The sequence below is a fragment of the Mustela putorius genome, unplaced genomic scaffold (genome assembly GCF_011764305.1).
Source record: "Mustela putorius furo isolate JIRA1106 unplaced genomic scaffold, ASM1176430v1.1 tig00000788_pilon_pilon_pilon, whole genome shotgun sequence".
Lineage (NCBI taxonomy): Eukaryota > Metazoa > Chordata > Mammalia > Carnivora > Mustelidae > Mustela > Mustela putorius.
Genome location: NW_025421481.1, coordinates 235,913 through 524,270, shown reverse-complemented (window position 1 = coordinate 524,270; position 288,358 = coordinate 235,913). Strand labels below are relative to the sequence as shown.

General features: G+C 44.1%; 3 protein-coding genes across 6 annotated transcripts; 2 read left to right on the top strand and 1 right to left on the bottom strand.

Annotated features, from left to right (window-relative positions):
* Window positions 1-57,641: 57,641 nt before the first annotated feature.
* On the bottom strand, window positions 57,642-67,072 carry CKAP4 (cytoskeleton associated protein 4). Its single transcript, XM_004743443.2, has 2 exons — window positions 66,399-67,072; window positions 57,642-60,136 (listed from the first exon to the last, which is right to left on the bottom strand). Exons 1-2 carry the CDS (start codon window positions 66,846-66,848, stop codon window positions 58,814-58,816), a joined length of 1,773 nt encoding a protein of 590 aa, XP_004743500.2. The 5' UTR covers window positions 66,849-67,072; the 3' UTR covers window positions 57,642-58,813.
* Window positions 67,073-101,804: 34,732 nt separating this feature from the next.
* Window positions 101,805-143,111, top strand: TCP11L2 (t-complex 11 like 2). 4 transcript variants are annotated; one of them, XM_004743061.3, is made up of 10 exons: window positions 101,805-101,953; window positions 110,822-111,013; window positions 113,344-113,479; window positions 117,271-117,391; window positions 118,664-118,884; window positions 120,100-120,236; window positions 131,589-131,776; window positions 131,996-132,177; window positions 134,840-135,012; window positions 140,607-143,111. In XM_004743061.3, exons 2-10 carry the CDS (start codon window positions 110,857-110,859, stop codon window positions 140,846-140,848), a joined length of 1,557 nt encoding a protein of 518 aa, XP_004743118.1. In that variant the 5' UTR covers window positions 101,805-101,953; window positions 110,822-110,856; the 3' UTR covers window positions 140,849-143,111. The 4 variants fall into 4 exon arrangements, with proteins under 4 accessions (XP_004743118.1, XP_004743116.1, XP_004743115.1 ...); XM_004743059.3 differs by lacking the exon at window positions 101,805-101,953 and adding an exon at window positions 102,491-102,588; XM_004743058.3 differs by lacking the exon at window positions 101,805-101,953 and adding an exon at window positions 102,533-102,694.
* Window positions 143,112-149,545: 6,434 nt separating this feature from the next.
* POLR3B (RNA polymerase III subunit B) lies at window positions 149,546-254,156 on the top strand. Its single transcript, XM_004743063.3, has 28 exons — window positions 149,546-149,807; window positions 154,021-154,053; window positions 157,326-157,382; window positions 157,567-157,631; window positions 160,518-160,593; window positions 163,284-163,384; window positions 166,139-166,230; window positions 167,324-167,441; window positions 169,105-169,213; window positions 175,585-175,707; window positions 182,801-182,920; window positions 184,610-184,744; window positions 194,146-194,307; window positions 196,946-197,146; window positions 198,924-199,086; window positions 200,415-200,568; window positions 203,408-203,482; window positions 204,441-204,539; window positions 208,616-208,743; window positions 216,930-217,139; window positions 219,451-219,609; window positions 222,011-222,128; window positions 224,004-224,146; window positions 240,079-240,182; window positions 240,756-240,922; window positions 245,834-245,947; window positions 247,533-247,706; window positions 252,857-254,156. Exons 1-28 carry the CDS (start codon window positions 149,736-149,738, stop codon window positions 252,984-252,986), a joined length of 3,402 nt encoding a protein of 1,133 aa, XP_004743120.1. The 5' UTR covers window positions 149,546-149,735; the 3' UTR covers window positions 252,987-254,156.
* The last annotated feature ends 34,202 nt before the right edge of the window (window positions 254,157-288,358 follow it).

Sequence of the window (288,358 nt, the reverse complement as noted above, 5' to 3'; positions counted from 1 at the left end):
GGCAAACTGCTTAACTTCTCTGAGCCTCAATCTCCTCTGTATCTACAAAATTGGAATAAGACCTAACAAATATAATTTAAAGAGCATCATATTAAAGTAGGTCGAGCACACATGAACGGTTCCAATGAAGGCGAGCATTGTCATTTTTTACTCTTGTGGCCCCAATTGCTCCGCAGACATCTTGGTAGCCCTTTGTCCCTCAGGTCAGGATACAGGGAACCACCTGCTAAATATGAATGAAGGAACTGACGAAAACGTCGGATGCTTCATTCTGTCTTCTTGATAACATCCAGGAGAGTTGTGCTATCCATGATTGTGTCCAAATTACCAATGAACAATGTGGGGCCCAAGGGCCTACATCATCCATAGAGATTTGTAATCCAAGCCACGGTTTTAAATTTTGGCTTCTGTTGGGACCTCTGTTTCCTCATCAGTTAGACAGGTATCATTGTCGAGCCTATCTTACTGGATTGTCAAGGGCCACCGAAGACAGGAGGCAATGGAAAAACTTCCTTTTTGAGGTTATTAAGTGTAAAGGTTCACTCTCCAAGGAACGTACTTTAATAAAACACAATTTAGCCAAAAGGGTGAAACTCTGATTATAGAATCAGAGAAGCTTGAGAAGTATCCGCACAGGTAAAGGAGAGCTGCCCATTATTTGTGCCAGTAAGAGGCCTGTGGCAATGATGGCCAGGACAAGGGTGCCCTTGTCCTCTGAGGGTGTTTTCCTGGATTCATAGAGTCCAGCGTTGACAGTGGTCTCTTGAGAAAAACCTCCAGATGACAGAATTGCAGAGATAGTGGTCTCCACGAGATCCATGCTCCTTCCTCTAATAGAAGCATGTGGCATAGTCCCCACTTACAAGCATTTGTCAGAGCCACAGGGGTCTAGGGCTACAGTGAATTGTGTTTCGTTCATTCCACTGGCCTTGTCATAAGTAGAAACCTATCAGAGGCTACTCTTCAGATTACACACACACACACACACACACACACACACACAAAATTCAGATTATTTAACCTTAAAAGATCTTCCAGGGGCGCTTAGGTGGCTCAGTGGGTGAAGCCTCTGCCTTCTGCTCAAGTCATGATCCCAGGGTCCTGGGATTGAGCCCTGCATTGGGCTCTCTGCTCGGCGGGGAGCCTGCTTCCCCCACCCCCACCCCCCCACCCCTGCCTACCTCTCTGCCTACTTGTGATCTCTGTCAAATAAATAAATAAAATCTTTAAAAAAAAAAAAAAGAAAGAAAGAAAGAAAATCTTCCAATATAAATTCATCTAAACTGCCTAGACTAAACCTTCCTATTAAGGTGCATACATATGTTCCTTTGGGATAAAGGACCTAATCAGTGCCTTAACGTCCAGGACAGTACTTGTCAGAACTGCTGACCTGTAGGAATGGATGTCCTCTCTCCCACCTCAGCAGCTGCCTCAGCCATTGCTGTGGGTTGGATCTGGAACAAGAGTTCTTGTCAGGGCATGAGCCCAGAGCCCCTGGCCACAGACCTTCAGAGTTACTTAGGACAGTGGGGAAGGGGTGCAGACATGCCCAGCAGAGCCCCTGCAGGGCCACCAAAAAAAACGCCATCTAACTATGAAAGTTCAGTTCCTGATAGCAAGGGGCTTCTTTTCTGTGATTGGTTTCCCTGGGGTATTGCTATTCACTGTAATTGACTATATGCAAATAAGCAAACTCTAAAATGTTGATCCTAGTTAAGTTGATTAACAGTGACTCTTCCTTCCTCACCCACCTCTCTGTCTTGTATAAATTAGGCTGCATTAATATGCTGATGCTGAAAAGATGCTGGCCCTTGCTGGGAGGGAGCAGCCCCCATGTGCTGGTGTTGGATCCAGAACTGGGACTTCCAATTGAAAGCATTTATACTCATATACTCTACACACCCCATAGTAGGGGTCCAGTACGTGTTCTCTTTCCCGGTTTGATTTCCTCCCCTCTCCCCTACCCCTACCATGTAGCTGGTTCCCCTCCTTTGTAATTCGATACCATCACTGCCCTTCCCATTTTATGAAATCACCTGTTTATCTATTTGTTCTTTGAAGGCAGGATCTGGGTCTCCTTTTCTTTCTTTCTTTTGTTTTTTTTTTTTTTTCAAATTTTTATTTAAATTCTAGTTAGTTAACATACAGCACAACATTGGTTTCAGAAGTAGAATTCAGTGGTTCATCAGTGACATACAACACCCAGTGCGAACCACAAGTGCCCTCCTTAAGACCCATCACCCCTCTAGCCCATCCTCCCCACCCACAGGCTCTTACAGGGTGATCTATGGAAATACTGAATTACTATATTATATACCTGAAGTTAATAGAACACTGTATGCTAACTAAATGGAATTAAAATTAAAACTTAAAAATAAAAAATAAGAACATAGTGTTTATGCTCAATGACCCTGACTTCATGGCCATGGGAGTGGACAATAAACCCAAAAGGGCCGATCAAATCTCTCTTCTAGTTATCCGAAATGAGAGTTAAGTGATTTTAGATCAGTCTGGGCTGGTTACTTGAACAGAGAAGATGTAAACTCAAGAGCTATGGGGTATCCATCTTCCACAAGTTAGAAGGACCAAAGCACAGAAAGTCAGTAGGTAGAAAAAGAATGAAGCAGATGAGCGGAAGCTGTATGGTCCCAGGTGAATTCCACACTCCTGGTTCTAGTCTCTTCCTAAGGCCCAGCTATAGATCTTTATCAAGTTCTGTAGAGCATCTCTGGATCCTTACAATAATACCTCCTTTTGCTTCCATAGTTCAAATGGGTTTTTGCTACTTGCCAACAGTATTCGAAAGAATGCATGAGACCTGGGCTGCCTGGGAGGTGCAATCAAGCATCCGACTCTTGATTTTTGTTCAAGTCATTATCTCAGGGCCCTGGGATCAAGCCCCCAGCCAGGCTCTATGCTCAGAGGGGAGTCTGCTTGAGGAGTCTCTCTCTCCCTCTCCTTCTGCCCCTCCTCCAGCACTCTCTTTCTCAAATAAATCTTAAAGAAAAAAAAAAAAAAAACTGAATGCCATGAGATCAGTAACATTAAGCAAGTGACAGAACAGACTCCCCTTCCCTAAATCTGCAGCGGTCTTTCTACAGCAAACCTATTTCATAGTTTGACTTGAAAACCTTCTCTCACTTCTCCCTTTTCCTTTCCGATGAACACATCCAGATAAGACAGGGTTCAGGACCTAAATTCCATTCTGATCATGGCCCCTCTAATTTCCCCCACTACTTAAAGTAGGAGCTTCAGAAGCTCCAATGCATTTTAGGAACCTTTCCAATTAAAGTTCAAATCTTACTCACATCCCTGTCCTAAATAACCCATCAATAACTCCCATTTTCCGTGCATTCCACGGTTTGACCCCAAAGACCTTGACCGTTGAGGCCTATCCTCATTAGACTGTCTCTTGCCTGCTTTCCAGCCATGAATCCCATCATGTAGCTCCAGCATCCCTGAGGTGTTTGTGGCTCTTTTGTCCTTGCTCATGCTCTTCCTCCCATTTCGTGATTGAGGGACGTTGGCAGATTACATACTTTGACTAGTCAGCTTTTCCTGCAGTCACAAACAACCCCCCAAAATCTCAAGGACTGATGACAAGACATGTTTATTTCTTGTGTCTGGGCTTCCCTGTCTTCTGTGGCTCTGCTGGACCCAGCTGGGCTCAGCCCCAGGCCGCGGGCCAGGGGCAAGTCTGTCCCACGTGTCTCCTCATGGCAGGCCCCAGGCTGAAAGAGAAGTACAAGGGGGTACGTTGATCTCAGGATGGAGACAGACGCTCAGGGGGCCAAGCCAAACAGAAGTGCATTTCAAGCCTCGGACCAGATGTGATATACATCGCTCCACTCCCTTCCACTGGCCGGTGCAAGTCACACTGGGGAGCAAACATCCATGAGGCAAGAGTGTGCCCTCCTCCCATGGAGAAGTAGGGGGAGAGTGAAAATCTGATTGATCAAGATACAGTCCGTACCACTTATCATGTCTGCATGCGATCAAGGGGGCTTTCCCTCATCCTTTGGGAAAGAAGAGCATTGAAAAATCACTTCCTCCCTCTACACTCCCTAGCTGCCTGAGTGGGGAGGTAGGAAGATAGGGACAGTCCCATGTGGGGTCCCTCCCAGGAAACCTGCCTACCTGCATACTACCCAAGCTGATTTTCTCCTCTCCTTCCACCCTGTGATAAACTCGCCAGAGGAGGACTCAGCCCCAGCAAAAGGGTGAGGAAGCCAGTCTATTAGGGGAGCAGAGGGGCAGGACCGTCACACCAGCCACAAGCCCAAGCTGAGATTTCCAGCTTGACTTTCCTGATATGAAACTGATCTCACCTCTCTCTGACTGCTGTGTTCATTTCTCAGTTGGCACATGACATGAAGGGGAGAACTGGGTAGGGTCTCACCAAGGCCCCAACACTGACCATGCTCTGGCTTCTCCCAGGCCCCCATCTGACTACCAGCTACTAATTATGAGAAATAGTTAATAATCATAGCCCACACTCATATAATGTCTATTATGTGCTAGTCCCTGTTATAAATGCTTTTGAAACATCAGTTCATTTAAAAGTCATGCAAACACTGTGAGGTAGGCACTACTTTTAACATTCACATGTTAGAGATGAAGAAACTGAGGCACAGAGAGGTCAAGTGACTTACCCAAGGTCACACAGCTAGATCAGCACTGGATTTCTACTTGGGCAAAATGGCTGGAAACCATGACCTTGACCATTCCACTTTAATGCCTTCAGTTCCACTATACCACACCCAGCTGGATGAGGTCAATGCCCTTGTCTTTTTGGTGTTTGCAACACCCTCCAAAAACTGTTACCACACTGACCACATGGCATTAGAATGAGCCATTTATGAGTCTGTCTTTCCTCTTGGCTCTGAGATTCTCCAGGACAAGAACAATATCTGATTCTTGCTACTATATTCTCTGCTTAATAAGATGCCTCTATGTATTTATTCAATATTTCCTGAGCATGGCCAATGGCGAACACTGTGCTGAGTGCTATCTCATTACTTCTCCCATAGCCTAGATGATAGCAAACTTGTACAGTTAGAATAGTAGTTGTTTGGGGGGGGGGGGGTAAAAAAAAACCTCAGTCATTCCCTTCATTGAATCTGGGCTGGCCTTAAGGCTTGCTTTGGCCAATAAAATGCAATGGAAGTAATGACACCTAGTTCCAAGCTTGACCTCAAGGGACCTTGTCCACTTTAACTCTCTCGAGGCCTTGGGCCATTGCCACAGGAACAAGACTGGACGGGGCCAGCCTGTTGGAGGAGGGGTTGCCACATGGAACAGACACAAGCCAACCCAACTGATGCCATTTTAGACCAGTCCACCCCCAGAGCATCTTGCAGCTGACCACAGATGCATGAGCCAACAGCCCTAAGTCCCACGTGCCCAGGAAGTGAAAGCACCGGTCACGTACAGTCTCGTGAGCTAAATAAACGGCCACTGTTCTTAGCCGCCCAGTTCTAAAGTCATCAGTACGCTAAGACAGTGGGCAACCCTGGTGTGCACAGGATGGGTCGTGAAAGATGCAATAACTGCACACAGACCCTGTTAAGGACAAAATGGGGCAATGACCCATTGTCGGTTGGTCCAAGACCCCAGTTCTGCCTCTTCCTTTTTTTTTTTTTTTCTCACTCCAAAGATAGTCACAAGGTCTGCAAGGTGAGAAAGAACCACAAGGGTTCCAAATGCTCTGTGAAAAGATGCCCGGCAACAAAACAGGTCTTTCATTCCAGGCTCCCAGGATTTTAACGCACGAGTTCTCAAACCCTACGATAAATCCAACTCTACCAAGAGGCGACTATTGTGTCTCCCAGAATTAGAACATTTCAAAGGAATGTTCAATGAATCAAGCAAAGTGCCAGGAAAGCCTCTTATGTAATTCAAAGGGAGTGAAGCCAGTCCTTCTGGAAGGGCTTGGATCTTGGAGAGGACCCTTCTCCGTTTTTCTGGTTAGTGACAAAGGACTCAGCGTCTATAGAAAGGGATGAGATCTTTGCAGTTCTCTCGTAAGTCCTGGCTCCTCTGCCCCAGCGCTTTTGATTTTTCACCTGCTGGGTCCTAAGCTCAAAGAACTCAGATAGCTCTGACCATGCAGGCGAAGAGGAGCTGTCTTTTTTATTAGCTCCTTCATCGCTCTGCTGAATTCATGTAACCCGCCAGTCACCTGAAGGTGCATTTCTAGGAGCGTAAGTAGTAGGACAGAGACAAGACTTTCCTAGGAATAACTTTTGTCATTTGTTCATTGAAAAAAAAAAAAAAATCCTTGCCTGCTGGCACACCGGGTGGGCAGGGGGTGGGCAGTAAACCAGTGAAAAAACAGAGGACTTGCCTTCCAGAAAAAGAAGGAGTTGCAGAAGAAAGACGGACAGAGAGAGAAGATCTTAAAACTACCAGCAATTTTTTGGTTTGTTAGGTCTGAGGCTTTCATGTACAGAGGACCCAGTATTGTGCTGCCTAAGGAAGATAAGAATGTTGAGGACATAAAATAAAATCAATAGTGATTGCTGTTATCAATTATTATAATTTCCTTGGTTTGGTTTTGTTACTTTTGGATAAAAGAATATATATATAATATAAAATGTACTATATTTTAAAGATTTGTTTATTTGTTTATTTGAGAGAGAGAGTGCACACAAGCAGGGGGAAGGGCAGAGAGAGAGAGAGAGAGAGAGAATCCCAAGCAGTCTCCCCGCTGAGCGTGGCGCCGAATCAGGGCTTCATCCCAGGACCCGGGGATCATGACCTGAGCCTAAGGCAGATGCGTAATGACTGATTCACCCAGGCGCCCCTCTATGTTGAATTTTCTGAGGAACCACACCCAGTGCATCATCGTACATTCCCACAGCCCTGCACGAGGGTTCCCTTTTCTCCACATTCTCAACAACGCTGATTTTTGGGTTTGCTTGTTTGTTTTAATAACTGGGTGTGAGGTGATAGCTCACTGTGGTCTTGGGCTGCATTTTCCCAACGATGAGTGCTGTCGAGCGTCTTCTCATGTGCTTACTGACTGTTCCTGGATCTTCTTTGGAGAAATGTCTGTTCAAGACCCTTGGCTTTATTTTTCGTGACTATAGGCTACTTCCATGACCATATGTTTTGTGCCAGGCATTCTAGGAAGCTCCGCAGGTGTCTTATTGTATTGCATTTAACCTCACACAAGCAAATTTGGAAATATTATTCCCATTTTCTGGGAGAGGAAACAGGCTCCCTTTAAGACCTACCATCTGTAAAGTGCCAGAAAGCAAAGCCAGGAGGCCTGGCTGACCTCACTGAGCCACAGCTGCTTTTCTGCATTTCTGTGGGAAGGTGGGGGGAGGGGAAGGTGCCCACCTGGCCCTGGGAGCGCTGGTCTTTGTGTCTCACACACTCCCTGTGCCTCTTTGTCACACTTCCCTCCTCCTCTCACTTCCTTCCTTTCTCTCTGCTCTCTTCTCTGATTTGGAGCCACTAAATGTCTCCTGCCTGCCAGCCAAGATCTGATAAATTCTTAGCACCTCGGTGAGAATAGCTTCCTTCCCAGGAGGATTTTCATGTTCAAAGGCATAAAGTTAGAAGAAAAGTGCCCCGACAGACCCTCTGGAGAGTCACCCCTGGGGACCTGACTAGGAAAGTGGAATCTAACCTGGGGTGAGTCAACCAGAGAAGGAGGGCAAGCTGAGTCCAGCCCCCCACCCCATAACCCAGTGACTGGTTTCTTTTCCCACAAGAAGATATGATCCAACTACTCCTAGTTCATAATACAATGAGTTGTTGGCAGAGCTACAAACTGAGCACCTACTATGTGCCTGGCACTGTTCCAAACGCCTTACACAGATTCACTCATCTAAGCCTCCCAACCACCACTGGGCCCATTGAGAGATGGGGAAACTGAGCCTCACAGAGGTGGAATAATCAGCTCAGACTCTTGGCACTGGGCAGTGGGCCAGCCAGCACTCCAGCTCACATGCTCGGCGTCCTAAGCCTGCACTTAGCTGCTACATCGCCTTGCCTACTGTACTCTCTTACAAGAACTTAGAGACAGATGTACATGATGGATACATGAATGGATGGATGGATGGATGGACGGACAGATGGCTGGCAGGATGGACAGGGAGTTGGAGAGGGCAGGGAGGAGGCTTTTCCTCCATTCCTGACTCTCATTTAATCATAGAGTAGCTACACCTTCAAAATCAGCTTCCTCCAGCTCCTCATCAGCCTCTCCCCTGGAAAGGAAGTTTCTGTTTGTCTGTCTGTTTGCATCTCTCACCATCACCAATCCATTGTGCTCTTTCTCCAGGAAAGGGAGCCCCAGGGCTGACCCCTGCAGGCTATACCACCCAGGGTGCCCTTGACCTCTGGCTCTCCAAGGGCATAGGCAATGGAAGGACCAGCAAAGGCCAGTGGGTCCCCTATTGCTGGCAGTTTCTATATCCTTCTATGCCCATGGATCCTGCTCTATAGCCCCCTCCAAGGCTATAGCTTTTCCAAATCGAATCCCTCTGCTGGGATCTCCGGCAGATCCTTGGCCCCTCCAAACATGGGCACAGATACATACATTACATACATACGCATGCACACACACATATACACATATGTACATGTGTGCACACAGGTACCTGTCTACACACACACACACATAAACACATGTATGTACATATGTACATGTGTGCACATAGACACACACACCCTCAAACACTGGGAGAACACAGCCAAAATGTTCATACTGGTTTTCTCTGGGCAACAGGATTATAGGGGATTATTTTAGTAATGCTTTTCTAGATTTTCTGTGATATTCACGACTTCAAGTTTTTTTTAGCATTCTTTCTGTTTTCAAAGAAATGCTGGTCCATGGATGGGAAGGCAGAACCAAAGGTGGGGCAGGCAGTTGTGAACATAAGCAGGGGCAGAGTTCTTGTTTCCCCTGAAATCATACCAGGGAGGGAGCCCTCCACTGCCTCTGCAAAGACCCCTCCCCAACCCTCTTACGGCTATCGCAGAGCTCTGAGCCCACCTCTGAAGAAACAGCCATGGAATCTGGCGGGGGTTGGGCCCTTCCTCTGAATGGCACAAACCTAGGAGCAGGTTCTGGGGGAAAGGGTCTCCTGCCTGCCTTGAGGTCTTGGGCTTCGGAAAGACCCTTAAGAGCCCTTCCATACCTCCAAAATGACCAGAAGTGTCCGTTAGCCCGCTGTCCAGACCCCCGTCCCCCAGGAGCCTTCCCAGCCCCCGGCTTTCCATCTATAGGAGGAGACCCTGGACGTCCCAGAGAGATGAAGTCACAAGTCAGGACAGGAAGGGCAAATACCCCCTCCATAGGCAGAGGCCGAGCCCTCAGCACCCACAAGCCCTCCCCGGAGTCCTGCAGTGAGAAAAATGTGGGTCCCAGGGACCAGGGAAATGGTCCTTCCCTTATTCTCCCCATCACCCACCCCCACCCGCACGGGAGTTTCTTTCAGTCCTCTCTCAGGTTCTGCCCGAGATCCAAGACACACTCAGGCAACAACAGCAGGTCAGATGGACAGGAGCTGCCACTCCCAGGAGGGCAGCAGTGTTACAAACATTTTAAATAGGGGAATTCTAGAAAGACAAGCCTCAAGGAGGCCTTTCGTGGAGGCATTTCAGGCAGTGGTTGGGGCAGCCGGCGGAGAACCAGAGGGGGTCCACGCTGGCCTTGCACCAGATCAGAACCAACTTTCCTCTGCATTTCAAAGTAGGCCTAACCCGGGTCCCCCAGGTCACTGCCCATGGCTGGCTGCCTCCCTCGGAGGAGAAGCTGATCTAATAAAGATCTAGCCACCCCGGAGGCAGGAACCAGTTATTGAGATGGGAAACTGGATTCAAGCCTTTCCAGCCCTTCTGCCCTACTCCCCCCGCCCTGCGGACCCTCTGAGGGAGCTGTAGTTAACAGCCTCTGTGGGCGGTAAACAGACCCAAGCCCAGATGTTTAAACATCCTAGATTCTGCCCCTAGCCAGCTCCCAACCTGCTATGTGATCTTAGGCAAAATACTAAACCTCTCAGAGCCTTGTGTAATGGCTAGCAATATGAAGAGGTTAGGGGGCTCTAGGGTCTCCTCCAGCTCCATTATGCTATGATGTCCCCTGCCCTTCCCTCTTCCTCCCCTTCCTGCTCACACACACACACACACACACACACACACACACACACACGCCAGTCCCAAAGAACACATACCAAGACAAAGGCAGACTTTGGGTCAGTTCAATCCACAGGCTTCTGGGAACTGCAATAAGCTGGCAGTCCACATTAGGTCAACTGTGGCCAGCTGTCTTAGGGACTGAAAGAGCTTCTCTCCCCAGGTCAACCAAAGGTCCTGGCCCAGATAAAGACCTGCCCCACACCAGCTAGTTGAGCTGCGAAGCCCGCGCCCAGGATTAACCAAGTCTCCTCACTGACTCTCCAATTTCAAAACAAAACTCAAAAGAAAACCACGTTCAGTGGAAAATCCCCCAGTAACAAGGCCCCCGGGAGCATTCTGGGAACACCATCTGTCAAGCATCACTTGCTCAACCTGTGACCACAACAGCCTTTCAGTGTCAATACCAATCACAATCATTGCATCTTGTGTGTTTAGACAGTGGTACTGACCCTTCAAAGCCCTTCATCTGGGCTCAATTTGGCCTCATGCAAACTCTCCGAAGTAGGCAAAGCAAGGGACTTTCAAATAACTTAGTCCTCTGTTAGAAATGAGGGGACTGGGGGCACCTGGGTGGCTCAGTGGGTTAAAGCCTCTGCCTTCAGCTCAGGTCATGATCCCAGGGTCCTGGGATAGAGCCCCACATTGGGCTCTCTGCTCAGTGGGGAGCCTGCTCCCCCCCCACCCCCTCTCTCTGCCTGCCTCTCTGCCTACTTGTGACCTCTGTATGTCAAATACATAAAATCTTAAAAAAAAAGAAAGTAAGAAAGAAAGGCAGGAAATGGAGATCAGAAAGTAACAGAGGTGAAAAGAGAGATATCCAGAATAGGAACAGAGTCCCCTAAGCGAAGTTCAATGTGTTTCCCCACATCAGGGCATCCCCAATGCCACCTGCAAATGACTGCCCAGAGATGATGTTAGAGGTCTTGGATGTTACCGCAAATCTGTATTCTTCAGTCTCCCTAGTGATGCACAGACCACTGCCCACTACGCCATGTGCACAGAATCTGGGCACCCTGGAAACTGCAGGCTAGAAGGACCAGCCGACTTCATGGAGTGCAGCCACCTGCCCAGGGCAAATCCTTCCTCTGCAGTGTCCGGGACTGCTGAGGACATAAGTTCTGACACAGTGACAGAGACCAGCTATAATCAAGGCTCGAATGAAGGAGCTGCTTCTTCCTCCCATAATGCTCCAGGGCTAATAGGGCTGCTCCTTATGGTTCCAGACACAGGACTCCTCTGCTTGAATTTTTAGGGCGTACTATGGTTTGGGCTCCCCGGGAAGCAGACTGCACACTGGAGGTTAGCGGGCAGGATCCACACCTGTGGAAAAGGGCGGGACTGAGCGGAGGAAGGAGTTAGGCTGTGATGTAGTAATAGCGAAGCCTCAGCAAACCCTTTGGGGATCCCTGAAACTGTGATGTCCCTTCAATGTTGTCCAAATTTAGGGAGGGAGCCAGACCTTTTACACACAGAGACTAGCCATTGGATACTGGCTGCCCCTGGGGAAGGGCTATGACCTTGGGCCAGAAGGCTCTCTTCAGCTGAGAGCAATTCTCAACATGGGCTGATGGCCGAAGGCGGGCATCTGTAGGAATAAGCCCTTTGGTCCTGAAAGTGATCTGAGCAGCACAGCACAGTCCCCACTATGAGGTTGTTACGTGTTGAGTTGTGCCTCTACCAAGAAAATTCATATGTTGAAGTCCTAACCCCCCGTACCTCAGAAAGTAAACTTATTTGGAATAGGGTCATTGCAGATGTAATTAGTTAAGTTTAGATGAGGTAATACTGGAACAGGGTGGACCCCTAATCCAATATGACTGGTATCATATTACCAAAGGGGGAATTTAGACACGGAAGTGCACACAGGGAGAATGGCATGCAGAACAATGATTGGAGTGATGCTTCCATAAGCCAAGGGATGACAAAGATCGCCAGCAAACCACCCACCGCTAGGGAGGAGGCACAGAACCGCTTCCGTCTCACAGCCCCGGAAGGAACTAATTCTCTCAACACCTTGATCTTGGGTTTCTGGCCTCCAGAAGTGTGAGATGATAAATTCTGTTATTCAGGCCACTAAGTCTATGCTATTTTGTTATAGCAGCCCCCAGAAAAACTAACACTTTCAAACACAGGGTCCAAAATGGCTCACCACCATGTCTGCATTCCAGCTGGTATAAAGGAGAAACTAAAGTGGCAAAGCAGACAAACCTCCTTCCTCACCTCCAGCCACATCCCATTGGTCACACAACCATTGGTCACAAGGCCACATTTGCTGCTAGGGAGGCTGGGAAGTGGAGTCTTTTTTCTGCACAGCCACGTGACCAGGTAAAAATTCTATTACTAAAGAGGAATGAGACCATGAATAGAAAGAAGTGAATCCCTTCAGGAAGCTCAAGCAAACGGAGCAGGGGAGGGAGGTGTCGGAGGGGGGAGGGGAGAAGGTGGACATAAAATCAAACACTTCACTTAGTATCTTGCAAGGAGCTCTCCAACCAAGAAAGCATAAAGGATGGTGAGAGCAGAAAAGAAATTCAGTCTCATTCTGCCTGAGAGTGGGAGAGGCTTCTGGGAGGAGGTGACACAGGAGTTCATCCTGGTGGGACAGAGAAGACATTCCCAAAGCATGGTCAGTGGGCAGTAGACAAGGAGCTATACATCTATGATCTCATTTCGTCTTCAGGACAACCCTGCAAATTAGCCATTCTTATCGCCATCTCAATAAGAGGAAGAATTTGAGCTAAGTAGAGATTCAGTTACCTTGACAGGTTTCTTATTAAGGGTCACAGGACTGCTAAGAGGCAGAGCAAAGGCACAAACAAGGTCTTCTAATTCAAAACAAAGGTTCTATTTGTAATCAAGATACGAATTGGAGGCCCCCATCCTTGAGCTCCATAGAGGACTGCTGTCAGGAGGCACAGACACAGTTAAGGACACAAATCCTGTCCCATCTGTGAGTCTTCTCTCTCTGCCTTCAAAGTTCTGAGCCTTCACAGCTGTCTTGGCCCATTCTGGCATCACACTGGATTTAAACCCTTCTCCTGTTTCCTAAATAAGTAAGTAAAATGTTTAGCTGGCAGAAGTAGTAGGGAAGGGTCACAGCTCTCCTGCATGACAACTTCCTGACTCTGACCCCAGCTCCCTGTGTCCCTCCCCAATACCCTCCTCACCCAGCTCCCTTTCAAGTTCCACCACTTTCTTTCAAGCCCTGGTGATCCAGGAACCCCTTGTTCAAATCCCCCATTGATAGCCCATAATTTACTTAGTGATGCTCAGTCCTGCAACTACCTTTCTGTGTTCCTTTCTATTCTGTCCCTGGGGGCTAGGTGTCTGCAAACTACATTTCCCAGGCTCCCTTGCCAGAGGTTCCTGGTTAGTTCCATCAATGGGAGGTGCTAGTGGGAGATGGGCGGGCAGGTAGAAGGAATTGAGAAGTTTCCTCCACCTGACCCTACCGGACCTCTGAGGGGTTGTCGGGAGGGGTTGTGACCATAGGGACTCACCAGTGACAACAGCAGTTGGGTGATGCTGGATGCCAGCCACCCTGACAGAAGCAGACTGAGGAGGCCTCCCTTCAACTGACCAAGACCTCACAGCAACAACAACACCCCTCACCCTACCCTACCCCCCACAGGGCAGCTACTCCCATCAGGGGGCTAAGCTCTGGTGCCAGAGCATCTTCCCTTTTTTTCTTCCAGCCCCCCACCTCCTCCTCGCTTTTGTTTTCCAGCCCTTCTAACATCTTTATAACAATACCCTGAATTAAATACCCTCTGTTAGAAACACCTAGCGTGTTTTTTATTTCCGGATGCAGTGTCTTCAAACTCAACATACATGTCAAGATTTTTTTTGCCTCTATTTTTTGTGAAAAAGATGACAATTATATTAGACTGTTTCCCTATGCCTCCAGTGAGTCACACTAAGAACTGTGTACACATTTGTCAGAAATATATACTTTGAGTTATTAATAATTGGAACATATAGTACTTGGAATATTACTACAAATAACAGTCATTCAATAACTGGGCTGTTCTTGTTGTTTAATATTAATTTTAAATTGCTAAGAGGGACCCATTAAAGCCACCTCAATTGAAATTTTGGAGTTATGATCTAATATCATCTCTCTAATAAGTTTGCCCAGGGCACTTTGTAAGAATGTCACCTCCCTGTCAAAGCAGGTATACTTTTGTGGTCTGTCCATAGCTAGGAGTTCTCTTTCAGTCAGATCAAAAAGGAATTCATGTCTCAAGCAGAGGACCAACAGTGGTGTGGCGATAGCCAAATGTAGGTCCAAGTTGATATGAAAGGGCAGGAGAACGATCTTTGAGTGTCCAGAAGCTTCTGTTTCTTTGCTTGTTTTAAATGATTGTGAAGTTGTGCCCAGCCTAGATAAGGAAAGCAGCCTGGATTCTGGTGAGTTCCTAATACTGTTGGTGTGCATCCCAAGGGGTCCACCCCGGTCAGTTTCATCAATGCTTTCACAGTGGTTCTCTCCCTACATGGAATTCCTGTATCAGCTCTCACTTTTCTCCAGGGTTTTACTACTGCTTCCAGGTAACATCCACTGCCTCAAGCAAAGCTCTTTAAAGGGATCTGGAAGTGGTTCAGCGGCCGAAATCATGAACATCATGGCCAGTTTGGATTATGCTGTGGTCAGTAAACACACATCTCTCCTCTACTCTAAGACTTCCCATCCTATAAGGGTCTGACAAAGGCACAGCTCTGTTTGGATAAAGTCCTTACCTTGTGTTGAGGGGTGCAAAGAAACCCACTAGAAATTCAGTGTAGACTGGTGGTCAGGGTACCTTTGGTGGGGGGTCTGGCTGTCACTGCTATTGAAGTAGGAGGGAGTTGGGCAGCCAACAAAGTACCATGACAGGCTCAAAACATACTTTAACCAGGATCCGGGGAGGACCTATGTGTAATCAGAACATACAAGCCTCCACGGAAGCTGGGGAAAGAAACATGACCTTCCCCTGTTCTCCTACTTTTCTCAGATAGTGGTGATTGAGTCACTCATTCCATAACATCCCCAGGAGCCACAGATGCCTCTCAGCAATGCTGCCTGTGCCCTCTTTGCATTCAAATAGACCTCAGTTTGAACACTGGCTCTGGCTCTTATTACCTATGTGTCTTGGGCAAATGGTATAATCTTCAGAGTCTCAGTTTCTTCACATGTTTAAGAAAAAAAAATGGGGGCACCTGTGTGGCTCAGTCATTAAGCTTCTGTCTTCAGCTCAGGTCATGATCCTAGGGTCCTGGGATCGAGCCCTGCATCAGGCTCCCTGCTCTGCGGGCAGCCTGCTTCTCCCTCTCTCACTCCCCCTACTTCTGTCCCCTATTTAGCTGTGTCTCTCTCTGTCAAATAAATAAACAAAAATCTTTAATTATACAAAATGGGGGTAGGAATACCTCCCTCAAAGGGTTTCTGTAAGGACGAAATGAAATCATGGATCAAGGCATAGTGCCTCACTTACAGAAACACTGGACTAACTAATTTAAAAAATTTGAGCAGGTCTTGGCGACAAACACAATGCCTTGAACTTAAAGGCCTATTAAATGCTTGTTGGCCCCTTGGCACATATCCCCATGGCGCCTCTCCCAGAACCCTGACCCACACTGGGCCAAATGGGCTTCATCCTTCTCAAATGTATAAGAGCAACAAGAAATTCTGGTTCTTCTCTATCGGGGCCTGAACCAAGATGGCAGGTAAGAGCAGAGGTGGTCATTCTGTATCCTGTGTCCCGAGAATCACAGAAAGCCTGTGGGAGGAGGGCAAGAAGAAAACAGAGAGGCAGAGTGAGACACAGAGATGAGAAGCCATTGCCAGGGGAGTGACAGTTGGGGAGAAGGAAAAGAAAGAGGAGAGAGGGAGCACGTATTTGCTTTTTATAAGACCCGCTAGGATCCTCCCACTCTATCTCCTTTGTGCTGAAGTGACTTGCTGAGCCCAATCTAAGACATCCTATCCTTCCCGTCTCCCCTCAGCTCACTGATTCCTCTCCTGTCCCTCTGCTTATGGGCATCCTGGTTCTTCCCTCTGCAGATGACAACATGAGATACAGAGAACTGCAGTGTCTTGTCAAGGGTGCACGTCTGGTAAGCATCCCTCCACTAGGCTGTTTCCTAACGAATGAGCAGGGAGCCAGGAGTCAGAAGCCCTGGGTGGCGGGGGTGGTGCTGCCATTCACCAGCCACCAGACCCAGTCCGGTTGCCCAGTCGCTGAGCCTCCCGCCTGCCTGTTTTGCAAAATGGGAATCACAATGTGTCCTTCCCTCCCCTCCAGGATCACGGATGAAATACCATTCATGAACTCACTCTTAGATGGCAAAGGACTGTACACATCCTAGCCTTTATTCCTTCATAGATTCCTTCATAGATCTTTATTCCTTCATAGATCTTTCTATATATCGTTGCCTGCCTTATTAGACTAGATCTGAGATAAGAGCCATACCTACTTGAAAGCTCCCCCAAAGCACTTAGGAGCCTGTCAGCCCTCGGAAAATGTTAAATAACTCCAAGTTGAAGAATAGCAAACACATTTATTTTCCTGACGTAGAGGATACAGATTTCGTAAGGAAAATAAATATGTTAAGAAATTACTCAGTGTCATAACTCATGTTCCCAGCTGTTCTTTGGAAATACTGTGGATGGCATTTGGGGTGATTAAGAAAGAAGAAAATAATTTATGTGAGTTTCTGTGTGTTGTTTTTTTCAAGTAGCTATTAAAAACACAACGGAATAGCATGTGTTTTTCCATTCTCTGGAAAGCAAGAAATATAGAGCTGTTTGTACTCAAACTTTTCCAAAGCAAATCACCTTTTGTGATGGAAAATGTTGCCCTAAGGAGAGAGCTTTTCAGAAAAATTCTGAGTAAAAGAAAACAGCACCAAATAGAAGCCCTGTTTCCTGAGAGCGAGAGCCTTGCTAAACAAGGCTGAGTCCATTCGCAGCCTATGTCAGTCAGCTTTCTCTCATCGGCAGGAGCGTGGAAGTCAGACAGACCTGGGTTCAAATCCAGCTGTGCTTGCTGTTAGCTGAGGAGCCCGGGATATCTCATCACCGCCCGAAGCCTTGGTGTCCTCATCTGTAAAATGGGGATGAAGTACTTCCTTCACAGGCTTCTAGAATAATTAAATGAGGTTACATATTTAAAGTACTCACCATGTTGTAAACTCTGAATATTTCACTATTTCTATAGTGGTTCCCGAGGTGTGTAATCCCAATAAGCATGCAACAGTGCCCTGTATGACACCTCCCAGGTCTAAAGACCATGCTCTTCCTACTGGCAGTTACTAGAATATTCTAGTCCTTGAAACTGAGATTTTAGGTCTCTCATCCTAGTATCTAACAGAACAAGGATTGGGTATAGAAAGGGCACCTGGGTGGCTCAGTTGGTTAAGCATCCTGACTCTTGGTTTTCAGTTCAGGTCATGACCTCCTTGAGGTTGTGGGATCGAGGCCCTGTTGGGCTCTGTGCTCAGTGTGGAGTCTGCTTCAGGTTCTTCAGGTTCTTTCTCCCTCTCCCTCTCCCTCACTCTCTCTCAAATAAACAAATAAAATCTTTAAAAAACATTGCCACCGGGGCACCTGGGTGGCTCAGTGGGTTCAAGCCTCTGCCTTCGGCTCAGGTCCTGGGATCAAGCCCCACATCAGACTCTTCTCAGGTCCTGGGATCAAGCCCCACATCAGACTCTTCTCAGCAGGGAGCCTGCTTCCTCCTCCTCTCTCTCTCTCTCTCTGCCTGCCTCTCTGCCTACTTGTGATCTCTGTCTGTCAAATAAATAAATAAAATCTTTTTTAAAAAATCGCCACCTATGAAAGGAAGATGGGGAGGAAACCCACTAACCCCCACGATACTAGCACCTGTAAATGCATGGGCAGGAAACATGGGGAGAAGGAGGAGGAAGAGGGCGCCTGGGTGGCTCAGTGTGTTGAGCCGCTGCCTTCGGCTCAGGTCATGATCTCAGGGTCCTGGGATCGAGTCCCGCATCGGGCTCTTTGCTCAGCAGGGAGCCTGCTTCCTCCCCTCTCTCTGCCTGCCTCTCTGCCTGCTTGTCATCTCTCTCTGTCAAATAAATAAATAAATAATCTTTAAAAAAAATAAATAAAATAAAATAAAATGTTAACAGGGTGGTGGATACACAGATGTTTGTTACAGTATTTTGGGGGACACCTTTCTGTATTTTCCACTCTCAAAAATCATTTCCAGCTAAACAAATGATCCATTAACCACAATAGATTTCTAGAGCAGAGAACTTCATCAGCATCCTGGCTACCCTAACAATTGATGTCATTTATATCCTGGTGCTGCTTAGATATTTTACAGAGCACAGTGTATCATCCACTTGGGGTTCTGCAAGGGTGGCGGAGTAGCCTCCTGGGGTTTGGGGGGGCGGTTTCGTTGAGCAGTTTGCTTAACACACATAAAAGGGCACAAACCTGATTGTGCTGATCACACCTGAAAACCTGATTGTTCTGGTACCTACGGTCTCCAGGGCAGGCCGCCTCAAGGAGTTTTGATGTTGTTTTTACAAGCCTGGTCCTTAAATTTGCAAGTTCTGCGTCATAACATACCGTCCTCCTGCTCTAGTTCATCCTCACTCACTGAACTCATTCCGGATGTCTGTCTGTCCTGCACCTCGCCCCTGGCCCCGTGCTGGGCTCCAGGAAAGGGAATGAGTGGGGACTGGGCGGCCCCCGCTCCAGCAACTCAGGCACACACTGTCCGCACGGGGGCCTTCACATGCTGCTCTGGATTCTCACAACTTTGAGAGAAAGACCACCTTGGCTCCTCCACAGAGAGGAGACTTGATTCAGAGAGACTCCTTTCCAGGATCTCCAGAAACAAAATTCCAAACTGTACTTCCTGATCGTATGTCCAGAGCCCTGGCCCCCAGTTCTCCAGCCAGTTCTCTAGGCCGGAGGAATCAACGGAGAAGATACTGGGCACCAAGAGAGGCCAGTCGGGGAGATAGTTCAGGGGAACAGATAAGGTGGTTCTCTTTAGACTATACCCCAAGACCCACTTCCTGCCCTGTGGCCTCATAGAGAGGTGTGCCTGGGTAAACGAAAAGAGCAAAGAGGCTGTCTCTGCCTGCCTCTCTGCCTACTTGTGATCTCTCTCTGTCAAATAAATAAATAAAATCTTAGGAAAAAAAAAAAAAAGACATTCCCAGGGCGAGAATGAGCTGAAGAGGTGACAGCTGGGAAGAATAATCAGGAGGAGGCCTTGACCTATTATTGATGAAAAGCTAGAGAATGTCTGAAATATTCATAGACTCCAACTCAATAATGGAAAATATATCGTGGTGGCTCAATCCTACGCACCAGGCCTCATTTCAGCACTTACCACTGGATCCTTACGTTCTCTTGACAGGGAGGCTTTCTACCCATAGCTTAGAGATGAGAAACCGAAGCTCTGAGATGGTATGTGACTTGTCCAGGGTCATCCAGCTACAGACAGACAGAGCAAGGATACGGGCCCTGGTTCTCTGACTCAGGGGCCTATGATTTTCTCACTAACATAAGCAGCTGCCTCTAATTTCTGGGAACCTAGCCTAAGAAGATAATCTCAAACTTGGAAAAAAAAAACTTTATTATGTATAAAAATGTTCATCCCAGGTCTATGTAAACTATTATAAAAATGGACACAACCTAAGTGTATAACAGGTCATATAGTGCCTGGCCCAGCCTGGGCCCTGGACAATCCTCTTTCAGATGAACAGAAAGAAAATAGTTAAATTATGAGTCACCAGTCTCGATGGAGTATTTGATACCCTTCACCAGGTTCACTTAAGAAGAAGTTGTGATGGGGCGCCTGGGTGGCTCAGTCGGTTAAGCATCCGACTCTTGGTTTCAACTCAGGTCATGAGCTCAGGGTTGTCGAGCCCCACGCTGAACCCCTCATTGGGATCTGTGCTTAGTGCAGAATCTGCTTGAGATTCTCTCTCCCCCTGCTTCCCCTCCCTCCACCCCTCCCCCTGCTCACATACTTTCTAAATAAATAAGATCTTAAAGAGTTTATGACAGTATCTTAAGTGCTTGTTATGGGAGAAATTAGGATACACCAGTATTTGTATTCCAGGATCCCAAATATATCCAAACATATTTTGTATAGACAAAAAAGATGCAGGAAAATATAACCTAGGGCTTCAGTCTCTGCACGTGGCTTCTTAGTTTTAAACTAATGAAGATTTCATTTTTTTTCTTCTTTCCCTATTTTCCAGAGTTTCAGTTATAAGTATGGATCACTTTTATGATAAAGAGGAAACACTTTGTTCTGTCTTGAAGAAAACCTGCCTTCCAGAACTCCCATCGCAGGCAATGAGGTCGTGGAACTGGAGCTCACTGGGGAAACTGGAACCCTGGGCCTGCCAAATGACCAGCCCAATAGGCAGGCTCCTGGGGAGCCTCAGCTTAGCAAAGGAGCCAGGCTGAGACGCAAACCTTCTTGTAACCACTGTGCTGTACCGTCTTTGCAAGATATGGCTGAGGACCCAGAGCTGCGGGGAGCACAGATCATCTGAGGTTGTCATCATAAAGGAGAGCCTCACCCCCAATAATCCCCAGATCCAGCACCCCAAGCCTGATCTCACCAGCAGTCCTGAGTTTTTAATCGTGTGTTTATGTATCCTGTGCACACACAATAAGCTCACAGTTGTGGAATATTAGAATCAGAAAGCATCTTAGAGATGACTTAGTTCAACCCTCTGTTTGACAAACAGAGACACTGCCACCCAGGGAAGTGAAGGGACTCACCCAAGGTCACACAGCTGAGCCCTAAGTCTGTGTTAGCTCTGCTGGGACTAGAACCTGAATGCTCCGGCTTCAAGGCCACTTTCTGTTTTTTCCCTCTCTACGCCAAATTCTCCCCGGTTCCGCTTCATTCTTCTGAGGAGAATCAGTAGTCCCACATGGCAGAGAAAGCAAGCTTTTTTGGTTCTGTAAAGATTTCATTTCCAGCATTCAAGGGATTATTGCAAACAACAATCATATTAAGTTATTAAAGCAACCCAAGTAAAATGAAAAAGTCTTCTCAGAAACTGGCTGCAAAGTCATTTTTCAGAAATTAGAAAAAACAAAACAAAACGGAGACTAGACGAGGGCAAGAATAGCACAATTGATCCAAACTAAACACATTTAAGGTCCAGGGCTCCGCCAAAGGGAGGCCAAAGTAGCCAATTTCTTTGAATTACCCCCATTTTCCATCCCCTAATTTAAATGAAGACTGTCATTTTATTGGCTTGTCGGTCTTTAGGAAACGTAACCCTGTTCATTTATACGGTTGCCTCCCCATCCCCTGCTCTCCGGCCACAGGAAAGCAGGTGGCCCAGCAACTCCTTTGCTCCCCCTGGGGCTCCTCTGTTTACATCTCGGCCAAGGAGCCCGCTCCTTTCTCCATTTGCTTAATTTTTGTTTTTCTGACATCCCTAAAGTCCAATTCCTACCCCCCAACTTCAAGGGCAGAAACTCCAGAGTCAGACTGAACTTGGTTTTAAACCCAGCAGGGCCATAAACTACCTGGATAGCCCTGAATATTTGAGTTCTCTGAGCCTCTGTTTCCCTGTCTATAAAACGGGGATAATAAAAGTAGACATTACTTTTGTGAGAAGGAAATAACATTATGTGTGCAAAGTAACTAGCACAGAGTAAGCGCTCATTCAATAAATGTGAGTTTTATCCCACAGGACACCTTGCGTGACACACATATCAATCATCCCTTTAGCTAGGGAAAACTTACTGGTTAACATTCAAAGTACCACAAGAAGTTTCAGGTTCTTTAAAACACAGAGGACACAAAGGGGAAATATTTACCAAAACATAAATGAGTAAGTAAAGTTTCCTCTGAAAAAGAAAGCAGAATTAGTAATCCTAAGAAACATGAACAGAAGTGGAGTTGGATAAGAGCTAAAGGCACTGAGAAGTACTGCAGAAAGAAATCAATGTCTCTTGCTTAGCTAAGCATGTTCTAAACTTGCTTTTGAAAAGTAATCCCTATTAATTCCCAAAAAGCCTGCATTTTCTATTATTATTATTATTATTAACATATAATGTATTATTTGCCCCAGGGTACAGGTCTGTGAATCATCGGACTTACACATTTCACAACACTTGCCATAGCACATACCCTCTCTAATGTCCATAACCCAGCCACCCTATCCCTCCAGAACTCCCCAGCAATCCTCAGTTATGTGAGATTAAGAGTCTCTTAAGGCTGCATTTTCTTAACACACGTCTGGAACAGGTGTTCATTATCTTAAGAGTATTAGTAGCTACCATAGGTCAAGTTGACGCTTACAAGTGGAGTTGTCTCCGCCCACTTTTGCTGCTCGTATGAGGTGGTGGTCTCTAAGGAGTTGCCTATCATCCGCAGGCAGTAAGGCAGCTGGTCCCCAAGTCTGCCCAACTCTGCAGCCCATGACCTTTCCCCATAACCATACGCTCTCCCAATTTTATTTAATTTCTACCCTCTTCTCCCCAAACTGATTTGCAGATAGTTCTTCTCTCTCCTTATGTTCCACTGACTCAAACATTTTATTTAGCAAAACCCCATAATCAAGCTGATGCAGAAAGTTTGCCTCATGCACTATGAGCTCTACAAGACAATGTCCAGACTGCATTTGCCTCTAGACCCTTCTTTCACAGAGCATTTCATAGGACATGCTTCTGGAAATGCTCCATTGGCATCTCCATCAGAAGTCACAGGGGAGGTGGAATTCTGGTTGTTTCAGCATAAAGGAGTCTTGATTTTTCTTTTCTGTGGGAGTGAAATCAAAGTCAGGGATCAGGTTCTTAAACAGCTCCATTCACAATTACTGTACCTTAGCAAATCCTCAAAACTCCTCCGTAGCTGGATGTACCAGCTACGAGATAAATAGGGTATCCTAGATAGCTAATCTTTGGCATTCCCAGCAAGCACTTACGCAATGAGATAATCGAGTTTATTTCATAGAAACTTGGGCTCTAAAGTCTAACAGCCTGGATTGGAATTCAGGCTCAACTCCTTACTCTGTGACCTTGGACAAGTTACTTAACCTCTCTGTTCCTCAGTTTCTTCATCTGTCAAATGGGGTTAAAATCATAGAACCTGATTTGAAGGATGAAATGATTAAAACAATGCTGCTACATTTAAGTGCTTGAAAAATGGTACGATTATTAGCTGTAGCCTTGTTGCAAAGTGGTGTCCAAGAGGTTACAAATCCCCAAATGCCCTGGTTCCTGGATGGAACTGACCTCTTGCCCAGAAGTTTCATCCCCCTCCTCCCCTTCTCTCCCCACTCCTCCTCTCCAATCCTCCCCATCCCCAGCTCCCTGCTCTGAGTCTGAATCCCTTCAAGAGGGGTCTCAGAGGAGCTGAAAGGGAAACCGCCCTGTCCAAGGGTGGAGAGCTGGACTCCCGCAGCTGGACTGGGCGACCAGCTGAACCACACAAGGTTGGAGACAGCAGCAGGGTCACCAGAGAGATTGAACAGATCGCCAGCCCATTTATGGACACTTGGCCCCTGCCTGTCATTGTGAGGGCAGAGTCCTCCTGCTTGGCTGGGCTTAGCCACCAGGACTCCAGAGCACCTGGCTGCCTGAGCTGCCCCCAGGAGGGCCTCCCAGCAACAGGGGGCTCCTTGCTGTCTCTGGACCAGGGAGGAGCCGGCAGGGGGAGGAGGGGCAAGGGTGGGGGGCGAGCAACAGTTAAACATGCTGGAATTTCTGCCATGAGCGGACTCTTTATAATTGATTAAGTGGAAGCACTGGGGAGGGAAACAGATATGCCTAAACACAGCCAAACCCCTGTGCCACCTACGTGTCCCCATGTCACCTGGCCCTTCTGTGCCTCTATTCACTGAGAGGATAAAATGAACTGATACATGGGAAGTTCTTAGAAGAATGGTAAGCTGGCAATAAATCTTAACTTATGATTAACAATTACTCATTTACACCTCACAACAATCCTCTGATAGAATTACCATTTCCATCTTCCCAATGAGAAAACCAAAGTTCACAGAGCTCCTCTGCTTTGGAGACTGGGTTCAAATGCAGCCCCCAAAGTTGGTGAAGTTGCAATGTCACTTCTGCCCTGGGGGGGTCGGACTGTCCCTCCATTTACATTCCTCTCTGGTGCACACACGAGCTGCAAACTCTGCCAGTTCAGCCAGGATCTGCAATGCATGGGACCCTGACTGCAGGGTCAGGGACACAGTGGGGAGGGACCGACGTCATGTCTACCCTGGTGGAGCATAGGGTCTGTGACAGAGACAGAAACAGGTAGATCCAACAGGAGTGAGGGAGCAGAATTCCAACATGAGACGAACACTCCAAAGCTGAGCCAGCCAAGGTGATAGTCATGCCCCATGTGGCTACTGAAATTCAACTTGGAACTAATGACGATGAAACAAAATGAAGAATTCAGTTCTTCAGTCACATGAGCCACGTGCCAATGACGAACACAGCGAGTGGTTACCATCCATCCTGGTTGGGACAACTAGAGAGGCTTTTCATCCTCACGGGATCGTCTATTGGAGAACATTGCACAAGAGGAAAGGGACCAACGCTGTGAGCCCTGTGTCTGGGGGTTCACGCACAGAGAGGCTTCCCCAGGGAAGTGGAGTTGGAGGGTAATGCAGGGCTGAACATGGTAGGGGAAGGCCGGGAAAGCACGTCGGGTGGAGGCAACAGCATCTGTCAAAAGCATATGCTGGTTGGGGGGATGGAGGGACCATGAGACTAGAATGCAAAGAGAGGGAGTATAATGGTTCAGAACAGAGTCTCCAAGGGGCTGGCTGCCTGGGTTTGAATGCCGGCCCCAAGTCTCCCTACCTGTGTGCTGTCAGACAAGTTACACCAAACTGTGGAAAGAGCCAACATGCCCTTCAACAGATGAAAGGGTAAAGAAGAAATAGTCCGTATATACAGTGGAGTATGATGCCTCCATCAGAAAGGATGAATACCCAACTTTTTTATCAACAGGGACAAACAAGACTGGAGGAGATTATGCTGAGTGAAATAAATTAAGCAGAGAAGGTCAATTATCATAGGGTTTCACTTACTTGTGGAGCATAAGGAATAACACAGAGGACATGGGGAGATGGAGAGGAGAAGGGAGTTGGGGGAAATCAGAGAGGGAGACAAACCGTGAGAGACTGTGGACTCTGAGAAACAAACTGAGGGTTTTGGAGGGTGGGGGGTGAGGGGTTGTGTCGGGGTTGCGCCCCTAAGATGGCGCCGGTCGGGTCCCTAAGATGGCACTGGCTACATAGCCCGAGCAGCATGGGCAGCCTGAAAAACATCCGCCCTGGCCACACGTGACCTCGTGCTCGTCACATGAACACCGCATGCCACCACTGCCTACGAGCCCCAGATACCTCCTGTTCACGTGAACACCTCTGTGATTGGCTGTTATGCCCTATATAAGGCAAGGAACGTCCCCGCAGGGGAAGGAGAAAGAAAGGGAGAGAGAAAGATCGACCAGGGAATAAACAAGAGCTTGTGCATCGACCTGTGTGTGTGTTGCGTCATCTCTGCAGGCAGGGAGGGCGCGACAGGGTTGGATAAGCCTGGCGGTGGGTATTAAGGAGGGCCCTAGTGCATGGAGCACTGGGTGTGGTGCATAAACAATGAATCTTGGAACACTGAAAAAAAAAAAACAAAATAAAGTTTAAATTGAAAAAAAAAAAAGTTACTTGACTTCTCTGTGCCTTACTTTCCTCACCTGTAAAGCAAGAAAAATAACAGTGCCTCCTGCCAAGGGTTGTCCTGAGGATTGAAAGAGTGGGGTTCAGCACTGTGTATGTGCTTTGTGTTTGCCATTATTATTCTCAGTGCAAAATGAGGTAGGAAAGGTAGGCAGGACTCAGGCCATGCGGGCCTTGTGGGCCAAGGGAAGAATGTTGGTCTGTATCCTAAAAGCAAGGGGAAGCCTGAAAGGTCTTAAACAGTGAGGACAGAGGATAACTGTGGGCGGTGGAGAGTCACAGTCCATCTGAATCTCGGCACCAGCCGGGCATGAGAATGAGGGACAGTATCGCCGGGCCTTGCAATTTTCCAAAAGAGGCTCGAAATACAGATTCTTGGATGGAAAATTTCCTGACTTTTTAAAAGTAAACCTCTCACTCCCGTGTTTTTAAATGTCTTGAGGGACAAACCAACCACCTGCTAGGACCTCTGGTCTACCCAAAATCTGTGGGTCCCCACACCTCAATAAGCCAAGGTCTCTAACGAAAGCGAGTCTCTAACCTGGTGAGCCAGCTGGCTCCAGAAAGAAATCAGTGATTGCCTAGAACAAGAGTAGCAAATCAAGAGTCACCAAATGAAATCTGAACCATATTGCTACACGATGGGGCTAGAGGCCCTCAGCGCCCAAATAAAAGGGCCCAGCGGTAAGAACGTGCACAAGCTGCACAAACTTTTTATTTTACTTTTTTAACCTTTTGGTGGTGAAAGAAAGAAGGAAGGAAGGAAGGAAGGAAGGAAGGAAATAAATGAAAGCCAATAATCTCTTCTTGCTGAGGTCGTTCCATTAATGTGTGGTCAGCCTCTGCACGGAGGTCATTTGCCGTTCCATTCAGAAAATACAGGGAGCAGGTGTCCATCTGGGAGGTCTGCGGCTCCTGTCATTTCCTGGTGCCTGGTTATAAAACAAAACCACTTAACCAGGACATGGCTTTGGGTAGGAGAAAGAAAGACTGGTGGGATGAATAAAACTCGAATGAAAGCTTTAGGCCTGAGCAAGAATTGGGTATGTTAGGTTCTCATTCTGGAGAACTTAATCTTCATTAACCGCTGCTTTTCAGTAGAAGTTCTTCTTCCAAAAATACTGAATATCTAATGTATACTAGGAAGTGGGATACAGAACCCTGGCCTATGTCGTCGGATCCCTCCCAGTTAAGCAGCTGGTGATTCTGTTCCTCCAGGTGGAGGGAGAGACCCAGCTAGGCATGTGTTCTAAATAGTAAAAACAAAGAGAAAAAAGAAAAATCTGTCTTTAGCTTCTCTTAAGACCCTCCCTCCCCATGCAATCCTCGGTCAGGAAAGAAAGATAGGCATTAGATTCCCCAGGGAATGCTTTATGAACACCGGGAAAGTGGAAACTGTCTCTGAAGAAAGAAGCTTCTAGCAGTTCCTCCAAGGGTCAAGCCAGGGAAATATCAACATAGAAACACTATTGCTCTCTGCAAAGGCTGGGAATTTTATAGGGTCGGGTATGCCTGTTCGGACTGGCACTGAATCAAGCTGGAGCCTGGAGCTGGGGCTGAGGGCTGCCAGCCTCTTTCCATCCCCCTCAGCGTCCCCACGCATCCTGTAGACGACGGAAGGACAGGTGATGGGCTGCTTTATGGGGCCCGTATATCCCAGCCCAGCTTTGAGAGCAGAAGAGAAGAAAGTGTCCAGATCTGAGGAGAAGGACATCTAAATCAGATTAGGGCAGAGTGACTAACCTGTGGTCTATATAGATCGAACTGAGGGGCTCCTTGAACTTGGATGAGAAAAAAAAAACTTACCTCAATTTTCACTAACCTGTCACTGAAATGAAGCTTGTCTTTCTATTATGCGTGTAGGCAACAAACCAGAGTGGTATTAGCAGTACCTGTGCCCTTGCCACAAACTGCAATCACAGATATTCTCATATCACATTTCACTTGTAGCAGAAACCTTGGGAGAACATCTGTGTGCACCATTCCATCAAAACTTGCTGTGGGGTCTTGTTATGTACTGTGTTAATAAAGAAGCACATATTTATCATAGATCACTAATTCATTTTTTTCAATAGGTTCCAAGGCATCAAAAGATTAATAGCCCTCGACTAGGGGATGCAGGTGTGTCTTTTGAAGTCTTGCATTTTAAGGACATGAATTTTAAGGGCAGGCAAAGGACAGAGGTAGGGGAAAGGCATCTGGGGCTAAGAAATAGGATTCAGAAAAGCACATGCAATTCAGACACTGTAACTGTGTGGTGGGGAGAGTTGTGGGGTCAGGAGGTTGAGAGTGACCAGAAGCCCCTTTGACTTGGGTCTCCCCATCACAGAGGGCTCCTAATTCAGGCTCCTGACCCTAATCATCCAGTGAGTCTGTATGACTATTGAACTTTTCGTGCATGCGGTGGAAGTGTTAATTAACCAAAACATCTAAAATATACCACAATTTCTCCAATCCTATTTTGACATGTCTTCATTTTTCTTCGAGGCACTTCTCTTAACTTCTGAGGGAATGAAGTTGGCCAAGAGGGAAGGATTTCCTGGAGGTAGGTAAGGAGATGAGTCAGCAGAGGAGCAAGGGCCAGATCAAAGAGGTGGGATTTGAGTCTGAAAATTACAGATTTTTTTTTTTTTAAGTTTCAGTTTGTTTGTTTTTGTTTCGGTAATGTCATGCAAGTGACATAACCAGCATTCCGCTCATTTCCTGACTTCCCTGCCAACACCCATCCCCTTCCCCCATGCAATGACAGCTCAGATTTCTTTTGAAGAACCACCCTTCTATGACCCTTAAAGATAGGGAGCAGTCCCCGTGACCCAGAACTGGCCAATCAGATCACAGAATCCCCCAAGCCACGGTTATTGCTTTACATGTGAGCCTATCAGCGTGATGTCATCCCTCTGACCCTATAGGGATTGTTTCACGGGTGGCTACTCACCCAAGATGGTCCCACTTGGAGTAAATCTTGGGGTTAGTATAAGCACCGCTGGTAAAAGAGTGTCTTTACGAGGCTAGATTGGGCTTAGGACAGTTTAAACCTAGAGTAGGTAGCTAAAGTAGTTATCTTGCTGCCATATAAGGCCTGAGAATGAGGCCAAAGGCGGGGGAGAAGAGTCAGGAGATGGAGAGAGGTAGGATCCTGGTGATAAGACCGCACCTCTGGATAGAGCCGCGCCAAATCCGTTCTAGACTTTTCAGTTCAATAAACTAAAAGGCTTCTTTATATTTGTTTCTTTGTTTGTTTTGGTCTTGTGCCATTGGAGTTGGGTTTTCTGGAAACTGCAACCAAAACAGCCCGAACAGATCCAAGCAGATGTGATTATAGAAGGGGAATGCCATCTGCTGGGAGAGGGGTGATCAAGGTGAGCCTGCCCCAGAGACCAGAGGACCCAGAACTTCGAGGTGGAAGACAATGAATCCACCCTCCCCGGGGAAGGCCGCAGTAACGGACAGCCCCAGCCTCCGATGGCGACCACAACTCCCTTCTCACTCACATTGCTTGCTGGCTACAGGCTGTCTGGTTCTGTGGCTGCCCTCCAGAGGTCTTCCCCATCCCAGGATCCAGGCCAGGGAGCAGCTCCTAACATTGTTTCATGGCAGAAAGGAACAGAACAGTAACTGAACCACACAGAGGCTCTGACTGCTGCTGCCCAGTGGTGTCGTGTCTGTCACGGCTGCCCAGACTCCATTGGCCAAAGTGAGTTTATGGCCAATTCCAGCATCCAAGGGAAGAAGAACCAGAATCCTCGGGACAGTGGGCGAGGATGCGTAACCCGCTTACAAGAAAGGCAGTGACTAATCGGAACAATAATAGGATCCACTGCCAAGACTTTGGGGTGATTTGGTTCAAGCACCTCACTTCACAGAGAGGACACTGAGGCCGGGATTAAATAACTCGCTCAACGTCACGTGGTTTGCCGGTGGCCGGGCAGGGATGAGGACCTGGTTCTCCTGGCTCCCAGGGACAACAAGCAGGGGGGAGGGCAGAGGGAGAGGCAGGCGCCCTACTGAGCAGGGAGCCCAGTGTGGGACTTGATCCCAGGACCCTGAGATCATGACCTGAGCTGAAGGCAGATGCTTAATGACTGAGCCACCCAGGCGTCCCTCTCCAGAATCTTAATTTCAGTTTCTTTCTCTCCGGTGCCCAGGAAGAACAGAAAGCTGGTTTGGGGTGATCCAAAAGAGTCATGGAAGCAAATGCAAGAGATTACAATTCTGCAACACTTAGGGACTTACGGATTTAGATTTGGAATTGGGGACTTGGGGTTCTTTCCTTTTATTCTGATTTTTTTTTTATCAGCTTCTAATCCCACAGAGAAGAAAAAATAATGGTGAACTGAATATCTAGGTAGTATCAGACGGTGATAGCTCTGATATACATGTAACCCTTATTACATTATAATCTCTCTGGTCATTTGCAATTTTTAAAAATATTTCTCAAAAAAGAATATTTCTCAATGCTTCCCTTTCTATCTCCTTTATATAACACTCCTGAGAATACACAAAAAATGAAAGAAGCCCTGTTATCATGACCAATATTTGATCAGCCAAATATTTTATAAAATATTTTCAAACACTAAGTGTGTAAACTGATTACAGATGCTAAGAATTTTGGAGAAGGCCCGGTCTGGAAAACCCACTCATCTCGGTGCAGCTGGAACTAAGCTTCCAGATCTGGGCAGGACATTTGGGTTTTTGCTCAGCCTCCCAATGTTCTGAGATTCCACTGGACCCAGTGACCTGCATCCTGTCCCAGAACTACTTCTAGCAGAAATTCCCTCAACAGAGTTGGGGGCTCTATGTAGCCCATGCTCACTGTGGAAGCCAGGCAGGAGCCTTCCCCAGGCTCTCTAGCTGGACCTCTACGTCTCTGATCAAGAAGACATACTCTCAGGAATGGTTACTATTACCACTGAGGAAATGGATGAATTCTATACCCTTCACTGATCCTCACCATACCCTCTCCCTACCCTTGTCCTTGTGCTTTTACTGTCTCCATCTTCCTTTTTCCGAGAAGCGTCATTGATTCTTTGAGGGGATTTCTTCACCAAATTTCTTCATTAACTAACACATTAACTTATACAACCCTCCAGATAAACTCTGTGTGACAGATGCTATTATCTTCGTTATGCAGATGAGGAAAGTGAATCTCAAAAAGGAAAATGATCCATTTCAGTCATATGGTTGCCAAGCCAGCATCTGAAACCACATCTGCCAGACTCCAAAGCCACAGATGCTGAAATTCATTCATTCCCAAATGTAATGGGGCTCCTGCCATGTCCAGGTCCTGTGTGAGACTGGAAATAAATGTTGCATAAGACTGAGCCCTCATGTAGCTTATTCAAAATTCACTCAACAAATATTCTCCCAACTCCTACCATATACCTGGGGCATAGTAGTTTATAATCTACTAGTAAATGTAGAAAAATGCACATGCAACTGATGGTGGGATTTGCTAAGTGCTACAGGACTGGTGAATACGCGGTAGGTGAGAACAGAGAATGAGTGAGGGACACATTTTCTACCACTTGTCTTGTACTGAGGCTGACAAACCTTGGAATAAGCCTACCCAACCCCCCTCTCACCAAATCTCATTTTCTTCTTAATAGCTCATCAAAAGCAGGGACCTACAGGCATTTAGGAACTACTGACCTATTCTTTGCAGCTAAAGAGAAATGTATTGGAGCAGCGCCTTAAGCCAGAATCAATTTCTGTCCAAGAATCACGGCCATAGACTCGCCGCTCAGTAATGAGAGGGCACTGGGAGAAAGGCTGAGATGGTTCTGGAGCATCCAGAGCTGGCTCTGCAGTTACTGATGGTGAGTGAAAAATGAGGTCAGCTCCTGACAGTGAGGCCCGGAAGAAGCAGCGAAATACCACAGAACCCTCATTCTCTGTGGTCCCCAGGACACGACATCTAAAAATAGACACACAATACCACTGGCACTGCTGTAGATTTCACAACTGCTGGCCCAGCACAAAATGTTTGGCTGTGGCCAAGTCAGGATGCAATGAAAACCAGCCGGGAAGCTGAGCGTGACCAAGATCAACATTCACCAGGACAACAGCAATCCCTCGTCCATCAGGCCTTGACCATGAAGCTAAGTTACCCATGGCCCTAAGTCCTTGTTCGACTTGCTCTGCAACTTACAGAAAACTCGCCTTGCAACACCAGGGACTTTCCAAAACACTTCATTTCGGGGACACTGGGGTAGAGGTGCTTGTGGAAGTTTGCCCTGAGCACTGGAAAATAAGTGAGAAATGTCCATGATTCCAGTGTGAGGGGAAACACAACTGCGAGCGTGGGATGTGGATGAGACGGGATAAGAAAACATTTTAAGGAGAAAATAATGACAAACACATGAGAGGGAGAAAGGGCATGGCCCAGGCTAGAAATGTGTAGGAAAAGAAAATGAAAACAAGAAAAGATTTGGCATTATATTTGTGGGTTTAAAACCAATTTTCAAGTTGACTATTCTACTCTACTGGCAAATATCTTGTTTCTATGCTTTATGAGACAGTATTTACGGAGCAGCTAGCGTGTGCCAGAAGCAGCCGTCAGCCTTGTGCATGTATCATTCCACCTTATCCTCACACCAGTTCTGTGGGAGCAGACCCTCAGATTATTCCCATTTTTTAGATAAGAAAATCGGTTCGCACAATTTAGAGATTGCACCGATCTTAGCAATGATCTTAACCAGCGGTTACTAAGCTGACTTGTGCATCAGAACGATCTAGGAAACCCCAGGGTGTCTGGGGCCCCATGTTAGAACCACCTCCCCCAATCCGAATGGGGATAAGGAGTGGGTCCAGGAATCTGTGTTTCCGAGGCACCCCAAATTATTCTCAGTTGCAGCCTGCTCTGGAATCCACTCACCAAGCCAACTGACTTCTTCATTTTCCAGACTAGAAAAATTGAAGCCCAGAGTGTTCTAGAGACAAGATGTGCCCAATATAAGCAGCCAGCTGGCACAGAGTTTGTAATATGGTACTCTGGCCAACCGGTTATATATTCCTCCCTGGAATCCTAAAGGGGGAGAAAGCAGTTTCTTTCTCTCCGACCAAATCACTACACTCAACATTGTCTTCACCCCACTCTTGCCTATACCCTTCAACTGAACTCAGTGCAATTAAAGTTTCGCTGAGCACCTACTATGAGTGTTGGTGCCAGGAATCCCATAATGAGCAATACTCGTAACAAGCCCTCATAGAGCTTCCAGAAAGAACATCTTTAAAAATGTAACAGCTTACTGAAGAAACTGGAATCAGCCAAAAGCAATTTTATTTTCTCATCATTGTCCCTTCAAACCCACTCTGTCTTCCTATTCCCTGGAAATGTTAGTCATCTTGGATGGATTCTATCGCTCTTCCGGTCACTCTTCAGTATTAAAGGACAGCCTCAATGTCAGGTAATTTGTAAAGTCCCATTTGGTCTAAAGACAGAGCTTCAACCTCTCATCCAGTTAAAAATTTCTCCCCACTGTGGACTTGGGACTGGCTCAGGCTTGACAGCTGCAGGGGAGAAGGGCATTGTGCATGCTACTTTGAAGGTTCTTGCTTTTCTCCCTAGCTCACTGTGCTCTTTCAGGCACCTCTGGGGCAAGGAGTTCAGGAATCAGTAAGCAGATATGGGAGCTGTAAAGAGGTGAGGTCTTTTGGAGCTAGGGTCATTCTCTACTAGTCGAATGTTCTCATTAATGCCGAGGTCCAAACACTGGTTCTTTCTCACCCTGAGGACGTCTTCCCCACTCCCTTCTACTACTGATGGAATTGGTCTTTTGCAATTCCCTGATGTGGTTCATGCCTCCCCCATCTGACCTCTCAAGCCATGGCTGCCAGCACTCTATTCTATTCACACATTGTCTGTTAGGAGGCATCTTATGCCTCTCAAGGGATCTCTTGAATGGGGACCCCTTTCAAAATTACTCAAGTCTGGGTCTCCTTCTTGGAACCATGTCTTGGCCCCATTGCCATTGTGAAGATTATTCATACCAGCTTGTAGTCCATCTTCCTATCTTTCTCAGCAAGGCAGCTCTAGTCAGCTCCTCTCTCTAGACCCTCCAGGCATGAGTTGTGTACCAGTCATTGTGTCTGGTGACTTCAATGCCGGGGATTTTTCCAAATGATTCTTGGAAGTCCTCCTCATCTAGCTTGGAGGAAGGAAAGCAAAGTACACCCCTCCTTTCCCTCACTCTCACTCTCTATCTCTCAATTGATCCTCCCCAACCCACCCCATGATATGTCCTCCACGTGGGTGATGAGCTAAGAAATTTTTTCAAGAAAAACTAATTTCACAATCTCTCAACATGAACTACACAGACGGTCTAGCCTTTAGGTACTTTGCCAAAACACCAGAAGTCAAACGTAACATCTCATTACACAAGAAATTACAAATTCAGGGTACCAAGGGTACATAATAACAAAGATGTTTGGAGCCAGCCCACTTTACCTAGTCCTGCGGTAAAGCACCAAATTCCTGCTTTTCTAGAGCCTTTCCAGAGAACAAATGAGTAGCTTTTTGCTATAGCTCAAATTCACCTATCTCACCCCACCAAAACAGCAGCAGCTTTGCATACGACAGTATCTGTTTAACACTATACATGTATGGACTCTATGTGCTTCTGTCCCTAATCTTTAAAATCATAGATTGTACCCCAATGTTCATAGCAGCAATGTCCACTATAGCCAAACTGTGGAAAGAGTTGAGATGTCCATTGATGGATGAATGGATAAGGAAGATGTGAGATAGATAGATAGATAGATAGGTATGAATATATATAAAATGAATATTACTCAATCATCAGAAATAGTGAATACCTATCATATACATCCATGTGGTTGGAACGGGAGGGTATTATGTTGAGTAAAACAAGTCAATCAGACAATTCTCATACTGTTTCACTCATATGTAGAATATAAGAAACAGGGCAGAGGACCATAGGGGAAGGGGGAGAAAACAGAATGAGAAGTCATCAGAGAGGGAGACAAACTATGAGAGACTCTTAAGTGTAGGAAACAAACTGAGGGCCGCTGGAGGGGAAGTGGGTAGGGAGATTGGGTAACTGGGTGATGGGCATTAAGGAGGACACATGATGCGATGAGCACTGGGTGTTATATGCAACTGATAAATTGAACTCTACATCTGAAACTAATGATACACTACTGTAGGTTGGCTAATTGAATTTAAATTTTTAAAAAAAAAGAATTTTAGTAGAAAATTCTCAAAAGCAAAAAAATAATAATAATTTTAGATTAAATTTTAAAAAATCATAGATTGTAAACTCCCATGAAGGTAATCTAGGACATCTCTAGAATGATGAGGATGTTGACAACGATGATGGTTGTTAATGACAGTGATGGTGTCAGTTAACAATAATGATAATGATTAGGGGTGAGGGAGCAAAGAGAAATGATTGGCTTATGCATCCTATCTTTGCTAAGCATAAATATATTGCCTAGCCATCTAGGTCCAACTTCCATCAATACCATTCCAAAGATGTGAAATATGTTATCAAATACTTTCTGTGTGTTAAAGAACATACTGTAGTAGCCAACCTCCAGGAGAGTCCCCAGTAATCTTTGCCTCTGGTATTCACATCTTTGGGTGGTCCCTTTCCTCCCTGAATAGGGCTGACCTATGTTACCAAAAAAATATTGGGGAAGTGATTACATGTGACATCTGAGCCTCAATCATTTAAAAAAGGAAAACCAAACCTGCAATTTCCACCTGGCTATCTCTTTGAAGACTCACTCACTAGACCGCAAGCTACCATGTTGTGAAGGCACTCGGGCAGCCTTCTGAAGAGGTCCATGTGGTGAAGAACTGAGGCCTCTCCCCGAAGCCACACTTCCCACTAGCCATATGCATGAGCCATCTGAGAATTGGATACTCCAGCTGCAGTGAAGCCTTCATGGGACTGCGGTCCCAGGTGACACATGGACTGTAACCTCATGAGAGGTCCTGGGCCAGAAGGAGAGACCCTTAGTGCCCAACGTAAGCAACTCCTCGAGTCCTTACTCAGAAATACTGTGTGAAATAATACATGTTCATTGTTATTTTAAGCTGATAGGTTTTATGGAAATTTGGGGCACAGCAGTAGATCACCAGTATATTATGGTGCTTAAAAGCATGGGCCTGGGGTGCCTGGATGGCTCAGTCATTTAAGCATTCAACTCTTGGTTTTGGCTCAGGTCATGATCTTAGGGTCATGAGATCAAGCCCCACGTCAGGCTCTACCTTCCATAAGGAGTTGGCTTATCCTTCTCCCTCTGCCCTTCTCCTCCTGCTCCATTAAATAAATAAAGTCTAAAAAAAAAAAGTCTAGGCCTACATTTACAGTGAGACATTCAAATCTCACCTATGTTAATCATAACTGTGTGATTTTGAACAAAGAATTCAACATTGCTGAGCCTCAGTTTCCTCATCTGAAAAATGAGGGGAAAATGATGCTTGCTTCATAGACTTTCGAGAAGATTAAATTAAAGATGCCCATAACATAGTCAGCGCATAGATGGGCATAAGGAATACATAAATATGAGTTATGATTGTTAAACTCTGCAAAAGCTTTCCTGAAGTCCCACATAAAATGAGCCCTACCTTCTCAAAATGCTGGAGTATCTGCAATTGTTTTTGCAAAAACAGAAAGGGAATGGAGATGCAGTTGACATTATCTGAGCACAAGTCGCTGCCCTGGGGACTTGACATGTATTATCACAGCTGATCTTTGCCCCATCCTGCCTGGCTCCAGAGCCCATGTCATGTCTACAAAGTTGGTCCAGGACTTGCAGCCTGGGCGTGGGAGGTATGTTCAAACTACTATCTTGCCCTCTGTGGCTTGTCCGGCAGATGGACGGGGCTAGCCTGCTAGAAGTCCACATGCATGAGGGATCAGGGAACACTGAGGAAATATGCCACCTTAAGGGAGCAGAAATCCTTAACCCAGTTTAGCCGAGTAAAGACGACCATAAATCCTCTGATTCTCTGTCCACTGAGAGTGGTGAGATCTATTTCACTCCCCATGAAGCTGGGCTGGCCTCTGGCTGCTTTGACACATGGAGGGTGTGGAAGGGATGCTGTGCCAATCCCAGATCTAGCCTTTGAAGAGGACTTGCCACTTCCTCTTCGGTCTCTTGCAGCCTCCGGATCAGACCAGCCATCAGACGAATGCCATCTGGTGATTATAGTTACCACCATATGAGCAGCAGAATCGCCCAGCAGAGCCCAGCCAAATTCCTGTGAACAAATTTATGAGATACAATCAAACGTCATTGTTTTAAGCCACTAAAATTTGAGGTAGTTTATTACATAACATAAGCTAAATGCAGTTCATCTGGGGTCCACTTATCCCAAAGTACCTATGGATAGAACTCAGGGAGTCCATACATTTCGAGAAGAAAAAATTATATCTTTACTTACACAACCTCTAACTCAAATATAGCATAGTTTTTTGTTTAGAATATGGGCAGCAAACTATAGTAGTATTCACTGTCTCTATGCCTTGGGCACTGAAATGGGACTTCTAAGTTTTCCCACTGCCAAGCAGGTTCATGGTGCATGTACATATACACACTCACACAGTGTGAGAATGCTGGAAGAAAGAGTAGAAACACACAAGCGAGGATCAAGGGCAATGGGCCAGTGTTACACAAAGAAGGATGCATCAGAACAGGAGACTCTATTCCAAAACTGTCTCTGACTCCAGCCCAAGCCCCAGAAACAGGGAGGCTGTGTTGAAAGTGGACAAAAGAACTGTTTTACTGAGATAATGGTGAGACTCAGTCCAGAGTAGCACTGTGCGGCAGCTCGAGCAGAAGCAGACAAGTCAACAAGAGCCAGAGGAAAGAGGAGCATGTGGCCAATATCTCCAGACCCCTGAAAGCATTCTGTGAACACAGGCTTGATTTTTCATGGGACTATTGAGAAATAGTTGGGGATAATCAGGAACTAGTCTATAGTTTCACAAAATACAAGGGGGAAAGAGTAGAGATATTTGGGAGGACAATCTGGTGACAGCATTTTTCTCCCATGTTGAAATGGCTTTTTTTTTTTTTAAGATTTCATTTATTTTTACTTAAGAGAGAAAGAGAGAGTGAACAGGGGAGGAACAGAGGAGGAGGGAGGGAGAGAGAATCTCCAGGAGACCATGTTGAGTATAGAGCCTGACAGAGGGCTCAATGCTAGGACCCTGAGATCATGACCTGAGTTGAAACCAAGAGTTGGTCACACAACTGACTGCACCACTTAGGGTCCCCGAAATGGCTTTGAAAACATGGCTTATATGACAGAGGCAAAATGATCGCCGTCTGGCAGGGACTCAAAGAGAGTCCATGACTTAAGAGAAGAGACCGAGGTGGTAAGTGGCAGAACCAGGATTCAGACTCAGGTCTGCCTGGCTCCAGAGCCCATGTCATGTCTGCAAAGTTGGTCCAGTCTCCTATCCCGTTTCTCCTTCTCAAGGTTTCTTGGTTTTAGTAATACATCTTGAGTTCCCAAATACCTGTGATGCTACTTATGATGTCCCTTTGGCTGACTGTTCTTCCCCAGGTCCTCTTACACCCCACCCTCACATTCCTGAAAATCCTTTTCCTATGAAATTTGATCTCATTCCATTGGAAGGGTTTATTGTTCTCCTCTCTCTGTTTCCATAACCCTTCACGCATTATGGATTTTATCATGTTACGAGATTTGGCCTCTTCTTTTCCTTGACTAGATCCATAATAGAATGATTAATAATAATAGCTACCATTCACTGAACACTTACTAGATTCTATTCCAAGGACCTTGTATTTAAGTCATTTAGTAACACCTCTATAAGAAAGGCACTACCGTTATCCCTGTTTTCCAGAAATGGAAACTAAAACACAAACGTGGACCCACTTGCCTAAGGATACCCAGGTACTAGAGGGAAGATCTGGGATTTGAACCCATGTCCACCTGACTTCCCAGTTTACATTCTTCGCAGAGATTACATTCTTAAGGCAGAGATTATGACATGTCATCTTCTGCCTTCTCTACACCCAACACAGGACCTGGCCCTTGATGTAGTCTCAATAAATAACCACTGGATGAATGATGGCATAAACATATCAACTCTCTTTGTGTACTGCTGTACCCAGCTACGGGTCTGGTCCCTAGAGCATGGGAACATGCCCACTAATATTTGTTGATTGACTGACCAACCAAGTAAGTTCTTTTTCAGCTCTGTGCCCTGTGATGAAAGGGGGGTGGGACTACAGAAATGAAATCATCCTCCTAGACAAGAATTTTCACAACTCTTGATTCTGAAGTCTCTGCTCTTTTCTGGGGTCTTCACCACCAAAAATCATTTTGAGAAGCCTAACCGAACCCAAACCCTGCCAAGTTCTTGGAGCAACCCCGTGATAAACTGGGGAGTCCAGTGAGCAAGCCAAGGAGGAACTGAACATGTTGTCTGTGGCCTTCATGCTACAACTATTTTCCAAGTCAGACCCAGAGGTCTGGTCTCGAAGCAAGCCAAGACTCATAAAAAAAACAGACTTAGCATTCTTGAGCCACTACTTCAAGAAAATGGTAATAATAATGAGTTGAAAGAATAATGGCTCCTAGGCCATTATTTATGAGTCCTGGGGGCAGCCAGGCAACTTCGGTGTAAAACCTTATAGGTGTCACTTGTGACGGGGAAAGATGAGGTGTGAATACAGAGAGAAAATGATCCAGATGGAGACTCAGAACACGACCAGCACCTATGGGCTTCCGGCCATCAGAGCCAACTTCCCTGAGGTGTGGGAGGTGGTGGGATGTGGACCAACTATTTCGGGCTCCCTGCCTCCTGGATGTAAGGTCAGATTGTTCTTCCCCACCTCCTGTCAGGTGCAGCCATGGTTTTTCTCTGGCCTCTGCGACGGAAGCAGAAGTGACGAGTGGTGATTCTCCATGACCCCTGCCAGAATGTGGGGATCCAGGAGCCCGTGTTTTGTCTCCATCATCCTGGGTCCCTAGGGACTCCCAAGCTAACCTTGCTAACCCCCAGTGGGCATGCAGCATGAGGACAAATAAATCTTTGTTGCGCAAACAGGTAAACCACTCTGATCCGGGGCCTGCTTGTTACCTCAGCCTAATGAACCCATCCTGACTGATAATGAAAGTGACCTCTCAGGAGGGATCTCAGGAGAGAAAGGAGCCAGGTTTCAGGAATCAGGCGGATGGGCGAGATGGCGACAGCAAATTCAAAGAAGCTAAAACAAGGGTGTATATGAGGAGTGAGAAACAGTGGCTCAGGAGATATTCCCCCCAGAAGCAAAACTCTGAGACAAGAATTTGGATGTGAGGGATTTATTTGGTAATTGATCCCAGAAACACCAAGAAGGGAGAGAGGAAGTGAGATGGGGGAGAAGAGGAAGCCATCACAGGGAGGGGTCTTTCACAAGTAGGTGGGGCTCAGTACCACCAGGAACCTCTGAGAGATGGTGCAGAATATGCCCCAGAGCTGGTGATTATTTGTCAACATTTGCCAATAGCAGAGGCTGGTCCCCAAGTGTCAGTCCCCAGCCAAGCTGGCGGGCAGAGCTATAGGTTCCCATGCCTGCAGGGTGCCTCAGGCATGAAGTGGGATGAGAAGTGACAGAGGCAAAGGGCAGGACACCAACAGCATCTGTGACAAAGAGCAAGAAGGCCAATGTGGCTGGAGAACCAGCATTTGCATGTACACAAGTATAAATGACTGGAACCACCCCAAAACCACTGACAATGTCCCCAGACTCAACCAATTCTTCAGGCTTTTACTCCCTTATCAGGACGACGCAACCCCTTCCCACTTGCTCTCCCTGCCTCCAGCCTCACCAGGGTGGAATCCAAAGTGGCCTAGAAAATGTGAGAGGCTGACAACGCCATGTCCCTGCCCCAAAATCCTTCTGTGGTTTTCCATCTCATCAGGGTAAGCTCGGAGCTCTTTGGGTTGGCAGGCAAGGCCCTGTGTGAGCAGGCCCTGCCCATCTCGAAAACTCATCTCCTCTGCCCTCCATCCGGGTGTTAGTACCGCAGCCACACCACACAGCTGAGCGTCCCCCACTGCCCCGGTTCCCTCAAGGACTGATGCCTTTGCAAATGCTGTTCCCTCTGCCTAGAGTTCTAGAGTGGCTCCCCTCCAACTCTGTTCATCTGGTCAACTCTTACTCATTCATTCAACAAACACTTATTTAGGGCATACAAGGCACCAAGCAAACTATAAATAATCAGAATGGTCCTCCAATACACAATGAAGCTTATGGGGGGTGGGGTAAGAAACCAATAATGAAATAAAGTATATGAATAAGAAAATCAAATAATAGGGCGCCTAGGTGGCTCAGTGGATTAAAGCCTCTCCTTTCGGCCCAGGATCCTGGGATCAAGGCCCGCATTGGGTTCTCTGCTCAGCAGAAAGCCTGCTTCCCCCTCTCTCTCTGCCTGCCTCTCTGCCTACTTATGATCTCTGTCTGTGAAATGAATAAAATCTTTAAAAAAAAAAAAAGAGAGAAAGAAAATCAATAATAGTAAATGCAGGGTAGGAGGTTGGGGGAGCCAGGTGGTGGGTATTACAAAGGGCACGTATTGCATGGAGCACTGGGTGTGGTGCGTAAACAATGAATTCTGTTACACTGAAAAGAAGTAAATTTTTTCAAAAAATAATAAGAATTTAAAAAAACAGTAAATGCAGTGAAGCAAAAAAAAGAAAAGAAAGAACAGTGTTACATGACACAGAGTGATGACCTCAAGTGGGAAGTGTTGTGACAATTTTCATTTAATGATCAGGGAGGCCTCTTGAGGAGGTGACATTTGAGGTGGCTGGTCTGAATGACAAGAGGTTGTCACCTATGTAAGAACCAGGGCAGGGTGTTCTGGGCAGAGAGTGTAACAAGTACAAAGGTCCTGAGGTAGGTGGGAATTTAGAGTGTTGGCATAAATGAAAGGCCAGTGTGGGGAAGCATGCAAGCCAAGGGAGAGAGAAAGGCAGGGCCCCTGTCATCATGGAGGGCTTTTCTGGCCATAGGGATGATGCAAGGCTTTATCCTGCCATCTTCAGTTTAGGTGACAGAAGGGGCCCCTTCTCCCAGCACCCCTTTCATACTACAAATAATCCTTGGCATAGAGATCCCAATGGTTCGATTGCTTCAGACACTCAGTCGAGGTCTTACCTCTGCCTGGCTGTGTGACTTTAGACAAGTTATTCAACTTCTCTGTGCCTAGGATGCCTCCATTAATTTCTGTTCTCTCCTGTGACTGATATTGAATTAACTCAGTCTTGCAGGCTAATTAGGAAAAACAGTAAATTTTTCTCTCCCCCCTCCAAAAGTCCTTCCTTTGTAGCTCAGTCATTAAGAATCTGAGATTTGAAATCAGAACTGATGTGGCATCTGGAGTCACTTCTTTCTTGAGCAATTTATTTCATCTCTGCGAGTCGTGGTCTTCTTTGTTGTAGATTACAGCTCATATTGGGGGCCCCTGTGACATAATGTTTGGGGAATGAAGTAGAAACACAGCTTTTGGACAAAGAGAAGCTCAACCCACAGTTTCCATAGTTTTTTTTAAACCAATCCTCCTGATACTGTGCAGGTGTGGGCCATCTCACTGCTTCCCCTATAAAGGGGCTAAGGTTTACACTGCAAAGATTGCTAGCCACCCTTAAATTGTGGTGTCTTTGCAGAGAGGGGGCCCTGAACTAGGAACAGAGTCCCATCTCAGTCAGTGACCAGCTTTCCGACTTACAGCAAGTCCCCTCTGTCCTCTGGGTCTCACCACGTGACTTAAGGCAACTTGGTCCCCCAGGTGGTAGATGTGGTGCCCCCAAAGATGTCCCCCTCCTAATCCCTGAAGCCTGTGAACAGGTCACCTTTCTTGGTAGAAAGGATTTGGCAAATGTGATTAAGTTTACCACCTGCGATGGGAGATTATTCGAGATTATCCAGGTGAGTCCAATGTGATTACACGTCCTTAAAAGAGTTAGAGAAGGAGATGTAAAGAAGAAAGCAGTCTCAGCATGATGCCCTATGGGTTCCCAGTTGCCTCACAGCTCACTTCCCCTCTGAAAGGGGAAGAAGTGTCCATGAGCCAAGGAATGTGAGTGGCCTCTAGAAGCTAGAAAAGCCAGCCAGCAGATTCCCCTCCAGAGCCTCCAAAAGGGCACAGCTCTGCCAATAGCGTGATTTCAGCCCAGTGACACCAGTTTCAGAATCCCACAGCCAGAACCAGAACAGAGTAATTTGGCATTGCCCTTGGGCGCCAAGGTCATGGTTTTGTTATCATGCCCCTCCCCTGCCAAGAAACTGATGCAAATCCTTTTTGGGCAAGTGCTTTTAAAGCCCTTCTCTAACTGCCACCTGTCACGCTCCTACCTCTAACCCTGAAGGCGAGTGACCCCGCAGCTCAGCAGTGGTTCTAGCCCTAGCAGAAGGGAGAAGTAGAAACACAGGGCTTCCGTACCCCCTGCCCCAGGGCTGAGGGTCACCGAACCTTCAGGAGACCAGAGCCACACGTCACCAAAACGGAACCAGGAGCTTCCAGACCACAGCTCCCCAGGACACCCAGCACCCAAAGAAGGTCAAGGAACTTATGATCTCTGCAACAACCACGCATTTATGCTTTCCACTCTTACTCGAAACCAAAAGGTTGTGTCCCAGCCCAGCGGAAAACGGGACCACCCACAGGAATTTCGCACAGCTCTGGCTATTTCTCATCCAACGTGACAAAGCGCTAAGAAAAAGGGGGAAAAAAAAAAAAAAAAACCAGCTTCCTTTCAACCCTCCCCAACAGAGTTGCTCTCATTGCTCTCATCCCCTACAATTATCCTGTGTTATTATTGGATTCCTGTGCTTTTCTTTTTTTTTTTTTTCTTTTCTTTTTTTTTTTTTTTTCCATAAACAATGTAATTTGGAGAAAGTTCCTTGGAGAAAGGGCAAAAGAAAAAAAAAAAAAGGTTGCTTTTCGGGATCTCTCCCTGTGGTTTAACAATGCTGGGAGCCAGGTTCTTCTGCAGGATTGGTCCATCAACATTCCGCTCTCACCTGGCCCCCGGAGCGTAGTCTTAGGCCCCCGGACGGGTGGCGGGGGTGGGGGCACACCTGCGGAAGGCCGCCCTCTCCTGTGCTCAGCAGAAGCTTGGGAGGGATGCAGGGTGAGCCCTGGCAGGTGGGCATGGCGGAAATGGGGGGGGGGCGACCCTGGGCTGGGTTGCCCTCCCCCCCCCCCCGCCCCCTGCCAGGCTTAATGGGACCCACCTGTTGGCAAAGCCTCGCAAGGGAGCCCTCAGGTCAGCCGGGGACTTCTGGAAGACCAGGTGCTTTCGAACCGCCCACCAAGAAAGAGTGATAATAAGAAAAAGAGAAGAGTCTCCTGTGAGGATGGGGGGGGGGGGGGTGGAAGTGAGTGAGAAAGGAAGAGGAATGGGCCAGAGAGACAGGGGAGGAAGGAGGGAGAGAGGGCGAGAGAGAAAGCATTAATGTGGGAGTGATACATATACTTTTCGGAATTTTTGGCTGGGAAAACTCTAACATATTGTTGAGAGAGTCGGAGGTCCCTGTAGCTCTTCTCTTTCCTAAGACACTGGGGTGGGGGCGGGGGTGGCGGTGGGGGGGGCGGCGCAGCCAGTCCAGCTTACCCTGCACTGCAGACACTGGGCTTGGGCTGGAGACCCCTCGAAGCGGCTCCCCGGCCCCCCGTCTCTCACTGCTCAGATGTGCCCGCCCTCTGGATCAGGCTGACCAGGTCCCACAGAGCGAGCTGCTGGGTCAGCTCAAGGTGTTTAATGCCCCGTGAAGGATCCAGGACTCAGTGAGCTGGGAGCTGGGGAGTCGCTGGGGAGCGAGGCTGGAAAGGAACATTGGAAGGTAAGGAAACTGGTGATTCTGGGGGGATTACAGAAATGGCAAAAAAGAAAGTGTAGAGAACAGAACTTTGTGAGGTTCCATAAGGTGAAGAAAGGGATGGCCACAGGAAGGACTAGCTATAGCGCTTTTCTAAAAAAACAGATTTCTCAACTTCATCAATCCCATTTTCATTTGGAAAACATAGACCAGGATAATGAAGAAAAGTGACCCATAATCCTGCCATCAAGACGTATCTTTTAAAAAAACTTAATTCGGGGCACCTGGGTGGCTCAGTGGGTTAAAGCCTCTGCTTTCGGCTCAGGTCATGATCTCAGGGTCCTGGGATTGAGCCCCACATCGGGCTCTCTGCTCAGCAGGGAACCTGCTTCCCCCTCCCCCTCTGCCTGCTTCTCTGCCTACTTGTGATCTTTTCTTTCTCTCTCTCTCTGTCAAATAAATAAATAAAATCTAAAAAAAAAAAAAAAATCCACAATGTTAAATGAGTATAATGGACACACATAAAGAGCCTGTTTAGAAATGTACTTGCAGGTCACCTGGGTGGCTCCATTGGGTAAACACCTGACTCTTGGTTTTGGCTCAGGTCATGACCTCAGGGTCAAGAGCCTGAGCCCTGCATTAGTCTCTGGGCTGAGCACAGAGTCTGCTTGAGATTCCTTCCCTCTCCCTCTGCCCCCATCCCCCTGCCCACGTGCTCTTTCTCTCTCTCTCTCAAATAAATAAACTCTTTTTTTTTTTTTTTTTCAATAAAATGTACTCTTTAGCAGATTCTAGACATCTACGCCCAGGAAACCACGGCCACAATGATGCAATGATCATATTTGCCGCCCCCACAAAGTTTTCTGCTACCCTGTTCCAACCCCTCCCTTCCATACCTTCCCACTGTATCTCTTCTTGAGGCTTGTTAGTTATGTTATAACTCTGGGTCGTGATTTCCGTGGATGCTCTAGGGTTCCTCACAGACATCTTTAACTTCCCACAGTCTCCCAGGTGGGATTCTTTTTTTTTTTTTGACATACCTTAGCCTTTGTAATCTAAGCATGTATGTGTGTATTCAATAAATCTTTACCTGGGGCATAGCAGGTGCCATGTACTGAGTAAGAGTTGAGGATAGAGTGCTCACCGAGACAGACATGGCTGACATTCTAGGAGCTACACCAGGCAAACCAGTAATTACCTAAAGACCCCTGTTCCTCATATCTAAGATGGCGTTGCTCATACATGGCACCGTTATTTTACATACCACTCAAAACGAAAAACACAGGCAGGAAAGTGAAAGGCCAATGGGCTTCTAGTGCCAATGTAGGGACTCGGTGGAATTTGGAGTTGACCCTCAGAACAACACAAGGCACTGTAGATGTTAAGCAAAGGAATGATTAGATGTGTCTTGTGAAAACACTGCTCTACCTTCCAGATGAAGGACAGATTGGGAGAAGCAAAGACACAAGTTAGGAGGCCATTACAAGGGTCTGGAGTCAGAAAAGATCATGGCGGTGGAGCACAGGAAGTGTTTTTGAGAAATATTAAGTGGACGCATCGGTCAGACTTGGTGAGTGAATGTGGACAGTGAGGTGGGAAATCGTGTGAGAGCCCATGTTTCTGACGTGAGAAACCAGATGGATGGAGAAGCCATGCCCTCTGATACAGTACCCTGGAGAGGAGAAGGTTTCAGAGGAGTAAATAATGAGCTTATCTGAGGCACAATGAATTTAATAAGCTTGTACCTTTCATGGGTCTTGGCCGCAACCAACGCAAAACAATCTTGGCTTGCAAGGATATCCGGTGGCTTACCAGTTCATCAGAAAGACCGAAGACCCAGTCACTGAAAATATTCAGACAAGAGAAAAGCAAAATTCATGTGAAAACATCCTGTGGTGGGCGTCCCCACCGTGGGACTCTCATCATGTCAACCCTGGACACTCAATTTTCTTTGGCATCAATGTACATAACCTCTGATTGTCTCTGCTCTTCAAGACTCACAGATCTAAACAGAAAGCTTATGATTAGCTGAGAACAGAAGAGAGGCTGTCTGTGCCCCTTCCCCCAAATAGAAAGGGTATTCCAGGGGCGCCTCGATGGCTCAGTGGGTTAAAGCCTCTGCCTTCAGCTCAGGTCGTGGTCCCAGGGTCCTGGGATCGAGCCCCACTTCAGGCTCTGTGCTCAGCAGGGAGCCTGCTTCCTCCTCTCTCTCTGCCTGCCTCTCTGCCTACTTGTGATCTGTCTGTCAAATAAATAAATAAAATCTTTAAAAAAAAAAAAAAAGGGCGGGTGTATTCCAGTGACGGGAAGTCATCTGCGAGGTCTGTAGACAACAGGTGGAAATGTGAAGTACACATGTAACCAGAGTTAGTCCAGAACGCAGGAGAGAAGTCTGGGCTGGAGATAAACCCTTGGTGTCCTCAGCTTAGGGAAAGGGATGTTGATGGCATCACCCCGGGAAAGAGGATAGATCAAGGGGAGACTACTCACGACCAAGCTCTTGGGTCTAGTCAAGGAAGAGACGACAGCATAGAGCCCAAGAGGCAGTGGCCAGAAATGTGGATACCAAGCAAGGGGGTACTTTCCTTCTGGGATTTCCCCTCCAGATAGACAAGTCTCTGTAACATAGACACAACTGCATATTTTTAACAAATCTTTATCAGATGCCTATTTATAATGTGTGAAGCACTTTAATCCCCCCAAATGCTCCGTGAAGTAGGTCCTATTAAAATCACCCCCATTTTACAGGTGAGGAACAGAGGCCACAAGAAGTCAAGTAACTTTTCCCAAGTCATACCTCCAGATCGTCAAGCACTCCAGAGCCCATGAGTCTAGCCACAGCCTCGCTCCTGTCCCCACTAGCTCCAGGAAGCCCAAGGGTAGTAAGAGAGGTAAGACGTCCATAGCCAACAGTTACAGGAATAGGCTGGAAAATGGGAGGCATGGTAGGAGGCTCCTGAACAAGGCCTATCTACCCAGATTTATACTTTTCATGGCTGGCTTTTGGGTAAAGCTTACAGCATTGGAGGCCAATGGAGGTACATAAAAGCCAAGCCCCTCAAAATACCCATTCATCTCAAAACACCCATTCATCTCAAGCTAGACCCCAGTGTTGTTTTTCCTCTCACTGTCCCTAACTTCCAGGACACCCACTCAAATGGCTCCAATAGAAAAAGATCCTGCCCAAAGCCAGCGGGGAACCGCAGGACTCTGATGGGGCTTCGAAAGCAGAACAAGGCAAGTCCAGTGGAGCTAGGCTGAGCCAGAAAGGGTTGTGCCTGCAAACTTCACTTTGTATCTCTGCCAAGGGGTACCCCGAAGCCACCCCAGGCTCTGCAGCAAGCCGTTTCTGGAAGGAATTTCCATGAAGAAACAAACAGACTCTCCTATTACAAAATGCAGAGACGGGCAAACCACCAGTATGCGGTGTTTGTGACTTCAGCTGCTTCTTTGGGATTACGCCTTCGCCCCAACAAGGGCAGGAGCGGACGATTGTGCTGAACTCCCAACTCGCTGGGAGGGTTTGACACACATCCAGAGCACGTGACCCTAAGAGAGTGGCATTGCGGGTCGCCACCCCCTCCCCCAACCCTGCTGGATTCACTAAGAGAGATTTGAGCCCCTACAAAAGAAAATCCACAGCTGCACACCCCACCGCCATCCCAGCCCCTCCTTCTCCTCTCCCACTTCTGGTTTCTTCCTTACATAAACCTATTGGGAGCTCTTGGTTAATTCACTCTAATTCTCTCCTGACAAGATCGCTAGAAGAGGCCATCAGGAAAAACCCGGACAAGCTTAGTCCACCGACCCCAGCTACTTCCATGCAGAGTCTGAACTAGAACCCACAGCTCCCAGGACCAGTGCCTCCTCTGTCCGCTGCACTACACTGCCCTCTGCTGGGAGTGGGGGGAAATTGCCTTTTTGGTCTGGGTCTCCTTTTGGAGACTGCCTTGAGGCTCTGACCCAGCTGCTCAGGGCAGATCTTTCTCTGCAGGATGACTCCAGGGCCTGAGGCTCTGGTCCACGCCTCTCTCTCTGCAAATCTCGCTCACTCTCTCTTGCACTCCCTCCTTACCTCAGAGAGCCCAACTTCTCCCAGGGAAGGGTGGGAAGAAGGTAGACATCCATGCCAGGAGGTAAAGGAAGCCCCACGGCAGAGCTGGACTGAGGAGAGGAGCTACCCTGGGGCCTTGGCTCTTGGCCCCTGTTCCTGGCGGGAGAGACCATACTGCACCATGACAGAAACCAAAGATCTCTGATAAAAAACTGTGAAGTTGCAGGCCTTCCGAGAAACTCACACAGAGCCCACAAGGTCCATTTCTCAGGGTCACGATTCCTATTAACTCATCTCATTCACTGCCAGAGGTCAAACCTCCAAATGCCTCTGAGAGCGAGACAGCTGTCCCGAATGGAGGCAGGAGCCGCAGTGCGTGCACGGTGGGAGCTGTGAGAGTCTAGAGGACACAGGTCCGCCAGAGGGTGCGCAGACTCTAATCCCAGCCATGCATTTCACGGGCCGACTGTAGGCTGGTTCGCTTCAGCCTCTTCTAGTCAACTGCCTGCCTTGTGGTCGATGTTTAAGTCCCATTTACTGGGCACCTTCTTATGCACCAGGCACTGTTCTAAGCACCTTGCTTGTAGTAACTAGTTGAGTCTCTGCCAGCCCTATGAGGTAGGTATTATCATTAACATCAACCCTGTTTGTAAAGGGAAACTGAGGCACCCAAGTGTCAGTAGCTTTCCCTATGCGAGACAGAATGTGGTATGGCTGGCAGTGGGACTCAGTCTGGCTCCAGAACCCAATTTCTTAACCTCCAGGATTATACACGCAGTAGATTAAACGGAGTTGTCTCCTTGGACAGTATGGGATGCCGATTTTGTCTCTATAGGAAAGGGAGTGTGACCTTTAGTGGAGAGAGAACAGTGGTTAGAGATAAACAAAGGTGAGTCTGAATCCTGGACCTACTGGCTGTGTGACCCCAGGGCAAGTGAATGAAGCTTTCTTAGCTGCAGGGACTGACCAGCAAATAAGAGATGCCCATTCTTGTTCCCTAAGATAACTGCCAGGGTTAACTGAGGTAATATGTGTTCAACCTGACTCGTGCTATAAAACACAGATACGCAGTTATGGGCGGCTACTGCTGATGGTAATGGCCGAGTGTGCCACACTGGACTGAACCTTCGGGGTCACTGTCTGCCTTTCGGAAGCAGCTAGATATGGGAAGGATAAAGGGCTTGAGGACTCTTCTAAGCTACTACTGACAAAAGATTCCGATTAAAAAAATTCTTTTTAAATTTTTTAAAGATTTTTATTTATTTATTTGACAGACAGAGGTCACAAGTAGGTAGAGAGGCAGCAGAGAGAGAGGAAGGGAAGCAGGCTTCCTGCTGAGCAGAGCCTGATGCCGGCTCAATCCCAGGACCCTGGGATCATGACTTGAGACGAAGGCAGAGGCTTTAATCCACTGAGCCACCCAGGTGCCCCTCCGATTAAAAAATTTTTAAAAATTTATCATTGGCTAAGTTTTCAGAGGAAGCTAATAAGGAAGTTAATAATTCATACTCCAAAGGTGCCTATGTCACACAATGATCCATCCATTGGTCTTTTAAATAGTGGGTTTTCAGGGAGCCTGGCTGGCTCAGTCTGTAGAGCATGCAACTCTTGATCTCAGAGTTGTGAGTTCTAGCCCCACATAGGGCATGGAGCCTACTTTTAAAAAAAAAAAGTGAATTTCCTCAGTATATTTCTTTTTTTTTTTTTTAAGATTTTATTTACTTATTTGACAGACAGAGATCACAAGTAGGCAGAGAGGCAGGCAGAGAGGAGGAAGCCGGCTCCCCGCAGAGCAGAGAGCCCGATGTGGGGCTCAATTCCAGGACTCTGAGATCATGACCTGAGCCGAAGGCAGCGGCTTAACCCACTGAGCTACCCAGGCGCCCCTCTCGGTATATTTCAAAGGTGCAACTGAGTTCATCTGAAACACAATAGCTTAAAAAACAAAACAAAACAAAACAAAACAAAACAAAACAAAACAAAACAAAAAACCTCGGTCCTGTGATTTCCAAATCAGACACCAGATGGCGCCAAATTCTCGCTTCAAGGGAGAGCTCTGGTTCCCACAGCCGCCAGAATGCACTGGGGGCTTCTCCCCATCTGAAAGTTCAAGAGTTCAAGAACTATCTCTGATTCCTTGCTGGTGCATCCATGCATCTTCCAAGAGTAAACAAACTTTCATATGAGCTTATACGAGATGTCAGTCCAGCCTGGCAGCTCTCCCCAGAAACAAATTTAACAAATCACTTGCCCCACCCCAATTAGAAAGAAAAGGCTTGAGCACCCTGCCTGCACCAGACACTGATGGGAGCTAGGAATACAGCCTCGGTTCAGACAGAATCGTCTCTGCCCCCCACCGCAGATCTGCACCCCCTGTAGTCCTTCCTCCCTCAGGGAAAGCTCCTGCTCACGGAAGGATTCCGAAGAATCACATATGATGATAAAGTCAAGGACAGTTGCTGCTGGAAGAGAACTTGGAGATAATTTAATCACATCCGTGTCTCCCTTTACAGATGGGAGCACAGACAGGCCCGGAGAGAGAAGGCAACCCAGACAACACACCAGAACTGGGATCAGCTTCCGGATTCCAGGCACTTTTGTACCCTGCATGCTGTCTTGCAACAGCTGGGGACTCTGCCAAGAGAAAACCCGGACCTGCGATTCTAAGGGACTCGGTGGGACAGTCAGCCTCGGAACCCCGGGCCAATGCACCCGATTGCTAATAGGCGTTTCCACACAGCACTGCCAGGTATTTAAACACAGAGAGGCTGAGGTTGCCCCACAGCACATTGCCCAACAGGTGTTGCCCCTGGGTGTTCATGACCCACGAGCTGGGCAAGGCCAGGGGCCACTGCCTTCCGCTCAGAATGCAGCTCACTGCCTGCAGGAGTTCAATTGCGCTGATCCTTTGCTCACTCTGGGCATTTCGGAAATTTGCTTAGGCCTGGGGTGGAACCTCAGCAAATAGTGGGGAAGAAGAGAAGGAAGAAAGCCCCGTTTCCGCCACAGTTAGTTCGTGAGCTGGGGTGGGGAGCGATGTCCTCTCTGAGACTCAGTCTCCCCAACTTATAAAATAAGGATGTTAGATTGGAACCCCTTTTCAGCTTTAGGTCTCTAAGACCCGCTACATAGCCATTTGGCCATCCCTGCTAGGGAAAGGAATTAATCCTGCTGAAATAAAGCACTGCACGAAGTTCATCATCTATATTCTGATCAATGCTCTTTTAAACAATGAAAATGTGAGTTTTTCGGGGGTCCTGGGGGCTCAGGCTTCCGACTCGATGTCAGCTGAAGTCATGATCTCAGGGGTGTGGGATCGAACCCTAGGTGGGACTCTAAACTCAGTTCCCAGTGGGCTGAAGAGTCTATCCTTTTCCCTCTGCCCCTCCCCCACTCGTGTGTGCATGCACGTGTGCACTCTTTCTCTCTCTCGCTCTTAAAAAAAAAAAAAACCTTTTTAAAAATGTATTTTTCCCTCTGTTTCTTCACTCCTTTTAAACAGTGGCTATTCTTTTTTTTTTTTTTTTTATTTATTTATTTGAGAGAGAACACAAGAGGGGGAGGGAGAGGGGCAAGCAGACTCCTCGCTGAGCCACCCAGGCGCCCCAACCCTTTTAAAAAGTTTTAATTACAAAATATTTCTGGCATACAAAAAGATATCAAGAAAATGAGGGGGTGGTGATATACCTCAAAAACAAATATAGCACAATGCTCATTGTGCTAAGTAATAGATACATGAGTGCTTACTGGACAATTTTCTTCCAGCTTTTCTGTTTGAATTTTCATAATAAAATGTTGAGACAGGAAAGGCACTATGAATGATATCATGAATGCCCAAGTAGCCCTTACTTAGATAGAAATCCAAAAACCCAAATTTAGATATTCTGTCTCCTGGTCATTTATTGACACTTTTACTACAATATATATTATTATTTTGCGTGTTTTTTTTTTTAATTTATATGCAAGTTTTTGTACTGTGTATTTTCTTTTCCAGCTTTTTTTCACTCGGCATTTTAGTTGAAAGATTTATCTGCACTGATATACAGGATTCTGATTTATTCCTTCTTATTACTGTGTTGAGGTCCATTGTATGAACAAATGATAATGTAGTTATTGACTGGTCAGGATGCCAGACTCTTTAAGTGTTTCCAATTTTTTTCGTCATAAGCAGTGCTGTTATGCCCATTCTTTACATGACACCATGTCACCTGTATACATATGAAAGGTGTATAAGATTCTGTGTGGGAAAGAACAAGACCTCTGGAGCTTTAGGCATGGATGGATCCAGGTGTTCAAAGTATGTCATCAGGAACCTAACTGTTGCCATGTCTAAGTACTGCTCTCTTCAACACTGGCTTCCTTCTCAGTGGTCTCTTCACATAGGGTGGCCCCTAGTGGCCCGGGGTTTATGCCCTGCCAGCTTGGCCGCCCCAATGGATGGAGGACACTCTTTCTAGAAAGTTCCAGCAGTAGTCAGTGGACCAGACTATGACATGTATTCATCTGGAACAAATCAGACCAGGAGAACAGAATTTCTCATTGGCCAAAACTGGGTTATGGGTTCATTGTGGTCAGTCTCAGAGCCAGATGGCCTGATGGTAGGGAAGGGGAGATTCTCTAAAGAAAACTAGGGGAATTGTTACCACCCGAAGGAGAACTAGATGCTGGGCAGGCCACTACTAAGGTCCAGGACCTCGCCAGCCCCTGCTACCCGTGCATGTGTCATGCTGCGTGTGACCACACACCACGTCCCTGTTCCACTGGGAGTCTCACCTTCCTAACAGCCACTCGTGTTACTGAACACGTATGGGCCGCCTACTTTTTTGTATGTAACAAGGGCAAGATTGATCAGGATAGGAATGGGTCCAGGCTTCTGGGAATATACTAAGGATAATCATATGTTTTAATGGGGTGGATTTTATGGCATGTGAATTATATCTTCATAAAGTTACTTTTTTAAGGAATACCATGGCATGAGTCCATTTATATGAAATTCAAAACTGGGCAAAGCAACAGGATAGTAGTTATCTTTGGGGGTTATTGGCCGCGGGGCCCAGGAAATCTCTGGCATGCTGCAAATGTTGTATATCTTTGGGGCACCTGGGTGGCTCAGTGGGTTAAAGCCTCTGCCTTTGGCTTGGGTCATGATCCCAGTGTCCTGGGATCGAGCCCCGCATCCGGCTCTCTGCTAGGCAGGAGCCTGCTTTCTCTTCTCTCTCTCTGCCTGCCTCTCTGCCTACTTGTGATTTCTGTCTGTCAAATAAATAAATAAAAATCTTTAATAAAAAATATGTTGTATATCTTCACTGGGGGGTTAGTATGTGATGTAACGTGTAAAATTCCCATCAGCTATGTCTGCCTTAGATGTGCATATGCCATAAAGCATGCAAGTCATACTTCAATGAAAAGTAACCCCCCCCTAAAGCCCAGGTGTTTTCAAGTGGAAAAGAAACCAGTCTACAGTAGTTCAGAGCACAGTTTTTAACTTAAGACCACTGGGTTCAAATCTCGCTCTACCACTTACCAGCTGTGACAAGTAGGTATTTAGGACAAATGATTTAACCTCTCTGTGCCTCAGTTTCTCCACCTGGAAAATGGGGATGGTAATAGAACCTTTCCTTGACTACTGCAACAACTGAATGAGTGAATCCTTGTACACCCTCAGAATAGTGGTTGGCACATAGTGAGTACTCAGTAAATGTGACTTTTATCATTACTGACATGGGCCAAGCATGGCGATATTGCTGTGGATACAGAAGATACAACCCTATCATCCATGGAGTGCATCGTCAGACGAGAGAGCAGTCAGAATGCAGAGGGAGGAGCTCTTTCAGAGCAAGAAGCCTGAAATGTATGAACTTGTAGGAGGATCTCCCAAATTCAGCCTGGGGTTCAGGTTCAGGGAGGTGGGAAACTCTGAATAGAAGGAAGAAGTGTATGCAAAGGCACTGAGGTGAGGAGTGGTTCAGTTGGTCAGTGCACCTACCAGCAGAGTGCACAGCAGATGAGGCCCATTGTCTGGGAGAGAAGAGTCAGAAAGCTCTCTCTCAGCCACACCATGGAGTTGAAATTTTCTCCTGAAGCCAAAGGGGAGACGCTGAAGGATTTAGTGGAGAAGAGTCCTGGGGTAAGATCTACCTCTACCTCTTTTGAGAAAGATCATACCGGTTACCCCTGGGGAATTCCTTGAGTGGGAGAAGGCTAGGGACGGGGAAGCTACTTGACCTGTTCCTGTATCTCAAGATAGATACTGCAGTTTGCATGTTTACTGTCTGTTTCCTCCCGTATTTACTGCTGGTCTCCTCCAACTGGACCACGAGAACCCTGAAAGCAGGAAGCCTGTCTGTCTTGTTCTTAGTCATCTCCTTGGCGTCTGGCAGAGCTGTGCTCTCTGAATATTGTTGAATGAATACTGAGGGCACACCCCAGGTTTCTGTTCCTAGGAACACGCAGGGGTGCGGCGAGGGGCTACTGTTGGGCTTCAGACACCGGCCAGTGATGCAGCAAAGATGAGGGATAGGGCAGCTGCGTCAGGGCCCCAGCAGGCATGGATGCACAGAGGCAGGGACACGGGGCTCCCCTGAGCTTCTGGCTCAAGTGATGGGGGGAGCAGTGGCCCCACTTACTCCTGGGAGAAATGAGGACTTCGTTGTGGTACCCGAGATGTCTGGTAGGGGTGTGTCCAAATGTTCCCAGGAAACCAGATCCCTAGCTCAGAGGCATGCTCTGAGGAGGACATGGGGTGATTTCAAACTCTTTGACCCCAGTAAAGCCCGGGTACCCACTCATCAGAATGAACACTGGCCTTGGGGCTGAACTAGGGGCCCTGAAGTCTTGTGGTCCCCGGGGGAGGGAAGAGCGGGCTCAGGGCGGCAGCTCTTTACCAAGCAGCACAGAAAGATTTCTGTCTTTTAACTCTGGCAGGACGACCTTGGAACTCTCCGTACCAGATGCTGGGCTGCGCTCATCCCTCTCCTTCCACCCTCCCAGCTACCCCGTGAGGCGACATCATCCTCCCAGCTACCCTGTGAGGGGTCATCACCAGTCTGGGCCACCTGTGTGCTGACAGCCTCGCCTGGGCAATTTTGCTGCAGTCTCTTACCCTAGTGCTGGGTCGTCCGCAGTCTAATCAATATCGTCAGTAACTTGTGTCAATTGACTTGTGTCAATTCCCGCTCAAGGGGCGGGGCGCTCAGTTTCCTGAAGTTTCCCTTCCCTTGTGGAGGTATTCTGAGACTTGCCTCAGGCCTCTCCAAGCCTGTTCTAACCATCCCAGCTGAAGGGGGGGCAGAACGGATGGATCCCCACTCTGTGTCCCATTATGCCTGATTATAGCACCTGTAACTCCCTAGGACATCTACCAGTTGTGACCATTAACCCCCACTGCGCTATAGGTCCCCTGAGGACAAGGATCCTGTCTGGTGCATCCTGAATTCACTTAGCAAATGATTGGCCGTGGGCTCAGTAATGTTCACTGAATGAGGGAATGAGCAGACACAGGAACAAGACTGGGTTGTGACTGTTACCTGGGGTAAGAGCTACCTCTAACTGCCCCACCATCAGCAATGTTGTGAATTCATAACACATTCTTTTTATTTTCACCGTCTGAATTTAAATGTGGTTGTTTCTCTGACCCTTAGAGGTTTTCTACCCTAATGTTAAATGACAATCTATCAGGGGCCCCTGGGTGGCTCAGTCATTGAGTGTACGACCTGATTTTGGCTCAGGTCGAGATTTCAGGGTCGTGGAATAGAGCCCTCTGCTCCTTCCCCCCACTAGTGCATTCTCAAATAAATAAATAAATAAATAAGCAAACACACTCTTTTTCAAAAATAAATGACAATCTATTAAACGACTCATAGCCTGACATTAAAGACTGCACAAGTGGTGTCGAGAGGAAGATCAAGAAAATGCCTGATACAACCAACCAGCCTGAAAAGAAACCAAAATTTCATTTTCCCAAGCATGGATGTTTATGCTGTCCAGCACCCTCCACAAAGGAGGGCAAACCTGGTCACTAAATTACCTTTATCTATCAACTCGTCTACTTTAACATTCCAGATGATTTCTAACACCAGTAAAGGGCCCATCCTGATTTGCAAAAGGCTTTGGAAAAACAGAAGCCAGGGGCTGGGACGCCCTAGGGGGTGCTGCCTCAAGGACCCAGAAGGACTGACCAAAAAATTCTGGGATGAGGGCCACCAGCCAGAGGAGAGAGCAGGAGACCACAGTGGCACTCAGGCCTCCTCCCCTTCCACACCCTGGCTCTTGCAGCCTGTCTCTGGAAGGCAGGCAGGGGAGGGGGTGGTCCTGCACTCTTGCTGGTGGAAGGTAGAGTTGCCTGTCAGTTAAGAGCAGGACTGGATTCGAATCTCAGCCCTATCTAGCTAATAATGATCTTACACAATGCTTGGCAGCCTGTGGCCCCTCAGTAAAATGCAGAATGTCCCCGCCTGGCTCCAGGGAATATTAGGAGAAAGATATAGGGGCCTATCAAGTGCTTAGCACAAGGCATGGCACACAGGCACTCAATGAACGCCATCCAAAATCAGTTTCCCCAAGAAACTGGAGGCTGCAGGTCACTTAAGATGGTCCACGACCACAGTTCTCAACCCCAGTGCACTTTCCAATCAGCAGGGAGCCTTTGAAATGCTAATGTAACCCTTTTAATGCCCACAGATTCAGAATCCCTGGGGGCAGGCTCAGGGATTGTTGAAAGCTCCCAGAAGATTCTGCTGTAGCTCAGAGTTGCGAGTCAGTCAAATGCCTATAATTAAACCTGCAAACGGTCAATCAAAGGTACGTCCCCAGGCCTAAGAATGAGGCCACCTTGCTTTTAGAATTGCAACGCTCTTAAAATCGAAAACTTCTCGACCTTTCTAGTCTAAGGAATACATCGCAATTGCTAAATTCTCAGAAAACCATCACTCTAGAAAAGTCGTAACAAAGCTCGTGTTTATTAAGAATTAAAAATACTGTAAATAAGCCATACAGTTCATTTCACAGTAAACTAAACAAACCTTTTTTTCTCTTAATTTTCTTTTTTTTCTTTTTTTCTTCTTTTTTGAAAGGCAAGACAGCCATTAAAGAACAGTACAGCTCGAAGGGAAACAGCAAAAAACTACAGAAAATGCACATTCCTCCTCACTGACAGATGGGGGTCTGCTGGGACAGCAAACCTCTTCATGGACATCATGAGAAAATAAAAACACATGGCCTCCATTCTCCAGGGAGACAGCCCATGCCTTTGTGGACCGCTCTCATCACACGTTTCCTGAAGGATTCCAAAAAGTCCCCTTTCCGGGATTCTAAACCAACGTATTATCCGTATTATCCGGGGACTCTACCAAGAGGTGACACAGGCTGGTCACAGGGGACTCTGAAGTGTTGTGGCTTTCACATTCAGAACCATCTGGATTCTTTGCATAGTTACCTTGGAGATCACAAGATGATTCAGGAATGGAAACAGCACCCCACACCACGGGAGGTGGCCATCAAGTCAAGCAGCTGGTTCTTATCAACTAAAAACCAAGGGGCTTGTCCCCCTCCCAAATCGGAGCTGACATTTGTAAATTTTAACCAGTTTAAGTGGAAGACAAGAAGTGAGCGGCAGCTCATGAAAACTTCGGCCAGAAGTATTAAAAAAAAAAAAAAAAAAAAAAAAAAAATTAATTGTCCTTAAAGAGAATGAGAAAGAGAAGTGCCTCCTCCCCCGGCCTTTTTTTACTTGAAATCTGCCAGGCAGGCAAGGTTTTGTGAGGTCACACGTAATCTGCTTCTGCTAATCCCCAGTTGAAGCCATTCTTCTCGGACACTAGAGCCATCCCTCCTAGAAGGCCCCTCTGACTAGCAGGGGCCAGGCCTTGAGGAAACCAACCAAAAGCAGAAGCAGAGAACTTGAGAAACCAATGGTGTGTGGTAATAATCGTAAATAAGTTAACTGGGCACAAAAATATAAAATGCCTTGGTGTTCGGGCCTTGGGGGCGGGGAGGGGCACTGCTTTTTAAGAGAGAACAAGAACCTGGGAGGGGTAGAGTGAGCGGGAGAAAACAACCCATTTTTTGGTCATGAGAAACTGGATCAACTCTGTACCCTGCACGCGCGTTCCCTCAGACTTTTTCGTGAATCTTCTCCACTTTCAAGAACAACCTATCCAGGTCATTTCTCAGGTCATCTAACAAGCCCTTGGCGGATTCCAGGTTGTTCTCGTTGGTTTCTATTTTCACAGAGTACGCGACCAAACTGTCCACGGCAGTCCTGAGCATCCTCAAGTCCGACTCCACTTGGCTGACTGAGGCTTTGAGGTTGTCTAGAGAAGAGAGTCTGTCCAGGAAGTCCTGAGGCAAGGGGGCCGCCCGGGCCGGGTCCTGGCCCAGCAGCGTATGGACTTGCTCCTGCACCTTCTGGAGAGCCTCCACGGTGCTGGGGAGCTCGCCCACGCTTCTCTTCAACTCCTCCACGTCGCTGTAGAGCGAGAGCTGGGCCTCGCCCAGGCTCCTCACCGTGCTGGCCAGGCCCCCCGCGTCGGCCTCCGAAGGGCCCAGGCCGGCCACGCGCTCCTGCAGGGCGGCCAGGCGCTGCTCGTGCTCCTCGCTCTTGGCCAGCAGGGCCTCCAGGTTCTCGCTGTGGCGCGCAGAGGCCGTCTGCACGGCATCCACACCGTCTTCCACGGTCTGGAGCCTGGAGTCCAATCCCTGACTCTTCTCCTGGAGCGCGGCTAAGGAGCCAGCGTGCTTGTAAACCCCATCTTCTTCCGGCCTGAGGGCCTCTGTTTCCAGGTGGCGCAGCTCCTCCTTGAGTCTCCTGATCTCCTCGGGAAGGCGGGAGGTGACCTCCTCGGACTGGAGAAGCTTCTCTGTGAGGGCCTGCAAGGTGAGGTGCTCCGAATTGGCCGCCTCCTTGAACTTCTGCTGCTCCTGCTTGAGGCTCACCAGCTCCTTGACCTCAGTGTAGACGTCAGACTCCAAGGTCTGGAGGGTGCTTCTCAGGGCCTCGAGGTCCTTTTCTCTGGACTTCACAGAGACCTGTGTTTCCTTCACAGCTTCCTTCAAGGCTTTCAAATCCTGCTTGTACCCCTCCAAGTCTTCCAGAGAGGCAACCTTCGCCTTCACGTCATTGATTTCCTTCTGGCTCCTCTTCTGGACCTCGGTGAAGATGGCGATGTTGTCGTTGATGGACTTGGTGAGTTCCGTCAGCCTTTCCTCCACCGTGTTCTCCAGAGACGTGAAGTCCCGCTCCCGGGCATCCTTCACCACGTGGATGCCGTCAGAGAGGTCTTTGAGAATCTCGTTCTGGAGCTTCTGCAGAACTTCACTGATCCGGTTGATCTCGCTCTCCCCCTGCTTCACAGCTTTCTCCGTGAGGTCTTGTTTATGCTGGGAGCTTCTCAAGATGGACTCAAAAGTCCCAAATGTGGCTTGAAGAGACTGCACCTGTAACCAAAATCCACACGTTAATTGCTGAGAAGAGCTGATGAGTTCCATGCAACACAGCTCTATTTCCTTTTGTCTGCCCAGCTTCGGGTCCCTCTTCTGGAATGGAACAATAATCGGCCTTGGAGAAAGAACCTTTCCTCCACACACATTCCATGCGGTTTGCGGGACCAACCTAAAGGCCCTTTCCAAGTGCTCCAGGGGTCCTCTCTCCTGAAGCCACAGTGATCAGCCCAGGGATGGGCCTACAGCCAGTCAGTCAATTCCAAGACTACTGGTAAAGAAAACCTTTTTCTATTGGGATTGCTAGTTATAGAATGGGGGAAGCCTGGAGAGGCTCAGACTGGCCCACGAAGAACACCAGTCTACGAATCAAACCAGCACAGTGGGAAGCAAAACTAAGAGATGGCAAGATCGAGCTCTGAAGATACAATCTGCATCTCTGGGTACAGCTACACCTGAAGGAATCTGCTCTTGAACTTTTTGGTTTAAGACAATACATCTTCTCTCTCCCTTCCCCCGTCCCTCTTCTCTTTAAGCGAGTGAGGCTGAGTTTCTAGCTCCTGCAATGGAAAAGTCTTCCTTTCACAGGGAAAAAGCTGAGACACATGGAGACACTCGACTGGGAGGCACGAGACAAAGGTTCAGGTGTCTAGCTTGCCACTTCTAGTTGGCGGCCCTGACCAAGTCACTGTCCTCACCCAAAAACATGACTTGGGCCAGATGCTCCCTTGGCGCTCTCTGGCTTTGTGAGCACATTTTGCTCCCGTTTGCCACGACACACTCATCCTAAATAAATTCTCCGCTAACCAAGGTCTGACCTGGAACCTCTCCGGACAACTGGTCTGATGTGCCGAGCCTCACAGGCCAGGGACTACTGACACACAGAGCCACCCAGAACACTTTCTTGTAAAACAAAACAAAACAAAACAAAAACCCGGAATCTCTCAAGCCTCCAGCTCTAACCACCAATTCACAGGAACATGCAAGAGAAAAACACACAGCAAGGGCGCAATCGGCCAAACCCACGATGTGGAAAATCCTACACGACAAAGAGCCAGGACCTTCAATAATTAAATGGCATTTTTAAAGGGGAAAGTCGAGGGAAATTACACATTAAAAGAAATTTAAGAGATTCACCAACCAAATGTAATGTGTGGACTTATACATGGATCCTGACTCAAACAAAGCAACTATAAAAGAGCTATTTTTAAGGGGGTCCTCGGGAAATCTGATTTTGAACTAGGTATTAGATGAGAAGCAAGCCTTTCCCGTTAACTTTGTTAGGTATAATATACTGTGTTTTGCCAAAAGGAAAGGGAAGAGAAGGAGCTCCTATTTGTTAGAAATAAATCTTGAAATACTTGGGATGAACTAATGTTCAGTGAAAATTAGATTCTGGGTCGATACCCACTGGGTCTGCCAGAGCCACAAGGGCCCTCTAGGGGGCCTGCCCCACCCTTGCCTGCTGAATCTCTCGGCTCAGGACAGGCTATGCTCTCGGCCCAGGCTGCAGCCACGCCATCACCTGGGCTATGTCCCAACACCCAGAGCATCTGAGAACAAGAGAGACCAGGTGGGCACCCAGCAAAAGGGTGGAAGAGAAGGCTTCAGAGACCCTGCTCTGACTCCAGTCCTAAAAGAGCAAAACAAAATGGGAGGGAAGAAGTGGTGACGGAATGAAACAAACAAGAATAACAAAGAAAAAAAAAAGAGCATCATTAAAAACGGGGCTCATTATATTGATCTCTTCTGTTTATGCCTAAATACTTCCATGGCAACAAGGCAAAAAATAAAACAGCATGAGCTCTGGAACCAGACTGGCTATGTTCAAATCTTGGTTTGGACACTTCCTAGCTGTGTGATCCTGGGCGAGTTACTCAGCCCGTCTGTGCCTTTTTTACCTCAGCAGCAGGACGGGAACAAAACAGTACCTGACTCTCTCTAGGCTCGTCGTGGGAGGATTAAGCTAGAGTGAAGATATCTACAGCTTCAGTTGTGCCTGACACATAGTGAATGGTCAACAGACAGCAGCTCCGGGCTCCGGTGCCAGCCCCACCTAAAACCAGCTCAGGGAGCACAGATAAGTCACTCACTTTGCAGGTCCCAACTCCTCGTCTATTAAAAAATAGTTTCTTTTTTTTTTTTTTTTAAAGATTTTATTTATTTATTTGACAGAGAAAGATTACAAGTAGGCAGAGAGAGAGAGGAAGAAGCAGGCTCCCTGCTGAGCAGAGAGCCCGATGCGGGACTCGATCCCAGGACCCTGAGATCATGACCTGAGCCGAAGGCAGCGGCTTAACCCACTGAGCCACCCAGGCGCCCTAACAAATAGTTTCTAAAGTCCCTTTCGGTTTCCAGTAGTCTGTGATGTTAAGACAGATTAGAATGAGGTTTTCAGGGACTCCGGAAAGCTAGACAATTTCCCAGTTCAACTCAATATAACCTGACTCATAAAGGGTACTTTGAGAAGATACCAGGGAGAACTCACCTCCAAAACTAAGCTGTTCAATCACAGCACCCGCCTGTTGTGCACAGCACTCAAAACAGAGGCACGGCCGGGCGAGCACAGTACCTGCAACGTGGCAGGCGTTCCTGCAGTGTTTTCCAAATGAAGCAGGAATTAATTAATTAAGAGCACAAAGCCCAGTGAAGACTGAGCTAGTCCAATTCCCCTGGGATCCCTGTCGCCCCCTAACAGGGGCTGGCTCTTGGCAAACAGTGAGGAAGGGGACTAGATCAGAAATTATAGATGAAACCAAACATATCAACCCCCAACACTAGGAAAATAATACAGAACTCGCCCCCCTACTGATGGTGCTGTGAGCTGTACATCTTTCCATGTACATCAATATGCAATGGATGCATCTGTTCTCCCAACATATGTGGGGTGCCCACTAAATGGTGGGACAGACACCAGAGAAAAACGATGGTTAGAACAGGATCCCTGCACACAAGGAGTTCATATCACGAGAGGAGACAGTGGTGGCTGCTGTTCAACCGGGCACTTCCTGTATACCAAAAAATATGCAAAGTACTTCGTAATTATCTCGAGTGGGTGGCTCCCAATGATTTCCAGTTTACCAATCAGGAAACTAGGAAATGGGCAGGCTGAGCACCAATCCCAGAACGTGGGAGGTCACCACCTGAGCTCTTAACCTCCAGTGATAAGCTCTAGCAGAAGCCTGTTCTACGTGCACTGAGTGTGTGGAGAAAATGCTGCTTACCCTCAGAAGCTCTGACTCCTCCAGAGTCAAGACGAGAAAACAAAGAAACACAACCAGAGAACTCACTCTTCCACAAACAACTGCTCATCTCTTTCAGCTGTCCCTCCTGGGCCTAAGCCCACCCCTCCCATCACTTTCTGCCACCCTGGATCCACCAGGGCCACAAGGGCCCTTCCCCGCCTCCAACCAAACTGCCAGCATCTTCGGAAACCCGCACCCACTGTGCCCACTGAACCTTCCGTGGAAGGACAGGCCAGCTTCTCTGCCCAGGCTGCAGTCATTCAGCAGACCTGGGCCATTTCCCAACATTGGGACCATCTGCACAATGAGACCAGGCAAGCGGCCCTGTGGCGTGCTTCAAGTCGCACTGCTTTGACTCGGACCCCAAATCCCCCACTTAGGGGCTGTGTGTGACCTTGAAGGAGTAATACAGCAGGCTCCTGGCCAGGCTGGCCCACCTGTGGAAAGTGCTAAGGAATGGGTCCTGCCTCAGAGGGTGGCTGGGAAGAACTTAATAGGATGCCTAGCCCATACTGAATACTAATTACGAATAATAATACTATAAGTATAGGTTCCTGCTAAGAACCAAACCCCACCCTGCACCAAGCATCACAGAGTTAAAAAGGGGCTCAAGTTTAGGCTTTCAGAGGAGCCACCACTGCTCACTCTTCAAAGCAAAATCACTCATTTCCTGGCCTCCACGGAGGAGCAGACAGAAGTGGCCACACACAGTGTCAAATCTCAGTACTGTTCTGGGCACATTCTGAGTTCCACATCATCGGACCAGGCATTAACTGAATAGCTACTACACACCTCACGAGCCACGGGCAAGATAATAAAATGAACAAAGGGCTAAGACTGTCCTAGGAGCAAACTGCAATATGAATCCTAGCCCTGCCCCTTACTAGCTGTGGGACCTTGCATTTTCTCGGCCTTCTCGTGGCTCACTCTCCTCATCTGCAAAAGGGGCGGTCTACTCGGTCTACTCGTGCTCACCTCTTGGGGCTGCTGTGAGAGTCAAGAGATGAGAGCACAATAAATCCGAGGCATCGCATATAGCTTGATTACACTGCTAAATTAAAAAGAAAGGACACTGTTCCAACAGCATACAGCCAGGTGGATGCTTAAAAAAACCTGGACAGAGCCCTCCCCTCACTGTGTAGATAGGAAAACTCAGCCCCCAAATGGAAAGTAATGTACACACAGCTTTGATAGAGAAGAGGTGGGAGCCGGGGAGGAGGGAATAGGGGAGAGGCAGGGGAGAAGCAGACACAGTAAAACCCAGTTTCTTCAACTACTTTTCAAGACCTCCCCCATCTGAGCCTCAACTTCAATCTCTCATCTCACTACTTCCTAAATGTTACTCTGCTACAGGCCGGACAGCCGCCTGCTGGTCCCTGCAACACACTCAAGACAGCGCCCCTGCCTGTGTGTCTGCACTCTTTCTCTCAACAGTTCCTGACCACCAGCGAGGCCTACACTGGCACTGCCCTGGCCACCAGGACATGGGCCCAGGCAAACTCCACACCCTCTTTCTTCCGAACTCACACGGCAGTAACCCTCCACTGAAAACTCCTTACGTGCTGCTTTGCAAACATTATTTGTGCCTTTTTGCGCCTTGGAACCACCCCTCAACCCCCGCCCCCCCCAACACCCCGGCACAGTGCCAACATGCAACCGTATCACTATCAGACTTCAATGAACATTGTGACTGGTAACCGGGCGGATGGGAGGGAGGGACCGAGGGGCTCGTGATTATCCTCTAGCAGTGCGTCTTATGACGTGACATTCAGGATAGGCAAAGCGGCACTGCCTACTGAAGTCTCTCCGAAAAGTCACCTCCCTTGGCCTGCAGCGTGGAGCAGGATGACTCATTCCAGTTGCTCTGCCAGTCTTAAGAGGAAATTCCTAGTCCTGCATACTCCACAAAAGTCGATAGAAACTTGGCAGGGCAGGCGGCATGCTGGGAAAAGGAGGCAGCAGTTCCGGGCTCAGAAGTGGTGGCGGGCTTTTTTGTTTCGATCATACAACCAACTTTCATTGAGCAAAGACGTTAGTGGAGGACGACGGAAGAGGAGGAAGGAGAAGGGATGAGACCAAGGGAGATGCGCTTGGTGTGTCAACACACAAGTGGGAACCTAAGAGGCTTTGTGGTAAAAGTTGGGTCCATCCATACCGGAGAGAGAGGCCTCAGTGGACCCCAAACTGGGCAGTGGCCTAGACATTCTCATGCAGTCTGCCACTCACCAGCTGTGGTCTTTATCAATTCACCCCATCTCTCTAAACTTCAATCTTCTCATCTGGAAAATGGAGTCACAACTACTACTTCTCCTTCCCCGCCAGGGTGGCTATGATGATTAGATAGTGAGTAAGCCCTCTTAACATCATGTAAAAGTGTCTGTGGTATTACTCACCAGTACCCTCTAATATTTGGGGGCCTTTCCTTTCCTCTGAAGCTAGTTTTCTGCTATTTCAAAGGCCCACATGGGGACACTGGTCCACAAGGGATCTGAAGATAGGTAATATTTCATCTGAACTTCGCAAATGAGTATGACTACTTCCTTCTCCTTCCCCAGGATCGGGATTTATTAAAACCTGGCTCAGATGTCTCCCACAGGGAGAGCCCAGGTGCAGCCTTGCCCGAGGCTCCCGGGGATGCGCTGGCGTCCCTTCCAACCTCCTTTTCAGACAACTCTGTCCATTCAGCGGTTCCTAATCCAAAAAGAATGGGCTCCCCAGAGCCTGGAGGCTTCCTTACAGGTCACCGCTAATGCCCTGTGACAGGCCCTTGGCCCACCCTGGCAGGCTGGCCTGACCATCCTCCCGGCGGCCCATCCCTCGGGGCCCGATTCCGCCGCGGCCATTAACAAAGAGGGTCTGGGGACAGCCCGGGGACTGGGGGCCCGGAGACGGGGCATTCCCGGCCCGGACCGCCCGAGGAGGGCGCCCGGCTCCGGTCCCGGCCCCGGGGCCTGGGCAGAGCCAGCGCCCCGGCTGCGGCTCGGGGGCCGCGGGTGGGGGTCCGGGGTACCCACCTTCTGCTCGACGCCCTGCAAGCCCTGGCCCAGCTCCTCCCTCTGCCGGGAGAAGTCCTGGTGGCCGCGCCGGACCTGCTGGACCTCCTCCAGGACGTGGTGGACACACCAGCCCGAGAAGGCGGCCGCCGCCACCAGGGCGAGGTAGAAGAGAAAGTTGAGCGCCCGGCCGAGCCTGCGCGAGCAGGACGCCGAGGACGAGGCGGCAGCGGCGGCGGCGGAGGAGGACTTGCCGCCGCGGTGGCCGCCCTTGCCGTGCGCCTGGTTCTGCGGATGCTGCGGCGGGTGCTGCTGCGGGTGCGGCGCGGGCGGCGGCGGCTGCTGCTGCTGCGGCGCCGGCGGCGGCTTCTTCGCCACGTCATCCGCGCCGCCCGACGGGTGGGCGCCCTTCTCCGAGGGGCTCGCGGCGCCGTGGCCGCCCTTAGAGCCCCTTTGTTTGGCCGAGGGCATGGCGGGCGCGGCGGCGGGTGAGGCCGCGGATTGCGAGGCGAGCGAGCGGGGCACGCGGCCCGGGAAACTTCCTCGGGCTCCCCCGGGGCTGGGCGAGCGGCACGCGGGCGCTGCCGGCGTCGGAGCGGCCGAGAGAGAGCGGGCGGCGGGCGCGCGAGGAAGGAGGCCGGACGACGGAGGAAGGAGGAGGGGGCCTGCCTCCGCTGCCGCCGCCGCCGCCGCCGCCGCCGCGGCGCCGACCCCGCCTCCCGGGAAGGGAGGCCGGGAGAGCGGAGCCGGGAGAGCCTGCCACGCACGCGGGGGCCGGCGCGGCCCCTCCCCCTGCCGCCTCGACCCCAAGGAGGGGGGCCGAGCGGGGGGCGGCGGCGCGGGGGTCCACGCGGCGGGGGCGGGGGTGTCCCAGGCGGGTCTGCGAGTCCCGGGTGGGGGAGCAGAGGGGAGGGTGGTGGCCAAGCGCGGTCAGAGGCGGCCGGCTCCGGGAGGAGGTTGTCCCAGCCGGGTCTACGGGGCCGAGGTGGCAAGGGGGAGCCCGGGGGTTAGGTCCCAGTGCGAGGCGTGGGGTGGGGGCGGGGGGAGTCGAGGGGAGGGTGGTGGCCGAGCGCGGTCTGAGGCGGCCGGGTCCAGGAGGAGGTTGTCCCAGAGGGGTTTACGGGGCCGAGGGGGCGGGGGGCGGGGGTGGCTGACCGAGGTGGGGGGCGGGAGGTTAGGTCCCAGCGGGGTCCACGAGGCCTGGGGTTGGGGGGGTGGCCGAGCGCGGTCTGTGGCGGCCGGGATGGGGGGCGGGGTGTCCCAGCGGGGTCTACGGAGGCCGGGGCAGGCGACTGAAGTGGCCGAGTGGGAGGGGGCAGGAGGCGCCGAAGTAGGGAGGGCTGCCGGCCTGGAACTACCGAGGCGGGGGCCGGGAGTCGAGGTGGCCAAAGGGAGGGGCGCAGAGCTGGCTCGACGGGGGGCCGGGACTGGCGACTGAGCGGGGTCCACGAGGGCCCCCGGGATAGGAGGCTCAAGTCGGGTTGGCCAGGCGGGTCGGAGGGAGGAGAGCTGGGGTTGAGCTTTTGGCGTGGCCCAAGTTCGAGTCCCCTCCCTTCGACCCGTTGAAAGAGAGAGGAAATGACGGGGGGGGCGCCCAGGAGCCGTGCCCCAGGGAGTGGGAGTAAGGAGGCGGGAACCGGACCACGCCCCCCATCTTCTCTTCTGGGACTTGGGGAAGCCCCGCCCTTCCATCCCACCCTCCCAGCCCGACCGAGTCTGGCCTCGACTCTGAACTGGGGTTTGAAGGCGGAGGCAGAATGAGCTGTCGAGAAACCAGCTGGCTCCGCGGAGGCACGTTGAGGGAGAGTTAGCAAAGATTCTTGAAGAGGCTGCGGAAAGGCTATTCAAGGAAACACATTTATTGAGCATTCCCCTTTCCTGGTCAGTCCACTGTCGATGCTGTTGACTTTTTTTCCTGAAGCTCTTTAAACTCCCTTTTTCTCTTTAGGAGTCCTGCAGTCTGTCCGTGATCCCCTACGAGGGACAGGCTCTATGCTGTGTGCTGGGAAACCTGGGGCGGCGCAGGGAGAGGGAGGCGGACTCGGGGTTGTCTCCCCTACTCGGGTAGAAGGAAATATAATAACGCCAAGCTCTGCATTTAGCAACTTAAGTATGTTCTTAAAACCTCACAAAAAGCTTGCAAGGCAAGATGATTTTACCCGTTTTATTAGAAGGAAACTGAGCCCCTGCCCCAAATGATTGGCTCAAGGTCACACAGCTATGATTTGAACCTTGACATTTTCCAGAGCCCATCCGGCTTTGGAGTGGAAAGGGAAGGGGAGGGAGCTTGGAAGTCAAGCAACCTGCCCACTCTCACTAAGGCTAGTTGGTGCTGGGGCAGGGACAAATTTCCCCTGCTTTCCCCCTGAACCTGGTGCCCTGTGTATGCCTGGCCGTGTGTGTGTGTGTGTGTGTGTGTGTGTGTGTGTGTGAGCGTGCGCGCGCGCGCACACACACGCACGCCCACCCATGTTTCTTCTGCCAATTCTGTTTTTAAAGTCATATTCCTTGTCTTTAAGGCCCACTTCAAATGCCACTTCTTTGGTGATGCCTTCCCTGTAACATCACCTCTCATGACACTTAGAGACAGCAAATATTTGCAGTAAGGGGCATCATATATGTTAGTTCAATAAAACATATTGAACCTGGTGGCTCAATTGTTAAGCGTCTGCCTTCTTCTCCGGTCCTGATCCGGGTCCTGGGATCAAGCCCTGTATCTGTGCTCAGTGGGAAGCCTGCTTCTCCCTCTCCCACTCCCCCAGCTTGTGCTTGTGTTCTCTCTCTCACTGTGTCCCTCTCCATCAAATAAATAAAGTCTTTATATATAAATAAATAAATAAATAAATAAATAAAACAAATCTTTGTGGAGGGTCCAATATACACCAGACAGATGTCTGCAAAGTACTAGTCTCCCTTGCTCAGGGACAGGAAGCAACTATCACTTATATTTCTCTTTGTATCTCACCATATGAGGTGGTTTTAAAAATCTCTAGGGAACCAATGAACGTGTGGACCTGCCCTCAACGGGCCTGCATTACATTTGGAGGAATGTGTGGAAACATTTTTAGGGCCAAATTATGTGCTTGAGAAAATAAATGTAAAAGAAGCTCATCCCACGGCTGTAGGTACATGGGGAAATCTGGGGCAGGAAGGTCTGAGCAAAGCCTTGAAGAATGGATTTGCACAGGGGGAGAGCAGGGAGGATATTTCTGCCACAGAAATAGGGTGAGCCCAGGACTCCAATCTGACAAGTAGTGTGTGTCACGATGTAGGGAAGAAAAGATGAGCTGGGTGTAATGGGTCCAGATTGCAGAGGTCGCCAGAAGCCAGCCAGGCAGGCAGAAGAGTCAGTATTCATGTGGGAGGCCAGAGTAAATTATAGCAGATTCTGAACTAGAAATACAACCAACTGCCCCAGACTGAGAGGAACATCCATTCCAGCTAAATACAAGGAGAAATGGTAGGAATCTCCTAATTCAAAACAGCACATGACCTAGGAAAGGAGATGGCAGAGACTATCTCATCGGAAGGTGCTAGAAGAGCCTTGTTTAAAAGCTGTTCAGCTGAGTGCAGCTTTTGTTGAAAATCCCTGGTGTGCAAACAAGGCAGGCATCTTCCTTCACGCAGTCATCTGTTAGGGCAGAGCAGTGATAACCTGCAAAGCAGCTTCAGGGGCTCCGTCAGGCTCTGGCCTGGGAGACAGGAGCGCTGCTCTTTTAACCTTAGCTTTGCCAGGAACCTAACTCTGTGACCTTGAGACGTGCACTTAAACTTCTCTGTTGATTTCAAGGTCAGCTCTTCTGCATCTCTAAAGAACTTTCTTATTCTATTAATGTATTTCCTAGAGAAAAATAGTCCTATCTGGTATCAGAAATAATTAAATATTTACAGTATTAAAAGTTAAGACAGGGGTGCCGGGGTGGCTCAGTGGGTTAAAGCCTCTGCCTTCAGCTCAGGTCATGATCCCAGGGTCCTGGGATCAAGCCCCGTATCTGGCTCTCTGCTCAGCAGGGAGCCTGCTTCCTCCTCTCTCTCTCTCCCTCTCTCTCTCTCTCTGCTTGCCTCTCTGCCTACTTGTGATCTCTCTGTCAGATAAATAAATAAAATCTTTAAAAAAAAAAAAAAGTTAAGACAGAGCTTAGGCCAGAAAGCATGGAAGGTTTCTCAATTTTCTTCCTCTACTGAGCACCGGAAGCATAGCTTGTGGGGAAGGGGAGGGTTCCTATTTTTAGTGTTTCCCTGCTGACCCTTTCCTCTGGTAGGTAGTGAAGTATAATGGTTAAGATAGAGCTTCCAGATAGAGTGATGTGGGTTCAAATTCAGCTTCCATGACTGACTAGAAAGCGTGACCACTCTGAACCTCTGTGTCTTCATCTGTGAGAGGTGGGTAATAAGAACTACCTCACTGGGTTGCTGAGAGATAGCATATAACACGGGACACACAGGGCTCAAGGACTAGAGGGTAGCTAATAGGGCTTGCAGCTTCACTGAGCAAAAGTAGGGCTACACAGAGCTTCTGTGTCTAGATTTCAACCATTTTCTTTCATCATTATTTCTTGGCACTCCCAGCACCGTATGTGGCTTATAGACCACAGGTTCTGATGTGTTTGACCTGAGAAAGCAGGCAGTGTTTTCCTCTGAAGCGTGGCTCTGCTGTGGTATTTGGCTGCACCCAGAGGAGATGAGTGCCCCCTCGAATCTTCTAGGCCAGGAAGGCAGCAGCGGTGCTGGGACATTTCCATTCTCCCAGCCCATCCTCAGAATCAGCACCCCATGTGTATGGAGGAGGTTTCCCTGATTTTCCCCCGAGTTTTTCACCTCTATCCCTTGTCCTCTTCTTCCTCCCTAAAGTGTATTAGATGGTCAGGAATGGGCGTGGAGAAGAGGAGGAAGAGCTTGAGACATCTCTTCCTTTCTCCCAGCTTGTGCAAAAACACTTCTGAACATCCTCGGGCTGCATGGACCATAAATTGTAAGACAGAGATTTGTAGGCCTGCAGCCCTCTTGGTTTTCTGTATTACTGTCAGAATGCCAAAGCAGAAAGCCCATGTTAGGGTGCCTGGTAGCTCAGCTGGTAAAATCACTGCCTTCAACTCGGGTCATGATCCTCGGGTCCTGGGATCGAGTCCCACATCGGGCTCCCTGCTCAGTGGGGGTCCTGCTTCTCCCTCCCCCTCTGCCTGCGACTCCCTCTGCTTGTGCTCTCTCCCTGTCAAATAAATAAATAAAATCTTGAAAGAAAGAGAGGGAGGGAGGGAGGAAGAGGAAAGAAGGAAAGAAGGAAGAAGAAAAAAAGAAGGAAAGAAAGAAAAAGGAAGAAGGGAGGGAGGCAGGAAGAAGCGCTGTTCCTGACTACTGATCGCCTCTTCTCAGTTCCAGGTTGACAAGTCCCCCAGAGGCCAAGACATGGACCTGCGTGCCCTGCAAACAGGGTGTGTGTTAGTGGTGATGGCCTCCTTTGTACTTGGCTCTGGAGTGCTAGGACAGGGCCTCAGGGGTTCCCAACCCCAGGAGCTCCCCAACTCCAAATGCTATAGCTCCCTGAAAGATGGAACTTGTTTCTTGGAAGACAGAAAATAACAACTGCCCAACCCAAGGTACTGTCTGTCTGTCTTCCTTGGCTTCCTTTTCCTCTATAGCATTTGTTTTTCTCTGACAAACTGTGTATTTGCTTATTTCATTATTATTGTCAGTCTCTTCTCATCAGAGTGTAAGTTCCACTTTCTTGAGCTCACTTTTGTGTTCTCTAGTCCTTAGAACACAATGTCTATCACGTAGTAGGAGCTTAATAAATGTAATGAATTTCATGTGAGTCAAATCCTTCTACGTAAGGCCTTCCCTTTCAGAGGAAGACCAGAAGGAGGGACAGTGGAGCGGAGGAACCCGGTGAGGAATGACCTCCTAGGTTGTCAGTATCATTATGATGATATTGGGAACGATGGCAGGAGGGGTGATAATGATGGCAATGATGATGATGATGATGGAGATGGCGATGACCAAGAGGATGATCACTAACATGGTTAGGCTGCAGGATCACAAAGTCACCATTTACTGATCACTTACTGTGTGCCAGGCATTATGCCAGGAACTTAACATGCATTATTACCTCCTTCCAGCCTGAGTGGGCCTTCGATGGGGGTGCCACTGCAGTGCCGATCCAGTTTGCCCAACCAGGGGGCCAACCTACAGAAGGCGACACAACTTGAGAATGGTAGGAGTCAAGGCTAGAATCAAGGCAGTTGACCTGAGCGCTCACACTCCCTGTTAGCGCAGGAGTGGACAGACCGATAAGAAAGCAAAGCTAGTCTGGAGTCATTGAGCCAAGGCCTTCTGATAAAATCCAGATGTTTAATGGGCATCATGAATCTCGAACTGGGAAGGAGACAGCGCTCTCTCTCAACCAGAGACTCGTAATTCACCTCTGCAACTGCCCCCTCTCACGGGGCTACTGGTGGACACGTTATACCCCTTACGTGTGCTGTAGGGAAAAAATAATAAAATAAAATAAAATTTTAAAAATTGTTAAAAACTCTGGACTATCTGACCCCTGCTTCTCTCCCTAGCCTCATTTCTCCCTGAGCTTCCCTTCAGTGGCCCTAATTTGCCATAATCTGTAAGAAACTCAGCTTCCTTGACCCTTTTTGTGCCCCCACCCCAACCTGGTTAAGACGTCCCTCTCTGATGCCCCCCACCCCGGCCCCCAGATGGTCACGGCACCTACTGGGATGTATTCTGATTGCCTGTTTATGTACTGTCCTCCACATTAGAGATTTCAGGGCAGAGAATGATCAATTCCTTTGCTTCTCCGTAGTGCCAGGCAGTTTGCCTGGATTACAGAGGCAACTCAAAACAAGACAGATGGGTAACTACATGGATATGACTGTCTGTAACGTACAATGTCTTCTGATTTCTCAGCATCCCGCACTGTCAGAGTACCTACTCTTTAGGAGATGGGGGGTTGGGAAATTCTCCAAGTTCTGCAAGTTGAGTAAAAGTGGGTAATATGTGGAAATGCGATGTTGTAGGATAGGTTCAGGCAGCACATAACAAATGTGTGTTGCTAATTTAATCACATAAATATAAGAGGTGCATGGCTCTGGTGGATTCCTTACAGAATGAAATAGAGAAGTTGCTGTAAAAACCCTCCCCCAACATTGCTCAAGAAATCTCTCCCATCTTATGACAGGCAGAGCACAGTGGGGTAGGGGGCATTAGGAGGTGGGAATTACACCTCCCCTCCCGTCTAGGATTCCACTCCCGCTGCTCTGCAAGCCCTTATTCTTTGTTTAAGCTCCCCCCACACACACAGCCTTCCAAACCGGAAGTCCCAGCTGACTCCTTCCAGGGAAATCAGTCCCTGATCACCTGTCCCCTCCCCCAACTCAGTCCCTCCATCATTTCATCTCCTCCTCAGAATAAGGGAGAGTAGTAAGGTCATGGATTGGCTTTGATCCTATCTGGAAGATTTACAAGGCTGTGTGGTTCTGGAAAGTTACCTAACCTCTCTGGTCCTCACTTTCCTCATTTATAGAGGAAGGTGAATACTTCTCAGGATTCGTGGGAGATAACAAATACGAAAGAGACCGTGATCACTGTAAGCTTCAGATACAGAATGGTCATTAATGTGTGCAAAAATAAAACCAGCCCCTCTATAATGCAGAGCCTAGCTGGATATTTTCAGCGCTGGAAAAAACTAAAATAGCATCCATAAACTGTGGCTTACGGTACCACCAATGGCCTAGAATTGCGGTAAGATTTCAGTGAACGAATATCGGTAAAGCACCCAGCACACTCTGTTTCAGCAGAATGGAGATCATTATGTAATTAGGGTAATATCCTGTCTCCACCAGGCCATAGATCTCTAGAGGGCAAAACCTTGCCGGCTTCATTTCAATGCATTATCCTTAATGCTTATTGTTGTGTGGACAACTGACCCAGAAAGTGTGATTTTAGTATGAGACAAGTGCACCAGATTCATGTGTGGGACGAATTTGAGCATCTGACCTGGGCGAGGGGGCTACAGCGATGAAGAAGCAGCTCAAGATCCCTATCCTTGTGAAGCTCTCAAGCCAGCAAGGGAGACTAGGTAACAGCACATCAGTAAAACACAGGATGCTAGGTAGTGCTAAGCAGGGAAAGGAAAGTGGAGAAAGGGAAACAGGAAGGCTGTGGGGTCGGGATTGCTGTTTGAGATTAGGTGATCAAGGAGACCTGACCGAGATGACATTGGACTAAAGACCTCAGGGAGGTATGGGAGCCAGCCACACAAATACCTAGAATAAGAGCCTTCCAGGTAGAGAAAAGAGTGAGTGCAAAGGCCCTGAGGTGCATCTCTGGAGCAAAGAGTTGGCCTGTGAGCAGTCTACTGACAAGTATTTTTGGAGCCCCTACTCTTTAGAGTATAAAGAAGTGAACACAACTTCTGGCACACAGTCAGCGCTCAGCACATGCCACTGTTTTCATCGTCACCATTAGCATTATGATCTCTGGATCTCTCCCACCACCCAGGATCTAGGCCAAGTCCAGTGCCTAGTAAGAGCTCAGAGACTGCCTGGTGAACTGAGCCTCACTGTCCTGTGTAGGCTGGGGCCCTAACCATTAATACCTGGTTACCCCTTCAAGTTGAGCTGCACTGGAGACTCTTCTCTTACATTGGCCTTTTGCTCTGAAAATCCTTAGGTCTCAAAAAGGATGCCAGAATTGCACATAAATGCAGTATTCTATTGCCTTGGTTGAATTCCTTCAAAAACATAGCAAGGAGAGTCCAGCCATTCGGATTCTGTGACTTCTGGTAAATCCTGGGCTCCTTCATTTTATAGGGACCCCTTAGGGGAGCAGCTAGTGCTGGGCTTATCAGCATTAGGCTGTCAGCTGGGACCCAGCAGGCAGAACTAGGGGCCTGCTGTTTACTATCCAGCTGAGTCTCAGAAAAGATTTCACCGAGAAGGGAGTGGATGAGAGGGAGGCCACTAGGTGCTCATCAGGAAGCTTTCAAACACAAGGATCATCCCAGTAATTCAGGAGACCTGTCCAGAACGCGAAAGAGATTGAGCCAGTAATGAACTGCTCTCTGTGCCTCTGTCGGCCAGGAGATTTCAAGTCTCTGAAAAAGGCACATCCTTGATGACTGCAGGCCCTCTTGCTCCAATAAAGCCTAAGTCCTGTTATTCTTCAAGGGAAAGAAATACCACCCTTCTTTTTTTTTTTTTTTTAAGATTTTATTTATTTATTTGACAGAGACAGCGAGAGAGAGAGAGAGAGAGAGAGAGAGAACACAGGGGCACAACAGAGGGAGCAGCAGAGGGAGAGGGAGAAGCAGGCTCCCCACCGAGCAGAGAGCCCAATGTGGGGTTCGATCCCAGGACCCTGGGATCATGACTTGAGCTGAAGCAGATGTTTAACGAGTGAGCCACCCAGGCGCCCCAAAATACCACCCTCCTTTTGACCTATTTGTCAGAATCGAAGGCAAAGCAGACAAGTCTCTAGTCAGAGAGATCTTTCAGTTCTGTTACAGCGTGACTCATGGTGCGCACATCTCCCACCCCAGCAGCTCAAGACCCTCCATCATACAGAGACTTCCAAGACTACCTTTTAAAGGCTGGGCTTTTTGGGGTGCGACTAGTGTACCACGCAGAAGGGCCCTTCCTCCCCAGTCCTAGGGTTACCTGTTGCTCCCAAGCACACCCTCCCTGTGGGCAGGCAGGCCTCTTTCTCTCTCCTCTCTGATACCATGCGAGTTTCTGTCTTCTACAATAAATAAGATCGTTCCTCCTTTCCACCCACCCAATCTGCTCTTCCAGGAAGAGAGCACTGGCTTAAGAGTAAGAAGGACGTTCTCATTTTAGAGAAAAGTAAGTCCTGGGCCTGGTACGTTTTAGCCATTGGCTTAAAGTCGCACGGTCGAGAGTCCAGGTTGGAGACACGGGCTTCTGATTCCGAACTCCTCCCCCTTTCCACTCATCCTGACTGTCTTTTGGGTCGGTGACCTCCAAAGAATACGGATTAGCATTCTAATTGCCATTCCTCCAAGGAGGACTGACTAACACCCCAAAATAAATATTTGGCATCAACTTGTATGCAGGGCAGCATGGGAAACCAGTTTTAAATGAGGACTTTGCAGAGGCAGTTCCAAAGTACTCGTTACACAGGAGTGATATCAGTAAATATTTGTCAAATCGCTGAATGAATACCAATGACACGAAATTAAGGCAGGTGGGTCTTCTGAGAAGTAATGGCATTTTTCATCCCGGAGAAAGGCGATCCTTCGTTCTGTAGGCAAATTTGCCTGAGAATTTCCTTTCGCAAAAGTGACTACATCCGCACTATTTTCACAACAGTTGTACTTGGTTTACAAACTAAGCTGCCTTGGAGCTGGGATTATCTCTGCTACTGAGCCGAGGTGGCCTACAGGAAAGCCAGATTTTGCCTTTGCCAAGCATAAGAAGGCAAGGCCTCTGTGAAGTTCAAAGTTTCTTTCCATTTCTCTAAGGAAGGAGGATTGCTCTCCAAGAAGATTCGGCCTCTCTGACGGCTTCTGAAACCTCTGGGACTAACGGACACTTGGACCTGTTTTCCTTTCTCATCCTGACGTGTATTTGCATGTTTCTTCTTGAAGCGTCCTGCATCAGTTCATCCCAAAGCCTATGAAACAGGCCTGGCAAGGGCCAAAGGCTCATTCAAGAGGAAGAAGGGAGAATTAATTAAAATGTCAGGTGCTGAGCCAACCATTTTATACTTGATTTCCCACTGAATCATCACAACCCTATGAGGTAAATATGATTAGGTAGAAAAGGAAGACTCGGAGAATAACACAACCTACAGGTGGCAAAATGATACTGAAACTTACACCTGCCTGAGTCCAACGTCCATGCTCCTTCTACTCTCCTCCCAGAGGCTTCCTAGACCCACGATTACCTTCAGCTTGGCACTGACAACTCTCTCTTCTCCTCCAACTAGATTTATCCCCCACAATTTCCCACATCAGTAGTGCCCAGGGAGCTTTTTAAAAAATAGATGAACCCTCGTCTCATATCCGCTTACCAGTGGAAGGGTGCAGGCGTGGGTACCTCGTTAAAGCTGCCCAGTTAACAGGTATGTCCGTCCCTGGTTAAGAATCACTACAATAGGGGCGCCCGGGTGGCTCAGTGGGTTAAGCCGCTGCCTTCGGCTCAGGTCATGATCTCAGGGTCCTGGGATCGAGTCCCGCATCGGGCTCTCTGCTCAGCGGGGAGCCTGCTTCCTCCTCTCTCTCTCTCTGCCTGCCTCTCTGCCTACTTGTGATCTCTGTCTGTCAGATAAATAAATAAAATCTTTAAAAAAAAAAAAAGAATCACTACAATATATGGACCCTTTATTCCTGAAGAACTCTACCCCTCTCTCCCATGCATGCTCCTAATTCCCCCTTCGTTACCATTTCTGACACCAATTCCCTAAACTGAGCAAATCCAGTTTCTTTCCAACAACCCACACCTTGCCTCTCCAGCAATCAAAATTCACCCTGTTTCATGTTGGCAGAAAATGACCCATTTAGATGCTCAGCTCACCCACACACTATGATAAATTATAAATAAATTAAATCATTTAATACAAAAGCTGCAAGCACAGGAAAATAGGAAAGAAATAAAAGGAATATCAAAATATTGGTAGGGAAATGGAATGGTAAGCATGGAAGAAAAAGGTTTTAATTAAAAGGGGAAAGTACCCCCCCCGAAAAAGGAGGGGGAAGTAGATCTAAGTACATGAAAATGTAAAACTTCTTATGAAAGAATAAGGAAAGCACAGAGAAAGACTATTTGTTGTAAACATGACAAGCAAAAATCGATAATATTATTATCTAACAAGACCATACAAATAGGATAAGGAATCTGAAGGTGGGAGCCTTGTCTGTCTTGTTTGGTATTTCTATGTCTACAGACACAGAAAATGACCTCAGGAATGATAGGAACCAGGGAGTCTAGTGCTTGGCCTATAGTAATATTTGTTGAATGAGGAGGTTTTTGGTTTTTTGTTTTGTTTTGTTTTTTTAATCTGAAAACCCCAGGAGATAAGTGAGGAAAAAAAGACATGAAAATATCTCAAAAAAGAGGAAATACAATTACTCAACACATGGGAGCATATTGCAAGTCTCACTTGCGATGTGAGAAATAGAAGTATTCAAAACACTGATGGGTTATTATTTGTGTCTAAGAAATTAGCTGAGATTTTTTAAAAAAAAACTATAAAATACAATGCTAAGGTAGATAGGGTGAAACAGCTCCTTAGTGCAGTCATTGAATCAGCCCCTTTGTAGACTAGCGGAAATGGGAACCAGGTTCTGATGGTATCCAGATGGTGAGTGTAATGGGAATTATTGGTTTTGTCTTACCAGCAAATGAATCCCCCCACAACAGACCCCACAATCCTCAGAAAATACTCCTATCCTGGCCAACCTTCACTGGGATTCTTCGAATCACTTGAGGATATGATTCTGGAAGATGCCAGTAGTCATGTCCTTTGAAACTCAGAGAGAGAATATCTATAGTGGGGCGGGGGGGGGGAGTTGGTTTACGGAGAATCCTGTTGACACTAGACTCCCCGGCTCCCATCATTCCTGAGGTCATTTTCTGTGCCTGGGCTCTTCCCACAGGTTGATGACCTGAGTCTGTCATCTCCCCCCACCCCCTCATTGTACCGGAGTGGGCTCTTTCTGGTTCCCAGGAGCCTCTTGTTCGCTTTGCAAACTGGTTGTTAACCAGTTGGAGCTTGCAATCAGCCCGGGTAGAGGTATTTACTCTAGCAAGCTCGGCATGTTTCCAGCCCAGGGAAATCTGAAAACACCACAAATCAGGGCTTCTACCCCACACCCCCACCCAGAGCCAGCTGTGAACAGTTTCCCAGTCCATCAACTTCCTTGAGGTTCCTAGACTGGATTTCTGTCCCTAGGAATCCTGGGAATGCTGAGATCCAAATGCCACCTGAGACTTTTATCTCCAGTTTATAAATGAAAAACCCTCCCCAGGGGTCCCTAAGGGAGACAAAAGTCACAGGGAGCTTTCTCTTCCGCTGGGCTTTAGGCTAGGCATGGAGCTGTTCTGCAAGGTCACAACTAGACATTCAGGAGGGCAGCCCTCTCCGCTGACCTGGATATTGGGTAAGTCATTTTTGCAAGGAAAGGTGACACAGCACATATCCAACCACGTTGGATGAGATGCCAGCCACCATGAAAGACATCCCAAGAGAAAGTACATTTGCCTCTGAACCTAGCAACGGGTCCCTAGAAGCGGTCAGGGAGGGTCCCAAGCCTTCTTGCCACTGGGGAGGGAAGAGAGTAAGGAAGAAAAAAAAAAAAAAAAAAAACCTCAGACCTCCTCTAGGAGTTCAAGCTCTGAGTCAGCTTTTCTTTCAGACCACATTCAACAGATTGGCGGGAAAAACGGGCCACCTCCTGAGGCCCACAGACTTCTTTTGGCAGCAGTGGCGGGATTACAACTGTTGAGACCTTCCACATCAGTGATTTTATGTCTAAGAATCATTTCTAAAGAAATAATACAAAATAAAGGAAAGGGTTTAGGTACAGACTTGTGTATTACCGAATTATTTACAATAGGGAGGAGAAAAAAAAGCCCAGAATCCACACAAACGACTAACAATAGGAGAATGACTATGTGAATTATAACGTACCATTATAATGTATCACGGCCATCAAAAATGGTTTGTAGAGATTAGAATAAGTTGGGGAAAAAAAATCATAGGTTAACGAGATAAAAATTCAGATTTAAATTTTATATTCAGAATGACTGGCAATCAGAGAAAGAGAAAAGGTCAACTGAAGTGTGCACTGACTGAAAACTGCAAAGATGTCTTCCCAAGGGTTGACTGTGGTTTTTCTGCTTTGGGTAGTGAAACTATTGAAGGTTTTTAGTTCTGCTTTTCTCTCTATTTTCCAAGCTGTGTTCAATAATCTTACATAAAAATGGGTACCACTTAGTGAGTATTGCTCAGTATTTATCTTGTGCCGGGCCCCAGACAAAGCCCTGTTCTTAGGTTGTTTTATTTGAATCTCCCTGCAACCCTCCAAGGAGGGTACTTTCATTACTTCCAGTTTACACATGGAGAAACTGAGGCTCGGATAACTTAAGTGTCTTGCCTCAAGTCCCACAGCTGATAGCCAGGGTGAAGAGTTAGTTTGTTTGATTTCAGAGCCAGAACTTCTTATCCACCCCACTCTCCTCAATAAGAGAAGAGACTAGATAAATTATTTACATATAGGTATATAGAAATACAGACATTCAACCTTCTTTGAAGCCAGAGATCCATTCTTCAAGGCTAGTTCAAGGCGTAGCTCTTTTGTGAGAAACTTCTGCTTCCTGCCCCTAAACTCTCGCCCTGATGTCTGCTCCCTTCAGGACCTTACACTGTCCTACACTGTTGACTGTCTTTTCCTGGACAGAGGCACACCCTCAGCTAGACCAGAACGCGGGAGGGAAGGAAGGGCACCTTCTCACCCTGGTTCTTTTCTCCTTTTCCACCTCTCCTCCGTCTTGCACCGTAGACTTCAGCCACGATCTCTCTGCACTGTAAGATAAAACAAAAGCCGGGACTCCCAAATTCATGTCCTAAGGGAAGCTGGAAAGCCCTACCCAAGACTTCTGCATATTTTCTTTTTTTTTTTTTAATTTATTTTTTATTTTCAGCATAACAGTATTCATTATTTTTGCACCACACCCAGTGCTCCATGCAATCCGTGCCCCCTATAATACCCACCACCTGGCTTTCCCACCTCCCACCCCTGCCCCTTCAAAACCCTCAGATTGTTTTTCAGAGTCCATAGTCTCTCATGGTTCACCTCCCCTTCCAATTTCCCTCAACTCCCTTCTCCTCTCCATCTCCCCTTGTCCTCCATGCTATTTGTTATACTCCACAAATAAGTGAAACCATATGATAATTGACTCTCTCTGCTTGACTTATTTCACTCAGCATAATCTCCTCCAGTCCCGTCCATGTTGCTACAAAAGTTGGGTATTTGTCCTTTCTGATGGAGGCATAATACTCCATAGTGTATATGGACCACATCTTCCTTATCCATTCGTCCATTGAAGGGCATCTTGGTTCTTTCCACAGTTGTGCATACTTTCTTAAGCTTACTTTGTTCTGGCTGCTTCAACTGCCAACTCCTGGCTTCACTGACCCTGTTCATTTAGGAAACGTCTCGCCTTTCTGTCCCTACCTCAGATGGAAACTCAGCCCTTTGCTTGGTTTCTTCAGTGAACCCACACAACAGGGCCATCTGAGTACATAAACTTTATCAAGGATATTGGAGCACAAGGAGAGGTTTATGCTGTTGAAACTCAAGTAACTTCAACATGATTATTAAACATCCCAATGAAACAAAACACTTTGACTATCAAGCCCTAGAGAAGTATTCTTTATTGGCTGCTTTGCTCTATGAGTATCTCATTTAATCTTCTCCCTTCTCCCCATCGCTTTTCTACCTCACCCTCACCCCACACCCAACTCCAAATCCTCTCTCTGTAATGCACAGCTGTCTTGTTCACTCAGGCCCCAGCCTTGACACTCAACTCCTGACCCTTCCAGGTGCCAGCTGATGGAGAGACCTTTTCACTGAAATCTAATCCACTCTTCTTGGATTGTCTTGTTGGTGGACAGCAAACGTTTTATCTTCCTCCATTGCACTTAAATATGGAAATTGATTTGAGAACCTGCTTTATGCCAGACGCTGAAGATATACAAAATTGGAAAAATACACAAGCAAGAATCCTAAAGAACTTCATTGGCAGTTAACCACTGTAGCAGACCACTGGTGCTCAAAAATAAGAGTAAGATGCAAGGGGCCATGGGACTCAAGGGGACGGACCAGCCTATAAATTTGGGCCTCTTAGAGATGCAAGAGCCAGACATGCAGGGGTTTTGAATTGAGTTCTGAGTTCCTTTCTCTAGCCGTGGGTTCAGCTGATGTTCCTTACCCATCCTTTCCCAAAGCTTCTCTTCGGCTCTGGTTGCCAAGATTCTTTCTACTGCATTACACAATATACAGTAATTTATGACTGACACTAACCCAATAACCCTAACTTGACCGTAACTCCAATTTGGAACGTGCAGCCCTTTGGCTCTGCACCCCACCACGGGGCACCACGAGCTCCTACAAGACCATTGGGTGGGTTGAACAACAGAGGATATTGAAGGTTCTCCAAAGAAAGTCAACGCATGCCAAATGTTCAATCAAGTCCATTTTCAACCTAAGTTTCCTGTTTCCTGTTCTCCCCTCTTTCACAACCAAATACAAACCAGAGCTCTTCTTTCAGAATCTTTAAAAATAAATGGGGGATGGGGCCGGCGGGGCAGGGTGGGATGGGGGTGTGGATCTCATAATCTCTGTTATCACAAAGGATGTTGCCTCTGTTGACACTGGTTTCAACAGTTCCTTTACAAAATACTGTGACTGTGCTTTATTTGAGCCTCAGCTTGCATTCTGAGCATAGGACAACTGGCTGTCCAGACACTCAAAGTGCTTGCCAATTTGTAATTATTGTTGTACTCTGGGTTGAAATGTTTTAAGTTCGTTGTTTGTTTGTTTGTTTTTTCATTATAAAAACAGATGCTCATTGTAAAATTTAAAATTTTATGAAGTATAAGGTGAAACATAAATGTCAATAGCCCACAGAAATTTGAATAAACAGTTGACCAAAGGAGATCTACAAATGGCAAATAAGTATATGAAAAATCTACATTGTTGGGGCGCCTGGGTGGCTCAAGTTGGTTAAGCAGCTGCCTTTGGCTCAGATCATGATCCCAGGGACCTGGGATCGAGCCCTGCATCTGGCTTCCTGCTCAGTGGGGAGCCTGCTTCTCCCTCTCTCTCTGATGCTCCCCCTGCCTGTGCTGGAGCTCTCAATCTGTGTCAAATAAATAAACAAAATCTTAAAAAGAAAAGAAAAAATATACATTGTTAATCATTAAAGAAATGAAAATGTAAACCACGAATGAGAACTAAAATTTAGAAATCTGATCATGCCAGATACTGGCAAGGATATAGACAAATGGAAATGCTCATACAGAGTGGCAAGATGTAAGATGGTACCACCACTTCAGAAACCAATTTTGCAGGTTCTTATAAGTTAAACATACACCTACCATATGATCTAGACATTCCACTAAGTATTTACACAGGGAAATGAAAGCATATGCAAACACAAAGACTGATACACAAATGTTCCTAGCAGTTTTGTTTTGTTTCGCTTTTCTGAGGACCAGCCCAAAACTATTCACAATCCAAATAAATGTCCATCACCAGATAAAAAATAAGGAAATTATGACATATCCATATGATATAATGCTACTCAGCAATTAAAAGGAATTAATTATTCATATTATCAGCAATGTGGAAGAATATTTTTCTCAATGAAAGAAGCAAGACCAAAAATAAGACATATTGCATGATTCCATTTATGTAAAATTCTGGAAAATGCAAACCCTTAGTTACAGAAAGCAGATCAGTGGTTGCCTAGAATGAGGGGACAGGGAAGGGTGGTAGGGAGGGGTTGCAACAGGATATGGGGAAACTTTTGAGAATGATGAATATATTCACTGTTGGGATTGTGGTGATGGCTTCATAGGTGTATGTATGCCAAAACTTATTAAACTGCACATTTTAAATATATGCAGCTTATTGTATGTCAATCATACCTCAATAAAATGGTAGATACACACACACACACACACATATTCACAATCAATAACCCCCAAACCCTCTCTTGAAATTACCATTAATATCAATTTGTTGTCCTCTTTCTTTCTTTTTTTTTTTTTTTAAAGATTTTACCTATTTATTTGACAGACAGGGATCATAAGTAGACAGAGAGGCAGGCAGGGGGCGGGGGAGGGGGAAGCAGGCTCTTTACCGAGCAGAAAGCCCAATGTGGGGCTCGATCCCAGGACCCTTGGTTCATGACCTGGCTGAAGGCAGAGGCTTCAACCCACTGAGCCACATGCGCCCCTATCGTCCTCTTTCTAGACATCTGCACAGCAGGCATCATATTTTACACTATTCTACAATTTGCTTTTTTACTTTTTTTCACGCAGGTAAGCGTGAAGCCACCCCACTCCTGTAAGTGGCTTCTCAGTAATCCAGTATGTGAATGTGTTGTGATATTTCACAGGTCCTCTAGACGTGAACGTCTATGTGACTTCCAGTTTTTTCTGGAGACTTTTTAAAAAATGAATTACAGTTATTTCCAGTTAGGAGCATCTGACTGAGAAGTTTCCTGCTCCTTAAAAATAACAGTCCCTTGCTGGTGGTTTCTCCTGCTCCACCCTTTCTCCGAGCTCCTCACCCACCCCCATCCCATCTTTACCTCCACCCTTCCCCCCACCCTCCCCCCAACCTCCACCCCCACCCCCACCCCACCCCTACCCCCACCCCTGCAACCAAGCTGTTCTGGCCTACTTGCTCCACCTGGTGGGCAGTCAAGGAACTGGCCCAACGTTATTATTTCTCCTGCGTGAGTGATTCTTTTTGACTCCAGTTTGCTAAATCTAATCCTCTCACTCTCCTCTTGAAAACTGGTCAACTAAAATTAGCCCTGCGCCCCTTATCAGAGCATGCAAAGTGTTACCACTCTGGCCCCCACCCAACCTCGATTTTGGTAAGTCTCCTCCTGGCACTTTGTACTCCAGAAATACATAACCAATCATAGTTTTTTAAACAGCAGTGTTGCTTTCTATCTCCAGATCTCTGTAACTGCTCTTCACTCTCCTGGAGTGTCACTGTGCCTTCTCCTACTGCAGGGTTGCCTGGTAAACTCCTATTCACCTTCAAAACCCTATTTCAGCATCTACTGCCACCGTAGTCTTGTCTTTTCCCCCCACGTGGAGTTGATCACTTCTTCCAACAGTGCACATCCAATACCACACCTAGAACATTTGCTTATAATTACCCATTTCAATTCTTGTCTCCTGCACTAAGCTGGCTCCCGGCTGAAACCTGAGGGCCAAGACTATCTCTCCATTATTGTGTTGCTCACCTCCTCCAGCATCTTTCACGGTGCCCAAAACAAAGGAAAAAAGCCTTCATAAGCAGACACTGTAATGAAACAAACTGACCACATCTGCAGCCCAAAGGGAATGGGGCTGAGTGCTTCTTCTTCTCATGTACATAGAGCCTGCCAAAGTTGGGGTGCTACTGGTCAGGCACAAAGCCCAGAATCTGAGACCAGAGGGACCAGACACTCTTTAATCTTTCCGAAATACATTGTCTCATGATATCCACCACTTTGTTAAGCCTGAAGATTATTGGAACTATCTTGAACCCGGCAATCCTCCTTCAGTGCTTGAGGAACAAACAATGGGGTATGGTTAGCAGTTTACAGCCTTGTACCTTTGGCGGCCACAGGGAAACGGTCCCAGCAGTTTCCTGACTCTTTTCTTACAGCCCCAGGAGAGAAACTATGGGGCCATCATGACCCTCCTTTTGCCTCATTTGGAACCCAAAGAAGATACTGCCTTCTTTTATTCATTTATTCAACAAATATTTATCAAGTACCTCCACAGTTCCAGGCACCATTCTAGGCTTTTAGGGTACATAGTGAAAAAGCCATGATCCTTGCCCTCTTGGAGCTTAATTCTAATGGAAGAAGAAAGACAATACTAACAAAAATGATAATAACTAAGTGCATCTCCCAGGGCCATAGAAGTTAAGTGTTGGGGAAAAAGGAAGAATGAAGCAAATGGTCATGGGCTACTGTCTACAAAGCTCCAGACATCACAAGGCACAAGCACACAGAATACCTCTACATAGCCTGTTTTGGGAGATGATTTTCTCATTGTGTAGGCTCATTGAAGTGGGATTTCTCTTCCTCAAAGCACAAAGCATCTTAACAAAACTGAGGCAGGCACTCTGGTGTGCCTTCCTTAAGATGAATAGCCTTCCGCAAGTCCTGCCTATTCCCTACACAAGGAAAAAGAATTACAAGGAGAGGCCAGAGTCTCAGGGTGTTGCTGAGAGTCTCTGATGACCCTATGTTCTTACTCATTTACTTCTATTCATCCCAGGTAATCTCCTTCTTGCTGTCAGATGGGGGAGTCAGAGAGCTGCGCCTCAAGGTGTGCCCCCAGGACAAGATTCAAGATTCATACCCAGTTGCTATTCAGAGGCATGCCCCATCCCCAGGGACCAGGCCACGAGCACAGCCAGCCTCATCTCCAGCCTGGATGATGGCCACAGCCTCCCAACTGGTCTGTATCCCTGCTTCCTTCTTGCCTTACTATACTTGGTTATCCTCACGCAGCCAGCAGCGTTCTTTAATATATTTTTTAAATTTTTTAAAAACTTTATTTATTTGAGAAAGAGAGAGAGAGAACAGGGGGAGGGATGGAGGGAGAGGGAGAGGCCGACTCTTTGCTGAGCAGGGAGCCAGCTTGACTCTGGGCTTTGATCCCAGGGCTCTGAGATCATGACCCAAGTTCAAGGCAGACACTTAGCCGGCTGAGCCATCTAGCTGCCCTCAGAGTGGTTCTTTTAAAAACACAGGTCAGATCCCGTTACTTCTCTCCAATTGCTTCTCATCACTAATAGGCCCTGTGCCATCTGGTCTGTGTTAGCTCCAACCTCGTGTCCCACCCCTTCTCCCTTCCCCGCAGTCACACTTGCTCTCTGGCTAGTCCTTAAATCTGCCAGTTTACTTCCATCTAAGGCCCTTTGCACTTGCTCTTCCCACTACCTAGAACATTCTTTCTCCAGATACCTATAGACGTATGCCTTTACTTCCTTCAGACTGCTGCTCAAACAGAACTCCAGCATGAAGGCCTTGGCTGACCCAGTTACCTAGAATAGCACGCCGCACAGGTGTGACATGCTCCTTACCCTGCTTCCTTTTTCACCATAGCACTTGTCGTACCTGAACTTATCAAGTAAATCCATGTATTCATTTTTTTCTTAAGATTTATGTATTTATTTATTTGAGAGAGAGAGAGAGAGAGAGCATGTGTATCAAGTAGGGAAGGGGCAAAGGGAGGGGGAGAGAAAGAGAGACTCTTTTTTTAGGAAATTAAATTTATTTCTTTTCAGTGTTCCAGAATTCATTGTTTATGCACCGCACCCAGTGCTCCATGCAGTACATGGCCTCTTTAATACCCACCACCAGGCTCACCCCATCTCCTACCCCTTCCCCTCCAAAATCCTCAGTTTGTTTCTCAGAGTCCACAGTCTCTCATGGTTTGTCTCCCCCTCCAATTTCCCCCAGCTCACTTCTCCTCTCCATCTCCCAGTGTCCTCTGTGTTATTCCTCATGCTCCACAAGTGAAACCATATGACAATGAGAGAGAGACTCTTAAGCAGACTCCAAGCTGAATGGGGAGCCCAACATGGGATTCACTCCCAGGACCCTGAGATCATGACCTGAAATGAAACTAAGAGTCAGATGGATAACTGTCTGAGCCACCTAGATGCCCCTCCATTTATTTACTTCTGTGCTCCCCTATGAAAGCATGAGCCCCTTGAGGACAGGCACTTTGTCTACTTCGTTCACTACTTGGCTCTCCAGATATGAACAGTGCCTGACACATAGTAGGTACTCAATAAAAATTTGCTAAGTGAATTAATGGTAACTTGCCTGACTCTACCTCACTCTATGGCCCAGTAGGACATTCACGCAAAGCCACACATCCCTCTTCTTCCTCTCCACTCCTCTTCCGACTCCTATAATATTTTGAGGGAAGCTTGCCTTCTATCTTCTCTTTTCAATCCCTTGAAGAAAAAAAAAATATATATATATATGTATAATCCTTTGAAGAGTCCTGTCTGATTAGTAGTTTAATTAGTGCTACAGTTCTTGGGATGCACACTAAAAAAAATCCTGTCTCCTGGAGAACAAGGTGTTCTGGAACTGATAAAGAAGGCCTTGTGAGGCCCTAGCATGAGCAACCAGGAGTGTGTACAAGGTCAGGGGGTTGGGGGGGTGGGAGGCAGGGATTGACTTTCACCTCATCTTGGAGCCGAGCGCAAGGTATGGAAGTTTTGGAAGCACCCAGAGGCTGTTTGGCATGGACTTTGGTTATCCTATGGCTTACAGGAAAAGGTGTCCAACCATCTCTGTGAGCAATGAATGTGACATTCAGGAATCAATGAACGTGAGATTCAGGAATCTGAGTAGGAAGGGCTATGCAGTGTTTGTAAGCTCAGAGGCACATGCGGCTTCTCAGAGAAGGAGTAACTGGGGGATGCCTTAAAGGAGATTCATTTCCAGCAACATGGTTGGTAGGCACCCATAGTGTCACAACTTAAATACAGGAAGTGTGGCATCATTTTCTACTCCCAAGCTTGTGAGGGCTGGGACTTTAAGGCTATACCTTAAAAAAAAAAAAAAAAAAAAAAAAAAAGCAAAGTTGGAAATCAGAATTGGGTATAAAAATGAACCAGGTAAATCAATCTTCAAAGTCATGGAAAGGGTCAAGAGGTCTTTAGTAAACATACCCCCAAATTTTCCTACTACTTCTTCATTGTTCCTTCCTTAAATTAGCTTTTTCCTTCAAACATCAGCATGTTGGAGAAGTTGTTTCAAAAACTATATTCACTTATTTTTCAGTTGTATTTAATTGCTGGCATTGTATCTTTTTCTTTTCATTATAACAATCTGGCATTTTGAAGACATTATTGCTTAAACAGTGTTTTGTGAGTCACCTGAGGAACTTCAAGTTCCCTGGGTGCAACTAGGTATTCTAGCAAAGTATCCACTGAAAATTTTTGGAACATCATTTGTCTATAAATCAGAGTTTCTCAATAGTGAGTTGTGTGTTTGTTTGATCACTGATGTTTACTATGAGCAGAACGATCTTGGCTAATCCATTTGCTGCGGCCCAGAATGTTCTGCTTTTGGAGGAGAGAAAGTCAGGAAAGAGTGAAGTTTGAAAGGATGGGCAGAAGGGTGACCCTGTCTGTTTGGAACAACAACATCGATCTTCTCCAGGAAATTGGTTGTTAGTTGGACGGTAGCCATGATAAAGACCATTAATTCTGACTGATGGTATCTGGTGAATTAAGAGCATTTTGTGCTCTTTCAGCATTTGGAGGTATCTCTTCCAACTGCTCCACCTTCCTCAAACCATATATCACCTGGTTAGTAGAAAAGTAGCACATTAGCAAAATATGCGGAGGTATGTGTGGGGTGTGTGTGCATGTGTGTGTGTGTGTGTGTGTGTGTGTGTGTTGAAGAAGGCAGGCTTGTGCATTTCACTAACCCTCCTTGAAAGCCTGCTGCACCAGAGCCCTGTGGGGAGAGCTAGCAGTGGGAGGGTGCAGTGGAGAGTGGTTATAAAGGTAAGTCAAACCTCGTCCCTACTTTCAAAACAGTAAAAATTCAGAGGGGGAAAAGAACATGAATAGAAACAAACTCAAAAAGGATGCTCTAAGTAACATGTAAGGTCACTTTCATGCCTGAGATTTTATAATTCTGTTCTATTTATACAACAACTATGTATTCAGGTCACCTAAGAGAAATTGAAAGGGAGGCCCATGAGCAGAACAGAGAAGATGTAATCACTTCCAAAGGTGGGGCTGTAAAAGGTTATAATGCAGATGACAGTTAAGCTGCATCTTAAAATGGTGAGTAAAAATTTGGGAGGTAAATTTGTGGCCTCAATGGCACTGCAAGAAGAGGGTAGTATGGGGACGCCTGGGTGGCTCAGTTGGTTGGACGACTGCCTTCGCCTCAGGTCATGATCCCGGAGTCCCTGGATCGAGTCCTGCATCGGGCTCCCAGCTCCATGGGGAGTCTGCTTCTCCCTCTGACCTTCTCCTTGCTCATGCTCTCTCTCACCGTCTCTCTCTCAAATAAATAAATAAAATCTTTAAAAAAAAAAAAAGAAGAGGGTAGTATGTAGAAGCATGGCTGCAAATTTGGGGATCAATGGAGCTTAGTATCCCTAAAGCAGAAGAGAGGTTCATGGCAGTTTTAAAATATGTCTACAAATTCTTTGAAGCCCCACCCACAAAGGGTGAGTCTATATATGTTATATGTTATATATTGTATATACTATATGTTATATGTTATTACATTTAATATAAAAATGAAGGCTTATAATATAGCTATATTATTATGTACTCTATATATTTATTATATATTATATAATAAATGAATATATTATATATTTATTTTATATACTATATATAATAAATGAAGATATATAATTATACTATACAATCTATTTTAATGATAAGATGATTATAATATATGATAAATGATGTATTTATAAATGACACAAATATATCATTTATAAATATATCAAATATTTTATATATTATATATAATAAATGAAGGTATATTTCAGATAACTTATATATGTATATAAAATAAATGATGGTAAAACCTGCTGTCCCAAATCTAAATAACAGCTTACATCTCATTCTCATAAAGTCTAAGTGAGTATTTCTGACCAGAAGGCACCCAGGGACCCAGGTTTCTTCCATCCTGTGATTCTCTCTTCCAAGGCCTCCACCTTGTCTGCACACAGTCCATGGATGGGGCGAGTGGTGTCTTAGCACCAGTCCGGAAAGTGGCACCCATCTCTCCCTTCTGTTCTGTTGGCCAGAACTCAGTCACATGCCAATATCTAACCACCAGGGAGGCTGTGCACCAGTGGGAAAAGAAAATAAAATGGATATGCATGGCTCATCAGTCTCTGACACACACACACACACACACACACACACATATATATATATATATATATATTTTTTTTTTTTTTCAGTAGGCTCCACGTCCAGCATAGATCCCAATGCAGGGTTTGATCCCACAACCCTGAGATCAAGAGCTGAGCTGAGATTAAGAGTTGGGTGCTTAACTGACTGAGTCACCCAGGTACCCCCTGAAATGTATTTATATTACTTACATTTCATTTTCACGTGATTTCTGAGTAACTAGACATTATTATTTCCATTTTATAGATAGGATAGCTTGGACTCTAAAAGACTATGCAGCCTGCCTAAAATCATATAACTGATAGGTGATAAGACTACAATTCAAATCTCGGTTTATTTTAATAAACCCACCCACTTTTATGCTAATTTCTTTTATGCTGATTTCTCCCACCTTTGCTCCTATCCCCCAAAGGAAATTTTTACATTGTTATGTGTCTTTATAAATAGTTATAAGTGATTGAAACACTGCTTGATCAAACATGGGTTTTCACAAAGTTCTGGGTAGTCCTAACCAATCCTTAATTTTTCTTTGTTTGCCTAGGATCTATTTCAGCTTATTCTAGCTCTAGAAATCCCATCCAGATTTCCCTCAAGAACCTCTCCATTCAGCTTTCACAGATCTTCCATTCTTCTTTAACAGGACAACCAGATCTGTTTCCAATTAAACAGACATAATAGAATATGTTTCCTTCTTCAATTTCACAATTAGCTTTCTGATCCCTCTGATTAACTTGACTATATCCTGGTTTTCAAGCAACACAAAAAGAAGAAAAGAACAGTTACATTTAAAGTTTATCAGAGTTAATTTTCCTCCTAATCACTGATCTCTCATCAACTAGCTTTCTGCCCTCCCAACCGATATTTAGAAGTTTTGCCTCCAAGGTCATGTTATCGATCGGTCTGCATGCACTGAGAGCATGCTATGTGACAGGCACTGTGTAAAAGAATATAGATTAATGTAAAGATAGATTATTGTCTGACAGAGGGCTTGGGGCAACCGTCAGCATCAGTTACTGCGGGCTTCGGTGCACAGCAGAAGTACCTCCTGTTCTCTTAGCATCTGCAGAGAGGTGTTCTTGGATGGGGGCAGAGCTGAATGTGATTCAGAGCTTTGCTTCAGAAGAGGAAAGTCCACCCTTGTTCTTACGGAGCAAGCATGGCAATGACCTTGCCCAAAAGAAACACCAGATTGTTGGCCATGGTCACCAGGCAGTCTGCAAGTCGGAGGTGGCTGTTGAGAGGAACATGGAAAAGCACTAGCAGCCCAGCTAGACCTAAGGGGCTCGTGAATTTGGGTACAACCTGTCCTGCTGGTGGAAAAGACCACCTCAAATCTCAGTCGGTTCAGCCAGGCAAAGTGGGATGAGCTTCCTACTTCCACACTTGGACCTTCAGACTGTTTGTCTCCATAGTTGTGAAGATGAATTGGACATAGTCCCTAAACACAAGAAACTCCCGGTCTAAAATGAGGGAATTTCATGGAATCAAATAATTATGGGGCATGTGTGATGGATACATGCTTTTTTTTTTTTTAAAGATTTTTATTTATTTATTTGACAGAGAGAAACATAGCAAGAGATGGAACAGGGGGAGTGGGAGAGGGAGAAGCAGGCTTCCCGCTGAGCAAGGACCTCCCCGATGTGGGGCTCTATCCCAGGACCCCAAGATCATGACCTGAGCTGAAGGCAGACACTTAATGACTGAGCCACCCAGGCATCAAGGATAGATACATGCTTTAAAAGCTTGCCTGAACTCTGTTTTTCTATCTACTGGTGCTTAGCAGAATTCTTGGGTGAAAATATTCCTCAAGGATCTTGTTTTTTTCATGGAAATAGCATAAATGCCCCCAATGGACCTTGAATCATGCAAATGAATAGAGTAGGCCACAGATAAGAGACCCACGGTTGGCGGCATGCAAATTCTGACAAAATTTATCTGTGGGGTGAAACCTACTCAGGGCACTGGCCCTCTACACCAAGCTTATTTTTTCAGATCTGGGCCCCTGAGGAAATCTCTCAGCACTGTCTACCTAGATCTAGAAAATGCAGTGAACTCCTCATCTCAGGTAGCAGGAATGATGAGCCTCCCAGTCTTCAGGGGGCCCCAAAGTGAGCCATTTCCTGACATTTTTGAAAATCGTAAGAATACCACTGAATAGTTTAAACCAACCCAAATTTTTGGCTAAGCGGTGACACGTTTCTTTCACATCTGTCTGTTAGGTTAACCTTAACCATAGTTTTTCACAGTAAATGTAACCCAAATACTGTATTTATGAACTTGCATCTAATTGATTGAGTTAACTTTTTATCCCTGTCTCTCCTTGGATGCCACTTTCTCTGGGAAGCATTACCTGGTCCTCGGGTCCTCACAGCAGGCTTCTCCATGGTAGCTCGGATTGACCTTTATTTGTGAAGGGATAATTGCCACAAAGTGAAGTATGTGACTCTATAACATAGAACAAACTCAGGTTTTCCAAAGTATTCATTTTATTATTAAAGGGGGGAGTTGGTAAAACGATAAAACCAATTTACAAGAGCATTTGAGCAACTGAGGTTTATATAGCTCATCACAAAGGCATTTTTTTTTTAAATCTTAGAATAAGATGACTGGGTTAGTTACAAAATTGGCTAATGTCTCACAGGGCGATAAACAGTAAACTGTCAGGGTTATCTTTTCTATGGAACAGAATTCATAGTATTTGTATTGGTAATAGATGAGAATCATCTGTGTTGTTATCAGTTTTCAATATATGAATATCTACCTTTCCAAAATAGTAAAAGATCTGAATCAGTAGTAAATAGAAAGTCCAACGAGGGTAGAGAGTCCTACAGAATCAGTTAATCCTTGAATGGGTCTGCCACCCCAAGGCACTACACAGCACTACACTGAAAAGACATCCAGCAATCCCTTGTGCCTCTTTTTAAGCTTTTGAACAATGTTTAATAATAAATAATTTCTATAATAAACAAAAGCAATTGCTAGGCTTTACTGAGCACTGGCTGTGTCAGACACATACATTTTCCCATGTGTGTAATACTAAGAAGCAGGTATCCCTTCTCGCCTGTTTTATGGATGAAACTGAGGGTTAGCCAATTCACCTGCCTAAATCACTCAACTCTTGACAATGCAGGGATTAGAATCCTGATCTGCCTGTTTGACTCTGTATCTCCACTTTTAACCACTCATGGCATTTGTCACGTAGTAGTAAAATAGCCCATTTCTTTGCCTCTCTTCTCATTGGACTGTGATTTCCACAAAAGGGCAAAGGTCATGGTTTCCTGTTCATTGATATTTTCTTTGCCTCTGATATCTAGCATAATAAGCAGCATTCAATAAATTTCTTAAAGTTAAATTGAACATGAGGGGCCTGGGTGGCTCAGTCAGTTAAGCGTCCAACTCTTGATTTCGACTCAGGTCATGCTATCAGGGTGGTGAGATGGAGCCCTGAGCCAGGCTCTGTGCTCATCACTGAGTCTGCTTAGGGCTCTCTCCCCCTCTCCTTCTGCCCCTCCCCAATTGTGTGCAAGCTCGCTAGCTCTCTCTCTCTCTCTCTCTCAAACAAATTCTGAAAAATTAAATGGCACACATAAAAGTAGAGAATCAGATTCCAATTCTACTGCATCTTTTATTAGCCCTCTCACCCTTCTCTTATCATTAAAATACCAGTTATGGTCCTTATTTTCACCTTTTATTTTCATTGGTAACAATGTTCAGAACAATGGTGAGGGTGAAGTGTTTAGCTAATAGAGTCTTTATTCATTTACAGACCTGTTTATAAAATAAGCATGCGAGACTCTGCACTAGGCATTGTAAGAGTGACTCCCCTGCTAAAATGTAGCTTTATGAAATAGAATCCTGGGGTATTTCTTGAATGCACCAGTTAGCAAATATCAATTTAGAATGTAGTTCTCCCAATCAAATGCCATCAGACATAACTTTTAAACATACAGATAAGCCTTTCTTAACCTTAATGAAATTTACCATACTTGTCACCTGGTTCTTTCTCCACTTGCTCAGAGATCCTTTCTCTTCTCTTCCCCTGTTCTATTGTGTGTCTTCAGGGAGGACTGAACCCTGGATACTACATTTCCCAGCTTCCCTTGCTAACTGGCTTCAGGCTGGGTTTGGCTAATGGGTGGCCCTAGAGGGAGACAGGATGATAGGAAGAGGGGAGAAGCCCCCACTCCACGCCCTCCATTTCCTCCCCTGAGACCACAACCACCACACCTTGAAAAAAAACTCCTCAGTGGTGGCTTATCTCCCCTAGGGTTCTATCTTCTTCTCCTCAGTCCCTCCTTCTGTGGTCTCTCCTCTCACAGGATAGTCCTGACTCTGCTCTGCTCTTGTCCCTTTGTTCCTTTAGCTCTAGGGATGGAAGTCTCTTCCCACTGATTCTATAATCTGGGTTATTTCACCATCCTAGAAGAGGACTTTGAGCTCTTCCTGTGTATAATAGTTTCTGCCTATTGAATTCCCTCAACTGAACTAACTGGAACAGACTCTCATTTTTCTTTTCCTTTCTTTTCTTTCTTTCTTTTTTTGTTAAGATTTTATTTATTTATTTGACAGAGAGCCCGCAAGTAGGCAGAGAGGCAGGTAGAGAGAGAAGGGGGGAAGCAGGCTACCCGCCGAGAGAGAGCCTGATGCAGGGCTTGATCCCAGGACCCTGAGATCATGACCCAAGCCGAAGGCAGAGGCTTAACCCACTGAGTTACCCAGGCACCGAACTCTCATTTTCTTACTGGTATAATGAGTAGAGAACAGCAATATTAACATTGATATGTAAATATTGGCTAATCTATTAGATTCACTCATTAGCTGAGTAAATGGCTCCTGTGCCAGCAACTTTGTGGATTCAAATTTGTTCCTTGACTTAATATTAAGTTATCACATGTCACAGACCTCAAACTTGCTCAGGACCAATTGAAACGGTAATTATTACATCAGTAAATAACAAAGAGTATAATAAGAGTAGCCACAGTTAACTGATCTATACCAGGTACCTGGCACTCTACTCAACTCCTTATACATATTATCTTTTAATTCTCCTGTGGGGTATTTTTTCTAGTCAGGATGCCTAGTGGCAAATAATAAACACCTCTTTTGAGTAGACATACCAACTGCTCTTGGGTAGTTCATGGAATTTAGATGAAGGCTGAGAAACCAGGCTTAGGAAAGAACTGAACGAAGTTACCCATAGCACAGGAGTGGTATGCCATGGGAATGATCTGTTAAGGACAGCCATTTGGGGAGCTGGGCCACCAAAATAACAAATGGCCCCCACAACACCATGATCCCCATTTTATACCTGTGACAACAATAAAGGCAGATGTATAATGAGAGATAGTACATGGTTACAAGCCCTCTTGTCTGCCTGAATCCATAGCACACCTTCTTTCCAACACACTACATTTGCTTTTTATATATGGTTAGTTTGTACCTTAATTGGTCTGCTCTTTGAAAGTTTTGATATATATAAAGTTGTAAATTTTTTTAGAATTTTTAACTTACAAATATAACCACAGTAGCTTCCTTTTAATAAAGAATTCAGTGGAGCATTAATATTAAAATGTACACAATAATGTTGTACTCAGCTTTTTAGGATTTGCTGATTAGATACAGGCAGGTGAACCTGTAACATAAACAATGTCATGGCCATGAATGCCTCTCAGGAAATTGGCCAGACATGCCTCATAATTATTCTTTACTCCAGATTTTCTTGCAGCACAAGTTGCTTTTTTTGTTTGTTTCTCTGACTGCTTCATGTATCTATACGAGAGAAACATAAACAGCTTCATATTTTAGTAGAGCTGACAGCAATCCATTCCCCTTGCTTTCTGGAAGACATGGGCACCCTTTGGAGTAATGGAATGTGATGTGCTTATAAATACTTTAGCACTTAGTTGATATGATGTTGGTATGCTTGTTGACAGGTTGTTATGGAAATTAGATAAGTATGCCACCAAAGGATAATACGTTGCATGTGACACCACGTGCGTGTGTGCCTGTGTGTGTTTGTGTGTGTGTATGTGTGTGCGCATGCGCACGTGTGTTTATAGAGTAGTCATGAAATGAGTTCTGGTTTCTATTCTTGACCTGCTAATTCAGTGAGTCACTGAACATCACTTTGGTCAGTCATAAACCCTCAGTGCCCTGACACAATTCCTTCCACTAGAACACATAGGAGCTCAGGTAAAAGCCACTGTGCAGACATCTGAATGTTCAGGGCTCTCAATTTTTCATCCTCAAAATGTAGTATAATTATCTAAGACTCATATCGCTTTGGGAAAGAATGCCTGTCCAGTTTATCATCAAAAGAAGAAAACCCTTAGAGGTCACATACTGGGGCACAATGTGTATTTTATTTTATTTTATTTTATTTTATTTTATTTTATTTTAAAGATTTCATTTATTTATTTGACAGACAGAGATCACAAGCAGGCAGAGAAGGAAGAAGAGAGATAGAGAGGAGGAAGCAGGCTCCCCACCAAGCAGAGAACCCAATGCAGGGCTCAATCCCAGAACCCTGGGATCATGACCTGAGTGGAAGGCAGAGGCTTTACCCCACTGAGCCACCCAGGCGCCACAGCATGTATTTGAATTGAATATAAACTCCATGCACTTGGATTGTCTAAGAACTGGACTTGAAGGGAACAACCTAAAAAGTGGTGATTTTTAATTGTACTGCGGAAATAATTTTGAAATACTGTAGTGAGGGATCTTTTGCAAATCTATTCTTTTGTATAGTTTGTAGGAAAAGTTTCATTTGTTACCATGAGTTTAAAAATATGAATAAAAAGAAGATGGGAAAGCTATTTAATGTGTAGGGTTAATAGCCCACCACACTAAGGTATATTTAAGAGGACATACAATGTATGGCATGTACAATGGCAATGTACCATTGTATGGCAGTGTGAATTACAGAGTAATATATGAATGAATACTTTCTCAATGGAAAAGAAATAAGCCACTGGTAGGTATACAGAATCAATCAGGAACATCTCCCAATCTACCTCCAAAACTGTTTGGAGGGTCACTTTTTAGTCCATTTCTTTGTATGTTACAAATACAAAATACACATATGCTCTCTCTCATGCAAGCCCTCCCTTAAGCAGAAATGGTATCACCCAATGATCTATAATTGTTCTATAACTCGTGTTTTTGGGTTAAACAGTCTATCTGAGGAGTCACATTTCTTAAACCTTTCCTTTATGTCTTGGGTTTTGCCTCTCATTTTAGAAGTTCTTTTTATACCCCACTGGGTATTCTAATGGATTTTTAAAGTGAGGGCATAAATGTTCATTCATGGTTGGATGGACTCGGCAGGCATTTAGAACATGACCATCCCCTGGACCAGAGGGCAGGTAAAGACAGTGGCTGTTTTGATCAGGGCTCTGAGCCAACACCTCTTTGGTTTCTCACAGGTGCTCCTTAGAGCTTCACCTCTCCTTGGCCCCTCCCACTTCCTGCCCAGCCTCGTCTTCCCTCCTGGTCATCACTCTCTTTGCTTTCCAAGGGACAACAGTGGTTTCCAGGTAAGTTGAGGGGGCCCATGGAGGTTGAAGGGGAATGGGTGGGTTCTAAAAACATTTTTCCTCTTAGTGTGTGAGGAGAGTGGGCCTGGGTCGTATCCAGATGTGAGGGTACAGGCAACTGAAATGAGAAGTAACCTCCAATTTTATGCTAATTCAGTTCAGAGAAGTCAGGGGAGGAAACTGTTTCTTGTGCTCTGGAAATTTGATCAAGCATCAACATTTTGATAAACGGTCAAAACTGGTCAATGATCTAAATCTCCTTTATCTGCAAGACCAAAAGGAAAGGGATGACAAAAGTTGATGAGAACTTATGGTTAAATATTGAACATTTAGTTACCAGTTGCCTAGTTTATATTAGCCAATATTTTTTCTACTTTCTATTGCCTTTCCCCCCAACCCTTAATACTTTTTAGCCCTTCCTAGCACCTTAAGATGGTCAGGGGAGAGAAAAAGAGATGCTATTCCGTGCAATCAATTTTTCCACTATAGTGGAATCATATCTTATGTGAGGGATTAACTTCCAAAGGGAGAAAGTAAGGTCAAAATCACATGCAGTCAAAATTATCTTAAAAATGGGGCATCTGGGTGGCTCGTGGGTTAAGCCTCTGCCTTTGGGTCCTGGGATCAAGCCCACCCGCATCGGGCTCTCTGCTCAGAGGGGAGCCTGTTTCCCCCTCTCTCTGCCTGCCTCTCTGCCTACTTGTGATCTCTCTCTTTCTCTCTCTGTCAAATAAATAAATAAAATCTTTTAAAAATTATCTTAAGAAGGTCCTTTGGTGGTCCATAAGACCTGAGATATACTCAGTTTTGGTTTTTTGTTTGTTTGTTTTTGACTGTGACATTGAAATAGGTATGTTTCTTCAACTGAGTGCTAGATAAAATAATTGATTTGAACAGGTGAAGGGAAAATAAGTATCTTTAAACTCTAGACTGATGTTCTGTGTGTTGAGATCAGGACCAGCTACATAATTTGCAAGGTGCAGTGCAAAATGAAAATGTTGGCTCCTCACTGAAAAATTATGAAGAATTTCAGGATAGCAGCAGCAGAGCATTAAACTGAATGTAGGGCTTTCCAAGCATGGGGCCTTGTGCACCTGCTCAGTCTGCATACCCATGAAGCCAGCCCTTCATACATACCAAGAAGCTTGGAATGTAATGAGAAGCTTGGAATCTGAGATCAACTCAGGAAGAGAAGCCTCACAACGCCCACAGAGGGAACAGAGGGCAAAATCATTGCCAGTGTTTAAATTATTCTGTTGTGCTCCCTGAACCCTGTCCCATCTGAGGACATGTAGTTGAATTTATATTGTGTTAAATCAGCACAAGATGCAGCCCCACTAGATAAGTCAAATGGTTGAGAGGTTGCAAATCCATACTCCAATTACATTAGGGGATCTTCTGATTTTTTTCAAAGACTCATTACAATTTAAAACTCAGATTTATGGTCTGTAAAAAGAAAATAAGCATTTCTATTTCTTTACCTTGCAATAATTTTGATCAGCCTTCGTCATATACGTGACAAAGGCAATAGAACTAAAACTGTTGTGTAATTTATAATAAACAAGCTGCATTACTGTGAATTTCCTAAGTGATTCAAAAAGGAAATTTAGAAAAATTAGATGTGAAAATAAAAAGCTTACTAGAGAGATTGCCTTTTAGAGATTTTTCCCAGAAGGTCCTGAACTTATTCTAAGCAAGGAGGATTTTATTCTATGACTGCCTGAGCTCTCTGAGCAAGAATGTGACACAAGGCTTTTTTTTTTTTTTTTAAGGGAACTGCCTAATATTTTATAGTACTATTTTTTTTTCAAAGTGGGTTTTTATATACAAGCCAGACTGAGGGCAGCTGGTCAGGTAATTGACCAGAAGGTTTCCAGATAGCAAGTTATTTAATATCAAAGTAACAACAGGTTGTGTTTCCAGGATATTTTCTCTCCCCTGTGTGGGTCTCTGATGTTACCTCACTTCCTCCACCTTAAGGTTCTCACCCCAGCACATGCTGAAACTTGACTCATTTGCTTTGACCAAAAAAAAAAAAAGCTTCCTTGTGGTTTTGAGAGTTACATATTTGAGCTTTGAAATAAGTGCCATGACTAAGGTCAGGCCACTGGTCACCCAGGTAGACTGGACAACTTTCCTGACTCATGCTCACCTGTTTCAACTTATGTAATCACACAAAAACAATCCTTAACAAGTGCCTATAAAGCCAACAAAAAGAAGCAAAGCTGCAATGTGTCATTGTCACAGTGTCCAAAACTTGGGGGGATATTTTTGGTTAATCCTTCTATTGTGGAGTTTTTAGGGTGGTGATGGCAGTTGTTCAGTGGTGGTTGTTATTTGGCAAGAATTGAAATTGGAGGCTTCTGTTACCCTGACTGCTGATTCCAACAAAAAATAGAAACAAGGGCATGCTCATAGGAAAGAACGAATGGGTGGCAACAGCATTTATTCCCTAATTTCTTGGTTTGTATCAAGTTGTATATTTTAGAAGGGAGGAGAGTGTAGCATAGGGAGACACAAATACAAATTTAGAAAGATCAGCAGCCAGGTTTGTTCAGAGTGATTTACCTGATAAATCAGTAACTAACACTGACTAGTGTTTACTGTATACAGTTGTAAGCACTTCGGATGATTTATCCCATTCCATCCTCACCAAAATCCAATGAGATAGTCATCACTGGTTATCCATTGACCAAGATCTGATGGGTAATTAATGTCAGAGACAGGATTGAACCCCAGACCAGTCCGTGTTGTAACACTGAATTATCCCAGCTAGGATAAGTGGCTTTCTATCCTTTAAAATGTTGCCTATCTGGTTTTTTCTAGAACCAGTTTTGCCTCCACAATTCAGACATGGTTTCAGCACGAAGTAGCAATACTTCAGCCTATACAAAATTCACTGACATTCCTGCATGAAACTTTCTTCCAAATAATGCCAGTTTACAGAAGATACAGCGGTTTTTATGTGAGCTGTTGGGGGAATGGTGTTTCTGTTCATCCTGAAAGCACACCCGCAAGAGCAGACGAGCAGCCACCCTGGGGCTGCTTATTTACATTAACCAATGTCGAAACTTCTCGGGTAGAGAGGCGCTGCCCGGAAGAACCCTAGAGGAAGTGAGATGTTTTATCTTTTGAGTGCACACGAAGTTTACAGTTTAAAAGTCTTTAGAGAGCCTGGGAGGGTGTGACTCCCAGGAACTAATCTTTCAGTCCAGCCATATGCAAATCTGGGCCGGTGTTTATGTGGAGGTGCAGACAGAAACGTAGGTGACAAGGTTGGTTGCTGACGCGCGTGGGAACGCACCTGCCCTGTTGTCGGTTGGGCTGTGAGTGTCTGTGCGGACACCGTGATGGTGAGTACCCAGTTTGGATCGCCCGCTTACATGAGGGATGCTCGAGTAGTAGAAGTTCCACTCGCAACCGGGGAGCTAGTACCATTATCCACGCTGGGCCGCCCTCCGGAAGCCCAAGCCAGCCCCGCGCTCCACAAGAACAGCCACCAGTGGTTCCGCGCGCAGCCTCGCCCCGCCCCCAACACCCCCACCCCCCCCGGCCTAGACCCCTCCCCCCTACTCGGCTCCGCCCCCCAGTGCTGACAGCTCCGCCTCCAACGCCGGGCGCTCCCAGCGGCTCGGCTGCCCCAGTTCCGTAAACACTTTTCTCCCCGCCCCTAGCAGTCCCGGGACCGCACCACTCGAAGACCGCGGGGGGGACGGTTTCCTCTCGCACGCAGAACACCGTCAATTCAAGCTCTTCTTGCCTCTTTCATCTGAAAATGAGTAAAGCTGATCTCGACTAGGCCAAATATGTCCGAGCTCTGCGATCGGATCCTGAAGTGACCTGTATTTCCCCCCTCCCTCAGCCCGTCCTCCCCTGCTCGCCGGTTCCACTGCTCCGCCGTGGCTGTCTCCTCAGAATCCCTCCCGGCCCTTTAAATACCGCGTGGGGCGGGGGGGGGGGGACCCGGAGGTTGGGGGTTGTTGGGCTGGTGAGTTTTCGAGGTGCTTTTGCGGTGCTCGGTGAGGGGACACCCAGAGACCCCTGACCCAGGTTCCCTAAGTCGCCTTTCTCCGCCTGTCTCTGCGCCGGACCCGGTGCGTATCCATCCGGGGGAGGGGGTCGCCAGCCTGAGGTGACGGGCCCGGGTCAGTGGACCAGGACATCTAGCCCCAGGGCAGCCCGAGGGCCTCCCCCGACCCACCTCGGAACTCTGTCCTGGGACTCCGGTGCCAGGGGCGTTAAAGCCCCGCTACTTGCTCCCCCAACCCCTTGTTTGACCTCGAACCGCCGTCCCGCGTGGGTGCGGGGCGCGGGTACCGAGTGGCCGCGGCGGGTGTCAGCTCGGCCGCGGGCTTTGGGCTCCGGAGGCGGCGGGGTCGCGGCCGCTTGGCCGCTGTTTACATCCTGCTGGACCCGTGCCAGCGACAGTGCAGCGAAAGGCTTCCCACCATCCGGGCCCCGGGAGGGGGCCCCCTCTCTCGCCTGCGACCCCCGGCCCGGCGCGGGTGGGCAAGCCGAGCCGCGGTGGGGGCGGGCGCGGCCCGAAGCGTGTGTTTGGGGTTTGTTGCCGGGGTTTCCCTGGCACTCGGCTGGGCCTCCGCCGTCCCCTCCCCCAAGGGTTTGTTATGGCAGGAAACGTGCTGTTGGAGGGGAGGGGCTGCCCGAGTTGGTGGGGTGTGTGTGTGCAGACTCTGGTGCCTACCCCCGAGCGGACTGTCTGAGGGAAGAGGCGGGAGATGCCAGTCAGGCCCAGGGCTCGAACCTCTGGCCTCTCGGGGATAGCCTGCGCTTCCCAAAACCGCGCCTCTGGATGGCACCACGGGGGGGGGGGGGGGTAACAGCGCTGATTTGGCACGTGGACGAACAGGGTACTGCGTTTTCGCTAGTACTGGGGGAAGAGAAAACTTCATTAAACAAGCGATTTCACAATGATATAAAGTTTCCTTTTAAAATAAATGTATTTAAATGCAAAAATCTAGCCAAGATAGAAGTGATTGATAAATTAGGGTATAGATGAGGAGGGAGATGTGGAAACAGACATGAAAAGTGGTATGCAAATGACTGAAGTTTGGAAATAATTGTCTTAGGTGGTTGTCCTGTTACTTTAACCTTGAGAAACCAGACAAGCTGTCCTTGTCCCCAGTGGGCCCCTCAGCCCCCAAGATCCTTGTGGTCCCATGGCTTCCAGCCCAGCCAGAGACCCTGCTCTTTGCCACCTGCCGATCAGAATGAGGTTAGGGCAGTGGTTCCACTTTAGTTGGCTCCTTGCCCACCTTGTCCTCTTGCCTCCAGGGATTTCATACATCACTCTGGCAGCCCGTGGAGGCTGCCTCACTTGAAGTGGCCCAGGGCTGAAGATACTCAGTCATGTGTGGAAGCAGCTTCAGTGCCATTTTGGGGTGTGGGGGGGGTTGAGGTCCCCAGGAGGAATCACTGGTATTAAACAGGCCAGTCAGGGGTGGGAGGAGAAGTATTTCCAAGTGTGAAAAGTGCCTAGAAATTCTTTTCCCTGATGCTGTAATGTTATGTGTTCCATGAACATCTGTTTTCTTAGACAATGACTGGCTTGTTGGCTTTTATCTAGCTCTTTGTTGGCTCTAATTTGATGAAGACCGGTATTCTCTAGCAGAATGGAACAGAACCTCTCTTCTGCTCTGTGGTTTATACCTTGCTGCATATGAATAACTTTCTAGCACTGCTGTTTGGGACTGGTTCTAAAGCAACATTTTGCAGAAGACGGAGCTTTTCCACACCATCTGCAATTTTTTTCTTCAGAGCCAAGTCTTATTCCTCTGACTCCTTACCCTTTACTACACATATGTGAATGCTTGTCTTTTCATATGACCTTGATCGGGTCTTCAAGGATGACATCCACTAGGTAGCTCTTGAAATATCTCATTTCCACGACTCAGCCTTAACTGGTTGGGCTCCATTCCTTGTCCAGAGCACTGCTGGAAAATCTAAATAGTGCACCTGAAAGTGTTTTTGATATCAGTTGTAAGGAGTTAAGACTTCTGATAATATGTGGGTTTTAACTAAGGATTTTGCAGTGCTTAAAGAATGGCTCTCGATAAAGGATTTTCATTTATTATTTTCATTTACATTTCAGAATTATTTTGGACAATAGACTCTTTCAGTGATGCCCTTCACGGTATAGCACTTGAGCAGCCACCCCGGGGTAAGGTCAGCTTGTTACCACATATGCAAGTATCCACGTGGTGTTGTGTAGATCGATTTGGCAGACTGAGAGTGGAAAGAATGAGCAGCAGGCCAAATTTTCTCCAGCCATCCTAGAGTGGTAGAAAGCATGGGCTATAGGAATCCATGGCCTGGCTTTCCGTTGTGCTTCTGCCACTGCTGTGAACCCTAGGACAAGTAATTTAATTTCTCTAAGCCTCAGGTTCTTTTCTATATCATGCAGATAATAGCAATACCTCATCTAACAGGGTTATAATAAAGATTCAAAGAGATTAAAACACTTAAAGCACTTATGGGGGCTGAGATATAATAAGCACACAGTAACTCTTAGCTCTGATTGTTATTATTTACTATCAATGAGCATAAGAAAGTGGAAAGACACAATGTAAACATTTCTTTAAGCTCTGGAGCTCTGAGTCTTTGCTAGTTTGAATTACAGGCACTGGGAATTGGAAAGAGGAGACATAGCCCTTCCTGTAAGCAGTTTAAAATGTAGTGGGGAGGCAGATATATAAACAACAACTATAGCACTTTAAGTGACTGCATAATGGAAATATGAGCAATGTGAGTGAGGCAGGAGAGAAGGAAACCCCAAGTTGTAATATGAATAGGAGTGTAGCTTAATTTGTTCTTCAGCAAGACACCTCCTCTATCCTTCGAAGTGTTCTCAGCTCTAGATGTCTAATTTAGATGGAGTGAGGATATCAGGGAATGTCACTTTGAAGTTGTAATATTTAATATTTAATTTTAAAACTGAATGACAATAAGGAGTCCATCCAATAGAGATCAGGGAAGCATGCTAGGGGACAGACTAGCAGGTGCAAGTGCTCCAAAGTAGGAAGTTTGGCATATCTGAAGAACCTGAAGGAAGCCATTGTGTTTGTAACGGGAAGGGTTAGAGAGAGAGTGATATGGGATGGTGTGTATAGGCAGAGGCCAAATCCCAGAGGAATATAAACCAGCCAGGAAACTTCTTAAGAAAAGGGAAACCACCTGGAGATGAACCCTTAGAAGGGATGATTTATTGTGCCTCTTCTGAAGGGCTCTGGCCTATTTCCTGTTTTTATTCTCCATACACTGTTCAAGAAGAACACTGGGTCAAGCCAGACTGTCTAGAACTTTTGTAATAGAGCAGTATCTAAGCTAGTCCAGCAGTGGGGACAGTCAAAATCTAAAAATTGCGGGAGCCCGGACTATTCTGAATTAGACTTGAAGTTTTGGTTCAGTACTTCTCTTTTAATCTTTTGCTTGGAAATAATTTAAAACTTAAAGAAAAGGTTGTAGGAACACTACAAAGAACTCCTTGTTGTCTACCTTTTACTCATATTCACCTGTTAACTTTTTGCTCCATATCTTTACTGTTTTCTCTTTTGGTCACTAAATTAGTCAAGAGAAAGTTGCATACATCATGGCCCTTTATTCCTAAATATGTAGTCAGAGTAAACTTATCAAAGTTAGTAAATTTAACATTGTAATATAGAAAGTAGATTCAAGTTTGTACCAGTGCTGTTAATTGATCCAATAATAGCATTTTTCCCCCCTTTGGTATAGGACTCAGTCAGGGATCATCTGTTGCACTCAGTTATCATCTCTTTTCATATGGAACATGTCCTCAGCCATTCCTTGTTTTTATGACGTTGACATGTTTGGAAATCATAATTTCTTTCAGTAAGAATAAAATAATAGTTGACAGTTTGTCAAGCACTTACTGGGAACGTAAGTACTTGACATAGACTATTTCACTTAATCTCCACAACATTTTTATAAAGGAGATACTATTATTAGCCCCATTTTACAGATGGCTAAATTCCCTCTCTCCAGTCAGTAGATACCAAGAGTCAGGATCAAAAGCCCAGTCCACTTGATTCCAGAGCCAGTGTTCTTCCTGCTTCATGGACATGTACATTGTCTCTGGTGGGTCTTTCTAATCCTGAACCTGTGCTGGACCGTTTGCAGATGAATGTGCTATGGGAAGGAAATAAAGAAGTGAAGTTGGGAGTTTGGACCCAGGCTAAGGAGTCAACTAGCAAATTAAAAACCCGTCTTCCTTCTGTCTGTCCCTTTAAATCCCTCTACTTGTTTCCTCTTCTCTAAAATGGCAGTGGTTGTATTGCCATTCATTCAACCATAAATGTTTAAGTGTCAGCTGCATCCCAGTCATTGGTCTTGGAAGGAATTATATAATACTGAACTTATTAAATGAGAAAGAATAGAATGTAAAATGTGATTATTCTCCTTGATGGTGACCCACTGTAGTGTTGGAGGCTTTGCTTGGAGTTATCCACTGTTTTCACCTTTGACTTTACCTTTGGCGAGTAGTAAATCCTCCAGGTAGAGCGAGATGTGGTGTTTTTGAAAAGTTGTGTGGTTTGCTTGTGATTGGCAGTGGTGAAAGTTAAGTAGGTCTAAGTTTGTCAGTATGAGAAGCATTACCTTTCTTAAAGGAATAGACTGGTTTTGTTATCACTATTCTAAGAGAGAATCCAAAATAGTTTTTAAAGCCATATAATTACCCTCAATGCCTTTTGAGTCAAGTAGCTTTGTCCCCAGATGACTTATATGGAAACCCGAGACCAAGAAAAGCAAGAACAGATGTGAAGGAACTTGCAGAAGACCATTTGCACTGGGATGGGGCGTTTGCTTTCAGCTTTATTATCTCAGATAAGTGCAAGAGTTCTGTTGTAAGTTAACTAACAGCTTGTTTATCTGTAGGGGAACATACTTTTATCATCTTGGGATAAAACAGTTCTCCCCTCTAGAGTTTTTAATGCTTGAAATGATAATAACAAGAAAAATGCAAATAATACTAATAATAGCAATCATTTATATCCTGTTTTCTCTGTCAGACACACTGTTCCAAGCACTCTACGTGTATTGACTAAATGAAGTCCCACACCAACCCATGCATTAGGTGTCATTAGTATGCCTAGAGGAGGAAAGAGGCAATTTCCTTATAGAATAATAATGGACATTTGGGCTTCAAAGGAAAGTTCCTCCTTGGATGCATTAAAGCCCAGTTGTGCTATGGAGCCTTTTACCATCCAAACAAGAGGGTCTGAACATTAAGAAGCTTTCACATTTTCTGTTGCATTCCCTGTGCCAGAAACTACTTCCAGTGAACTGTTGGAAGGAAGCATAGTTGCACATTATTAAGTATGTCTGCCATGAGCACATTTAATTTCAGAACTTCTAGTGAAGCCTCATGGAACTCTGGGTTTATAGAATTTTGGCATTTCCTAGCTGAAAGGAACCTTATAGCAGGCCCAGCTGCTCAGAAAAATGAGGTGAGGGAGCCATTGTGGTGTGCATGAAGTAGCACAGCAAATTAATGACAGATTCAAGCCTCAGAGTCTAGCCTTCTAACTCCTAACCTACATCTTTTTATTTTTAAATCTTTGTACTTTGCTGCCTTGTTAAACACAATTAAGGAGCCTACAAAGTGTGCTGTTCAGCTGGAGTAGAAAAATGAAATGGACAGTTATGACTATTAACCTATTTCATAAATTCTAATGGATGAAAGCTTTTATTCACCTTTACTTGGAAAAACAGCCAAAGTGAAGAAAAATTAAGAGCAGAGCATACAGAGCACTTGTTATGGCGGAATGACTGAAAAAAAAAATATGGAAACAAAGTTCAAGATTTTCAAATAGGAGTGTTACCAGGGTCAGGGAGTGTTGAGTCTTAAACCTAATAAAGTGCGTTTAGGTGGTAGGTTCTCTCTTCCCGTGCTTTAACTTTGGCAGTACCAGGCCTTAAGTGTGTAGTGGTATCAGTTTGTGAATGTTCTGGTTGAAGCTGTACCAAATGGGATTCAATGATTCCGATTCAGCTGACACTGAATGAATATTGTCACGTACTTGACACTGGCAATGGACAAGACACATTCCCTGCCTTATTAAGGATAGTCAGAAGTAGCCATGGAAAGAAAATAACTGTACAAGGGATGCAGCTCCAGGGTGGAGATATAGGACATGTGCTGCAGATGTACAGAGAAGAGTGTCATTCACTCTGGTCAAGGAGCAAAGGCTTCCTGAGGAAGGTAGCATTTTCAAGAAGTGCTATCAGTGAGACAGAAAATGGTGGCAAAGAGAGAGAAGAATGTAGAGGGAAGGACAAGTATTCCATTTAGGATTGGGGTTTGGTGGAAGTGAAAGAGATCAAGCAGACCCTTTTGTTCTGTTCTCTATTCCCTTCCCCCCAGCAGGTGGGAGTTAAAGCTCAAGTAGAACCTAGTTTGTATGTGGTGAAGGAGGTGACTCCCATTGGAGTCTCAAGGATTAAGGGCTATTTTATAGCCTGTGCTGGTGGTGGTTGGCCTTGGGAGTCCAGGACAAGGCAGACTTCTCTACCTGGTAGGTTCCTGGCGACTTCTCTGGATTCCTTGCAGAGGCAAGGAGTTAGTGGTCTTCTGTTTGTGATAGAGGTGGGCCTGGAAAGGATGCACTTGTACAATTGGCAGGACTAAAGGTTGATTAGGTGAGGCCAGGGGCAAAGGCCCTTGGGCACTGACCTTAAATTAAAGTCCCTCTGAGGTTCATCCTTATCTTTGTTACCACCCAACTGATACAAAATGGCAACATTTATCTCAACAAGACTAGAATCGCCCATAGGCCCATCCTGCCTCTCCTTTCTCATGCTTCCCCAGCAATGCCTTGTTTCCCCTTTTCACATGTGCTAGCCTCTGGCACATACAGTTGTAGGTATCTAGACTTGAGAGCCATGCAAGTAGGGCCCTATCTCTTTTGTTCACTGTTCTCTTTTTCCTGGTACTGCTGCTGCATAGTAGGCACTCAGTAAATACAAAAGGAACCACTGAAGAAACTGCACAGGATTTCCAGGCATACTATGCACAGCTGTGTTTTCAAGTTTTTGTAGCTTTAAAAGCTCTGTATACCTCACCGCATGGGCTGGTTTAAAGAGACTCAGTGAACCCTTACTATCATTATTGTCTATTCAGGACTCGAGGGGTCTTCTTCCTTGGGCCCTGGTTCCCCTTAGTGTCAGCTAATACCCTACGTGTCAGAGCCAGCTCCCTCCTAGGCCTTGCTAAGGCTCCAGGGCTCAGGGTGGAGCATCCTATGTGCCCAGGATCTCCTTTCTAGGGGGTGAGTGGGCCCAAGTGCTCTGCTCTTACCTGGAAGGCAATCTGATGTCCCAGATACAATACTGGACATAGAGTCAAGGGGCCGGTTTTATGGCACGGTAAGTCCCCTTGTCCCTCAGAGTCTGTCTCCTTCATCCATGAATCAGGTTCTTTGGTGCCTGTTTGTTCATCGGGTAGTAGTGGGTACCGAGTCAGCTGTCAAGTGCAAACCTAGTGTCAGGCTTTACACTTTGTATCATGGCAGTTCACAGGAAAATGGAGATAAACCTGAAAACTTGCCAGCCAGAGATGTTAGTTAGTCTTCTCCTTTCTCCAGGAGGCTCATCAGGAACTAAAGGGGCTGATTTAAAAAGTAGTTTATTTAAAACAAAGCCATAGGAATAATAATAATAATAATAGCTAATATTTGAGTTCTATGCACTTTAATAAGATTAATCCCATTTAATCTTCAAGCAACCCTCTTAAGTTTAGTCTTTCAGCCCGGTTTTACTCAAGAGGTAGGTGGCTTAGTGGCTTTCCCAAAGTCACATGGCAAAAGACAGTATGAGCTTCTAACCTAGGCCATCAGGCCTCAAGGCCCTACCCTCTTAACTCTTGCCTTCCATGCTTTAGAAACCCAGGGAGAGACTGTGTGTCTTCTGCACATTTTTAAAGGATCTGTTATTGCTGAAAGCTGTTCCACAGTCCCACTATGTATGTCCTGAGTAAGTTCACACTTAGGCTTCTGGAGTCTTATTTCTGGAAGGCAGTCTTGAAGGCCTGGTAATAACCTGGCTGCTATGGGAAAGATGTGGTTCTCTTCTGGGGACATTCCAACACTGTGACTCATGTGAGCCAAGCTGTCTACACTGGAAGAAGCATCTGTGATGCCAGTGGAAGTACCACAGAGCCTTGACGCCGGGTGTGTTTTTCTCTGCAGGCACTATCTCTTTGCCCACACTCGAGTGACACAAAATGCCCTTCAATGGTGAAAAGCAGCATGTAGGCGAAGACCAGCCAAGAGATTCAGACTCTTCCCGGTTTTCCGAAAGCATGACTTCACTCAGTGACTATGAGTGCTCAAGGCAGAGCTTTACAAGCGACTCTTCCAGCAAATCCAGCTCTCCTGCTTGTAAGCTGACAGGGGAGCAGGGGTTGTGGGGGACAGGGGAGGGGGTGTTGGTTCTAGACATGTGTGTTAGATAAAACTCATAAATGAATGAGAGCAAAGTAGAGACTTTCCCTCCTTTCTAGATGTACCGTAGTACTGCTGCAAAGGCAGGATTAAGTAACCATTAAAGTTTACAACCTGCCCATTTTTATTTTCATTACTGTCTCTGATCTGCTTTGGTTTGACTGTAAATCAGGTCCCTAAACCCCACCTGTCTTTTCTCTGGAGTAGTGGAAAGCCACTCCCTCTTGAGATCACTTGTTGGGCCACATTCAAGGATAAGTTCAAACTGGTCTTTTCTGATAATTGCCCCAATTCAAGGGTCAGGCAGGAAGTGAAATAATCTAAAGGGTTTCCTGCTGATTTCAAAACCTGTTGTGCAAATCTCCCCACAAAAGTGCGCAGGAGGGGAATTACTACACCAGGGCTGTGAGAAAGAGTTAAAAAGGTGGCCATAGTGAGGGAGCTGTCTTTTCCCTTGTTTGTGTATGGAAACTAGAGGTGTGTAAAGCAAGTGTGTTTTGTTGTTGTTGTTGTTGTTGTTTTAGCTTTTTAATTGACATTTTGCATAGGAAATACAACACCTTAAAAAGACAAAACAAATGCAGAAAGAAGCAACGAATGTCTCATATAATCAAATGCCCATGTCAAAAACATTTGTTCATTTGTGTTTATTTTAAATTTATACAATCTCATTTTTAAAATTTTGGAAAGTATGTAAGTATAGAGAAAATTTAATTTTGTCCATACTATCACCTGAAGATGACAGCTGGTGGTGCTTTGTCATACTCATTCTTCACATAGACATATGTGTGTATATATGTGTAGACACTTTTCACTTAGAATTATAACTAAAACATGGGGCGCCTGGGTGGCTCAGTCTTTTAAGCAGCCAACTCTTGATTTCAACTCATGATCTCAGGATCCTGGAATCAAGCTCCACATTGGGCTCCATGCTCAGCAGGGTGTCTGCTTCTGGATTCTCTTTCTACCTCTGTTTCCTGCCCAAATAAGTAAATATTTTTAAAAAGAATTATAACTAAAATATTTACCATGTTATAATATACTTTTAATACATGAAAACTACTTCAGTAAATGACTACACCATGAATTTAACCATTGACATTGGACATTGGTCATTGAGTTAATTTTCCTCTTTTTTTTTTTTTCTGTTACAAATGATGCTTTATGAACATCTTGGTGCATTGAGCCTTTCCAGGAATTCCTTTGGATATAATTGGATTATTGGACCCAAGTATACAGACATTTTTAAAAAAGAATCTTAATGGGACAAAGAATTGAGAAAAGAATTTACTAGTAGCCACTTAGCTTTTTATGCTTTTTCTCACTCTTTATATTATGTCTTAGGCTGATGCCTCTAACAGAGTACGCAGTCATCCTAAAGAGGGGTTTTCCTAATTCCGTGTATCACCATTTTTCCAAACTCTTCCTCCCCTTCCTCCTCCACATGGTCTTACTCTTCCTCCTTCCCCTCTGCTTCTTTGAAAAATTATTTTAGGTAGCAAAATATTGCCAGTTATTACTGTTGTTTGAGGCAATGATTTTCAATTAATTGAAGTTAAGATTTCCAATAGTCATTTTTAAAAGACATGGTTTATTAGAATAATCTTTAGAAGTAAGTAGAATAATTCTTTATATACTACTTCCTACTTAGATTATCCAGTTTACCAGATAGTTTTATTTTAAGTATCTACATTTATGAAGTTCTTACTTTGTTCTTCTTTACTTAAATTATCTTATTTAATTACCTAAACTCAGCCCTGAGGAGGTAATTATGCCCTAGTGAAGTCAAATGATATCTACCAATTGGCAAAAGTTGGAATCAAACCTAAACATTATGCTATACTGCCTATACTTTTAGAAGTTATAGTTTTAAAAAATCAATTACTTCATTTTGAGTCTGTTTAAGTTAATGAGTTAATGAATTAGAGAATAAAAGTAGTCTTATCAAATTCCTGCATAGTATATGTAATAAATGCAGTTATCAATAGGTACTAAAATATGAGGTGATTTAATAAAAGAAAGTACTTATAATAGCTTATACTAATAAAATAGTCTGGAAGACATTTGAGAATTTATTATCAATATAATAACTGAAACTATCAAAGGAGTTCTTGAATTTTTGAAGTCTTAAGAATAAGCAGGAAATCTACCCAGTTTCGTATGTATGCTTCTTATATGTTAGAATAACTTAAACTCCGTCTGCATCAGGTTTCGTAGGATGACAGCTTTTCCTCCATGACATGAACTGTGTTTTGTTTTTGTTTCAGCAACAAGCCCTCCCAGAGTTGTAACATTTGACAAAGTGATGGCGGCAGCAAGGAACTTATCAAACATGACACTTGTTCATGAAATTGCCGTAAATGAGAGCTTTCAACTGAAACAAGACGCTCTCCCCGAGAACAGGTAACCCGGAGGCATTTGTTCTGTGTAAACTGAGCTGCAGAGTCTCATACATACACATATGTTTACATTGATTCCTAGAAGTCTTGTGTAACAACTACTGGGAGCAAATACTGGTTAGTTCTCTAACAAGGTCTTATACTTGTTTTTAAAACCATTCCTCAAGGGTATATGTTACCCATAATCCTTAGAACTCAGCTGCTATGTCACTTCCTGAGAGAAGCTTTTCTTGACATTCCTGAGCATACTAAATTACATTAAATCCCCTTCCTAAAGACTCCTATTGCCCTCTTACCTCCTTTTTGTTAAGAAGACTTATAATTTTATGTTCAGTGTCTGTCTTTCCATGTGACCAAAACACCATAATGGAGGAACTATGTCTGTATTGTTTGCTGCTCTATCCCCATTGCCTAGCAGAATGCCTGACATTTAGTACATGCTCAAGAAATGTTTGCAGATGGACTTCTTAAAAACTGATATTCAGGGGCATCTGGGTGGCTCGGTGGGTTAAAGCCTCTGCCTTTGGCTCGGGTCATGATCCCAGGGTCCTGGGATCAAGTCCCGCGTCGGGCTCTCTGCTCTGCGGGGAGCCTGCTTCCTCCCCTCTCTCTCTCTCTGCCTGCCTCTCTGCCTACTTGTGATTTCTGTGTGTCAAATAAATAAAATCTTAAAAAAAAAAAAACTGATATTCAGGTTGTGAAAGATAAATAAATTAGTGGAACTGCCAAAGTGCTAAGAATAGGTGATCCAGAAGCATCTGGAGGTAGGAATCATAACTACAGAGGGACCCCGGTTAACTTCACACATACCCCCAACCCAAGGACCTCTAGTTAGAGCCATGCCCTTATACCCTACATCAGCCTCTCTAACTTCAGTGGATCATAAATCCCTTGGGACAAAGAAGAGAAAAGGCTGGAGGCCATAAGATATATCACAGATATATCATCTTTATAGGCAAGGTTAGCTCACGAATAATGGCATTAAATCTTCAACCTCAGTGTCATTTATAAATCCAGAGGCATTTCCTCTATCAATTAAGACAACATATAATATTTGATTCTATTTAGAGCTTTAATGTTTATTTGTTTTCAAGCAGGAAAGTAGCAAACATAATAATTTTCCTTCTTCAAAATGTGAATCATAGTCTTCCTGCTCCTGGGGTTATTATTCATGATAATCATTAATATTTTTTTAAGATTACTGGCCAAAATAGGTATATCTGGTTGGTTTTCTATGGTAGCTGCATTTCACCATAATCCTTTATACCAGCTCTACTGATACACTCCTAGGCCAGGCCACCATCACCTCTGACCTTGACTCTTTAAGTCCTAACTAGTTGCCCTGTCTCCATCCTTAGCTCCCCCAACCCACCCTCCATATCCACACGGTAACCGGTGACCTTTCTAAAGGGGTTAATCAGAGTAGGTCATTTCTTTGCTTGAAATCCTTCAGTGGCTTTTCTATTACACTTAGAATAAGAATTCAAACTCTACTGTGGCAGCAAGGCCCTACTTCCAAGACCATGTCTCTTATTTCTTTCCCTCCTGCTTGGTATGCTTCAGCCACACTGGCTTCCTTACTGACCCCAGAGTACACCAGCTTGATCCTTTTCAAGGACTTTGTCCTTCTTCTTTCTGAAAATCCCCTAGATTTTCACTGGCTGCTTTTCTGTCCCTCCTTCAAGTCTCAACTCAAAGGTCTGTATGTTAGAGAAGCTTTCTTCAGCCACCAGTGAAATTAGCACCCTCTCCATCACTAGCTACTACATTGTCTTTTTCTGTCTTCCTCAAGGTTCTGAAATTGCCTTATTTATTTTTAATGTGTTTTGTTTTTGTCTTCCTGTCCCTGCGAACAAATAAGCTTTTTGAGAGCGCACACTTTTTTTTTTTTTCCTACTATAGTAACAATAATACCTAAAACAGGGCCTGGCATATACTGAATGCCTTATAAACATTTTTGGCTGACTAAGAAAATGAATGTTTGAAGTTAAAATTAGTGTGTTTTTTGAAGTACAGCAAAAGACAGTTTGGAAGTATTTATACTTTAAATTCAAAAGTTCCAAATATAGGTATTAGTGAAGGCACTTTTTGATCAGATAGGCTCTGGGTTTGAATCCTAGCTCTGCTGAGACCATTTCTTTTTTTGTTTTTTAATTTTTATTTTTTATAAACATATAATATATTTTTATCCCCAGGAGTACAGGTCTGTGAATCACCAGGTTCACACACTTCACAGCATGCTGAGACCATTTCTGAGCTTCATGTTCCCCACGGAGATCATGGGGACTAAAATGTTGACTTCACACGCATGCTCATGGGTATCTGAGTGTCTTGAACTTAAATATTTTTATAACATGGGAAATAGGAAAGTCTCCTTTTTAAATTCTCTGCCATAGCTGGAAAATGTGAGCAAGGAAAGCAAAATGCAAATTTAGGACAGTTACCTTTATTTAAAAATGAAATGGCATATTATAACCTATTAATTTTTCAGATGACTTTCCACAAATGGCCACGTCATTACTTTTAAAAATATCACTGACTCTCTAACCAAATATTGTTTTGGGGGGAAAAAGGCTTAGCAAAATATATCCAATTTCTGATACCCAGTAGGAACCCTTGTAAATGATTTGATTGATCTCATTCTTCCCCACCATCTTCCAGAAAATTAAAAAGCTAAAAAGTATCTTTCAGCCTTTAGGAAAACTTACATTTAAATTCTGATGTCCCTGCAGGAGCTCTAAAGTTGTTGTAGCCCCTTCTTAGTTGGTCAATTCAAGCCACTACATGAGGCTTGTGAAGTCCAGAGTGAAATCCATGCCAGCAACGTTTGCCTTTCTAATGGCTCTGTAGTTGCTCGGGAGGGTCAACTTTAGAAAGAGCATTTATGTTGAATGACACTAGTCAGGCAGCCAGGATAAGTTTCAACATTTCAAGTTGCTGAGTAGTATTTGCAGTTACAGAAACAATTTTAGCTCACATTCCTCAGAAAGCTACCATGCATTCATCAAATACTCACTGTATGCCAGGTGCAGTGTGCTAGGTACAATGGCAGATACTTAGGAGAAGAAGTAGTTATTGCCTCTGCCTGGGAGAGATGTATGATCTTTAGGGGATGGAGACCCATAAGTACAGTGCAGGGAAATATATGCTTTTCTTACAACTGTTGCCAAATGTAGTAGGGCAGTAGGAATGTGTATTTAAGTGTGCACCTGTTTTATGACATTGATAGAAAGAGTGAAGCAAAGTGGCCACCTCTTCTATTGTGAGCTCTTCCTAGGAAGGTTCTTGTTTCAGCAGTCTGGTCTGGCTGACTTTAAATGGGACATCTAAACTGTGGTTGGCAGCAATTCCCATGCATGTCTGCTTGGGCCAATCTGTTCTATTCTGTGCAATGAAGCTTCAGCTGTTGAGGAAAGAGCAACTTTGCCATCTCATCCCCAAAATCTAGAACAAGTCTAAAGATCTATAGAGTAGCTAGGTAAATTATGGCATCTCCTTAAGACAGAATTTTATGAATTTATTGAAAGCTATAGCAAGAAAGCCCTTTTAAAATCTAGGAAAAACTCTTAGGACAGAATATTAAATGAAACAAGTATATAATATACCTACTGGTTATCCTCAACTATATTAAAACAATGCATTGAACCAGGGAGATATGTCAAAAGATTAAAAATGACATGGGCCATTTTTTCTGTTTTTTCCCCCCTGCATTTTCTGAGATTTTTACTATGGACACATTTCTTTTATAATCAGGAAAAATAATGCTTATTTTTAAAAACAATTTCCTTCCTGTAGCTTAGCCAGTCAAGTGAAGCACATTGTCCACCAGGCCTTCTGGGACGTCCTGGAGTCCGAACTGAATGCTGAGCCTCCCGAGTATGAACATGCCATCAAACTGTTTGAAGAAATCAGAGAGGCAAGTTGATGTTGTCTGTATTGATTAATAATTTTTTTCCCCAAAGGCTATTTTTCTGTCCTCCGAAGAGTATTGGGAGATTCTTTTCGGAAAACTGAGTAAGTTCAATCCCTAGAAGGGTGGTTTCCAAAATGCACTTCCTGGAGTGGGGGGTTGCTAGGGAAATAGGACAGTGGAAGGAGTGCAGGACAACGCTTCACACACACAGTGGTGGTCACAGTAGTTAAGAGCGCAGACTGGAGAGCTAAACAACCTGGTTTAGTGACGGGCTAAACAAAGGCTTTCTCTCCAGGAGTTCTAGTGTCCTGAGAACTTGCAGGGTAATTGTAAGATTTAGATGATATGACAGTTAAGGTTTTAACTGACATTCACAAAGCATTTGCTCTATGCCAAACACTAGATGATTCGTTTGTTGTTACCATAATGCTGTGTTATTCTTTCTGAATAAAAAGAAACCAAGTTCCCTTACTCACCCACAGTTACACAGCTTTGAGGGGTAGAGAGGGACTTGAGCTGAGGCACTCTGGCTTAGAATCCGTACTCCTATGCCATGTGCTGTGTGTGTAAGCACGGTTTTCACTGTGTGGTGAATACTTAGGATAGGTTGCTTGTATAATATATAATAAATATTTTATTTATTTATTTATTTTTAAAGACTTTATTTATTTACTTGAGAGAGAGAGAGAATGAGATAGGTCAGCTGGAGAAGCAGACTCCCTGCCGAACAGGGAGCCTGATATGGGACTCAATCCTGGGACTCCAGGATCATGACCTGAGCCGAAGGCAGTTGCTTAACCAACTGAGCCACCCAGGTGCCCCTATATAATAAATATTTTATATGTAAAATATACTAATGGAGCTCATGGGGTATTTCCATTTGATCTTCTTTAAGGGGTTCTTGTGGACCCATGATCTGCAACTTGTTCTTTCTTTGCGTGGTTTAAATGTAAACTTTTTGAAGTTATTTCAGTAATATTTCTTCCTTGCCAATTGGTTTTATTCTGATAGTTTCAGTAACTTCCATGGACTGGAGGCTGGGGTGAGGGGCACTTTAATTCAGAAGCTGGAGCTTTCTTTTTAGAGTTGAGGCACTAGAGTGCTCCTCTGACCCATCGTGCTTCTGTGGCATCCAGGGCATTAAAATATGCACAAGGAGCTTAGTCATCTAGACACTGAAGTTAAAACGACAACCCTTATTCACATTAAGGGTTATTAACGTTATTCATTGTTAACCCTTATTAACAATGCTGTTAACTTTCCTTTCCTATGTAGACTCTTCTCTCTTTTCTGACTCCTGGTGGCAACCGACTTCGCAACCAGATCTGTGAAGTTTTGGACACAGACCTCATTAGGCAACAGGCTGAGCACAGGGCTGTTGACATCCAAGGCCTGGCCAACTATGTCATCAGTACGATGGGAAAGCTGTGTGCTCCCGTGCGAGATGATGATGTCAGAGAGCTGAAGGCTACCAGCAACATCGTGGAGGTGCTGAGGTTAGCACTTTTGCTGCTTGCATTTTCTTTTCTTTTTTTCAAAGATTTTATTTATTTATTTGACAGACAGAGATCACAAGTAGGCAGAGAGGCAGGCAGAGAAAGAAGGAAGCAGGCCCCCGCAGAGAACCGATGCGGGGCTCAATCCCACGACCCCGGGATCATGACCTGAGCCAAAGGCAGAGGCCCCAACCCACCGAGCCACCCAGGCCTTCCTGCTGCTTACATTTACTGAGAGTACCTTTGAGTTCATTCCAAAGGGAAGTGTGGGGGACAGGTACGTAGGTGGTCCAGTCGGGTATGTGTCTGATTCTTGTTTTTGGCCCCAGTGGTGCTCTCAGGGTCATGAGATCAAGCCCTGAATTGGGTCCCATGCTCAGTGTGGAGTCTGCTTGAGATTCTCTCTCCCTCTGCCCCTCCTGATTGTTCTCTCTCTCTCTCAAATAAATAAATATATATTTTAAAAACAAAACAGAGGGGCGCCTGGGTGGCTTGGTGAGTTAAAGCCTCTGCCTTCGGCTCAGGTCATGTTCCCAGGGTCCTGGGATCGAGCCCCACATCAGGCTTTCTGCTCCGCAGTGAGCCTGCTTCCTCCTCTCTCTCTTTCTCTCTCTCTCTGCCTGCCTCTCTGCCTACTTGTGATCTCAAAAAAAATTAAATAAATAAAAATAAAAACAAAACAGAAGGGAAGTGTGGCAATTGAAAACCCAATAATAAGTGGTCTCCCAAAGGAATCCTTGATCTTAGAAGAAAACCAGATAAGCAGAGCTAAGTATTTTTGTGCCTTACTGCCCTGTCCTTTTTTTCCCCTCTCTATCCTCCACCCCCAAATTTAGTAGGAATAGAAACCATGTACACTTTGTTCAGACTCCCTTAAAATTTCAGGGGTTTCTAATGAAAATTCCTTCTTGAATCTTCTTTGTCTCCTTAAGACTCATTGTTTATACTTCTTAGTGTCTATTAGTTTATGGCCAGGTGTAGTGGATCAGCTGGAAGTATCATATTTGCTAAAGCAAATACTCTTGAGATCTGTGAAGGATACATTGGAATGCACATGTAGTGCCTTCTATGAAAAGTGACTTGCCAATGGCAGTTGGAATTTCAAAACTATTTGGGGATGTTTATTGTTTCCAGTCTGTAAAATAGGTCACGTTAATGAATTTCAGCTTAATTTCTTAATCAGCTCTCTAACTATTCTAACTCTAAAATTTTTAGACAAATATTCCATGTCCTGGACCTCATGAAAATAGACATGGTCAATTTTACAATTAGGAGTCTTAGACCACATCTTCAACGCCAGTTGGTGGATTATGAGAGAACTAAGTTCCAAGAAATTTTAGAAGAAACTCCAAGTAAGTACAATATAATGTATATATATTGAGGTTAGATGGAAATATGATATTTATGTTTTTGATGTCTTAAGGAATATCACTAAAGAATTTTGGCATTTCTGTTAAACATTTTTTTTAACTTCTAAAATAGACATCACAAATTTATCACTGTCTGCCCATGTCCCAAGAACTGTGCCAAGCACTATTCATTTCTTCATGTATTAAAAAATATGTATTTATTGAGCACCTGCTGTATTCCAGACACTGCTTAGTTGCTATGAATACTGTAGTGAACAAAACAGTGCTGTGACCCCCCAAGGAGCTGACATTGTAGTAGGCATGGCAAGCAAACAAATAACATATATTGTCAGATGTGTTAAGTGCTATGACGAAAAGTAGGGGAAAAGGGCAGAGAGCAGTGGGGCAGGAGTGGTGGAGATGGTGTTTTTTAAGATAAGTTAGACTGGGAAGACCTCACTAAGAAGGAACATTTGAGCAGAGTTTGGAAAGGAAAGAGGAAAGGGCATGAGAACGTGAGCAAGGAACATCCCAGCCTGAGGGAGCTGCATGGGCAAAGGCATGAAGCTTGAAGTTGGACAGACAAGGGCAGACAGTGTGGCTGGAGTAAAGTAGGCAAGGAGAGAGTGGGAAGAGAAGAGGCCAAGAGGTAGGCAAAGGCAGGTCCTAGAGAGCCTTGCTGGGAAATGAGCATTGAGAGTTGAGTCCAAGTGTGATGGGAAATCATTGGAAAGTTTTGAGCAGGGAGAGCAACATGGGATTTTAATTTTTAAAGACGACTCTGGCTTCCGGGTAGAGAATAGCTCATACCGGAGCAAGGAGAGAAGGAAACAGGGACACCAAGGAGGTGGAATTGCAGTTGCTACAGCAAGAACCAATGGTCCACGTAGCAGCAGTGGAAGTAGAAGTTGAACAAAACAATTTGCTGAAAGTTAGATGAAGGTGAAAAGGGAGATGTTGAAGATGATGCTCAGGTTTTCACCTGAGCAGCAGGGTGAGTAGTGATGGCTGTTTGTGAGGTGGCGCAACTAGGGGAAAGCAGAGGGAGGTGGTCCAGAGGCAGGGTTCGGCTTTAGATATATGAACATGGAGATCTTATTTGGTATCAACATGGTCAGGTAGGCCTGTGGATATGAGAGACTAGAGTTCGGGGGAATGGCGAATGCTGGGAGTATACATTCAGGACTCACTAGTATATTTATTTATAAAGCCATGAAACTGAATAATCACTAACATGTATAAAATGTTTACCACATGCTAAGCACTTTACCTATATGAGCTAATTTGATCTTCGCAATAATTTTAGGAAATTGCTCTCCATTTTATGGATGAAGAAACTGAGGGATGGACAGGTTAGATCCCTTGCCTCCATGACACAACTTGTAAGCTGTGGGGCTTAGACTCACCCAGGTGGGCTGGCTACACCGTTCATGCTCTTAGCCACAATATTGCACTAGATGAAATTACCTGGGGAGTGAGTGTCAGTACTAAAGAGGACTGATTTGGGATTCTAGAGCATCTAGGGCTTGAAAAGAGGAGTAGGATCCAGCATAGGTGACTGTGAATGAGTAGCCAGGGAAGTGAAGGAAGCCAGGAGCTGGTGATATTCTGTAAGAAAGTGAACAAAGCATTTGGAGAATGAAGACATAATCAGCTGTGACAAGTGCGAAGTGGTCAAGGAAAATGGAGGCTTGACCACTGGGTATGACTGCATGAGGATTTTTGGTAACCCTGATGGGAGCAGATTCATGAACTAGTGGGCATTAAGCTGGACTGTAAGAGGTGTCAAGAAAGCCTGGGAGTAGAGAATGTGATACCTCAATGAAACATCACAGTTACTTAGTTAAATAGGTACTGTTATACCCTTGATTTCACAGGCAAGGGATTTGAGATGCCAGATGTTGCACAGTTGGCAAAGGTCTGGCTTACCAGATTCCCTCATTGCCACTAGCTTCTGGGCTCTTAACACTAGCTTCTGGATTTTAATTCACTATGCTATAAGGCTGTTAGATGATCCCCCATCCCTCATGGACTGAGCTTTTCTGTCAAGCTAGTCAGTGTGGTAGCTTTATTTTTATGTAAACAAGGGCAAACAGGTACTACTTTTAAAGGGGCCCCAAGAGTCTGGGGCATGTCCACGGAAGAGGGCCTGGGTGGTGGAGGGTCATAGGAGGAACAGACCATGAAGCTGAGCACATTCTGTTTGGTAACAAGGAAATACACATGAGCCATGAGTACTGATTCAGGGACTTTGGGTTAAGCCCTGTAGGGCAGACTTGGATCCATGGAGGGAAATCACAGGCAGAGTTTTGATCTTTTTAGCAGCTGGAGCTGTTTTAAGCTTGGAATGAGCCTCTTTATCACTATTAGTAGTCAGTGCCAGCTATCATTTTGTTGAACACTTATTATATACCAAGTCCTTACTATGTGCCAAATGTTTTACCTTTGTTAGTCCATCAAAGCCTCACAAAGCCCTATGAATCTGGCACTGTTATCACTCACTGTTTGTAAATGAAGAAATGGGGGCACCTCGGTGGCTCAGTCAGTTAAAGCATCTGCCTTTGGCTCAGGTAATGATCCCAGGGTTCTGGGATCGAGTCCCACATTGGGCTCCCTCTCTCTCTGCCACTCCTCCTGCTTATTGTCTCTCTCTCTCTCAAACAGATAAATAAGTAATCTTTAAAAAATATATAAATGAAGAAATTGAGGTTAAAGTACTTACTCTAGGTGACTGCTTAAAGCCTGGATGAATCAGACATGTCTCTGCCCCAAAGCATGTACATCGAACTGCTACACTACACTGCCTGTCTTAAATGAGATACTGACTTTCTTTGGGAGACCTACAGAGGGGGCGCTAGCACTGAGTGGCAGATAAGATTAGATGACTTCTAAGAATCCTTCCACAACAAAAATTCTATGACTTTAGGGCTGGGAAGAGAGGGATTAATGGAAATAGAACCCTACATAGAACCTGAATCTGAAACCTGAACTACAGTAACTATGTTTGTAGCAGTGTTTTCCTTTCTAGCATTTTATTGACTGCTTTCATTTGTTCGCCTGTGTACATATGTCTACGTACGTGTGCCAATATCTCTATGTCTTGAGTCAAGATAGCTTGTCATCTGGAGGAAATTCCTTAATATTGGTTTGAGTTATAATTTTGTTCATCTTAAATTGTTTGTTTCTGTCCTTAAAACCCAGGCTTTGTGACCTGCAAATCATTTGTACTTTTCACATTGACTTGGATATTTTCAGAGATTTAAGAATAGAATAAATCCAGTTGTGGATATAGGTCATTATTGCCCAGCTCTAAATATGTTCCCAGAGAAATCAAGAGTCCAGGAAGCAGAGTGTATGTCAGCTGTTAATTATATCCTCAAGTCGCTCTGCCAAAAGTCGGTCACTGTGCCCTAATATCAAAATAAGAGCCTCACAGTAACATGCAGAAGGACAATAGGGTTGGATTTTTGTGTGTACATGATTTTTTATAAAATAATTACTGCAAAAAAATGCAGAGAAGCACTCTAGATTTCTGAATTGACTCCAGAAAATATTTTGCCGACAGAGAAATTTTATATAATTGTGTGATTTTAAAGTACACCCCAGAAAGCCTCAGACAATGATTGGATACATGTACTGAACATCAACAGGATAACCACATCAGGTCCAGCAACTAAATTACCTGTGGAAAGAGTAACAGATTACCCCTCGGGGACCAGACCGCAAGTAATTTCTAAGATACTCAGAAAGAGAAGGTTTTTATTTATTTAGGTAATATCTTGTGTCTGATAGACACAATGTTCTCATAGAACTTCATTTTATGTGATTCTTTCAGAAATCTTGTGGGACATAAATACTTTCCAAAAACACATCAAACTGCATTTTCATTTTCTTTGCCTGGCGCTCAGGACATTTAAGAACTACTTATGGAACATTGTGAAGATGAGCAGACTGATGCTTTGCAATGGCCTGTCCAAACACCAGAGAGTCACACAGCTAGTAAGTAGTAGAGCTAGGACTAGAAGCCAGTCTCCTACATCCAAGTTGAGACTGAACCAAGCTGCTGCTTTGGCTGCTTCCTTTGGATTTTTCACTTTTGTGTTATGTCAGCTGGGTTATAGTTCAAGCAGCAGAAACCAACTCTGAGTGATTTAGCAAAAAAGGAAATGAATGGAAGCACGGGGGCAGTTCGCCGAAAAAGCCAAAATACCTGAGCCTGAGCAAGGCCAGAAAACCAGGAGAGCATCAGGAATCTGGGAAGGGAAAATAAGGAAAAGTTCCTAGCTCCATCATCAGAACAGCTAATGTGTATTTTAAAATGGCCCATCCTTGAATACTGTAGTCACCATTCAGATCTCAGGAAAGTTTGATGGGCATATGACTCAGCTAGGCCGACCCATGGTCATGGGGTTTGCCTGGTCAGGGGCCTCTTAATTGATATTTACAAAAGAAACCATGGAGGGAGGGAAAACAGTATCTCAAAGAAAGCAGTACCAAGGGCTGCTTGGCTGGTTCCATCATGTGAATCTTGATCTCAGTGTCATGAGTTCAGGCCTCAAGTTGGGCAGGAGCCTTGGAAAGAAAACGAAGGAAGGAAGGAAGGAAAAAGAAGGGAGATGAGGTATTGCTAGATATAATAGAGCAGGTGTCATGGATAAAGGGAGCTATATTCTTCTAACTGGAAATTGGAGAATTTAGTCTGAATATTTTTCCAGAAGATTGAAAATGGGAGCCATCTAAAGCTTTGCACAACATCAGGGTCTTCCAGTCCCATAATTCTGCAGCAGTCTCTTAGTTTATAGGAGCACTGTCTGCTCAGAATTATACAGGCCATTTCCTAGATCCAGGATGTGGAGTTGTTGCCCTTTTAGAGGTCATTCGGAGTTCATACTTAAGAACCAGATTTCATGCTTAGGTACCATACTAGAAATCAGCAGAGATGGGAATTGGATTCCATGAAGAATCCATATGGGGATACCTTTAATTCATTCATCTTGGAAGGCTCAACTGCTAAACTCATTCACACTAAACTGGCAGATTTTACAGGACATCCCCCTGTCTGCTATTTGTAGCACTAAATAGCACAGTCGGTGGCTTTTACGTGATATAAATCTTCACACGTGTGTGTGTGTGTTTAGTGTTGATGAAGCTTTATGCAATTCAACCTGCACTTACTAGATTTAGATTCAGTGACTCAGTTGGCCAACCTGTAACCTATGTCCCTTTTTTAAACTTCACTGAAATGCACTATCTGTGCAAGACAGTGTGCCCACTTGAAGTATGTGGTTTCATGAGTTTTGACAAAAGAATATGCTCCTGTAACTATTACTACAAATAAGATATAAAGCATTTCTGTCACGCCAAAAAGAACCTTCTTGCCCTTTGCAGTAAACTCCCCCATTGAGGTAAAAACTGATAAAATTTTCATCATTGTAGATTAACTTTGCCTCTGTTAGAACTTCATATTAAACGGAATCATGCTGTGTGTCCCTTTTTTTTTTTTTAAAGATTTTATTTATTTATTTGAGAGAGAGAAAGTGAGAGAATGAGAGGGGAGAAGGTCAGAGGGAGAAGCAGACTCCCCATGGAGCTGGGTACCCAATGTGGGACTCGATCCCGGGACTCCGGGATCATGACCTGAGCCAAAGGCAGTTGCTTCACCAACTGAGCCACCCAGGCAGCACTGTGTGTCACTTTTTTGTCCAACCTCTTTTACTCAACATAAGGTTTTTGAGATTCATCCGTGTTGTGTATTTATCAATAATTTGTATTACTGAGAAGCATCCTGTTATATGATTGTACTATACTTTGTCTGTTTACCTATTGATTGACATTGGCATTGTTTCCAGTTCTAGGCCACTATGGATAAAGCTGCTGCGAATACATATGTATCAGTATTTGTGTGTGCACATGTTTTCTTTTCTCTTGGGTTAACACCTAGGAGTAGAATGGCTGGGTCATTATGTTAAGTATATGGTTAACTTTATAAGAAGCTGGCAGTTATTTTCCAAAGTGGTTGTGCTATTTTACCAAAGTGATGGTGCTATTTCACCATCAGTATATGAGAGTTCCAGCTGCTTTACGTTTTCACCAATGCAAGGTATTATTGGTCTTTTAAATTTTACCTTTTATAGAGGGTGTGAAAGTAGTATTTCACTGGGGTTTTTATATACATTTACTTGATGATGAATGATGTTGGGCATCTTTTCATATGTAAAATAGCCATTTATCTTCTAATGTGAAATGTCCAGTCAAATCGTTTGCCTGTTTTTAAACTGGGCTATCTTTTTATTGAATTGAAGCACTTTCAATATATTCTGGAAATAAATCCTTTGTCAGTTTTATATGAAATTTCCCCCATCTGTGGCTTGCCTTTTTCATTTTCTTTTTTTTTCTTTTTTTTTTTTTTTTAAAGATTTTATTTATTTATTTATTTGACAGAGAGAAATCACAAGTAGATGGAGAGGCAGGCAGAGAGAGAGAGGGTAGCAGGCTCCCTGCTGAGCCGAGAGCCCGATGCGGGACTCGATCCCAGGACCCTGAGATCATGACCTGAGCCGAAGGCAGCGGCCCCACCCACTGAGCCACCCAGGCGTCCCGCCTTTTTCATTTTCTTAACACTACCCTTTGAAGAAGAGAAATTTTTAATTTTGGTGAAGACCAAATCATAAAATTTTTCTTTTATTTGTGCATTTAGTGGTGTGTCTACAAAATCTTTGCATATCCCAAGGTCATGAAGAATTTTTTGAATGTTTTCTTCTAGACATTTTTATAGTTTTAGGCTTAGGAAGCATTTCAAGATAATATATTTCAAGGTTCACATTTTTCCATATGTGTATCCAGTTCTAGCACCATTTGTTCAAAAAGATTATCTTTTCTCTATTGAACTGCTTTGGCATCTTTATTGAAAATCAATCAATGATACATTTGTGAATCTATTTCTGACCTCTTTATTATTTTCTTTGTAATTGAAATATAATTTATATTCCACAACATTAATTTTTAAAAGTTTATAATTCAGTGGCTTTTAGTATATTCATAAGGTTATATAACTATCATCAGTATTTAATTCCAGAAGATTTTCATCACCTTTAAAAGAAACCCCATACCCACTGCCAGTATCTCCCTAGTCTTCCCTTCCTTTAGCTTTTGATAACCCCTGGTCTACCTTCTGTTTTTATGGATTTGCCAATTATGGGCATTTCATATAAATCAAATCGTGTAGTGTGTGGCTTTTTGTGTCTCTTCTTCCAATTAGTATAATATGTTCAAGATTTACCCGTGTTGTAGCTCATACTACTACTTCATTTTTTAAATTGGATTCTATTCAATCCTATGATCTATATGTCTTCCCTTCACTAAATACCACACAGTCCTGATTATTGAGGCTAAGTCTTGAAATCAGGTAGTGTTTGACTTCCATTTTTGTTCTTCTTTTTCAAAATTGTTTTGTCTTTGTTAGGTCCTTTGAATTTCCACATCCATTTTTTTTAGTATATGTGCTGCCGAAGCGAGCACTCCACATCCATTTTTAATTAGTTTATCAGTTTCTGCAGAAGAGCCAGCTGGGTTGGTGATTGGAATTATGTGGATTTGACATCTTCACATTAATAAGTCTACTAATTTGTGAACTGGATATCTCAAGTCTGATTTATTTGAGCAGTATGTTTTAGTTTTGGTGTACCAGTCTTGTACTTTTTTTTCCTCTAAGATTTGTTTATTTGAGGTGGGGTGGGCCAAAGGAGAGGGAGAGAGAAACTTAAGCAGACTCTATGCCAAGTGGGGAGCCTGATGTGAAGCTTGATCTCACAACCCTGAGACCATGACCTGAGCCAAAACCAAGAGTCCGATGCTCAACCAACTGTGTCACTAGGTACCCCTCCAGTTCTGTTCTGATTTTGTTCAATTTAATCTCATTTATTTTATGTTCTTTGATGCTGTTATAAGTGGTATTTTGTAAAATTTTTATTTTCTAGTATATAGAAATACAATCAATTTTTGAATATTGATTTTACATACTGAGAACTTGCTAAGATATTAACTTATTAATGCTAGTAGGTTTTTAGAATATTCCTTCAGTTTTTCTATATATACAATCATTTTGCCTGCAAATAAACAGTTTTACTTCTTCTTTTTAAATCTATGTGCCTTTTATTTCTTTTTCTTGCTTTATTGCACTAACGAGGACATCCAATCAAATGTTCAATAGCAGTCATGAGAGAAGGCATCCTTGCCTTTCTAGGGGAGGAATATTCATAATTTGACCATTAAGTATGGTGTTAGCTGCAGCTTCTCATAGATGTCCTTTTCTGTGTTGAGGAAGATCTGTTTCTGCTTTGCCCAGAGTTTTTATCTAACTAGATCATATGTTAAATTTGGTCACATGCTTTTTCCATATCTAATGATGGGATGGGATTTTTTTTCTCCTTTATTGTGCTAATGTGCTAAATTACTGTAATGGACGTTTTTCTAATTAAAGCAACCTTGCAATCCTGAAATGTTTATCCCACTCCTCCTTGGTCATAGTGTATTATTTTATCTTGCTAATACTTTACCTTGCTAATGCTTCCTTAAGGATTTTTGCATCTGTATTTTTGGAAAGAGATCGTTTTGTAATTTTCTTGTAATGTGTTTGTCTGGGTTTGGTATCAAGGCAAAGCTGGCCTCATAAAAATGAGTGAGAAGTCTTCCCTTCTCTGTTTTGTGAAAGAGTTTACAAAAAACACTTTGTCTTGATTTGTGTGTACTGTGTACATTAGTAAATGTTTTACAGTGGGGAGGGAAAGGTAGCGGTGGGCCTGTGGGACCAATCCGTCTGTCAGTGTGAAGACGACTATTTGAGCAATTCTTTAAGTTGATGTTTACTTCCAGAGATGGTGAGTTAAATTGGAAACCTACCAGGTCACTCATGCCAGACACAGAGAGCAGAAGCTTTTATTTATTTATTTATTGCCATTATTTATTTATTTATTTGAAAAAGAGAGAGAGAGAGCATGTGAGAGAGCATAAGCGGGGGAGAGGGAGAAAGACTCTCCGCTGACCAGGGAGCCCAGTGCAGGACTCAATCCCAGGACCCTATGATAATGACCTGAGCCTAAGGCAGATGCTGAACTGACTGAGTCACCCAGGTGCCCCCAGGAGAGCAGGGGCTTTTAGAGCACCCAATATGTGTCAAGTACCACTAGAAAGATAATCTGAGTATTTTCCAAAGCAAACGTGGCTGCCAAAACAAAGCCACATTTCACATACCTATCATGTGATGCTATGAATTAAGTCAAAGGAAAGAGAAATAAAAAATAAAGATCATTTATTGGGCTCTTCAGTGAATGAGATGAAATTGAGATGAACGTGCATAAAATATTTAATAATAATTTTTTTTTAAAAAATAGAGAAGCTGTTTTTTAGTTAAGCTGTGCAAGAGAAATGACAGCCAGATCAAAAATTCAAAGGTGGGTTCTTTGAGAAGGGAGAGCAGGGATGGGTCAGTACAATCAAGAAAGGCTTCCCACAGGAAGAGAGACTTAAGCTAGGCCAGTAAAGACTGGCAGGATTTAGATTTAGAGAACCAAAGGTAGTTTCAGGGGGGGTGAGGCCAAGCCTCCCTAGCAGGAAACCAGAAGCGTGTGTTGGTGGAGAGTAAATTCAAGTGCAGTTCTCCTGGGCCTTCACAGTTCCTAGGAAATTCTTAGGTAAATGCTCCTGTAAAGCCATTGCCTGTTCTTGTGTTTCTCCCTCCCAGTAGACTAAGAGCTTCTTGAGTGCACAAAACAGGTCTACTCATCTACGAATCCCTAGCACTTGGTATAGCACCTAGGGTACATTAAGTGCTCCGTTGTCATTGAATAAATGAGTGAATGAAGAGACTTCCTGCTTACATGAAAAATTGACAGTACTTGTATCTCATGGGGGTTGACCTTGGTTTTGGAGCCACATAGATCCATCAGTGTACTAGCTGGTGGGAGTAACATCTCAGCAGGTAGATTCCTTAGAGGAAAGCTGGTGTTTCATTCTGAGCTTGTGCTCTTTCTGCTTTACCAGTTGTACTCAATTCTGGCTTCAAGCTAGGATCACCTGGGGTATTTAAACACAGTTGCCTGAGCCCCATCTCAGACTGATTAAATTGGAATCTCCAAGAGCTGTGCCCAAGATCTTTCTTTTCTTTTTAAAGCTCTCCAGGTGATTGTAAAATCAGCCAGGATTGAGAACCACTATGGTACACTGTTGCTTTGTTTGAGATAACTAAATGGGCTTTTAGATGTGTCAGCTGTAAATGATTAAGCTTGCAGTGTAAATGCTTATTAACCCTACATTGTAATTATATCCACCAAGATTTCCTCTCTCTCTCTCTCTCTGTTGGGTGTCCTTTAAACAAAAGACCTCAAGTCTTTTACATCTCTATGAACAGAACTAGAAAAACCAAGAATATTTGCCAACTGAGGGGAAGCAAAGTTGTGAAATTCTCGGGTGGTGTTGCTGTTGTGTGGCAAACATTGCTGCTCACAGATTACCCTGGTTCGAGTGCTGGGTCTCAGGAAGAATTTCAGGGTCACTATTCTTTATTTCATTCTCTGGTGCTTTTTAAAAAGATCTGCATCTGTGTTCATTCTGTGTGTTTTGTTTTTTTTGTTTTTGTTTTTGTTTTTGTTTTTTTTAGCAATTTCCACCTCATAAATTCTATCAAATACAGTTTTATAAGAAATGTGTAAAAAACAAAATTGTTTTTAGGGGGGGGCCTTAAAACTGGATCAAAAGTAAAATAAATTGTGCACATTAGCATGAATGTGCATTTTGAGAAAGGCATAATTCTAATCAGATGCTCAGGGGGACCCAGGACCCAAAAATGTTTAATAATCAATGCTTTTAGTCTGAATACCTTCTCTGCCAAAATTCAAGGTCATGTGTGAGCTGGCTCCTGCCTACCTACCCGATGCCATCTGCTACCACTCTCCCTTGTTCTCTATGGACCGACAATACAGATATGCTTGTAGCATCCAGAATGTGCCATATTCTGTCACTGTTCTGGGTTTTTGTATGGGTTGTTCACCTGGTCTGGAGTGACAGTCCTGTCCTCTGTTTGTTTTATATCTTTAGGCATCACTTACAGAGCTTTTCCTATTCGACTCTGTCTTGGACAATGTTTGCTCCCTCCACTCCCACTGTACCTTCTTGGATTTATTCTATTTTGCGTAATTGTTGGTTTACAGCTCTGGCTTCCCATCTGGACTATAAGCTCCTTTAGGGGTGTGCCTGTCTTAGCATTCATGCCCAGCCCCTCACTTAACCTCTGTTGTTATGTAGAATGCACAAAAGGGATCTAAGAGCTGTAGGACAAACATACGGCCTTTTTGTTTTCAGGTGCTCTTGATCAAACTACAGAATGGTTAAAAGAATCTGTAAATGAAGAACTACTTTCTCTTTCTGAGACTGCTTTAACTCCTGGGGCCGAAAATAGCTCTAAGCCAAGCCTGAGTCCTACACTGGTGCTAAATAACAGTTATTTAAAACTGTTACATTGGGATTATCAGAAAAAAGAATTACCAGAGGTGAGTGTTGGTTTTTTTTTTTCCCTTCCCTCAAGTTCTCCAATATTTTAATTCATAAGTTCTATCTATGCATCACCTGGTCTGTCTAGTGTTGCCTGTGGTTTAATGACTTTCCTGAAATCAGACAGAAATGGGAGTTTGGATGTAACATTTCTTGTTTTATATTTTCATGGTATTGAGCTTCCCTTTCTATTTTTACATTTAAAATAAACATGCTAGACACTCATCACAGATGGAGCACGTCTTCAGGAACTGACAGAAAAGCTGAATCAATTGAAGATTATTGCCTGCCTGTCCCTAATTACCAACAACATGGTGGGTGCTCTTACAGAAGGCCTCCCTGAGCTTGCAAACAGGTTAAAAAGGATTTCAGCTGTTCTACTTGAAGGCATGAACAAAGAGTAAGTTCCAAGTGTTTCCAAGTGCTCATCCTCGTGTTAAGTCTCGGAGTGTGTTTCAGAGATCATGAATAATCCTGGATGTCTGGGTGTGGTATTCAGGACTACTTTAGAGAAGTTTATCTTACACCTTCTTTTTCTAGAATTTCTTTTAATATCTCTGAAGATGTCCTTTCATAAGAAGGGAGAGATCTTTTCCATGCCAAGTGCCAGGGTGAGTGTCCTATTTCCACTTAGGATGGGCATGTCTAAGAGCTCTTCTTTGACAGTTTCTTTGACACATTTCTTTGACAGTGCTGTGGAACAAGCAAACAAAACCCAGAATTCCACGCCGAGGGTTTAGAAGGCCCTCTCAGGGAGGCTTCCTACTCAGTTGTTCTGACTCCATAATTTTTCTGCAATGAAATGTTTACCAACTTCTCTGATCCAGACCACTATGATCTCTTTGGTAGAAGTAGTGACATCCTGTCCTTCAGAGATATTGCACAAGTCCAGTGAAGGTCTTGTTTTTTGCTAAATTCATTGCCCAGGATCAGACCTTGGATCTCATTTGGATCATCCTATTGTGAATCCTGTCCAAGTCAGAAAATTCCTAATCTTAGTCAATGACCAGATGTTTTCATTGGTCTTACATGGGTCAGCTTCTCTTGCTGGTTCCCCTTTAAGGTGTTTTTAAGGCCTTCCATTGTTCATTCCTGTCTTTGAAGGGAGATGCCTCTCTCCCTCCATCCTCCTCCCCATTACCCAGAAAGCACATAAGATTACTTGATAAAATCCTAGAATATTAAGAGCCAAAAGGAGCCTGGGTGATTACAGCATCCAAAGTTTTCAAAAAGAGAATAGGATTTACCTTGGGCTGCACAGCGAGAAAAAAGGGAAATCAAGGGCTGAGGTCTGGTCCAGCTGTGTCAAGGCCCTCGCCTTCCTACCATGTTTGTGCGAGCCATCCAGGCTCATTTACTTCACATTCCAGGACACAAGACTTATAACGAAAAGAAACCTTCTCTAGGTTTGCAGCTGGTCTTACCTTAGCATCTCCCCACACAGGGTAACTATTACTTTCTAGAAATTTTTTTATTAAGCCTTTAGAGAACCCACAGAGCTGTTTTAAGTATTCATATAAAGCATATAGCAAAGTGGTTACTGAGAAGTCAAGCTTCAGGTCTGACAGACCACAGTTTAAGTCCCAGGTGTGCTATTGCCTGGTTAGGTACCCTTGGACAAGTTCCCTAATCACTCTGAGCCTCATTTTCTCACTTGAAAAAAGGGATAATTGTGCCTACTTACCAATGTGGGAACTTAAGATGATCCATTGTGAAGCACTTAGTACAGGTGTTTGGCCCATGATGCTTGATAAATGTTCACCTTTAATAACTAGTTAGTTGTTAAATCGTCGTCTTTATAGAAGTTCTGCCTCTCCAATTGCCTTATCGTTTTAATTCCTCATGCCTGCCCACCCCTGTTCTCTTATCCTTTAATTCCCATTTTGCACAAAGTTATATTAAAGACCATTTCTGGACAGTGAGAGGCTGTTTGTAATCATCGTTCCCCAATAGTGTGGACCCAACACATGCCCTTTCTAATTGCCTCTTTTTACTTACCTCTTAAATAGCCCATTGCCAGTTACTTTTTATGGTTTTCTGGGATTTTTGATTGGGTACTTGAAAGTAACAATAGGAAGATTATCTTTGATCATAATAGGTCAAGAATTTTAGGTAATTTGTCATTATGGTATTAACCTCTAAATAGGTTCATTTCTTGTGGGGTTTTTTTTTTTTTTAGATTTATTTGTTTATTTTAGGGGGAGAGAGAGAGAGATCATAAGTGGGGGGAGGGGCGGAGTGAGAAGGGAAAGAGAGAACCTCAAGCAGACTTCCAATACAAGCCCAATAGAGGGCTTGATCCCAGGACCTTGGGATATGACCTGAGCCGAAATCAAGAGTTGGCCACTTAACTGACTGATCCACCCCCTTCATTTCTTGTTTATTTTATTTATTTATTTATTTATTTATTTATTTATTTGACAGAGAGAGATCACAAGGAGGCAGAGAGGCAGGCAGAGAGAGAGAGGAGGAAGCAGGCTCCCCGCTGAGCAGAGAGCCTGATGCGGGACTCGATCCCAGGACCCTGAGATCATAACCTGAGCCGAAGGCAGTGGCTTAACCCACTGAGCCACCCAGGCGCCCCTCATTTCTTGGTTTTGATTGGTTTTATAGATTCACTGTTTGGGCATGGGTAATGGAATTGATTCTTCATTCTGTAAATAAAGATTTAACAAAAACAAAAAAAATCTATGAATGAATCTGCTCAGACCAAAGGGTTTGTTTTTAAGAAGTAAATAGGTATTTTCTTTTCCTTTCTGATGGTCCTGCAGGAAATTGGGGTTGCAGACTTATTTTCAGGGACCACCTTTTCTGACTCTGCTTTTCTAACTAAACAGCACCTTCAGAATTGAATGGTTTTAAGCATTTAAAAATCTGCTACACATAGGGGTGGTACCTGGGAGAAGTTACTATATTCTAAGTTCATGTAATAGAGGTACTTACTGTCTGTGTAAATGAAAAGTGACAGACATTTGAACTAAGTTGATATATTAAAAAATGTTTAAAACCTGCTGAATAAAAAAAACTATTCCTAATGCAATTTTGTTTTATGCTTTTTTAAGGACCACTAACTTGAAGGAAATCCTGAATTCTATCGGTGCTCAGACTTGTGTTGAGATTAACAAGGCCCTGGCGGAGAGAGGTTTATCCATTTTGAATGCTGAGGTCCAAGCTAATCTCATAGGCCAATTTTCAAGCATCGAAAAGGAGGGCAATCCTATCTGGTCCTTGATTGGTGGGTCCTCATGTTTTCATTGGTTTCTGCTTCAATTCCAATTTGCTTTTAACTTGCTGGTTTTGACCAATATCAAGTGTCAGTTACATTTTTTTTGTCTTAAATAGATTACCTACTCCTTTTGGAGAATAAATGTTGAAAATATAAAGAAACAAATTGTACTTTCAAAGGTTTGGGACTCACTGCTGCTTCTGTGTGTATATGTAACTGTGGGGGAATATTCCAGGGCTTTCTGTCTTATACCCAGCCAATAGATTTTTATGAAGAAAATACCATAGTGCTACCAATATGTTAAAATCCTAGATCTATGCAACAATCCAAACCAGCTGGCAGTGATACCAGTTCTGCTGTGAGCTAGGCTAAGTAAGCTGAGGCCTCTTTCTTGGCCAGGCTCAAAGAGACAATGAGCAAAGAGGCTGTGGAACTGGGGGGCATGATGGTGGGCTTTTTTTTTTCCCCTTTGTACTTAATCCCTAGGCAAATGTCTGTCTCCGTGTCAAGTTGTGTTGGTGAGTTGGGAAAATGGAGAATGCATCAGTTAGGACTCTTTCTAATACTTGTGATAGAACTGAACTAGTGTAAGCAAAAAGGAAGTGCATTTTCTCATGTAACCAACAAGAGCAGAGCAGGGCTGTCTCCTATATGACTGAGTCAGAGAGCAGACCGTGTCACTGATACTAATTTCCCCACCTCCTCCCTCAGCACTGCCTTCCTTGGGCTGGCTGTCTTCACAGATAGACTCTCTCCGTCGTGGCAAGACAAGCTTCAGCTCCAGACTGTATCTTTCCATATTGAAGTCAAGTGAAAAACAAGGTGTTGGCTTCACTCTTAGCCCAAATAATGACCCCAGAATAGAGCCTTATCAGCTTCAGCCAGCATGACTGCAGGTCAAGTCACATTCTTGAATCGGTCAAGGTGGCCAGAGGGGAAGGAACCGGAGCTTGAGACGTGTGTTCAGTTCTTGGAGTCAGGGTGAGCCGACTTTCCCTGCAACACCTAGTCTGAGAGTAGGGAAGAGAAGATTTGGCCCAGACCAAATTGGGTGCTTTGGCCAGAAGAAGGGGGAGAAGGTGACATGGGGCACAAAGCAAGTGTGTACTACAGAGAGTGAGGAATAAAGACCAGAAGGAGGAAAAGAGCGTAGAATTGGAACTGTGGACTAATCTGCAAGTTTTCAAAGTACAACGCTAACTTCCCTAAGAGTATAAATACTTGTCATCATTTTTTTTGAGGCTCTCACATAGGTCTCTCATTCCTAACCCTGGGGACATGGAATGCTGGAGATCTAGGCCACTAAAAGCTCAAGATTTTAAACCATTCCCAGAAAGGAGTAGTGTTGGTAGCAGTACTGTGGGCTACCCAGAGATGACCCTGAATGACAATGACAAACACAGGGCTGAGGCCTTCCCTGTATGCCTTCACTGCTGATTCCTGTGTGTCCTCATGGCCTTGGTCTCCAGCAGAACAGCCCATCCCTGGGAGGAGAAGGGGCAGACTCTCTGCAGTCTCTGCTGTATACCACTAGCCCCACGAGTATACTGGCCTCATGAGGATGGAATGCATGTCTCTTGCCTGCTATGTCCCTGAACCAGGCTGGACCCACAGATGGCATTTAATAAATACAGTTGACGCTTGAACAAAACGTGTTTGAACTGCACACGTCCCCTTATATGCAGATTTCCCTTGATACAGTACTGTAAATGTATTTTCTCTTCCTTATGATAGTCTTAGTAACATTTTCTATTCTCTAGCTTATTTTATTATAAGGATAATGTATATAATACATATACAAAATATGTGTTAATGAACTGTTAATGTTATCAAGAAGGCTTCTGGTCAATAGTAGGCCATTAGTAGGCTTTTGGGGAGTCAAAAGTTATATGTAAGTTTTTGACTGCACGGGAGGGGTCTGTGCCCCTCAACCTCCAATTATTCAGGAATCAACTGTATTTGTGCAAGGGGTGAGCGTGTCATAGACTTACACAGGGTGAGTACCTCACATAACCGTCTGGCTTCAGACTAGGGACTCTCAATGAGCCAGTCTGACTCTAGAATTCATATTCTTATCTACTCCGGCTGGGCCCGGTAGTCAGAACTGGAGCCCTGCTGTTGGTTGGCATGGTGGCCTGAGTGTCCATGTGTCCTCTGTGCCCTTGCTTTAGATAAGGGAAGCACTTGCAATTTCAGAAGGGAGGGAGCTGGGGTGCCCCACCCCAGGGTAGCCGCTTAAAATCCAGTAAAGCACTTTTTTTTTTTTTTTAAACCCAGCTATCCCCAGTCCAACCTTCCTGCTATTTTGCAGACTGAAAGCATTTTTAACCTCATTCAAAGTACCGTTGCCTAGAAACTAAAATGACTCATTTGAGCAGCTCTCCTTCGACTCTGGAAGCCAAGGGCACGCCTTTGGCAGGGACTCAGTTTGGCTGCTCCTAAGTGGACAGACGCTTCTGTCATTTTATTCTTGGCCTAAAAACTGACTTGTCTGCAGAGGAGACAGAAATACTTGTCAGCATAATAACAGTTTTGAAAGAGTTTCTTTCTTTAAACAATCTTTCAGGATGGTGTTGGGACCATATCTGTGATGAAAGCAGATCTGGGCTCCCGAGCGTCAGGCAACCAGTCTAACGGGAAATGTAGTACACAGTTGACTCCTAATTTTCTGCTTGTAGCAGGGTTGGAGTAAATTAAGCACTCAGAGGAGCCCAGGAACACAAGAAGGACCAGTTAGCCTTGGTTTTTCCTTTCCTGTTTGTGGTACCCATAGTCTGCCTCTTTTTGGTCTTTTTTTTTTTTTTTTAAGGTTTTATTTATTTATCTGAGAGAGGTTGGGGAGAGGGGAAAGAGACTCCCAGCTGAGCACGGAGGCTGGCACGGAGGCTGACACGGGGCTCAATCCCAGGACACCAGGCAGACACTTAACCAACTGAGCCACTCAGGCAACCCCTGCCGCCTTTTGTTCTTGAAGTGCTGTTTATTTATAATAGGATTACAACTCCCACTATGTTTTTAACCTTTTGAAAAGATAACTAGAAAAAGTTTCTTTCAAACCAGCTTTCTTCAAATGCATATGATAACTAGGGAACAGTTATTTCTAGATTACCTGCTATGTGGATTATTTGCATGCTTGTAGCTATCTGTTTTTTTTTTTTTTAAGTAATTTTCAGTTGTCTAAGTGATACATACACGAATGATTTGTTCTTGTTGACAAATCATGGGTGACATCAAGTCCTCTTTGGCTGCCCACCCTGTTCCTCCTTGACTCTGTTGGTTTCAGTGGGATGTACTCACTTTTACAGAGCTTTTTCATTCCATTCTCACTTTAGTTCTGTCAGCATTTGTGATGTGCCTGCCACGTGCCAGACCAGGGATATAAAGATAAGAAAAGACACAGCCCTAACCCTTAGGCAGCTTTCCATCTAAGGGAGAGAGGCATATATATGTTATCAAGTAACCAAAGTATAGCATGATTGTCTGGCGGGTGTTAGGGAAAGTCATAGAAAGGAAGTAACTTTAGGCTCAGCATTGAAGGATGTTTTGGACTTTGGGCAGAGATGAGATGAGAGGGAAGGGTTGTCTAGTAAGAGAAAACAGTTCTGGCCAAGACAAGACATGTGACATTGGGAACTTAGAATTCTAGGTCAGACCTGGCTGTGTGACTTTTGGGAGAAGAGTTTGCAGACAAGAGTTTCATTAATGTCATCATGGTCCATATCCTATGGACTGTGTTCTCTTTAGTGAATTTTTCTTTGTGAAGTTTACGTTTCCAAAGCCAAAAGAAGTCCTTGGGGCTATGTGGCTGGTAGCAGGCCTGGTCTGGTACTATTTGTCAGGTGTTGTTGCTGCCGGTGCACCGACTTAAGCATTTGCATCCTCTTGCAAAGCTCCTTCACATGCAGATGCGCTGAAGCAACGCAGTAGGAGAATGGAGAAGTAGAATGGAGAAGATGGCCAGCAGGAGTGCCAGCTGGGGCAGCCCCTCCTCAGTGCCTCCAGATTGTTGGCCGCTGGTGGGGTTGATGAAGTTCTAGAACCTAGGTGAGGTTCGGTGGGCTGAGGTCCAGAGCCGATGACCAAGAAAGAGTTCTTGAGACATCCTTGGTGCAAAATGGTGGTTTATTAAAGCACGGGGACAGGACCCGTGGGCAGAAAGAGCTGCTGCCCTGGGTTATGAGGGGTGGCAGGTTACCCTGTGGTTGGGGGTAGGTGAGGGGAAGGGAGATTTCAACGGAGTTTTCATATGCTAAAGAGGGCCTACCAGAGGCCTTGCCCTTGAGGCTTGATCAATGTTGTCTTTAGACCAGCCATTAACATTAAGATAGTTGGGAGACTTTTTGGTGGGATGTCACAATCCTGCTATCAATCGTCTTTGTTAGTGAGATTTAGGACATTTGTAAGCCAAGGGAGACTCCTGTCTAGCAGGATTGTGAGCTCTGCAAGTTAACTATTTGCTTATTGTTCATGGCAGTCAGGGCTGCCTGAGGGATGCTACACGTATGACTGAGGGGGAATGGATGGAGAGGGGGGTACAAGGCGCTAGCTTTTGCTTTGTCTTCAGCCAGACTCGTGCTCCCTCATCAGGGTCACTGTATAATTTTTTGTCCAAACCAAGACACTTTTGAGACCATTCTTGTTCATTATGTTAGCCCAAAAGGGGAAAACCTGGATGTGTGGTCACCCTGGTCATGTGATAATTTAGGGCCCCCAGGTTTACATCTCTAGATTTTTCGAGAGGAACCAGAAATTTGGATTTCTATGTGAAATCCCCTGATTTTAAAGAATTTCTATTTCTTAAAAAGACAAAAACAAAAACAAAACATTGTATGGGGCCAAACTAGCAGTGCCAGTTTACAGACTCAGCTTTCATGTACCTAACTAAATCACGGACAGTAAGTATTAAGTTTTTATAAAAGAGCCCCTGTCCTACTACAAAAGTGCTCTACATTGTGTGTGTGTGTGTGTGTGTGTGTGTGTGTGTGTGTGTGTGTGTGACTTAGCCATTGCTGTGTAACAAGGTACCTCAAACTCCACAGCTTAACCCCCACAGATAATTAGTGTTGTTCACAAGTCTGTGAGGCACCTGGGTAGTTCATCTGGTCTTGCTGGACTCACACATGCGTATGTAGTCAACTGTGGCTTGGGTAGGCAGCTCTGCTGGTCTTGCCTGGACTCTCAAGTGTTTACAGTCTTGTTGGCTGTCAGTTGGTCTAAGCTGGCCTCGAATGGAACAGCTCGGATTCCCTCTATGTGGTCTCTCCTCCAGCCCAGGCTTGTTCACGTGCAGTGGTGGGTAGAGAGCAGATGTGAACCATGGCGCTTGGAGCCTCTGCATGCAACTAGCCTACGAGCACTTCTGGCACATTCTGTGTCAGCCCAAACAAGCCATAAGGCCAGCCCCTGTTCAAGATATGGGGAAATAGTCTCCAGCCTTTGATGGGAAAAGCTACAAAGCTACCTCATAGAGGATGTGGGTACTGGGAGGGCAAAGAACTGGGAATATTACTGCAGTTCACCTACCATAATTACTATTTTCATTTACTTTTTAAAATAAGATTCTTTAATAATGGGACAGCTAAAGATATCTTCTTTTTCCCCAGATAAACGAACCCAACTCTACATGAAAAGTCTACTTTGTCTTCCAAGTCCTCAAAAATGCATGCCTCCCGTCCCAGGAGGCCTTGCTGTCATTCAGCAGGAGCTAGAAGCCCTGGGCTCTCAGTATGCAAACATTGTGAATCTCAACAGACAAGTGTATGGACCATTTTATGCAAATATACTTCGAAAGCTGCTCTTCGGTGAGGAAGCCGTGGGAAAGGCAGATGCTTCATCTTCCAACTAAAGAGGAACTGACATTGGATTTGAGGTTGGAAATCCAGCACTTTGTTACCCAGTCTGTTTCCGCCAGTGGCATGACAGATGCGGCACCTTCTCAGTCCTGTTCGTGGTGCAGTGTTGGCCTGAATTGTGTAATCCAGTAATATTAGCATTGCAGAAAATATGCACTTCGTATAGAACCTATTCATGCATCATTTTCAAGTTCAAAAAAGATGTTTTTAATGGACAGAAGGCAATTCGTAATTGATTATATTACCTATATAATACCTATAAATGTTTTCTTCAGCATTCGTATAGGGCTTATTCATCCAACCTTAAGGAGTTGTTTTTCCTCACTTGTCAATATCAAATCTAATGATCTTTAGTTTTGGTACAACTTCTTAAAAGGTTGGAAGTCATGAGAATAACTAAGGGGATGATGTTCTGAATAAATGACGTGAAGTAAGCATAATTGTTTTGTATTTGTAATTTTTGAAATGTACAATGAAATATTATTAATGTGTAACAAAAACTTACATGGTAAGTCTTCAAATTCCACAAATGTACCAAATCACATTTTATATTACCAATTGTCAGTATTTGTCTAGAACTTAAATTTATTAAAAATATTTTAAAGCTATGTACAAATTTTAGATAAAACTTCTATTGTTCATTTAGTGAAAACAGAAAAAAAATCCCTTGTAAAATGTTATTCTAGAGGTTAGTTTTCTCTGCCTGCAACTTATCCTACTCTCTGAGAGAAAAAATTTTTGCACAAATATCTTAGTGAATGTCCTTGCATTTCTCAGGCCCGTTGATAAGGTTTATATAAGATTTTGATATTTTTACATACAGCAGGAGTGGTTTGAATTGATTTATGTGTAATAAGAAGGGAAGTTAACAATAAAACCAAATCTCCAGGAGACCCCCATTCTCAGTGAAGTTCACATCTGAAAAAGAAATAGTTGAACTTTGGATTTTTAGAGACCATATAACCTGCTAGCAAATGCCTCCTGTGCTGATTAAATTTTACCCCACTGTGACCAAGATGCTCTTCTAAATATCATTATCATTTGACATTCTTGTGCATTAGAGCAAAACTTGGCCAAGTTGGCCCTAGTTGTCATTGGGATTTTAGAGAAATCTGCTTGTCCTGGAATTGCATACTTGTTTTGAAATGTTAAGGGAAGCACTATAGTCTGGGCAGACTCCATCTAAAAAGTACTTTATTCCCATAAAACACATTTTGAGTATTTTGTTCTCAAAGGACTCATTGGATCTTCGTAGTCTGGTGGGGAAGAATGAGTAAGACATCAAAAGAAACCTTCCTTTCTTCTTTACCTCCTTTTCCTCACTATGACTTCCACCATTATGGTGCTACTTGATTATTTGATAAAGTTCAAGGAAATGATTGTGTGAATAAGTTATCTCCAATCTTTACATTTTGGAGGGATCTGCCAAAAGTTGAGGAAATTTTGTAAGTGTTTTTTTTTTTTTCCTCACAATGACCAATGTATAAATCAGCCATTCTATCCGTCTGAGCAGCTGTGTATAAGTAGACTTTTCCTGAAGAGCACATCACTCTGGGTGGGTCTTACCCATTGGCTACCCTCTCTTCCTGAGTTTCCCTTCTGCCCATGTTGTTCTGTGCTTAGAAACTATAAGGTGCTGAAGATTTTTGTTTTCATTTTTTTCTTAAGTTGAAGTAGTTTTCAGCTGTGTTCTCTTTGGAGTATGGGTGGCAGGGAGGGTCTGACAAGGAAAAGTAATAGGCAGTATGACTTCTTGTAGCTTTCTGAGGTAAACTGTAAACTTAACAGGAAGACCAGGTGGTGTGCTTTTTTTATCATCAGATTGGAATCCAGCTGGTATTCTCACATACTTGATTATACTGCAATTGCCAGCAGGAAAACAATGTGCAGACTTTTTTTTTTTTTTAAGTGCATTTAAAATGAAGGGCATTCTGCTGCTTTATTTTTCCTTTTTTAAGTCCCAAAGTAAATCTCAATGTCTCAAGTCTGGATTTAGGCAACTACATTTATTAGGCTTTTAAAAGCATATCCTTTAGCATGTTGTTTTGGGTTTTGTTTTGTGGGGTTTTTTTGTTTTTGTTTTTGGTTTTTGGTTTTACTTAAATGTTTACTTCTCCTTTTGAGGTTTTCTTAATGTGGTCTTGTTTTTGTAATGTCAGTTTTATTAAACACCCTACACACATTTTCATTCTTCTGCTAAAACATGTATTGTGTGCACTAGTTAAATTTTAAAACATTAAAAATTATTTCAAGATAGCCAGTGTCTCTTTGTTTTCAAACCACCATTGGGTAACTCGGGGCTGGGATATTGTACAGTCTTTATTGCAGTTGCTCTAGAATGATTCTTCTGGTGATTGTCAGAGCCTTAAAGAGATTAGGTCGTGGTCACTCACTTAGTCGGTCAGTCAACAAATACCTATTAAGCATATACTGTACACCCAGAGGTATCCTACATTTTGTGATACACAGTGACTAGACAGACACTGTCCTCAAGAAGCTTATAACCTAGTAAGAAGGACAAACTTGTAAACAATCACAACAAAGTATAGTACAGGGCATAAAACAAGTACACATAGTACTAGAGGTAATACCATCAAATTCTATTTCATGGAGATCATTCTTGAGCTACAACAGGAGGGATAGGCAGGAGTTGCCAAGGGCTAAGAAGGGGGAAGACACGATAGACCAAGTGCATGGTGAGTACAGTGGTGTGGAGAAATGGCAAGCCAAGGACCAGCACCTCGTAGAAAAGTAAAAGTAAGGGGAAGCGAAATGAGAGAGGTAAAAAGGTTCTGGAATGTTATGCTAAAATTTATGGGTCTTGTCCTGAAATAGATAAATAATCTGAATCTTTTGAAACAGGAGAGGGTTATGTTTTAGAAATTACGTATTTGGAAATTATGTTTTGGCAAGATTACCCCAGCAAAGAACACTTGCTGTTGGTGCTGGAATATTCCTCTGTGTGGAGTGTGTACACATACATGCACTCACATGGTATAAGGAAGAGAAATGGACCCAATCCAACTGAAGCATAAAGGGAGCTTATTGCATAGCTATTAAGTACCTCACAGAATCTTCTTAATCTGGAGAATCAGGCTTAGAAAATGGATAGGAACCAGGGCAATACAAGCTGCAGGACTCTAGCCAAGCTGGATTCAGTCTATGGCTTCAGAGATTGATTTCTTGACTGTCCTTGCTTCTTTGCCTCATTTGTTCAAGATTTAAAGTCCCAGGTGTCAACAAGCAGAAGAATCTAAGCCAAAAGCCCAGGCTCTTATTTGCAGGGGATGGAATGAGGAAGTAGCTGACCCTTAGACTCCCATGGTCCCATCAAGGTCACCCAGCTAGAGATGTCTTCCAAATGGACAAGGTTTGTTGAAGAACAGACAGAGGGAAAAAAAAAAATCCACCATCATGTACATTTATGAGGTCCTTAAAATTTGAATGTAAAACATGTGTGAGCCCACCCAATCTAGCATTGCCTGTGACAATAACACCATAATTCAAGGAAGGTCATAAGCATGTGAAGTCAGCCTTTACTGGTGTATGTAGATGAGCTGTTGAGCAAATAGCTCCACATCTCAGTGGCCTCACAGACCCACATTTCTCAAATTATAGTTCAAAGCAGGGGGTAGGTTGGTGGGCTCAGGGGGAGGTGCTATTCCATTCAGTCCTTCAGAAGCCCAACTTCCATCTATCCTGTAACTGCTGTCCCCTTAGCTCTCCAACATCTCCATTCCCTCAGAAGATAGGGAAGAAAAGTGTTGCCTACCTCCACTCATGGTTCACTAGCCAGAACTCAAATCATATGGCCTCATCTAGCTGCAAGGAAGGCAGGACAGTGTGCTGAGGAGGAAGAGGCTGATTTGGTAAGTTTATATTGGTAAGCATTAGCCATCTCTACCTTGGGTCCTTCCAGCTTCCTTAAATAAGCCCTGTGAAACTCCTTTTCCTGAAAACAGGTTTAAAGCCATGTGCCTGCTCTGATCTTTGACTAGCAGTTCTCCGGAGCACTGTTGAGAGGATTTTAAAGCCTGATCCAGGAAAAAGTAGAGAGTGCTCTGTCTGGTTGGCGAAGTAAGCCGAGGCCATGGAACAGGCCACCTGTTGTACAGCATATTTTTATTTCTAACTGGAGCCCTTCTTAAACCTAAAGTTCTGCCTGTTCCACCTCTGGGGGTGTTAAGTCCCAAAATTTTGCACTCATTGTTTGATGAAAGTAGTGTGGGGCTGACAGTTGTAAGACCTAAGTTTGAATTCGCTTCCACTACTTAATAGCCCTATGAACTCAAGCCAGTTTCTTTAATTTCCTTGAGCCTCTGTTTCCTGCTCTACCTCACAGAGATGCTGTGAAAATCAAATGAGATAATGTATTCAAAATCATCTGCAAACTCTAAAGCATAGTGTAGTCAGAATACATTAAAATAACTGTAATTTATTAGTCCTAAATCTCTTTCAAGCTTCAGGAAGTTTTAGTACTGTGAGCTGTGATGGTCAAGTACTTAAATCCATCAGAACAGAAATGGTCATATCCCATCAGGACCATGGTTCGTTAAGCCCAGTATTGTCATTGGCAGAGAAACTCAAGGGTATGCAGAAGGCAGCAGTAATTGTCCTTGGTGACAACTGTAAAGCAAAGTGACAAACCCAACATGTTCCAATTGTGTCTAGTAACCACTGATGATTTAATCTTTTAGAAAGTATGTTTGTATTATTGACTTGTGTCCTCTTGTTCTCTATTTTTGGGGTGAAGTTTCCTCTTTCTTGTTTCTAAGCTTACTATGTTAGTCTCTTTCAGATTTCAAAGGAAAGGGACTGAGGGGTTTATTGCAAGACTTTATAAAGAAGAAAACCCAGGAATCTGTCTTCAGTAGTTGCACTGGCAGGATTGATAGAGAACCTGAATATAATTCTTTTATCTTTCAGGAATATAATAAAATAATAATAAATAATAAAAACAAACAATAATAATAACCACTAAGCCGCTTACCATACGACAAGGAATACTTCATACACTCCATCTCCTGTAACTGTACAATGCCCTGGGAGGCAGGCTTTATCACTATTTCCATATAGGCAAAATGAAACTCAGACTGGCCAAGGAGATTGTCCAAGGTCACAGAGCTTGTGAGTATCTCCCAACCCAAAAAGTCTAACCCTGGAAAGTGTGCTCTTAAACTACTTGCTACATTGGCTTACTAAGGTCATCTAATCAAAAGAATTTCTCACTGTCGTGATGTTACCAAATGTTTTCCTGGTGTTGTACTTCTCTGCTTCTTTCTGTGGCTGTGCTCCCTTCTGGTACCTCTTACTAACATCCCAGAGAGGAATGATTGGGTCTGATTGCCATTGGTCAGTATGCACACTCCTCTTTCCCACTCTCCTGCATTGGGTAGGGGGTTCTCATGCCCGACAAGTCACCTTGGCCCCCCTACCTGGCTGTCTTTGACAGATTCCTGGCCCTTATCAGTTCTCACAGTATGGTCAGATCTCATGACACAACTCAAGGCTTTTCAGAGCAGGTGGCTTGTGGGCATGTCAAGCAGCAAGAGGTTTTTGGACTACCCACCCTTGCTCAAAATGCAGGCTGTTCTCGGATTACAGTAGAGGCTTTTATCCGTGTTCAGCCTCACCTTGCTGCTTGTGAAATGAGAGGCTTCATGGACTCCCTCTTTGCCCGTAAGAGCCCATCTTCTTTCCCCAACATTGTTCTAGTCTTTGTTAGTTCTATTGTGAATTTATTCAGGTTTAGAAATCAGGATCACATATGTTTTCTCCCACTCTGGATGCACCAAGTCTTTGAAGAAGAGAGGACAATCCTTTTGTTTCTAGTGTCTTCATGTTGAAGATGCTCAGAGTAAGGTCTTATTTCTTTAACATGGCATAAAGGCCAATAATGGCCCAGCTCCAATGGAGCTGTCTAGTGTCATCAATAGACACTTCCATATAGACAAGTCCTATGGAGAACCACACTCAGCTGTCAGCATGCGGTACTGTGTAGAGCTCTTGTGTCATTGCTCGCACTGTTTTTCTCTGCTTGAAATGTCTTCTACCACCCCATCCACTCAGTGTGGTATTATGCTGGAGTGGCTGAAAGCATGAGCTCTGGGGTCAGGTAATTATGGATTTAAATTCCAGCTCTGCTTGGCAAATTTCTTAATCCCTATGAACCTTAATCCCTTTACCTGTCAAGTGGAGATAATCATACTTACCTCCTGGTGGTTGATCATTACATCAGGGAGTGCACACAAAGAGGTTATTTCAGTGCCTGGCAGAGGGCAAATGCTCAGTGAATGGAAGTCTAGCTTGGATATCTCTGTTTTTCTCTTTCTTTTGCCCATATTTCCCCCACCCACTTCTCCATGGCATCGGTCACTTTCTCATCTGGTTATTGCAATACCGTGTACTTGAGTGACGGCATTGTACTCCAAGATATCAAACATTTTTTCCCTTCAAGATTTCCCTTCTGAAAATGTGCCCAGCCTTCTACTCAAACCGTGAGTCTTGGTGCACCAATACCTGAGAGGTAGGGGTGGGCGGAGGGGAGACAGGTGTAACAAGGGAAGGCTTTCAAAGATAGTGGCCGCTGTGGTCTAAGGGCCCTGACACTACTCAGCAGTCAGCTAACTGTTGCCATGCAGGATTCTGGGCCCCCTGCTACCTGATCCATCTCTTTTCAAGAAAAACTAGAAAAACCCAAAAAACAAAAACAACAAAAAAACCAAAAAACCTCAAAACAAGAAACCAAGTTTTTAAAAAAAAAAACCACGAGATATCAAATTTATTAATACTCATTGCATTATTTTCTTTCAAATTATTTATTCAACAAAAATTGATTCAGGAACAAACAGTGGGTTAGAACCTGGGAATGGAAAGACAAACAAGATGGTTCCTATTCCAGGAGCTCCCAGTCTGAAGAAGAGCTAGATGCGTAAACAGGTCATGGTATCCAGAGATATGTCCTATGTTGGACAGTGATTCCCAAAGTGTGATCACAGGGCCAGCAACATGGGCATCACCTGGGAACTTATTAAATACAGATTTGCAGGCCCCCAGTCCAAACCTGCCTAATATTAAAATTGAGGTTGTTTCACCAAGCTTTCTAGGTGATTCAGATTCTAAAACTGGAGAACCACTTTGAGCTTGAGCATGCAAAGCCAAGAGGACTTTGGAGCAATGAGCCAAAACATCTGAGCCAAACTTGAGAACTCTGCCATCCAAGAATCACCTCATGGTCCCTTCTAGGCTAGATTCTAAATAGGCTGCTCTCCGGTAATTCACAAGGATGATACAAGAGCATATGTGTCTCTTTAAGGAAACTGTAAGATCTTCAAGGACAGAGTTAAGATTCCTCTTTTAATTAGCTATTTTAGGTAAATTTCAGTGCCTTTCAGTTTAATTCAGAAATTTAACTGTGGGCAAGGATTATACATTCATTATGAGAAAATGGCAGATGTATATTTACAAATTTTCATAAAATACTATAGCAAAATATGCAGAAAATGTACTACTATAACCATTTGGAGTGTGTAGTTTCAGTGGCCTTAATATATTCACACCATTGTGCATCCTTACCACTGCCCAGTTCCACAATTTTTGCAACTTCCCAAAAGGAGACTGTGTACCAGTTAAACGATTTTGGTATCTTTCATCCTGTTTTATTCCAGTGGGAGTTTTTCCTATTGATCTGTATGAGTTCATTCTAAATTAGGGCTACCAATCCAACATTTTCTTTGTCTTCTAACAACTTGTGTTTTTAAAGAACTCTATTCACAGTGAATTTAAAAAATCTGTTCAGAAAGGGTGCCTGTGCAGCTCAGGTCATCATCCCAGGGTTCTAGAATGGAGCCCCAATGTCAGGCTCCTTGCTCAGTGGGGAGTCTGCTTCTCTCTCTGCCTCACTGTGCTCGCTCTTTCTCTCTCCCAAGTAAATAAATAAAATCTTTTAAAAAAATTTATTCAGAAAATTCTGTCTGCATTTTCATGGAATCATAAAACTATGGTTACAATTATATTACCAAATCTATGAATACTTCCCTTCAGGATTTCTGTGCTGCTGTCCTTGAAGACGTTCACAATCTCAATCTTTCATTTCCTTTTAAGGTTTTAACATCTAAATACCTAAACCATATAGGATTTACTTAATTTTTTTTCTAAATGGCTAATCACATGTTCCAATATCATTTATTGGATAACCCATCTTTGCTTGATTCAAAATATCATATTTTCATACTAAATTTCTCTACATCCTGGTATTTATTCCTGGATCTTTTCCCAGTCCCTTGAGACTATAACATAGTCTTAATTACTGTCCTGTCCTGCTCTATTCTCTAACGAGTTGATCCCTCCCCACTTTAGGTCATTTTGATGGTTGCATAATATTCCATGACACACAGGTACCGTAGTGTTTTAAACCAATCCCCTGCTACTAAGCATTTGTTTCCTATTCTTCCATACTCTACAGTGTGTAGTTTTCGGTTGGATTAAACGAATCCTCTGCCTCGGTGGCTCGAGTTGCGCAAATTCTCCGTTTGCCCTTTTCCTTGAATTATTTTAAAAATTACAACCAGTACGCTCTACTAGTCTCATTGGCATCATCGGCACTAAACCTGTCCGGGGGTGAAGATTAGCCGGCAGAGACCACCAAGCGACAGCAGGGGGCGCAGTTTCCCAGTTTTGCCTAAACCACATCCGGGTTCTACCGCAGGTTCGGGCCGGGAGCGGGCGGAACGTTTCTGTCACACCATCAATTAACCCGCGCGGCAGGGACCCTTTAGGCCTCGGCGCACCGCTCTTGACCGGCGCTGCAGTTTCCTGGGGGGCAGCGAGAGCGGGCGTGGGGATTCTCCTGGTTTCTACCGTCGGCGTGAGCAGCGCAGCATGGACGTGCTTGCTGAAGAGTTTGGGAACCTGACCCCGGAGCAGCTGGCTGCGCCCATCCCCACTGTAGAGGTGAGGCCAACGGGCCGGGAGCGGAAGGGGCCGGGAGCGTCCGCAGGAGGCGTTGCCCGGAGAGCTCTGGCGGCGGGGTGAGGGGCGGGGGGCAGCTCTGCGCATGCTCGCGGCGCCGAGCCGGTCTCTTCCGGAGCGGGGTGCCACGTGCACGTGGAGGGGTCGAGCTTGGAGGAGCGCTGTGCGGGCGCTGTGCGGGCGGCAAGCCCGGCGCGCTGGCTGCTCTGGGCTGGCGGCTACTTCAGCGTTCGTGTGTCTCGGGGCAGGACTGGCCCTCGCGCCGGTAGAGGGGCCTATAATGCATCCCCGCGGGGCTGGAGCGGACGCTTTCGTGAGGTCCGCATCCTCCGGATCCGGGCTAGTGATCCTTTTACCCGGAGCTCAAGTTTGGGCTGCAGGAGTATTTTAAGCGCCCTGAACGTTGACTCCTTATGTTTGGGAGAAAAAAAAAATCTGTATTTTGGGGAGTAGCTCCGTACCTTTCATCAGGCAGAAGTGTCCCTCCCTAACGAGGAATGAAGTTCAGCTGTGGACATAATGTTTACTTTCTGGAAAGGCCCGCAGAACCCCTCTGGCCCCGATCTCTGTGGGCATGAAACGGGGCAAGTGCAGAAATGGTCCAGGGAGAGCTTTCAGGTAGTTGCACCGCGGTAGGTGAGACCGCCCGACCGTCTGATGTTTTCCAGGAACTGCAACCCGGTAGTGCTAGAGGGAGGAACAGAGAAAGGGGTGGGTGAGGGTCCCGACTGTGGACGGTTTTGATCTTCATAGACCTCCGAAGGAGCGAGGAGATGCTGTTGAAGGGTTCAAGCGGGAGTGTGACATGATCTTAGAATAGATTGGATCATAAGAATAATTCTTTATAAGCATTTGGCAAATTAGTGAGGTCCATTATGATTAGTCCGCGGGATTTAATCCCTGAGTGTTTGTGGTGCAGCGATCACTGGGCAATACTGGATTTTTTTTTTTTTTTTAACTTTTTCAAAGTTAAGACCCAGCATTTGCTGACCTTTTGCCATGTGTCACGCTCTGTTTAAGCCTAACGTGCATTGCATTATTTAATTTTCTGAAATAAGTACTATTTTCACCGCATTTTGCCAATAAAGATTTTTGAGGCCCAGAGAAGTTAGGTAGTTAATCCAGTGTCAAAACGATGTTAAGTGGCTGATCAGGATTTTGGACTCTGGCAGTCGGAAGTTTTCATCCTGAACTGCAGACCAGCTACTTCTCTGAAGACCTGAGGGATAAGCCTGAAGGATTTGTATATATCTTGCTTGAATTTGCACAGTTGTGAAGGAACCAGAAGCACAGTCCCAAACTTCTGAATCGGGAATAACAATTCCTCTTCCTGGCCATCTGTGTCCAATCCACCATCAAATCTTAGGATCCTGCCTACTAAATACCTTCAAATCTGAAACTTCTGCTATTCTCCAAGTTGGAACGAATGGCCTCTCTTACTTCCTAGGCTGCTGACTTGTCTCACCCCCAACCTGTTCTCTGCTCTGTTGCCAGAGCCATCAGTTTTATTTTATCATTAGTTTAAATACACAACTATGATCATGTTGCTCCCTTGATTAAATTTTTCAATCTCTGTCCTGTGATAGTAGAGCAAAATCTAACCTCTTAACCATATTTATAAGGCTCTTGATCTGGCCACTAGTGACTTCAGCCTCTTTTCCCACCATTCCCACCTCCTTCCCCATTCTGCCCTGTGGTATTTCTTCTCTCCTCACAAAGTTCCTTCTGGATTTTTCTCTCATTCCTCTTTGTACATTTACATAAAGTAAAAATGAACAGATACGAAGTGTTCAGTTACATTTATTTTGACAGTTAGATGTACCCAAATAACTGCCATTCAATATAAGATCTAAAACATTTCCCTCACCCCAGAAAGTTGCCTTACGAAACCTTTCGAGCTTACTCAATTTCTATCATCATAGATTAGTTTTGCCTGACTCCTTCTTTTTTAGTAGACTTACTTTTTTAAGAGCAGTTTCAGGGCCACAGCAACACTGAGAGGAAGATACAGGTATATGTGTACCCCACATCCACCCTGCACCCACCTCTCTTTCTGTTTTACTCTTTCCAGGTTTTTGCTTCCCTCCCTGACCACTCCTGTCACTCCCCTTGCTGGATCCGCTTTCCGCTGCTCCTCTCAACGTGTCGGAGTGTTTGTGATCTCACTGCATCGAACTCTTGCCCATCCACACTCTTTCGGTGATCTCTGCCATTATGGGACTTTAACTGTCCTCTATCTGTAGGCCTCTCCCTAATTTTTATTTTTAGGCCACTCTCTTCCCAAGCTCCAGACCCCTATTTGTTGTCTCTTTGGCATCTCCCCCTGACTTTCTAATGGATTTGTCAAACTGCATGTGCTCCCGGCCGAATTCCAGCTAGCCTCTCCATACCTAACCCTGCTGCCCAGCAGTGTCCCTGCCTCCTCCTTTCCATAAGTAGCAACTCTGGGGTGCAGGTCCTGACTCCTTTCAGAGTCTGTCTAATCCGTGGTCAAGTCCTACCTATTGGCTTTGACTGTGTCTCCTAACTACAATTTCTCCCTATCTGTACTGGTAACCATTGGCCTGGAGTATTTCAGTAAACTCCAGGAGTTTACTTGTCTGTTCTCAACCTAGCAGCTAGAGTGATGCAGTTCAGATGAGTCAACATCACATCACTCTTTTGTTCAGAACCTTCTGATGCTTCTTACGTCACTCAGAGTGGAAGTCAGAGTTTATATAGCTGCTGCCGGGTCCCGTGTGGTCCTTAGACCCTTACTCAGAAACTGGGTATCCTTACCTTCAAAGACTTGTTTCTCACCATTTGTGAGCGTTCCCACTAGCAGAGTAGATACATAAAAAGAGACTTGTCATCTCAGTCGTGTACCACCTCAGGAAGGTATAAAGAGCAGGACTAAAACCTCGAGCAGTGCATGAGTGTACAGGTATCTGATGTGGGACACGAACCTCGTGTATGCCGAGGAGTTGTAACCAGATGCTAGCTGAGAAAGAATGGGAGGGAGACAGAGCTCTTTGTGGGGCAAGACATCCAGCTTCCCAGGACTCCGAAACTAATGTTGCCTGTCTCAGACTGGCAAACCCAGCTTGCCCAGGTGTCGTGACAGTAAAACAATGTGTGAGGAGTGCTTGGAGCCTTGAATCATCAGAAGATTAAAGCATATTCTATTTAAAAAATAGGTGGCATGACCCAGCAATTGCACCCTAAAGATACAAATGTAGTGTTCCGAAGGGGCACGTGCACCCGAATGTTTATAGCAGCAATGTCCACAATAGCCAAACTATGGAAAGAACCTAGATGTCGGGCGCCTGAGTGGCTCAGTTGGTTGGACGACTGCCTTCGGCTCAGGTCATGATCCCGGAGTCCCGGGATCGAGTCCCACATCGGGCTCCCAGCTCCATGGGGAGTCTGCTTCTCCCTCTGACCTTCTCCTCACTCATGTTCTCTCTCACTGTCTCTCTCTCAAATAAATAAATAAAATCTTTAAAAAAAAAAAAAAAAAAAAAAGACCTAGATGTCCATCAACAGATGAATGGATAAAGAAGAGGTGGTATATATACAATGGAATACTATGCAGCCGTCAAAAGAATGAAATCTTGCCATTTGCGATGACGTGGATGGAACTAGAGGGTATTATGCTTAGCGAAGTAAGTCAGAGAAAGACAACTATCATATGATCTCCCTGATATGAGGAAGTGGAGATGCAACGTGGGGGGTTTGGGGAGTAGGAAAAGAATAAATGAAACAAAATGGGATCGGGAGGGAAACAAACCATAAGAGACTCAATCTCACAAAACAAACTGAGGGTTGCCAGGGAGAGGGGGGAGGGAGAGAGTGGTGGGGTTATGGACATTAGGGAGGGTATGTGCTATGTGAATGCTGTGAAGTGTGTAAACCTGGTGATTCACAGACCTGTACTCCTGGCTAATAATACATTATATGTTAATAACAATTTTTTTTTCAATTTTTAAAAAAAGAAATAGGTGGTATGTGTGTGTGTGTATTTGCACACACACATACACACATCTGGGATTTCCATAAAAGTGGTTACCATTTTAAAATTGTTGTTTTCATTTTTATTTCTTTTCTTCTGCTTTCTGTGATAAAGTAAGTCATTTTTGGCATATTAAAATGACTTCTTGTAAAACCGCTGTTGCTGGCACAGAGTGCTGATACACCTTGTTGTTTTGGTTTGCAGGAAAAATGGAGGCTGCTTCCAGCATTTTTAAAGGTAATTGTTTAACATTTAATAATAGTTGGTTATTTTTCAAATGAAAAAGTTAAATTCATCCTTCTTAAGGATTAAGTGTTTATCACCAACTAATAATTCTTTACTTTGCCTAACTCTGTAATTTGTTGTATTTTAGAAATAACAGGGAATTATACGGCAGTTTCCCTGTCTGTAAGGTGCTGGTTGGGGGAGCGGTCATCGGATTCTAGAGATGAGGTGTAGTATACGCAGCAGCAGAGTGGGCTTGGCAGAAGAGATGCTACAGGCGGTCGGAGAAGGTCTCCCAGGCAAGGTGACACATAAACCCCATCTCAGTAGGACAGGATTTAAGTAGGCGGAAGGGTCTAACGCGGAGAGCATTCCATGATAAAAGCAGTCAAGGGGCGCCTCCACGGCGTCTGTAAGGAACAGTGACCAGTCTGTGTGGCTGGAATGGACAAGTGGGTAGTCACAGGAACTGCTGAATGTCTGGTTAGTGGACGGCTTCAGTTCACTTTTAAAGAGTTTATGCCCAGATGTAGGGGGTACCACAGTGATCAGTCATTTGACACCAGCAGGATGGTGGTAATCAAAAAGAAAGGTAATAATTATGTTGAGGATGTGGGGAAACTGGAACCCTACTGGCGGGAATGTGAAATGTTGCAGCTGCTTTGCATAGCAGCCTGGCAGTTCCTAGATGGTTAAACGAGTTAACCATATAATCCAGGAATTCTGCTCCCACTTACTCAAGAGAAGTGAAAAACACCTGTCTGCACAAAACTTGTACACACATGTTCGTAATAGCCAAAAAGTAAAAACAACCCAACTGGCCATCAGCTGACAGATGGTTAAATAAAATGTGGGATATCCATTCCGTGGTTCTGCAGTGGATTATTATTTGGGAATAAGAAGAAATCAAGTGCTGATACATACCGCAATGTGGACGGATGTTGAAAGCACGCTAAATGAAAGCATGGAGACTTGAGAAATGAGTACAGTCTTATCTGACTTAGTTGTGTGTTGTAGGCAGGGAGAGTGCTGGTGGGGGAGTTCTGGGGAGGCTGTCAGGGCCTGAATGTTGGGCAGATTTGAAAGCCACATTAAGGATGTTGGCTTTTCTTCTAACACCAATAGGAAGCTGTTAAAGAGGTTTAAGAAGAGTGACCAAGAATAAAATAAAATGGTAATAAGGTCAAGGGAAGAGAAAAAAATTTTTTTGTTAAAACTTTTTTTTTTAAGGAAGTGTATATGAGTAGAGGAGAAAGGGTGGGATTTATGATTCAAAAAAGAGGAGACAACTGATGGCACACAGTCTGAGAAGAGAGTGAGAATTCAGTAGAGACATAAGACTGTGGTTTTTCCATTCATTCATTCATTCATTCACTCAAAGTTGGGATTCTCCTTTACTCAGACCGCCTTGAAATATATTTGTCCAAAAACAAAGATACAAAGATTCTAAAACATAACTGAAGACAGAAATACAAAGCTTATAAGACTGCCAGCTCTGTTGGCCAACAGAATCAGACTCGTTTCTTAGGCTGGGGTGACAACAGTGAGAAAGGTGAATCCCTGTCCTTGGTTTCTTACAAATGTCAGATTGGGTGTTCTTGACTTAATAGCATCGTTTTGTGAAGATAGACAGCACCTTTTGAGTTTTAGTTGATGAATCAGTAACGTGGCCTTGGTTTGTTGTTGTTTTTTTTTAATAATAGTGGTGGTGTGGTATCCAGAATGAGGGAGGCAGTAGCCCCACTCTATGCCGTCAGACTGTCGAGAACCTTGTCAGTGAGTTCAGGGTGCCCATATTAGGAGGAACATGGACCAACTGGAAGACGCCCAGGAGCAGGCCATCTGCTGCTGAAGGAAGGGTCCAGAAGGCATGCATGTGAGACAGAGTTGAATAGGTCATCCTGGACGTGACAACAGGAAGGACAGTTGTAAATACACAGACTGTCTGGGAGCAGGCCTTCCTCTCCAGAAGGACAGTTCAGTCCTCCGGCTGGAAACTAGAGGAAGGCAGACATCAGATCAGTATATTCGAATGAATTTTTTCCCCCAATATTTAGGACTGCTTCTAAATGGGATGGTTGCTTTCTAAGCCGGTGAGATCCCAACAAGGAAGTATAATTAAAGCAAAGGCTCTGATTATGTGTTAGTCATGTTCTAGCAGGGCTGAACCCATTGTGCTTGAATATTAATATGTTTTTTAAAGATTTTATTTATTTATTTGACAGAGAGATCACAAGTAGGCAGAGAGAGAGAGAGAGAGACACAGAGGGAAGCAGGCTCTCTGCTGAGCAGAGAGCCCAGTGCGGGACTCGATCCCAGGACCCTGAGATCATGACCTGAGCTGAAGGCAGCGGCTTAACCCACTGAGCCACCCAGGTGCCCTGAATATTAATGTAAAAAAAAAAGGAACACATACAGGCCTTTTAAATTTTCACATTTTGGAGTGTGTGTTATTGTCTCAGTGTTTTCCATAGCACACCGCACTCTCTGCAGGGTTGTCTCTGGCTTCAGAGATGAAACGGAAGTCTCTGCTGGCTGTTCTGCTCTTAGGTTCCTTGAGTTTCACCTGCCTTTCAATTTCAAATGCAGTTATTTTCAATTTTCTTTTTTTTTCTTTTTTTTTTTTTAAGATTTTATTTATTTGACAGAGAGAGATCACAAGTAGGCAGAGGCAGGCAGAGAGAGAGGAAGTGAAGCAGGCTCCCCACCAAGGAAAGAGCCCGATGTGGGACTCGATCCCAGGACTCTGGGATCATGACCCGAGCTGAAAGCAGAGGCTTTAAACCACTGAGCCACCCAGGCGCCCCTATTTTCAATTTTCTTAATAAAGATCCTTATTTTCCCCCCCCTTGGTCTTCTATAAGAGATCTGAGTTTCAAAATTGCTCGGATAGGGGAAGACAGAAAACAAAGCCGGCATTTTTGAGGGTTGAAGAAATGATGCTCAATTGCTATATTTTGTTTCTTGGATTTTTTGTAAATTGAAAATATGCGGAGAAAATCTTGCCCCATTTGTTAGCATAGGGAAGTCATTAGGTATGTTCGAATACCCCTATCTTGCATTCCAAGGGTCAGATTGATTCTCAGGGAAGAAACTTTGAGGGTACATTAGGAAGGGAGGAGAAATGGAATGAGGACACATAAATGTAAAGTTCTACTAAGTGACACTTCTGGGTTTTTTTTCTCAAAACTTTAGAGAAAAATCTGAAGGCCCCCTGGGGTTAGAGTCTCTAACATACTATGCTGTATTGTGTCTAATCTACTTTCTATTTTTTGTCTGTTTAGGTGAAGGGCCTTGTGAAACAGCATATAGACTCATTCAACTATTTCATTAACGTGGAGGTAAGCAGCAGGGCGTGGAAGCAGAGAGGGTGCCGGGCGGGCTCAGTTGGTACAATAGGCAACTCGATCTCGGGGTCGTTGAGTTTGAGCCCCACGTTGGGCATGGAGCCTACTTAAAAAAAAATTTAGAGACAAGAATTGATGGAAGCCAGAGATGTTCCTAATGGTGCTCTTTCCCCTGCAGATAAAGAAGATAATGAAAGCCAACGAAAAGGTCACGAGCGATGCTGACCCCATGTGGTACCTGAAGTAAGGAATCAGCTACTGTTGCCTTGCTGCTTTGGTCACGTCTCGCGTTTTGTAGAGTGAACATGGTTGTTACCAAAACTCTCATTAAAATAACTGTCTTTACTTGGTTCCTAAGAAAAGTACTCAATTTTTAATGGGTAAACTAACGATATCAACTAGAGTTATGCTTGAGAAGTACTGAAGCTATTAGGTTTAAACATTTTTTCGAACAATTTTAAACTTAGAGAAAAATTACCAAAATAGTACATATGAAGAGTTCTTATTACCGTTCGGCCAGCCTGTGCTCATGTTAGCATCTTACAAAACCAAACCAGGATTAGCAGACCCAGGCAGGCAGCGCTGACAGGATGCTGCCAGCTACTCCGCACCTCTTGTTTCAAGCTTTCCCGCTCATGTCTTTTTTCTGGCCCAGGATTCAGTCCAGAGCTTGATGTGGTGATTAGTTCTCCTGTCTCTTTAGCCTCCGCCAGCCTGTCCCAGTTCCTCTTACTTTCTTGGTCTCTTCTCACCTTGACACTTCTGAAGCATCCTGATTCATTGTTTGGTAGGAGGTCCTTCGGTTTGGGTTTGTGTGATGTTTGCTCATGGTTCAGTTGGCTTGTGCATTTTTGGCACAGAAGTAATGTTTTGTGCTATCTTCCCTGCATCGTATCGGGGGTCCAGAGATCAGTATATTCTGTTGTAGGTGGTTTTAACTTAGTTCACTTGATTAAGGTGGTATATGCAGGCTTGTCCACTGTGAATTTACTACTTTTCCATTTGTAGTAAGTATCTTGTGGGGAGATCCTGTGATACAATGCAAAGAACTTACCCACTAATTTTACGTCAAGGATGGTTCTTATAACAGTTACTGCTGTGTGTTTGCCTGGTGGTGAGGCTCTGCTGCCATCATTCCCTGCACGTTAGTACTGGTATTCCATTGGAAGAAAGAACTTTTTCTTCCCTTTGTTTATCTCTCTCTTTTTTAAAAGATTTTATTCATTTATTTGACAGAGAGAGACACAGCGAGAGAGGGAACACGAGCAGGGGGAGTAGGAGAGGGAGCAGCAGGCTCTCTGTAGAGCAGGAAGTCCAGTGAGGGGCTCGATCCCAAGACCCTGGGATCATGACCTGAGCCATGATCCGAAGGCAGAGGCTTAACGACTGAGCCACCCAGGCGCCCCTGTTTACCTCCTCAGTTTTATTTAGACTGATCCCGATTCCTGTGTATTTGAATCTGTGGCTCACGATCAGTAGTACCACTTCACTGCTCACAGCATCTCAGGTTGAACGCTGTGTGCTTTCAGCACACCCCATGTAATTTTCAAGCACTGATTTGCTTTGTGGCGTCATGAGATGTGGTTGATCTGGTATTTTCCGTGTGTCAGCCTGGAATCGACCATTACCCCGGGGAGCCCTAGCCTCCTTTTCTGGATGGTGTTTAAAAACCAAGATAGGGATAATAAAACCTTGGTAGACAGAGCAAGAAAGTGTGTGTGTGTGTAAATCACTCACAATCATGTGTACATCAGTATTTCCATATCTTGTCTTCTTATGTATAAAAAACCCAGCACACTGATAGCTCTTATTTCAGTTCAGCTCCACGGGACTCACTGCCACTGACCTCTTATTTATAAGTTCTGTCCCTAAACCTGGCTCTCATCATTCACACTATTTTACCTATTTATTCAGTCCTAGACTAGATCTGGTTTCAGGATTGCTGATTGATACTTCTGTGAGAATAGAATTTACTAATAAGAGTGCAACATCTATATATTGCTTTTTTGTCTTTATGTCTATGGTATCCAAGCAAAATACCTTCCAAAGCTAATCAGACTCGCACCCTTTCCCACCTCCCTGGTTCAGTTACATTATTCATTTGTAAATATGTGGCATTTGTATTCCATTTTGGATCCCCGTCTGCATCCATAATTTTAATTATGCATTTGCTTTTTGAGTATGTGAAACATGATTGTAAGAGTTAGACCGATAGGAAAAGGTATTTTCAGGAAATTGTCCCTCCTGTCCCAGTTCTTTCCACCCTGTCGTCAGGCACCCGCAGCTCATTAGTTTCTGCTTTCTTCCTGTTCCGTTTGCCGTAACGAGCACACACAGATGGTCCCTGATTTACAGTGGTTCAACTTAACAATTTTTCAACTTTACGGTGGTGTGAAGGCTAGACACATTCAGTAGAAACTGCCTCGGATTTTGAATTTTGATCTTTTCCCAGGCTAGCAATATGCAGTACAATCCTCTTGTGATGCTGGGCAGCATGGTCACAGCTCCGAGCCAGCCCCACAGTCAGGAGGGTTGACCACCGACACACCCGTCATTCTGTTTCTCACTTTCTGTTTTCAGTGAACTACGTGAGGTATTTAACACTTCATTTTCAAAGAGGCTCTGTGTTAAATGATTTCCCCCAACTATAAGCTCATGTAATTATTCTGAGTACATTTAAGGTAGACCAGGCTAAGCTCTGAGGGTTGGTAGTTAGGTAGGTTGGTAGGTTAGCCTGAATTTTTGACTCAGTCTTTTCAACACGATGGGCTTAATTGGGTTTATTGGCCTGTAAGACCTCTATTTTTCTCCCCTTACAACCTTTTCTTTCTTACATAAATAATAGCTCTTTTCATTAAATACTATCTTTTGAGAGCTGTCTTTCCAATATTTTTAAAAAGAGATTTATAATAATTTCTTTTAAAAGTTTGATAGTAGTTACCCTCCTTTGTAGAACTGTGTGTACTCTTAGGTCAAGAGGATATCAAATTATAATTTTTAATTTGTTTGTCATTCTTAGCAAGGTAAGTATGTGTCGAAGTATAATCCTTGTATTGGGGAGGAAAATAGCTTGTTTGTTTATATGTTCTTTGAAAGGTGTAATTGGTCATGGAATAATCTGCTTTTCAGGTATCTTAATATCTATGTGGGGCTTCCTGATGTTGAAGAAAGCTTCAATGTGACCAGACCAGTATCCCCTCATGAGGTAATTACCTACCTTACCGTAACTGAATTTGTTTGCCTTAGCTTCAGAGTCTGTGCCCCTAATATATGCTCTTAAAATGATTTAAAAACAGGGAAAAAAATACCTTCTCTGAGACAAAGATAGCCAAAATAAATGAGCATTTATATAATACTGTATTCGGAAACAATTCAGCACAATTTAGTTCGTCACCGGCTCCTAGTTAGCGTGCTCTGTTACATAACTGCTTTCTGCGTCCCTGCCTCTGAGCCTTCGAGCAGCGCTCCCCTCGCCCCTGCCCAGCCGGCCGCTTGTGCGGAGCACCGTGTGCTGTGCACGTTTTCTGAGGGTCAGCAGGCATCGTGTCCGGCAGAGGAGACCAAGGGCAGGGGCTCAGAGTCTGTTAGAGGAGATGGATGCGAGGAAAATTTGAATTCCAGGATTTTAGCAGAGCTGCAGGCAAAAGATTGTAGAACAGGCCCATTAATTGGCTTTTAAAACATTCTGGATTCCTCTGGAAATTCTTCCACTTACTTTCCATAATTTGGAATTGATTAGTGTCCATAAATTATTTGAAATTAATTACTGCCCATAATTGGAATTTTAGGGAAAAAAATGATTTTTGTAGATTTATGTAGTTTTTGTTAATGTAAAACTAAAATGTTAAGCAATCAGGGAAGGTGGCAGAGGAACCTTTACTAAACAATAAGTAAGTTAGAATGTTAGGGTTGTTGTCTGAGCAATGTTATCGTGAAATACGATCATAGAACTGGACATTTCACACAGGTATATGTCGATGTTATTTTCTCACCGAGCATCGAGTGTCAGTGGACATTTATTTTGTGCCTCAGCATTGAGAGATAGAAAAGGAATGAGACCCTCTCCTTCCTCAGGGAGTTCATACTCTGTGGAGAGATAGAGCACGTGAAACGGACACCAGGGGTTGCACATTGGAATGCCTGGAAGGGTGAGGGAAGGGAAGTTGTGTTGAGTAGGAAGTGGTGAGGTTTGGAATGTTAGAAAGCATGGACACCCCTTTAGTTTTCCCCACTTCCTGTTCCATTTTGCTGGGGTTTTCTAATTTTGTAGGAACTAGGCAGCCAATTAGCAATTTCCACGTCATCTTCTGAATTATATTACCAAGTGTAGAGTAGAGAGACGACAAAGCAGTTTGAAGTAGTTGAGGAAGCCGGAGGCCACAGTTGTCCTAATCATTCTTCCTGATGTTGGAGAAAACACATGGGTGTTACTGCAGTTGGGGAGGGAGGGAGGGCACGAAGATTTCTTGGAGGGGTTTTGATCCTTGGGGAGATGGGGAGAGTGGGAGAGCAGGTGGGTGGGCAGTCGGGACCCACAGCAGGGGTGGCGGAGTGTTGGTGCTGCCAATCCCCAGCACAGCCCCAGTCCCATGAGGACAGGGAGGCTGGGGGTGGGGGGGACAGACCGAGCTCATGGGGTAGTTTGGGACCTATGGAAAGGATTCCCGTTTTTACATCTGTCATATTTCATTTCCATTTGAAGGAGAGGAGTTTATTAAAACACACAAATATTTGCCCACTTATGGGCATTAATTACATTGTTGTTGTTTTTAATAAAAATGAGATACTATCTGTATAATACTCTGTACCAGGCACTATTCTAAAAATAAATATTTATACTCTTAGGAATTAAAATTATTGTCATTCCCTCTTTACATACGATGAGACCAGGCACAGATGGTTATTCAGAACTTAAGTGGGGGAGCTGGGATTGGAGCACAGGCAGCAAGGCGTGCACTCTGAGCCCCCAGGCCACGTCGCCTTTGGTGTGGCCTGAAGACAGAGGCTCAATCTAAGTAAATATAAAATAAGCCATTTTTGGTCATCATTAATAGAGCTATCTAATATTTAAAGATCCCACGCACTGGGAAAGAGACAGTTTAAATCTGTCTTTGGTTTAGTTGGAGGCAGAGAGAGGATTCAGTACTGCGAATTACATGGTTGATGTTCAGAGAAATTATTTTTTTGAGCGTACAGGCCAACTGACAACCATCAGTAAAACAGGGAGGTCATCACGATCTTGGTAAGGTTTGCCGTGTCTGGTCATGGCTCAGGTAGGGGCATCATTTAGCGACACATCGCCTTGTCAACAGCACACACCAGTAGTTTCTAAAGTTCCCCAGACAATGCAGAAATTGTTAATAGGATGTGTTGGATGATTTGTGTTCTACGATACTGCTTGTTAAGGAATTTTGTGATAGAGTTAGTTTATTTGGAAAGTAAGAGAAGCGTAGTTTAAATTTTTTAGTTTGTGCATGTGTATACTTTGGGTATTACACTGGTTGTGTTGTTAACTTTTCCAGTGTGAGGTAACCACATAGGTTGTTCCTTGAAAACTGGGTCCATGGAAAGTAATCAAATTGCTTCAAAGTGGGGAGCCGACCGTGGATGGCATCAGATGGTGGGAAGCCAGTCAGTACTAGAGTTACTGGGTCATCTCTGGGCCGGCAGGGGCAGAGATGCCGGGGGGTGGGGGTTGGTGTCTAGATCAGTGGCTGGTGTCATTCCCCTCCCGGAGAAGGCAGGCTCATCACTCCCGGTGTCCTCACAGCAGCACCTGGAATAGCACAGGTCAGTGTGGACTGTACTACTCGTACCAGAAACAGAGCTCTTGGAGGCCTCAGGACCCTTTCTTTCCCAGGGAGGAGGAGCAGTGACAGTCTGGTTGTCTTTCAGTGCCGTTTGCGGGACATGACGTACTCCGCGCCCATCACCGTGGACATCGAGTACACCCGCGGCAGCCAGAGGATCATCCGGAATGCCTTACCCATCGGCAGGTGAGAGACGGTGTCCGAGCTGGAGCCACACCGCCTGCGTTCTAGCCCTGCGGGTGACCTTGAGCAAGTCCTGCAGTTCCCTTTGCCTCATTTCCTCACCCAATAGATGTGGGAAATGGTGCCTACTTCATGGGAGTCTTTCTGGGGACCTGTGATCGGCCCAGCAGAGCGCTCTGAGCAGTGGGCAGCGCATGGCTGGGATGGCGGGGCTCTTTCATCGTGAAACCTTTCTGTAGAGCTGAGGAGAATGCTTCCACCTCCTCCCGAAATCCCGGCTGTTAGGGAAGCATTAGGTTCATTTCAGTGAACTCTCCTGGGCTAGTCTTCTTGGTGGATTCATGTGTGTTTTGAGTTTGCATTTTTTGGAAAGTCGAATTGTTTCCAATAGAGCGGATATTTGAGGGAGAAATTATTTATTTGCCTGGAGCAGGTTTGGAAATGATAGATCATATCAGCTAGCATTATTGGTAGTCTGCTTTCCTTCATAAGGAAAATGGACCCACTTGCCTGTAGAAATGGACAAAACTCACAGCACCGTGTATCCGATAACAGGGTTGGACTTTAAACTTAGTGTGAACAATTCCCACCCAAGTGTTTCTTCTCCTTCTGCAGAGCTTAATAAATACCCTTTGGTTCAGTAAATACGCATCAGTTGCCTGTCACTTGTCCTGCACTGTGTTGGGGGCTCGGGTCAACAGAAGATACTTAGGACTCCTGTTGGCTGTCTTCATCGCCAGCTGCTGGGGAAGGCAGGCTTGAGTAACTGTGGGACCATCTGGCAGGTGCTGTGATGATGAGGTCCAGAGTAACGTGGAAACACACAGGTTTAGCAGATCCTCCTCTGTAGTCTCCTAAAGGAAGGGCTGTGTGTATTGTCCCTGTCTTCTCTCCTCAGTGAGGAAGGTGCATTGGGATATCAGAATATTAATCTTCATTTTAGCAGGACTGGTTTTCAGTGTCAAGACCTTCCTTCTTTCTCACATGCGGACTGTCGTCATGCCCGTTTAATCTTGGATCATAAGTAATTTCCCAGGTTGAATATTGTGAAGGGCAGACTGGAGAGGCAGGCTCAGGAACACTGGTGCCATTTAAAGGGCTTACATCCTGGTTAGGAGGAGGCGGGGAAGGCGTGCATGTAGCCAGGGTTTGGTGAGTACCTGCCGCGTGCCAGACTCTGGGAGAGGTGACGCATTCACTGCACTCGTGCGGGCGACCGCCTGTGGGTCTGACTGCTTGCATGGACCGTGCACCAGCCGTATACATGGCCTCATGGAAGGCTGTGGCTTTTGGGTTTGGGGTTTGGTGGTTTTGTTTTGTTTTTGTTTGTTTAAGGAAGAAGATTTCCATTTAATTTAAGTAATAGTCCTACTTGGTAACAAATCAAATAGTACAAGAGAGGACTCGATACAAAGAAGAGGCCTCCCTGTTTCCTCACCCCAGTCTTGCTCCCATCTCGTGACCATGTCTCTTCTTCCGGTGATTTTAGTGCATCCATAACTTTAAATGCTGTGTATGTACCTCTACTTCTTGGTACATCAACTTTAGACACTATTTAAAACTCCGGATATTTGGTTTTGTCCGAAGAGCTCCTCACGTGGACCTCATTCTGCATGATGCCGTTAACAGAACACCAATAAGGTGCTGGGACTCTCCCTCCACACTTTGTACACCCCCAACCCCGCCTTCATTGCAGGTGGGGCCCTGTTGTCCAGTCATCCCTCCCTGTTCGGTAAGCGGCCTGTTCTCTCTGGGTTTTAGATCTCTTTGTCTTCGATGACTGTATATTGACTATGGTGTGCTTTGGTGTGGCTTTCTTTTTATTTATTCTGTGTAGATATGATTGTGTGGGTTCATGGCTTGCCTACATTTCTGAAAGTCCACGGCCGCCATCTCTGAATAAGACTCCTTGCCCATTGTGTGTATTTTTTCCATCTAGAATCTGATGAGATGTCTATGAGACTTTTTCGCTCTGTCTTTCCTTGCCTCTTAAACTTTGTTACACATTCCTTCTCTTTGTCTTTCTGAAATACATTCCCAGTAATTTCTTCAGCTCTCTTTTACAGCTCAGTAATTCTGTCTGCAGGGGCAAATCTGTTATTCAGCCTATTCATAGATTTTTTTTTCTTTTCTTTTTTTAAGATTTTATTTATTTATTTGACAGAGAGAGAAAGAGATCACAAGTAGGCAGAGAGGCAGGCAGAGAGAGAGGGGGAAGCAGGCTCCCTGCTGAGCGGAGAGCCCGATGCGGGGCTCGATCCCAGGACCCTGAGATCATGACCTGAGCTGAAGGCAGAGGCTTAACCCACTGAGCCACCCAGGCACCCCTATTCATAGATTTTTAAATTAATATTTTTCACATGTAGAAGTTTTGCTTCGTTCTTAAAATTGTGGGCAAGTGTCTTAGTAGGCTCTTGTTCCTCACACTTTGTTCATTGTGGTATTTCTACGTGACGAATGGCTGTCCCTTTGCTTACCATGGGTGGAGAGTTGCCATTTCTGACTAGTACCAAAGTCTGTCTGCAAAGTTTAAGGAAACTAAACCCTTGAATTTTTATTCTCCGGACTGGAAGAGCAGCAAACCTAGGGAAGTGCTTCGTTTTACTCGGCTCTCACGTAACGGCTGCTTGTCTGCCTTTTCTGAAATGTCCAAGAGGAATGCAGATCCCTTGGTGATGTGTACAGAGCATGGTGCCTCTTTTCACCTCTTTTTCCAGTGACCATCTTTATGTGATATTTTCTTTTGCTTTTCCATAGAATGCCCATAATGCTGCGTAGTTCAAACTGCGTTCTCACGGGGAAGACGCCAGCAGAATTCGCCAAACTGAACGAATGCCCTTTAGATCCAGGTATGTGTGATTCCTTAGGTTTTCACCCCCCACCTCTTACCCTTTCTGGGCCTTTCTTTTGCTGTTGCTGTTGCTTTAATTCTCAAAAACAATACCAGCCTTTCTGCTTTATAATGAACTTGGATAATACTGTCCACAAACCATGGGGCTCCTGGGTGGCGCAAGCCCATTAGGCCTCGGACTCTTGATTTCGGCTTCTGCTTGGGTTATGATCTCTGGGGGATGAGATTAAGGTCTGCGTGGGTTCTGCCCTGAGCACAGAGACTGATTAAGATTCTCTCTCTCTCTCTCTCTCTCCCTCCCCACTTCTGTCAGCACCCAGCTGGCTCACACCTGCGTGCTCTCTAAGAAAAAAAAATTAAAAATATTTTCGGAACATCCAGAAATTTGGCTCCAACTTTATTCTTTTAGTCTATATTTCTAAAAGGTGTACTGTTTCCTCTAGCGGTTTTCATCTATTCCTCTAAAGCTGCATTGATATAAAATCACAGCAGGTCTTGGAAAGAGGTTAACAAAGGACATGACTTTTTTAGACTATAACAGAATGTTACGTAAGTCAAATATATTGCTTGTTCTTGTTTATATTCTAAAAGTAAAATGAAGCCTCACTTTATCTTATTTTGAATTGTGTGCAAAGAAAGGACATATGATAATGTTTAAGGATTTGGTTCAATATGGAATACTTAGGAAACCTAATCCTAGTCTACTATTGTCCCTGATTTGTTAGAAAACTTAGGGCAATTTTGAGTTTATATTGAAGATTGTTGGTTATCTCTTTGCTTAAGAAATTTGAAGACTAATTTATTTAACATATTTTTTCCATTTGCCTCTTGTGAATGTCTGGCGCTGGTCATACGTACAACCAGTAAAATCTGGTCCCTGTCTTCAAGAAGTTTATTTTCTAGTGGCTTGTTTGTCTAAAGTCACGTGCTGACACTGTCATCGTTCATACAACAGCATCAGCAAATGCTCTGAGTGTTGGTCAGCACCCTGGAGCAGTGGAGGAGGGGGTCTCTGAATCAGGAGATCACTGTGGCTCCTCAGTCACACTCTCAGAACAGGATGTGAACCTTTTCTTGCTTCCTTTGGGCAGGTGGCTACTTCATTGTCAAGGGGGTAGAGAAAGTTATTCTTATCCAAGAGCAGCTGTCTAAGAACAGGATCATCGTGGAGGCCGACAGGAAAGGGGCGGTTGGTGCTTCAGTTACCAGGTACGGAAAGCAGGGATGTTGCTAAGAAATGCTGATAATTCCATTAATATCGGATGACTGTGTTTCAGTACAGAGATAGCCTGTTACTTCTATAAGAAGCAGCAAAATATTGGTCTGTTTAATGATTCAATTTATTGTGTAACTCTGGAAACATGGAGTATTGATTTAAAATTTTTAGCAATGAAAGTGTGAAACATTGGTTGAAAGGCTACTAGCTGTTTTATTCAAGTTGGATTTTGTTGTAGTAAAGGAATGTTGAAAAAAGAAATATGAAACCACTCCTTTTCTTTTTCATGTTTGTTTTTAGGCTTTGACCATGTTGCATAGTGTATTTCTACATTGTTATGACCAGAGATTATTTTTTACTTAATATTTAATGAATTCTGTCATGGACTTACATCTTATTGTTAGTTTTCTTGACTGGCCTCTTTCACAGTGTACTCATTTTTCTCCAGCAGCATCTCTTGTCTGCTGTAACTTTTCTCTGATTTATTATCATATGTAATTTGAAATTTATAAATTCAAACGTTCTGGGAAGGAAGCAGTCATAGAATAATCAATATGTCAGTATTCAGTAGGGTTGTTTGTCCTCCGACGACCTGTAATAAACTGTACAACTCAGACTTCTTTAATTTTCCTTTCTGATCGGCCGAGGGGATGGGGACAGCTAACAATAATGGCCATTTACTGAGCAGTCACTAGGCGCTAGGCAGTGTAACAGTTGCTGTATTTGTCACCTCAGCCCTCCAAGATAAGTGGTGTTATTTCTCTTTCACTGCTGAGTAACAGGCCTTGGGCTCAAGGTCCTACTGGTCAGAAGAGGTGGCCAGCATTTGGACCCAGAGCTAATAATTCTGTGACCCAGGTGTTCCTACTGTCTACAGCTTTTGGAGCCAGGGAATCGGGATCTAAATCCCAGAGTTATTGTTCGGTAGTTATGAGGCACTTGGATGGGAAGTTACAGATCTCTAAGCAGTGGTTTCCTCTCGTGTGATTTGGAGACAGTCCTTCCGAGTAAGCATAGTATGTAGGAGATCAGAGCTAATATGAGTGTGCCACGTAGTGTTAATGGTGCCTAGCGGGTGAGTAGTGTGTGTTCTTGTTGTAGCCGATTACACTTGGAAATGTTTTTAAATCTATTAGGAACTTGGTAGCTGATGAGATACCAATGAAAGGAGATTCCGTAGTTTCTTTTGGCTTCACTGTATAGTAAGAGTGTGAATATGTTTTATTGGATTATTAATTTAAACACTCGAGTATAAATTCATTTCTTCATCATTTTTTCATTGTGGTATAGATTCTTCTGAGGTTTTGTTTTTTTTTTTTGAAATGTATAAAATTGATCACGAATGTACCTCACACTGAATCAGCAGTTCAGGTGGAACCAAGGTGAAGTAGGGTCAAAATAAATTTGTCACTTCCTCACCCACAAAACTCCACCCTATTCTCAAAGCTATAGAAACGTGTAGTGTTTTTAAATATTCATGGAAATGGCAGGAAAGCTTGGGAAGGAGTTACGCATCTTCAAAAGGCATCTATTAGGAAGGAGCTTCCTGATCATTACTGATGACTGAGTCTTACTGATCGATGATCATTGCTGCTGCATGCTACTGGTTTGAAACCAAGTGGGGACACAGTTTAACCAACTTGTGTTTCCTTGTAGCTCCACCCATGAGAAAAAAAGCAGAACCAATATGGCTGTGAAACAGGGACGATTTTATTTGAGGCATAATACGTTGTCAGAAGATATTCCCATTGTCATCATATTTAAGGTAAGGCTGCAGGTGCCTACTGAAAATGATAAGAAGCCTTTCTTGCTTTATTTTCATATGTCATTAGAAATTTGGAGGCTAAGGATCTCGAGGAATGGAAAGATTTGTGGCATACGTACATTGTCAGTTATGTAATATATTTTAAATTGAAAGCTACTAAGATCAGGGTTCACGTGTTTTCACTATTTTTTAACAGCTGTGCAATAAAAAATCCTAAGGTACGAAAGGATATATAGTGAGAAGTAAGCCCTTCTACTCCCTGGGACCTAACCACATAGTTATCCTACCTGGGACACTGGTGCTCCTGGTTTCTGGGAGCTTCCCTATGACCCTGCAATTGCTCTCCTGGGTATTTACCCCAGGGATACAGATGTCGTGAAAAGAAGGGCCATCTGTACCCCAATGTTTATAGCAGCAATGGCCACGGTCGCCAAACTATGGAAAGAACCAAGATGCCCTTCAACGGACGAATGGATAAGGAAGATGTGGTCCATATACACTGTGGAGTATTATGCCTCCATCAGAAAGGATGAATACCCAACTTTTGTAGCAACGTGGACGGGACTGGAAGAGATTATGCTGAGTGAAATAAGTCAAGCAGAGAGAGTCAGTTATCATATGGTTTCACTTATTTGTGGAGCATAACAAATAGCATGGAGGACAAGGGGTGTTAGAGAGGAGAAGGGAGTTGGGGTAAATTGGAAGGGGAGGTGAATCACGAGAGACTATGGACTCTGAAAACACAATCTGAGGGGTTTGAAGTGGCGGAGGGTGTGGGAGGTTGGGGTACCAGGTGGTGGGTATTATAGAGGGCACGGATTGCATGGAGCACTGGGTGTGGTGAAAAAATAATGAATACTGTTTTTCTGAAAATAAATTTAAAAAAAAAAAAATTTCTTCTGTGTAGAATTGCATCTCCAGTAGAGGGCAGTGTGTTCCCATGGATCAAAAAGAGTTTCATGGATGTTTTAGAGGCTTAATGTCGCTTTGGACTACTTTCCTTAGATCAGAAATTAAAAATTGATTATAATAATGCAGTAGTCTTATGTTACTCACATGGAAAATACATCACATTTTAACATGGATATGTTAAAATCAGAAAACGTTTATCAAATACTTTTTTGGCTAAGTAGCAAAATTTTGATAAGACAGTTTCTTCTGTCGAATTTAATATTATATTGCAAATGTATACATGTGCTTATAGCAAACTTAAGTTCTTTTTAGAATGGGGCTGTAAATTAATATGTACTTTAATATAACCTGTAGTTGAGATTTCAGATTTCTCCTTTTCTGATTATAAAACAGTCCTTGAATTGTACAAATTTAGAAAGTTACTGAAAAGTAGAACTACATTTTTGGACCTGTTTTTTCAGACCCTTCTTCCTTTGCTTTGATAATATACACATAGATTTTACTATTTTTTCCCCGCTGAACAGTGAATTGTGAAAAGCTTTCCATATCTATAAATACAGAGCTACATCATTATTATTTTTAGTAGGTGTCCTACAGGAATTAGCCATGGGTGGTGTAATCTGTTTAACCAGTTTCCCGTAGGGGGACATTTAAGTGTCCTTTTTCCCCTAAGTTTTTACTCTGATACACAATCCTGGGTCTTCTTCTACATGCATATTTGTGTATATTGCTGAGTAGTTTGTGAGACTTAACTCCTGGGAATGGAATTAGATGTTTTTTTAAAAAAAACTTGGGCATGTGGCCAGAAATTTCTCATGAGAACTAACCATTGCATGCTAATCAGCATGTATAAGAATGACAACAACTATTTAAAATTTTTCAGTTTAAATAAACGAAGTACATTGGTCACAGATAGTCCCGTTTTGCGGTCTCCTATTAGAGGGACATTTTAATAGCCTGATGGAACCTTGTCTGATGACTTCTATGAAGGCTTTTCCATCTGGGCAGCAACACGGAAAATGGGAGATCTTAGCATCAGACAGATCTAGGCCAAATTCCAGCTTCTCTACTCGTTAACTGTGTGACCTCAGGCAGATTTTCCAGTCTCCCTGCGTCTTGGATAATTCCCCTGCAAAGTGAAAATTTCACCTGGGAGGGTTGTCCTGAAATGCAAAGGAGATCATCTATTTTTTTGAAAAATGGGCAGCCTAGAATGAAGATACTGTTTCTCTTGCCTTCGCTCTGCCTCCACGTTCAGTGTCTGGAGCTGGGGAAAATAAACTGGGAGACCAGGAAAGTCACATCATTTCTCTTTCTGTGTTGTGTGGCCCTAACACAGACCTTGACAGTCATTAGGACTTGATGGTTGTTGATTGTAACCAACAATTGGCTAAAAGTGACAGAAGCAGCAGGGTTTCCAGGTTCCATGCTGGGTCTGAATATGACGGCTAAAGCTTTTTAAGACCTAGATCAGCCTTATTTATGGACTTGAATCACTACAAAGGTTCTCCTGCCCATGAATCTTTCCCACTTTACACTTTGTATTCCCAAGTATTCAGCAGATGCTCTGTGATGGCCTCTGTAGTCTGAAAGTTTTTATAGAAAAGAAGATCAGATTTCAAGGGGGCTGGGCATTGTTTCTTGGAAACAAACTTACATTGAAATTTTTGACCTTTAAAGAGAAAAGATTGCAGAGTTAAAGAGGACCATCGCAGTTCTTTTGGTATCTACTAAGACTGCTTTTAGTGATAGTAGATCGATTCCTGTCTGAAGAAAGATTAGAGATTTCTGAATATTAGGTATTTTAAGCACTTTCTCCCCATCCCTCCATCGCACAGTGTATTTCAGCAAATCACTGTCAGTGGACGTGTTCGTCTCTCATTAGTATTCGGTCTTCACAAGTCACACTTGTAGTCACACTTAGTGGGTATGCGAAGAGAAGACTATGCCGCTTCCTAAAGAGCATATGCCCTCATTTTTGTTCTGTCTTACTCCCCATGGCCAGACTGGGTGACCTGCTGAAACGTATCATCTCTGCTGTTTCTTCACAAGGTCATTATACAGCATTCATTTCTGACTTATTAGTCAGGTGAAATGATTTCAGATATCTGGAGTACAAAGAGTTCCTTATAAAGCTAGTTTTCAGATGTCTAAATTATGTCTGTAAAGCACAATGGTTGAACATTTTGCTGTCGTTTCCATAGCAATATGTCATTTATTTGTAGCTCTGACTTCCCAAGGCTGAGTAGTCATAAAATCAGTTTGGTCTTCGGCACTGGACCGCTTTCGGTGATAACCTGACCGAGTTACCACCCTGTTGTTCAGTGACCCGGTAGAGGAGGGGTTTAGTCCTTGTAGAGCAGAGCTTTGCCACTGATCCTTCTCCCTGCACATATGGTGTCATTTACCATGTACTTGGCGTATCTTTGCTTCGTGGCTTAGAAATATTTGGAAGGCCTAAGCAGTCTGTTTAGATCCATGTTAGAACACTTGAAAATTTTATGCAGTTATAAAATTACTGCTCAGATTCAGCTTCGGGACAGCTTGAAGCAGCTCCGTATGTCAGATGAGAATGTGGGAGGACTTTTTCACTACTGTTACACGCCAAACCTATGTAGTCTTTTTCACTTAGAAATTGTTGAACTAAAAATTAATTACTAAAATAACCCAGGTGGCTTCGGTTCAGGTGTAGAGGTTGTCCTGCCTCAGGAGAGGGGACTGATCCAGAATGCTACTGGCCATTCAGCTCTCGTATTCCACTTCTGTCCCAGCGAGAACTTCTCCTGCTCAATCATTTTGCACGCTCCGGTTGGCATCCGTCCCATGTGGATCTCTTTTAGTGTTTGCACTTTCCCCTGGGGAGGGAAGTGCATTGCTTACAAAGTTTTATTATCAATGATTTTTGGAAAGGGTGACTAGATTCTACTGCAGATTACTTGCCTTGGTGTTGTTTTTTGTATATTTGTCTGTTTTGATTCCGTTGAAACACATATAACACTCTCCTGGGAGATTGAGAGGCAAAAGTTAATTTATATTCTAATTAGCTTTTCGCAGAGAAATACTCTCTTCTCGTGTTTCTCTCTGGCTTCTTGCAGACCAAGGAGAAAATGTAGACAGGTCTACCTACATACCATCACTGTGAGAGTAGATGCCCTCCCTATACTTCATCAGAGGGTAATCTAGGGTGTTTTCCTTCATTGGTTTAAAAATTAGAACTGATAACAGTTTTTTTAAGATTGCTCTCTTTTAATCCATGAACTCCTAAGTGTTTCGAACTTAAAATTTTTAATTATATTTTTAGTATTTTTAAGTAGTGCTGTTTATGTGTGTCCATTTGAACAAATGTGTCCTATCAAATTAGAGCGAAAACGATGAAAATTAAAGTATAGAAGAGATTTGGGTTGTGAGAGCATCTTTGTTTCCAAAACACAGTTTTGAGCAAAACAAGTTCTACATTTTCAAAGCTTTTTTTACGTTTAAATAGCAAATTTAATTCCAAAAGTTGGTCTGTTAGATATCTGTGCTGTGTAACAAATTATAGCACAGTTGCTGTTGGTCGGAGATGTGGAGGTTGCTTGGCTGGGTGGTTCAGGCTCAGGGTCTTTGAGGAGTCAAGTTGTCTGCCCGCGCTGAAGTCACCCAGAGGCTGGACTGGAGCGCAGTGGGGTCCACTTCCATTCACGGCTCCCCCATGATGGCATTTCACTCCTCACCACCGGACCTTTCCACAGGCTGCACGAGTGTCTGCAGGACATGGCCGCTGGCTTCCCGCCCACGTGCTCTTCACGGGCAAGGGCAAGCAGGAAGCCGCGGTGCTATTCATAACCAGGGCTCCGCAGTTGCACTCTGTGCTTCTTTCTTATAAAAGGGAGTCATTGAGGGGCACCTGGTGGCTCAGTGGGTTAAAGCCTCTGCCTTCGGCTCAGGTCATGGTCCCAGGGTCCTGTGATCGAGCCCCGCATCGGGCTCTCTGCTCAGCAGGGAGCCTGCTTCCCTTCCTCTCTCTCTGCCTGCCTCTCTGCCTACCTGTGATCTCTGTCTGTCAAATAAATAAATAAAAATCTTTAAAAAATTTTTAAAAATTAAAAAAAAAAAAGTGAGTCATTGAGTTGAGCTTCCACTCTGAAGGAGGAGTCGTCTTTACCTTGTGAAGAGAGCGTCAAAGAATTTGGTGAATGTTTTTCAAACCACCACAGGTGGCCTGAAGGGACTAGCATGTATTTAACTGCCCCCCCACAAAAGTTTCAAACCTTCAGTCAGTTTACATCTGACCCTGAAGTATCCACATCGAATTTTGGGATCACAGATTACTCAAATTCAAATGGAGAGCTGTAGAATTTTGCATCCTCTTGTTCAAAGATATGAAGAAACAGGTGGACAAGGCGGTTCAGCAGTAGTGGTTGTGAAGTCGGTCACTGACCTTGTTGAAGGACGGATACTTCTGATCTCGTGACTCCAAGAGGTGCTCTGCCCGCTGTGCCCTGCTTATGTTCTCCACGTTCCTCCCTGGAACCTGAGACTCGGTGTCCCTCCTTCTCCCCCATGTGTGGGGAAGCAGGCACCAGAGCATGGAAGCCTAACAAGACGGTTTACTAATGTGGGTTCCGTTTGTTCTCTGGTTCCGTTTTCTCTGCATAGCTGAAGGAAAAATTTTAATGCAAACATAACTTTTCCCGTAACTTCTAAGAAGCACATTCTTTCTCTGCCAAGAGAGGTTTAGTGAGATTATGCTCTATTTCTTGATATGGCAGAATTCCAGGCGGATGTGTGAAGGAGTGAGCCCTAGTGCCATATGGAATCTACAAAGACCGGTGTTGCCGGCTGCCACCTTGAAACACTTAAGATAAGTGGGTTTCTTAAACCTCTTAAGTGTGTTTTTAGTTTAGTTTAGTTTAGTTTTGTTTTTTTTTAAATCTTCTTAAAACCTGCGTTAAGTATAGCTTGGTATCTCTGGAATAGTGAGTTAAAACATCCTTTAGGAAAAATTCTTCTAGCCTAAATGTGAATGAATCGATAGTACTCAGAAAAATTAGTCTTGCGACAAAACTAATTGGGGTTCTGTTTACTTTCAGCAGTGCGTATTTTCTGATTTACCGCTCTTTGGCTGTTTTGTTTTAATTTTTTAGTTTGCTTTCGTAATTGCGATCAGTGTCTCTGCTATATCTTCCTACCTCCTTTTTCACGATGACACTTGCAGGATATTCAAACATTTTAGAAGATTGCACACATGAGAAAAAAGTGCTTGAGAATGTTTGTTTTCCTCTTCCCAATCAAAATTTCTATTTCAGGTTCTTCTGCAGCTTGGGCTGGGGCTGCCAATGCCAGATGGCACCGTTTCTGAGAAAAGAGCTAGCTTTTGCTTAGAAGTAATACCCACAAACAATGCCAAATTAGCATAAGCAAATGTCAGTGAGTTAACACAAAGCCAACACTCTTTCTGTCTTTTCTTTCCTTCCTAGGCCATGGGTGTTGAGAGTGACCAGGAAATTGTACAGATGATTGGAACAGAGGAGCACGTGATGGCTGCTTTTGGGCCCAGCTTGGAAGAGTGCCAGAAAGCTCAGATTTTCACACAGATGCAGGTGTGTCTTTTCATGTCGTCCTTTGCTATGAAAGGGAATTGGAGATTTAATGTTGCTCGTGCATAAAGCATCAGATGCAGTGACTTCTTGGGGTGTAGGTGCGGGAGGGTGTTCGGGAGTTGGGAGGAACAGTAGAGAAGCTTCTTTTACTGGTGTGTTAGGAATTGGAGGAAGGAGTCTGCCTTGATAAATTGTCAGCCTATGGTGTCTAACCCTGAAGGGGGATATGTGTCCAAGAGGCTTTTGTTCTGATAAAATAGCAAGTACTCTTCTTTCAGTTATTTGCCCGAGTGATCTATGTTTTTGTTTTTCTGTTTTTTGGGGTATTTTTAGAGAGATTTATTTATTTATTAGAGTGCATGTCAACGAGTACACAGCAGGGGTTACAGAGGGAGAGAAAGAATCTTAAGCAGATTCTGTTCTGAGTGCAGAGCCTGATGTGGGGCTCGAGCTCATGACCCTGAGATCATTACATGAGCTGAAACCAACAGTTGAACGCTTAACCTACTGCACCACCCAGTTGCCCCAATATATGTTTTTGAACTACAGCAACTCTAGTGTAGAAGATTTTTTTCCTTCATTTCTCCTCAAGTTCCCTTCTTATTCCCTACTTCCAGTTGCTTTCAGTGTCCAGTTGTATATGGTCTCAGTCCCTTTTTCTGAATTCCTGGTGTCATCAGCAAGAAAAGCCAGGATCAGAAACCTTTACCAGTACAAGCTTTCATCGACCTGCCAAAGAACTTCTAGCTGGACCTTGGGGATTTTAGGACAAGATTAGTTTCTTGTCTTCATATATATATGTGTGTGTATGTACACACGCTAAACATAATAGAAATAAAAAATATTAAAAACAATTTTACTTCCCTGCCCTTGTGACTGGAGACCTCACAGCCACATGTCGGGTGCCAAGTTGTAAAGTACTTTGCTAAGTATCAGTCCGCGGCAGTGCACCTCATAACCATCCTGAGAGGTAGGGATTCCTGCTACAGAAGCACAGTAGACAGTGCTTACTACATATCTGTATTACATTGTCTGTTCTGGGAGTTACATACAGTGAAGTATAAATTCCAGGTGGCATTTTTCTTGTTACCTGGGATGCTTATAGAGATAGCATTTTCCCACTTACATCTGTTAGTGTATGTTCTGAAAAATCACACCTCTATTGATATTTTCATAGACTGAGCCAGACAAACATTTAAGGTTAATCATCATATGTAAGTGTATATAATCCCAAAGCACAAATCGGTAAGGATTATTCTTACCCCTGCCTTCTTTTCATGCAGTTAAGTAAGAGTCAACTCAAGTTCTTGGGCAGGCCGCATCAGGAGAAGTTGTTTGGATTTAGGAGGTTCTACGTTTGGTCTTTATTGAAAATGAAATATGTAGTGAGCATGAGTCTTTGTTACACACTGGAATTTTATTGTCCAAGGGCTCCAAGAACATGAAGAGGAAATGTAAAGAAATACCCAGGAGTTGGCCAAGTTTGGGGAGATACACGCTCTCCTCTAAAGCTGTGTAACGTTCGGGAAGAGCATTCTACCTTCACAATCCTTCAGTGGACACAGTGAGATCCGTTACCCCTTTTATAACAAACAGCATCACCGGTGCTCAGATAGCCCTGTAACCCCGGCATCACAGAGCTGTGTGAGCAGGGCAAATAATGGGTTGGGAAATCATTTACTTCTGCTATACAGGTGCTGACCGGAAACATTAGCTAACACAATGAGAGAAGTTCAGTTCAGAGATGGGAATATGCAGACGGGGTGTGACACGAACATGGCTCATACTCTGCTGTGCTGGGTTAGAGCAGGGATTAATAATCTGCAACTAAGAAGATGCTCTTGAGGCCATGCATAATCCAAAATGGTTGGTAAGTGCGACATACGAGTTAGGGCAACGTGGGTATTGTATGCTATTGTAAGTGAGCAAGTAGCAAGTGCGTGGTGAACTTTTGGCGATGTGGCACTTAGTGGATTTCTTAACACCTGAATTGTGTTTGTGTTGAACGCTTCCCTTGGTGTCTCTCCTCCATTCCTTCTGCTCACAAAGCCACTTGCTGGGTCTTGCTCACGGTTATTTTCTGTCATTCTCTTCAAGGGCTGTGGCATAGAGAGAAGAAATTATTTATAACCTTCTTCGGAGGATAGGATGCACGGAGGGGGTTTCACGTTAACCTGTTTATGCCCGGGTCGGGCTCTCACCCCGACTCTCACACTGCACAGCCATGATAACATTATTACGCCAGAAAAAATCTGACTGCAAGCTAACTCAGAAGGGGTACTAGGCCCCTGTGTTCCTCTGTTTCTCTCCTCAAAGTGAAGAATCTTTAGCTTCTTGCTTCTTTCCCAAGGGAACTGGAAGATCAGAATTTCATGAGGACAGTTGAGGGAGGACTGAACTGCTTGTCTCTTGGCAGTTCCCACTGACTGTGGGCTGGCTTTTATCCGGTGCTGGATCCTACTTATTGCTGGGTCATGGTGGCAGGGGTTGGCACGTCTGAGGTTTTTGGTTTTTTTTTTTTTTTTTTTTTTGAAGATTTTATTTGTTTATTTGACAGACAGAAATCATAAGTAGGCAGAGAAAGGGAGGGAAACAGGCTCCCCACTGAGCAGAGAGCCCAATGCGGGGCTCGATCCCAGGACCCTGAGATCATGACCTGAGCTGAAGGCAGAGGCTTTAATCCACTGAGCCACCCAGGCGTCCCGAGTGTGAGTTTTTCCATATGCTTTAATGAACACTAAACAGAGAGGATCCTCTGATGTCCTGATCTTACCACGGAGGACTTCCATTCAAAGAAAAAGATGACACAATGTCTAGTAGGAATGACATACCTGTAAATAGTTAAAATATGGGCAGGGTCTAAAGCGGAATGAAAGCACTTAGTTCCTTATGCATAAGGAATTCACATAGCAGAGAAAAGGAGTAGGTGATACCTGAGCTAGTTTTGAAGCACAGAAATTTCCCAGGCACATAACTGGGGACAGGAATTCCAAGATAAAGAATCAGGAATCCCAGCCCCTTTTTCTGACTAACTGAAAGCCAGTTAAAAAAAAATGCATTCATTGTTGTTTGAAAATTATCCTCTTTAAAAACTTTTTATTGTGGAAAAACAACATGCGCAAAATATACAGAAGAGTAGTATGAACCCCCTTGTGCCCATCACCCAGCTTCAGTAATTACCGACGGTCTGCCATCTTGTTTCATCTAAGTCTTCACCTACTCTTCACACCCACTATTTGATTAGTTTTAATACTTCATATTTTAGGTACAATTTATGTGTGCTGAAATATACAAATCTTAATTGCATAATTTTACATAATTGATGTGGAATATTTTTCCATTACCCCGGGGAAGTTCCCTCGTGTCCCTTTTTTTTTTAATTTAAATTTTTAATTTTTTTATAAGCATATAATGTATTTTTATCCCCAGGGGTACAGGTCTGTGAATCGCCAGGTTTACACACTTAACAACACTCACATAGCATACACCCTCCCCAGTGTCCATAACTGCACCCCCCTTCTCCCAAACCCCCTCCCCCCAGCAACCCTCAGTTTGTTTTGTGAGATTAAGAGTCACTTATGGTTTGTCTCCCTCCCAATTCCATCTTGTTTCATTGATTCTTCTTCTACCCACTTAAGCCCCCATGTTGCATCACCACTTCCTCATATCAGGGAGATCATATGATAGTTGTCTTTCTCTGCTTGACTTATTTCGCTAAGCATGATACGCTCTAGTTCCATCCATATTGTCGCAAATGGCAAGATTTCATTTCTTTTGATGGCTGCATAGTATTCCATTGTGTATATATACCACATCTTCTTGATCCATTCATCTGTTGATGGACATCTAGGTTCTTTCCATAGTTTGGCTATTGCGGACATTGCTGCTATAAACATTCGGGTGCACATGCCCTTTCGGATCACTATGTTTGTATCTTTAGGGTAAATACCCAGTAGTGCAATTGCTGGGTCATAGGGTAGCTCTATTTTCAACTTTTTGAGGAACCTCCATGCTGTTTTCCAGAGTGGTTGCACCAGCTTGCATTCCCACCAACAGTGTAGGAGGGTTCCCCTTTTTCCGCATCCTTGCCAGCATCTGTCATTTCCTGACTTGTTGATTTTAGCCATTCTGACTGGTGTGAGGTGATATCTCATTCTGGTTTTGATTTGTATTTCCCTGATGCTGAGTGGTATGGAGCATTTTTTCATGTCTGTTGGCCATCTGGATGTCTTCTTTGCAATGTCTGTTCATGTCCTCTGCCCATTTCTTGATTGGATTATTTGTTCTTTGGGTGTTGAGTTTGCTAAGCGCTTTATGGATTTGGGACACTAGCCCTTTATCTGATATGTCATTTGCAAATATCTTCTCCCATTCTGTCAGTTTTCTTTTGGTTATGTTAACTGTTTCCTTTGTTGTGCAAAAGCTTTTGATCTTGATGAAATCCCAATAGTTCACTTTTGCCCTTGCTTCCCTTGCCTTTGGTGATGTTCCTAGGAAGATGTTGCTGCGGCTGAGGTAGAAGAGGGTGCTGCCTCTGTTCTCCTCAAGGATTTTGATGGATTCCTTTCTCACATTGAGGTCCTTCATCCATTTTGAGTCTATATTCATGTGCGGTGTAGGGAAATGGTCCAGTTTCATTTTTCTGCACCTCATGTCCCTTCTTAGTCCCTTTTTATCTCCATCCTCTGATTTTCTTCCTCGCTGTTCTGATTTTTCACCACAGGTTAATTTTGCCTGTTTTAGAACATACAAAATTGTTCAGAATATACTCTTTTGTGCCCAGTTTCTTCTCCTGAGCGTACTGTCTGAGATATTGTGTCATTTGGCCATTATTGCTGAGTAGTATTACACTGTATGACTATCCCATGGTTTATCTTTTCTTGTGGATGGACATTTGTTTTTTTTCACTCTGGGTCTTATGCATAAAATTGCTGTAAACATTCCTGTACAAGTCTTTGCCTGAACAGGTCAGCATGTCTCTTAGATAAATACCTACAAATAGGATTGTTGGATCAAAGAGTAGTTGTGTATGTAACTTTGATAAAGTTGGAACTCCTAAACCTTTTCCCAAAGTAATTACCATTTTGCAGTCCATCTGCCACCCCACGCACCCCCAGTGCAGGAGAGTTCTGATCGCTTCCTATCCTCACTGATATTTGGTCTTGTCTGTCTTTTTAATTTTTTTACTCTTTATACTAGGTGTTGGATGTTGTGTGTCCCATTATGGTTTTAGTATGCATTTTCCTGATGACTAATGATGTTGGACACTCTTCATGGACTTACTACTCACTTTCTTAGTAATGTATCCAGATCTTTTGCTTATTTTCCTCACTGAGTTATCTTTTTAGTATTGAATTTCTAGTCCCTTTTTAAAAAAAAAGTATCCTGGGTATAAATCTCTTGTCAGATTTATTATTGTAACTATTTTCTCTCTGTCTGTTGCTTCCCTTTTCATTATCGTAACTTTGTCTTTTGATGAGCAGTTTTAATTTTGATAAAATCTAATTATCAGGGGGTTTTTTGGTTTGTCTTATGGTTATCAATTTCTATGTCCTGTGTAAAGAAATTTCGGCTACCCCAAGGGCAAGAATATCTCCTCCTGTGTTTTTCTCTAGAAGCTTTATAGTTCTAGATTTTATGTTTATTTCTAAAATCCACATAAACTGATTTTTTTTATTTGGTGTGAGGTAGGGGTCAAAGTTAACATTTTACTTTGTAGATCCTTATATATGTAGATAAAATATGTAGATATTTATATATATTTATATGTGTAGATAAATATGTAGATATTTCAACATTTGTTGAAAATGTTTTCCCTCACCTGTTGAACTGCTTTAGTACTTCAATCAAAAATCATCTGACCAGGGGGGCCTGGGTAATTCAGTTGCTTAAGCTTCTGCCTTTGGCTCAGGTCATGATCCTAGGGTCCTGGGATCCAGCCCTGCATGCAAGGGAGCCTGCTTTTCCCCTCTCCCTCTGCTGCTCCCTTGCTTGTCCTCTCTCACTCAGTCAAATTTATTTTATTTATTTATTTACTTTTATTTATTTATAAAATCTTTTAAAATATCCTCTAACCATGAAAGCCTGGGTTTATTTCTGGACATATTGTTCCATTGATCTGTTTGTCTGCCCTTATGCCAGTCTCACACGGTCTTGATTACCATAGCTTTCTAATCAAAAGTAGGTAGTGGCAGTCCTCTACCTTTTCTTTTTCAGGATTGTTTGAGCTATTCCAGGTCTTTTGCATTTGCATGTCAATTTTAGAATCCATTGATTTTTGTTTTTTTAATCTCTCTCTTTTTCTAAAGACTTTATTTATTTATCAGAGAGAGCGAGCAAGTGCACAAGCAGGGGGAGTGCCAGGCAGAGGGAGAAGCCTGATGTGGGACTTGATTCCAGGACTCTGGGATCATGACCTGAGCCAAAGGCAGATACTTAACTGACTGAGCCACCCAGTCATCCCCGATTGTTTTTTTTGTTTTGTTTTTTAAACCCAGGAGTATTAATTTCCAGGAACAATTACGATGTGCCTATTCATCAGTTTGGAGAGAATTTAACAGTAAGCCATCCTAATACTATTAAAGCTTCCAGTCTGTGAAAACAGCATAACCCTTGATTTACTTAAATTTTATTTTTTCTCAGCAGTGCTCTGCAGCTTTCGGAATAGAGGTCTTCACATGGTGTGATTCCTTTTTTGAGGGGAGAAAAGTACAGCTCCGGAATATTAATTGTGGACTGGGGTTCTCTCTGGGTGGAGGGTTGGTGGCTGCTTCATATATGTAATGTGTATATATGTGTGTGTGTGTGTGTGTGTATACACACATCTTCTTATTTATATATTATAATTTTCCTACAGTGATCATGTATCAGTTTTTTAGTAAGAAAACAAATTATGAAAAGGGAACTAGTTTATTGGACAGCATATAATGCTAGTTTTTATCATTGATTCATGACAAATGTTGATTTTTGACTGAGCTTCATGCAGCATTCTCTGTATCCAGAGCTCATTTTGTGTATGTTTTGTTTGGGTAGGTGTTTAATAGATTCCCTCCGATGGGTGTCATTCAAACATGATGATATTCTGTTTTTATAGGCATTAAAATATATAGGGAACAAAGTAAGGAGGCAAAGGATGTGGGGAGGTGGACCAAAGAAGACGAAGATAGAAGAGGCAAGAGAGCTCCTGGCTTCTACCATCCTGACGCATGTGCCGGTGGGTAGCACTTGTGCCGCTGAGAACTGGGGGCCCCGTGGGTCCGTCTGCCGTGGGTGCAGGTTCACGTTATTTAACATCTAGTTCTGTAAGAAAAAAGAGAGAGTCTAAAAAAAGACTAGGCTGCCCCATGGAAATAACCTTCTGTTATCAGTAGATTATTTGTACTTTGGGGAATGTTAGCCGTGTGCTATCATTAGCATCATGTTTATTCTCTCTGGGTCTTGTTTCAATCTAAAACTATGGTTTCCTGTGTTCACACATGTACGAGAGCTACTACTCAGTCTCACGGTTTTGAAGGACAGAGGTGGTATTAGATGTTTTTAAATGAAACAAACTTGCAGTGCCTTGCTAATGTATTTTATTTTATTGTAAAATACTTGACATAAAATTGACCATCTTTAAGTGTGTCGTTCTGTGGCCTCAAGTACGTTCCTCCCTGTTGTGCTACCGTTACCACCATAGACCCTTCCTAAAAAGCTGGATAGTTCATCCCTTAGACCTTGAGTTTCAGAGTTCACATTGTCCAGCCTCCTTTACTTCCGTTGAAGGTGCTCGGGTCCAGACAAGCTGGGGGGTTTGTCTTGTCCCCCAGCCGGTTACTGGTCAGAGAGAGAGCTAGAATCCTTCCTCTGATCCTAGAACCCATTCTTGATACAGGTGACTCTTGAATAATGTGTGTTTTAACTACTTGGGTCCACTTAGAAATGTGTTGTTTTTTTCTTTCAGCAAGTACAGTACAGTGCTGTAAATGTATTTTCTCTTATGATTTTCTTGATGACATTTTTTTGGTAGCTTACTTTAGTATAAGAGAAAACAGTATATAACAATCAAAATAATGTGGTGTTTATGTTATCAGGCTTCTGGTCAGCAGTAGGCTATTAGTAGTTAAGTTTTGGGGGAGTTAAAAGTTATACACAGATTTTTGAATGTGTGAGGGGCTGGTGCCTCTAATGGTGTTCAAAGGCCAATTGTGTTCACTTCTTACTTATTTATCATTAAACGGAGATTGGCCATGTTGGCCTGTGGGGTGTGGGCGAGAGTTATCATTCGTCTCTAAGGTAATGTTACTCTAAGTGACAGAATTATTTGTTAGACAGTCTTGCTAACCAGATAGTCTGGTTTTGTAATGAGTTACCATGTGAATTGTTCATGAATGATCTAATTCAGGGGTCGCACACTCTAGGCGCTGATCATAAAGTCAAGTCGAGAGCTCTGTGGAAATGGGGAGTCACCACATAAACACAGGAATTTCTTATTTTAAAATACCTTGCTGGCTAAAAAAAATACATATCTCCGATTTTGCCCTTTGGCTGCCATTTGTGTGTCTTTTGAGCTAATTCAAAGAATTAGAAAATTCTTACTATGAAAGCTGGGACTCAACAGAACTTTAAACTCCTCTGGATGACTGGAAAGACCATTTCAAAGTCAAATAGCAACAGTGAGTGTCTCTGGCTCCCCAGTGCTTTTCTAAGCAGGCTTTCTGTCCCCAGCAGTGTCCTGGCCTTCTGCCACGGTGCCTGGGGCCCCAGAGGAAGGAAGTGGCAAGTGCGAGTTAAAGACCAGCCCAGGGAGGGTTGGTGGGCGCCACTTCTCTGAAGGAGAGGCGTGCAAGGTGCAGGGAAGGAAGGAGTGGGTAGCGGCTAACGTGCATTGTCTCAGAAATTTTCTCTAACTCCCAAATCACAGGTTAAAGAATTCAATTTCCGAGCGAAGTGTATCTACACTGCCGTGATGGTACGAAGAGTGATTCTGGCCCAGGGAGATAACAAAGTGGACGACCGGGACTATTACGGTAACAAGCGACTGGAGTTGGCAGGACAGGTGATTTACTTGCTTTATGTCAGCAGGCCTGCGCTTCAGGCCTGGGGGTCAAGGTTTTCCAGAGTGTGAATGCTTCCTCGAACTCCTCGTATTAAAACAAATAAAAGGGGAGCCTCCCAGCGTGACTCAGAATCTAAGGGCTTATTTCTCTGCCTGCTTGCCCTTCCCCTGCAACTCCTCTGTGGAATTCATGAAAGTCTGACTGTTCTGTAGGGCAGAACATAGTGTCTTGAGCAGGGCTTCCAGGGTCCCTGGCGAACTCCCGCCAGCACGCCTTTCCAGCCCTGCCTCCCGCCAGGGCAGGCAGCTTCCCCCTTCCCAAGCACAGGGTGATGCTCTTTCATCCTCCCTGCCTTTGAGTTAGGCCTTCTGCCTCAGTGGCCCCTGCCTGGTCTCCCTCTGTCCTCCCCCTAGTGGTGAGCTCCCGCCCATTCTTCATTCTTTGAGTCCCCCTCTCTGAAACTTCTTCTTCTTGGTTCCGGCCTGTATTTACATGCTGAAGTATGCACGATTCTATACCTGCAAGCCTCTTTCCCCATTAGACAGTAAGCTCATTGAGGACAGGAGTCACTGATACTCGTCTCTCGAAGACCCAGGTAAAGCTGCTAGGCACCAGAGGACGTGTCGGTGAGTGACTTCTGTGACGCACCTGCTCTCAAAGGGCATTTTGGTGGGAGAGAGACCGTGAGCACGTGAACAGTAAAGAAATGAGATAGTAGGAAACAATCTTGTGTTTAAAGAAAACCCCAAATAGGGTGATGTTAGAGAGCTGCGGTGTTGGTGGAGGCAAGGGAGGTTACTTTTATCAGGATGATCAGGAAAGATTTCTTTGACAAAAGTGATGTATTTTAAGCTGAGCCTTCAGACATTCCCCCTGAGACATCAGTGAGGAGAAGCAAATCGCCTGCAACCTTGGGAATTGCATTCCAGTAAGATACCCTTGCGAGTGTGTCCATCCCCTCACAGTGCTAGTGTGGGGAGCTGGTAGACGGTCACTGGGCTGGGCAGGAGCTGTGGGGGTGGGGAGGACATTGGAGAACTAGCCTGGGGGCCATGCAAGGGGGTTTGGATTGAGTTTCCTTGCTGTGGAAAACCACGGAAGAGTTTTAACCACGCAGGTGACACGCTCGGATTTTCAGTTTAGAAAGATCAGATTTGGAGACAACCAGGGAAGGAAGCGAGCCAGTTAGGAAGCTGTGGCCATATTCCAGATGACAGATGGTGGTGCCAAGGATAACAGATACTACAACTAAAATTTAAAAACTGGGATTAAAAAATGATGGCAGTTTTAGGTTTTGGAAAAGGGTTAGTGTCTGGACACTAACTTCAGGGGAAGTTCCATGTGGTTCATGGTTGGTGCTAGCAGGTGGGTTTTCTGCCACCTTCAGACTGACCTCTGTTCAGGGTTTTATGGGTGTCCCATCACCATCAGTCCCAATTTTTAGTTTCTTAATAGGGAAAAAAATCATGCTGTTAAATGAGGCCATGAAAAGAAAAGTTGATTGTTTAGAGGAATAAGGAATGGAGTCAGGAGAGGAGAGACTATCCTGTTGCTTAAAAATTAGAATTAAAAAAGAGGTTCCCATGCGCAAGAAAACATTGCTTTATAAACAATGTAAAGACAATAAAAGGCATTGTGTTGGCAAAAATGTGGAAAAACAATAGCTGCTAATTTCACAGCCCTTGGGACGAGGGAGTATAATGTGCTTCAGCTTTAGATAACAGGGCTGCCTTCCACTGGCCAAGTGGGTTCACAGAGCTTTTCCGCAGTCTCTCTGCCACCGGAGGGCTGGCAGGCCAGGCGCCAGTAGAGGTGTTAGCAAAACCTACCGATTTCAGGCTTAATCTTTTCACCTACCTTTTCTTTTTCGGTAATGTGTTCATTATTTGCTGAGCATTACTCTGTTCTTTGTCTGCAAATTTTTTGTTTCTAATGCAGCTTGCTTTGTATGGGTGAGATATGGAACGGCACCAAAAATCCGGCACCCTGGAAAGCCAGGGATTTCCACCCTGTGACAAAAGAATGCCGTCTTGACTTCAGAGATTGCCTAATCCCAGCTGTTCTGATAATGTAATTAAGGCTGCCTAATGTCTTTAATTTTGCAACCAGTTTGTGTGAAAAGGAGAATTTGGCACTCTGAAGGCTTAACACTAAATAGCAATCTCAAGACGCCTAATTAGAATTCTCTGACATTAAGCTAATTGGTGAAACTGTATTTCAGCAGCTTAACTTCTTTATTAATTTTTTTTTAGCATTTTCATTGCAAATCAATTGATGAGCTGTCAGCATTTTTTCCCTTTAATATAATTTGCTCTTAGTGTTCCTGTCCTCGACAAGCTGGCAGGCCTCGTACGAATATTATCACCAGTGCTTCATCTCTTCTCATCCTTTTACTCTTGACCTAAATAATGCGGCTTATTTTGTGATGTGGCCCGGTAGTTTCTCACTGCCCCGTGAACTGGGGAACATAATTTCTCTTAAACCAAAAATTTAGAGGTGGAGAAATTTAATGAGGCAGTACTTCTGTTGCGCGTGCCCTCAGGTTTTACTTGTTTAGAACGAGAGGTGTTTCCTTGGGTTTGAATTGGGGCCACAACCATTTCAGCTGGAATCCAAAAATCTTTGTTGTAATTTGAGACACGAAAGTCTAAGTGTGAAGGACTCGTTAAAGTAGAGCTGACCTTCTGTGGTTTAGGTGAAGGGCATTTGCTTCTGTTCAGATTGCTTATTCAAGTCCCTTTTGCCAGTTTGCCCAGGAAGCTGCTGCGGTGGGCCTCTCCAGCCTGCTCCCTCCTCTGCATCTGCTTCCCTTCCCGTATCCTTTCTTCCCATGAGTGAGGCTGCTGGGTCTGAGTGGGAGAAAGGTTTAACAAGCTCTCAGAGGAGGAAGTTTTCTTTGTAGAATGCTTCTGACGTCGTACACTCAAGTCTAAAATCCTGGCTTTCTATCTGCAAAGTTGATTTTAGTAGGAAAGTGGGAGCACGTGTCTAACTTAAAATCACATTCCACTTTGGAATTTTTTCAGTAGTAGGTAGCTCGAGGAGAAGACTCATTTGCTTTCAATATTTTCTTCCTTCTGAGTCCAAAATCTACCTGTGGGTTGTAAACATTCAAGAATATAGTCCGTATGGAACTTGGGAAATCTTTAGCTTACGTGATTTCACTGAGTTTCAGAATTCCCTTGTAAGTAAACAGTGTATATGTCACCACCCCCCATGATAGTACTTTAATGTTTTGTTAGTAACTTACATTACAAATAGGTCAAACTTTTTTCTTCCTCTTTTAAAGGAAGAAAAAAATGCCTACGAAGGAAAAAAAATAGAAAGCAATTAATTTTACAGAGGAACTCAAGTACTTGTAATATGTATTATATTTGATTATTGAAGAAGCACACCTACTATTTATTAGTAGCGAGCCACCTCTCTAGTCTCAGGAAATTTTCGTAAATGGTGTTCCGGTTATCTGTTGCTACATGACATGCTATTCCCAAACAACCACCATTTCAACTCACAGTTGTGGGTCAGGAATTCAGGCAGGATTTGGCTGTTTGATTCTTGTTTCACATGGTGTGGATGGAGGTCACCTGGCAGTGTTCTGCTAATGGTTGTGGGGAAGGCTGGAAGGTTCTTGCCTAGGACCAGACCTGTCCAGTGATGTGTCATCGGTGGCTCTGGGCTGTGAATGAATGTTTCCCATGAACGAGACAGAGCCCAAGGGGCCTCCATAACCTGGTCTTAGGCTTTTAAAATTTCTGTTGTATTGGAAGAAGCAGTTACAACCTCCACCCAGATTTGGGGCACTGGAAAGACTTGGGCCACACCTCAGGGGTCAGCCAGAGACTTGGGCTAAGTTTATACACATAATTTGGGGGTTTTCTCCCATAGCTCAGATCTTTTTCATCTGGGTCTTCAATCCAGTAAGATCGCGGGTCTCTCTCTGAATTTTAGCTTCTCAGCATAGCTTGAACCCTTCTTACCAATGTGGCCTCCCCATAATTCAGGTAGTTTAATATTTTGTCCAGACTTTATTATCAACAGGTGAGTCCATCTGGTAGGAGCTACTCCACCAGTTCCGGAAACAGAACCATCCTTGTCTGTTTTTAGGACTTTCTATTCATCCCATTGATTTGGCTTCTGTGGTTATACTGTTTCAGATAGTCCTCATGGTTTAATATCATTTAATTTTTGTTATGTAATTTTAACATGAAAATAAAAATTCAAATGTTACATATATGTCAGTTATGAAGGGGAGGGTACGAATAAAATCAGTACCCCCAGATCCCCTCTTGAGAAATTCTTAATAGTCAACCGTTATTAATACCGTTCCATTCACCTGTGTATTTCTTACTCCATTCATCTTTTTCTCCCATCCTGAATTTTTGCACTTTTAAAAATTACATCTTTAAAATTTTTAAATATTTTATTGCAATAAGTTTTGCTTATTTTTGAGTTTTATAAAAATAGATTCATACCATATTCATTTTTCAGCAACATTTTTCTTCACTCAGCATTGTTTTTAACATTTGTCTATATTGTTGCATGTCACTATACTTCCAGTTTGGTATTATATTCCATTGTGTATATGGAATATGATATGGTATATAAGGTATGTATATATTCACGATAAATAACACTTTATTTTGTCAGTCATTCCTTTCTATGATTTTCCCTTTTTAAAAAAAATACTAACATTCTTATTTATATTTTCTGGTGCCAATATGCAAGAATCTCTACAAAGAGGAATGCCAAGTCCGGGAGTCAAGTTAAATCTTTAGTTTAACTGGAGAGTATCAAACTAGTTTCCCAAGTATTTGTCTGTTGTAGGGTATAGGAGTTCTCATGACCTTTGTCCTGTGCCTTAGTATCAGACTTTGAACACTATTGCCTAGTGGGTGTAAAGTGGTATCTCCTTGTGGTATTGATTTGCATTCTCTCTCTCTCTCTCTTTTTTTTTTTTTGTAATTCTGGGTTTTGCTGATAGTATCTTCATGGCATCTTTATATTATATATTTCTCTGTCCTCTAAATTTTTTGTAAACCCGGAATCAAATTCAGAGACTGGGTTGTAGTCAAGATCTCTCTCTCTCTCTATTTTTTTTTTTTTTAATATTTTTTTTGGCTAGAATGCTTCCTGGATTGCGTTGTGCAGTTGGCCATTGTAGCCTATCAGGGAGAGTATGACTGGTTGTTTCTACACTTTGTGTCATTGAAATTGGTGATCACTGGGTTTATGGGTGTGGGGCCCTGATTCATCCATTGTAAAGTTGCCCATCATCTTTTATCCTGAGTTTTTTTTTTTAAGTGTTTGGTTCTCTGTATCCCTTAGGATTTCTTTCTTTTTTTTTTTTTTTAAATTTAAAGAGTATATTTATTTATTTGACAGAGATTACAAGTAGGCAGAGAGGCAGGCAGAGAAGGCCAGGTTGGGGGGGTGGGAAGCAGGTTCCCTGCTGAGCAGAGAGCCTGATGTGTGTTTCAATCCCAGGACCCTGAGATCATGACCTGAGGCAAGGTCAGAGGCTTTAACCCACTGAACCACCCAGGTGCCCAAGTCCTGATGGTTTTATTTAACGACTGATGATGATCATTCTATTACCCATTGTTTGATTAGGGCATGCAAAGTAGTGATACTCTAATTTACTCTTTCTGCTTTTTTTAGCTCGAATTTTCAATCAAGAATACTTTTCTCTATCATCTCTTTGGTTACTCTGAGATGTAATTTATGTAGAAAAGGCAGGGTAGATGCTTGCTAGATTTTTTTTTTACCCAGTTTATGGAATACTGTTTTAGCTCTCTTGTTTCTTCCACAGATGAAGGTTTTTTTTTTCTATCATCATAAACTTGGGAATTTTAACATTTTTACTTAAATATTAGAATTAGTGTTTTTAAAAAAAGCCTGCTAGTTTTTGATTGGTATTTTGATTGAACTTATAGAATAAGTTGGGGAGAATTGATGTCTAAATAATACTGAGTCTTCTAATCTGTGAACATAGTGTATCTCAGATTCTTTTAAATGTCTCTCAGTAATGTTTTAAATGCAGTTTTTTGGGGGGGTGCCCAGGTGGCTCAGTCAGTTAAATGCCTAACTCTTTGTTTCGGCCCAAGTCATGATCTCTGGGTCATGAGGTCGAGCCCTGCATTGGGCTCCTTGGTCTGCATGAATTCTGCTTGAGATTCGCTTTCTCCCTCTCCCTCTGTCTCGCCCCCTGCTCATGCTCTTCCTCCTTCCCTCCCTCTCTCAAATAAATAAATCTTTTTTAAAAATTTAAACACAATTTCTTTTTGTATACTAACCTTGTATCTTGCAGGCTTGCTAAACTCACTTGTTGGGTCTACTAGTTTTTGTTTTGTTTTGTTTTTTAAGACTCTGGGATTTCTTGTGCGGACATTCAGCTTATCGGCAAGTAATAACAGTTTTACTTCTTCCTTTCCGACTTTTATATATTTTCTTTTTCTTGCCCTAGTGCACTGAACACTACCCCAAATACCGCGTTGAGTAGAAGTGGTAAGAATGGGCATTCTGTCCTGTTCCCCAATTTGATAAAGCAGAACTTTCCGTTTCCTGCCCATGTCTGGTGTCTGGCCCTTGTTGTGTACCAGTGCAGGATCCTTGACCCAAGCATGTTTCCTGCTCCTCTCCCAGGGAAGATGCAGTTTGGCTTCTCTCGCCTCTTCCATCTGGCCTTGTCCTTTTTCCTGCAGTTGGTAACCAGAGGGTTCGCTGGCCTTCCTGAAGTGGTAGGCTTGCTATTCCTTATTACTAGATACAAGGCTTATGGTGGGAGCAGGGGGCTGTCCTCTCCAGCCTCAGGGACAGAAGGCTTCTATCCCTCTCTCAGTGTGGGTCACCTTTCCCTGGAGCTGTGTTGGCAGGAGGGTTTCCTGACGCTTTTCTGGCAACTTGAAGCTTTTGCTTCATCTGAGCAGAAGTCAGGGGAGACAGGGTTTTGTTGCTTGTTCCAATGAAGGAGTCTTTTTCAGGTCTTTTGTTTGACACCAGTCTTTTGGGAGCACTCCACGGAAAAGAACTTGTGGGTATAGAACCTCTTATGTCAGAGGTTCCGAAGGAGTCTAAGCTTCTGTGAGAGCTCATATTTGGTATTTAAGAAGTACTTAACATTTTGTCACATTTCTTCTTCTGTGGCAGATGTCCTCTCTGTCATGTGTCCTGTCTCTTCCTGGACATCCAGACCATAACCCTTGTATTCGGTTCCTCTGGGTGCCTTGCAACCTTAGCTCTCAGCTAAACTCCAAAAATGTATGATTTCATAGTTGATTTATCTTTTTTTATTATTAGAGTGGAGGGGATATTGTCTTCTGGCTTTCTGCTTCTCTTGAATATGGAATTTGCAAATCTTTCTCAAGCTCTCCACGCCCTCCAGAGCTGAGCCTGCCTTCCACCTCTACTGTTCATCTGTTTCATGGAATCATTCATTAATACTCCTTTCCAATAATTTTCTGGTGACGGCTTAAACACTTTATTTATTTTCTTTCTAGCATAGGCTGAACTGTCTTGTTTCAGACTTTACTTTGGTCTCTGTTGCCTTTACGTCATTCTCTGCTTATATAGATTGTACCCAGACCACTGGTTGGAGGATTGGTGTGAGTCCATGGTTCAGTTTTCACTGGTCTGAAGAAGAATGAGCAAGGATGGATGGTTTGAGTTTTATTTGAGAGACAAAGGGTGAGAGGTAGTGGCAGATGCAGAGAGCAGAGGGAGAGGAAGAAGCAGGCTCCCCACTGAGCAGAGAGCCCGACTTAGGGTTCTGTCCTAGGATCCTAGGATCACGACCTGAGGTGAAGGCAGATGCTTAACTGACTGAGCCACCCAGGCACCCCCGGATGGTTTGAGTTTTATCAAGCAAATTGTATTTACTTTTTTGTGGTTTTCTTCTGAGATTATTTGCTCTCCCGTTTTTTGATATTAAAATGCCCTTTCAAAGATGAGATGATGTCAGAGTAATTGGTGGGTAATGTATTACAAGCTTTTTATTAAGGAAATATTACATATAGACAGAAAAGGGGGTGAAACATGAATTTCAGCTCACCAAGTTGTTAAAAAAAGAAGTTGTAAGTTGTAAATAGCGCTCAGATCGAGAAATAATATCGTTTGAACACTTCAGTAGCAGTTCCCCCTACAGCATGCCCCTGCCTGATCAAAATCCTCCCCTCACCTGATTTTTATGGTATTCGTGTCCTTGCTTTTCTGTAGAGTTTTGCCATTAAATTAGAGTTCAGTTTTGGTGGTTTCGAACCTTATGTAAATGCAGTCATACCATACATACTTCTGTGTGTGGTTTCTGTCACTCAATATTATGCTTTTAAGATCCAGCCATGATCTTACTCATTTCGTTTCAATTTTGATTATTTTCATTGCTTTATAGTGTTCCATTATTTCGAGTCTGCCACAGTTTATCTAACTAAATCTTATTTGTATGGCTTTCAGTTTTTAGCTTATGCAGATAATGCTGCTGTGAACATCTTGTATCTGTACAGACGCACATTTGTGAAGGGCAGTGATGCCCAAGGTGCCCTTCCCCCACCAGCAGCTGGGCATCTCCTGGGAACTTGTTAGAAATGCAAATTCTTGGACCTATTGAATTAGAAACTGTAGGGGTGGAGCATGATCACCCTGCTGGCCGAAGTTTGAGCAGAGGAAGTTTGAGCAGCTCTGCGGTGGGGTGGGGAGGGGATGTACCTAGGGAAGGAACTGAGGGGGTTTAGGGAAGACTAGATTAATGGCAACTGTCCTCCTAGTAGTTGTTCTGATATACATTTTTACCAGGGATAGAGGAGAAGTCCAACCGGCGCCACATCTTTGGGGTTGTCAGACCTTTTTTTAACAGTAATTCTTTTCCTCCACCCCTTTTTGGGGTTTTAATGATCTTTATCTATAAAATTAAAACTTAGGTCATTGATCAGAGAAATCTACATGCCTGGAAGTGATTGGTCTAAATTAAATGTCCTTCAGTACAGAAGTTATATCGTCATTTTTTTGGTCTCATTCCCAGTGCCTCATAAGTGATAAGCCCATAGAAAAGTACATGTTTATCGAATTGAATTTTAAAATATTTTTTCATCGATAAACAGTTTCCCCATCTTTTTAAAAAAAGTTTAACAAACACCTAACATTTATTTTTTATTTTTTTAAAGATTTTATTTATTTATTTGACAGAGAGAGATTACAAGTAGGCAGAGAGAGAGAAGAGGAAGCAGGCTCCCCGCTGAGCAGAGAGCCTGATGCGGGACTCAATCCCAGGACCCTGAGATTATGACCTGAGCCGAAGGCAGCGGCTTAACCCACTGAGCCACCCAGGCGCCCCAACACCTAACATTTATTAAATAGACTAGTAATACATCTTGAAATTTCACCATATGCTTTTTTTTTTTTTTTTTTTTAGCTTTTGTCACTTCTTTTTGAAGATTTATTCAAAAAATTTAATTCTGAAATGAAGAAGATTGCAGACCAGGTGATTCCTAAGCAAAGAGCAGCTCAGTTTGATGTCGTGAAGCACATGCGTCAGGACCAGATCACCAATGGCATGGTGAACGCCATTTCTACGGTAAGGCTTCAGTCTTTTGGCTAGGGTCCATCAGTTCTGTGGAATGGAAGTTTAAAGGACTTTGGGACTCTAGGTGAAAAAACGTATTTAAAGGGTGTTTTTACACATCATAAATTTTCTATTTTGAAAGATAGTCTACAGATGAAATATCAATCACTAGGGATTTTGTTAGAATATAGCTTCATTGCCAAATTGTCATCCCTGTTGTATAAGGCAATAAGAAAACAGATCCTCTTACGTGGAGGGAAGATCTTTTAGTTTAACTGGAAATAGCCGTTCTTTCAATGGACACTTTCTTATTGTTTTCTGTGATAAAATTGACATCGTGCAAGTAGTTTTATTAATGATAACTTTGGTCCAAAACAATACAGAATGTTTCATTTCATTGTAGGTTTGTATTCCTCAGAGGGCATCAGCTGTTCCTCACGTGAGTGATGGATTCAGGCCTCGGCAGCTGCCATGTGTGCAGGGCCCCTGGCTTTCATAGAAGGTTATCAGATGGGTTTGGGTTCCCTTTCTTAAAGCATCACGCCTCTACGCCTATCTGATGAAGTCTTGTCGTGTTTTGCATGGCAGACATAAGATTGGCTTTATAGATGGGATTTCACCCTGGCAGAGTAGTGTGGAATAACAACACATTGATTCTCTTGACAACGAAAGAATTCATGGCAGACTTACCACCATGTGTGTCTTTAGAAACTAGCCAGTGGATCTGTGCGAACAGCCCCTGCGGTGACAGCCACCTGTAACCCGGGGTGACCCGGGCCCTTTGTGCCCATCTAGGCACGTTCAGCTCTCGTGGCCCACGCCTGTGTGAAAGTAGATCCCCACGTATTAGAAGAGACGCCCCCAAAGAGCACTCGAGCACACGTCTGGTAGAGTGACTTTTCCTTGCGTCCCAACCCATGATTTTCAGGTCACAATAGCTTTTTGGAGTAGTTCTTTTGCCCCCTAGTGACACCGCTCTACCTCCTGGAGAAAACTGCTCACTCGAAAAGTTGGCAGGACACCTTGTTGCAGGTGGACCCCAACGCGTTGGCATCCAGGAGAGGATCAGCTCTAAAATTCTCTGTATTTAGTAGCATATTTTCAACAAACAATGTTTTGTCCAAAGGGAAGTTCTAGACACCTTGTCTGTTCCTCTTCTCTCCCTTTTGTAAGACTCGCGCAGAATACTAGAACAAACCCTCCCGTTGGACATCCGGCTTCGCTCCCCACCTACTTCCTATTTGCCAGCAGCTGCGGCCTTATTTTAGCTCTGTGCAGAATATTTATTTACCTTCCTCACGCCTACTCTCGGGGTGCCAGTTGGTTTATGAGGCCTCCCCCGTTCAGAGCAGGAAAGGAGTTAACTGAAAAAGCAACAGAAGTTGTTAACTCGTGGAATAATGTGTTTGCTCTGTTCCTTTGCTGTGTAATGGACAGTTTATTCCTATAATTTAACTCTCCCAGGTTTTCGTAAACCTCAAATTTCTGCAGTGATAGATCTTAAATAATAATGATTATGCTTCAGTTTGTGAGAAAACTTCCCCAGAGTCCCATATTTTAATTCAAGCAAATCACCTTATCTCCTTCTGAAACTGACAATTTTTCTCCTATTAGCATTTTTAGCCTGGGATCCCTGAGTCCTTCCCTGGAAGTGGGATGTAAAATTTTGTGTTTGTGGGACCAGGCACATTTTCCCCAAGAAAACAGACATAGCTTTCATTAGAATCTCAAAAGAAAAATGAAGACCTACCATTTAGCAGCTGTAATTTTTGAATTACAGAAAGATTATTGAATCTTTTGAATCAGAAAGATTATTGAATCAGTAATTTTTTGGGACATTTTCTACTTCACTTTTCTATGCGTACTGTTTTCTACTATCATGTTGCCATGAACTGAAAATGTAACCTTTCCTAACCTTGATCTTCAAATTGTCTTTCAGAGTATTTAGTGTGTGTTTAATACAGTATATTCACTGCATAGCAGATAAACTAAATGTTCAAGATTTATTTCCTATACACCTATTTTAAGATTGACATGATAGCCATAGATAATATATAATATCTCTTCATATAAATATATATGCAATTTTTAACCTTGATTAAGAAGCCTACAATTTATTCATTATCCCTGATAACCTGCTATTGGAGTCATTCTTTTGGTCATTTTCTATTATATTTTTCTCTAATTCAGACAGATTTTGGAAGACATCCAAATAATGGCATATTCCCACATGAAATTATCTCTTTGAGCTTCAAGCTACTTTTACCTTAAAAATGTGTATAGAAACTCCTAGTGTTCTATTAATTAGCCTACTGCTTCCAGTGGAAATCTCTGGTTGAACCGGCTTATTCAGGATATAATTAGTTCTTTAGAAAGTAAACACCGTGATGTGATAATGTTGATACATCAGAATGTTCTGACCTGGTTGCTGGACATGCGTGATATTCATGAAAGCCTTAGGAAGCTCGAGTGAGTGACTTGGCTCAACTTTCATTTTAACTGTGATATTTTGATTTTTGAATGTACATCATGGCTCTAATTTCACAAAGAAATCGTTTCTGTGATGAACTTCTCAGAGTGACTGCAACATATCAGGCAACATATGAGCACATCAGAGGTGGTCTTATGTCTTTTTTTTCCCCCTTCACAGGGAAATTGGTCTCTAAAGAGATTTAAAATGGACCGTCAGGGTGTGACTCAAGTGCTGTCTCGCTTGTCGTATATATCCGCACTGGGCATGATGACAAGAATCTCCTCTCAGTTTGAAAAAACAAGAAAAGTGAGCGGTCCTCGTTCCCTCCAGCCATCTCAGTGGGGAATGCTCTGTCCTTCGGACACTCCTGAGGGAGAGGTGAGGTACCCGCGGCGTCTCTGCTGTGTCGGAGCTAATACCTGTTGCCGGTGTTCTACTTCTGCCCCCATTCCTGCAGGCCGTATCCTTTCTCGGGTCAGCCACTTACCTAGCAGAGAAATAACTGATGCAGCAGTCCGGACATCATCAGTGCCGTCTGAAAGCCAGTGCCAACAGAGGCAGTCGATGTAGTGTCTCACCTCAGTTAGAAATATGGTCCCCGTGTTCTTGCTTGTTTTAGCCCGTCCCCAAGAATCAAGCCATGCAATGAAGAGGGGTTGAGATTGTGAGAGAAAATTGCGAGACTCCTCACCTTTGGTCACGGGCATCTCTTTTTAAGCAACTCCTTATTTTCCATGGCTGTACTGAGAGGGCATCAGACTTGGCAGTGACAGCCAGTAGAGGCACAGAACCAGGCAGCTGACGGAGGTTCTGCACCATGGCCTCTCTCCTTCATGCTGACCATTGTTGGTGTCGCCTGATTCTGTTCGTTGTAAACTGCAAACTTCTGAAGGAAGGAACCTTGTTAGGCTCCCGCTGCGTCACAAGCTTCTAGCCCAGAGCCTTGTTTTCAGATATCTGCTGAGTGAATCAATATGCTTGTTATGACATGTGAAAGATGTTCCAGAATGTAGGAATTTGTTATGACTCTGGGGAGGTGAAAATAGAAGTCCATACAGAGTTAAGATTTTTAGAAAATTACCATTCCGCTCCTAATTTATCTTAAACCATATGGAAATTCACACTAGAATTATGCGGCTTGTCAAATTTGCATAACTTCTACCCGTTGGGCTTTGCAACACTGAATTTCCCAGAGTTTGTTTTAGCTAACCTCCTTGAAATACCTATATTGTGTATCACCACAGCAGATGGTTTGAAAGAATCAAAGATACACTCTACACGTTACATTGTCTCAAGTGTTTTGTTTTCTACTTGCTGTGTTATGTCCTTGTTCGTATTTTGTCTTAGATTGTGTTTTGGTTGTATGAAAGTTTAAAAATACTTTATTTCTTTTTCATTTTAAAGTCATTTGAAATGTACACCAAAGTTGCAAAAATAGCAAAAAGAATTTCCATAGTCCCTCACCTAGGTTCCCCAAATATGAACATCTTACAGGACCATCGTTCAGTTATCAACCCGAAATTCACATTGGTAACAGGATTATAATCCGTAGATTATAGAATCTAGACCTTGTTCACTTCTTGCCAGTTATCCCACCAGTGTCTCTTTTCTGACCCATAATTACACTTGCTTCTTGCCATGCTTCCTCAGTCTCTTAATCGGAGCGGTTCTTTGGTCTTTTCTTTGCCTTTTCTACCAAGAAACTTTGTAGGATACTGGGCATTAAATTTGTTGACGACTCATTTCCGGCCACTTGTATATTGTCAGGTACCCACACCCATAAGTGTTTTCCTTTACTGTTTCTGTGCCGTGTCGTCTTAATGGCCGTGGCGTTCCGTCGTCAGGGAGTAACAGCTTATGTAGTCAGTTTCTTTTTTGAGGGAGCATTCATGATGCCATCCATATTTGCTGTTTCAAATAGTACTTTGCTGAGCATTTCTGAGGCTAAATCTACATTTATATCCTTGTTTACTACCTTAGGATAAATTCCTCCATGTATACGTTTTTAAGCCTTTTGTCTGAATCTCCCAAGTGTCCCCTACGAGGCTGTGCTGCTTTATGTGGCCGCCAGCAAAGCAGAGAGCTTTCTTCATACACAGACTGTACCTGGGATTACTAACGGTCAGTCTTACACATGACTGTCTTCTGTTTTCAGGCGTGTGGTCTGGTGAAGAACTTGGCCCTCATGACACACATCACCACAGACATGGAAGACGGGCCCATTGTTAAGCTGGCCGGGAACCTGGGCGTCGAAGATGTGAATCTGTTATGTGGGGAAGAGCTCTCTTACCCAAACGTGTTTCTCGTCTTCCTCAATGGTGAGTGCGTTCCAGAGATGTGTGGTGCCTGATGGGCCTTTGGGTGGGGAGGGGGAGGGAAGCTCTTGTCATCCAGGTGTTTAAGGACAAATAAACTTCGGGGCACCTGGGTGGCTCAGTGGGTTAAACCGCTGCCTTCGGCACAGGTCATGATCTCAGGGTCCTGGGATCGAGTTCCGCATCGGGCTGTCTGCTCAGCAGGGAGCCTGCTTTCCTCCTCTCTTTCTCTCTCTCTGCCTGCCTCTATGCCTACTTGTGATCTCTCTCTGTCAAATAAATAAATAAAATCTTCAAAACAAACAAACAAACAAAAAAACACTTCAATTCTGGGTCCAGGAGGCCTTAAGTGAGAGGTAGAAACATGTTGACAGAAACCGTTACCCACCGGCTTGTCCTCAGGGTCTGAGAGGGTCCCGCTATCCAAGTCCAAGGTTACTTTGCAGACACTGGCTGCCTTCTGCCCTTTCATAGCTGCCAGCTGGTCCACTGCGGGAAAGGCTCAGCATGGTATCGTTAAGTTCAAGCTTAACATGTGAGACATTCTGCAGTCAGATCAGCCCTGACAGCGAGTTGACTCACATTCCGCCGCTCAATGACAGATTGTCGGCAACCTGTGGCCAGAGGCCCTCTCCTTCGGCTCATGCTTTAGTTGCTGCTGTTACCCGCTGCAGAGCATGCCAGAGTCTCGGCAGCGAGGGTGCCTCGTCCTTCCTTCTTGGGATTTGGTGGTCTGGGTGCCTGTCCCCTCGCCTGTCCCCCAGGTGCTCGTCCTGACCCCCTATCTTCCATGCTCTTCTCCCCCTTCCTCCCGCTCCCTGCATGGGCCGCTGAGCAGCAAAACAGGGCTGGCCCCTGGCCACTTGCTTCAGTCTATCCCCGTGGCTAGTGCAGACTGAGCTCCTACTCCGCACTGTCAGGCAGGACCCTCTGAGTCCTCACGCTGACCTGGGGCCCGGCGTCCACCTTCCCCATGTCTCAGATGCCGATCACAGGAAGAGCAGTCAGAGAACAGCAGTGACTTGGCGCTCGGCAGAGCTCGAAGCGTTTCTCGGAGGAGCGACTCCTCACCTCGCAGCAGCCCTTGGGAAGTGATGGAGCCGGTGTTCCAACCCGGGGTTCTGGACCCTGAGGTCCTGTCCCTAGCATGTGGACTCGGGTGGTCGGGCGCCGCTGGCGGCTCCGCTCTGCCGCTGGCCTGCAGCCTATGGGCCGGCCTCCTGGCTGGGTGACAGGGTCTGCTGAGCACGACTCCATGCTACGGCCGCTCTTCCTCGGGTGGAAGAGGTCTGTCGTTTGTCACTCTTAGAAATGTGCTTCTCTCTGCTCAGGTAACATCCTGGGCGTCATTCGAGACCACAGGAAGCTGGTGAACACGTTCCGCCTGATGAGAAGAGCGGGCTACATCAATGAGTTTGTGTCCATCTCAACAAACCTCACAGACCGGTGCGTCTACATCTCCTCTGACGGAGGAAGGCTGTGCAGGTATGAGTGGCTGAGAAGAGTTTTAATGTTTGCTTCTGACAGAAATGTGCTTGTTTCTGTCTTTGAACCCACTTTCACCTCTTGCCCTGTTGAGGGGAGTTGAATCCAGTTCGTGGACACCTTGTGCGTGTGCATCTGGGAGCTGAGGATGCGAAGATGAACGGAGTCAGTCTCAGCCCTCAGACAGCTCAGCCCACGGGCAGAGGCAGAACGGTGGCTAGTAGCACCCGCCGTGCTAGGAAGGGTGCTTGCTGCCGTTATCTATGATGTCAGTAGGTACACCGTGTGTGATGCTTGAACGCCACTCGACCGTGTAAGGGTGGGTCACCTTTTCATTTAGCACACGTGGAACGAGACCTGAACAGCTTACCCAAAGCTAGATGGTGGCGGGGTCTATTCTTTACCTGATGGCCCTTATAGTTCGTCTGGCTCCAGCAGTCGTGATTTTCCCCACTGGATTCTTCTGCTGTGAGCCGAGCCTTAAAGGATGTGTGGGATCGTGTTCCCTGGACAAGGGAGGAGAGGAGAGAGGCTGGGGAACGGCAAGGATAAAAACACGGAGGCACGAGCGAGTCGCATTAGACCCAGCGCTTAGGTGCCGTCTCGCCATTCAGCACATGGTAAGGGCTTACTGTGCGCAGGTGCTGGCCAAAAGGTTGGGGCACAGAGTTGAGTGTAACAGGATGTCTGGTCTTGGGGGACATCCAGGGACATCAGTTAAGGATGGTATCTTGTTTTGTAAGTCTCTGTGGGGTTTTTTGTAGTTTTTTGTGGACCTCAGGTAGGGCGAGGGCCCAAGTGAGAAGCTTGCAGTGGTGGGAGTGGTGGGAAGAGCTGGGGCGTGGAGGTCTGTGAGAGGCGAGAGAGCACTGTCCTTGTCTGCCCAGCATCCAGCTTCTCCTGCCAGTGACCCTCCTCACTTGCCTTTGGGAACTGCCCCTCCCCATTGGCAGTCTTGTGAGAACAGTCAGGTGCCCTCTCCTGCTCAGCCAGAGGTCAGACACATGACCCTAGCTCGGCCAGTCACACTCTCTCCTCAGAGAATTTGAATCCCCAACAGAATAACTCAAGGAAGAAGTGGTGGGAGCTGATTCATGCTGACAGCGACACATGCAGGACACTGCCAGTTACCCTCCCCTTCTGGATCCTTGGGATCCTTTTCTTTGTGAGGCTGGGCATTTTACCTTTTTCTTGTCCCCCATTCTTCTCCTTGTAATAAATTCCTACACTTTCAGTAAATTCTTTCAAAAATTTAAAAAAAGTTTTTATTAGTAAATTCTGTTTTTGCTTCAATTAGCCAGAATTGGTTTCTGTTCTTTGCAACCGAAGAACACTAGGTGATGACGTACCTCTGAGTCCTGACTACCCCTCGCTGACTTGGGTGGCTCTGACTTTAGTACTTCCCTCGGCTGAAAGATGTAAACGATCATGATACCTCCCTAGGGTTGTCCTGAGAACTAACTGATAGAAGGTGTGGCGAGTGCCTTGTGGGTTCCGGGCACATGTTAGCTGCTTATGTACCGCTGTTAACATAGTCAGGGTGGGGAAAACAGTAACATTTTCGTAGGTTACTCTTTTGGGGGATTTTTCTCTTTCATTACATTCAGTATATTATGCAATAGAATGAAAGAAAGGATTTATATTTCAGAAGTCACCTTACAATGGCCGGACAGAGGTCTGGCAGGACGAACAGGTAGTTTATTGAGTAAGTAGCCGGGCCGTGAGGTAGCTGAGTGTGTCCACTCCCGTCTCCTGCGTCTGTCCTTGTCCTCACTTGTGAGTCTCTTGGCCCGAATGCCCTGCGGCCCTTGAATGAGGTAGCAGTGCTCTCTGCCTCCCTCCCCAGAAAAAGCCAGGATTTCGAGGTAATGTTGATTTCCATGAAAAGTTGACTCAGTTCATTTCTCGGCAACTTGTGTTCCCCTTTTGTAATTGTGCAGCTCTTCTTCTTAACTGTTTAAAAGTGCTCATTAGTCCTCGAATAGTTATTTGGACTTTAGGGTAGAGCGCACAAGGGTCTGGTGGTTGCTCGCTCCTCTCTCTGAGAGCTGCTTATCCAAATAGCAACAGCCCTTGACGTTTCAGGGCCGCATGCCATCCTTTGTGTCCGTGTTTCCTGGTGGTGGCGAGGCCCTCAGCAGCGGATCACCGCTGACAGTTACAGGTTAATCTACCAGAGTGCGGAGACCAAACGCTCTCTCTACCTCACACCCATTAGCTCACTCAAAATCACAACGTAAAAAGGCTTTATTCTCTGTAAATGTGTAGCTTTAGGTAACCTGCCAGTGTAGCTTAGTGATATCTGTCCAGAAAGAAGCCCGTCTGAACAGTGGCTGTCCATCAGACCCTGTCTCCTCAGGGAGACATTGTTCTCCTCAGGGACAGTTCCCTGTCTGCTGGCTTCCTGGGCCGTAGACCACATATTCCTGTGTGGCATCCTGTGAAATGCCTCTGGTGTGATGTGTTTACACCGTCCATGTAAAAAAATAAGACAGTAAAGATTTTGTTTCTAGATCTTACTGAGGATCATTTTGTGTGGCCTTTCCATTTAAAACCAGGTATTTCCTAAGATGCTTTGAGGAAGTACTGTGCGTGCATTTGTGTGCGTGTGTGTACATACATGCGTGCTCTGGCCTGTGCACGTCTGTGAACGTGTATGTGAGGGAGAACAGACAGGCCTTTACACGCTCATATATGCAGAGAACCCCTCAGGTCCAGGAATTGGTTTGATCATGTCCCACTTTCCCTCATTTCACTATAGTCAATGTACTTGCTGATTTAATTCTTGTTTTGAATGCTGTGAATTTGTTATTTATTTATTTATTTATTTTCATTTCAGACCCTACATAATTGTTAAGAAACAGAAGCCTGCCGTCACAAATAAGCATATGGAAGAGCTGGCTCAGGGGTACAGGTAAATGGTGGAAAGCAAAACCTCTCAGACTCCTTCATAGTCATAGATATGATTTAAGCAGCAATGGCATTATTTGATCTGAGCTTTTAAGAAAGTATATTTTCATTTTTAGTACCTTAATTCCTCCCTACTCAATGCATCAGCCTATTAAAACCTATTCTTCTCTATGTGAACTTGCCTAGACTTACCAGTTTGTATCGTGAGGATCAGAGTGTTGTTGTAAATTAGCACACTGTGAAGGAACAGAGGGATATGTTGATGTGGATGCTGGGGGTCTCATCGTAGGGGCTCTTAAAAGTCATAGCAGACATTTTCAGAAGTGGGGACCAGATTAGGGCACCTGGCTGGCTCAGTCGGTTAAGCATCCGGCTCTTGATTTCAGCTCAGGTCATGATCTTAGGATCGCACTGGGCTCTGTCCTGGGCATGGAGCCTGCTTAAGTTTCTCTCTCCCGGGGCACGTGGGTGGCTCAGTGGGTAAAACCCCTGCCTTTAGCTCAGGTCATGATCTCAGAGTCCTGGGATTGAGCCCCTCATTGGGCTCTCTGCTCAGCAGGGAGCCTGCTTTCCCCTCTCTCTCTGCCTGCCTCTCTGCCTACTTGTGATCTCTGTCAAATAAATAAATTACATCTTTAAAAAAAAAAAAAAAAGATTCTCTCTCCCTCTGCCCCTCCCTACTCCAGCCCTGCCGGTGTGCTCGCACTCTAGCTCTCTCTTCAAAGAAAGTGGGAGTGGGGGCAACCAGATTGACAAATATCATAGATGTTTTATTTCAATAATTTGTGATCATTCTGTGATCCAAGAATCACATGTTTCAAGCATCCCAATATATTGATACTTTCTGGGAGAGAAAGGTGCTTTGGGTATACATGAAAGCCAGTAGCCTCCTCCATTACCACATGTAAAACATTGCAGTGAAATGCTTATTAGTAATGTACATTTCACCAACATTTTCCTAGGAATTTTGAAGATTTCTTGCATGAAAGTCTAGTTGAATATTTAGATGTCAATGAAGAAAATGACTGTAACATCGCACTCTATGAACATACGATTAATAAGTAAGTAGGATCCATAATAACCATAATTAAAACCTGTTCTGATTCTAGAAATCACCTTTTCATTTCATCTCTTCTGTTATGTTGCCTCTTGGTAGGAATTGTTAGAAGTATACTGTCCTGTAATAAAGCATAACCCACCATTTATCCCAATGTAGGGTTATCACAAAGTTGCCAACAATCCTTAGACTTAATAACCTTTTCTATTCATGTTACACTTAGTGTGTATTTTTTAAAAGGAATTGAATTGCTTCTCTGATTCTGATGTTTGGTTATTGTCAAAACTGAACAAATGGATCAGACTACGTAAGGATGTATTTCTGTCTTCTAGAGAGGACGTCTAATTCTTGTTGATACAGGAATTCCTTATATTTTATGTTATAAGGATGTCTTTGAACTTACATGCAATATAAAAAACTGATGATATACTCACAGTGTTTCAAAAAGAGTGTTTCAAGAGTGTTTCACAGTGTTTCAAGTAATAGTATTTTTAGAAGCATCTGTTCTATTTGGAATACATTAGAGGATGTTTCTATATCTTTCTGTCTGATGCATGTAACTGGTGGTACTGGTTACCTGAAACTAGAATTTTTGCACTTCTATTATGAAATAATTAGGGAGCTTCATACTACCATCTGATAACTATTTAAGTTTTCAGTCGAGAAAGTACTTTTCTGTTTCCTATACCAGATGCTTCATTGTTGTCTTATTAAAATTTAGTAAACAATGCTTTTCAGTCATAATCTTTTTCCTTAAAGGTAGGACTATCTCATTTGAAAACAAAAGGAGGGGTAGGACTCTCTCAAAGTGCTATTTTTATACTCCCATTTGAAGATTGAGTGACTACAAAGACTTCTTAGGCAGTAACCCTCCAAAGAGTAGCCCGTCCTTCCTGTTTCTCAGACAGAAACCTGTTTCGGCCTTGACGCCTCTCCTCCTCTACACCCACAGCTGATCCCGTAGCCTGTGGTGTCGCCCCTCAGTGTACCCCCGGGTCTAATCTCTTTCCTCCACCTCCACCTCCACCTCCCACCCTCGTCCAAGCCACTGCCATGGCTTACCTGGGGACTTGCAAAAGACTCCTGTCTCTTTTGCCCTTGTTCCCTTACAGTCTGTTCTTCGTAGGTTCAAGTGGTCTTTGCCCTTCTCTTCTCAAAGCCCCAGTGGCTTTCCCCCTCCCTTGGAAGTTCTTACAGAGGCTTCAAGGTCCTCCACGATCAACCCACCCCTCCTGGGGTCTGCAGCATATTCGTCCTTGCCTCCCTCACTCTCTGTAACCACACTGGCCTCTTCCTCACACCTCAGGCATCCTTCTACCCCAGTACCTTTTCACTGGCTCTTCACTCGCCTGGGACACTCACCTCCATCATCACCCACTCCCTCACCTCCTCCAGGTCTTTCTCAGTGCCTTTTCCTGACGACCCCATTTAGAATGGATACCCCTCCTCTGTGCACCCCTCTTCACTGCTTTATTTTTCTAGGGCTTATTACCTTACAATAAGATCAATAAAATGCATTTTATCTATCTGTGTATTATTTCTCTGTCCACTAGAAACTTCACAAAAGGCAAGGATTTTTCTCTGTCTTGTTCACTGTTACACAGGAATGCAGCCGTTAGTATCAGGAGCACCCAATCACCAAGCCGACCCATGTATCAGACTCATTTTATTTTAAAAATAGAAAAAATTTGGTATTCTATAATTCATACTTGTGACTCTTTTTCAATTGTAGACCTGCCTGAAGTAAAAAGAATGAATCCCCTTCCTTCCCCATCTCACCAAACTCTAGCCTCCAGACATAATCAGTGCCAGTGGTTTAACATATACTCTTTTAAGGGTTTTTCTAAGTAAATACAAACATACACACATGGTCTCAAGGCAACATATTTTAATTATCTTCATTTTTAAACTTAGCATCATTGTCAACTTTATCATTCTAGATACATTTCTATATTAGTGTATGTTTGTATGTTTATATAAATACATTAATTTCTTTATATTACATTGTCTGACTACATGTAGTTTATTTAATCTGTTGATGAATATTTAGGGTATTTTCCAATTTTTCCGCTGTTGCAAACAACAGGTTACTGAGTCTTCATTTGAGCTAAACTTAAGGCTCTTATACATATTGACTAGAAAGTCTTCTATTTCCTGTTCAGGACAGAAGATTATGGTGGTTATAATTTTGAATAATAGTATCCCTTTTTGTTTCATAAAAATCAAAATCCAGAGCATTTGGACTTTGAAGAATTGTTAGATAACGTATGATCTTACATATGTATTTTTTGGTACAAAAAAATAAGAAACTTTGGTCTGTACCTTTCTTCATTTTCAGCTTGTTTCAATCTATACATCTGAAAAAGTAGTTTTTATTTACATGGGGAAATTGGCCCATATTGTGAAATTGGTCAGTATGTAAACAAAACAGTACATTTAAGACTCTGTTTTACTCTAGGACATAAAATGTCACTATAAGCTGTTTCTTTTTTCCAAAAAAAAAAAAAACCAAGAAAGCAAAACCTAGGCTTCTTTCCCTCTCTGCTGACAAAGGCGTAATGTGTCTGAGAGAGTTGGGGTTCTACTAGGTCATAAGGTCAAAATTATGTTCTTCAAACCAAGAGCTGCATGGAAAGCATCCTCTGTAACCAAACGAGGGGCATAATTCATACATGTACTAAAGAAAAAGAAAAAAACCCAGTGGATAAGTGGGAGGTCTTTTGCCATGTGTATTGCAACTGATTTTTCCCAGTGAGTTGGGTTATCTTGGAAATCACTTGTCTTCACAGGTACTGTAAACCTTTGAAGTTACCGAAGTTATGCTTCACAGGTACTTGAGGAAGGAATAGAGGGTCACTAGAGTCCACAGACCCTGCGTGTAATCTGTAATGTCTGTTACTTCCAGAAACAATCTGGCTGCCCTTTTCCTTTAAAATACCTGAGTTGCTGTATCAGCCAAAATGGGGATTTTCACAAAAATATATTACAAGCAGCCAGATTATGACACATACTAGATGAAGTCTTACTTTATATCCAATTCCTACAGCTAAGCTCTTCAAGAAAAATACCATGTAAGCCCATATATATTTAAGTTTTCCAGTAGCCTCCTGAAAAAAGAAGAAAAGAACCAAGTGAAGTTAATCTTAATAATTTTATTTAACCCACTTTATCTAAAATATTACCATGTTAACATGCAAGCAATATAAAAATATTGAGATTATTTTTTCCTATAAGACTTGAAAACACATCTCAGTTTGAGGGCTAAATGTTCATTGGAAATACCTGATCTGATCATTACATTTCCAGTTGAAAGGATCGATTCACAAGTGAAAGTTGTTACAAACATGAAGGTTTTGACTAACTGAATTGAGTTACTTAAATTTGAGTTTTAAAATGTAAAGTAATTAGAATTAAGTCAAATTAAACCTCCTCCAAGTTCCTCAAGCATGCTAATCTAAGTGAAAAGTGCTGAACAGCCACATTTAGATAGTGGTTATGGTATGGGTCCCCTTAGGTCTAAGGTAACTATTCTTTTTTTTTTTTTTTTAAATTTTTTATTATTTTTTAGTAAGGTAACTATTCTTAAATGGGATATATTCTTCTCTAAAATGGTGAAGCAACTTTGTCATTGATACAGGTTGGAAAAGTGAGAAAAAAATCAGCCCACTCATCCATGTGGATATTTTTTCGGTATTGCATTTGGATATTACCCAGTAATTTCTTTATGAGTATTAGTTATTGTTATGTAATAATGTTTTAATTTTTTTTTAACCTGGGCATTCTGTACTCTCTCTCTTCTTTTGTATTTCTATAAGTAATAAGCTTCTATTACTGAAGAAAATAATTTGTTTTACTGCATTTTATTTAAGTAGGTTTTTTAATCAGTTTTACTGTCATCCAATTTTATTGTTCTTGAAGTTTTATATAAATTACATATAAATTTTTATACATAGCTATATAAATTTACACATTTTATGTAGGTCCTTTGGGGACCTTGGTGGCAATATTTTTTTATGACCTTTCAGAGATTTATTCTAGTCCCTGGTGTCTGAGATGTCTGATTCTTAATTAACTTGACAGAGATACCACCCACTTGGAGATTGAGCCCTTCACTCTGCTTGGTGTCTGTGCTGGCCTCATCCCATACCCTCATCATAACCAGTCCCCAAGAAACACGTATCAGTGTGCCATGGGGAAACAAGCAATGGGTAAGATTTCCTTCTTGAACTTGGTTGTAAATACTTGGATAAAAGACTTGAGCCTTATTCTTACTTCACTAGTACTAAATGCTTGGCTATGTCAGGCGGTACTGGTTCCTGAGTGTTTCTAACCTGAGGGCTTGCAGGTGCCCCGGGTCTACAGCCTCTGCAAGAATAGAGAAGACCTCTCTGTACTTACTTCTTTGGTCAAACGAGAGGATATGTAATAAATGTCACAGAATGATGAGAGGGTAAATAGAGAAAAGCTCTGTAAAGTGTAAGATGTGAACCAAGAGGAACAGGAGAAAGAGCAGAAGAATACAAGTTTGAGGAAAGAGTGGGAAAGGGAATAGGGCCGCCGGTGCACAGTGTGTATTAGAAGGTGTTCGGGACGGTTGGGTGACAGTTGTTGAACACATCACGTCCTTGCGGTTGCTCCTGTAGCTTCTGAAACATGACACCGGTTTCCGAATTCCTTTTCCTTTCTTCCTTCTCTTTTCTGTTATCCATCACCAGCACTTGTTGAGCATCACGGATAGACCAGACGGTGAGGCTGGCCCCTGAAAATGGAGGGAGGAGAAAGAGCCCTGTCCTCAAGGAGCTCACAGTCTAATGGGGCAGCCCAACAAGTACAGCTGGAATTGAATGTGTTTGATAAATGCTGTCGTGGACTGACAGCTAGAACCTTAGGGAAGGAGAGTAGAAGGGGCACTTGGGGTTAGAGAGTAGGTTGCTTCTGAAGAATAGAACTGAACTGAGTCTTGAAAGACCCCGAGTGTTTTTCACAGGCGTGGAAACAGAAACAAGCATTGCACGGGGATCTTGGTGCTTTGGTCTGGCTGTCGAACATGATGTGGGAATAGTGTGATCTGGAGAGTTGCAATAGATTAGGGAGTTTGGGTTTTATTTTGAAGATGGTCCAGCCCCCCCCCCCAATTTTTTTTTGCTTATAAACTTTTCTTGAAATGTTTTAAAAAATCATTTAAGTCCCAGTAAGTTTAATTTATTTCCATACATATATCTATGACATCAATATGACTTGTCAGTCCTGGTTTAAAGTACCCTACAGGGAGCTTCATGAAGAAACTGAAAGGTTTTTGCACTGCCTTTGGGTAGCATCCAGAATGCATTTAGCATCTCAGTTACCAGCAATCAGCTGCAATGGACCATAGCTTGACAATTAAGGAATCCTACATCTCATCCCGGAATAAAGACTGTGTATTTCTTTCTGAGTCTTTGTATTGCCCTTTTGGTTGGCAAAACATGTTGTCCTGCAACCATTTACCTGAATGATGTAATGCCTGGACGGTTCAGAATAATTCCCAGTGGGAAAATCTAAACAGCGGCTCATCAGTTTCGCCTTTCCCATTCATCTTCAGCCGCAGTGCAGGCTGATTTCCCGCGTGTGCTTGTGACTTGCTAACAAGTTGAAATATACAGTACTGAACCCTGTGTGTCATGAAAGGACTATCACTTCTACTGGGTTTACCAAACCATTTTGTTTCATGATGTGAATCCTGGCTGAAACAATATACCTTTTGTGTAGAACCTTCAGCAGAATTAACGGAAGACTAATCACTCTGTCGCTAATGCCACTCTTTGGTCATGTTTGAAGATTAAAACAGAAGGAGCTATGAATCTGTCTCTACTTGGTGAATCTTTTTTTTTTTTTAAGTAAAGAAGTGACTTGAAGGAAAGAAATATTTTTATTTTTGTAACTCCTCTCCTTACAGGGGAAAAAAAAAAAAGCGCCTTTATTTTGTGGCCATGAGTATCTGAAACGTTTGGTTAGTTACCACACACAGTTAAGCAGGATCAGTGTGTACAGAAAGCCAATTCAGTGTCTGTAGAGTTCTTTTGTAGTTTTCTGTGTGAAGGTTTTTTTTCTCGTTTTGTTTTGAGTGTCATTTGCAATTCATTGTCTGTGTTTTCTGAGGTTGGTGTATTCAGCTGCTCTGACCCTGGGTCCTGCACATTTAGCTCCTTGGATACAATCCTCTGACGTTCCTGCTGACGCTAGGAAGACAAAAGCCACTGAATATCTTAAGTAATTAAAAAAAAAGGCTTTGTTACTGTTTGTTATGATAAAACACCTGACTGGAAAGAAAAGCATCGAGATAAAAGTACATTCAAAGTTGGCACATTACATGACCACATTTCTCTTTGGACACTCATATAGCTAAGTACTCAGCGAGGGCGGTATGAAAAGTCACAAAAGGAACAAGGCCGGCAGAGGGAGAAAACCGCACAGCAGAAACCGAGGTCTGTAAAGCAGACCTAGCACTTTGAGTTGGACTTCTCTGAGTCATTTTAATTCTGCGCAGTCTTGGCAGCTGGTAACTAGAAGGCACGCTATCCCATTTTAAGCATGAGCCATTGCCGAAGACGGTGTGCATCTCAGAGATTCTCTGTGAATGGTCTGAAGTCATATTTTAGTTGCTGTTCATCCATTAGTCTGTGTGGCAAGTGAAAGTAGCCCGGAATTAAATCACTACACATTCTTGCCAGCCTGGAAGATTTGCTACCTCCTTTTCACTACCCAGTGGCTCCCCCACCCCCCACCCCCGTCAAGAGTGAAGAAATGAGAGAAAGTCCTTTTCCTGTCACTAGAAAGGAGACCAAGGCAAGCCCAAAGCGCAGAGACTGAAAGCCTCAGCTTTCATAAGAAAGAGCACATTGTAGTCAACATGAAACATCAGCAGAGGTGTTTCTTAAATCTAAGATTCTTTAAGTTATTAATAAAGTGCAGGTTTCCATGTTCTGTTTTAACTGTCTACTGAGGAACACCTAACCTTCCGTGATACAGCTCTGTGGTGACTAGGTTCAGAGCAAGAAACCAGGTAGACGCGGATGGAAATGGCGAGGTCTCCGGGTCACTCAGCACAGCAAGTAAAAAGCTGTGTGTTGGAGCTGCATTGTATGGACTCCCTGGCACCAGATGCCAAGTCCGCATGAGTCACGCTTTCATATCCTGTCCATTTTATTAGTTGGCAATCCTCTAGTGGAACACTTTCTCCTGGTTAAAAGAATCTTTCAGTCGCTATCAGCTCAGTTAATGAATATGCATCACATACCTCCCCTAGCCACAGGCTCTTCCCAACCCTCTTTTACCCCCAAATTGCTGAGACTTTTTTTTTAAGCTCAGGAACTAATGCAGCTTCTGTGTTTGTTTTTGTTTTTGTTTTCAATAGATTTTGTTCCAAAGCAGATAGTTCCTTCTCTTATGTTCCCCAATTTATACTAGGAAGAAATGTCCTAGAAATAACCTAGATTTTGCGATCCTAAAAACACATAATATGCAAAGATCCTCATAAAATTTTGTTTCACTCTATATCTCCTTCTCCTGTTTCATTCAACTTTCTGTTTGAATTTTTTTTTAGAAAATTTATTCTTTATCCGTTTGGTGGATACAAGGTGAAAAAAATGTGTTGGCCAAATTATCTCTAGCAGTTACATTTTTTAGAATTTCACTGTTGGTTCAAAAAAAAAATTGAAATCATTGTAGCTACTTCAGATATAAGATGATACGATATTTCCTGAGACTAGAAAGTTAAATAATGAATACTTAATGGAGATAAAGTTGCAGTGTAGTTTAGTATGTAAAGTTAGAATGGGAGGCAGAACGGGTGATAGTGTAGGGCCCAGGGGTGTGTGTTTGTCATTCGTAGTATTGTTGGTGAATGTTGCCCCTTACTGACCACTGAAATGACTTAGACACATTTCTTTTAATTAATCCTAATAACCCTGTCAGACAGAATAGGGACCTTTTTTGTTTCTGACAAGGAGAGGGAACCCCACTTTGGTTGAGTAACTTAGAAAAGGTTACATTCTGTCTTCTGGGCAAGACATAATGTAGCTATCTGTAATACTTAACACAATTCTTCTCAGTTGAAACTAACTTCTTACCTCACTTTTTCCCCTTCACGGTGGGTCCTGACCTCCTCAGCATCAGTGAGGATGTAGAGCAGCTAAAAATCGCACGCCTTCCCTGCTAGCCTGTAGAATATAAGCACTGCGAGGACAGGACTAGGTCTGTGTTATTTATTGTGTCCTTGGTGCCGAGCAGGATGCCAGCTCAGTAGGCTTAGCACATTAAAGTTAAGAAATCTGGTGCATGTTTTTGAAAAGAACTAAGTTGGAAAGCTTATACAACTTGACTTTAAGATTTGCTGGAAAGCCACGGTAATGAAGACACTGTGATACTGACATAATGGTGGATGTATAGATCAGTGGAACAGAATCAGGAATCCAGAAACAGACCCACATGTCTTTGGGCATTAGATTTTCAGTGAATATCAGACAATTCCAGGGGAAAGGATAATCTTATCAACAAAATAACATGTATGTATGTGTATCTGTATAGAAATAAATGATCACCAACTCCTCCCTCATAACTATACAGAAAATGAACATGAAAAATGGATCATAGCTCAGAATGTAAAAGCTAAATCCATAAAATGTGTAGAAAGAAACATAGGCAAAAAGTCTCCATGACCTTGAACAACCTAAGTGAGATTTCTTAGAACTCAAAAAGCGCAGGCTGTGAAAAAGAAAAAAACATTAGTAATTCAGACTCTCAAAATTAAACTTTTACGCTTTGAAAGACACTGTTAAGAATATGAAAGACATCAAATCCAAAGAATGGGAGCAGGTATTTGCAGTATATACATCTGATAAAGGATCTATGCCCGCTACATGTAAGAACTCTTCAGTGGTGAGACTACTCGGTTTAAAGATGGCAAAAATGAAAATCAGGCGCTTCACAGAGAGTAATAGGAATGACGCGTAAGCTCATGAAACTCTGTTCGATGTTATTAGTCGTCAGGTAGATGTAAATTAAAACTGAGACCCCCACCACCTGCTCATTAGAACAACTGAATTGGAAAAGACGGGCACACCAAGTGTCCAGAGTGGAGCAGCTACAAAGCGCATACGCTGCTGGTACAAATGTAAACGGTGAATACTTCTGAAAATTCTCAAGCAGTTTTTTAGGTTAACCATACCCTTACCAAACCACTCAGAAGTTCCACTCCTGTGTATTTGCCCAAAGGAAGTGGACACACAAAGTCTTACGTGTGAATGTTCATGGCAGCTTTATGCACAAGTGCCCCAAACGAAACAGTTCACATATCTGGCAGCAGCTGAACGGGTGAACAAACCGTAGAGACACACAGTGCAGTAGTTCTCGACGGCGGCAGAGAGTGGACTGTGATACAGCCACCTGGGCGGGTCTCAGGATCCTTACGCCAAGTTGAAAAAACCCTCATGGGAGTTCATACTGCAGGATTCCATTTATATAAAATTATAGAATATGCAAACTGTAATGATAAACAGAGCTGTGGTTGCCCCGGGGTCAGGAACAGAGGGTGGGATCTTTTGGGGGTGTCGGAAGTGTTCTGGATCTTGATTGTGGTGGTGGTTTTACAAAGGCATGAATCTGTCAGAACTCATCAGTTTTGTACAGTTCAAATGGCTAAAGTTTATTGTATTTAATAATGTTATTACATTTTCAAAAATTGGGCAAAGGGAGACAGAAAAAAATAGTTAAATGCATAAAACTTCATTGTTTTTCAGTATACATTTCTTAAGCTATTCAGTCTCAGCTGTACGTATGTTTACTAACCTTTTTTCATCCCGTCTTAAAATAATTGTAACCTACAGGGACACGCCTTACAGTGCCATCCTGTGGCTTCTTAAGAAAGTTATGAGTAAGAAAATAGGATTTTATAAGAAGGATCATGTCCTGGGTAGTAAGGAAATGAGTCTATAGGTATAGCCCCGAAGACTGAAGTTACAGCAACATTGGACAGTGGAGGGAGAACCCTGCCTACAGATACTCTCATCGTGTTGATTTATTACGTACATGCAATGCCCGTTTTAATAAAGGAAGCTGAAAATAGTAAGAGGCATCCTAGTTTGGGCACGTGCTTCACCCAGACTAGTCTTTTAATGTCCGCATGACATTTTCTCAAAAAAAGATCGCTTATTAGCAAAATAGTCATTCAGGATTTTTACAAAAATGTGGGGTGCGATGGCATTTTGAGGTTTTAGAATAGAGAAGTCATAGCTTATAATCTTGTTTCCACCAACATGCCTGTCAGTACAGCTAAACACGTATATCCATGTGTGTACCCCTGCGAGTTCTTTAAAAAGTCTTTGAAGAAAATTTCTGATGAGATCATAAGCACCAAACATTTGCTAAACCATTTTGCTGTGCATCCATTCAGTTGTGATGCCTGAGAATTGCGTTCTGGGTCCGGTAGCACAGTTTCCAGCGGGAGCCAGTCTCTCTGGCCATTGTTGGGAGGCGCAGCCGTGAACGCTTCCCTGCTGCATAATCACGCCTGTCTCAGGTTTCAGAAGCCGTGTTTGGCAGCCTGGTGGGACATTGCCTGAAACCTCAGCTCAAGCTGGGTGAAGTGTACAATTGGAGCTGAAATCTTGACATAAATTTTAAGTGATTTCATGTAAAAGGACAAACTTATTGTTAGTGAACTTTACCATGATCCAGGCAACAGGCATTTTATTTCTAAAACAGTAAGTGATCTATTACCAGGTGTCTGGCCCAGTTTATTAGTTGGCACTAAAGTAACATAAATTAATGGGCAGTTTATAAGTGTAAACTCAAGAAACAGTTCATGATAAATTTCCCGAGATTTACGTACAAACATACTATCATGAAAAATAGGGGCACCTGGGTGGCTCAGTGGGTTAAAGCCTCTGCTTTCGGTTCGGGTCATGATCCCAGGGTCCTGGGATCGAGCCCCGCATCAGGCTCTCTGCTCAGTGGAGAGCCTGCCCCCCCACCTGCCCCCCACCTGCCTCTCTGCCTACTTGTGATCTCTCTGTCAAATAAATAAATAAATCTTTAAAAAAAAAAGTATAATGCGGTTCGGTTTCATTTACTGACATTTATGGAGCAGCTGTAGTGGGCTCCCCACTGTACTAGGTGTTCATATCCTAGAGATTTCATTATTTCTTTCAGTAATAATTGTCAAGGAGTGCCATGTCATTTTTGCTGCCTGAATAGGTTATTTTCATCCCTGAATTGAAATCACCATTGATTTTATGCCACAAATGGGAGAAAAAGGTGCAGGAGACAAATACCAAGTTTTGGTTATCTGTTTCTCTTAGAACTGAACTCCATTAAATGATACTTAGGCTTCTTGGGGTGTGTGGGTGTTGAGGATGTGTCGCCATGGAAGCCTGTGCAAGAGAAAAAGAGACGTAAGGCTACCTTCTTAGCCATTCAAGGGAAAAGAAGAGATACCCGGGAGAAGTTAAAGAGGCAGCGTAGCCCACACGTGGGTTTAGTAGTAGGGCAAATGTGAGTCCCCATTCTAAGATCTCTGAGTAGGAGAGTGTATTGTATTCACAAGACCAGGAGAGTGAAGCCCTTTTTTTGGTGGAAGTCTGTGAACCCTAGTGAACCCCTTTGGGGAAGAGGGAGAAAGGGTAACATTCTGGTTTCACTTCCAAATGATAGTAACAACCTTCCAAGGTCCAGTGAGGTGGAAAGCCTGATTGCTAAGGACCTAAAAGTCTATACCTGATTGAACCAGACCCTGGATTTTCCCCTGAGGACCACTTTATCTCTGGTGTTAGAAACAGAGTAGTGTTTATTCAGTACTTTGTAAATGAAGAGTTAAGTAGATGAGTAAATCCACGCTCCTCTGCTTCCACTTTCCTCCTTTTCCTTCCTTCCTTTCTTGTCTTAACTTGTCTTCTGTTTTCTTTTTTATTTAGAACTTTTGTAATGGTTGATTTCTTTTTATGGAATGGATCTGTTTGTCCTATTCTGTAATATCGTTGCCTGTCAGCACTGAAGTTGGTTTCTAATTACCTTCCAGAACAGCTTTGGGAATGGGTCTGCAACATAGTAGAACTGAGTGCAGAACTGTTGGCTTCCCTGGTTAATTTCACAACCAGTAGGTTGAAGTTACTTATGTTCTAATACCTTGGGTGTGTTTTTTTCTTCTTCACAGAACTTTTAACATTACTGAGGGGGAAAAAAATGCTTTTAAATGTCGGTAGGCACTGTGAGAGTCTTGCTTTTGAAATATTTAACCTGAGGTTTTCTTCATGTTAATTAGTGAAAATAATGTGGGATTTTCTTTTCCATCTCTATATTCTTGGCTACCTAATTATTTGACATAATAGAATGTTGCATTTTGCTTTCTCCAATATCCACCAAGGTACCATTGGATACAACCAGCGGAACAGAATCGATACTCTCATGTATCTGCTAGCATACCCACAAAAACCCATGGTTAAAACAAAGACCATTGAGTTGATAGAATTTGAGAAACTTCCAGCCGGACAGAATGCAACAGTTGCCGTGATGAGTTACAGCGGCTATGATATTGAAGACGCCCTGGTTTTAAACAAGGCCTCCTTGGACAGGGGTAAGTGGGTTTTCAGAGCTCTGACACCAGAGGCACTCTGCAGAGTTCAGGCATAAGGACAATCTGTTAAAAATCACCTGGTGTCAAAATGTTAACGTTGGCTTTAAGTGATTTGAATTTTATAACATACAAACAGGAGGCAGCTAGGTTTCGGTGTTGACTTTTTTAATGAATATTATGTAGAGGTAATTTGTCAAATGAATTACTGAATGTGTTTTTCCTATATTTTACTTTATTGGTAGTTTGAGACAGTTCCTCAACAGAAAACATGCAAGAATTTATTTCCTAGCAGAAATTCTAATAAATGAAAGGCGGTCTTTAAATCTGTCTAGTTATATGTTCAGCAACAAACTGAGAAGGCAGTAGTAGTATTTCTGTGTTAAAGGCAATTTTTGTTAATTCTGTGTTTCAGCCCCACAGTGTTCATACCTTTTTGTTAGCAAAATGCTGAAAGTTAAAAATACAAACACACAAACGCTTAGCATTTATGCAACCCTTTGTCTGCCTTTTGACAGTTTACTTTTGCAAGTCACCACTTCTAGGTTGGTACCCGTCACCTGACCTGAAGTCTGACTCGTCTTTTCATAATCTGTTTCTCTTTTTCCTCCCTGGCATGCCCACTCTGCCTTCCCCTTCACTCTCTCTAGTTGCTAGGCAGCCATAATAGTACTCCTAGACATGTGTCTTTGGCATTAATGTTGGCTGCACTTAATTTATGCCTCTTTTTTTCCTCCAAATGACAACAGCCATGCTTTAAAACTAGATGTTTTCCTTTCTGATTAACTGGTAACGTTTATGTGGAAATCTGAAGACTTTGTGATATCTGTCAGAAACTCCACAATACAATTTAATGATCTGAGTTTACTGTCGTCCAGCCTTTCAGCTATCACCTGTAAATAAAATGTCCATTTACACTTAGAGGAAAACACTTCTTGATTTTAGCCCATTCAGATTCCCACTGCACTCCAGCACGTTGCAGTTAATGGCCATTGTATGGAATTTCAAGATCATGTAACGTTTCCAAAGCAGCTGGCTCTCGGAGCGGAGTTTATTATGGCTGTACACAATTTACTAGGGGCCACACTGACATCTTCATCTACCATCCAGATGTAGAAATCAGTTATTTCATCGCACAGTCACCTTCTTTAAAAATTGCATTAGGGCACCAGGGTTTTATTTAGAAATCTACTTTTTCCTGATCTTCCAAACTCCCGTTCTTAGATTTCTTGTAAGAGTTCTGCCTTAGGGAGGATCGTTAAGTGAAGGATTTTACAACCATGCATTTTATCACCTCAGTAATAGCTGGTGTTTACTCCCAAGACTTTTTCCTATTGCAGTGAGCCTCTGACATGGCTCAGTATATCCTGGGGAGGTTAGAGAAAATCCAGCTTAGAGTAACTGCTTGGCCAGAGGGAGAAAAAAGGAAAAAAGAAAGACATGCAGTCACAGAATCTTGGGAAATGATATTTAGTGCTGAAGAGTTGACACTTCTTCTGGGCAGCTCTGCAAGCAGTGAATCTTCTTGTGGGATTCAGTGCTGGAAGTTTCTGCTCCATGTGAAGGTTTCCTTCTGTTCGTGTTGCTGATCTTTCATAATGTGCATTTAGCTTGTAAGTTGGTCTCAGGACTTTCCCCTCATGCACTAGACACATGTGATCTAAAAATATAATCAGAATAAACTCTGATCTCTTCTGATCAGGGCACAGGCGAATGATTTCTCCCCTTAGAATCATTTGATTGCAGCTGCTTTTCATTTTCTCACCTCTTTGGAGAAAAGTTAATCTTTTGTTTCCTTGTTTGGGACTTCCTCTGAATGTCAGTTAGGAAAAGGAAAACTTCTCAGAGAAGGTTAGCGGAAGTGAGGCACCAGAAGGATGTGTAGGAAGAAGGGTTGTGGTTGACCAGTAGACTTGACATGTTTTAATTCTGCCACCAACTTGCTGAGTGACCTTGGTCACGTCACTTCCCTGGACCTCATTTTGTAGCACTCATAGCTCCTGTAGACAGCGAGGGTAAGCCAGGTGGCCTCCAGGGCCCTTTCTAGTCCCCGTACTCTGTGGCTCTGTGCTCCAAAAGAATCACAGTGACACTCAGACAAGGTCTCTTTCATGCCGACACGTGGTTGTAGAGATGTCAGTGTTTATGTAGGTGGGGGATTGGGGAGGGAAGCCCTGAGCCAGCTCTTGAGATGATTAGATCCCAGATTAGCCAAATGTAGAACATGTTTGGGGGAGTGGGTGTTCACTAACACAAATCTCATTTTCTCCTAGTCCTGTTGGTCATTCTTATCCCTGTTGGGGTTTCATTTTAGGCTTTGGGCGTTGCCTTGTATATAAAAATGCTAAATGTACGTTGAAACGCTATACCAATCAGACCTTTGATAAAGTGATGGGGCCGATGTTGGACGCTGCCACAAGGAAACCCATCTGGCGACACGAAATTTTAGATGCAGATGGTATTTGTTCTCCAGGTAAGGGCCTTTTTAAAAAAACATTTATATTTTTGAAATATGAAAGTTATTCAGCAATATTTCTTAATATTCGGTAAACAGAGAAGAGAAAAGATAACAACTTACAAAACCACTTTCCTAACTCAATCAGTGAGGTCATTTTTTTAAAAAGTGTTTTTTGTTTGTTTTTTAAATTGTAGAGAGATAGCATGCAAACATGGGGAGGGACAGAGGGACAGGGAAGGCATCTCAGGCAGACTGCCCACTAAGCGCGGAGCCGGACACAGGCTTGATACCACAACCCTGAGATCATGACCTGAGCTGAAATCAAGAGTCAGGTGCTCAGCCGACTGAGCCGCCCAGGCACCCAGTGTGGTCCTTTTTTTTTTTTTTTTTTTTTTTTTTTTTTTTAATATTTTATTTATTTGACAGAGTTAGAGAGCATAAGTAAGCAGAGCGTCAGGGAGAGGGGGAGAGAGAGAAGCAGGCTCTCTGCTGAGCAGGGAGCCTGATGTGGGGCTCGATCCCAGGACCCTGGAATCATGACCCGAGCTGAAGGCAGCTGCTTAACCAACTGAGCCACCTGGGCACCCCCAGTGTGGTCCTTTTTGATGAATTTCCCTTCCAGTCTGTTTTTCTCTGCATATATTTCTACATAGTAGTCCTAGTTATGCTTCTCTACTTAAAATTTTGAATCTCAGAAGAGCCACTTTAAGGGGTTGTTTAGAAGAAGGTCATGTCCCTACATTTACACTGGCACGTCATCATTTGTGCATTTAGCTTAGACCAGCTTTCTTAGAATCTTCTTCCCCTAAAATGTGGGACACCATTATAATTACAAACTTGTAATGAACTTTGCTGATGCAGCCCACAGCAGTCGCCCTTGTGAGTCTTACAGGCCAGTGCGGAGACTAGCATTGACCAAAGGGTCATATGTGAACCTATATCCAGTCACAGCCGGGTTAAGGAATCCTGTAAAGAACTAGGAGGGCATTTGATAGCAAGAGGATCTGACCTAGGCAGGAAGCTCGGGGAAGCCTTCCGTAAGGAAGCAGAGCTGAGATCTGGCGGATAAGTGCAGGTAACTAGCAGATAGGGAGAGGAGTGTGTTCTGAGCTGTGCAAGGGCTTGTATAACTATTAAGCTGCAGGGCTCGTTAGTCAAAACTTCCAAAAGGAGGCCACTGGGAGTGTGGCTCCTAGGGAGAGTACAGGGGAGGATGCTAAACGTGGATCTGGAGGGAGAGAGAGGGAGGGGCAGGGCCCAGACACAGGCTTTGCAACCACGCTATTTTCTTTTTCTTCTTTTTTAAAGATTTTATTTATTTATTTGACAGAGAGAGATCGCAGGTAGGCAGAGAGAGAGAGGAGGAAGCAGGCTCCCTGCGGAGCAGCCACGCTCACTATTTTCATTATGATCCTAAAACCAATGCTGTGATCTGATGGCATTTTGAAATGATCATTCTGATCACAGTGTGGAGAAAAGAGTAGAAAGGGGCCAACACAGGGGACACCAGCAGAGCAGGTGATGGGAGCCGCAGTGAGGTGGAGCACGGGGGTGAGGGGAGGCCGCCGGGGGGGGGAGAGCCACGCGACTCGTCCGGATGGTGCACGGATGGTGAGTGCTGTGTCCACTGTGCCCACAGCCCCGTGGTGCACGGCTTCCCCTCTGCCTTGCTGCAGTTGTTTCCCTCTTAACCTGGGTCATGTGGTTTGGAAGGTAGTGCCATGACAGTACTGTAGTTCTTGGCCTTTGAGCTTACCAGGAAAAGATGCAGAGAGAGGTGAGAAGAGCAGAAAAAAATCAATGAAATATTTTGATTTCCTCATTGTCCAAGTTAGGTCGGCAGTGACTTACTATTGGTTGAAATAACTACTAATAGAAGTAAGTGGCCCGGACTTGTTCCAACACCCTAGAGAGCTATAAAACTGCCACTTACTGGGGCCCCTGGTGTCTCAAGTCGGTTGAGTGCCTGACTCTTTGTTTTGGCTCAGGTCAAAATCTCAGGGTCATGAGATCAAGCCCTGTGTCCGGCTCTGGGCTCGGCGCAGAGTCTGCTTGAGATTCTCTCCCCCACTCTGCCCTTCCCCCCACTTGCACGCACATGAATGCTCTCTCTAAAATAAATGAAGAAATAAAATCTTTTAAAAATAAATAAAATTGCCACTTACTGACATGAAGTTAGTATGGTCCCCTAAATAATTTCTTGACCTTTTACACCTGTGTGCTCATCTGATTTTTCAAATGGGCTGGCACAGTTGTAGACGAGTCCTGTTGAACTCTAGCTCACACGGAATCGGCTTTTTCCTTCCTTGTGTGCATTTCATGGACCAATCTAACCGCATAGTTGTAGGCTACAGTAATGTTTGTATTCCACAGAGATGGTAATGACCGGGCTATGATTCCCTTCTCTTCTTCTTAGGTGAGAAGGTAGAAAACAAGCAAGTGCTGGTCAATAAGTCCATGCCCACAGTAACTCAGATTCCTCTGGAAGGAAGTAATGTGCCCCAGCAGCCGCAGTACAAGGATGTGCCCATCACGTAGGTATTGGTTGTACCTCGGAAATACGTAGGAAGATTCAAAAAAGACAGAGAGAGAGAAGGGCTACGGGAAATGAGAAGTTACTCTTGGAGGGTTAGAGAGGAGAAATGACAGTTCAGGGTAGTAATAGTTCTCCTGTGGAGACAGCATGGCATGGAAGGGAAATCTCAGCTGTGGAATCGTGGGGGCCTTCCAGCCTGGGCTTGAGTTCGGGGCCAGATAGGCAGGGGTTCCAGGTAAGGGGACAGTGAGTGGGAAGGCCCCACAGGCAGAGGAGCACCTGGGTTTGGAGGACCAGTGTGCCCTGTGGGGACGAGGCTGTGCAGTACTCGGGAGTTCATTCTGTAGACAGTGATACGATCAGATTTGTGTTGAAGTAAATAAATAAAACGCACTGGCCGCAGTGTGGCGTCACCATCACGGTGGATGACGGCTGGGCTTTCATACTGGGTGTGCCGTGGGTTACCTTACGTGGGTGAAGCACTCAAACTCTTGGGCTCGGTGCTTTCATCTGAACAATGAGAGACTAGTGCTTGTTAGTCTCCAGATGTCCTCTGGGCTCTCGAATACAGTGAGATACGAGACCTTATGAGATGAGCCGCGGGCCAATGGTAGCGGCCACACTGGCACATAAAACTAAAAGGAGTAACAGGATATTCAGTGTAGCCCAGGAACTGAGTTAATCCAGTTCAAGAGGTGGGCCAGGGCGTGACACAGGAGAGCTGGATTCCTGGACAGGGGAAGGCAGTCCAGCAGATCCTTTCAGCACACAACCGAGGTCTGCTCCGGGCCACCCACAGTGCTGCATGTCCGAGGGACACATTGCTGAGAGATACCACCAGCCTTGCCTGCAAAGAGCCGCATCTAGTTAGCAAAGACCTACACAAACACCTAAGTACGGGGACCATCAGATCATCCTTCATGGTTTAGCCGAGAATGTTCACTGTACCAGCTACCATTCTGGGCATCATACAGGTGTTAGCTCATTTGTTCTTACCACTACCCTGTGAACCAGGCTCTCTACATGGCCTTGTTTGAAAGACAGAAACAGAGAGGTTAAATAATTTACCAGGGTCACACAGCTACAAGTGGCAGTCAGGATTTGAACTCTCGCGGTCTGGCTTCAGAGCCCAACTCCTGCCCAATATGCTAAATGCTGCCTTGCTGTGGGTGCCATGGATTTGCTGTGCAGTCGGAGCAGAGGGGAGAAAGTGGGACCTCTACTTAGGGGAGGGGTCGGGACCCTTGCACCCAATCCTACAGAGCAAAAGCTGTTTCAGAATGACAGAGGTGGTTGTGCTAGCTGGTTTTCTTCCTGTCCTGGAGGAGGAGAGCTTTTTTCCTCTTCAAAGCTTGCCCCTCCACTTTCCTGGGTTCTTCATTTAATCTAGACCTTTTTAGGGACCTGACTGTCATTTTCTTTTCTGTCCTTCCATATCTTCAACGAGTTTTCTATCAATTCCTTCCCTGTAGGCTAGAAAGTGTGCTCACATATTTGTTATCCTTAAAAGAAAAGGAAACCTCCCTGGGAGCTTTGTGATCCTTCCAAGCTGCCACTCTTGGTGTCCAAGCATCCCTTTCCCTTGTCTGCAATAAGGGAGTAGCCGTGTGTGAATATGTGTGGTGTGGGTTACATTGCCTTAAGCCTGCCTCCTAATAAGTGTTCACTAAATGTTAGCCATTTCAGACCAGGACTGTAAAAGGGAAATTGTAACCTTAGAATTTAATGTTGAGAAACAAAAGGCACATTTCAGAGTCCAGAATAGCGATGTCGAAACATTTTGTGGTTGATATTAAATAAAATATGACCTGTGAGCGATAGGTTCACGAAGGGCAGTTTGAAAACTATTTTGGTGACTTCCTCTTAATATTAGCTACAAAGGGGCAACGGATTCATATATTGAAAAAGTGATGATCTCTTCAAATGCCGAAGATGCTTTTCTGATCAAAATGCTGCTGAGACAGACCAGGCGTCCAGAGATTGGAGACAAATTCAGCAGCCGTCACGGGCAAAAAGGTAAATTGTGTCATTCTTCAACTTGTTTATAAAACCAGAAACAGTACTTATTAACCACATTCGCGAGAAATGTTGTATAACCTTCCCCCGTTAAAGAAAATTTAGTCCATTGAAAAAATTATTACATTGGGATCAAAATTATGCTTGCTTTGTGCCTTAGGTTAACCTGTTGATACGTTAATGGCATTGAAAAAATGTACCACAGAATTGCCGCTCTTTGCCTTTATCTCCTTCTCTAGCAACTGCTCCTCCGCCAAGATTGATCCCCTTCTAGACAGTATACCCACTAAAGTGCAGGTAGCTGTTTGAAAAAATAAATAGCAAGACCTATATCTCATGGAAGGTGCATATTTCCAGTGCTGTCTGTTGGGCCGTGGTATTGTAGGAGGTCAGCACAAGAAGGCGCCTTCAGGCCCCATGGGGAGGTGTGAGGAAGCACAGAGCCCGGGTGCCAGGAGCCAGGCCGAGGTACCGACCGGCAGCCCAGGTCTCCCGACACCCACGCAGCGCCCTTCTTGCCCCCTGCCCCGTGGTCCCGCTCCTGGATGGGTTTCTCCACCAGACCGCGCTGCCGAGCCCCATTCCTCGCTGGTGGTTGCCGCTGAGTTCTCCTGCACTGGTGGCTTTGTTTTGTCTTCTTATCTTCAGGAAACAGCACGGTGTCACTACTGATTAACTTATTCTCAGTAGGGTCCCTTTTAGTTGTATATCTACCACGCTGCTGAGTGGAACTTGGCCCCACGGGGTTTAACTGTGGCGTGTCTGCCGCTTACCTCGTTGAAGAACCACTGAAGCAAAGAACACTTTGGTGGCACTGACTGTGTGCCGGGCAGTGTTCTCCGCACTTTCCATGTACCGACTTACCCAGTCCTGGGAAGTCAGTGCTGTTTTCTTCTGCATATTAGAGGTACACTGACGTGACTCGCTTGCCTGGTGTCCCCAGTCGGTGGTAGATGTGGTTTTTGAGCCCTCGCCGTCTGTCTCCAGAGTCCACGCTCCTTCCTGAAAACTGTGCTGTGCTGGGTGGCAAGCAGTTAAGTGTTGTGCCGGGAACACAGTAGGTGCTCAAGAAGAGAACAGCGAGCACTAGATCACAGACGCTACTTGTCATGCCTTCTGCTTTCCTCTTCACTGGTAAATTCCTAGTGCAATGTCTTCTTGTTTTTAATTGATAGGTCTGGAGATAATTGCATTTTATGTTCCTGCTGATTTCAATTTTTATTTGCTAAGCAAGTGTCTATGACAATTTGTTTAGTCAAATGAATCCAGCCTTAGTTGTCATTCCTTCCATCAGTGAAACTGTTCCAGACCAAGATAACTGTTTCATCAAAAACATTTTTAGTTCAGATAACAGACACAAGATTGTTTTGGCCTGTCAGTATCTTATTAAAAAAAATTCATTTTATTCATGTGAATTTGACACTTCTACTTCATACAGTTCCCTAAGATGCTAACTCTTCATACCTTTTCAGTGTTTGTAAACATTTCTTGAGATTCTAGTGTTTTCTGCCACTAGTCAGTGAAAAACAAATTCTCTGTATTGAAACTAGTTCTCCCTTTCTCTAGGTCTAGACAGTTTCTGAGATGGGCTCCTAAATTATTCCATAATCTTGTTCACAGCCTCTATTTCACTTGACCTGTTCCCTGGATAAGGGCAAAGTTTGGTACTCTTCGTATAAAATGTTGGCACTGGATACCTGATAGGTAGTTGATAATGGTTGAATATATGAGTAAATTGAAGGTAGGGAAATGAAAGGGGACAGATGTGGTCCTCTTGATGGACTGATTTTACTCAGGTTATCATCTATAGATAATATGTGAGCATGCATGTGTATAGTGTAGACGAAACCGTACTTTTGAAAATGAGAAACACACTTGTTCATAAGCTGCTGTAAACACAGACCTGTACAGGCACAGGTAAAGTGTTAGCAGGTCTTTGTGCTCTAACATTTGTCAGACTATTAGTACGATAGGGATAATGTTCATTGACAGAAGTGGGTTCCAGTCTGCAATGATGTGACACAGCAGATTTTGGAGATCGGTTCAACCTTAGTGGGGCTTGATTTTGTACATCTCCACGAAACGGAAAGAAGCTCTCTTGGGGTTAGGTGACCTTTCACTTGTAGTGAGGAGTTTATCTCACTAGTTTTCTTTTCCAGATGGCTTTTAATCCAAGGATGAAAACCTGATTAGCCTCGATTTCCCTTGATACCCCCCTTCTCTTACAGCTTCATCAGATTTATTGAAAAGATGGGGAGAAAATGGGCAAACAAAAAACAGGTAGCGTAAGCCTTAAGAAAGTGATGGAAGGATGATGTAGGACCCGTACCTAAGCATGGTTTTTGTTTAAGTATGTTTTTTTAAATCAGATAATAAATGCACTGGTTTAAAAGGTCAAATAGTACAAAAAGGGGGATTTGAACTGAAAAACTGAAAAACAGTCTCTGCGTTTTCTCCAGTTCTGGTTCCCAGAAGCAATTTCTTCTTCTTTTTACCTTCGTATTTCAGAATAATATTTTTAAGCAGCTGAATCTTCATTCATCCATTGTAGAGATGACCTATTGATTTTCCGTGATGGGTGACAGGGGGAGCGAGCATTTCACTGCCTCTCTTTCTTACTCCCCACCTCCATTCCCTGCACAGATGTGTCATAATTGGGGGCGATTTAATTATTTAATTATTTAAATTACATGATTATGATCACATAAATATTGTTCACCCCCAAACCCAAGTAGTTGAGTGTGTTTTCTCTATTGTGTAACTGTACTTTTTTTCAGAAGTTAATAATTACCTTGTTTTTAAAATTTGCTCCATTTTCTTATTCCCGTTACCGTGTTTCCTACCATCAACAGCCTCTCAACAAAATTTCCCACATGACCACTCGTCTGCTAGGACCATTTCCCTCCACCAGAAGCCCCCGTCTTCAGCCCCGTTCTTCCTGCTCCCCACTGCAGTGGTTTTCCTCTGAGCCCCAGCTTCCTGGTCGGTGTGTTCAGAATGGGTCCCCATAGGCCAGGGGAGCGGAGCCTGGCTCAGCAGGGGTCCTGAGAGACCTCATCTGTGTGCCCCAGAAATGTTTTCAAGAAAGGTTAGAAAGTACTCTGCGTTAGTTTGCTCTAACCAGATACCACAGACTGAGCACTTAAACAACAGAAATTTATTTTCTCACAGTTCTGGAGCCTGAAGTCTAAGGTCAAGGCCATGGCAGGTTTGGCTTCTCCTACCTCTTTCTGTGGCTTGCAGGCAGCCATGTGGCCCTGTGTCCTCACACGGTCTTTTTTCTCTGTGTGCCTGAACCCTGATGGCTCTCCCTCTTCTTACAGGGACACAGCCATATTGGATTACGGCCCACCCCATGACCTCATTTAGCCTTAATGTCCTCTTTAAAGACCCTGTCTCCAAATAGGGTCACATTCGGAGGTCTCCTGGGGGTTAGGACTTCACCATAGGAATCTGAAGGTGGGGGACACATTCCATAAGACACGCTAGATGTGCTCAGTGGTAGTCACGTATGGAATTCCCATTTGAACCCCTTTTGCGTGGCTCATCCCATGTCATCCCCACGCCTGACCTCCCACCACAGTGGAATAGTCTGTTCATTCAATTGCTTGAGAAAGGATGCACTAGAAGTTTTTTTTGTGTTTTGTTTTGTTTTTTAAGATCGTGTATATCTGAACATGTTCTGCCCTCATACTTGATTTCTATTCTGGTTGGTTATAGAATTCTAGATTAAAAAATTCTTTACTCTAAGATTCTAATGACATTGCTGCATTATCATCTGGATTCCATGTTACATTATTTTTCCTGATCTGTGTGTATGTGCGCCCTGTTTCACTCTCTTTCCCTGCCTTCCCCCTCCTCACTTGCCTCCCCCTCCCCACAAAGCTTTTACTATCCTTCTTCTGTTCTGGGAATTCTAAAATTTTCATTTCTTCTCCTAGGAAATTAGGTACCCTTTCTGGAAGTTCAGGGTCCTTCCATTTTCAGACATTCTCTTATTTTGTTGATAATCTCCCTTCATCATGTTCCTCATTGTCTATTTCCTTACCTTCTTGATTTTCTTTGTCGGAGATTTGAATTTTAGTTTCCAGATTTTTTTTAAAAGATTTTATTTATTTGTTTGACAGAGGGAGATCACACGTAGGCAGAGAGACAGGCAGAGAAAGAGGAGGAAGCAGGCTCATCTCAGGACCCTGGGGTCATGACCTGAGCCGAAAGCACAGGCTTTAACCCACTGAGCCCACCCAGGCGCCCCTAGTTTCCAGATTTTTTTAACCTATTTTAATTTATAGTAAAAATTTTAAGTTTAATTTTTAGACTTTTTTATAGCAGTGAGTATATATTTTTAGCATTATTTTCATTTTTAGTTTTAGTTTTTTGTTTCTGTTTTTGTTTTTTTCTTTTCAGCTTTCTTCTGTTCCTAATTGTCTATATTCCTTGAGTCTTCCCCTTCTGTGTGTTTTCGGGTCTGATTGTCATTGTGTTTCTGTTAAAATAATTTTATATGTGCTTAAATATCCAGAGTACCCTGTTGGCTAACTTAGGTAAGTACATTTTAGGTTCACTGAGGATAGGAAACACACCCTACTAATTTATTTTACTTCCAAAGCATTCAGCACATACTTTGCCTATAATGTGATTTCCCGTGACTGTGTTTGTGGAATAATTTAGTAAGTAGAGTATCTTAAATGTACAGACACAATAAGCCAAAATCATCTTCCCCAAATTAGTGCAACTTATTCTTCCTCATAAATATCAGAAGTGGGATGGGTCATCGTTGTCTAGACTGGTGTCGGAGCCTCACCACCCAAGGCTCCAGCTCCCCAGGCATACCTGAAATCACAAGCCCCCTGGGCTTTTCCAGCTGAGTCACTAAGTATGCATGCCCACCCCGGGCACGGATGGGAATGTGTCTTGACAGCCCCAGAGAAATCTGTTTGGTCGTATTTCAATCACCATTGTGGGTTCAAAACTCTGCTGGGCTCATAGGAGCTAGAAAGGACATGCCACCTCTGCTAAGGCCCAACAAGAGTTGTCTCTGCCCCTGAAGCAGCAAGAGGAGTACAAAGGGTCACATGTGGCCACAGGCTAAATGTCATGAGGAAGACCAGTAGTGAGAGAGCAGGTGGGAGTTATTAGTGGGTAGGAATAAAATCTTGGAGTTCGAAAAGACCTTTTAAAAGTCTGGTCTGGGTCCATCTTCCTGGAATAAGAATTCTTTTAGCTTATCTTTGGCAGGTGGTTTTCCACTTTGTGTGTGCCGGTGAGGGGAAGCCCCTCCTGCTTTCCGGGGCAGCTGCTCTGGGTGCTCCCATTCAGATGGTTCCGTGGAGTTCCGTGTGCGCTGTTCTGGAGCGTGTCCTGTGTGGGGCCAGAACGGATGCCTTCCCCTTTGCTGCATGGCCGCCCTCTGTTCAGCATTTAAAGAAGGGCTTCCGGTTGGGAAGTAGTGGGGCAAAGAGGTAGAGGTCTTGAGCCCTAACCAAACGAGCGGTTTTCTCTTTATGCCTTGGTCCCCCCGTCTTTGAAATGGGGACAGTTGCCTAGGAGTTGTCCCTGTGATTGAAGGAATCGATGTGTGTAAAGCAGCAAAGCCCAGTGTCTGGTGCACGGCCAGCAGCCAGGAAAGGTGGGCGGCCGCTGTCAGGTCTGTCCCTGGTCCCTCGCAGAGCGGGCAGGAAGGGAAGGCTCGAGACTGGGTGAGGTGGATGCAGCGGGGCTGGGGAAATGGGTGGGCGAGTCACGGGGTTCGTTGACCCACAGGAACAAACAGGAAGGAGCCCCTGGGCCTGGCTTTAAGCGGCTTTGTCTCATTGAACTTGAGGTGATAGAGGGATCATCTCAGGTGCTGATGTCATTAGCTCGTTCATTGATCGTGCTTTCACTGTGTCCCAGGCAGGCACTGTTCTGGGTACGGGAAACGCAGTAGTCAGCAGGACCAACAGGGTCTGTCCTCTCCTGGATTGGGAGTGTGTGCCCAGGAGGAACACTGCTAGAGTGGGGGCAAGGGATGCCCTCGGGGGGTGCTCTGGAGGCCCGGCCAGCAGGACCAGCTGATGGCTGAGGTGTTGGGCGAGGAAGGGCAGGCGCTGAAGGTGAGGATGAGGCCTGAGCAGCTGCTGCTGCTGTTTACCAGGCAGCGGTGGACTGAGAGGGGGTGTTGGGAATTAGGCTGGGGCAGGGGTTGAGGATTTGGGACCTCAGGTCTGAGAGAACCCTGGGAGCCTCCAAGTAAGGATGTTAGATGTGTTAGATGTGCACGTGGATATGGAGTCTGGAGCTCCAGGGAGCGGTTAAGGCTGCAGATAAAATGTGGGCTTCGTGTGCGTGAAAATTTGTAGCACTTTTTGCCTTCTGCGTTAGTATGTTACAAGCATTTTCCTTCTGTCCTTAATCTTCACAGTCTAATTGGTATCGTTACTCCTACTCTGTAGAACCTGAACCGTGAGGCTCAGGGAGATGATGAGTAGCTTGCCTACCGCAGCTCCTTGCTGGCAGAGTCAGGATTCAAATCCAGGTTTTTGGTCTGGGTACATTTCCTACTCTGGTAAATCTCGTCAAAGGGGACTCTTGTCTCTCCTGATTCACTCTGCCCCCAGATCGGAATATTCCCTGGGAATCCCCCCGCCTTGAGAGAAACAATCTTTTCTTGAAACTGACACCTCTTACTTCTTACAACTTTCCTATATCTCCTCCTTAAGGCGGTCATTTTCTCAAAATTCCCATTCTTGGATAAGCAGGTTTACAGGCTGTTCTCTGCCACGAGGCTGGAGTCCATACTAATCCTTGCATACTTCGTTCCAGAACCACCTGCCAAACCCCCTTATTAAGACATACTAGTAACATAAAGCTGTGTTTGTCAGGAACCCCTTCCCTTCTAGCATCAATTCGTTGTAAAACACAGTCCCTGTTCCCTTTTTCATCAGTCCTCTGGCCAGGCTTTCATGGCCTTGGTTAAAATTCTGTCAAAAATTTGAGCAGATATTGAAAGGAAGTAAATTGTTGCGCCCTCAACTTTGACCCTCCGCCTGATTCCTCTGGCTGGCTGGGATAGTTAGGGCCCTAAGGGACAGTGAGGACAGTGAGCTGGTTTGGAGCATTCACGTGCGGTGGACACAGTTCTTGGCATCTGCAAGGAACCGTAATACCCAGCCGCCTTAGTGCAGCCGGAACTGCTTCAGGCCTAGGGTAGCTGGATGTTGGCAAATGGGATGTGAAGGGGATGGAGAAGGTCGTCCCCAGCCTCAGCCCTGCTCTGTGACATTGTCGTGAAATGAGCTGACGGTGTTCCCTAATGCTGGGAATCCCATGATTCCTGCAGTGATCTGGTTCTCTTTGGGCCCAGACGCATGCCAGAGGAAGAGCCGAGTTAGCCAGACGTCGTTTTCACTCCTGGAAGGCAGGATTGTCTGTAAACAGTATTTCGTCCTTCATAGCATTACCCACAAGTGGACACACATGTGGGTTCTACGAGCAGATGGGAGGATCATTTTGATTTAATGGATCTTCGTGCCCGTTTCTTTTTCCCTCCTGTGCTGAGAGCATCGCATGTGTTCTCTCTGGTGTTCGGAAAGCAGCGTGTGCTGCAGATTGCCTGATTGTCGCCCCTTGTCAGCGGTTCACTTTGACGAAGCTGTTGTGAGCAAGGTTTCCTCCGGTGCACGTGGGGTGTGGAGATCGCATTTCCACTCCAGCAATTAGAGGAGACTTCAATCCACGTTCACAGAACTGACTGTCCTGCTCAAGCGTGATCAGCTCCAAGGTGGGGGACGTCATGAGTAGCTGAGGGAGACAAATGGGAAGTGGAGGCCACTTGGCCATGGTTCTGGGCCGGGTGTCATACCAGCTCTGGGGGCCGACGACAGAGCGGGGGGCGGACTGGAGCAGGAGCTCCAGCACCGGGTCGTCGGGAGCCCACGTCCGTGCCGGGCGACAGGCAGAGAGTGACGTCGCTCTCCGGAGAAGGCCCGCTGAAGAACCAAAGTGTTGGGCCAGGAGCTGTTCAAAACGTCACAGCCTCGTAAGCAGCGTCGCCTTCCATGACCTCAGGAGTGGAGGAGCGCGAGCAGAGAGCCAGGTGCGGAGCAGGAAGTCTTGTGTGAAGAGGAGGGTGTCTGAGCGCAGAGACTCCAGCCTCAGCGGAAGGCAGGAGTCCCTCTGCGCACACTTTTTGGATGAGGGAATTCAGAGAATTGCAGTGCGGCACAGCCCTCCTTTGGGTTTTCCTGAAGCCTGTTCTGTATCTCATCCCTAAATGCCACTGAATCCGCTCCCCCCCCAGAAGAGCTGGGCCTTTGATCAAGAATCTCTAGAGCAGTCCCTCTTCGGTAGAATGCAAAATACTTCCACACACCGAAGTTGTGCACTTGTTGTGTTGGCTTACAATGGAAGGAAAGTTTTGTTCAGTGCGTTTTGACCTCAGCTGGGAAGAGTATTAAAACCCTGAAGTCTTGTCCTTTTTTCCAAGTGTTCTAGACCTCTAGGTACCTTTGAGGGACTTTAGCAGTAGAGGCACAGTGATGCTGCATGGGGGAAAACAGAGCAGAATGCGGATCTAGAATGTTCTTTATGTTTTGTCTTCATATTATTCTTCAGTTTGTACACAGAGTTGAAGGTAGAAGAAGACATTCACATATGTGATTGGATAATGAGACTCTTTATTAAAGTCAAAATTACGTATTTTTGCCTCTCGAGCTTTGGTATAAGTTCTGTATGAAGGGAACTCGTCAAGGGCAAACATTTTTAATCTTGAGCCTTGCTTTTTCCGACGGTTATTTCATTCATGAGAAGGGTGAGCGGATTTCCTGATCTTTTTTAAAAAAGGAATGTTTAACAGAAATTATCTGTCAGCCTAAGGAGTTCCCAGGTTAAGTTTCCCTTCAGAGTGCAGACAAACCAAATTATTATATTTCCAGATTTCCTCCTACTTTTGCTGCCCTTCACAACGAGGGAGGAAAAAGTGGACTCCTTTGATGTGGGGGGAAAAAAAGCAATATATCACTTCCCTGAAAGAACATTTCTCAGTCTCTCATGTGAAAAAGGATTAGCACCTCCAACAAAGGTCCTGTAGATCACAGAATCGGGCAGCAATACCAAATAGTACTCCTAAGGAGAGGAAAAACTGTATTTGAGCAAGAGTGTTTGTCCTGGCAAACAGAAGCTTTTTAATAACTGCAAATCTGAGATAAAGGCCTACGCTCCTCGGAGTCTCCCCGTAAATCCTCAGCCAGTCTAAACAGAGCGAGGCTGACTTTTGTTTTAAAATAGAAGTATAGTCTCATCAAAATACAGTGTTTTCGTGGACCAGCTCCGACTACCTGTGGCTCCTAAGGATCCCATATTTACGGATAAACTGGTTTGTAAGATTCTTCTTTGACCCTCTCGTGTCAACAGCAGTTTGTTAGAAGGCGGCTTGCTTCTATTTCGCATTGATAAAAGTTGTTCCAAAGCAAAACAAGTTGCGGAATTAATGCATTAAAGTTATTCAGCCAAACAAGTTGCTGCGTTACTGTATTAAGATTTTGGTTGAGTGTTTATTAGACGAAAAGGAAACCCACCCTGACTTCCCAGCACATTACCGAATCCTTATGCATTTGGTATAAAGAGGCTGTGGGAAGTAAGAAAATGCCAATTCTTGTGCGCCAGAAAAGCTGAGAGGGAAGTTCGTTCAGTCAGTTTCGGTGCAAAACTCTGCTTTTTCCAGGTGTTCCTGCACTTCCTTTTTCTGGAGTCTGTTTTCTAAAATTGAGAGAATGAACAGGCTCTGATTGAAGATACCATCATACTAATAGCACCATGTACACATGTGGCACTTGAGGTGCCCCCAATCCGCTCTGCTAGCTGGAGCTTCAAAGTCTGCATGTCGTTGGCTCCCTACTTTGCTTGATCCTGCCTGAATGAAAGATTCTAAGTGGGAGGGGAGAAGGGGGCCTGTGGAGCAAACAGTGGGAGCCCCGGGACGAAGGGTAGGATGCCAAGTGACCCTTCAGAATTTTGGTCCAAAAACAAATTCTGGGAACTCTTTAATGTGAGAAATCAGGATTATTTTGTCCACATGGGCCCCTTAATTGTAAGATTTTTTTTTTAAATCTACTTTTTTAAGAACAAATTTTAGTCTCCGGTAGCTAGTTAGTAACCCTCTGACCTTTCAGTAAATACCCAACTAAAGCTTTGAAATTAGGGTGTTTAGTGTTTTATGGCCCAGAATAAAAATCTCCAATTCTGTTTCCAAATAGTGTAGCCTCAACACATTTTATTAAGCTCTTGACACATTCAGCCGTGTGTATTTTGTAAAGTTCCTATGGTTATTGTTTTACAATAGCTGCTTCCAGAAGCATTGTAAGGGTTTCAATTAATCAGCCCTTTGTGTGCTTCAGACTATGCAAATTTATCACATCAAACCATTCAACTGCTCATGGGAAAGCCGTGTAAAAACTGTATTGTCTTCTAGCGCCTCCTCTCATTTAGAGTGATGTTTTAATAAGAAAGCTAATCAAGTTTTCTTATGCATTATTTATCTGTTAACATGTAAGGAAGAGCCGAATTAAAATTATGTCAACCGGGATATGGCAAGAGATGTGATAGATCTGGAAGTGATTCAACGGCAAAACAAAGCTCATATGATTCAACAGTTTTTGTCTCCTCCCCTCCCCCTGGGGATTATTTAAGGTGCTGGTGTGAAAAATAAAAGAAGGTTAATTCAATAACTGGAAAGGCGGGAGAAAGGAGGAGCCACCTGTGTTCGCCTTCAGGTTTTTGATGGAGAGATTTACATTTCTGAATATAGAAAGGCTTATCGAGAGGAGGTCACTCAAAGCAAAACACTTCTTCCTTGATACAAACAGCCAAACTGGAAAGCGGCCCCGTTGCTTCCCCTGCTTTCCTCACTTAGCCCCTCTTTCGCCCTAGAAGTCTGCAACCCAGGCCCTGTGGGGAGTAAAGTTAGTCGGGAACCCCATCCTGCTGATGTGAGATGGTCTGAACAGCGAGCTTTTCGGCCGCTCCTTCTGTTCATTAGGCTGGTCTCTGCTTTGCTAGTTTGCTTCCTGCTGAGAGTAATTAGGTTTCTTATATAATAATAATTCCTTGTATTTAGATGCTGCCTTTCTCTAAGGACCTTAAAGTACCTCTCAGACATTAGCTCATCTGTTCTTCTAACACAATTGCCTCATGAGATAGGTGCTAATTATTCCCATTACAAAGACCAAACAACTAAGGCTCACCAGAAAGTGGTGCTTTCGCTTCAATGTCACTTGAATGGCAGAGAGTCAAATTAAGGTCGCCCGATTACTTGGTATCCTGCCTTACTTAGATCTGAGAGTCCGGGGGAGGGGAGGGGGGTGGTGAGTCCTTTGTAGACGGAACCCCCTGAATCCACAAACCTCATTAACACCAGGCGTGGCCAAGTGGTCACTCACTGAACACCCACACTTTTCTTCCACTGTGACCGATAGAGGGAAATCACAGCAGCCTTTCACCCTTCACTAGTGCAGAAACTGTTCAGTTTACAGAATAAACAGCCTTGTCTCAGAGGTAAGCACCTGCAGAAGGTAAAAGTAGATGAGTTAGCCCCCAATTAGTATCATGTCAGGAGAACCTACTCCAATCTGTCTGCCTCATTTAGTGCATTTGAGGGTGGCACGCTGAATGGTATCGGTGTTTTTGTTGTCGATGCTCAGTCGTTTTAATCAGCACAGGACACCTCTCACGTGGAGTTGGGTCCCGAGCCTCTCCCTGCCCCACCTCCAGCAGGTGCTTGTTAAGGGAGGGAAAGGACTGTCCTCACCCAGAAAACAAAGAGGCACCTCATGGATGAGCCTGGGGGCGCTGCACCAATCCCACGGTGGTGATACGGAGAAGGTTAGACCTGCTACATAAAAATTACAACAATTAAAAAGTGAAACAGAGTGTGTTACTCAGATGTGACCAGTTATAGATGAAAACCCTTCTCTTGTCGGCACTCAGCACACTGAAGTTACATCAAAAACAGCTCTTGAATTAAAGATTTCTTTACAGTTTTCTTCTGCTCCCATTCCTGTCTTGACAGGGTGTGAGAATGTGTTCGTTTTTCCTTTTTTTTTTTTTTTAACCTTCTTTTAATTTTTTTTTGTTTGTTTGTTTGAATTAGGATAGTTCCATTACACTAAAACTAGTTAAAAAAAAAAAAAAAAGCCAGAAATGACTGGTGAACAAGTCATTTGCTGTTTATAATTAGAAATACTTTCTAAGAATGATTCATTAGATTAACCGAACTTTTGGTGGGCAAACCTATTCTTAAAATGATTTATGTTATGTTCTGTGAGGGCATGGAAATAGAAATAACAAATTGGCGTTAAGATCCTCCAGTGTCGGGACGCCTGGGTGGCTCAGTTGGTTAAGCAGCTGCCTTCGGCTCAGGTCATGATCCCAGGGTCCTGGGATCGAGTCCCGCATCGGGCTCTCTGCTCAGCAGGGAGCCTGCTTCTCCCTCTGTCTCTGCTTGCCGCTCTGTCTGCCGGTGCTCACTCTCTCTGACAAATAAATAAAATCTTAAAAAAAAAAAAAAAAAAAAAGATCCTCCAGTGTCTAGAGCCTGACACAGAGAGAACTGTGACAGTGGGTCCCCACATGTGCCTTTCCTGCGTGGCTTGGCGGTCAGACTTGGGGCTCTAGACTCCCTAAATTCTTCGCCTTTACAATTTGAAACAAATATTGCTGTTAGTGGAATAATATATTATCTATTGGGTATCTGTGGAAGTATCCTGCTCATTCTGTGTTCTGGTTTGTCTTCTCACCTATTTTCATTTCTTAGAAGGTGTGCAGTGTAGCCTGTGGTCTGATTCCGGGTCGGTCCCTGTGAGTCCTTGACGCGTCTGGGGGCCTGTTCAGCGGGTGTGTTTGCGTTCTGCTGCCAGGAGGTTGTGCTATAAACAATGGGGTGGAGACTCCAGCATGAGCCAGGGGATGAAATTTTATTTTAAAATCTGAAATGCTGTGTAAGCATTTAAGGTATGAATCGGTAATTGTTTCAATAACAGCTTCCATTAGATATGGTTTATTTGTAGTCCGTCCTCTTTTCAAGGGTCCAGGGGAGTGTTAACACACTGGAGCGGGCTGCATATCATTTACATTTTTAAACCAGCATTAAGGGAAAGTGACTGTAACTTTTAAGAGTTCTAAATCTTGGGAGAGATTTTACGCCTCCATCCTTAGAGAAAACTTTTTTAACGTATCACGTGAAAATAAGAAAAGAAACCTTCCTTGGCTTTGATGAAGGCTCTGAATGATTCTGAAACCAAGAAATACGTTTTTTAAAAAAAGAAAAGTCTGGTTCAGAGACCAAGAGCTCTCTTCTCCCCTCCTAATGAATTCCGTAAAATACGAACTTTTTAAAAATCATCTGTCTCATTTGAGATTCAAGATCATCAAATTCTGTCTAAATATTTTGTTTTAACTTCTAAGCTCATTATGGTTTCTTTGTGTTAACTTGTATTAAAATCTGTCAGCTATGACTGGTCTCATAAGCACAGCCAGCGGACCAGAATAAGTTAATTATTTACTTGTGTCACTAGTGCTCTTCATCTAATGAAATGCACAGCTGTGTTAGATCTGCAGTTGGATGTGTAGCTCCCATTGTTCCACGAGTCAGCAGAGGGTAGAAGCCCCAGTGATGGAGAGCCCTCAGTTCTTTCTGCTGTTCTGGCTTTCTGTGTCGATTTCATGGATCTTTTATCATTCACTTTCACACAAAACAAACAACACAGGGCTGTCTGCTATGGGAACCATCTTGGCATATAAAAGGGTTTTCAGAGCCTAAAGTAATTTTAAGTTAGCTAAGATTTAATTTTTGGCTTACAGGTGCCCTTGATTCGGATGTGGCCAAAGCAGTTCCTATAATGGAATGAAAAATTCCCAAAGTTACTTGTCTGTATTTTTAAATACCGTGTCAGAAAGAGGCCGGTAGAATTACTTCCCAAAAAGGAAACTGCTACTACATTTTAATCACATTTCAAGCAAAGTTATTAGAAATTTAGATTTCAGGGGAAGGAGCATTGCTTTCATTTTAATAGCAAAGTTAAATTGGCCTGATTAAATGTGTCAACGGAAACTGAAAATACAAGATGCAAATCCCCTCTCTGCTTACCCTCCCCCCATAGGATTCCTTGCTCCCCCCCACACCACCCCCCCCCCCAGCTTCTGTACCTCCTCCTCCTCACTCCCACCTTCTCAAGTTGGGGGGCGGACGCCAGCTTCCCCCTGTGAGCCACAGCCGCTGAAGGGTGCCGAGGTCTTCCTTTGGTTTTGTTTTTAAAGGATCTAACCAAACCCTCCACGTCCTCACCAGCCAAAGTGACATTCTGTCCAGAGCACATCCCAGAACCGGCCTCCACAGGAACTGCCGTTTTTAACATTTTGTTCACTGTTACACAATGTTGTTGTCGGTGCACCTAGATTTACAATTTGATCTCTTTCAGAGACAATTTCCCCAGTAGCCTGAGTGTTTGTCAGATAATTTCAGTGTGGACAAGATGGATTTGGGGAGGGAAGAAAGAAAGGGTCACACACTCGGCTTAATTTAAATTCTGAGACGTCGTAGTTGAATTTGAAATAAACTGAACTGAGTGATTGTTTCTGTGCTTCATGTCGGAAAGCATACGTTCTTTATGGTAAACAGTACAATCGCAACCAAAAAGCCAGTTAAAGCACCTACATGCTCTTGAATTCAACACCACAAATCTAATTACCGTATCCTTGGTAGCCACTAGAAGTCAGAATATCAATAACCAGTACCAAAATAAGCAAATGGCTTTCTTTTTCTTTAGACTTTAGCTCTTGGCGTTTATAACACATCACAAAGATTTTATTTTATTTTAAAACAGTTTGATTTTGTAGAAATCAAACTGAGGAATGCAACCTTTCTGGGAGAGCAGTTTCTTCTCAATAGGTACAGATGGTTGATAACTTTATATACAAGGGAAAAAGAATTTGATCTTAGTAGATATAAAAGGATCTTATTTCTTCATCCAATGCCATTGTACATTAGTTTTCTCCTTTTAAATTATATAAATTGGGGTTAACAGTCTCAATTATGCCCCTGTCCCTCCTACCAAGAAAAAGAAATCAGAGCCATTAAGAACAACTTAAGCGACAAAAACCCCTACAGGTTGAAGTAATATGAAGGGAGTAAGAAAATACAGTTAATTTAAGAGACAGCAGTGTTCATAGAACTGAGAGATTTTTGTTTTGTTCGGTTTCCATCCTTAGAATTCTGCTTCTAATTCTAGTCTTTTCTTTCAAGAACAATTTGACATTTAATTTTCTTGTTCAACTTCACAACTTCCATCAAAGATCACTTTTCTAATGTCTTGTCAGCCATAGGAATTAGAATTTCTTGAGGCCGTTTAGGCCCAGCCAGGGAAGCCCCGGGCAAAAGCCAGCCCGCCAGCCAGTGCTCTGGTCGCCGTATTAGCACACCAGCCACCCACGAAGACTTATTGTCACAGCTGTTTCAAACCACAGCAGAAGCATACCTGTCATTCAGGTAGTTCTGTGCTTGATTGATGGAAGAGTCGGAGCCCTCTGACTTGGGTACAGCAGGTAGCAGATCCCAGAGGAGCAAAACTGCCGCGGCCTAGAAGCTTCAAGGTTGGTGGCGGGGCCGGGACCCCTGTGAAGGTGCTGCTCTTGGGTCCCCGTGGCAGGAGAGGTTGGGGGAACAGTCAGCACCATCGTGCTTCATGCCCACAGGCCGGTCACAGGCCGCGATGCCTCTCTGCGGGGACAGCTGTTCTCAAATGGTTGCTCTGGCAGCAGGATCATTGGAAATTACTTTTGTTACTCGGTAGAGACTGGAGAAGGACACTGAGAGAGCCGGGGGCAGATCCCAACTGAGTCCTGTGGTCGTCTCTTCTGTCGGCACGCTGTACATGACATGGGGTCTTCTCTTCCCCCAGGTGTTTGTGGTTTGATCGTCCCTCAGGAAGACATGCCCTTTTGTGACTCTGGCATCTGTCCGGACATCATAATGAACCCGCACGGCTTCCCATCGCGAATGACGGTCAGTACGTTTTTCATAGGTACTGCTTGTGAGGAAGAAAGTGGGCAGTGAGTTTGTAGGTGGTGCTGGCCCCGGGACCCTGGAATTTATTTTCAGAAAGATCCCTTGACCCTCTTCCCAGCCCCCAACAGTGCTAAGTTACTCTCCCGTGTGGAGGGAGTGTGGAGCAGGTCTGCTGTTCCCTTCGAGAGCAGTCTTCTGAAGGAGGAACATACCCCTCGGCAAAAAGAACCCCTTGAATTGACCCCCACGTATCTCCAGTCCCGTGGCATGGCATCCTGGCTCCACTGCTTAGCAGCTGTACAACTTGGGAAAGCTGCTTAACCTGTCTGTCCCTGAGTTCCCCCGTGCATAGCATGCATCCCATGGGGCTTTAGGGGCCGGAACTTGGACCCCATGTGTTAAGCTTTGCCAAGGGCCACGTAGTAAGAGAGCGATAAATATTTGCTGCTATTAGTCTGCCTCGCTTATTAATAATCGTCATCTTGGTCTTTGCGGGGAGTAGGCTCTACCTAACTAAACAGACTTCCCGGACCACGAGGAGGTGCTGACTTGGGTTGTTCCATCCCACAGGTGGGGAAGCTGATTGAGCTGCTGGCGGGCAAGGCCGGCGTGTTGGACGGCAGGTTCCACTACGGCACTGCGTTTGGAGGCAGCAAGGTGAAGGACGTGTGTGAAGACCTCGTTCGCCATGGCTATAACTACTTGGGGAAAGACTATGTTACATCTGGTATCACAGGGTGAGTACGTTGGTAGACATTTTAACGAAAAAGTGTGATTTTATTAGAATAAGTGGCAAGAGTCCTTAAAGCATACTGTAAGATGAGCTGTTCTCTTATAAGAAATCAGGCAGAAGAAAGTCTAACTTTGGAACTGTTAGCTTCTGCTGTAGTGGCCGTCATGTTGGCCTCCGTGAGTCTATCAAATCAACACATCGCACACTTTAAACTTGCTCAGTTATATGTCAGTTATATCTCAATAAAACTGGGAGGGAAAGGAAATCCAGATTCACAGAACTGGTAAATTAAGGAGTGGTGTTTTACTGGTGAGGCTGTTATTTAAAAAGGAAACAAGGTAACTTACCAAGGTAAGGATTCTGTGCAACTTTGATTGTATATAATGCAAAATCCCATCACCCTTGAACTTGCTCTGTATTAAGAGGATGAATGTCAGACAGTTCATGCTCTGATGGCCTGAGAGGCCTGACGTGTGTGTACTCGTTCCTTACGTGTGAGATGGCGAGCAAGACGGACAGGGTCCCTGAGCTGTGCAGCTGACCAGTGAATTTTGTTGCTAGACTTACTACAAAATGAGACAAAAAATAACTTCTCAGCAGGTCCTACCGTGACTCCTTAACTTGAAACTACAACTCCATGTTATCCATTTCCTACCTTATTTTTCTCTGTAGCGTTTATCCTTCTCAAATACCCGGAGTAATAATGCTGTCTAATACTGTATCTGTCTCCTCCCTGAGAGCAGGGTCCGTCTGTCTTGTTGACTGTTTTATTTCCAGTATCTATGCACACAGGCACTCCATAAATATTTATTCAGTGAAGGAATGAGAACAGATTGGTACAAATAGCTCTCACTGAAATGAAGGCAAAGAATGGGTTAGGACACCTCTGTGAGGTGGTGGGTGTTTCAGTGGTGATAGGAAGGGTGAGAAGAATAGACCGTTTGAAGACTGATACAGAGGAGAGGCTGGGTTTGACACCTTCCAAGGGATAGACCTCAGTTCACCTGAGGTGAGGCTGCAGAAGGAAAGAAGGTTCTCACAGGCAGAATGTTGGCTCCTGTCTCCTCTCCGGGGAGAACCGGAGATCCCTGAAATTCTCGGAAATGACAGGCTTTTGAAACTTGACTCACACGTGGTTTTAAAGGATCAAATCAGTTGCTTAAGTTAAGACGCACATTGTATTTTGTTCCAGATAAAACTCTGGGACATGGTGTTTCTACTGTTTTACTGAGGCTTCACTTGTACTCAAGCAGTACTGGGCGTGGACCCAGGGCTTGATTTGGTGCTGCAGACTATAGTGATGGGATTAAAATGGTCAGAATTGGTATCTTTTAAAAAATACTGGGTGCTGGCTTCTCCAACGAAGACATACAAATGGCTATCAGACGCATGAAAAGATGTTCATCATCACTAGCCATCAGGGAGATTCAAATCAAAACCGCTTTGAGACACCATCTTATACTAGTTAGAATGGGCAAATTTAACAAGACAGGAAACATTGTGTATTGGAGAGGATGTGGAGAAAGGGGAACCCTCTTACACTGTTGGTGGGAATGCAAGTTGGTGCAACCACTTTGGAGAACAGTGTGGAGATTCTTTAAGAAATTAAAAATAGAGCTTCCCTATGACCCTGCAATCGCACGACTGGGTTTTTACCCCAAAGATACAGATGTAGTGAAAAGAAGGGCCATCTGTACCCCAATGTTCATGGCAGCAATGGCCACGGTCGCCAAACTGTGGAAAGAACCAAGATGCCCTTCAACAGACAAATGGATAAGGAAGTTGTGGTCCATATACACTATGGAGTATTGTGCCTCCATCAGAAAGGATGAATACCCAGCTTTTCTATCGACATGGATGGGACTGGAGGAGATTCTGCTGAGTGAAATAAGCCAAGCAGAGAAAGTCAATTATCATAGGGTTTCACTTATTTGTGGAGCATAACAAATAACACGGAAGACATGGGGAGATGGAGAGGAGAAGGGAGTTGAGGGAAATTGGCGGCCGGGGGGAGATGAACCCATGAGAGACTATGGGCTCTGAAAAACAATCAGGGTTTTGAAGGGGCGGGAGGTAGGGTGGGGTGGGAAGTTGGGTGAACCTGGTGGTGGGTATTAAGGAGGGCACGAATTGCACGGAGCACTGGGTGTGGTGCATAAATGATGAAATCTGGTACACTGAAAAGAAATTTAAAAAATTAAAAATTAAAAAAAAATAGGGATGGGATGCTTGAGTGGCTCAGTCTGTTAAGCATCTGCCTTCGGTTCAGGTCATGATCCCAGGGTCCTGAGACCGAGCCCTGCATTGGGCTCTCTGCTTAGCAGGGAGCCCGCTTCCCTTCCTCTTCCTCTGCCTGCCCTTCTGCCTACTTGGGCCTTTCTCTCTCTCTCAGATAAATAAAATCTTTAAAATAAATAAAATGATCTATCCAAACCATGATAACATAGATTTCCATAGAGGTATCACACCTGAGATGTTCTAGAAACTCACATTACAGGAAGAGAGTAATGGTCTGTTTCAAAAGCGACTCACTGAAGTAGCCGAGGTCCACTTCAAAAATTACGGTTGTCGTGGCGAAACTGATAGTCTCGGTCTTCCCTCTGCACCCAGAAATGATGCAGAAGTTGACCAGAAGACCCCTGGGGATAAAAATATATGTTTATAAAAAATTAAAAATTTAAAATTTAAAAAAAAAAAGTTGACCAGAAGATGTGCAGAACCAGTGAATGGATTTGGCTGGCCTTCTGAATGTAATTTCACTGAAAGATTTGAACGAACGGGTCATGCTCTGCTTCCCGCAGATAGCTTCGCATTCTGTCTCCACCCCCTTCCTCGGTGCCTGCTGCTGTTCTCACACCTTTGCCAATGATCTCAGTGGCAGAGTTTGAGAAACCTGAGTTTAGCTTGTCAGCTGAAAGTTTCCCAGAGGGCTTGCCAACACATTCACCTACCAGCTTCACAAACCCGTGCCAAATTCTTGAGTATAACTAGGAGTGAAAATGGCACGTGGCTGTCTTCAGTGGTCGAAGGGATGGCATTAGGGGGCAGAGTTCCCTAGATTGTACCAGGAGCAGCCATACTGAGAAGGATTGGAATCCTCGATGATCAGAGCTGGGAAGAACCTTGGTCTGACCTTCTTGTTGTACAACTAGGAAAACTGGGATAAAAAGGTCACATAATGACTGCGTGACAGAGCTGGGACAGGACCCGTGTCTCCCAACACCCCGTCCATTGTGCCTTGCACTCCGCTCTGTGTCTTCCATGAATCTGGCTGTCTGTAAGCCAGCACAGTGGCTTGAAGGCCGCAAGCTCCTGTGCGGGTGTTGCTAGCGTAGTATAAGATGAGGCAGGCAAGCAGGGACCAAGTGCTTCTGTGCACCTCTGCTGTGTTGCTCCCTGCCTTTGCTCCCAACACTCGTGCTTCATGCCGTGGCCCAAACACACTGCGTGTGAGCCAGGGAGGGCCCTGGATTCCCTGCACTGCTCACCAGCTCTGATTAACATCCCTGACCTGCTGGGCCTATTCCTTCCTCTTAAATAAAAGAGGCAGGATGGTGTGTCCCTCCCTGGATGGTTTATGGACTAAATGGCACAGGGCAGATTCCTCCTTACTTTTGAGGATTTTCCAGGGCAGGTAGATTTTTTTTTTTTAATTTATTTATTTGACAGAGAGAAATCACAAGTAGATGGAGAGGCAGGCAGAGAGAGAGAGAGAGGGAAGCAGGCTCCCTGCTGAGCAGAGAGCCCGATGCGGGACTCGATCCCAGGACCCTGAGATCATGACCTGAGCCGAAGGCAGCGGCTTAACCCACTGAGCCACCCAGGCGCCCCAATAGGTAGATTGTTTTAGAGGCATGAATTCCCTGCCCGCTGTTGCTCTAGACTAAAGGAGAAAGGTTTCTTCTGTCAAAGCTGTGAAATAGTCCCTGTCTTTTACAATTCTTACTACAGTTTTTGGTTCATTGAGTCCGCTGTGTTTTAACAGACCTATACGAGCACCAGTCAGAGCCAGGCAGGGTCGCTAGTGCTGGAGACAAAATGCTTACCCTGAGGAGTTTGCTTCCACTGGGCAATAATCAGGGAAATAATAACTGTGTGTTAAAATATCAAGTGGTGGCAAGTGCTCTGAAGAAAATAAGACAAAGATGAGAGCTGAGACAGCGTGGGGGCTCGGTGATGGGGGGATGAGAGAGAACTCATCTCACAGGGAGGTCTGTGAGGAGGTGAAATGTTTGATAGCCGTGTGAATACCTGGTGGAAGAATATTTTAAAAAACAGGAAGTGCAAAGGCCCTGAGGCAGACAGGCTTGCTCCATTTGAGGAGCAATGAAGAGACTGGTGTTACTGGAGTATAATGAGCAGTGGGGCAAGGGAACAGGGCATGAGTCACAGCTGGGCAGGAACCAGACTACGCGAGACCTTATGGCTGTGATAAAAATTTGGGTGACACAGATTCTGAGTGTGGTAGGAAACCTTTGGGAATTTAGAGCAGAAGAAGACCCTGCTATGATTTACATTTTAGAAGGAATCGCTCTGGTTTGTCCTGTGAAAGACAGGGCTAGGAGCGGAAGCAGGGAGAGCAGCCAGAAGAGAGTCTGCAGGGCTCCAGGTGAGAAAGGACAGCGGCCTGACTAGGGCGGGAGCCGTGAAGGAAGGACCATTCTGCACATACATTCTCACCACCTATCTAAGTTTTTATTTCTTAAGTAAACAGGGTGTCTTCTAGCGTATCAGTGGTGTTTTTCTGTTTTCAGATGTAGCCTTTCTATTCAGTGACCAAAAATCCTTCTCTCTCATTCATTCATAAGCCTGTTCTGAAACAAACAAGGCCCTGCCAGGGAGGGGTCCTAGAGAAGGCTGTCTCTTGTTAGCCCAAACCTGGTTTCTTAGCTCAAAACTCTGACCTTTCTTTCAGCGAGCCCTTGGAAGCCTACATCTATTTTGGCCCCGTGTATTATCAGAAACTGAAGCACATGGTGCTGGATAAGATGCACGCCCGGGCCCGGGGACCACGAGCTGTTCTTACTAGGTAAGAGAAAAGCATTTATAGAAAGAATTTCGAATGCATTCGAGTCTACCTTGCATCCCCCAGATACAGCAATAAGCAGACTCAGCAAAGTTTCCGTTTCTCTGAGATGTCAAAATTTGAAGTGTTAGGCATTGACAAAAATCCTTTATGTCTGGCTAGCATGAAACAGTAGCAACCAATTAAAAATCATTCCACAGGCACAGGAGGCCCGTCCCAAGTCTTGCCCATGGTCACCTGACTACTGTTTACGAATGCGGGCTCATTCAAAAAGGGTCATATGTCAGAACGTAGACACACTTACGTCCCCACCACATATGTACACGTGGGTACATCTTCGTGCTCCCGGGTGTACACAGAAAACACATGCATACATTATTTGGGAACCCAAGCACAGCTGTCATTTTCTAAAACTTCTGTTATTGGAGCAGAAGGCACCCGCACCTGCACGCACATCTGAATAAACTCCGGGAGGTCCACGCGGGCCACATTGACCAGGGTGTTCTCAGCTCCAAGCCCAGTGTCTACATGTTGATGAATGCGTGGGTATAATTGTTGGAAAGGGAATGACAAATGCTAAGTGTCATGTGTTCTTATTACTATATTTTTCAGTTGGAGAAGAATAGTTCAGGATAGTCGTTCTCAACTACTAGCAGTTTTGTCTTCCAGGGGACATTTGACAATGTCCAAAGGCATCTTGGGATGTCACAGCTTGGGGGGGTGGAGAGGGGGTTACTGCCATCTGGTGGGTGGAGGCCAGGAATGCTGCTGAAGACCCTACAGGGCACCGGGCAGCCCCCACTGCAGAGAATTACCCAGCTCAGTGGGGGCTTTGTGCCAAGGTTGGGGAACATGGGCCTCGGAGCCAGACAGACACAGATGTGAGCTCCCCTCCACCTCGTGGCTTACCGTGAGCCTTGGACAGATCACTTAGCTTCTTGCGGCTTTGGTTTTGTAAGACATGAAGTGGCAACAATAATGCCCACTTCACAGCATTCTGGGGAATCTCCAGTGTTCAAATACAGAACGTGTATAGTGCCGATCCCTGGGGGATGCTCCAGAAATAGTCCGTTGATCCTGGCTCAGATGTTCCGGTACAGGGGAAGGGTAGGTATGAAGTGGCAGGCATCCCAGTTTACTTTTTTTAAAACCAAGGGAGAGGTGTAGATGACTCAGTCCCGTGACCACTTAAAACTGAGCACACACACGTGCCTGTTGAAATGGTAGACATACATGTGCTCCAAACTGCAGAAGAGGGAAGAGAAGTCAAGATCCTCAAGGCACTGGTGAGCCCAGCAGTGAGACCCTACTGGGGTTAGGTTTGAGGGGAAGGATTTATTGTTACATCAGGTAATAGTAATCATTTATTATTACCACTTAATAACAGGAGCAACAAGTAGGGAGGCTCTTTGGGAGCCTTAAATTTTACAATTTACAAATGCAGCCCAGGGGCAGGCTGGGTGGCCTGGCTCCAGGTCCCTGACCAGTAAGTGATTTGAATCCAGCCCTGTGTTCATAGCCAGCACGGGATGCTGCCCCTTTGTCGGTTTAATCTAGTAACAACACATTTGTCGGATTTGTTTCAAAGGCAGCCCACGGAGGGTCGATCTCGTGATGGCGGTTTGCGTCTTGGAGAAATGGAACGTGACTGCTTAATCGGTTACGGAGCCAGCATGCTTTTACTGGAGAGACTAATGATTTCAAGTGATGCCTTTGAGGTTGATGTCTGTGGGCAGTGTGGACTTCTGGGGTATTCTGGCTGGTAAGTGGATACCATATGTCTCTCATACACACACCTTGCCTCTTAAATCATAGCCCACGAGGTGACCCTGGATCATACCCACATACTCTCCAGCCTTCGCCATCCACACATTCCTGGAAATGGGGATTTTCTGTATACCCGTTTAGTTCATCTGCCTAATGTTCTGCTTTCTACACCACTGGAGTTTAAATACCCAAGGAGCATGGACTTTTTCTTTTTCATATTATCTCAAACACCTTTTATTTCTGTTCACCTTTGAAAAATTCCTAGTGAATTCATTATTAGGTATGAGAAGTAGAGCGTTTTGTAACTAGAAACTTTTTTTTTCAACCTCAATAATAATCAAAGAAATACAAAGTTATTTTTTTTTTTGACAGACTTAATCTCAAATGAGGTCTGATTTTTTTTTTATTATGTCCAATTAGCTAACATACAGTACATCATTAGTAACTAGAAACCTTTTTGAAAACATTGGGTTGAATGCCGTTATTTAACCTCAAATCCCAAGAGCTTTGTATGCTGCCACAGGACATATAGGAAGTTGGTGCAGATCTAGGACGAGGACCTGGTATCCTGACCCCTTACCTGTGCTCTGTCTGCACAGCAAGCGGCTTTACACTCCGACTGTGAATTGCATCATAGTGGAGACAAGGTCTGTCCCAGTCATTCACTCAACAAACAATTTCTAAGAATCTGCTAAGTGCCAGACACTGTTCTAGGCTCCAGAATACAGTGGAGAACAAGGCAGATGAATGGATGCTCACAGGGCTCTTCTCTTCTAGGTCATTCTAACTACATTTGCCTTGTTTTCCCCCTGCTTCTCTGCTTGGGACCTGGTAGATACTTAGTAACAGATAATTGCCAGATGACACTAACCCTGTGTATGGATGATTACTAGTAGGTAAATTGTGTAAGTCATAAAGCTTACAATTTCTGTGGGGAGTTCAGTACACAAAGGCCAGCCTAAAAGGTAAAGCTCCATATTTGTTGGTTTGGTTTGTGGGGGAGGAGCACCTCTCCTTGTGAGCATTCCAGCCTACCACCAAGGAAGGGCTCCTCTGCTGAGGGTCATCATTTCTGGGGCCCTGACTTACCCTGGAGGCAGGAGGGCCTGTAGCTGGCCAGGCGCCACTTACTTTCTACAGGAGATGAGGTCTAACAAGGTCTGAAGCAGGGGCTGCAGGGACAGGAAATAGCCTTTACTCCCTGGTCACCCTTCCCCTGCACTCCCAGCCCCCTTCCCCTAGGGAGGCACCATCCCCCGGAGGATGGAATTAGGTGCAGATGAGCTACCCTTGCGAGAATTTGAGGGCTGCCTGAGCCACTTTTTCCCCACTGCGTCTCTCCTCAAAGCCTCCTTCCAGTGAGAGTCCCAGCTCCCTGTCGTCCTAAGTCTCCAGTTCCTTGGTTGAATAAAGCAGATCAAGAAAGTAAGTGGGCATCTTAGAATAGAGTGTATACCTTGCTTGATATATAACAAAGCCTTTGAGCCCATGACTTTATGGGTTTAAGTGTAGAAAAGGTGATGAGATTTGGCTGTGAAGAAGTCCTTTCATTTAAAAACAAAGACGAGGGGCGCCTGGGTGGCTCAATAGGTTGAGCCTCTGCCTTCGGCTTGGGTCATGATCTCAGGGTCCTGGGATTGAGCCCCGCATCGGGCTCTCTGCTCAGTGGGGAGCCTGCTTCCCCTTCTCTCCCTGCCCGCCTCTGCCTACTTGTGATCTCTCTGTCAAATAAATAAATAAAATCTTTAAAACAATAATAATAATAATAAAAACAAAGATGAGAGGTGGCCATTCGCAGTGCCTTTCTTTCATAAGGTTGCGGACTTGGAGGTGGGTGACGTAATTCTAAGCATTAGCCTGGCTTTCTTATGTCAGGGACCGGGCTGGGGGTTTCAATTCAGAGATGTCTGTTCGCCTTTTGAAATGCATATTGATTTTACCCTTTATTGTCCTGGCTGTGTCACACAGCAACCACGCAACTGTAAGAGGAAGGTGCCTGGGACCAGTGCCACTGTGCCTGCATCTTCAAATTTGGCACAAGGATTTTTAAGTCATTTACTTTGAAAAGACGATACAGAAGAGTCATTTTATTAAAAATAGGGATGATGAAACTTAAAATGGATTTCCTTTTCTTCTCCATCTCCCCTGCATTTTCTGCTGTGCCTCCCCCAAAAGAGAGAGATGGAAAGCAGTAGACCAGATTCACTCACGGACTTTGAAAATGTTCCCCTCTGTTTTGCTGAATATTCAGGGGAACCAATGAAAGCAGTAATCGATCTCAATATGATTGTTACATTCATAGCTTTTTCCTACTTCATTTCTGTCTCATTTAGAGATCGTGTGATGGCAGTACCTGATTTTGAAGCTTGTGTGTTCTGTGTGTATTGTGTTTGAAATCCTTTGAAAGAGGGCTAAATCAGGTTACATGGTTTAAGGATCTTTACTGTAATTAAACCGACCTGGCTGTACTGTGTCTGGTTTTGAGTGGCCTGCTCATACCCTTGTTGCCAACAGAAAAAAATCCTAATCCAGCCTGGTAGTCTAGCAGTCTCCTTGTGCGGCTCTCGGTAGAGGAGCATAATGATGCGGTCCTTTGCCATCATTACCTGGGCGTGTGCGCCGGGCCGTGTGGGAGGGAGCACAGGCGTGTGTGGGAGGAAGTGGCTCTTTAATGAACAGCACAATGGAGGCTGAGTAATTAGAGCAGTTCAGAACCTTGAAACTGGCCTTTTGTCAGTGATTTGCACATTAGTAAGGCATTGCTATGGGGATGTTTACAGCAAGACTGTTGTTGTGCAGGAGACATGAAGGGCATAAGTCACAAAAGAGAGGTCCGGAAGGAAAACTGCAGAGAAAAGAAGATCCCTATTAAGATAATTAGCTCATAGAGAACATTTTACTGGACAGTCATTTCTCATGTAAAGCCACAGCTGCCTCCTTTTGCTGCCTTTGCCCTAAAAAGTCAGTTTATTTTATTGTTGTTGGGTCAAGTTTCTTTTGAAATCATTCAGACATAGGGTGAGATAATGTAATAGCTCATCATTTATATGTGTGTTATATATGCATACATATTTATATATGTATGCATGTATAATAATGTGTTGGAACATTTTAAATGGTCGAGAAATGTTTAATAATAGAGAAGGTCAGTGGGCTTTCTGGATTGTGAAACCTTCAATAAGCTTGGATTAAAGTCACAGAATAACATAGAATCAGCAAGAAGTTGCTTCCGGTAAAACCATTCTCCAATTTAATTAAAGCACAAACATGATTCCTGAATAAATTAGGTGAACCAAGCACATTAAAAACATAGTTCTTAAATGATAATGCTTTAGCGAGGTCTTGAGGTACAGTCTTCCAGGAAGAAGTCCTTTACCATGTGGCTAGGACTGTGATTGTTGATGGGATCGAGCACTGCCCATGTGTCCTCGGCTCCTGCAGGCCACCCGTCGTGGGGACCACCACACCGCGCCTGCAGGGCTGTGCCGGCTCCTCTTTTCCCCGTTCCCTTCTCGGGACATTCACGTCTATAGTGTCATTCACCACCGCGCTCAAACTCTTAGTGCTTTTCTTTTCTAAAATAACAAAGGCTTGATTTTGCTGATTTAAAAAATGATCCCTGCACTTTTATAAAGTATTCAAAGTTATTTAAAAGAAAAAAAAAGAAAAATATAAATCATCACATTAATTCCCATCACCCAGAGGTGACCACTGTTCACATTTTAGTGACTCTTTTCGAGACATCTGTTTGCCCAGTACTTAGTTATGTAACATAACCTCCCCCCACCCCCAGGTTGTTTTTTCTTTCTTTAATAATGAACTCTTTGAAATTCTGGTAATAGCAGCAAAATGGAAATACATATTCACACACAAAAAAATCTCATTATATATGACTTTGGGGGCTTCATATATTTTACGGGAACCCATCTGAGGACCTCCTGGGGCCAGGCCATTAAGCAAACTTCTTTTTTCACTCCACAGTGTGTCTCAGACACCTTATTTCAATAAATACAGGTCTACATCATCACGTTTAGTGGCTGCACAGCATTCTTCTGCATAAACATCTTATCATCACAGGACCAGTTCCCTCCTGGCTCTCAGCAGTCTCCCGCTTTGTGCTGTTCTAAACAGTGTGAACATTCTCTTACACTCATCTTTGCCACTTTTGTCACACATTCGTGCACATTTACGCTGTTACACATGCTGTCTTACTGCCCTCCACACTGGCCTTCCCCTCTGGTTCCCCACTCGGCTTGGAACTTTCTAAGCCCCGGTTGGTGTTCCTCTTGAACTCCTTCACCCCCGCTGTTTTAGTTTTCCACCCAAGGCTCAGCTGCCCCAGGTTCTTGAGGTATAGAGTGAGGTCCTGTTTGGGTCTGAAACCTGGGAGGACTGTTTACTTCCTCCCCGGGGACTCTTCATGAGTTGTGGACACTGATGAAGACCTAGGTTTGCTCTTCCTGAAAGAAGAGAAAAGAATATCCTAATTGGAATAGTAGACGTATTGGTTAGGAGCATGGGATATTGTAGGAACTAAATGACAATATATGCACACCAGGGGAACATGTTGTAAGTACAGTGGCTTCTCCTACTTGTAGAAATCGCCAAGCTTGAAGAGCACTGGAAAAATAAATAGCATTTGGTTGGCCACCATGTTCTCTGTGAAAGTCCTGTGTGTCCCCCATCCCACTTCCGGTGTCTCAGTGACAGACCAACTTGTAATTGTTGAACGTCTTACCTTGAACAGTATAGTATAATAGATTTCTCTCAGATACATGGAGAGGAATCGATTATACAAATTTTCGACATTGAGAAAATCTAAATCTGAGTAACTTGGAGTTGGCTCAGATTTCTGGGCCTCAGTCAGGTGTTTTGCATTTTCAAGAGGTCTAGAAAATGGGAGTAAGTAGTTAAAACTGTGTGCTTTTAAACCTGCAGGAGCGATAGTTGTTTTGCTTTTTCCTTTGCCTCCCTTGGATGCTGCTTTTTGGGGGGGTGGGCGGTGGGGGGCACATATGTCCATGTTTAATAGCGAGACTGGACGCTGACAGATGGAATGGAACGGGTAGGATGGTGGTAGGAGCCGCGCGGAGGCCTTGTTTTCCGAGCGATCATCCCTCTGACACGTGCCGACTTGGGTTTCAGGTGCCATTACTGCAAGTCTTCCTGCCATGTGTCCTCCCTCCGCATCCCGTACGCCTGCAAGCTGCTCTTCCAGGAGCTGCAGTCCATGAACATCATCCCCCGCTTAAAACTGTCCAAATACAATGAGTAAAGACGGAAAAGGTCAGCATTTATAGAGAACCACTGAGAGGTCAACACGGTGGAAAACGGGGGATTGAGGACCCCGTCTGCTTCTGTGACTGATTCCCTCGATGGCTCCCCTCAAGAAAGAAAGATGGAGAGGCTTTCTTGCCCTGCGGACGGACGGCGCAGCCTTGAGCCATGAGCCTTGGGCTCTGGGAGACATGCCACCCACACGGACCAGGAGGCAGTCTCCTGTTTCTGGGCTGAATGTGCTTCACAAATGGACATGACTTAAAAGAGAAGCAAACTTTTACTTCTGTTCTGGTATCTTGAAATCTACTCATGAGAAAGATCTTCCTCCTTTAAAAGACATCTGGTGTTCAGTTCCCCCATGGTGCCTTCCCCGCTAACAAAACACCAAGACTCTTCGGACGCCTGAAGGGTATGAAGAGTCTCTTTGAATGGTTGGTGTGGCCTGTGGCCCTTGTGGAGGTGGCTGACGGGAGCAGGGCGTGAAGGGAGAGAGCCGTGGGAAGCCGAGAGCAGCGGATGAAGGGATGCCTTTCCCACCCGGTACTGTGAGATACAATAAATCCCTCCCATCCTAAGCAGGTTTACCAAGGATGTCCTCGTTTCTTATGGACTTGGTTGCTTCTCTTTGGAACCTCCACAGGCAGGCCATGCAGTAAGACTTGTTGAACATCTGAAAATAATTCCATGGTGCTTTGTGATTTTTTGTTTGTTTGTTTTGGTCCCTTCCATTCCTGCCAGGATGTTAGCTATGCATTTTCTTTTTAATCTGATGACCTTCTTCACTTTTAACTCTAATTTGTTCTTAATTGCTCTACCCTAAAGGCAGAGAATGACTTGTATTAAGGATTGTCTGTAAAGTAAGTCAGAAGAGCTTGGAGTAATGGTCTAAGGCTACAGTTCCAGCGTGTCACGTTGACGTGTTTCACAGAACATCAGTAGGTATCAGACGCCAACGAGAAGCAAACTCTAGTATCGAATAAGATTTAGAAACTGGATGTAACCAAGGTAAACGTACCAGGAACTTTTTCAAAGCCTTTATTTACCAGGCTCCTACCCTGAGACTTCTCCCAAAGAGGGATATCAGGGAGCCAGGCTAGTCATTGCCTTGAGAACTCAACCTCAACATCATTTCATTTACTTCACAATAAAAAGCTCTAATTCAGAAGTAAAAGTCTAGGCACTTAACAGGAAAAGCAGAAGGAATGAGGGACATAGCATAGGTGAACGGGCCTTCCTCGTTCATCACCACATGTCTCCGTTCATTTCAGGGGCTCAAAAGCTGTTAAAGAGGCAGAGGGGTTTAAATGCTGGATCAATTGGCTTTGCCGATTGTTCCTTCCTTTCTAGTTCTTAAAATTGATGGTGCCTTGGGACACTTGGGTGGCTCAGTTCGTTGAGCGTGCAACTCTGGATTTGGGCTCAGGTCATGTTCTCGGTCGTAGGATCGAGCCCCGTGTCAGGCTCCATGCTGGGCGGGGAGTCTGCTCAAGATCCTCATTCTTCCTCTCCCTCTGCCCCTTCCCTCCACCCCTCCTTCCCCCCACTTCACCACCACCCCCTTTCGTGCACTTGCTCTTGCTCTCCCTTAAAAAATTGATGGGCCTAAGGATTGCACTACTGGACACTGTTCTGCACCACATGGACTATTCAAGAGGTTTTGGCTATTTCCCATCCCAGGACAACCCCACCGACCCACTTTGCTGGGGGAGGGGGACGGCCGGTGCACACCTGGAGGGCCGGAGTGGGAAGAAGCTATGAGGCCTGCCACGTTGATCATTCTGTACCTGCTCTGTACTGAGGATAGAAAGAGAGCAGGACAGGGTCCCCACCCAGAGCTCCTAACCCAGTGAAGGAGCCGACAGTCAGGGCTAGGAATTCAGCCCGGTGAGGCTGAGGGAGCTCCTGAGGCACAGGTCACCTGTGCTACAGAGACGTGGAAACACTTCATAAATGGGAATATTCCCTTTCTCCGGCTGCAGAAATGGAAGCACCACGTGGCTGGCCCCCAGGGCCACACCACTAATGAGGGAACATCTTGGGCCTCGAGACCAGGCTTCCTTACTCTGAGTGCTTTGTTTGGGCTCATCCATGATTGTATTTTTCATTCACCAAATGTGACTTTTTTTTTTCTTTTTAAACGCAAGTGCCCCTGAATGGTTGTGCTTCTTAAACATCTTTCTTTTTTCAAAATGCATTCCAGGCAATTCCGATGGTTTTGAGGAGAGTTGCCTATCCTTCTAGGAAATTCTCAGTTCTCTAAGTTAGCAAGATCTGGGAAGTGTGGGTGTGGGAAAAAAATGCGTCAGGTCGATATTTCAGAAACCAGCAGATAGGACATTTGAATAGGTGTTTGACTCTAAGAAATACTATAATAGAAAGTGGCCAGAATTGCTGAGTTAGTCCTACAGTTTTATTTTGTCGAGTTATTTGTAAGTTCCTTGTTTTAACAACTACCAATTAGATTTCTATTTTCAGTAATGACAGAGTAAACTTTTTCAGGCCACCCTCAAAGCCCGTTTTCCCCAAGGATTTGCCGTGTTGGAAGTGGCACAAGGAGGAGAGGCTGAGAAGCCACACCAAAGCCACCGAGAGGCCACAGCCCGACCTGAGTTTTGGCACAGTCAGCGAGCTGGGGAGACAAAACTGTGAGCTCAGAGTTGCCAAGACACCAGAACGAGAAAGGCCAAGATCCCAAATAGAAAGAAAGCTCATTGAGGTGAGCCCAACTTCTCCACCACTTTTACCCTTGGTTCATCTGCTTGGCTGTCACAACAGAACACTGCAGACTGGGTGGCTCACACAACAGCGTTATTTCCTCACAGTTCTGCGGGCTTGAAATTCAAGATCCGGGTGCTGACAGGTTTGCTTTCTGGTGAGGACTCCGTTCCTTCCTGGCAGCAGATGGTCACCTTTCCACCGTGTCCTCACACAGCCTTTCCTTGGTGTGTGCGAGGAAGGCGGGCGAGCGCTGGTGTCTCTTCCACTCCTTGAAAGGATGCCCGGCCTGTCAGATTAGGGTTCCTTGTAACCTCATTTAACACAAACTACCCCCTTAAAGGACCTGTCTCTAAAACAGTCATGTTGGAAGTTGGGGGCTTCAACGTATGAGTTTTGGAGGGATACAGTTCAGACTGTAATACCCCTCAAGGCATTTGGCAACTAGAGTAATGCACAGGTTGAAATGCTCGAAGTATCTGTTCAAGCTGAACATACCTAGCGGGTCCACTCCTAGGTGTATGTAAGCCCAGCACAAGTGTACCCACACGTGTCCCCGGTGCTTCTCACAGCATTATTTGTGGTGGCCCCAATTTATAAATACCCCCTGCCCCTTAATAATAGGATAAATCTTGTTATGTTCACACCATGGAACACTGTAGACCACGATGAAAAAACTTACACTATCATAGATCGATCTCACAACTGTAATACTGGGTAAAAAGAAAAAGAAGAAATACAATACCTACTGTATTGGTTCCATTTAAGTTTGGAAAGAGGCAAAACTAATCTTAAGATCTAAGAAGTCATGATAACCGTTCCCTGTGCAAAGTGAGTGGCTAATGACGGGGCCGGAAGGGTGTGCTGCTGGTATTTTGCAGGGGGTGGGGGGAGCTTGAGTTACGGGTTACATGGGTGTGTTTTTTTATGCAAATTCACTAGGCTGTATACACTCAGGATTTTTCATTTTTCTGAGTATGTTATACATTGAGTTTTTTTTTTTAAAGAATATGGATTCTAAACCAGTGTTTCTCTCTTCACTGAGTACCTCTGTCACCCCAGGTAGAATATTCTGTCTTCGCTCTAGTTGTTCTCTCATCTTCAAAATGGGAGTGATAACCGTGCTTGCACCTAGGGCCGTTTTTAAGACTCAGTGAGATGACACATCTAAAGGGCTCAGCACAGGGCCCGGCCTCCAGCAGGTGTTCACCCACGTTTGCCACGCTTCCGTAGCTAATACCGTTCTCCTGCCGGCACCTCAAGGACGGGCCTTACCCTCGGCCGCTTCGCTGGGAAGGAGGACAGGCAGGCGCTGGGCTTGCTTTGGAAGGAGGTCAGAAGCTAGGACCACGTGCAGAAACTGCAGGGCTTTGCACAGGCTGTTATTCGAGAAAGCCGCCTTGCTCAGGCGGTGATAGGAAAGCAGGAGGGTGAGAGATCAGAGAACGCACGTCCCCAGAACAGCCATTCACCACAGACATCAAAGCGAGGCCTGTCGTCGGCCCGGGAGTCCCAGAATAGCTTCATGGAGCCCTCAGAACCGGTTCTCAAAACGCTTCCATGTGGTGAGAGTCAAGAAAAGGGTTTAAAAAAAGAAAAGAGAAGAAAAAGGCCTTGATTGGGTGCTACATAATGGGATAGTTTTCAGCTGCTTTGGAGCATTTGGGGCCAACACCTTTATTTGCAGTAATGAGTCACATGAGAGCACGTTACGGCTGGTGGCTGGGCCCATCCGCCCCTCAGCCGGCGGAGTAACAGAGAAGCCAGTTTCGGAGAGACCTGTAAATAATTTGTGAAACGGATGGTCGGAAAAGTGACTTGTAAAAGTAGCACCTCTTTACCGTCCATACTTACTCCATATGTTCTTGAAAACAGTTTATTTCATTTGCTCAGCAAAACTTGGAGTTTTACTACATCGGTCCTGCAGGGCCAAGGCTGGTGGGAAATTAGAGTCAAGCTTTAAGTTTAGGCCATTTTCGAATGGAGAGGGAAAAAAAAAAACCAAAAAACTGGTGGCAATCCGGAAGTGTATACTGTTCGTTGCCAAGACCAAGCTACCAATTTGGATCTCAGATATGGGCCCCGGAAGCAATTAAGAGATTTGCTTCAGCAAATCAGATTCACTGTGACCAGGATGTCATGGCAGAAGGTTTCAGAACAACCCAAAACTCCCATTGTCCCTCCCAAGTCTCAAATCTCGGACCGTGGTCAAAGGAGTTAAAGTATTAGCCCTCATTCCATGCGCAATAAATTTTAAGTCTGGTTAACTCCCAATCATTCACGTTATTGGAGGCAAGGAACAGTTTGTGTAAATTAAAACATGATGGATCCACATTCTTTCGTATTGGATGCGGGGGTGTTGTTGACATTCATGTTCTGAACAGGACGTGAGTGAAGGTTCGGTTCACTGTACGTGAAACAGCGACGTCCACGAGCCCCGTCTCTGAAGAACCCGGAATGAGAATGTCCTCTGCAGTTCAAAGAATGATGACAGATCTTGGAGGGTCGGGTAGCCTGGCAACGGGGGCCCTCTAGGCCAGTGGCTCTCTTGAGTGTGGTTCATGGGGTGGCAGCATCAGCATCACCTGGGAACTTCTGAGAGGTTTGGGTACAACCAGCTATCTGTGTATTAACAGATCCAATGCAGCCTACAAGCTAAGTCCCCCTCCCCCCCCCCCCCGTTGTAAGCTACACGAAGAGCTTTGGGATCCCATCCTGTCTCAGAGCCAAGCGTTGGATTTTTAGGGTGCCAGAGAACGCACCTCTTGAGAACCAGCCGCCCACTTCCCTCTTTCTTGCCTGCGTTACACTCCTCTGTAAGCACTAGCTTGTGCTGGACTGCCCCCCCACCACAGGTTCCAGCTGCACCCCTGCTCCTCCCCGACCTCTGCCCCAGCCAGTGGAGAGTCTACACAGAGGACGCTGCCATCAAAGGCAAGATTTATACCGGAAAAGCTCCTCTCCAGCTGCTGTTCACTTGTGCTGACCAGGTCCTGGCTCTGGCCTTGAGCTTTCTGTTCTCTCCTGCAGCTTTCTGCCCCTCCCCGCGCTGCCTGCCAGTCCCACAGAGACAGCCCATATCCAGAGTGGCCCTTCTAGAATCACTCTTCGGAGAGCTCCAATGTCTGTCTCCTGGCTGGTCATTTCGGTCTGCCCTCGCAGGTCCTCACAGGGGGAGCACGGTCGCCTCTTCCAAAGCCAAGCAGAGTCTGCAGAGATGCCCTGGGTGCTGCAAGGCTTCCTTAGGGCCTGTGGAGGTGGTCCGGCACTGTGCTTTTCCAACTCTTTTCACCTGCTGTGCCTACAAGGGTCGGGGAGCCCCCACAGTGACTTACCTGCTCTCTCGACAAAGAATGGGTGAAGGTGTCATCAGCAGAGAGATGGAAGCCACCCTGCCCTTTCTGTTTTGTGTGCCCTGGTCTGGCACTGGAAGGCCCAAGTCTTCCCCTAACAGCAGGAGTCTCATCTTCAGCGTTCAGGAGGGGTGTAACCTCCCCACCTGCCGCCTCTACCCCCACGCCAGCCTGTAGGGCTAAGAACAGTACCTCCCCGTAGGTTTGCTGGGACAAGTCCTGAGTGAGCGCAGGTGAACGGTGCCTTAGAACGGAGAACACTGCCTGCTCCGAGGAAAGATTAGCTTTCCTCCCCTGCTATCTGTAAACCTCAAACTAAACCAGAGTTCCTCACTCTCAACTCTGTTAGCATCTTGAGCCGAATAATATTTTTGTGTAGAATACTGTCCCATGTACCATGGGCTGTTGAACAGCACCCCCAGCCCTCCCACTAAATGCCAGGAACATGCCCCAGCCGCGACAAGAGCGTCTCCAGACACTGCCGCACGTCTCCTGCGACAGAGCCACGGAACTAGACGATGCTAACGAGAGTGGCGTAAACTGCAAAGCCAACAAGAACCATTCCAGCTTTGCTTTTGGGTTTAGTGCTATGAATTGATTCCCAGGAAATGGACAGCTGCCGTGCTTCTGGGTAATTGAGTGACTCACGTTAGCATGGCACAGCCCTTGCTTTCTCTCCAACGCACCGGCTGTGAGTGGCGTAAGAGACGGTTGACGTCAGCCATATCGGTCATCGGGTGAAATAAGTTTCAATCCCTATTGTAAAATGTGCTTTTGTATGTCTGATGATAATGTTACAATGATTAAAAAATAAGGTCGTTATCATCTCCATTTTTATCCACATTTGCCCACAGCCTGATGTTTTAGATTGGACTTTTTTTTTCTTTTCCTCAAAGACGCTCCCTGATTTTCACCACTAACCTAATCAAACCTCGGCTGTGCACCTGTCCACTTGCCTGCCATGTGGTGGGCACTGTTCTGCCCTCAGTCCACCCCAGAGCCAGAGACTGCCATCCCTTTGAATGGGGCACGTCGGCCCGAGAAGTCAGTGGGGCCATAACCCCCTCCTAGCAAGCTTGAAGGTGAGCAGTAGGGTCCCCAGAGCAGATTTCTCAGCAGCAGCAACTGTCTTTCTGAGTTACTGGACAATTTCCTTCCCCATTACTCTGGGTCCTGCATACTCCAAGTAGGTCTACAATCTGTCAGGACCTGAAATATAACAATGCCGGTCCAGAAAATGCAACAGAAGGCTGTTAGTGATTCATTACCTGCTCTGCCTGCAGGGAGAATTGCTCTGATTACTTAGTCAGTGTCAGATGTTACAAAAATCTAGGAGTAAATATTTGTAGAGATTGAAACAGGCACAGTTCTGAGAGTACAGATGCTGTAGGACCTTTGAAATAAAGTCAGGGAGGCAAATACCCGTACATGTGCTTCTAGTCTGTGTCTGGATCCCCTTAGGCTGTTCCCTCATTACACAAGGCAGGCTACTCGGCTAAACCTGAATTTGGCCTCAGACCCTTGAACCCCCAGCTCAGCCAGCCGTCCCCCATCAGCCAGGAGGCAAGAGCGTGCCGGGATCGAGAGAGAGGACTGCAGCCAGACTGCCTACCTTCATATCCTGCTCCACCTTCTCCTGGCTGTATGATCTGGGGCGTTGAGTTTCGCTTCAGTTTCCTCCCTGTAAAAATGAGGCACTAGAAGTACCTACTCATAGGGCTAATGGTATCAATGCATGTGACCCGCATAAGAAGTGCTCAGCTATGACGCGTGTTGCAATGGAGACCGAGTTGAAGGGCGAGGCTGACTGAGGGTGCAGCCACGGGCACTCCCAGAAAAGGAACCGCTGATTTACCTCGCACTGGGTTAGGAGCTCGGTCTCCACCTGGGGAGGCAATGCAAGGCATGCGCAGGGCATCGGCGGCCTTCCCGTCCGGCGTCCCCACTCCCTCCAGTTACCAGATCACGTCTATACCCTTAGATTCAGCCGTGTGCACTGAACTTCCCACCCGCGTCCCCCCAAGTAAGAATCCAATGACCTCCATAAGAAAGAATTCGTGTATGAAGGAATCTTTGGCTTATGTGCAAAGGAAAAAGTCTCCCTCGGAAACATACAGGCCTTACACATTTCGCAGACCCTCGTGTCCACAGAAACAGTCACTGGCAATTAGGCAGCCGCTGAAAGATCAGAGGCAGGAGCCCGCACATGAAACACAGGCAGCGCCTGAAGATCGCCGCCTTCTATCTGAGTTATGGGCGGCCAAGGTTGCCTCCCCCTGGGCCCAATATGCTCTGAGCTTTTCCTGCTGTGGACGGAGGCCCCGGGGACTTTTATGCACCCCAGTTTTCATGCAGCTTACTGATCCCTTTTTCACATGAATGAAAAACGCCTTTGATTTTGAATACTCATGTCTGTTTTGTGTAACACTTAACTGATGTGCCAGAATCATTCTGTACCTTAAAGGGGGTCTTGCGCGGGGTTATTAAAATCAGTCCTTCTGTGAAGAGTCACTTTGTTCACTTAAAGGATAACCGCCCTGCCTTTCTTAATGATGCTCATCTCGTTAAACCTGGATTAGAGAAGAGAGAGGCAAGCAGGCCAGCAGTCGGAACACGTCCAGAGACCATCAATGAGTTGGTCCAGCCACAGAAGAGGCTACAAAGAAATATTGTCTGCTGATCAGCTGGGCTGGAGGCCTCTGAGCCTTTCAGCCCTGCTCTCTTTCGGGAGCCCTGATTTAGAGCAATCATTCCAGTTACAGTCCTGATAAGCCAATAGAGACCTTGACCCTTCATTTGCTCAGATGGCATAACGTGCTATTTCATCATCTGTGGAATTGCCCATCGCTGGAGAGGTCCGTGAAGATAAACCATTCATCCACTCAGCCAGCATTCTCTGTTTCCTCTAGGTGCAGGGCATTGCAAGTCCTGGGAATGAAGTCCTGAGTCCGATGCTCAAAACTGGGAGGGAAGCCAGAGAAGCTACAGGGTTGAGGCTTCCACTCATATATGTAGCTGTGGCATGTTCAACTACATGTTCAGCACCGGAAAACCAAAGGAAGGTAGTATTTACGCAAAGCTGACAACTCTTCTCTCATCTCCGCTCTCATTGTTGAGTCTCGACGAAGTGGCGTGTCATCTGCTGTCTGCTCCCGCCCCTCACAGGGTGAGATTCTCTGCTGCAGTGGGAGTCTCGAGAGTTAAGAAGACTGTAGGTGGTGGCTTTGTCTTTTGTACATTATGGACCCTAACTTTAAGACACCGTTTTGTTGGGGGCTCAGCCAAAGAGCCAACTGTTCCAATGCTGAGTGGCTTAAGGTGTCTTCAAGGGTAATTTTGACTTCATGGGATTTTCACTTTAAATGCTGTTGGTAGAAGCTACTCCCCAGTGAGACCAGATTCCTCTGTCATAACCGCAGAAGGGGAGCCCAGCTGTGACATCATAAAATGGAAGCCTCCGAGCAGTCGGGACACCTTTCCCAGAGGAGGCAACTGCCAGAGCTGGTTTTGGAAGAACGAATGGACATTAGCCAATGGAAGGAATACCTGAGTGGAATTGGTGGGGAGGGGGAGGAGGAGGATGACAGTGATGATGATGACAGCAGGTGGAGAAAGCTAAGTGACAGGACTCTAGGAAGTCAGAGAAAGAAAGGAATCAAGGAGGAGCTCTGAAGTCACAGCTTGGACACCCAAGTAGCAAACTAAGTAAGCCAAGTCGAGCAGCAGACCAAAAGTCAGTGGTAGAGGGACAACGATGTGCTCCCTTTGGAGTAGGCTGAGTTGGGTGCCTGTGGGACACCTGAATCAACAGCATGCCTGGAGATGAGAGACAGGAGCTGCCAAGGCAGACTGGGAATTTGCCAGTGATAGAGGGCCCTGGAATGAATGTGACATCCTCTCCAGAGACGTACAGAAGGAAGAGGACCAGAGATGGAACCTCAGAGACACCAACATGCATGGATGGGCATGGAGAGAAGCAGAAATAAAGAAAGCCCAAAACAAAAGTGTCCAGCAACCCAAAGAAGGACGGATTTTGAAACGGGAGTTGGGGATCTTGAGTAGGGCACTGGGGAGACAGGAAGAGGATCAGGAAGAGGAAGTCTGAAGGCATCCTAGGGATATCTAAGCTATGACAGCAGACTCAAGGGCATGAAGGAGCTAGGCATTTGCAGAGGAGGGTCAGTGGCAGGTAGCAATTCAATAGGGTGCCATGGAGCTCCTAGTCTCCCTCCTACTTAGTGGTTCACACGGGCCAACACCAAGGGAACACACTGGCATCTGAGGAGCCTCTTATATGTTTCAGTACCCTTTACCAGAGTTCTTTCTCCATCAGTCTGCCTGAAACCCCTACCATCAGACTCCTGCAGGCAGGTCTCGGGGAGAATGCATTAATTAACCAATGAACACGCTGATCAGTATCATGACAAGAGATTAGCTCACCTATATTCTCAGGTCCCTAAGGGGATGCACAGAGATCAGAAGTGGATGAGGCCAGTGAGAGAGGAACAAAGTGGGCAGACTCAGCTAGAGGTCTCTTTCCCCTACCCCATTCCACCACCACTCCCATAGTGGGGCTCTTGGATTCATGATCAAAGGGACAAGGAGGGTGATATGAGAACCTGATGTTCTCCTCACAGGTTTGACAGTTTTGAGTTTGACAAACTTGAACAATCTTGCTAGTAAAGGAAATTAGATTGAGTACCTACTATGGGCTAGCCCCTTTGTATAAACTATGCCACCACCCAATTCTGCTAGGTGGGCATTATTTCCCCCATTTTATTCCCTCTAACCAGATGTGATGGGAAAGGTGTCTTAATACCAATTAGTAATCTAGACTTTTTTCTGTATATAGTTATACAAGTGCACACACACATACACATGCATGCACAATCTCTTTTTTGAACTTTAATCATGGAAAATTCCAAATATTTACAAGACTAGAGAGAAGAGCATAGTGGTCTCCATGTACCCATCACTCAATTTAAACAATTATCAACTCATTACTGATACTGATCTTGTATCTGTAACCCCAACCACTTTCCCCACCTAGGTTGTTGTGAAGCAAATTACGGATTTACAAGGATCATTTCACCCATAAATCCTTCAGTATGAACCACTAAAAGGACTCTTTTTTAAAAACTATAACCATGGTACCATTGTCACACTCAATTATAGGTAAAAATAATCTCTTATTATCAGTAAGTATCCAGTTAGTGTTCAGATCTCCTAATAGTCTCATAAATATTTTTCCCAGGTGTTTTATTGGAATCCAAGTAATTGACATTAGTTAATAGATCCTTTAAGTCTTCTGGAATGTGTACTAGTCCCTATGATCTCCCATGTACCTCTCTCTTTTCTTAAGTTGCAATTTATTTGTTGAAGAGCTGGAACATTCATCTTCTAGTTTCCCATAATCTGGACTTTGCTGACTGTATTTCCTTAGTATTATTTATCATCTTTCTCTGTCCTCTATATCTTCTGCCAGTTTGCATTAGATAGAAAGTCTAGATTGGATTCAAGGTTGATTTTTTTAAGAGGACTCCTTCATGGGTGGTTGTGGTCTTCCAGTGGGAGGCACGTTCGTCTTGTCTCTCTTTCTGTGATGTCAGCAGCCATGGGTGCTCCAAGCTCCATTCCTTCCATAGAAGTTGCGGAATGGTGATATTACTGATTCTATCACTTCCTTGTTTATTAGCTAGGATACACCCATTTAGAGGACCCCCCCCCCTTCATCAACTGTTCTGCTTTTAGGAGTATATTTCATTTAGTAAGGGCTGGATATGTGCTTGATTCTTTACTTACCAGTTTTCAAAATAATGAAAGCATCCTTTCAGTGAGACCAATGAGATCTCCATGAGGGGACTCAGTGAGTTTTGGGGGGGATATTATTATGATTAAACATTTTTCATAGGTCCCAACCCATAGTCATTTCTATCTTTCTGATGCTCCTTGTGTCCCATCTTTGGCCAAGAGAAACTATTCACATCAGCTCCTGAGTCTTTTTGATACAAACCCAGTAGCCCTTGAGAACTTGCTTTCTTTCATGCCATAATGTTCCAGTCTCCTATTGTACATTTCCTGTCCAAGGACTGCACTGATCAATTTCTCCAAGGAACACAGGTTTTTCCGTGTGTGTGTGTGTGTGTGTGTGTGTGAGGAATGATACTTCAAGACCACAATCCAGGTGTTAGGAACACTGATTATTACTAAGCAGGTAATTGTTTCTATGTCTTTTTGCTAGTTAACATTAAGATCAATGAGAGAAAGAAGGGGGAAAAGGGGAGAGAGGAAGGAAGGAAGAGAAAGTGTATCACAAGTTCATGGGAATGCTTTCAGTTCAGGACTACAAGGTTTTCTTAATTTCATCAATCTGACTTCTATTTCCATACCAAACTCCCAGTACCCAATTTTTAACAACATCAGTGTAATAACTCACTATCCCAGAATGCATGCACCACAGTCTCTGAATAGCAAAACCAACACCCACACGATTACTGAAGAGAGTTTAATGTTCTTGTGGTCTTAGAGTTCTTTATACAGTCTATCTCACTAGGGATATAGAGTTAAATTACTAGTTGAACAGTAATTTAGGATTGTTCTCTCTGAGGTTTCCACTGATAGCATATAAAGTTAGGTTCATTATTTCATTTGGTTTGGGGTTTTAGGGATTTTTAATTTAATTTTGTGTTATATGAAGTCTAGCTTCTATCCCTATTCTCTAGAGGTAACAATTTAAATTTTTTATGTTTATATTTTCATTGTTTTTAAACTATATCATATAATCTCCTCCTCCAGAAACAAGCATACTACACACACTTTTCCAACATGATTTTTTTCAGACACGTTATATCCATGAGACCCTTCCATAATATTTGTGGAACAAATGGGTCTGTCAGTGAGACAAGATACTACATGCTATTCTGTAGCTTGCCTTTTATCACCTCATACTCCAGAAGCTGTTTCCCCCTCCTCCAGTGTTCTGGAAATACCATCTGATGCCCATCAGCTTTGTGGGAAGATCCCCATGGCAATGCTTTTTGGACTTTTGGCTTCATCCATCAGTGAAACACTACACGTATGTAGTACAGCAGTTTTAGGTTGCATTCCACAGAGTTTCAATACATTTTGTAAACAATAAAAACAGTATTTTTAAAAAATTTTTTTTAGATTTTTATTTATTTATTTGACAGACAGAGATCACAAGTAGGCAGAGAGGCAGGCAGAGAGAGAAGGAGGGGAAGCAGGCTTCTAGCCGAGCAGAGAGCCCAATGCGGGGCTCGATCCCAGGACCCTGGGATCACTACCTGAGCAGAAGGCAGAGGCCCCAACCCACTGAGCCACCCAGGTGCCCCTAAAAACAGTATTTTAAATTATTCCCACTTGTTTTAAATCTATGAAAGGGATAATATTTGCCATTTTTTACCCAGGATTTATATGTAACTTGATGGTGAATGGCTAAAGACCTAGGCAAGTGTCTCCATGAGTCCTGTCTTGTTTTTTTTCCCCTCAACTATTACATTTTACTCAGAAAATTTTAACTCACATGTATTTGGTATTTCTAATTGTTCTGGATGCTCATGTGGAAAGTGCCTTAAACCACTTCAAAACTTAGCAGCTTAAAACAGTAATTTATTTCTCATGATGCTCTGGGTCAGGAACACATGCAGGCTTGGCCACGCAGTTCTTTGGCTCCATGCCATATGCGTCCAGCTGGTGGCTGGGCTGAGCTGGGCTAGAGGGCCCAAGAAGACCTCATTCACATGTCTGTAGGGGAAGTTAGGAGTGAAGCTTTGGGGCCAGAGGGCCCGGGTTTAAAACCCAGCTCTGCCACTTGTCACTACACACATGGACTGTTGGTTAGGTAACCAGAGTCAACCGGTCATGGACCACATTCTGAGAACTCCTGACACTCCACATGACTTGTTCTAAGAGTCCTTGGAATTGCTTGATGGGGAGTGGTTGGAAGGCAGGAGTGAGGCTGAGGCCCAACTCATAAACTTCTCAAAGGTATCTGTGACCACAAAAATTTTGAACTAATGATGTAAAGAAAACATGCCTTTGTTACCTTCTGAATTGGTAGGGGGCTCCTGAATGAGAACATACCAGAGATTATTATGTTGTGTTGTAAAAGGAAGTTAAAATTGGATGCTTTGGGGTTCTCTGTCTTTTTTTTTTTTTTTTTTTGACTAAGGTCCCAAGGTGAGACTTCCTAATTTGAGGTACTAGACACCCTAGGTGGGGCATGCTGAGATGAAACCTCTTCTGTCAACATCAAGAATTACCCACCTCTGCTCACAAAGGGAAGTGGTTAGAGAGGCCAGAGGGGAAGATTTCTTTGGAGAGAGGAATTGGATTGTTGTGGGATTTTCCCTTCCCCTCACTTATGAGGGACTTGTGGGGAGCCCAATTCTTTCCTCCCTTTAAAGAAGGTTGGATCTGAAGCTTGACACATGCCTAAGAAAGCAAAAGTGAGAGGCTGAGGCATGGGACCGAGGAAGTATAGAAGGACAGGGCTGTTCACATTCACAAATGACAGGGACAAGACTGCGTGAGTTTCCCCAAGGGTCTGTTGGACTCACAGGAGTGAGGCTGCCTCGCACAATTACTGGGGAACACCAGGCAAGAGAACAGCTTCCAGATATTATGCAACTTCACGAAAGTCAAAGTAGGACCATATTAGTTAGGATTTAGTTTGATGCAAGTCAGGAAAAAAACCCACAATAGCAAGGCGAGAAAGAAGCTGGTTTCTCTCAAACAAGACTTAAAGGAGGAAGTTTATTTCTTTCAGGTAAATGTAAGCAGGCCAGAGCTGATATGGTGGTTCCCAAACCATCAGCGATCCAGGATCCTTTCATCTTGTTCTGCTACACTCAACACATAGCTTACACCAGAGGGCCCGACATGACTTCTGTCTGTCCATCCCTTCTGCATCACAGCCAGCTGGGAGGAAGGAGAAAAGCCGTCTCCTCAGATCTGAGGATCTTGCACATAAGACTCTCACATACCACTGGTGAGAACATGGTTATTACAGGCCATGTCCAGCTATGAGGCAAGCTGGGAAATTTCATTATGCCAATTTGTCATGTGTTCGTCTGGCTGGGGACTTTGCTTCTGAGGAAAGAGGGTAAAATTGCTGCTGGGGAGTAATTAGTAGTCTCTATCACATTGGTAGACTGCCCACAGTCGAGAATTGAGTTGCAAGAGACTGGGCATAAGAGAGGCATTACCCAGGTCAAAAGGAATTACAGGAAGCTCCCAGCAAGGGCATCACCAAACACATTCTCATTGCGCCACATGACAGAAAGAATCCACGCCAGTACAGACGACAACGGAACTCACCATGTAAGGCTGCGTCTTCTTTTCACCAAACTGTCTCTCCCTGCCAGACCTCAGGTGGGAGGATTTGGAAGCCATGACCCATAAGTGACAGAGGAACCAGGAAAGACAATAAAAGCCCCCTTTGCCATACTTCATACTGGGGTCCAGGCCAAACTGGAGGAGGGAAGGCACATTACGTAGGTAAGAACTTGGATTTTTAAATTATTATTCTACACTTTTAAATGACTAAGATAAGACTTGCTGTTTTTATAAGTGCCTGAAGGACTTCAAAAAATCTAACAGTGGCATTTCCACCAAAAGTTAACGTAGAATTACCATATGACCCAGCAATTCTGCTCCTAAGTTTATACCCCAAAAAACTGAAAACATATGTCCACACAAAAATTGTCCATGAATGTTTCTAGCAGCATTTTTCATAATTGCCAAGAAGTAGAAACAGTCCAGATGTCCATCAGCTGATGATGGATATACAAAATATGATCTATCCATACAGTGGAATATCGTTCAGCCATAAAAGAAATGAGGTACCAAAAAACTTGAAAACATTATGTTAAGAGAAAAAAGCCAGATGCAGTAGGCCACATATTGTGTAGTTCCATTTATAAGAAATGTCCAGAATGGGCAAAAGCGGAGACAGAAAGTCAGTTAGTTAGTTGTTGTCAGGGATTGGGACTGTTGGTGGGAAACGGGGGAGTAACTGCTAATGAGTATGGATTTTCTTTCTGAGATGATGACAATGTTCTGGGCTCAGATAGTGGTGATGGTTGCTAAACCTTGTGAATATACTAAGAACCACTGATTTATACACCTTCAGAAGGTAAATTTCATGGGATTTTAATTATACTCCATTTTTTCAAAAAATGTAACCTAATACGAGCCAGAAAGTTATCCTACCTGAGATTCTACCTGGAGTTGTGACAAGAACTCATGCATGGGTGTATCTACAGAGAGTGGGAGAAATGGTTGTTTTTAAATTATACTTACAAAAGCCCAGTCCCTTCCATATAATGGTTACATTTACGGAGCTCATCTCTGATCCTTGATATGATAAAGATGTGATCAGAGCAGTCGAAAGGATTAGAGGACTTCAGGCTAAGCTCCCACACAGCTTATAGACTATCATTCCCATTCTTCCAATAAGAAAAAACCAAGTTAGCTGAAAATTAACTTTTTTGAACCCAGCAGAGAACAAAGTCTGCAGGTAGGCTGCTATAACTAAGTACCATAGACTGAGTGGCATACAAACAACAGAAATGTATTTCTCACAGTTCTGGAGGCTGGAAGTTGCAGACCAGGTGCCAGTGTGGTCAGGTTCTGGTGAGAGCCATCTTTCAGGTTGCAGACTGCCAGTTTCTCACTGTGTCTTCACACAATGAAAAGAAGTCAAGTGAGCTAGCTCTCTGAATTCCCTTCTATAAGGGCACTAATGCCATTCATGGGAGCTCCACCCTCATGACCTCATCATCTCCCAAAGGCCCTATCTCCTAATATCATCACATTGCATGTTAGAATTTCAACATATAATGGGGGTGGGGGGCACCAATACTCAGTTTATAACAGCAGAGGAAACTGCCACCTTGAAATCCAGAGAGACGGGAAAATCCAGAGACACATCTAAGATCTGCTTACCTGGAGCAGAAACTGCTGGAACCATAAACTAACAGGAAACTTTAAAGGTAATTTTGATGAATTTCTGGAAGATGAGTGGGGACTAGCGTGAAAGTGAAAAACTTCAGGGGCCTTCAGTTTTGGGAGGCCCTCACACTTTTGTGAGCTTTACCTTTAGTAACCCTATCAGGTTACCAGATGAAGATGCTATAAACATCCCCTGGTGGCTCTGGCAGGGGTAGGGGAAGAATTACCATTGTTACTCAACCCTGAGTGTTGTCCATAACAAAGACTACTCCAGGGAAAAAGCCTACACCAGAGCATTATCCCACCTAGGGGAAGGGTAGTGCTCCTGCTTCAGCCCCCTCTAACCTCTGATCTCACTTAGGGAAGAAAATCTATGCCAATAGAGAATCACTTGTGGAGGTCACAGCCAGAGGCATAGCTCACAGGAACACTGAGCTCTGAATGAGGCCATAAAATGCTCTCCTTCCCCCAGTTTACCATCACTCCCACAGAGCTCCAATACAATGACAGTGGAATACAGCATCAAGAGCTGCAAGACACTGACCTTCACTTCACAGATGAGGAGCACTTAGGGAAGCCTAGAAGTCAAGAGAGAAGACAAAAGCAAGAACACGAAGAGGAATTTGAATCCTTTGGCACCTGTAGCTCCAGGAAACCTGAAACACAGTCCAAATCCTAACCAGATTAACAGAATCCTCACACTAAGGGCTCAGGCCCTGTTACTCAATACAACATGTCTGGCTTTCAACAAAAAATTACAAGGCACACCAGAGGCATGAGAAAAGGCTACAGAGATCAAGCATCAGAACCAGACTCAGATATGACACAGATGTTGGAATTATCAGACTGAGATTTTAAGATAGCCATGATTCATGTTAAGAACTCTAATGGGAAAAGCAGACAACATGCAAGAAATGATGGGAAATATAAGAAGAGAGATGGAAATTCTAAAAAAGAATCAGGAGGAAATGCTAGAGATCAATACTCTAGCATAAACTAAGATTGCCTTTGATGGGATCATAAGTGGACTCACCATGGCCAAGGAATGAATCAGTGAGCTTGAAAATGGATCAATAGAAACTTCCCAGATAGAAATGCAAAGACAAAACAAACGAAGAAACCGGAACAGAACATTCAAGAACTATGAAACAATCTCATAATTTAAAAATATATAACAGATATGTAATTGGAATATCAGAAGGAGAAAAACAGAGCAAAAGAAATATTTGAAATAATGTCAAGAATTATCCAAAATTAATAACAGACACCAAGCCACAGATCCAGGAACCTCAGAGTACACCAAGCAGACTAAATACCAAAAACTATACATAGGCCTATCATACTCAAGTTGCAGAAAGCTAAAGACAAAGAGAGAATCTTGAAAGAATCCAGAGGGGAGGGAAAGGACCTTACCTATAGAGGATAAGAATTACAGTGAACTTCTCATCGCAAAGCAAGTAAACAGAAAGCAGAATGAAATACCTAAGATGTTGAATGAGAAAAGCCACCAACCTAGAATTCTATATTCTGCAAAATTATCCCTCAATAGAGGGATAATAATAGGAGTACTAGAAGTACTTCTAGAAGTAGAAGTAGTAGAAGAAATAAAGACTTTCTCAAACAAATAATAATCGAGGGAATTCATGGCTGGCAGACCTGCCCTACATGAAATGTTAAAACATTTTCTTCCAGCAGAAGAAAATTATATAGGACAGAAACTTGCATCCACATAAAGGAGGAGGAATAAATGACAGTAAAATAAAACCTTTTGTTTTTATTTTTCTTAACCTTTTGAAAAGATTTTATTTATTTATTTGAGAGAAAGAGAGAGCACAAGTGGGCAGGAGGGGCAGAGGGAGAGGGACAAGCAGACTCTCTACTAAGCAGGGAGCCTGACATGGGGCTTGATCCCCAGATCCTGGGATTGTGACCTGAGCCAAAGGCAGACATTTAACTGACTGAGCCACCCAGTCGTCCCTACTCTTCCTCGTATTAATAACTGTTTAAAGTAATAATGATAATGATGATGTGTTGGGTGGTTATAGCTTATGAATGAATGAAGTAAATGACAGCAATGTCCTTCAGATGAGTGAGAGGAATTCACAGTTCTCTGTTAGAATGTACCTGCACTGCACACGAGCTATAGAGTGTGATTTGAAAGTAGACTTGGGTTAGTTAAAAATGTAGTTTGGAAACAGTAGGGCAACCATAAGAAAAGTTTAAAAAGAAGTATAATTGATATCATAACAGAGGGGATAAAATAAAACCATATAAAATGCTTAGTTAAAACCAGATAAAGCAGAAGGAAAATAGAAAAAGAAACAAAGAACAAATGCAAGGAATAGAGCACATGTGAGATGTCTAAATACACCAAAAAATCTAAAATAAGCAAAACAATCCTGAAAAAGAAGAACAAAATACTAGTGTTAGATGTTAATAATAAGTGTTCATGGTTGCAGGATATATGTGAACTCTCTGTATGATCTTTGCAACTATTCTGTAAACTTAAATTGTTCTAAAATAAGAAGTTAATGTTTAAAAAATTATAGAGAATTCCTTAGAACTGCAATTAGAATGATTTAAGTTTATATTTCATCTCTGCATGCCAGTGAAATAGTAAGCGAAGCAATAGTGAATGCTAAAATTTTAAAGAAAGGATTAGAGATCACACAAAGACTTATTCATGAATGTCCATACAAACTGGTAACTGCACCCAAATAGGTGAATGGCTAAACAAAATCTGGTATTTTTATACAATGGAATACTGCTCAGAATTAAAACAGAACAAACCAGGGCTTCTACGTGGCTCAGTCCTTTAAGCATCTGATTTCAGCTCAGGTCATCATCTCTAGGTTCTGGGATGGAGCCCCACATCGGGCTCGAGTCTGCTTCTCCCTCTCCCTGCCCCAGGCTCATGCTCTCTCTTGCTATCTCTCTCTCTCAAATAAATAAATGAAATCTTTTTAAAAATAAAAAAAATTAAAGGAAGAAACCTACTGATATATGCAACAAAGTAGGTCAATATCAAAAATATTATATCCAGTGAAAGAAGCCAAACAGAAAAGTACCTACTAATCTAATCTGTAATGATAAAAAGCAGATCAGTGGTGGCTTGAGGCTGAAGATGGGAGGTGGAAACTGAGAAGGGGCAAAAGGGAACTGGTTAGAATAATGAAAATATTACCTATTGATTATTGTGGTTATATAGATTTACATGTTTACTGACACTCATCCAACTGTAAACTTAAAATGTGTGCATTTTATTGTATATAAATTATTTCATAATGGAGTTGATTTTGAAAAAGGAATAGAGATAAAATAACCAACTGAAAGATGTTGGAGATGAAACTTATGCAAAATTGACATCCCAAGAAGAATACCAAAGAAATGGAACAAAAAAAAAGTCCTTAAAATTTTAGAAAACCTCTTTGCAAAAAAGAAAAGCCTTAAACCACAGTTTGACAGACCCATCATACCCCCAGAATATTTGATACAGGAGAATCAACACCTAAATTAGAAGGTTTACCAAAGAAAAGTAACAAATATTTGGGGTATCCATGTAAAAAAAAAAATCACCTATAATGGGAGAAATCATAGCTGGCCACACACTTCTCTTCTGCAAATCAACCCTGGAAAACAGTTGGGCAATGTCTACAAATTCCTCAGAGAAAATAAAGATCTGTACCCAGCCAGTATTCTTTGAAAAATAAAAGCAAACAACAAATATGTTTGAACCTACAGGGAACATATTGCTCAGGAGCCCTTATTAAAGAAGCTGTAGGCAATTCCAGCCAGCTGGCCCCCTCCTTGGGCTCCATGCTCAGTGGGAGTCTGCTTGAGATCCTCTCTCCTCTCTTCCTCTGCCGCACCCCCACTCGTGCATGGCTCTCTCTCTCTCTCTCTCTCAAATAAATAAATAAATAAATAAATAAATTCTCCTTTAAAAAATGTACTGATTAGCTCCTGTTTGACAACCTGACTTCGAAGGTTATTAAAGCTGAGATATTACAACTAACAGACATAAAAGGATATTTTAGTTATTTAAAAGTTAAAACTTCGGGACGCCTGGGTGGCTCAGTTGGTTGGACGACTGCCTTCGGCTCAGGTCATGATCCTGGAGTCCCGGGATCGAGTCCCGCATCAGGCTCCCAGCTCCATGGGGAGTCTGCTTCTCCCTCTGACCTTCTCCTCATTAATGCTCTCTCTCACTGTCTCTCTCTCAAGTAAATAAATAAAATCTTTAAAAAAAAAAAAGTTAAAACTTCAAAAAGTTATTTAAGTTTAGATATTTAAAGTTATATAAAGATATATAAAGGTATAAAGGATATTTAAACATAAATACTAGAAGAACCAACAACCACAGTATAATACAGGGAACTGAAAGTTACCATGGAGGGGAGAAATTGACAGGGGAGGTAGGAAGAGGCGGAAGCATACTAACTTTTATTGCACATAGTCAAGAGCTGATAACTGTTATTTGAAGAAAAAGGTTAATTATATAAAATTCAACCACTAAAATAAAAACACTAGCCATTGAAATAACTAAAAGCCAACTTAAAACCTTTCAAATCCTCAGGAAATATGTGCACAAAATTAACACAAAAAAATACAAATCACATATTAAAAAGATTTTTAAAGGGATAAGCAATACATATTGTGACATAAAAGACCATTAAAAATACCAAATGTATCTGTTGTTATTGATAAATTCAAATGGATAAACTTCCTAAAATAAAAATACCCAAGCTGGATATCAAAGCAAAAGTCAGCTATTTGCAGTGATATAAAATGTGATAATGAAGGAAGTTTAAAACAGAAATACGGGGTAAAACTCTGGGCTATATAAACAAAAAGAGCAAAAGTGGTCGCTTAATAAAATTCAGGGGAAAAATATTAAATGGGGGTAAATAAAGACAATTTATAATAAGGAGAATACTATAAGGAAGACCTTATATTTATATATATTTATATACCAATTACAATACCATTCAAATACCATTTGCTTCAGAAAGCAAAAACACAAAGAGGTAAAAGAAGAGGAGGGGTAGGAGACTTTATCTGAGCCGATGACAAGTAAAGTTCATAAAATAATAAATAAGCTGAGAGAAGACCTACATAAATACTTAAGACATATTTTATGCATTAGCTCACAGAACAAGTAGTCAGTATCTTCTCAAGAACCGCACAAGATAAAACCTTCTCCAGTCACTGTACAGAAAAGCTCACAATCAATGATAAAACTAGAAAACAAAGAAGAACAAGCAACCTCACAACTGTTGAATCAAAAACTGAAACAAAAATAGAATCTTTTAGAAAATAACTGTAATGAAAACAATTCATATCCACATGGACTTATAAGATATGACTAAAATAGCATACAGAGAAAAAGAGCTAAAGACGTGGATATTTATAAATTAAGAAATGAACCCTGGCGGGCTCAGTCGGAGGAGTATGGGACTCTTGATCTCACGGTTGTGAGTTTGAGCCCCATGTTAGGTGCAGAGATTACTAAAAAATATAAATACTAAAAAATGAAAAATGATCTAACTCAAGAAATTAGGAAATAAATGGAATAAATATGAGGACAGAAGAAAGAAAAACTGATGGAGACTTTAATGTATTAGAAAAGAAAAGATTTTAACTAAAAAGTAAGCAGGGTTTTTAGGATAAAAACAACCTAATCAAGAAAAAAAAGGAGAAAGCACAAAAAATACAATAAAGAAGAATGATGAAAATAACCTCAGACTTAGAGTAAATAATTACATATAATTATTATTAAAATAATTACAATAATATTAAATATTAAAATAATTACATGTAAAATAATTACATGTCTTATTTTTTTAGTTGCAAAATGAGCTAAGATGATTTTCCAGAAAAAAAATGAATGTCTAATACTAACCTTAGAAAAGAGAAAAATCTTAAACAGACCATTATTTAGAAAAAAATTAAGTTTTAAAGATTTAGTCAGCTGTCATCCACCAAAAAAAAAGGCTGATGTGTTTTTCCCAGGTGGAATTGAACCAAAACTTTAAGGAAGTCTAATGTTTTAAAAAAAATTTTTTCTGGAAAATTAAAGAATACAAGTTCTGAATGTTCATGCATTGTGGCATGTGCCCCCCCTCCTTTTTTTTTTTTTCAAACAGCAATAATGGACAAAATACACAAACACAAAATAGACAAATAGAGCCAGTTTCAAAAACAAATTAAATATCTCCAGGCACTAGGAAACAGGACAGTAACATGCAGTGAAAACCTGAGCTATGGACACTGGGCTCTGAACCGGCCATGGCAGCTGGGAGCTTACCTTTTGTAGGGTCACAGGGTCTAAGCATGATCATATGTAGCCAGGGTCATCGCCAGAATACAGAGGCTGCACCAGGGCTCCTCCATCTAGGAAAGGAGGCTGAAAAGCCATTGCCAACTGTGCCTGGTACAAGGCTTGTGTGAAGCTGTGGTCCTCGGGAGGCAAAGAACACAGCACATTTTATGACCAGGAATTAAATCAAGCTGTCCACTGAAAGCTTGGCAGCCTTTTTACCATTGCTTCAATATCACCATGGGGCAGGAACCCTACATTGCCAGATAAGACCGGCTCAGGAGTGAGGGAGCCGGGTAGGTCCACTGGGCTGGCTGGTAGGATTGTGAAGAAAGGGGGAAGGGGAGGGGAATGATGACAAAACAGATTCCAACACACAAAGACTAAAAGAGGTTATTGTACATCAGATGTGTCCTTTAGCAAGAAGAAAGGAAGAAAGCTGTGGGGTTCAAGACACAATGATGAATAAAGCAATTAATGAATGTGTGCCTAAATTTAATTAACTGTAGACTATAAAAACTGTTAACTTTTTTATGTATAGAAAAGTGAAACAAAGTATAGGAATCAGTATTGGGTGGGGTTTATGTTCATGAAGCAATATTAAAGCCTGTTGAGATTCTTATTTTATGACATGGCTTTTTATAAGATTTATTATTTATGTTAAAATGTCAAGTGCAACCATTAGAAGGACAGAAATACAGTCAACACAAAAGGAAGTAAAAGAACATAGGAAACGTTATCAATCCAGTAGAAATCAGGAAAGAAAATTAAGCAGAAAAAAAAAAAAATGATAGGGGCACCTGGGTGGCTCAGTCAGTTAAGCGTCTGCCTTCAGCTCAGGTCATGATCCCAGGGTTCTGGGATCGAGCCCTGCATCGGGCTCCCTATTCATTGGGGAGCCTGTCTCTCCTTCTCCTTCTGCCCCTTCCTCTGCTTTGCTCTCTCTCTCATTCACTCTCTCTCTCTCAAATAAATAAAACTTTAAAAAAAATGGTAAACAAAACACAAAAAATAGGTGTTAAATATAAATAAACCCAACTCTGCTATTTACCACAATAAGTATAAATAGAATTATTCATTTTCCAGGTCTGCTATTGCCAAGGTACCACAAACTCAGTAGCCTGAAACGGCTGAAATTTACTCTTTCAGTGTTCTAGAGGCCAGAAATCCAAACTCCAGGTGGTGCCAGCAGTGTCCTGCTTCCTTTGAAGGGTCAGGAGAGAATCCTTCCTTTGCAGCTCCCACCTTTGGCCTGTGGCTGTATAACTCCAGTCTGCCTCCTTCTCATGACCTTCTCTCTTGTGTCTGCCCCTGGTGTGTCTCTTACAGGAACATGTGTCATTGGGTTTTGGGTCCATCTGAATGATCCAGGATGATCTCATCTTTCCCTCTGCAAAGACCCTTTGTCCAAATACCACATTCACAGGCTCTGAGGCTCAGAAAGGGGATATGTCTTTAGGGGTCACCGTTCAGCCCACTACCCAGGTTAATTTACCTACCATAACAAAAAAGAAAGACTATAAAATTGGATTTTTAATATCAGCTATATACCAATTACAAACTGTATACCTAAAGGTAAATCTCCTATAATGATTGAAAATAAAGGCAAAGAAAAGTATATACCAAGCAAGTGCTAATCAAAAAGCTGATACAGCAGTAGCAGACAGACAGCCTTAACTTGTATTTTCAGTGTCTTTGATGAATAATTCTTAATTTTATGAGATAAATGTATCAATATTTTCTTTCATAGTTAATACTTTTTAAGATATTCTTATCTCTCAAAATAATATATACCTGTGTTTTATATCAAAACTTGTAAAATTTTGCTCTTGACATGTAAGTTTGTCATCCATCTGGGTTAAATATCTATGGTGTGAGGTAGGGATAAATTCCATTTTTTTTTTTTTTTACCAATATGAATGACTTTTTTTTTTTTTTTTTTTCAGATCCACTTGTGGATCTGAATAGTACTTCTTTTCACCACTGGTCTTCCATGACAGATAAATAGATCTGCTCCTGGGACCTTTGCTCTATCCAGTGTTTGTCCTGCACCATGTTATCTTCATAACCATAGCTTCATCATAAGTCCTAATTGCTGATAGGACAAGTCTCTCTGCCCTACATTGTTCCTCTAGAAGATATTGACCTCTTTGGGCTTATTATTCTTCTCTATAAATTAAGAGACAATAAAGATCTGAATAAAAAGATCTATTGTGTTCAGGAAGCTCTATTATTGTCAGGAAGATAATAACATAAAGATGCCAGTGCTCTCCAAAATGACCTATAGATTCAGTGAAAATTCCAATCACAATCCCAGCAGGATGTTCACAGAACTTGATCAGCTGATTCTAACATAGTTGTTCTCTTTGATCCAGCAATTCTATTTCTAGTAATGCATCCTACATATATTGCACATATAGGCAAAGTGAACATATAAAGAAATTCACTGGAGCAGTATTTATCCTAAAAGAAAACTAGAAACTACCTACTATCAACAAAGATGGAGCTGATTAAATAAATTATGGAACAGCCCTACAAAGAAAGACATAAAAAATGTTTTTAAAGACCAAGGCTACTCCACATACATATGTCAGGAGCTCCCACATACATTATTAAGTATGTAAAAAGAAAAGAGCAGAGTAATTTAAATTATGCTTTAAAATTATTACTTGTAGTTATTTTCATTAATATCACTAATACATTTTGAACATTTATTATGAGATGGGCACTTTTCTAAGTGACAGAACATGGCTGAGATGGTTTTACCCTGAGGAGTGTTGAGAAGTGGCAAAGCAGCAGTCATCTACCATTGCCAGAAGGAAGGGCAGGACACATGTATATTTACCTTGGAGAATTCAGCCCTGTGTTCAGGAAGAGGGAGGCAAGCAGGAAGACATCATGTAAATAGTGTGGAAGTCCTATTTACCATTCTACTCAATGAGCACATGGTCAGAGGAGACGGACCCTCTCCACCATTGATGAACATTGAAATAGTGATTAAAAGACATTGACCAAAGCTCTCAAAGGAGAAGAACAAGCATGATAAAAATCTATGACATAGAGATTATTCATTTATTTGGGACTCTCTTGTTTGCAAGTAGCAAAAGCCAAACTCAAACAGCCTTAAGCAAGAAGGCAAATTTAATGGTTCATTCATTTGAAAAGTCTAAGAGGAGATCATCCTTCAGGCATAGTTGGATCCAATCATTGGGACTGTCCCGTCTTTCCTTGACTCTGCTTCTGTCTGTCCAAAACTTAGCCTTGGGTAGCCTCTCCTCTTAGTCTACTTCCAGCAGAACCTGCAATTTGCCCTTCCTGTTTAAACTCTTGCAAGAATTCTAACAAGATCCCAGGCTATGTTTGGGCCACATGCCCACCCCTTGACATGGGAATGGAGTCAGTTCCATATAGGTCAGCCACAGAGACCAAAGCAGATGGTATCAAAGAAAAACTGTTTTTTAACAGAATGAGTGTGCATAGAGAGATGCTGAGTGCGCAAAACCTACAGATATTTATAGTCGGGGCTTAGCCTAGTCTGGAAACCCAGGAGTGGCTATTTTGGGAATGTGGAACTTAAGACAGAATATTTAGAAAATTCTACCAAATATGCAAATGTTTACTGCTCTTCCAAATAAAGACTCCTGGTGCCTTTTATTGCTTCTACCCTTATGTGACATTAGTGAAAATTCTCCTAAATTGGGAGGCAGTGGAGGAAGAGGCATGAAAGCCTTGTCTTTCCTTTTTGCCTTTAGCCTGCATCTACCCCCAAGTATAGGAACAATGTCTTATTCTTGTTATATGCCTAGAACATAGCGCAGGACCTGGACTGTAGTGGGGAATAGGTAAGTATTTGACAATCAACGGTAAAATAATGAATAAAATATCATTTCTAAGAGTATCTTTTGTTATTAGATCTGCTAAACTGGATTCTTGTACTGGGCTGTTTCGTCTTTCTGTTCCTCTTGCCATTCTTTTTGCTGGTCTCTCCACCTCTTCTGCCCCTCAATTTTGTATCTGGGCTCCCTTTAGTCACTCCATGCTGTTTATGTTTTTGATGACTCGTTTCTTTAAAAAAAAAAAAAGGATATTATTTACTTATTTTTGAGAGAGAGAGAGCATAAATGGGGTGGGTGGGGGGCAGGAGCAGAGGGAAAAGCTTCCTGCTGAGCAGGGAGCCCGATGTGGGACTTGATCCCAGGACCCTGGGATCATGACCTTAGCAAAGGCAGGTGCTTAAAGAACTGAGCCACCCAGGCACCTTTGATGACTCATTTCAACTCGTTCTCTCATAGAAGTTGAACCCTCAGTTTTTATTCAGGTACCTGAATGTCAGTTTAAAAAGTCTGTTTTCTAACCTCCTTTGCAGCTAAGCATGGCCATACAACCTAGACTTAATTCTGGATGATGGGAGGTGAGCCTAGGTGTCCTCTAATAGCTTCCAGGAAATTTCTATGATTGCTCATCTCCAAAGACGGCTCCCAACGATTCCAGCCTCCAGGACGTGCAGGCCACTCTTGGCATCAGGAAGTGGAGCGTGTCCACCACCACCACTTCCTTGGGCTGCTCCTGTGACTGCTTCGACCAGTGCAATGCAGTAGGAGAGACATTCCGGGACTTCCCAGCCTCGGCCTTAAGAGAATGAGAGCTATAATTTCCTTCCTCTTGGGACACTCATCCTTGGCACGGTCCTTTTCAAATGCAGCTTCCATGCCTTGAGGGGCCCAAGCAGCTGTGAGGAAAAACCCTCAGGAGGGAGAACTGAGGTTTCAGGCCATGGCCCCATCTAAGCTCCTAGCTAACAAACAGCCAGTGCCGACTTGCCAGCCACGTGGCCGAGGTCTATTTGGACCTGTCAGCTGTCCCCAAATGTTGGCCAATGCCATGTAATCAGAAGAACTGTGCATTCCACTCACAGAATCATGATTTATAATAAACTACTGTTGTGAAAAAAAGAAGAAAAATTACTGTTGTGTTAAGCCACATAGTAATGTTAACTTGTGTTAAGTGTTGGGGTGGTTTATTATGCTGCATTAGAAAACAAAAGCACATTCCTTAAAAAACATTTCTCATATGCCCTTTGCCTCTTCTTTTTCCCTTTCTCCTTCCGGTTGGCTGTGACAGAGGCATGGTCAATAGAGCTAAAGCAACTCTCTTGGACTATCCCTCATCTTAGGGATGTAGGTCATGAAGGACAAGATAACTACACACACACACACACACACACTTAAAAGAAATAAACTAGAATAAACCACTGTTCTTTTGGGTCTCTTACTCAAGTTGAACCTAATTCTAGCTATATTGACTCATTCTCCAGGCACGATTCAAATGGTAACTTTTGCACATTCCCTCATTTTCTTCGGTTTCTTATTCTTTTCAGTTTTTTTTTTTAAAGATTTTATTTATTTATTTGACAGACAGAGATCACAAGTAGGCAGAGAGGCAGACAGAGAGAGGAGGAAGCAGGCTCCCCACTGAGCAGAGAGCCCGATGCGGGGCTCGATCCCAGGACCCTGGGATCATGACCCGAGCCGAAGGCAGAGGCCTTAACCCACTGAGCCACCCAGGCGCCCCTCTTATTCTTTTCATTTTAAAATTAACTTTTGTTTTATCCAAGAGACACGTATATATACAGTTTCAAAACTCTAAATAATTTGGGCATTCCAGTCTCTGATAATATGAGGGATAAGCTTAGCCTCCCTGATGCCTTCCTTCAAGTCCCCTACCCACCCACCCCTGCCATAAATGCCACAAAAATCAGAAGAAATTTCTGTGAAACTGAGGTAAATTTGTGAAAACTCTCTGGAGCACTGGGAGGTGTTTAGGTCCCGGTGTGAGGGAGAAATGGAAGCCCAGAGCCAACATGGCTGAACCTCATGGATGGAGACCAGGGGCATCTGGGTTGCGGAGACTTTGAGATGTACCTGGGCTCTTTAACACTGTCCTGGGCAGACCTTGTCCAGCCCAGTGCCACAGTGAAGCAGAAAACACAGTGGCCAGCCCTGTACTGTCAGGACCGCCAGTGTAACAACAGAGTGGACATGCTAGCCAAGCTGGGTTGTTAAGAACTAGTTAACTGTGGGGGCACCTGGGTGGCTCAGTGGGTTAAAGCCTCTGATTTCGGCTCAGGTCATGATCTCAGGGTCCTGGAATCGAGTCCCGCATCAGGCTCTCTGCTCGGCAGAGAGCCTGCTTTCCCCTCTCTCTCTGCCTGGCTCTCTGTCTACTTGTGATCTCTGTCTGTCAAATAAATAAATAAAATATTAAAAAAGAAAAGAACTAGTTAACTGTGTCTGAAAACTGACTGGCCAGCCCCTTTGCATTCCTTGCTTGCCCCACTCTGCTTTATGGTGACCCCTGCTTCACAGACAGTTCTTGAAGAAGAATGAGTATGAACCATCATATACCGAGATGGGTTCTCACTCTTCCTGCAAACCCCAAGTCAAACTTATCCGGACAGATAGAAGCTAGGGCTTATGCTTTGGCCCTTCTCATCAGCTCAGACATCTAATATCTCTAGGGTAGAACTTCTCATCCTTGGCTTTAAGGACAGTTTGGGCAGATAAATTATTATTGTGAGAAGATTTCCGGGACCTGGTAGGGTTTTCAGGAGATCCCTGGCCACCACTCCCTAGAAGCCAGTAGCCCGGTTCTAATGCTGCACCCCCTCCCCTGAATGTAACCTCATAGGAAAAGTAATAATAACAATTAGCTTGTTGGGAGAGCCACTGGGATATGAAAAAAAAACAACACATGGAAAAAAATGTAGATGAAGCAAATTCAGCAGACCAAACAGATCAAGAAAGAAAAATAAATATATCAAAGCAAAAAGAAAACGATTGTAAAGGCAAAGGCATAAAGGAGCTCTGAGAGGAATTCCTGAGTATGGGGGGGGGGGGGAGGTGAAGGATTCAATAGTTTGAATAGTGGAAAAAGACAGAATAATCGAAGAAGTGGAGAATTTGTTACAGAAAGCATCAGGATGGGTTATAGAGATGAAATACAAGAAAGAAAAGAGACATGGAAAATAGAAGCGTCAACATTCAAATAATAGAATTCTCAGAAGAAGAGGAAAAATATAGAGTGGAATATTTAACTAAATAACGACAGGTTTTCTCAGATTAGAGAAAGTTTTAAAACCTCGAATTACAAATACAAGGACTTAAAGAAATAACAGATGAGTAAAGACAGATGAGGAAAAACATACGTAGGTACATTTTTGTACCACTTAAGTACATAAAGACAGAAAAAAGCTTAAACTCTTCTAGAGGCAAAGCAAATTGCCTATAAAGGAAGGAGAATCAGACCAACATTATTTCTCAACAGCAACATCTGCAAGGAGACCAAACAGCGATATTTTCAGTAAAAGAATTGGGACCTAAAATTCCATAGCCAGCTAAACTCTCATTTAAGTGTGATGTCAACATAATTACTGTTTAGCATACGAAGACCCTCTTTTAAAACCTTCTTCGAAGAAGTGGTCCAGCAAGAAGGGAAAACACTGGGGGAAGGGGGCGGGAGGGTGACTGAATATGGAGGTACAAAGAAATAATTCAGTAAATGTCGCTGTTGTAAAAGTCAGCAACCATGACAGCAAAATAAGCAAACAAAAATTTTACATACACAGCAATCAGTAACGAAGATTGATCAGATAGATCGGGGCACCTGGGTGGTGCAGGCGGTTAAGTGTCTGACTCTTGGCTTCAGCTTAGGTCATGATCTCAGAGCCTTGAGATCAAGCCGCAAGTTGGGCTCCAGGCTCAGTGCAGAGTCTACTTAAGACTCTCTTCTCTGCCCCTGTGGCCATGCTCTCTCCCTCTCTCCAAAGTAAATACATAGGGGGTGCCTGGGTGGCTCAGTCCTTAGGCATCTGCCCAGGGCCCTGGGACTAGCCCTGCATTGGGCTCCCCACTCCGCAGGAAGTCTGCCTTCTCCCTCTCCCACTCCCCCTGCTTGTGCTCACTCTCTTACTAGGTCTCTCTCTGTCAAATAAATAAACAAAATCTTTTTTTTTTAAGTTTCAAAAAATAATAAAACAAATAAGTCTTTTTGAAAAATTTAAAACATTGGTCAGATATATTGACATTTTTTTTGCCTGAAATTATACATTCAATTATTTTTAAAAGATTTTATTTATTTGACAGACAGAGATCACAAGTAGACAGAGAGGCAGGCAGAGAGAGAGAGGAGGAAGCAGGCTCCCCGCTGAGCAGAGAGCCCGATGTAGGGCTCTATCTCGGGATCCTGGGATCATGACCTGAGCTGAAGGCAGAGGCTTTAACCCACTGAGTCACCCAGGTGCCCCTTATACATTCAATTTTATTCTCCTGATGGTTGCTCATAACTACTAAACCCAAACTTGGTTTAATTTTCCCCTTTGTAATGGAAAGTAACAGGAAAGGAAAAGAAAAGAAAAAGAAAGAAAGTATGGTAGATAGATTACATGAAAAAATACTGATGGTTTTTTTTTTTTTAAGAATTTAAATGTAAGAGTAATTGCAGTAAGTAGAAATAGATCAAACTCCGTATAAAAGTCTAAAGACTCAGAAGGACTTATCTACAAGAGAAAGCCTTAAAGCAAAAGGTTATAAAAAGATTAAAACCATGGGGATGGAGAAAGTCAAATCAGAAAAATGCGAAATTTTTAAAAATGTAGTGATGTTATCAGAACAAATAGATATGACCAAAAGGATGCTATATTTTTATAAAACATACTTCAATAGATAAAGTGATCATATACTCACCTAAGGATTTTCATTAAAATGGTCCTCTAATGACCATTGAAATGGTCCTCTAATGACCACTTGAGTGAGCAAGTGTAGTTGGCAGACTGAGATACACAGCATGAGAAGCATTTCTCATCCTCATGGAACAGTACACAAGATCTGAGCATCTTACCGTATGTAAATTATTCCTGTTTCAGGTCTTCTAAGAAGTAGGAGCCAAAACAAGATGGGACACAATAGAAATTTATTGGAGGGAAATCTCCATAAAAAGTAAAGGGAAGGGAACAGAAAAAGGTGGTGAGAATCTTCACCGCAGGGCATGTTTGATACCTGTGAAAGGAGAGGAGGAAGGGAAATTGAGTAAAATACTCTCAGACTTCCACGTGGTTCTAAGAATGTTTCTGTTAGGTGGTTAGGAGAAGAGGAGACCTCAAGGCAGAGTCTGCATCCTGTAAGAATGAACCAGCTCTATCACCCCTGCTGTGCCCAGTCATTGAAGTGTGGCCCCTGTAGGCAAGAATGAGAGGGGGATTCAGAGTGGTAGCAGTGGAGGATATGCCAGTCAGCCTCACTGCCTGAGTAGGTTCCCTTGAAGGAGACCTTAGTGGCACAGCCCCAAGTCTGTCCCATGCTGAAATAAAATAACCCAAGAGTGTCCTTCTGTACCAGCAATAGCTATGTATAAAATACGGGATATCATGGACAACAGCAGCCCAACCATAAAGCCTCCTGGAATGAATCAAACCAAAGCAAAGTCCTTTATCAAGAAACTTAATTATAAAAAATAAAAAATTAAAAAAAAAAACTGCTGGTTGAGAAAATTAAAAAATGAATACTGTTATGCTGAAAATAAATAAAAATAAATTTTAAAAAATTTAAAAAAAAAAAAAAGAAACTTAATTAAAGGGCACGGGACTTTTTTCAGTAAGTAGAAAGATTATACGATGTTCATATGTGGAATGAATAACATGTAAATGTGCTGATTCAACTCAGTTTAACTCAAGTCCATTTAAAATATCTCGGGAAGTTTTAGTAAATCTGATAAATTTATTTTAAAATATATGTGAAATCATTAGTTCCATGAGTAGCTAGTTCCATGAGTAGCTAAATTTTTAGAAAGAATGGGAGAACTTGCTTATATAGCACATATATAAAGAAATGTTAGAGAGCCATAGTGATAAAAACGGAGTAGCGCTGGTCAGGGACAGGCAAAGAGATGACAGGAAAAGTACAGGTACAGGAAACTAGAATATGATTGTGAGGGCACCACAGAGGCTGGGGAAAGTATGAATTATTTAATAGATAGTTGGTATGGACTGAACTGTTTTCCCCCTCACACCTCCCCACAAACCTACACGTTGTAGCTCTAACCCTCAATGTGACTATACTTGGAGATGGGATCTTTAAGGTGGTCACTAAGGTTAAATGAGGTCATAAATGTGGGGACCTAATCCTATAGGATTAGTGGTCTTACAAGAAGAGGAAGAGAGAAAGATCTCTTCATCTGTGTAGGCACGCACACCAAGGAAAGGCCACGTGAGGATACAGAGAGAAGGTTGGCCATCTGTAAGCCAGAAGGGTGGTCCTTCCAGGAAGTCAAGTCAACTAGAACTTGATCTTGAACTACTAGCCTCTAGAACTGTGAGAAAATTAAGTTCTGTTCTTTAAACCACCCAATCTCTATTATTTTGTTATGGCAGCCTGAGCTAAGACAATAGTTTTGGTGGTGGGGGAGGGCGGGGTGAAGTTAACTTGTATTGAAAAAAAAATTGTTTACAAAGATGAACTGCAGACAGATTAAACATCTCTGATGGAATGGTCAAAAGTTTAAGCTAATGAAAGAAAAATGAAAACATGTTTTATAACCTTGGGGACAACAGGAAGATTTCTTAAATAAGACCCTCAAAGCACAAACCACAGAGAGGGGGGAAAAAAAAAGAACCCTGAAAGTGACATCCCATCATTTTTACCAAATTCTATTCATTACCAATAAATCACTAGATTTAGCTTATGCTCAAGGAGAGAGAATGGCATAAGTATATGAATACCAGAGGTGTGGTCCCTGGGAGCCATTTTAAAGGCTGCTCAACACAAAACAGAAGTAAGCAATTCCTTAAGGACAAAAAGCAAAAACTAAATAAATAAATGAAAAGGCACTAAACCCCACTAATATAAATTAAAAGAGCAATTATTCATCATTTTAACTTCACATTTGGCTAAACATCTTCTAAAGTAATGACATTCAGTGCAAGTATGGGCTTGCAGAATCTGCTTCCTTCATATATTGGTGGTGGAAGTGCGAACTGTTAAACTTTTGGGGAAAGCAATCCTTCAAAGTCATTAAAATATTAAAGGACCTCACATTGCTCTTCATAACAATCTATTTGATAGAAAGAAAAGTGCCAGTACTTAAGAACATATATGCAGGGATGGTCTATTGTAACATAATTGATGGCAAAAAAATCCAACAACCTAGGAACAACCCAAATCACATTCAAAAGGAGATTGCAGAAATTACAGCACAACCAAACTGAAATGTTCTTATCCAGTTATTAATGTTTGAGCCTAGGGAAAGGTATGGAATCACATATACCAAATCATTAGTATGTTATCACAATAGGATTATAGGAGAGAAAAGAGATAATTAATTTTCATATAATTTGAGTTATACAGCTATACATGTTACCTCATTATTTAACAAAGACAAACATAATTTTTTTGAAAAGATAAAACACTTTCTTACCAGTTGCATTGATTTACACTTCCAGATGAAATAAAACCACATTGGAATTTCTCTTAGAATTGCATTAAGTATGTAAATATTTTCTTCCAAGTCATTTATATATTTTAAAAGCAGACATTCACTCATTTGTTCAATGTATAGTTCCTGAGAATGAAGAGCCCTGGCTCCTGAGAGTAAACCACTTCACTCTGGTAAATCAGTTCTTCTCATGAACAAGAAGGGAGAGAAGTTTTTGCAGGGCGGGGGACATGGGTTTTCTTTACACCCGTCAAACTCAACCAGGGAACCAAGTTTGGAAGATTCCATCTTGAGTGATGAGTGGAGTGCTAAGTTTTTGCCATCCTCAGTGAATATTATTTCTCACAAGTGAACTGTTGATGGAATCAAACAGGAGAGCATGGAAGTCATGTGCTCCCGCAAGGCAAGGACCTGGAGTGAAGGTATTCACGGACAAGATGTATGTTTTGTTAGTTGAGCAGAGAGCCCTTCCCATTACACAGCATGAAGTTATGCAAGGCTGATCCTCTATTGAATGGTATA

Bases quoted from the DNA above. Each gene is read 5' to 3' on its own strand.
- CKAP4 (XM_004743443.2), bottom strand. From the start codon at position 66,848: ATGCCCTCGGCCAAACAAAGGGGCTCTAAGGGCGGCCACGGCGCCGCG. The intron at 60,137-66,398 runs GTGGGTACCCCG...TTTTGGTTACAG, and splicing joins TGCAGGGCGTCGAGCAGAAG to GTGCAGTCTCTTCAAGCCAC.
- TCP11L2 (XM_004743061.3), top strand. From the start codon at position 110,857: ATGCCCTTCAATGGTGAAAAGCAGCATGTAGGCGAAGACCAGCCAAGA. The intron at 117,392-118,663 runs GCAAGTTGATGT...TTTCCTATGTAG, and splicing joins TGTTTGAAGAAATCAGAGAG to ACTCTTCTCTCTTTTCTGAC. The intron at 118,885-120,099 runs GTTAGCACTTTT...TAAAATTTTTAG, and splicing joins AACATCGTGGAGGTGCTGAG to ACAAATATTCCATGTCCTGG.
- POLR3B (XM_004743063.3), top strand. From the start codon at position 149,736: ATGGACGTGCTTGCTGAAGAGTTTGGGAACCTGACCCCGGAGCAGCTG. The intron at 149,808-154,020 runs GTGAGGCCAACG...TTTGGTTTGCAG, and splicing joins CGCCCATCCCCACTGTAGAG to GAAAAATGGAGGCTGCTTCC. The intron at 154,054-157,325 runs GTAATTGTTTAA...TTGTCTGTTTAG, and splicing joins TGCTTCCAGCATTTTTAAAG to GTGAAGGGCCTTGTGAAACA.